Source organism: Ranitomeya variabilis, chromosome 4 (assembly GCF_051348905.1).
Source record: "Ranitomeya variabilis isolate aRanVar5 chromosome 4, aRanVar5.hap1, whole genome shotgun sequence".
NCBI lineage: Eukaryota > Metazoa > Chordata > Amphibia > Anura > Dendrobatidae > Ranitomeya > Ranitomeya variabilis.
In genome coordinates, this window is record NC_135235.1 from 687900031 (window position 1) to 688154085 (window position 254055).

At 45.3% G+C, this 254055-nt stretch overlaps 2 protein-coding genes across 3 annotated transcripts; one reads left to right on the plus strand and one right to left on the minus strand.

Moving 5' to 3' along the window:
• Positions 1 to 37894: 37894 nt before the first annotated feature.
• On the minus strand, positions 37895 to 195774 carry LOC143767632 (uncharacterized). Of its 2 annotated transcripts, XM_077256072.1 has the most exons (11): positions 195681 to 195774; positions 157034 to 157183; positions 156725 to 156904; positions 156519 to 156642; positions 156338 to 156435; positions 142305 to 142454; positions 141996 to 142175; positions 62369 to 62492; positions 62188 to 62285; positions 60730 to 60820; positions 37895 to 39813 (listed from the first exon to the last, which is right to left on the minus strand). In XM_077256072.1, the coding sequence occupies exons 1-11, from the start codon at positions 195705 to 195707 to the stop codon at positions 38036 to 38038; spliced, it is 3000 nt and encodes a 999-aa protein (XP_077112187.1). In that variant the 5' UTR covers positions 195708 to 195774; the 3' UTR covers positions 37895 to 38035. The 2 variants fall into 2 exon arrangements, with proteins under 2 accessions (XP_077112187.1, XP_077112188.1); XM_077256073.1 differs by lacking the exons at positions 141996 to 142175; positions 142305 to 142454; positions 156338 to 156435; ... (2 more) ...; positions 157034 to 157183; positions 195681 to 195774 and adding exons at positions 62575 to 62754; positions 62881 to 63082; positions 75948 to 75991 and having other exon boundaries at positions 37898 to 39813.
• Positions 195737 to 223098, plus strand: LOC143767693 (uncharacterized). The gene is made up of 7 exons (XM_077256181.1): positions 195737 to 195858; positions 212033 to 212182; positions 212312 to 212491; positions 212575 to 212698; positions 212785 to 212882; positions 213081 to 213171; positions 219992 to 223098. Exons 2-7 carry the CDS (start codon positions 212105 to 212107, stop codon positions 221011 to 221013), a joined length of 1593 nt encoding a protein of 530 aa, XP_077112296.1. The 5' UTR covers positions 195737 to 195858; positions 212033 to 212104; the 3' UTR covers positions 221014 to 223098.
• The last annotated feature ends 30957 nt before the right edge of the window (positions 223099 to 254055 follow it).

Genomic DNA, 254055 nt, shown 5'->3' on the forward strand with positions numbered 1-254055 from the left:
TAAGCTTTGTCAACACCACTAGTGAAGGAATAGCCATTCTTCCTCACAGCAGGTGGCTAGTCAAATGTACATACTAGATAGACTAAGCGGAGCCGACCAGTCTAGAATCTTCTGGTGGACCCAACCATTAAATAGAAGGTGTGACCCCTACCCCCTTCATGGGCGGATCCCAGGAGCTCAGACAATCCATTCTTATTTTTGAGATCAGATGTGAGTTGATCCTAAAATGAGAAGGAGTGGGGATTCTTAGCTGAGGCAAGACCCCACGTCCTTCTGTGACTGCGGAAGCGAACGGGGCGAGACTTGAGCTGAGGACATATCTCGTCGTTCGTGAGATTGTTTCGTTTATCGGGTGCGGGATTACTGGAAAGCACCTCCAGATCTGTTTCTTTACTTGGACTTATTGTGGACTTCTCGTGGACTTGAAGGACATTATGGATATTTGATGTTGTATGATCCCTGCTTTAATAAATCTCGTTGGATCGTCCCTCGGCCTGTTGTCCCTTCTTGCTCTGTCGTACACCCCATCACACACACAGCGACCCCTACAGGTAACACCAGTCACTGCCTCACATCGCATATCCTTTGACAATTCTTTTGCTTTACCCATGACTCACAATCCAGAAACGTCAGTGGTTGGATGAAAGATGCAAGAGTCTGTCTGGATCCCAGAAACTCGCTCAGCTTTTCTGCACACACACTGATTAAAAGCAAACAGGTCACATGTGAGGATGTTACCTTTAGTAGCCATTCACACCCATTTGCGTCAACTTCTGTGCATGTTATCAGGCCAAAATCACCAGGGTATGTGAACTTTTGATCAGGGTCATTTGGATGTTTTGGGTTGTCATAATGATTTAAAAAGAGAAAACACAGTAGTTTGACAATAAATGGCTTTACCCAACCACTAACCATGAGTGGAGAAAAAGCTTGCGTGTTATCATTAATATTTTCTGAAAACAAGGCCAAGAAAGCAAAAATTCTGCCAGGGTATGTAAGCCTTTGAGCACAACTGTACATCCAACGACCCCTGAGACTCTCTACTGGACAGTATGGCTCCATCACGAGGGACACAATTTGTCATTCCACAGGATGCTAGCTTAGGGGTCCATGGCCACAAATGTGGCTTACATATTATTCGTCAAACTTAACCTGACAGGTTCCACGCTCCTATCAAAGTGTCTGTGTTCTGTCCTCCCCCCTGAAAATACACTTCTACTCCCCTATCAGACCATCTGTTGTGCTGTTTCCTGTATTTTATGAGTTTGATATCTCGTATCTCTCTCTATATTTTATGAGCTTGATATCTCGCATCTTTCACTATATTTTATATGAGATTTATATCCCCATCAGATCATTTATTTGTCATTCTTATTTGATATTGTTTCTGATTGATTGGGCATATTATTTATATGGCCCATAAATTTATTATTCAGCTCTTCCAAATCACCTCCCCAAGTATAAAGTGTGTGTTTTGTACATTTGTAAAAAAGGAGAGACACAATATTGTAAAAAAAAGATTTTATGGTTCAGAAAATAATTACATCTCAGAATGATTCAGTCACAGATTTTATGTAGACACAAGACAATCCAATAATATAAAAAGCCTTACAAATGCAATTAATAATATACAGTACATCATTACAATTCTTACAGAATATTATGGAGTGTTACAATCCAGGTATATTATTTATCCTACACACCAGTTACTTTGTGAGCCACATGGATGGTAGGATCGGTAGAGACCTTTTTTTTAGGTAGCATAGTTCCTTGTGTGATACCTAATGATGGGGAGTGTAAAGACTGAATCGCACGGTGCGGTGTGGATAGTGTTTGGGGTGTAGATACAGCGATGGCTTCATTGATGGAGATTTTGAATCCATCTAAAAGTTGTTTATTAGCAGATTATCCACAACTGTAGATGGAATATTCAACCCGGCCATTGCCTGCATAGATGAATCCCAGCCCCGAAGTAGATTCCTGCTGGTCAGGGCTCTGTGTTGTACTACGTACCAAATCCAGCACGTTAGATCCTGGTATTACAAATCCTTGAAAAATAAATTCGCTTTTATCCTTCCATGCTGTTACACTTTTATTCTGCAGTAATCTGTAAAAATGCATCCTTCTTTTTATATCGCTGGTTTACATGGCTGACAATTCCAGTGACCTCTTGATTTTTATCAGGGTCTGAATTTGGCAGTTGTTGGTGATCACATTCAGGGCTGATGAGATGTAAAGTTGCTGGTTCCTTTGCATCGTGTTTAGCATGAACCAAGTATCTCTATAGTGTGGCATTATACGTTTTAATTTTCATGTCATCGGGGATGTCACGGCGTTGTAAAATCTCACTAATCTCTTCCCCAAAGCAACAAATAACACCCTGTCATATGTTATCTGTAGTAGGGGGTCTTAAGGCCCCGTCTCACTAAGCGATTTACCAACGATCACGACCAGCGATACGACCTGGCCGTGATCGTTGGTAAGTCGTTGTGTGGTCGCTGGGGAGCTGTCACACAGACGGCTCTCTCCAGCGACCAACGATCAGGGGAATGACTTCGGCATCGTTGAAACTGTCTTCAACGATGCCGAAGTCCCCCTGCAGCACCCGGGTAACCAGGGTAAACATCGGGTTACTAAGCGCAGGGCCGCGCTTTGTAACGCGATGTTTACCCTGGTTACCAAAAAAAACAAACAGTACATACTCGCCTTTCGGTGTCCAGGTCCCTTGCCGTCTGCTTCCTGCTCTGACTGAGATCCGGCCGTACAGTGAGAGCAGAGCGCAGCGGTGACGTCACTGCTGTGCTCTCACTTCTCACTGTACGGCCGGCAGTCAGTGAGAGCAGGAAGCAGACGGCAAGGGACCTGGACACCGAAAGGCGAGTATGTACTGGTTTTTTTTTTTTTACATTTACGCTGGTAACCAGGGTAAACATCGGGTTACTAAGCGCGGCCCTGCGCTTAGTAACCCGATGTTTACCCTGGTTACCAGTGAAGACATCGCTGGATCGGTGTCACACACACCGATTCAGCGATGTCAGCGGGGCCTCAACGACCGAAAAAAGGTCCAGGCCATTCCGACACGACCAGCGATCTCACAGCAGGGGCCTGATCGCTGGTACGTGTCACACATAGCGAGATCGCTATGGAGGTCGCTGTTGCGTCACAAAACTTGTGACTCAGCAGCGATCTCGCTAGCGATCTCGCTATGTGAGACGGGGCCTTTAGTATGATTAGATCCTGTTTGGGGACTAGATAAATTTTCTCTGTATGCTCCATTATTTGCCTCTGAGGAGACTTGTTATTGGTATTGCAAAGAAGCCCTATAAACCCGCCGGTCTGCTTTAGCAGACGCTTCTTTTTCCTTATGGGTTGTGATCTATCACTCAGGTTCTTATAGCTTTACACCATTTCTTTAGTATACTTTAAATCGCTCTTTCAGTGGAATTCGGCCTTTCAAGATGTTTAAAGCAATCTCCCCTATGGCTGTGATTAAATCGTTGATAGGTTTTCTGACATCTGGGATTGCCTTCACCAGCATTTTTAAGAACGCCCAGTGTGAAGAAACCAGATTGTATCTTAATTTCCCAGACAACCATGTTTTTGTAAACCAAAAAGAACTGATTTTTTATCTGTATATTGGCTTGTGAATTTAAGTGTTTATGTCTGGTGGGTCTAGAAGACAGACTTGCCAACTGATATACTATTTAACATACTGTGTAAGTCTGTAATAGTGACTGTACATAGGGTGTGCTAAGCTTTGTTTATTGATGTGTGCTGATATGCTAATAGTGCATTACATTCTGGAACCAGCTTGGTAACTTCGAAAGCAGAGAGGGAAATACTGTACAAATAGATTGAATGGATCTCATCACCATTGTTTACCTTATCTTGATGTTGGTCTGAAGAACCCTGGGTAATTCTAAAAATAGCTTACAGGCCTCGGGTATAAAAGAGAGTTCTTTCTGGTAGGAGACTCTTCAGGATCTTAGCCGAGGGTCTGTCGGACCCGGCTGAAGAACACAGGACCGCTCTTGGATATCTCCCTACGCTTGTCGTTACCTCCTATCTGCGTGCATTTCACAGATGGAGTAGCGACCCTGGGAGCTCTGACACAACATCTACCATTATCTCGGCAAGTCAGCGGAAGGGTGAGGCCCTGTAATGTGCACCATCTTGGGGTAATTGCTGGGATTGTTCTGTTTGCTATTGTGTGTTGTGGTTCAATAAAGTACTGCCACACTGTTTTACCTTAACCCTGTGTTGTCTGTGTAGTGTATTGCCCACCGGAAGATAGAATGGGCGTTCAGTGGTATGAACCCTGGTCCATGCAGTCTTGCTAAAGACAGCCGGGCCAGCGAACGAGAGCACTCACTGACCCCACAATTGGTGGCAGCAGTGGGACACTACTCAGCCCGGCGGAATCAGGGGAGCTGCAGGGGACTGGTGTTCGTAGACACCGTCCAGGGCTTCACAACCAGGGAGGCATACAAACAGACCCAGCAGACCATTGATGAGGCATACACAGTAGGTTTTGAACACCACCATGTCCAACCCCACCAACTCGGCCTTGGGAAGAGGACCAGAGTGGATTTATAGCCGTAACAAGAAACGACAACTACAGGAGCTGTGCCAGCTTCGACGGATTGAATACCGGACCACAGACACTTGGTCGGATTTAATCAAGGAATTAGTTTGTTGGGATTCCCAGAACGTTGTGGAGGATGACGAAGACTTTGGTGAGATGGACCCAGCGGAATTGCCAGAGCCAGGACCCTGTGCCAGTCTGAAATCTACTCAGTCACTTGCAGCCCGAATCCAGGAGTTGTTTGTTGTATTGGGACCTGGAGGCTCAAGTGGCGAAAGAACTTGTATTATGGAATCAGTTTTGGGAGTTCTAGTACCGCTACAGCCAGCATCGGACCCTAACCCCATGGTAATCCCCCAACAAGGAACACAGCTCCGCTACAGAGACGTGCCAGTGTTTAATGAGTCCAACACCGAAGTCGATGAACATCTGCAAGATTTTGAGACTTTAATGCTGATGCACCAAGTGCCCATAGTTGACTGGGCTAAATACCTGTGGACTAGTTTGACTGGTCGGGCACAGGATGATGCCCGTCACTTGGGCCTCAATACTTCCAGGATTATGAAACTGTTAAGGACACCCTGCTGGCACTTTTTACCATCAACCCCGAGAGATATCGCACCAAGTTCCGGACATTGTCTTGCCAGGGGGTCTCCTATGTAGAATTTGGCAGTCAACTCCGGAGACACTGCAACCGCTGGCTTGACAGTAGGGCTGCCCACTCTGTTGATGCCCTTCAGGACGTGATTGTGCTTGAACAACTTATGGAGAAGATGGCCCCAGAAATTCAAGAGTGGGTAGCCGACCGGAAGCCTGACACTCCAGAGCAAGCAGCCCGATTGGCTGATGAATTTACAGCCAACCGACCTCGCTGGGGACCTGATATGCCCACCAATCCAAGAAGACCCTTCAACCAAAGTTTTGACCGACAACCAGGACCAAGGGTTACCAACAGTACCTGTGAGTTGCCCAACCCACGGCGCTGCTATACATGTGGGTGCCTTGCACACATTGCCAAAGATTGTTCCCAGGGCCGGGGCCCAATGCCTGGAGCCCGATTGTCAGCTCATCTGGTCAAAATCTGCCAACACGAGCCAGCAGGTTTGGAGGGATGCTATTCCCAGGATACACAGCAACAGTGATATATCCTGTCCATACTACACAGGGGGTTGGCCAGCCTACACCAGCCAACCTCCTACGCCACATCCAGCCAGTCAAGGTCGGTGATATCCAGGCCCAGGGACTCCAGGACACTGGGTCCTCCATCACACTGGTTAGCCTAGATATAGTCCCACCTGAACACCATTTACTAGGTCACCAAGTGACCATCTAGCTGGAGGTCAGCACTCGGACATCCCTCTAGCCCGTGTGCAGCTGGACTGGGGTACTGACCAGGGAGAGGTTGAAGTGGGACTCATGGATGGCCTCCCATACCTGTTATTTTGGGGAATGACCTCAGACAAGGACTGTCCAGCCAATTTGTTACTGTCATCGCCCAAAGCCAAGCCAAGAAATTATGTGGATCCTTCTGCCATCCATCCAGAGGATACCCAACACTCCAAGCCCCCATCAACCCCCTCTGAGCCGACAGCGGTAAGTACACTTGACCAGACTGTTGTCAATGACTGGGGGGGAGACAGATCGCAAAGAGTTTAGGGAAGCCCAACTCACAGACCCCACCTTAGAATTTGCCCGCAGTACAGCTGCTCGACCTAGGGAAACAATTCAGGGAGAGATGTATAGATGGGAAAATGGACTGCTATATAGGGAAAAGCCCGCATCATGTCCAGAGAAACCCTGGACCTTTGTCCATCAGCTCTTAGTGCCTCAGCATTATCGGCCCCAACTCCTGCACTTGGCACATGACGTTCCTGCAGCTAGGTACATGGGGGTGAGAAAGACCCGGGCTCGACTACTGCGTAGTTTCATTTGGCCAAAGGTTGCTCAAGAGGTGAGGAAATACATAGCCTCTTGTCCAGTTTGTCAACGGATGAGGGGAGCACCCTATCGTGCCCCGCTCCAATCCATGCCCTTGATAGGTGAACTGTTCCAGAGGGTTGCCATCAATTTAGTGGGTCCTTTAGCTATCCCCAGCCGCAGCGGAAAGAGGATCATCCTCACCCAGTTGACTTTGCCACCCGCTATCCGGAGGCCATTGCCCTGTCATCCATAGATGCAGAGCACGTGGCTCAAGCTCTACTGGACATTTTTAGTCGAGTAGGGTTTCCACAGGAGGTATTGACCGACCAGGGGACCCAGTTCCAAAGTGAGCTGATTCAGACCCTCTGGGAGAAACATGGTGTCCGCCCCATGCATACCACCCCCTACCACCCTGAAATTAATGGGCTGTGTGAATGTTTCAATGGAACGCTCAAGCAGCTCATTAGTTGGTATGTGGAGTCCGAGGGAGGGGACTGGGAGAAAAACCTGCAGCAGCTCCTGTTCGCCTACCGGGAGGTGCCACAGGATTCTACCGGGTTCTCTCCTTTTGAATTGCTGTATGCCGAAAAGTACGAGAGCCGTTAGAGCTAGTAAGAGAGAGTTGGGAGGGCACTTTCCCCATTCTGGAGTATGTCCAAAAGTTTAGGGAGAAGATGAGGTACCTCATGGCCTTAGCCCATGGGAATTTAGAAATAGCTCAGGAAAGGCAACGACGGTATTACAACAGTACTGCCAGAGTGCGAGAATTTACCTGTCGACAGAAAGTTCTAGTACTAGTTCCAGTATGCAAAAACAAGCTGCAAGCCATGTGGGCAGGTCCATTCACCATCACACGGAAATGTGGGGATACTGACTACACTGTAGCTTTGGATCGAGCGGGTGTTCGTGAATGGACCTATCATGTTAACAGGCTAAAAGCTTATGAGGAAAGGGAAGTTACCAATCTAGTAGTTTGTTGTCCTCATTTAGATGACCCAGATCTGGACCAGATCCCGGACTTTTTGTTGGAATCCAAAAGAGGAATGGGGGTAGCGGATGTCTCGTTGGGGGAGTGGCTGGGTCCATCACAGAAGCAAGAAATAACAGAACTGCTTGGAACATATGGCTCCCTGTTCACGAGTCAGCCTGGTCGAACTCCCTTGGTCCAGCATTATGTTAACACTGGGGTAGCCACACCACTCAGACAACAGGCCTACCAGGTGACACCTCCAGTGTTGGCAATGATGAAGGCCGAAGTGGATGACATGTTGAATATGGGGGTCATAGTTCCTTCCCATAGCCCATGGGCAGCCATTGTAGTGTTGGTGTCCAAGAAAGACAAGAGTACTCGCTTCTGTGTGGACTATAGACGACTCAATGAGATCACCATTACTGATGCGTACCCCATGCCTCGGGTGGATGAATTACTAGACAGATTAGGCGGATCTCGGTTTATATCTACTATCGATTTGAGCAAGGGAAATTGGCAGATCCCACTCACAAAGGAGGCACAAGAGAAGTCAGCATTCCTCACCCCTTTTCGCCTCTATGAATTTACCAGCATGCCCTTTGGGATGAAGAATGCCCTGGCTACCTTCCAAAGGATGGTGGACCATTAACTAGAGGGATGTCAGGGGTATTCCCAAGCCTACCTGGATGACATCGCTATCTTCAGCGATACGTGGGAAGAGCATCTTCAACATGTGTCACAGGTGCTGCAGAGGGTAGCAAAAGCCCATCATACCATCCAACCTGACAAGTGCCAAATGGGGATGGCTGAGGTACTATACCTTGGACATCGGGTAGGAAGTGAGTGCATTCGTCCCGAACCTGCAAAAGTAGAAGCCATTACCCAGTGGCCTCGCCCAGCCAACCAAAAACAGGTACGCGCCTTTCTAGGGACCGCAAACTATTATCGAAAGTTTATCCCCAAAAAAAGTGCTTTAGTAAGTCAGTAAAAAGTAGCTGGAGTATTTAAAACAAGAAAATGATAAGGGTGCCCATACTTATGCACCTGTCAAATTTTGTTTGAATGCAGATTGCACATTTTCTGTTAGTACAATAAACATCATTTCAAGGCAGAAACATTACTGTGTCCAACAGTTATTAGATATATGAAACTGAAATAGCTGTTGCAAAAAAAAACTATTTTTATAAAACATTAAGCTTAAGATTAATAGGGGTGCCCAAACTTTTTCATATAACTGTATATGGGGGTTGTGAGGTGGACCGTCATACTATATAGTGGGCTATGAGGTGAAGTATCATATGATATCAGGGGCTGTAGTGGGTACCATCATACTATATAGGGTCTATAAAATATAAGAAGCTATATACAGCTATAATACATAAGGAGCTGTGGGGTGGACCATCATACTATATATTGGACTGTTAGGTGGACCATCATACTATATAGGTGGCTTTGGGGAGTTCAGTCATACAGTATTGGTTTTATGAGAATCTTCATGGGGTATGATATCTATCATACTGTGTGGGGTGGCTGTGGTGGGACCATCTTACTGCTTAGAGAGGTTGTGAACATCATATTGCATGAGATGGCTGGGGGGGACATTATATTGTGTGAAGGTCTATGGTGTTCATTATACTATGTTTGATGGACATTATACTGTGTGGAGGAGGTCTATGGTGTACATTATACTATGTTGGAGGCTGTGGTGACCATCATACTTTATGGGATGGTTATGAGGGACATTATACTGTATGACGGCTGTAGGGATCATCATACTGTATGGGAGGTTTCCGTGGACGTCACACTTTAGTAGTTTAGCTTACATATTACTTGTCAAATATATTCTGACAGGTGCCACACACCTATCAAAGTGTATGAAAAACTGTTCTGTCCCTCCCTTTCCAAACACACTCTCCTCCCTATCAGACCATCTGTTGTGCTTTTCCCTGTATTTTATAGGCGTTTGATATCCCCATTATTTATTTGTTCTTCTTTGCTAGCGTGTCATGAACAGGGGGTGTTTGGCGTGTCATGAACAGGGGGTGTTTACTAGCGTGTCATGAACAGGGGGTGATTATTTATATCCCACTTCCGGTTTGGAACTTGCAGCTCTCTGGTGCCCCTCTTACTCTCAGGTCAGTCAGGGAACTGCACCTAGGATAATTAGTTGCCAGAAAGGCTGCCTTGCTATGTCCTGGCTATTGGGCACACTGCAGTGAGGGCGATATAATTATTCCCGGTCTCAAAAGGGAAATCCAATTATCAAATGCCGTCCGTTGCTGCCAGTTTCCCCAAAAGCTCAGGACACTTCGCTGCCACCAGCTCTTATTACTATGATTAATATTGGGTCAGGATTCAACCCAATCAGTAGCGATGACTTAATTAGGAGGACTTTGGGCTACATTTTAGAGCAAGAAAAACGAAACTAGAAAATATTATAGCTTTTATTCCAAAAAAGATTAGTCAGTGTTTACAAAAGTATAAAAAAAGATACTACACAATGAGACAATTACAATATGTACACGATTACAAAATAAAATGGATTAAAGATGAAAACACTTAGTTATCTCATATCATGGTTGCCATGTGGTGTGGGGGAGGGGTTCCCAAGGACCAGGATTCAGTCCAAAGCAGGGATGGTATATGCTGTCCTCCTCCAAGCACTGAACCCCTGCAAAATGGCTGTTCCTGTTTTAAGGAACTCCCCCTGTGCTGACCTCACTGAGTAGCTGCCTACTCCCCCTTTTGAAAGTTATGAAAAATCTTCTACTGGCCTTAACTCTTAGGCCGCCGTCACACATGCGAGTTTTACAGACGTAAGAGCGCAGAAACTACGTGCGTAAAACTCGCATAACATACGGCACAATGCTTCTCAATGGGTCTCGTCCTATCAGCCGTATATTACGGATCCGTAATATACAGCGTTCTACGGCCGTACAAAATCGAGCATGCTGCATTTGTCAGCGTATTGCGCAAATAATACGCCAATGAAAGTCTATGGGGGCGAGAAAAATACGGATTCCACACGGACCAGCAGTGTGACTTGCGAGAAATATGCAGCGGTGTTAGTGAAAAGTCGGTAATTCAATTGCCGGCTTTTCATTTCTCCTGCCTAAACCCGACAGGATATGAGACATGGTTTACATACAGTAAACCATCTCATATCCCCTTTTTTTTTGCATATTCCACACTACTAATGTTAGTAGTGTGTGTATGCAAAATTTGGGCGCTGTAGCTGCTAAAATAAAGGGTTAAATGGCGGAAAAAATTGGCGTGGGCTCCCGCACAATTTTCTCCGCCAGAGTGGTAAAGCCAGTGATTGACGGCAGATATTAATAGCCAGGAGAGGGTCCATGGTTATTGGCCCCCACGTGGCTAAAAACATCTGCCCCCAGCCACCCCAGAAAAGGCACATCTGGAAGATGCACCTGTTCTGGCACTTGGCCACTCTCTTCCCATTCCCGTGTAGCGGTGGGATATGGGGTAATGAAGGGTTAATGCCACCTTGCTATTGTAAGGTGACATTAAGCCAGATTAATAATGGAGAGGCGTCAATTATGACACCTATCCATTATTAATCCAATTGTTTGAAAGGGTTAAAAAACACACACACACACACACACACACACACACACATGATTTAAAAGTATTTTAATGAAATAAACACAGCGGTTGTTTTAATATTTTATTGCTCTCTCAATCCATTTGCAGACCCTCGCTTGGCAAAACAATAAACGCACAAGATACATACCTTCTGCTGACCCGTCACGTCCCACGAGGTAATCCATCTGAAGGGGTTAAAATAATTTACAAGCAGGAGCCCTGCAAATGCAGCTGTGCTCGTGCTTGTAATTCCCCGGCGAATGAAGGAAATGTAGGTCATTGACCTACATTTCCTTCAGTCGCGGTGATGCGCCCCTGCTGGATGTTCTCATGAACTGCAGCCTGGGAACTTTTTCCCACGCTCCAGGTCATATGAGGACATCCACCAGGGGGTGCATCACCGCGACTGAAGGAAATGTAGGTCAATGACCTACATTTCCTTCATTCGCCGGGGAATTACAAGCACGAGCACAGCTGCATTTGCAGGGCTCCTGCTTGTAAATTATTTTAACCCCTTCAGATGGATTACCTCGTGGGACGTGACGGGTCAGCAGAAGGTATGTATCTTGTGCGTTTATTGTTTTGCCAAGCGAGGGTCTGCAAATGGATTGAGAGAGCAATAAAATATTAAAATAACCGCTGTTTATTTCATTAAAATACTTTTAAATCATGTGTGTGTGTTTTTAACCCTTTCAAACAATTGGATTAATAATTGATAGGTGTCATAATTGACGCCTCTCCATTATGAATCTGGCTTAATGTCACCTTACAATAGCAAGGTGGCATTAACCCTTCATTACCCCATATCCCACCGCTACACTGGAATGGGAAGAGAGTGGCCAAGTGCCAGAACAGGCGCATCTTCCAGATGTGCCTTTTCTGGGGTGGCTGGGGGCAGATGTTTTTAGCCACGGGGGGGCCAATAACCATGGACCCTCTCCTGGCTATTAATATCTGCCGTCAGTCACTGGCTTTACCACTCTGGCGGAGAAAATTGCGCGGGAGCCCACGCCAATTTTTTCCGCCATTTAACCCTTTATTTTAGCAGCTACAGCGCCCAAATTTTGCATACACACACTACTAACATTAGTAGTGTGGAATATGCAAAAAAAAATGGGGATATGAGATGGTTTACTGTATGTAAACCATGTCTCATATCCTGTCGGGTTTGGGAAGGAGAAATGAAAAGCCGGCAATTGAATTACCGGCTTTTCACAGATATCGCGCTGTAGTAAATATAAATACAGACTATATATATATATATATATATATATGTGTGTCTCAATGACATATATATATATATATATATATATATATATACTGTATGTTTTCCCGAACATTTGAGCACATAAATCCATTAGATGTCGGTTTTGCAAGCCTGCGAGAAAATATCGCAGTACGGATGCCATACGGATTACATACGGAGGATGCCATGCGCAAAATACGCTGACACACCCTGCCTATGGATCACTATTTTGGGAACATTTCTCCGTATTACGGCCGTAAAATACGGACCGTATTGTCTTACGCCGAGTGTGACGCCGGCCTTAGGGCGAAGCTCGTAGGGGAATGATGGAAGTATTACATGTCTCCTTACAACATTAGCTTCCTATGAAATTAAACTTGAAGTGGTTATTTGACTGGGTTCAGAAGAAATCAATTTCTCAGATTCTGCTGGTACAGGAACTTACAAAACGCACTGGTGTGTAGTTCTACCATTGCAAATTCCAAATATGTAACTTTCACACCTATATCACTACTTTTTAAGTTATTTCATCTTGAATAACTATCAGACAACAAAGGACGCACATGTTTCAAGAACTGCTTTCAGCCAGTTTCACAGCTGCCAGTAGGAAGGAAGTAAGAAAGCTATAGAGTTTCACATGAAGACTGAGGGGGCATACAGCTGTGAGCAGGGGAATGGAGGAGCTGGCAAAGTGAAAAGAAAAGCTACCTAAATAGGGAGAAGGAGGGGCCACGAGGGGGACCACAGAAGCAGCATGTGTGTGCTGAACTGGCATGCCATGGAATGTACTAGAAGGGTACTTTGAATGACATTCGTAATGTCATTACACCTCCCTTTTTTATTGTGCTACGGAGGCTGGACCTCTCAGTACTCCTCCATGCACACCTCGGCAGGTTCCCCCAGTGGGACAACCCATCTGCATTGCCATGCTCGCTGCCCTTTCTGTGTTTCATGGTAAAGTTGTACTACTGGACGGCAAGGCTCCAGCGTATCAACCTTCCGTTGGTACCAGACACAGTGTGCAGCCAACTCAGAGGGCTGTAGTTGGTCACTGCGGTAAAAGTGCATCCTTACGGGTAGGGCTGAAATTATTGCAGGGCCCAGACCATGGCCAGGCACTCATTCTCAATGGTGGAATATGCCACCTCAGCAGAAGCTTCCAGCTCAGGTACAAAACAGGGTGCACTTGGTTCCCCGAATCCACCTGGCTGAGCACAGCACCGAGGACAAACTCGCTGGCATCAGTCTGTAACAGGAACGGCCAACTGCTGTCTAAGGATTTTAACACTGGAGAACTGCTCAGGGCTGTTTTCAAAGCCCGGAAAGCCACCTCACAGCCATCTGTCCGGTCGACTGGGGCAGCTTCTTCCTGGAGAGGTCCGTCAAGGGTTTTGCCAGGCTACTATAGCTCTGTATAAAGCGTCTATAGTACCCTGCCATGCCCAGGAAAGACATCACCTGTTTCTTGGTCCTGGGGGTTGGCTAGGATGCGATTGCGTCCACTTTCTCAGGCTCTGGCCTCATAGCCCCTGCCTACCCGGTGCCCCAAGTAGTGGACCTCGCTCATGCCTATCTGGCACTTTCCTGCCTTGATGGTTACACCTGCTGGGTGGATGCGCCTGAGCACCTCCTGGAGACGCTAAAGGTGTTCATCCCAGGAGGAACTGAAGATGGCAATGTCATCCAGGTATGCCACTGAGTACCTCTCTAGTCCCTTCAGTCCAGGTGGTTGACCATCCGCTGGAAAATGGCAGGGGCATTCGTCATGCCGAAGGGCATGACCATGGACTCGTACAGCCCGAAAGGGGTGATAAAGGCAGACTCCTTTGTAATGGACAGAGAGCCAAAAAAAGGACAAAGCAGCGCAGATTGCTGATACCTATGAGGCCAACCGTAAACCGGAAGTGTGGAAGCCAGTCACCACCAGCTGGAAAGGGGGTAAGCCATCAACCAACTCAAGTGCCCCTGCCAGCCGACTCATCGGAGGCCTTGTCCCAATTGCCAGGCCAGACCTACCACGGACCCTCGCAAGTGTTTTTCCTGCAATAAGACTGGTCATATTAGCTATCTATTAAGTCTAAACATGAAGTGGTTATTTAACTGGGTTCAGGAGAAATCCATTCTGCTGGTACTGGAACTTAGAAAACGCACTGGTGAATAGTTCTACCATGGCACATTCCAAATATGTAACTTACACACCTATATCACTACTTGGGTGCAAGTTATTTCATCTTGAATAATTCTATCATACAACAAAGGAAGCACATGTTTCCAGAACTGCTTTCAGTTTCACAGCTGCCAGGAGGGAGGGGGAAAGAATGGTATAGAGTTTCACAGGCAGACTGAGGGGGCATTCAGCTGTGACAGGGGGAAAGGGAGGAGCTGGCAAAGTGAAAAGAAAAGCTACCTAGTATAGGGAGAAGGAGGGGCCGCGAGGGGGATCACAGCTGCAGCCTGTGTGTGCTGAGCTGGCATGTCATGGAAGGTACTAGAAGGGTACTTTGAATTACATATTCTTAATATTATTACATAGCGTGATTCTCATTGATTAGTCCTATTATTTATATGAGCCACAATTATTTATTCAGCCTTTTCAATTTCCCCTCCCAATTCCATGTATTTTATATGAGCAATGAGTCTACCTTCCCAGCAGATTTTATCTAGACATAAGACGTTTCATTAGAAAATACACAGCTGTTGAAAGCAATATCCAGTGCCTTCCGCAGGTTTGCCCTTGGTGTTACAGGGCTTTAGTAATGATTTACAAAGAAATGATAATATGGCATTTGAATTTGTAACCTTTATTTTACCTGGGCATTACACAGAAAATGCTTCTAAAAAGTTAGTTTTACACGGAATCAGACATTCTACGCTGTGTAATGTCTGACAGACTCTGTCATAACTGGGTTCTTTTAAAAACGCTGGTGAAGGGAACCCCCCCCCCCCCCGATATCTGAAAACATGTCAGATTTAATTACAGCCATAGGCGAGATTGCTTTAAACACCTTGAAAGGTTGAATTCTACTGAAAGAGCGACTATACTAAAGAAATGGCGTAAAGATGTTAGGACCTGAGTTGATAGAGCACAACCCATAAAGAAAAACAAGTGTCTGCTAAAGCAGACCGGAGGGTTTATAGGGCCTTTTAGGTTTTGCAATAATAAGTCTCCTCACAGGCAAATAATGGAGCATACAGAGAAAATGTATCTAGTCCCCAAACAGGATCTAACCAAACTAAGACCCCCCAATACATATAACATATGACAGTGTGTTATTCGTAGATGATAAGATTAGTGAGATTTTACAAAGCCTTTTTGACTTTTCTGGAGTGGTATCCTATTGATGTATTGATAGCACTCTCGTTGTGTTTGACACGCAGCAGCGATCTGGATCCCGCTGTGCCATCGCTGGTCGGAGCTAGAAGTCCAGAACTTTATTTCGTCGCCAGGTCGGCGTGTGTCGTCATGTTTGACATCAAAAGCAACAAAGCTAACAATGGATGTAATGGAGCTAACAACCAGTGAGAACGAGAAGTGAGTCACCGTTACGTCACTGGATCGCTCCTGCATCGTTCTGGAGTTGCTGTGTTTGACGTCTCTACAGCGACCTAAACAGCGATGCTCCAGCGATCTAGTTTAGGTCAGCTCGTTGTCTATATCGCCGCAGCGTCGCTGAGTGTGACTGTACCTTTAGGATATCCTGAAAATTTGACCTGTTGGTGGGTCTTGAGGACTGGAGTTGAGAAACACTGGTCTACAGTGAATATTATTTTATTAATAAAATCTCAATCTCATTTTTTGCATCATACAATTTGGCAGTGACAAATTATTTATGACTTTTCTGGAGTGGTATCCTATTGATGTACCTTTTACGGAGTGCTGCGCAGCCTTATTTTTAAATTTTTGCTCATTTAAATAATATACCCAATCAATGAGAATAACATTATCAAAGAAGAATAACAAATAAATGATCTGATGGGGATATCAAACTCATAAAATACTGCATCCATAGTGAATACAGATACAATCATTGATAAACACACTATCAAATAGAGATATGAGATATCAAGGACATATAAAATACAGGGAACAGCACAACAGATTGTCTGATAGGGGAGGGGAAGTGTATGGAGTGGAAGGAGGGACAGAACATACACTTTTTGATACACTTGGATAGGGGCATGGAACCTGTCAGATGACTAATAATATGTAAGCTACATATCTTGTTTTCTTTTCAACTGTGGCTATAGACCCCTAAACTGGCATCCTGCGAAGACAAATCTGTGTCCCTCAAGTTGGAGCCATGCTTTCTTGTAGAGTGTTACAGAACCCCCCAGCACCCAGAATATGTTATGCAGTTATATGTATGTATAATAGGTTCCATGTGAGTCCCTAATGCATCAGCCCACAGGCTGCGCCCCTGGGCAGAGGGGACAAGATATCCCCCTTCTGACCTCCCCCACCTTTGTAATTCCCACAGTAAATATCGGCAGGCTCCGGCCACCTGTGGCTATTGTAATGTATGTCTGGCCTGCCGCTTTTGAATTGGCCTGCCCTCTGTATCTGTTGTGAAATATATTCTGTGTCCTGTGAGTAAAGAATTGTCACACTGGAAATACGTGGAGAAGCAGTGATATTTTATATGCGCCCATTTGCCAGGCCAAATTACACCCCCTCCCCATTGTGGAGGAGCCATTTAGCCAAGTAGCGGTCGATCTGATAGGGCTGTTAGCCAAACCCAGTCCGTCAGGGAAAAGGTATATATTGACAGTGGTAGATTATGCCACACGGTATCCAGAGGTGGTTGCGTTACCTAACATATTGGCAGAGACAGTGGCGGCTGCCCTGCTCCAGGTTTTCTCACGGGTTGGATTTCCCCGGGAGATTATCTCGGACCAGGGTACCCAGGTTACAGCAGAAGTGACCAACCAACTGTGGAAGCTGTGCGGCGTAAAGTCCATTAGGAGCACCCCGTACCACCCGCAAACCAATGGGTTGTGTGAAGCTTTAACGGAACGTTGAAACAACTCATTGGGACTTTTACCAGGACCTATAGGGACTGGGAGAAATTCTTGCCACACCTCCTGTTTGCCTATCGGGAGGTACCCCAAGAATCCACGGGGTTCTCCCCGTTTGAACTGGTATACGGGAGGCGGGTAAGGGGACCCCTAGACTTAGTGCTAGAACACTGGGAAGGGGAGGGTACCATAGAAGGGGTACCTATTGTACCCTATGTGCTGGAATTCCGGGACCGCCTACAGGAGCTGACCCAGGCTGTACTTTGGAACCTGCAGGTGGCCCAATGGCACCAGCGCGTATGGTACAATCGGAGGGCCAGAGAACGCACCTTGGAAATAGCACAGAAGGTCCTGGTGTTAGAGCCCACTAGGCAGAACAAGTTCCAAGCTGCATGGCAGGGGCCCTACCAGGTAGTGGGGAAAATAGCCGACACCACCTACAATGTCGCCGATTGTGATGACCCCAGGGTTATCCGCATGTTCCACGTGAACATGCTGAAGCCCTACTGGGAGCGCCCTGAAGAGGTAGTGGCCATCTGTACACCTGAAGCAGAGGATGTAGCTGGGCTCCCCTTGCCCGATGTCAGGGGAGAGGACTCAGTCTAAAATATGGGACCAGGTACACTGGGGTGAAGACCTAGGTCCTGGGAGAGACAGCATGCAGAGGCGTTGTTGAGGCAGCGACAGAGGATGTTTTCAGGGAGACCAGGGTACACCCACCTGGCACAACACAAGGTTGAGACCCAGGATCAGACCCCCCTGCGACAACCCCCCTTCCGCGTCCCTGAGTCTGTACGCGAAGGGATGCGACAAGAGATACGAGAGATGTTGCGTTTAGGGGTCATTGAAGAATCAGATAGTCCCTGGGCATCCCCCGTAGTGTTAGTGCCCAAGAAGGATGGGACTACATGGTTTTGTGTAGACTATCGCAGGCTCAATGAGAAAACGGTGACGGATGCGTGGATGAGCTGTTAAACCGGCTGGCGGGGGAAAAGTATTTGACCACCATCGATCTATGCAAAGGCTACTGGCAGATTCCCCTTAGTCCTGACGCTATTCCCAAGTCTACATTTGTCACCCCGTTCAGCTTATTCCAGTTTTGAGTTATGCCATTCGGGATGAAGACTGCCCCGGCGACCTTCCAGATGCTGGCTGACCGGCTTCTGGATGGTCTCCAGGACTATGCGTGTGCCTACCTGGATGGCATCGCCATCTACAGCGCCACATGGGAAGAGCATCTAAATCACCTAGAGACAGTATTAGACAGGATCAACAAGGCCGGAATCACCCCGAACCCAAACAAGTGTCACGTGGGCAAAGCGGAGGTTCAGTATTTAGGACATTGGGTGGGAAGTGGGAAACAGCGACCAGAACCAGCCAAGATTGAGGTCATAGCCAAATGGCCTACCCCACGCACTAAAACCCAGGTCATGGCGTTTCTAGGGACAGCGGGGTATTAGTCTTCAGTGTGATTCCTATAAGTGTGTCCTAGAAGTGTGAAGAATAATTTTAGAATTAAAACCAGATAGATGTATACAGACTGTGCCCTGCTACCTGCCACCATCGCACTCTAACAAGCATCTCTATTCTTCCGACAGGTATGTTCATCCACCCAGCTCTCCTGATGTCTGTCTATGAAGTGCACGTAGTACATCACCCAGCTTTGCACACAGACTTTCCTCTGCTCCTAGCATTCTCATGGTATGTTCATCCACCCAGCTCTCCTGCTGTCTGTCTATGAAGTGCACATAGTAGATCACCCAGCTTTGCACACAGACTTTCCTCTGCTCCTAGCATTCTCATGGTATGCCTTTCAGCTAACCCCAGCCTACCCCAGTGTTATTTATGACCTTGTTTACTCAATGCTTGATTGTATGCATCTGGTCCACCCTTAATTCTCTGACCAAGATGAGCAGAGACCACTCCTCTCTGCTTCACACCTGAATGCACTTAGTTGTACATATATTGCATAGAACTAGTCTGCAATTACTTTAGTCTGCAGTGTGATTCTTATAAGTGTGTCGTAGAAGTGTGAAGATTAATTTTAGAATTAAAACCAGAATTGAACCAGAAGGGAACTGAAGGTAACTGGCCAGTCACAGTAAACAATGTTTCTGTTTGTTTTCACTTTCACCCCTATAATCCTTCACTTTCTGCTAACTCCCCTGATCCCTACTCCAAGTAATGAACAGTTCATCTCCTCTTTAATCCTCCCCATCCACCTCACCTCCTCCTCAAAACTGTTCCTTAACATACAATCCTCTGTCTCCAAGCACAGGCAGCTCCCTCATGCTGTCTCCTGCTCCCACCTGCTAACACTTTCTCTGCTCCTCACTGCTGGTGATATCTCTCCAAATCCTGGTCCTCCTCACCACATTCCCAGTCATTTCTACCTCCCATCCATGCTCTATCACAACCTTCCGTAACCTCTCTAACCTTATATCCATTCACCCAGCCCCAGCTTCCCCAGTCCCACTAACAGGAGCTCTGTGGAACTCTCGCTCTGTCTGCAACAAGCTTTCATGCATCCATGATCTTTTTATTACTACCAAACTTTCGTTCCTCACCATCACCGAAACCTGACTCACCCCTTCTGACACAGCCTCTCCTGCTGCACTTTCCTATGGTGGCTTCCACCTTTCTCACACCCCCCGCCCCAGCATCAAACACGGCGGAGGAGTTGGTTTTCTCCTGTCAGATACCTGCTCCTTCACCCCAATCACACTGCCACCCTCTGTTACCCTCCCTTCCTTTGAGGTGCACTCTGTGCGCATCTACTCCCCCTCCAAGTGGCTGTCATCTACCGCCCCCCAGGGCCAGCCACCACCTTCTTTGACCACTTCACCACCTGGCTACTTCATTTCCTTTCCGCGGACATCCCTACTATCATCATGGGAGACTTCAACATCCCCATTGACACTTGCCTCTCAGCGGCCACTAAACTATCTCTCACTTCCTCCTTCGGCCTCACTCAATGGTCTTCTGCAGCCACCCACAAAGATGGCAACACACTGGACCTCATCTTCACCTGCCTCTGCTCCCTATCTAACCTCTCTAACTCACCTCTTCCTCTCTCTGACCACAACCTTCACACATTCTCTTCCCTCTCCACTCCATGTCTACAATCCCCACCCCACAAACTTTCACTGAATCCCTCCTCCCTCTCACAGATATAAGTTCCTTACACAATGTGGATGACGCTGCCGCTCTATATAACACCACAATAGCTGTAGCTTTGGAATCTGCTGCCCCACTTACACATAACAAAGCTCACAAAATCAACAGACAGCCCTGGCACACCAGCCTCAACAAAGAACTGAGGCGAGCTTCCAGGGCTGCTGATGGAAAAGATCCCAATCCAACAAGCACTTCATCGCATTCAAACAGTCCCTCACTACTTTCAAGACCACACTCACCACAGCTAAACAAACCTACTTCTCATCTCTCGTATCCTCCCTGTCTCACAACCCTAAACAGTTATTCAACACCTTCAATTCTCTCCTCCGTCCCCCAGCACCTCGTCCCTCCCCACTCATCTCAGCTGAAGACTTTGCCTCATTTTTCAAGCAGAAGATTGATAACATCAGAGACAGTTTTGGTCAACAACCCCCAGAACCCTTCCTCCCGACTTCTCAGCTCTCCACCTCCAAAACCAACTTCTCCACCATTACAGAAGATCGACTCCACTCTACTCTTAAGATCACATCTCACCACCTTTGCGCTTGACCCGCTCCCATCCCACCTCATCCCAAACCTCACCACAGTCTTCATCCCAACCCTAACCCATCTCTTCAACCTATCAGTAACTGGTGTTTTCCCCTCAAGTTTAAACATGCCTCCATCACACCTATCCTCAAAAAGCTCTCTCTTGACCCATCCTCTGTATCTAGCTATCGCCATATATCACTTCTCCCTATGCCTCCAAGCTACTGTAACAACACGTCTACCTTGAACTGTCCTCCCATCTCTCTTCTTGCTCCCTCTTCGACCGCTTACAATCTGGCTTCCGGTGACACCACTCCACTGAAACTGCCCTAAGGTCACCAATGACCTCTTAACCGCCAAGAGCAAGCGACACTACTCTGCCCTCCTCCTCCTGGACCTGTCGGCTGCCTTTGACACAGTGGACCATTCCCTATGATTACAGACCCTCTCATCCCTTGGCATCACAGACTTGGCCCTATCCTGGATCTCATCATACCTAACAGACCGGACATTCAGCATCTCCCACTCACACACCAACTCCTCACCTCGCCCCCTATCTGTCAGAGTCCCACAAAGTTCAGTCCTAGGGCCCCTGCTCTTCTCCATTTACACCTTTGGCCTGGGACAGCTCATAGAATCTCATGGCTTTCAGTATCATCTCTATGCTGATGACACACAGATCTACATCTCTGGACCAGATATCACCTCTCTATTAACCAGAATCCCTCAATGTCTGTCCACTATTTCATCCTTCTTCTCCACTAGATTTCTGGAACTTAACATGGACAAAACAGAATTCATCATCTTTCCCCCATCTCACGTGACCCCCCCCCCCCATCGAATCTATCCATTACAGTAAATGGCTGCCCACTCTCCCCAATCCTACAAGCTCGCTGTCTCGGGGTAATCCTCGACACTGATCTCCTTCAAACCACATATCCAAGCCCTTTCCACTTCCTGCCGACTTCAACTCAAAAATATTTCACGAATCAGTACATTCCTCAACCAAGAATCTGCAAAAACCCTAGTCCATGCCCTCATCATCACTCGCCTTGACTACTGCAACCTCCTGCTCTGTGGCCTCCCCTCGAACACTCTCGCACCCCTCCAATCTATTCTAAACTCTGCAGCCCGACTAATCCACCTGTCCCCCCGCCATTCCCCAGCTTCTCCCCTCTGTCAATCCCTTCACTGGCTCCCCATTGCCCAGAGACTCCAGTACAAAACCCTAACCATGACGTACAAAGCCATCCACAACCTGTCTCCTCCATACATCTGTGACCTCGTCTCCCGGTACTTACCCACATGCAACCTCCGATCCTCACAAGATCTCCTTCTCTACTCCCCTCTTATCTCCTCTTCCCACAATCGCATACAAGATTTCTCTCGCGCATCACCCCTACTCTGGAACCCTCTACCACAACACATCAGACTCTCGCCTACCATCAAAACCTTCAAAAAGAGCCTGAAGATCCACCTCTTCCAACAAGCCCATAACCTGCAGTAACCACCGATCGACAAAACCGCTGCATGACCAGCTCTACCCTCGCCTACTGTATTCTCACCCATCCCTTGTAGATTGTGAGCCTTCGCGGGCAGGGTCCTCTCTCCTCCTGTACCAGTTATGACTTGTATTGTTTAAAATTATTGTACTTGTTTTTATTATGTATATGTCATGTCGGACACTGTTCAGACCAGGTCGTCTGACAGACAGCGGTAATTCCGCGTTTGACCACTGTTTGCTCATTGCTTATCCTTAGTTATCTCGGTCCGGAGTGGAGAGCTGGTTGTTGGAGAATCGTTGCTGGTGGTGTATTTTCCTGTCTTATTTACTCCTTCCTATATTTGTATTTATTTTGCCCTGCACATTTATAGGGTATTCCTGATTGACTGCGGCGTGGTGTATATTTTCCTTTATCCTTGTTTGTTATAACTGTGGGTATTGGTCTATTGCATTCACTGGGTGGTGGGCGGTGCTGATCAGTCTAGGGCTGAACCAGGAGTCAGGGTGAGGGTGGAGGCCTGAACATGCACACCTTCAGTGTAAACTTCAGGTAGAGGGTCAGACAGGGTTTCCCTAGTCTGAGGGAAATTGCAGGGGCCCGGGTTATTAGCTCTCGCCCTCCTTGTCACCCCGTGACAGTATACCTCTCCTTACATGTAAAGCGCCATGGAATAAATGGCGCTATAACAATAAATAATATTACAGGAAATTATTTCTCAATTACAGCAGCGTAGCCAAGCCCCTCACTGATCTGCCCCGTAAGAACCAACCCCATCAGGTAACCTGGACCCCAGAGTGTGAGGAAGCCCTCCGCCAGCTAAAGGACGCCCTCACCAATACCCCTGTATTGGCCGCACCCGATCCAACTAAACGTTTCCTTGTTCACACAGACGCTTCTATGTTTGGATTGGGGGCAGTACTGAGCCAAGTCGGGCCGGACAGCCAAGAACACCCGGTAGCTTACCTGAGTCAGAAACTTCTGCCCCGTGAAGTAAGCTATGCGGCCATCGAGAAGGAGTGCCTGGCAGTAGTATGGGCACTCAAAAAGTTACAACCATATTGTATGGACGACAGTTTTCCCTCCTAACAGACCATGATCCCCTAGTGTGGCTTAATCGGGTCTCCGGAGACAACGACAGATTACTGCGGTGGAGTTTAGCCCTACAACCTCTGGACTTCACCATCCACTACAGACCCAGCAAACAAAACGGTAACGCCGATGGACTAAGTCCACAAAAGGGACTTGTACCAACCCCATAAACTTCGGTCATCCCCAAACCGATCCATTAAGGATCAGACTGTGTATGCCGATCGCATCGCTGAAAAGGGGAGCCGTGTTACAGAACCCCCCCAGCACCCAGAATGTTATGCAGTTATATGTATGTATAATAGGTTCCATGTGAGTCCCTAATGCATTATCCCACACGCTGCGCCCCTGGGCAGAGGGGACAAGATATCCCCCTTCTGACCTCCCCCACCTTTGTAATTCCCACAGTAAATATCGGCAGGCTCCGGCCACCTGCGGCTATTGTAATGTATGTCTGGCCTGCCGCTTTTGAATTGGCCTGCCCTCTGTATCTGTTGTGAAATATATTCTGTGTCCTGTGAGTAAAGAATTGTCACACTGGAAATACGTGGAGCAGTGATATTTTATATGCGCCCATATGTTACAGAGCCACATATATCTTATTTTTATTGTTTACAACTGTCCTTCAAGCCAGCATCCAGAGGTAAAGGGGAAGAATGGCAATGAGATGAACTCGCATTATTAATTTAATCCATTTGCATAGCTTTTCCTCCTGTTTTGCAAGCCAAAAAGCTAGCTGGCCTGGACAATGTGTAAGCAACATATCAGCAAACATCATTATTCAATTATCCTGTGTATCTAGTTATCCAGGATAGCAGTGTGACGGGGCCAGGGCTGTAGTCATGGCTAACGGTGGCTGCTCTGGCACACCCTGGTTCCCGTCAACATAAACGCAATGTCCCATCTGCTGTGTGCAATGTAATTCACTCACTTGTAATTCCAGGTCCTCTCCAGACTGCCTGATCTCCATTTCTCCCAGCATCACGCAATGATAGTCAGAGTCCAGGTTCATTTTTAGGAAAACAACTTTACTCAGTTCATCCAGTTTCCAGGCCATAGGCATTGGACGTTAAGGGTTGTTCCTATGAGTTTAGCTGTTACCATTCTTGTGCTGTCCTCATACTCCTCCTCCACTGTGTGACTATCAGCCACCCGGCCCTGGACCACTGGGCTCTTTTGCTTTAACTTTCCCTGGACACGTCTGCATGGTCCTTGCTCCCAGCTCTCACTAACTCCAGGAAGTTTCTCAGCTAACCCGTTCCTGGCCCCTCCCAATTAGACGTATCTTATTAGTTCAACTAATCCCTATCCTAATCTACTGTGCCCCCTGCTGGTCTATACAGTCCCTATATCTGTACAACACATGGACATCAGTAAAATAGACAATATAACGATATCACAAGACGTGGGATGCCCCTGTTTCACCAGGAACATACACAAGGAGCATGTGGCATAAACTAGCCTCCGTGCACCTCTTACAACAGCACAATATGTTACATCAAATGTCAACTTACAAGTCAATATTACAGGTTTATATCAACAAAAATCTGTGTTTTCTTCCCAAACAGAAAAACACAAATTCAAAAGTCAACATATAAACAACAGTCAATGCCTCGTAGCTTACTGAAAATAGACATCTGGTTAAGATAAAATGCTGTGTCGTCACAACACCATTGTAGGCACCAAGTGGAGCACCTCATAAAAAAATTAATAAAGTGTAGGCTTTGTTCATTTTTGAGAGTGAGCCTGTCAGAATTCTCCGTTGACAAGCGAAAGCTCCTGGGGGGGGGGTTCCTTTTTTTTTTTTTCTTCTCTGTGTGTTGTCATGGATCCCATGACTTCCATAACCCGCCAGTTGGAGGCGCTGTCCCTACAGGTCACTGAGTTAAGGGGAGCAGTGCAGCAACAGGGACTAGCAGTATCTAATATACAAGCTGGAGCGACAGGAGGAGTTAATGAGCCCAAGTTTCCTTTGCCTGAAAAATTTGCTGGGGACGCAGTAAATTTGTTTCTTTTCGTGAAGCTTGCAAACTGTATTTCCGTATGCGCCCGATCTCCTCTGGTAATGAGGCTCAACGTGTGGGCCTGGTGTTGTCATTATTAAGCGGGGATCCCCAACCATGGGCATTTTCGTTGCCGTCTGATTCTGCTGCATTTAACTCAGTGGAGAGCCAGACAGAATGGCTCTAGCAGAATCTAAGTCACGCACTATTTGCCAGGGGGAGCGTGTTGCAGAGGATTACTGTTCTGAATTTCGCCGCTGGGCGGTTGACACTCAGTGGAATGAGCCAGCATTGCGGAGTCACTTTATTCATGGAGTTTCTAATAGGGATAAAAAAGCCCTCCTGATGTACGAGACTCCTGCTTCACTAGATTCCGCTATGAGTCTTGTTGTCCGCATTGATCGCCGTTTGCCTCAGGGGAATCATGAGACGCCAGTATAATCATAAAGGAAAAATACATATAAGGGAAATCAAAACGTGTAACATATAAATCCCCTTTAAAAATATAATTTTCATTAATTAAATAGTTAAAAATACCACTTCCCAGTGAGAACGGAAAAATTTATAATAATATAAAGGGATATATATAGGTGCACCTACCCTATTAGATATCCCTGCACTGGCCTGCTGCCCCTACCTATCAGTGGAGGTTGGCACCCTGATAGTGTATTTGGCGCCCCCACTCCGCGACGGCTACCCCTGCTGGCCCTAAAAATTACCTTGCCAACTACAGGGGAGAAAACAATAAGCAAATTAAAGAGATGAAGGAAGAGCAGGCAGGCGGAACTATGGTGCACACTATATAGATATAACCCAACTCCCTACTTATGGTCTCCTCAAGGACAAAGTGCTAGAGGCATATAGCAAAAATAGCTAGTCAATGTTGTGTACAATTGTCCTTGTATATACTAACAAAAAATACACTTCTATGTATCAATAATGAGACCTTTAGTAGGAAGGGGAACACAGATACAAATGACTTGGTTCAGTCCAGATGCAGGACTAAGCATAACTACACTGTCTGGTAAGGAAAGCATATGATTCCCAACATTGCAAATAGAGTACATATAGCCAGCCGGCAATATACAGGTAGTGTTTGTTAATAAACCATGTAGTAGCGCTGCATATAGAGTCACATACAGGTACCAATAACCAGTATACAGTGTTTATGTTTATGCAGTATGCTAGACCGAGAAAATATTCAAATACTAGCATAGACAGCCAGTGAAAGAGATATTCTCCCTTAAGGAGACACTTAGCTGTAGGTATAACGCCCCAACGCGTTTCCCCGTCATACGGTTCCTCAGGGGGCAGACACAGATAGAATAAACCGAAAGTCAGCGATGCAGGTGCCCTGATGTCGTATGACGGGGAAACGCGTTGGGGCGTTATACCTACAGCTAAGTGTCTCCTTAAGGGAGAATATCTCTTTCACTGGCTGTCTATGCTAGTATTTGAATATTTTCTCGGTCTAGCATACTGCATAAACATAAACACTGTATACTGGTTATTGGTACCTGTATGTGACTCTATATGCAGCGCTACTACATGGTTTATTAACAAACACTACCTGTATATTGCCGGCTGGCTATATGTACTCTATTTGCAATGTTGGGAATCATATGCTTTCCTTACCAGACAGTGTAGTTATGCTTAGTCCTGCATCTGGACTGAACCAAGTCATTTGTATCTGTGTTCCCCTTCCTACTAAAGGTCTCATTATTGATACATAGAAGTGTATTTTTTGTTAGTATATACAAGGACAATTGTACACAACATTGACTAGCTATTTTTGCTATATGCCTCTAGCACTTTGTCCTTGAGGAGACCATAAGTAGGGAGTTGGGTTATATCTATATAGTGTGCACCATAGTTCCGCCTGCCTGCTCTTCCTTCATCTCTTTAATTTGCTTATTGTTTTCTCCCCTGTAGTTGGCAAGGTAATTTTTAGGGCCAGCAGGGGTAGCCGTCGCGGAGTGGGGGCGCCAAATACACTATCAGGGTGCCAACCTCCACTGATAGGTAGGGGCAGCAGGCCAGTGCAGGGATATCTAATAGGGTAGGTGCACCTATATATATCCCTTTATATTATTATAAATTTTTCCGTTCTCACTGGGAAGTGGTATTTTTAACTATTTAATTAATGAAAATTATATTTTTAAAGGGGATTTATATGTTACACGAATCATGAGACGCCGCCTGCGGGTGAAGGTTTAGGTTCACGTGAGGTTGCTGCAGGTGAGCCCACGGAATCTATGCAAATCGTAGGGGTGTCACATGTTAAGAATCGTACCCCTGTACTCAGGAAGCAGGGAGCCTGTTTTTTCTGTGGTAAAACTGGTCATTTTATTAATATCTGTCCTCTGCTGTCAAAGAAAAATGCAACGGTGGAAAACTTCTGAGCTCAGATGGTGTGGAGGAGTCCAATCTGAGCTTATGTATATCCTCCATGATGATTTCTCAGTGCATGCTCCCTGCCAAAGTTGTTGTCACTGGCAGAGAGACACCAATCACTATTTTTGTGGATAGTGGTTCTACCACAAATCTCATTGATGAGGAGTTTGCGCGCACTGCGGGTTTTAAGATTGAAAAACTGCCTCATCCTATCCGTGTGGTCACCATCAATTCTGCTCCTCTTCCACAGGGGGAGATTACTGAGTTCGTGGCTGAGGTTAAACTCCACATTGGGGTTCTTTATTTCGAGCAGGTCACATGTAAGGTGCTCAAGAGTCTTCCGGCACAATTGGTTCTGGGTTTTCCATGGTTGTCTACACACAACCCGGTGATTGACTGGAAAACTCAGGACATAATCCAGTGGAGTGATTTCTGTCAGGAGAATTGCCTGGCCACATGTGTGTCCGCTGTGACTTCAAGCGTTTCTGAGTCACTTCAGGATTATGCGGATGTGTTCTCTGAGAAGGGTTGTTCAGAGTTGCTGCCACACCGCTCCTATGACTGTTCTATCAGGTTTAAACCAGGGGCCAAATTGCCTAAAGCAAGGATGTTCAACATCTCCGGTCCGGAGAGACAAGCGCTCAAGGATTACATTTCTGAAAGTTTGAGCAAAGGGCACATCAGGCCGTCATCCTCGCCGGTGGCAGCAGGGTTCTTCTTCGTGAAGAAAGATGGCGGATTACGCCCGTGTTTGGATTTCAGGGAGTTGAACCAGATTACGGTTCGGGATCCATACCCTATGCCACTGATACCTGACTTGTTCAACCAGGTGGCAGGTGCTAAGTGGTTTACCAAGCTTGACCTCAGGGGGCGTACAACCTCATAAGAGTCCGTCAAGGTGATGATTGGAAGACGGCTTTTAATACCCCTGAGGGTCATTTTGAAAATTTGGTGATGCCTTTTGGGTTAACTAACGCACCTGCAGTGTTCCAACATTTAATCAATGATGTGTTCTCGCATGTTTTGGGGAAATTTGTTATCGTGTACCTAGATGACATCCTCATATATTCTTGCGACCGTGATGCTCATTTAGATCATGTCAGGCAGGTGTTACAGCTTCTCAGGGAGAATAAGCTGTATGCTAAACTTGAGAAATGTGTATTTTTTGCTCAAGAGTTGCCGTTCTTGGGTTATATTGTGTCTGCTTCTGGTTTTAAAATGGACGCCGCTAAGGTGCAAGCGGTGCTGCATTGGGAACGTCCTGATAACCTGAAAGCACTTCAGCGGTTCCTTGGGTTTTCTAACTACTATAGGATATTTATCAAGGATTTTTCTATCATTGCTAAACCGCTAACTGACATGACTAAAAAGGGTACCTATTTCTCCGTTTGGCCTGAGGCTGCTGTTCGCGCATTTGAATTTCTCAACAGTTTTGTTTCAGCCCCCATTCTTGTGCAGCCAGATGTATCTAAACCCTTTGTCGTGGAAGTCGATGCGTCTGAGGTTGGTGTGGGGGCGGTACTATCTCAAGGCTCATCCTTGAGTGGTTTGCGTCCGTGCGCCTATTTCTCCAAAAAACTGTCGTCCATTGAACGTAACTACGATATCGGCAACAGGGAGTTGTTGGCTATTAAGTTGGCCTTTGAGGAGTGGTGACACTTCTTGGAGGGGTCGGTACATCAGGTCACTGTTATTACCGACCATAAGAATCTGCTGTATTTGGAGTCTGCCAAGCGTCTGTCTCCCAGGCAGGCTCGCTGGGCATTGTTTTTCACGCGGTTCAACTTTGTTGTCACTTACAGACCAGGGTCTAAAAACACTAAGGCGGATGCTCTGTCCAGGTGTTTTCCGGGGGGGGGAGAACCTCGGGAAGATCCGGTACCCATCCTGTTGTGAAATTGGATTCTGGGCTCCCCCGGTGGCCACTTGTGGAATTGAACTTGTGTGCATCATCCTCTCTGTTCACCTGCTCCTATCAGGATGTGGGAGTCGCTATATAACCTTGCTCCTCTGTCAGTTTCATGCCGGTCAACAATGTAATCAGAAGCCTTTCTGTGCATGTTCCTGCTACTAGACAACTCCCAGCTAAGTTGGACTTTTGTCCTTGTGTGTTTATGCATTTTGTTCCTGTTCACAGCTGCTGTTTCGTTACTGTGTCTGGAAAGCTCTTGTGAGCAGAAATTGCCACTCTGGTGTTATGAGTTAATGCTAGAGTCTTAAAGTAATTTCTGGATGGTGTTTTGATAGGGTTTTCTGCTGACCATGAAAGTGCCCTTTCTGTCTTCCTGCTATCTAGTAAGCGGACCTCGATTTTGCTAAACCTATTTTCATACTACGTTTGTCATTTCATCTAAAATCACCGCCAATATATGTGGGGGCCTCTGTCTGCCTTTTGGGAAAATTTCTCTAGAGGTGAGCCAGGACTGTCTTTTCCTCTGCTAGGATTAGGTAGTTCTCCGGCTGGCGCTGGGCATCTAGGGATAAAAAAACGTAGGCATGCTACCCGGCCACTTCTAGTTGTGCGGCAGGTTTAGTTCATGGTCAGTATAGTTTCCATCTTCCAAGAGCTAGTTCTCATATATGCTGGGCTATGTTCTCTCGCCATTGAGAATCATGACAGTTTGACCGGCCCAAAAAAGGGTTAAATTACTGGCTGAGAAAGGAGAGAAAAAAGAAGTCTGCTACAATTTTATTTTTTTTTTCCTCTAGTTCTGAGTGTGCTCTTAATTGAATCACTTGCTAGTCTGCCTATACTGCAACCTTCCTCTCTTTCTCTCCTTCTAATCCTTGAATGGCTCTGTGTTCACCTGTTTCAAATGGATCTTCAGAGTGTAGCTACAGGTTTGAATAATCTCGCCACAAAGGTACAAAATTTGCAAGATTTTGTTGTTCATGCACCTATGTCTGAGCCTAGAATTCCTTTGCCTGAATTCTTCTCGGGGAATAGATCTCAATTTCAAAATTTTAAAAATAATTGCAAATTGTTTTTGTCCCTGAAGTCTCGCTCTGCCGGAGACCCTGCACAGCAGGTCAGGATTGTAATTTCCTTGCTCCGGGGCGACCCTCAAGACTGGGCTTTTGCATTGGCACCAGGGGATCCTGCGTTGCTCAATGTGGATGCGTTTTTTCTGGCCTTGGGGTTGCTTTATGAGGAACCTCATTTAGAGCTTCAGGCGGAAAAGGCCTTGATGTCCTTGTCTCAGGGGCAAGATGAAGCTGAAATATACTGCCAAAAATTCCGCAAATGGTCTGTGCTTACTCAGTGGAATGAGTGCGCCCTGGCGGCGATTTTCAGAGAAGGTCTCTCTGATGCCATTAAGGATGTTATGGTGGGGTTCCCTGTGCCTGCGAGTCTGAATGAGTCTATGACGATGGCTATTCAGATCGATAGGCGTCTGCGGGAGCGCAAACCTGTGCACCATTTGGCGGTGTCTACTGAGAAAACGCCAGAAAATATGCAATGTGATAGAATTCTGTCCAGAAGCGAGCAGCAGAATTTTAGACGAAAAAATGGGTTGTGCTTCTATTGTGGTGATTCAACTCATGTTATATCAGCATGCTTTAAGCGTACTAAGAAGCCTGACAAGTCTGTTTCAATTAGCACTTTACAGTCTAAGTTTATTCTATCTGTGACCCTGATTTGTTCTTTGTCATCTATTACCGCGGACGCCTATGTCGACTCTGGCGCTGCTTTGAGTCTTATGGATTGGTCCTTTGCCAAACGCTGTGGGTATGATTTGGAGCCATTGGAGGCTCCGATACCTCTGAAAGGGATTGACTCCACCCCATTGGCTAGTAATAAACCACAATACTGGACACAAGTGACTATGCGTGTTAATCCGGATCACCAGGAGGTTATTCGCTTTCTGGTGCTGTATAATCTACATGATGTTTTGGTGCTGGGATTGCCATGGCTGCAATCTCATAACCCAGTCCTCGACTGGAGAGCTATGTCTGTGTTAAGCTGGGGATGTAAAGGAACTCATGGGGACGTACCTTTGGTTTCCATTTCATCATCTATTCCCTCTGAGATTCCTGAATTCTTGTCTGACTTTCGTGACGTTTTTGAAGAACCCAAGGTTGGTTCACTACCTCCGCACCGGGAGTGCGATTGTGCCATAGACTTGATCCCGGGTAGTAAATACCCTAAGGGTCGTTTATTTAATCTGTCTGTGCCTGAACACGCTGCTATGCGAGAATATATAAAGGAGTCCTTGGAAAAGGGACATATTCGTCCTTCGTCATCTCCCTTAGGAGCCGGTTTTTTCTTTGTGTCTAAGAAGGACGGCTCTTTGAGGCCGTGTATTGATTATCGACTTTTGAATAAAATCACGGTTAAATATCAATATCCGTTACCACTGCTTACTGATTTGTTTGCTCGTATAAAGGGGGCCAAGTGGTTCTCTAAGATTGATCTCCGTGGGGCGTATAATTTGGTGCGAATCAAGCAGGGGGATGAGTGGAAAACCGCATTTAATACGCCCGAGGGCCATTTTGAGTATTTGGTGATGCCTTTTGGTCTTTCAAATGCCCCTTCAGTCTTCCAGTCCTTTATGCATGACATTTTCCGCGATTATTTGGATAAATTTATGATTGTGTATCTGGATGATATTCTGATTTTTTCGGATGACTGGGACTCTCATGTCCAGCAGGTCAGGAGGGTTTTTCAGGTTTTGCGGTCTAATTCCTTGTGTGTGAAGGGTTCTAAGTGTGTTTTTGGGGTTCAAAAGATTTCCTTCTTGGGATACATTTTTTCCCCCTCTTCCATCGAGATGGATCCTGTCAAGGTTCAGGCTATTGGTGATTGGACGCAACCCTCTTCTCTTAAGAGTCTTCAGAAATTTTTGGGCTTTGCTAACTTTTATCGTCGATTTATTGCTGGTTTTTCTGATGTTGTAAAACCATTGACTGATTTGACTAAGAAGGGTGCTGATGTTGCTGATTGGTCCCCTGATGCTGTGGAGGCCTTTCGGGAGCTCAAGCGCCGCTTTTCTTCCGCCCCAGTGTTGCGTCAGCCTGATGTTGCTCTTCCTTTTCAGGTTGAGGTCGACGCTTCTGAAATCGGAGCTGGGGCGGTGTTGTCGCAGAGAAGTTCCGACTGCTCCGTGATGAGACCTTGTGCTTTTTTTTCCCGTAAATTTTCGCCCGCCGAGCGGAATTATGATATTGGGAATCGGGAGCTTTTGGCCATGAAGTGGGCTTTTGAGGAGTGGCGTCACTGGCTTGAGGGGGCCAGACATCAGGTGGTGGTATTGACTGACCACAAAAATTTAATTTACCTTGAGTCTGCCAGGCGCCTGAATCCTAGACAGGCGCGCTGGTCGTTGTTTTTCTCTCGGTTTAATTTTGTGGTGTCTTACCTACCGGGTTCTAAGAGTGTTAAGGCGGATGCCCTTTCTAGGAGTTTTGAGCCTGACTCCCCTGGTAATTCTGAGCCCACAGGTATCCTTAAAGATGGAGTGATATTGTCTGCCGTTTCTCCAGACCTGCGGCGGGCCTTGCAGGAGTTTCAGGCGGATAGACCTGATCGTTGCCCACCTGGTAGACTGTTTGTTCCTGATGATTGGACCAGTAGAGTCATCTCTGAGGTTCATTCTTCTGCGTTGGCAGGTCATCCTGGAATCTTTGGTACCAGGGATTTGGTGGCAAGGTCCTTCTGGTGGCCTTCCCTGTCACGAGATGTGCGAGGCTTTGTGCAGTCTTGTGACGTTTGTGCTCGGGCCAAGCCTTGTTGTTCTCGGGCTAGTGGATTGTTGTTACCCTTGCCTATCCCGAAGAGGCCTTGGACGCACATCTCGATGGATTTTATTTCGGATCTGCCTGTTTCTCAGAAGATGTCTGTCATCTGGGTGGTGTGTGACCGTTTCTCTAAGATGGTCCATCTGGTTCCCTTGCCTAAGTTGCCTTCTTCTTCCGAGTTGGTTCCTCTGTTTTTTCAAAATGTTGTTCGTTTGCATGGTATTCCGGAGAATATCGTTTCTGACAGAGGGACCCAATTCGTGTCTAGATTTTGGCGGGCATTCTGTGCTAGGATGGGCATAGATTTGTCTTTTTCGTCTGCTTTCCATCCTCAGACTAATGGCCAGACCGAGCGGACTAATCAGACCTTGGAGACATATTTGAGGTGTTTTGTGTCTGCGGATCAGGATGATTGGGTTGCTTTTTTGCCTTTGGCGGAGTTCGCCCTCAATAATCGGGCCAGCTCTGCCACCTTGGTGTCCCCGTTTTTCTGTAATTCGGGGGTTCATCCTCGATTTTCCTCCGGTCAAGTGGAATCTTCGGATTGTCCTGGAGTGGATGCTGTGGTGGAGAGGTTGCATCGGATTTGGGGGCAGGTGGTGGACAATTTGAAGTTGTCCCAGGAGAAGACTCAGCTTTTTGCCAACCGCCGTCGTCGTGTTGGTCCTCGGCTTTGTGTTGGGGACTTGGTGTGGTTGTCTTCTCGTTTTGTCCCTATGAGGGTTTCTTCTCCTAAGTTTAAGCCTCGGTTCATCGGCCCGTACAAGATATTGGAGATTCTTAACCCTGTGTCCTTCCGTTTGGACCTCCCTGCATCCTTTTCGATTCATAATGTTTTTCATCGGTCATTGTTGCGCAGGTATGAGGTACCGGCTGTGCCTTCTGTTGAGCCTCCTGCTCCGGTGTTGGTTGAGGGTGAGTTGGAGTACGTTGTGGAAAAGATCTTAGACTCTCGTGTTTCCAGACGGAAACTCCAGTATCTGGTCAAATGGAAGGGATACGGTCAGGAGGATAATTCTTGGGTCACTGCCTCTGATGTTCATGCCTCCGATCTTGTCCGTGCCTTTCATAGGGCTCATCCTGATCGCCCTGGTGGTTCTGGTGAGGGTTCGGTGCCCCCTCCTTGAGGGGGGGTACTGTTGTGAAATTGGATTCTGGGCTCCCCCGGTGGCCACTTGTGGAATTGAACTTGTGTGCATCATCCTCTCTGTTCACCTGCTCCTATCAGGATGTGGGAGTCGCTATATAACCTTGCTCCTCTGTCAGTTTCATGCCGGTCAACAATGTAATCAGAAGCCTTTCTGTGCATGTTCCTGCTACTAGACAACTCCCAGCTAAGTTGGACTTTTGTCCTTGTGTGTTTATGCATTTTGTTCCTGTTCACAGCTGCTGTTTCGTTACTGTGTCTGGAAAGCTCTTGTGAGCAGAAATTGCCACTCTGGTGTTATGAGTTAATGCTAGAGTCTTAAAGTAATTTCTGGATGGTGTTTTGATAGGGTTTTCTGCTGACCATGAAAGTGCCCTTTCTGTCTTCCTGCTATCTAGTAAGCGGACCTCGATTTTGCTAAACCTATTTTCATACTACGTTTGTCATTTCATCTAAAATCACCGCCAATATATGTGGGGGCCTCTGTCTGCCTTTTGGGAAAATTTCTCTAGAGGTGAGCCAGGACTGTCTTTTCCTCTGCTAGGATTAGGTAGTTCTCCGGCTGGCGCTGGGCATCTAGGGATAAAAAAACGTAGGCATGCTACCCGGCCACTTCTAGTTGTGCGGCAGGTTTAGTTCATGGTCAGTATAGTTTCCATCTTCCAAGAGCTAGTTCTCATATATGCTGGGCTATGTTCTCTCGCCATTGAGAATCATGACACCATCCTCCAAAAGGGTGTTGTGGTTTCAGCCCTCACTACTGAGGTTGAGGCTGAGATTGCCCAGGCTCAGGAGGAGGTACCATCTGAGCTTCCCATCAACAAGTCATTTGTACCGCTTCATCTCCGCCTAAAGGTGTTGGCGGAGCATCATGATACTGTCCTGGCTGGCCACCCAGGGGTTAGAGGTACTTTGGAGTTGGTGTCACGTCGGTTTTGGTGGCCCAAAATCCGACAGGACGTGGTCTCATATGTGTCAGCTTGCACCACGTGCGCTAGGGCGAAGACGCCCCGCTCCCGTCCTGTTGGCACACTACTTCCTCTGGAGGTACCTAGTAAGCCATGGACGGAAATCTCCATGGATTTCATCACTGATTTGCCTGCCTCAGCTGGGAACACGGTCACTTTGGTGATTGTGGATCGGTTTTCAAAAATGTCGCACTTTGTGTCTTTGCCTTCTTTACCTGCCAAGACTCTTGCTCAGGTGTTTGTGCAGGAGGTGGTCAGGCTTAATGGAGTTCCGCCTGACATCGTGTCAGATAGGGGTACTCAGTTTGTAGCAAAATTTTGGAAAGCATTTTGCTCACGGCTGGGGATCAAGTTGTCTCATTTGTCTGCGTTTCATCCCCAGTCAAATGGTCAGACCGAGCGTATGAACCAAAATTTGGAGCAGTACTTGCGCTCCTTTGTCTCTGATAACCAGGAGGAGTGGTCTACCTTTCTTCCTTTGGCTGAGTTTGCCATCAATAATCACCGCCAGGAGTCGTCTGGGGAGTCTCCGTTTTTTGTGTTTACGGGCTACATCCTCAGTTTTGCACGTTGAGTCAGAGAGGCTCTTCCGGCGTTCCGGACGAAGACCAGTTAGGAACACAATTGTCATCAGTCTGGAGGAGAGTGAAACAGCGCCTGTTGAGTGTGGGTGCTAGGTACAAACGTGTGGCTGACAGTAGGCGTGTGCCAGGTCCAGACCGGAGTGTGGATGACTGGGTGTGGTTATCCACAAAAAACATAAGACTCAAGATACCATCCCTTAAATTGGGTCCACGGTTTATTGGTCCATTTAGGGTCACCGCCGTCATTAACCCAGTAGCGTACCGACTGGAGCTCCCTACGGTGTATAAAATACACAACGTGTTCCACAGGTCTCTTCTTAAGAAGGTGGTGGGTTCTGTGGACGCGGCGCCTATGCCACCTCCAGTCTTGGTGGATGGTAACCTAGAATTTGAAGTCTCCAGGGTGGTTGACTCTCGTGTGGTGCGCCGCACTTTACAATATTTGGTACACTGGCGTGGTTATGGGCCTGAGGAGAGGTCCTGGGTACCAGCCTCGGACATTCATGCGGATCGGCTGGTCAGGGGTTTTCATCATCGCCATCCAGACAAGCCGGGTCCTATAAGCTGTGAGGGCCCTGGGGTCCCTCGTAGAAGGCGGGGTACTGTCATGTCGGACACTGTTCAGACCAGGTCGTCTGACAGACAGCGGTAATTCCGCGTTTGACCACTGTTTGCTCATTGGCGTCGGCTAGTTTTCGTCTGGCTGCTCCGGGGTTAATTTATCTTATCCTCGGATTGGAAGCTGGGCCATGCCCATTTCCTTTAAATGGTTCTCCTGATCTTTGGGCGTCGCCGATTATAGCTTCTGTCTTATCCTTAGTTATCTCGGTCCTGAGTGGAGAGCTGGTTGTGCACTGTGTTATGCATTATGCACAGTGCGGGGCTGGGATTCACAAGCTGGGTTGCCGCACAGGCGCAGTCTGGGAGACTGCATCTGAGGTCAGACGGACTGCGCCTGCCCCAGGCAGAGCAAAACAGCGCAGGCGCCGGATTTGATTTGAAAACAGCGCGGAGGGGGAGGCGCCCGGCGCCGCAGAAGCCTTGAGTGACGGCAGTGTGGCGTGCGCAGCAGGGGGGGTTAAGACCTGCCTCCAGGGCTAAAGACAGGTATTTTTGCGAAATTATAAAATGCTTTATTTCTGCTTTGACTGCACCAATAACTAAAAGAGCCACCTTGTCAGAATGCAGCATTACTGCTGCACAAGGTGGCTCTTTTAGTTTCTAACGGCTGGAGGGGGTGACAGAGTCCCTTTAAACTTGGTTCACTGTCTACACTTTTGCACATATCAAACAATAAGAGTAAGTCAGAGAGCAGTGGTGGCCCTAGCTTCCTGTTGATGCTCAATACAACTGAAGGCAGGAACAGTGAAGCCAGTGCTGATTTTGAAACCTCACATGAACCCCGGGAACGTGAGTGCCAAGAACACCGGAATGACAGTAGTACGGAGAGGGAGTATTAATATTTTTATTTGAAATAGACCAAACATGAGGAATGATAAGGGGTTGTCCTACTAATGGGCAACCCCCTTAAGAAATACATTTTTTTGTGAAAACATTTCCTACATTATGAACAAGAAAAAGTCTTCTCTCCTGTGTGAATTCTTTGGTGACTAAGAACATATGATTTCCTTACAAAACATTTCCCACATTCCGAACAGGAAAAAGGTTTCTCCCCTGTGTGAGTTCTTTGGTGTATAACAAAATTCCCTTTAAAGGTAAAACATTTCCCACATTCTGAACAGGAAAAAGGTTTTTCCCCTGTGTGAATTCTCTGGTGCTTAACCAAATCTGATTTCTGTATAAAACATTTCTCACATTCTTTACATGAAAAAGGCTTCTCCCCTGTGTGAGTTCTCTGGTGTATAACAAGATCTGATTTCTGATTAAAATATTTCCCACATTTTGGACAGGAAAAAAGTTTCTCCCCTGAGTGGGTTCTCTGGTGCCTATCCAAATCTGATTTCTGTTTAAAACATTTCATACATTCTGAACATGGAAAAGGTTTCTCCCCTGTGTGGGTTCTCAGGTGGCTATCAAGATTCCCTTTCCGGTTAAAACATTTCTCACATTCTGAACATGAAAACAGTTTTTCTGCTGTGTGAGTTTTCTGGTGCTTAACCAAATTTGATTTCTGTGTAAAACATTTCCCAGCTTCTGAAGATGAAAAAGCCTTCTCCCCTGTGTGGGTTCTTTGGTGAGTAATAAGATGTGATTTCTGGTTAAAACATTTCCTACATTCCAAACATGAAAAAGGCTTTTCCCCTGTGTGAGTTCTTTGGTGTATAACAAGATTCCCTTTAAAGTTAAAACATTTCCCACATTCTGAACAGGAAAAAGGTTTTTCCCCTGTGTGAGTTCTCTGGTGCTTAACAAAATATGATTTCCTGTTAAAACATTTCCCACATTCCGAACATGAAAAAGGCTTCTCTCCTGTGTGAGTTCTCTGGTGCTTAACCAAATCTGACTTCTGTATGAAACATTTCCCACATTCTGAACATGAAAAAGGCTTCTCTCCTGTGTGAGTTCTCTGGTGCTTAACCAAATCTGACTTCTGTATGAAACATTTCCCACATTCTGAACATGAAAATGGTTTCTCCCCTGTGTGGGTTCTTTGGTGTATAACAAGCTTGCATTTCTGTTTAAAACATTTCCCACATTCCGAACATGAGAAAGGCTTCTCTCCTGTGTGAGTTCTCTGGTGCTTAACCAAATCTGACTTCTGTATGAAACATTTCCCACATTCTGAACATGAAAAAGGCTTCTCTCCTGTGTGAGTTCTCTGGTGCTTAACCAAATCTGACTTCTGTATGAAACATTTCCCACATTCTGAACATGAAAATGGTTTCTCCCCTGTGTGAGCTCTTTGGTGTATAACAAGATTGCATTTCTGGTTAAAACATTTCCCACATTCTAAACAGGAAAAAGGCTTCTCCCTTGTGTGAGTTCTCTGGTGACTAACAAGATGTGATTTGTATTTAAAACATTTTCCACACTTGGAACAAGAAAATCCTTTCTCCACTGCTTGAATTTTTGGATGTTTAAGAAAAGACTTTTCGATGGGAAAACTGTTTCCATATTCTGAACATGAAAACGGCTTCTTTGATTTAGGAGTATTTCGGTCTTTAATGCTTATTTTGTGACTCTGATTTTCCTTAGTTGTCACTAATGAATCAGAAAACAGGACCTGTTTCAAAGGACTAGATGAGAGATCTTTGCTGTGAAGGGATGATGTTATATCTGGAGCAATGGCATTAACTTCCATTGTATCCAGTGGGATCTCAAAATCATCCAATTTAAAAATTGAAGATGTCAGCTGTTCCTCTGATCTCTTGCTACAGTCATCTGCCAAGATATAAACCAATTATTATTTTTGAATAAAATATCTTTGAATGTCATTTAACATTTCTACTTAAACTGTCTGTAAAAATGACAAGTTATGTAAAAATATTGAATTCTTCACTAAGACAATGACAGTTCATAGTCTAATAGAAACTCTCATAGGATGAACCAGTGGAGCGTGGTGTTCAACTGTTTGTTCATTCTGCCTCCTAAATATCGAATAAAAAGCCACAAAGAAACATTATGTTGACTAACATAATACCAATAAAAACTTCTATTCATCTAATAAAAAACAAGTCCCCAGTCAGGTCCATCATCTGTCAATGGAAAAACAGAGGTTTACACATTATTAGTGGATCAAAGGCTCTTGAAAAGTAATATGGTTTCCATTAACAGATCAGCAATAACCACTCTCCTAAAGTCAAATTTCCCCCTCGCTTCTGAGCCTTTCAGTGTGCCCAAACCAAATGTATTTGGTATTACTATAGTGAGAAGAACCCACTTAATTTACGGTGTGTGTATCTCCTGGAGCACAACCAAAGTAACAAAATTTAATTGGGAAAAAAAATGGCATATTTGCAATTTTTGTCTCCCACATAAACTGGGTGCTAATTTCCGAAATGTGCCTGTGGAATCAAAAATAGTCACTACTCCAATAGATTAGTTCTCTGAGGGTTATAATTTCCAAAATGGAGTCATGTTATTGGGATTTGTACAGCTCCGATTTTCTGAAATTTTGACATACTAGGGCTTGTGTAGTTGGTGTGTCACATCTCTTCTGGGATCAGCTCCTATGATTTTGCCAGGCGTTTCCTTATTCATATGGCAGGTGGGGCTGGTAATGGTGTAGGCATTGGAACCAGAAGCTCTGGACGACAGACTCGATTCCGCGATTCCGCCACTAAGATTAGGGTGCCTAGGACAAGTAGTACCATCCAGTCTGGCAGTATGGGTGTATGTGCTGTCCAGCTGAACTAATATGCTCCATGATTTAGCCAATTGGATAGCACCATATTCTACGAAAGCTCAAATCATATTGAAGAAAGCTTCCAGATACAGCCTTGTTCTCCTCTGGTTCAGTCCTCTATGCACAGTTCACGGCTTGTGTATTTCCTGCTGTGATCCCAGACTGTTTGCGGACTACTCTTACGTCTTCTGATTTAACATTTTCTCTGCCTTACTGGTTCTGATCCGGCAACCTATTGTTCTTCCCATTTCACAAGACAGCAAGACAATCCCTGGGATCAGGAAAATGGAGTAGATAGCGCCAAGCCTGTTTGTGGTGGCCATCTTTTGAGCTGCTCCCTGTGTATGCAAGCTGCTCCAGTAAGATCTGGATTCAAATATCTAAATGGCGCTCGTTCCCTTCTCAACCCTGAAATGTGCCCAGACAGTAATGTACAACCGTATATAGGGTATTGTCAGATACAAGAGAAGTTGTAAAATAATTTGTGAGGTCCATCTCTTTGCTATTATTCTTTGTGAAAGTGAAAAAAATGAAATGGGGCTTATATTTTGTGAAGAATTCTAAAATTATCACCAGGTAAAGTGACACACATCAGATTTGAAAAATGGGCACTGATTAGGAATACAAAACTGGCTGCACGATCTGGTTATCAGAGTATTTTGGGAACTAACTACTGTAGTTAAAAACTGTGACTATAGACAATAACACATCTACTGAAGTGAAACTCAACAATCTTCATCAGTAAAAATGAGTATCTAGTGGTGAAACCTCTCTGGAGTAGTGGGGCTTGTTGATTCTTGGTAATTTAAAGTATCTTAACGACCAATATTTTCTGTCAGATGAGTTTCAAGAAGAAATATTAGATAGTCAAAGATAAGAGTAGAGAAGGTATTAGTGCTCCCCATTTCAGGAGAGATTGTGCAATAATCTGAATTCCTTAGAATTGAAAACAGAATGTAATTTATGACGTGGAGTGAATTCATGAAACCAGGGCTTGAGCCATGCCAACATCTTCTGCAGGCATAAATAAATGTATATTACAGTCATCAGCCATGCACAGCTTAGAAATATATCATGAGACAAGTGTAATGTTTTTTATGTAGTTTATCACAATCCTCCTTGAAGTTAGTTTGTTTTTAAAGAAATTGAAAAGACAGGATAAAGGGAAACTCTGATATTATTGTACAGAAATTCAGACTTGGCCCTGACTACACATTTAACTCCATAATGATCGCCGATATGCCTTTTAATGGTGGCAGTTAAATACTCAAGCTACTTACTGGTAGCAGTGTTTTTCAGGAGCCCAAGACAGCACCAATGAGAGGGGATCCGCCCTTAGGGGACAGGAAACCTACAGACATAAAAGGGTGGTACCTCTCTCCCGCATCAGTTGGATTACAGAGCATGAGAGGACCTCCTTGGTCAGTAGCACATAAATAACTTTTATACTTCACCCATGTGAGTAACTTAAGGCTCCAAAGAAACAAAAAGGTGTTAGGCCATACAAGAAAGCAAGGGAGGGAATATAAAGGTGCTGTCATGGGCTCCTGAAAAACACCGCTACCGGTAAGTAGCTTGAGTATTTATTCAGTTGCCATTACAACACCAACGAGAGAATTACAGAGAAAAGAGTCTTAGGGAAAGACTACTGCCTCCAGCACCCTTCTTTCAAATGTGAGATCAGAGGAAGCACCTAGATCTAGTCTATAATGCTTAAAGAAAGTAGACGGAGATGACCATGTGGCCACCTTACAAATGTCCTCAATTGATACCTCCGAGTCTCCGCCCAGGATGTTGCCATGGCTCAAGTGGAGTGAGCTCTTATACCTTCCGGAAATTCCATGCCACCTGCAGAATAAGCTAAAGAAATCCCTTCTCTAATCCATCTGCCTAAGGTGTTTTTGGACACTCTAAGACCTTTCCTAACTCCCTGAAAGGATACAAATAAGGAATTATCTTTCTTGTACGAGTCTGTAACTGAAATATATCTGAGCAGGCATCTTTTTACATCTAACGAATGAAGCTTGATTTCCTTTTGATTAGAGGGATTAGGACAAAAAGAGGGGAGAACTATCTCCTGTAGTCTGTGGAACTTTGACGCTACCTTTGGAAGGTAAAGAGGATCTGTTTTTAACACCACTCTATCTTCTCTAAACTGAATGTATGGAGGCTGTCTAGAGAGGGCCTGCAGATCACTAACCCTCCTTGCCGATGCGAGGGCAACTAAAAGGGCTGTTTTAAAGGACAGGACTTTTATCGGAGCAGATTCACTAGGTTCAAAGGGGGCTTCAGTTAAAGCTGTAAGTACCAGGTTTAGATCCCACTGAGCTAGTATTTGTTTGACAATGGGTCTTGACCTAGCCGCTGCCTTGATGAATCTAGCAACTCAGTAATTGCTAGCTAAATTACAATTGTATAGTGCTCCTAGAGCAGACACTTGAACTCTAAGAGTGCTTGTAGCTAGTCCCATCTCTAAACCCCTTTGCAGGAATTCCAAAATCTTACTAACACAGGCTTTTTGACTAGCCCTCAATCCTGAGACTGTCAAAAATCTTTTCCAGAGTCTAACAAATATTTGTTGTAGAAGCCTTCCTGCTTTTTAGCAAGGTATTAACAAGTTCCTGAGAAAACCCCTCTCTATCAGTAACGTCCTTTCAAATTCCACGCCGCCAGATGTAAATTGGACACTCATGGATGGAGAATCGAACCTTGGGAAAGGAGGTCTGGAAGCTCCGGAAGAATCCAGGGTTGAGAAATGGACATCTTTCTCAGCCAGGGGAACCATGGTCTCTTGGGCCAAAATGGTGCTATTAAGATTATCCAAGCTTTGTCTTCCCGTATCTTCCTCAAAACTATCGGGATTAAGTTCAATGGGGGAAAGGCATAGCCTAGATTGAAATGCCATGGAATTATGAGGGTGTCCACTACATACGGGTTTTCTTTGGGATCTAAGGAGTAGAATCGATGTATCTTTCTGATTTCTTTGTTGGCGAAGAGGTCTTTGTCTGGGTACCCCCATAAAAGCCTGATCTGATTGAAGACAGCCTGATTCAGGACCCAATCTCCTTGTCTGAGTCTGTTGCGACTTAAGTAATCAGCCAACATGTTGTGTTTTCCTTTTATGTGAAGAGATGTGAATGACAATAGATGAACCACGGCTATCTGAAAGATACGATCCACCACTTCCATTAATGATCTGGACCGAGTTCCCCCTTGATGGTTAATGTAGGCTACAGTTACCTGGTTGTCTGAAAATAGCCTAAGGTATTGGCCCTGTAGGGACATAAGGAAATGACTAAGAGCTAGCTCTACCGCTAATAACTCTTTAAGTTTGGACGATAAGGTTTGTTCGGATTGTGTCCAAATCCCCTGGACCCACAAATCACCCATGTGCGCTCCCCAACCCCTAGGGCTAGCATTCGTAGTTATCACTCGGGATATATGGTTTATCCAGGGAACCCCTGTCCGCAGGTTTGGTATGTGCAACCACCAACGTAGGGATTGTATAGAAGAGGTGGACAAGGAAAATCTACTCACAAGGTGGCCCTCTAGACGACTAGCATTGCACTGTACATCCCACTGTATGGTTCTAGTGTGGTACTGGGCCCAAAGGACCGCCGGGATGCATGACGTGAGTGAGCCTAACAGTGACATTGCCCTCCTTAGTGTGACTGCCAGATTATTAATCAACCTGAGCATCTTCTGCCGAATATTGTCCACCTTTCTCCCTGGTAGGCGGCATTCCTGCAATCTGGAGTCTACGATGAGACACAAGAATTCCTTTACTCTTGTGGGTTGTAATCGTGACTTTTTAACCCCTTTCTGACATCGGACGTACTATCCCGTCGAGGTGGGGTGGGCCCGTATGACCACCGACGGGATAGTATGTCCAGCGCGATCAGCCGCACTCACAGGGGGAGCGCGGCCGGGTGTCAGCTGACTATCGCAGCTGACATCCGGCACTATGTGGCAGGAGCAGTCACGGACCGCCCCCGGCACATTAACCCCAGGCACAGGGAAGCATCGCGCAGGGAGGGGGCTCCCTGCGTGTTTCCCTGAGACCCCCGAAGCAATGCGATGTGATCGCATTGCTCCGAGGGTCTCCTAACTCCTCCTCCTCAGAGCAGGCGCCGGGAAGCCGCCAGGAGCTGTGCATGTCAGATCGCCGATCTGACACGGTGCACAGCAAAGTGTCCGATCGGCGATCTTACACTATAACATGATGCCCCCCCCCCCCCCCCCCCCCTGGGGCAATGTTATAGTGTAAAAAAAAATAATATTCACATGTGTAAAAAAAATAAAAAAAATTCCAAAAAGAAAAAAAAATATTGTTCCTATGAATACATTTCTTTATCTAAATAAAAAAAAACAATAAAAGTACACATATTTAGTATCGCCGCGTCCGTAACGAGCCGACCTATAAAACTGTCCCACTAGTTAACCCCTTCAGTGAACACCGCAAAAAAAAAAAAAAAAAACTAGGCAAAAACAACGATTCATTATCATACCGCCAAACAAAAAGTGGAATAACACGCGATCAAAAAGACGGATATAAATAACCATGGTACAGCTGAAAAAATCATCTTGTCCCGCAAAAAACGAGCTGCCATACAGCATCATCAAAGAAAAAATAAAAAAGTTACAGTCCTCAGAATAAAGCGATGCAAAAATAATTATTTTTTCTATAAAATAGTTTTTATCGTATAAAAGCGCCAAAACATAAAAAAAAGATATAAATGAGGTATCACTGTAATCGTACTGACCCGAAGAATAAAACTGCTTTATCCATTTTACCAAACGCGGAACGGAATAAACGCCTCCCCCAAAAGAAATTCATGAATAGCTGGTCATTCTGCCTCACAAAAATCAGAATAAAAAGCGATCAAAAAATGTCACGTGCCCGAAAATGTTACCAATAAAAACGTCAACTCGTCCCGCAAAAAACAAGACCTCACATGACTCTGTGGACCAAAATATGGAAAAATTATAGCTCTCAAAATGTGGTAACGCAAAAAATATTTTTTGCAATAAAAAGCGTCTTTTAGTGTGTGAGACAGCTGCCAATTATAAAAATTTCGCTAAAAAACCCGCTATAAAAGTAAATCAAACCCCCCTTCATCACCCCCTTAGTTAGCGAAAAATAAAAAAATTAAAAAAATGTATTTATTTCTATTTTCCCATTAGGGTTAGGGCTAGAGTTAGGGCTAGGGTTAGAGTTGGTGTTAGGGTTAAGGCTACAGTTAGGGTTGGGGCTAAAGTTAGGGTTTGGATTACATTTACGGTTGGGAATAGGGTTGGGATTAGATTATGGTTAGGGGTGTGTCAGGATTAGGGGTGTGGTTAGGGTTACCGTTGGGATTAGGGTTAGGGATGTGCTTGGATTAGGGTTTCAGTTATAATTGGGGGGTTTCCACTGTTTAGGCACATCAGGGGCTCTCCAAACGCGACATGGCATCCGATCTCAATTCCAGCCAATTCTGCGTTGAAAAAGTAAAACAGTGTTCCTTCCATTCCGAGCTCTCCCGTGCACCCAAACAGGGGTTTACCCCAACATATGGGGTATCAACGTACTCAGGACACATTGGACAACAACTTTTGGGGTCCAATTTCTTCTGTTACCCTTGGGAAAATACAAAACTGGGGGCTAAAAAATAATTTTTGTGGAAAAAAAAGGATTTTTTATTTTCACGGCTCTGCGTTATAAACTGTAGTGAAACACTTGGGGGTTCAAAGTTCTCACAACACATCTAGAAAAGTTCCTTGGGGGGTCTAGTTTCCAATATTGGGTCACTTGTGGGGGGTTTCTGTTATGGACCTGATGGTTAGGAGCACCCGGAATGACCTGATGGTTAAACTAGAAATCGGGACAAGCTCTGGGGAAGTGGGAACTCTGCTGACCGCAACCCCTAATCCTATCACACACACTAGAAATAGCCGTGGAGCGTACCTAACTCTCCCTAGACGCCTCTTCACAGCCTAAGAGCTAACTACCCTAAAGATAGGAAATAAAGCCTTACCTTGCCTCAGAGAAATTTCCCAAAGGAAAAGGCAGCCCCCCACAAATATTGACTGTGAGATAAGAGGAAAGTCACAAACACAGGAATGAAACAGGTTTTAGCAAAGGAGGCCAGTCTTCACTAAATAGTCAGAGGATAGAAAAGGGAACTATGCGGTCAGCACAAAAAACTACAAAAACCACGCAGAGTGTGCAAAAAGACCTCCACACCGACTCACGGTGTGGAGGTGCCACTCTGCACCCCCAGAGCTTCCAGCTAGCAAGGAAATATCATGATAGCAAGCTGGACTAGAACTTAGCAAGTACTAAGAAATATATTCAGAACGCAATGAACAACAAATGAACTAGCAGGGACTTAGCTTCTGCTGGAGTAGACAGGTCATCATAGAAATCCAAGAGAGATCTGAACCAGTACTGAGACATTGCCAGCTGGCATGAAGTAACGATCTGAGTGGAGTTAAATAGAGAAGCCAGCATAGCAATAAACGAGGGCAGCTGAGAAAGCCAACCTCAAGGACCAGCAGTTCCACTCAAAGCCACCAGAGGGAGTCCAAGGACAGAACTCACAGAAGTACCATTCATGACCACAGGAGGGAGTCCGAGAACGGAATTCACAACAGTACCCCCCCCTTGAGGAGGGGTCACCGAACCCTCACCAGAGCCCCCAGGCCGATCAGGACGAGCCAAATGAAAGGCACGAACTAAATCGGCAGCATGGACATCGGAGGCAACAACCCAGGAATTATCCTCCTGACCATAGCCCTTCCATTTAACCAGGTACTGAAGCTTCCGTCTCGAAATACGAGAATCCAAAATCTTCTCTACCACATACTCCAACTCCCCCTCGACCAACACCGGAGCAGGAGGATCAACGGAGGGAACCATAGGCGCCACATATCTCCGCAACAACGACCTATGGAACACATTATGGATGGCAAAAGAAGCTGGAAGGACCAAACGAAATGAGACAGGATTGAGAATTTCAGAAATCTTATAAGGACCAATGAAACGAGGCTTAAACTTAGGAGAAGAAACCTTCATAGGAACATAACGAGAAGACAACCAAACCAAATCCCCAACACGAAGTCGGGGACCAACACAGCGACGGCGGTTAGCGAAACGTTGAGCCTTCTCCCGGGACAACGTCAAATTGTCCACTACGTGAGTCCAAATTTGCTGCAACCTGTCCACCACAGAATCCACACCAGGACAGTCAGAAGGCTCAACCTGCCCTGAAGAAAAACGAGGATGAAAACCAGAATTACAAAAAAAAGCCGAAACCAAAGTAGCCGAACTAGCCCGATTATTAAGGGCGAACTCAGCCAATGGCAAAAAGGTCACCCAATCATCCTGATCAGCAGAAACAAAGCATCTCAGATAGGTTTCCAAAGTCTGATTGGATCGTTCGGTTTGTCCATTTGTCTGAGGATGGAAAGCCGAAGAAAAAGACAAATCAATGCCCATCTTAGCACAAAAGGACCACCGAAACCTAGAAACAAACTGAGAACCTCTGTCAGACACAATGTTCTCCGGAATGCCATGCAAACGAACCACATGCTGGAAAAATAATGGAACCAAATCAGAGGAGGAAGGTAATTTAGGCAAGGGTACCAAATGGACCATCTTAGAGAAGCGATCACAAACCACCCAGATGACAGACATCCTTTGAGAGACAGGAAGATCTGAAATAAAATCCATGGAAACATGCGTCCAAGGCCTTTTCGGGACCGGCAAGGGCAAAAGTAACCCACTGGCACGAGAACAGCAGGGCTTGGCCCGAGCACAAGTCCCACAGGACTGCACAAAAGAACGCACATCCCGTGACAAGGAAGGCCACCAAAAGGACCTAGCCACCAAATCTCTGGTACCAAAAATCCCAGGGTGACCAGCCAACACCGAACAATGAACCTCAGAGATAATTCTACTAGTCCATCTATCAGGGACAAACAGTTTCTCCGCTGGACAACGGTCAGGTCTATCAGCCTGAAACTCCTGCAGCACCCGCCGCAAATCAGGGGAGATGGCAGACAGAATTACCCCCTCTTTGAGAATACCAGCCGGCTCAGGGACTCCCGGAGAATCAGGCACAAAACTCCTTGAAAGGGCATCAGCCTTCACATTCTTAGAACCCGGAAGGTATGAAACCACAAAATCGAAACGGGAGAAAAACAGCGACCATCGAGCCTGTCTAGGATTCAACCGCTTGGCAGACTCGAGATAAGTCAGATTCTTGTGATCCGTCAAGACCACCACGCGATGCTTGGCTCCCTCAAGCCAATGTTGCCACTCCTCGAAAGCCCACTTCATAGCCAACAACTCCCGATTGCCAACATCATAATTACGCTCCGCAGGCGAAAACTTTCTAGAAAAGAAAGCACATGGCTTCATCACAGAGCCATCAGAACTTCTTTGAGACAAAACAGCCCCTGCTCCAATCTCAGAAGCATCAACCTCGACCTGAAAAGGGAGCGAAACATCTGGCTGACACAACACAGGGGCCGAAGAAAAACGACGTTTCAACTCCTGAAAAGTCTCAACGGCCGCAGAGGACCAATTCACCACATCAGCACCTTTCTTGGTCAAATCAGTCAATGGTTTAACCACACTAGAAAAATTAGCGATGAAGCGACGGTAAAAATTAGCAAAGCCCAGGAATTTCTGAAGACTCTTCACAGATGTAGGCTGAGTCCAATCATAAATGGCCTGAACTTTAACAGGATCCATCTCGATAGTAGAAGGGGAAAAAATGAAGCCCAAAAAGGAAACATTCTGAACTCCGAAGAGACATTTAGACCCCTTCACAAACAAGGAATTAGCACGAAGGAACTGGAATACCATTCTGACCTGCTTGACATGAGACTCCCAATCATCCGAAAAGACCAAAATATCATCCAAATATACAATCATGAATCTATCCAGATACTTTCGGAAGATGTCATGAATAAAGGACTGAAACACGGATGGAGCATTAGAAAGCCCGAATGGCATCACCAGGTACTCAAAATGGCCCTCGGGCGTATTAAATGCTGTTTTCCATTCATCGCTCTGTTTAATACGCACAAGATTATACGCCCCTCGAAGATCTATCTTGGTGAACCAACTAGCCCCCTTAATCCGAGCAAACAAATCAGACAGTAGAGGCAAAGGGTACTGAAATTTGACCGTGATTATATTGAGAAGGCGGTAATCTACACAGGATCTCAGAGAACCATCCTTCTTGGCCACAAAAAAGAGCCCTGCTCCCAACGGTGATGACGACGGGCGAATATGCCCTTTCTCCAAGGACTCCTTTATATAACTCCGCATAGCGGCGTGCTCTGGCACAGATAAATTGAAGAGTCGGCCCTTAGGAAACTTACTACCAGGAATCAAATTAATAGCACAATCACAATCCCTATGAGGAGGCAGGGCACTAGACTTGGGCTCATCAAACACATCCCGGTAATCCGACAAAAACTCAGGGACTTCAGAAGGAGTGGAAGAAGAAATTGACATCAACGGAACATCACCATGTACCCCTTGAAAACCCCAACTAGACACAGACATTGATTTCCAATCCAATACTGGATTATGAACCTGTAGCCATGGCAAACCCAACACGACCACATCATGCAAATTATGCAACACCAAAAAGCGAATATCTTCCTGATGTGCAGGAGCCATGCACATGGTCAACTGAGTCCAGTACTGAGGTTTATTCTTGGCCAAAGGCGTAGCATCAATTCCCCTTAATGGAATAGGATACTGCAAAGGCTCCAAGAAAAAACCACAGCGCCTGGCAAACTCCAAGTCCATCAAATTCAGGGCAGCGCCCGAATCCACAAATGCCATAACAGAGTAGGACGACAAAGAGCAAATCAGAGTAACGGACAAAAGAAATTTAGGCTGTACAGTACCAATGGTGACAGACCTAGCGAACCGCTTAGTGCGCTTAGGACAATCAGAGATAGCATGAGTGGAGTCACCACAGTAAAAACACAGCCCATTCTGACGTCTGTGTTCCTGCCATTCAGCTCTGGTCAAAGTCCTATCACATTGCATAGGCTCAGGCCTCTGCTCAGAGGACACCGCCAAATGGTGCACAACTTTGCGCTCGCGCAAACGCCGATCGATCTGAATGGCCAAGGACATTGATTCATTCAGACCAGCAGGCGTGGGGAACCCCACCATAACATCCTTAAGGGCTTCAGAAAGACCCTTTCTGAAAATTGCTGCCAGGGCACACTCATTCCATTGAGTAAGCACAGACCACTTTCTAAACTTCTGGCAATATACCTCCGCTTCATCTTGACCCTGACACAAAGCCAGCAAGATTTTCTCTGCCTGATCCACTGAATTAGGTTCGTCATAAAGCAATCCAAGCGCCAGAAAAAACGCATCTACATTAAGCAATGCAGGATCTCCTGGCGCAAGGGAGAATGCCCAGTCCTGAGGGTCGCCACGTAAAAACGAAATAATGATTTTTACTTGCTGAATGGGGTCACCAGAGGAGCGGGGTTTCAAAGCAAGAAACAGTCTACAATTATTTTTGAAATTCAGAAACTTAGATCTATCCCCAGAAAACAAATCAGGAATTCGAATTCTAGGCTCTAACATCGGATTCTGAACTACATAATCTTGAATGCTTTGTACCCTTGCAGTGAGCTGATCCACACAAGAGGACAGACCTTGAATATCCATATCTACACCTGAGTCCTGAACCACCCAGAGGTTAAGGGGAAAAGAAAGACAAAACACACTGCAAAGAAAAAAAAATGGGATCAGAACTTCTCTTATCCCTCTTTTGAGATGCATTAACACTTTGTGGGCCAGCTGTACTGTTATGGACCTGATGGTTAGGAGCACCCGGAATGACCTGATGGTTAAACTAGAATTCGGGACAAGCTCTGGGGAAGTGGGAACTCTGCTGACCGCAACCCCTAATCCTATCACACACACTAGAAATAGCCGTGGAGCGTACCTAACTCTCCCTAGACGCCTCTTCACAGCCTAAGAGCTAACTACCCCTAAAGATAGGAAATAAAGCCTTACCTTGCCTCAGAGAAATTCCCCAAAGGAAAAGGCAGCCCCCCACAAATATTGACTGTGAGATAAGAGGAAAGTCACAAACACAGGAATGAAACAGGTTTTAGCAAAGGAGGCCAGTCTTCACTAAATAGTCAGAGGATAGAAAAGGGAACTATGCGGTCAGCACAAAAAACTACAAAAACCACGCAGAGTGTGCAAAAAGACCTCCACACCGACTCACGGTGTGGAGGTGCCACTCTGCACCCCCAGAGCTTCCAGCTAGCAAGGAAATATCATGATAGCAAGCTGGACTAGAACTTAGCAAGTACTAAGAAATATATTCAGAACGCAATGAACAACAAATGAACTAGCAGGGACTTAGCTTCTGCTGGAGCAGACAGGTCATCATAGAAATCCAAGAGAGATCTGAACCAGTACTGAGACATTGCCAGCTGGCATGAAGTAACGATCTGAGTGGAGTTAAATAGAGAAGCCAGCATAGCAATAAACGAGGGCAGCTGAGAAAGCCAACCTCAAGGACCAGCAGTTCCACTCAAAGCCACCAGAGGGAGTCCAAGGACAGAACTCACAGAAGTACCATTCATGACCACAGGAAGGAGTCCGAGAACGGAATTCACAACAGGTTTCTACAGTTTAGGTACATTAGGGGCTCTGCAACCGCAATGTGACGCCTGCAGACCAATCCATCTAAGTCTGCATTCCAAATGACGCTCCTTCCCTTCCGAGCTCTGCCATGCGCTCAAACTGTGGTTCCCCCCCACATATGGGGTATCAGCGAACTCAGGACAAATTGGACAACAACTTTTGGGGTCCAATTTCTTCTGTTACCCTTGGGAAAATACAAAACTGGGGGCTAAATATAATTTTTGTGGAAAAAAAATGATTTTTTATTTTCACGGCTCTGCGTTATAAACTGTAGTGAAACGCTTGGGGGTTCAAAGCTCTCACAACACATCTAGATGAGTTCCTTAGGGGGTCTACTTTCCAAAATGGTGTCACTTGTGGGGGGTTTCAATGTTTAGGCACATCAGGGGCTCTCCAAACGCAACATGGCCTCCCATCTCAATTCCAGTCAATTTTGCATTGAAAAGTCAAATGGCGCTCCTTCGCTTCCGAGCTCTGCCATGCGCCCAAACAATGGTTTACCCCCACAAATGGGGTATCGGCGTACTCAGGACAAATTGTACAACAACTTTTGGGGTCCATTTTCTCCTGTTACCCTTGGTAAAATAAAACAAATTGGAGCTGAAGTAAATTTTTGTGAAAAAAAGTTAAATGTTCATTTTTATTTAAACATTCCAAAAATTCCTGTGAAACACCTGAAGGGTTAATAAACTTCTTGAATGTGGTTTTGAGAACCTTGAGGGGTGGTTTTTAGAATGGTGTCACACTTGGTTATTTTCTATCATATAGACCCCTCAAAATGACTTCAAATGAGATGTGGTCCTTAAAAAAAAATGGTGTTGTAAAAATGAGAAATTGTTGGTCAACTTTTAACCCTTATAACTCCCTAACAAAAAAAACATTTTGGTTCCAAAATTGTGCTGATGTAAAGTAGACATGTGGGAAATGTTACTTATTATGTATTTTGTGTGACATATCTCTGTGATTTAATTGCATAAAAATTAAAAGTTGGAAAATTGCGAAATTTTCTAAATTTTCGCCAAATTTCCGTTTTTTCACAAATAAACGCAGGTAATATCAAAGAAATTTTACCAGTATCATGAAGTACAATATGTCACGAGAAAACAGTGTCAGAATCATCAGGATCCGTTGAAGCGTTCCAGAGTTATAACCTCATAAAGGGACAGTGGTCAGAATTGTGAAAATTGGCCTGGTCATTAACGTGCAAACCACCCTTGGGGTTAAGGGATTAATGATCTTGTAGGGGGCATACAGAGTAGAATTTCAATATCTGAAGATGACACTAAACTCTGCAGGGTAATCAATACAGAGGAGGACAATTTTATATTACAGGAGGATTTATGTAAACTAGAAGCTTGGGCTGATAAATGGCAAATATGCTTTAATGGGGATAAATATAAGGTCATGCACTTGGGCAGAAGAAATAAGATGTACAGTACAGACCAAAAGTTTGGACACACCTTCTCATGTAAAGATTTTTCTGTATTTTCATGACTATGAAAATTGTACATTCATACTGAAGGCATCAAAACTATGAATTAACACATGTGGAATTATATACTTAACAAAAAAGTGTGAAACAACTAAAAATATGTCTTATATTCTAGGGCCTTCAAAGCAGCCACCTTTTGCTTTGATGACTGCTTTGCACACTCTTGGCATTCTCTTGATGAGCTTCAAGAGGTAGTCACCGGGAATGGTCTTCCAACAATCTTGAAGGAGTTCCCAAAGATGCTTAGCACTTGTTGGCCCTTTTGCCTTCACTCTGCGGTCCAGCTCACCCCAAACCATCTTGATTGGGTTCAGGTCTGGTGACTGTGGAGGCCGGGTCATCTGGCGTAGCACCTTATTATTATTATTATTATTATTATTATTATTATTAATTTATATAGCACCATTGATTCCATGGTGCTGTACATGAGAAGGGGTTACATACAAGTTACAGATATCACTTACAGTAAACAAACTAACAATGACAGACTGATACAGAGGGGTGAGGACCCTGTCCTTGGGGGCTTACATTCTACCCCATCACTCTCCTTCTTGGTCAAATAGCCCTTACACAGCCTGGAGGTGTGTTTGGAGTCATTGTCCTGTTGAAAAATAAATGATGGTCCAACTAAATGCAAACCGGATGGAATAGCATGCCGCTGCAAGATGCTGTGGTACCCATGCTGGTTCAGTATGTCTTCAATTTTGAATAAATCCCCAACAGCGTCACCAGAAAAGTACCCCCACACCATCACACCTCCTCCTCCATGCTTCATGGTGGGAACCAGGCATGCAGAGTCCATCCGTTCACCTTTTCTGCGTTGCACAAAGACACGGTGGTTGGAACCAAAGATCTCAAATTTGGACTCATCAGACCAAAGCACAGATTTCCACTGGTCTAATGTCCATTCCTTGTGTTCTTTAGCCCAAACAAGTCACTTCTGCTTGTTGCCTGTCCTTAGCAGTGGTTTCCTAGCAGCTATTTTACCATGAAGGCCTGCTGCACAAAGTCTCCTCTTAACAGTTGTTGTAGAGATGTGTCTGCTGCTAGAACTCTGTGTGGCATTGACCCGGTGTCTAATCTGAGCTGCTGTTAACCTGCGATTTCTGAGGCTGGTGACTCGGATAAACTTATCCTCAGAAGCAGAGGTGACTCTTGGTCTTCCTTTCCTGGGGAGGTCCTCATGTGAGCCAGTTTCTTTGTAGCGCTTGATGGTTTTTGCCACTGCAATTGTGGACACTTTCAAAGTTTTCCCAATTTTTCGGACTGACTGACCTTCATTTCTTAAAGTAATGATGGCCACTCGTTTTTCTTTACTTAGCTGCTTTTTTCTTGCCATAATACAAATTCTAACAGTCTATTCAGTAGGACTATCAGCTGTGTATCCACCAGACTTCTGCTCGACACAACTGATGGTCCCAACCACATTTATAAGGAAAGAAATCCCACTTATTAAACCTGACAGGGCACACCTGTGAAGTGAAAACAATTTCCGGTGACTACCTCTTGAAGCTCATCAAGAGAATGCGAAGATTGTGCAAAGCAGTCATCAAAGCAAAAGGTGGCTACTTTGAAGAACTTAGAATATCTACCATAAAATCCTTGGGGGTAAAGGGGTTAAAATAAATAATCCACCCCAATCTTTGTAAGGCTGATATTACTCTCCCTAATTGGGCCGAGCAGTGTGATTCTGAGTGTCCTACAATCAATAAGTCATCCAGGTATGGAACCACTAGAACATCTTGTTCATGTAGATGCGCCATGACCTCTACCATTATTTTAGTGAAAATGTGGGGAGCAACCGCAACTCCAAAGGGGAGTGCTCTGAACTGGAAGTGTTCTACAGTGCCGCTCAGTGAAACTGCTACTCTTAAAAACTATTGGTGATCTGTGTGTAAAGGGACATGATAATAGGCGTCTTTGAGATCTAAGACTACCATGAAACAATTGTTAAACAGTAGCTTTATTGCTGTTTTAACAGACTCCATCTTGAACGAGTGGACGAGTAAGAATTTATTTAGACCTTTCAGGTTAATAATATTACGAAAGGAACCATCTGGCTTTTTAATCAAGAAGAGGGGGAAGTAAAACCCTTTACCTCTTTGTGCTTCAGGAACTTTGATCAATACACCCTTTTGTTGAAGTTCTTGGACCTCAGATTCTAGCGACCGTTGTTCTGTAGGTGAAGAACGGATGGGCGTTAAAAGAAACTTAGTCTGAGGTATCCTATTAAAATCAAATTTTAGCCCTGTTTTAATAATGCTTAGGACCCATGGGCTATTAGAAATGTTTAACCATGCCGGGTAGAAGGCCAAGAGACTGCCTCCCACCTGGTCCGGCAGTCATTGTGGTTTTCTATTGTCCCGGTAGGAGTTGAACATAAAACCTCTACCTTTCCTCCTATTGGCATCATACCTGGTTCTTTCTCTAGTAGACCTTGTACGATCGAACCACCTTCTATTAGTATCCCGTCTGCATGGAGGTCTTCCTAAGGGAACCGTTTTTTACTATCACCCGCTTTTTCCAGTAGTTCATCCAGGACTGAGCCGAATAGATGTCCCCCCTTCACATGGAATGCTGCACAGCTTTGATCTGGCCTGCATATCCCCCGGCCAACATTTCAGCCATATGGCTCTACGGGCTGCATTGGAAAGTGCCACTGACCTGGCTGCTAGTTTTACGTAATCTGCCGAAGCATCAGAAAAGTAAGCCGCTGCTCCCTGGATTATGGGAAGGAAAAGAGGATAAGATTTCATCTCTAGGAATCTTGTCTTTAAGTTGGTCCTCAAAGCGGTCTAGCCATATCATTAGAGATCGTGCTGTACAAGTGGCTGCGATTGAAGGTCTGAGAGCTCCTGCTGTTTCCCAGGCTCCTTTAAGAAACACATCAGCCCTTCTATCTAGCGGGTCTTTTAAAGTCCCCAAATCTTCAAATTGTAGGTAGGCTTTTTTGGAAGCCTTAGCCACAGCCGCATAGAGTTTTGGGGCCTTATCCCATGCAGATGATGCCGCCTCCTCAAATGGATACTTTCCTTTAAAGGATGGCGGAAGAGAACCTCTCCTTTCAGGTTTCTTCCATTCCCGTGTAATAAGGGAGCTTATCTTGTCAACCACAGGAAAACACCTACGAGCTTTCCGGTCTAGTCCTTTAAACATTTTATCCTGTACCGATCTCTCTGATTGGGTTTCCTCAATCCCCATAGTATTATTTACTGCTTTAACCAAACGATCTATCCGGTCAAAAGAAAAACAAGAATGACCGGATTCGCCTTCTGAAGATGATGAGGATGAATGGAGAGAGTCTGATCTTAGCTCCTCTGAGTCACTCTCGTCAATTGAAATAGGGGACCTGGGCTCTCTTTCTTTAATGCCTCTATCCTGAGACAGGGATTTCACCGAACCCCTGACCTCCTGTCTGACCATTTGTCTTAGGCTGGTGGCAAAGTCTGGTGTCTCCTCCGCTATCAAACTCTGAATACATGGTCTGCATAGCTTGTTAGCGTGGCCGTCTGGAAGGGGAACCCCACATTCAGCACATTCCTTATGTTTAGCTTTAACGGACCGTTTTTTTCCCTGATAGATAAGGAGAGAGGGTACATAAGGGAAGGTAACATGTCACCAAGTGAGCTTTCTCGAAGATCACTTACCCATGGTATAGTAAAGAATGATACCGTAGTCTGTGGGGGATCCTTCTCAGCCGGTGATTCATCCCTACGGCTTGAGGACTTGTCAGGCTTCGACTTTTGACTGGTTCTATCTCCTCCAGGGCGACTACTGCCACTAGACCGCCACTAGATAACCGCTGCTTGGGGCTTCTCTTGACACTGCTGCTCTGGAGAGTGCTGCAGTGCTTCTTGCTCATGAGACTCCATATTACAAGATGGCCGAGAAGCACATGGCAGCCCAAACAGATTCCTTATGTAGCCGGCTTCCCCACAAGGTACCTCCCCTGGACGGGGTCAGCAGGGCCAATCCGGGTGATCTGCCCGATACATACTCCGCACGCCCCTGGGAGGCCCCTCCCCCATAGGCTCATACACACGGCGATGGATCACCTAAAGCAAGGGCTCCCCCTGAAGGCTGCTTTCTCCTGCTGCTGCTTCCCCCCAGTGCCTTCGGTGGTGTGGCACCTCGAACACCCCGGACAGACCGAGGAAGGGAACCTCTGCCTCCTGAACCGGCCTGCCGGGCATGGGTCAATCTTCAGTCTTCACCTTTCTTCATAAGGTATGTCTGAAGGGATCCCCTGTCAGGGACAGGAAACCAACTGATGCGGGAGAGAGGTACCGCCCTTTTATGTCTGTAGGTTTCCTGTCCCCAAAGGGCGGATCCCCTCTCATTGGTGCTGTCATGGCGACTGAATAAAAGGTACTTAAACCACAGCATCGCTTTTTAACGGCACTGAGGAATAAGGGTATAGCGCTCCCCAGAGTAGGAATTTCTCGGCTAGCTGAGACCCCAGAGAACATGATTTGGGTCGGTTTTTTACCAACCCCAGAATTGCAATCACCGTTATTAACGGTATAACGTTGACCGCAAAAAAAAAAGTCTGATTTTCCTTTTAATTTCTCTCTCCTCTGATGTGATCGCACATCAGAGGAGAGAGAAATAGGGTCCCCCGATACCCCCCTGGTACCTCCTTTGTCCCTGCATCCTACTGTGAAGTCCCCTGAGCCGCCGACATCTTCTTACGGGAGAAAATTGCAGGTGCGTGGGCAGTGCGTCCGCTGAGATCTGCCAGCCGGCACCCGGCAACAATAGGAAATTTTTCCTATTGGTTAATTTCGATCACTGTGATAGTCTATCACAGTGATCAAAATGAAAAAAAAAATGTAAATCAACCCCCCCTTTATCACCCCCTTAGTTAGGTTGAAAATAATAAAATAAAAAAATGTATTTATTTCCATTTTTCCATTAGAGTTAAGGCTAAAGTTAGGGTTAGGGTTGGGCTAGGGTAGTGGTTATGGTTGGGATTAGGGGTGTGTTGGGGCTAGGGTTGGAGATAGAATTGGGGGGTTTCCAGTTTAGGTACATCAGGGGGTCTCCAAACGCAACATGGCGCCACCATTGATACCAGCCAATTTTGCGTTCAAAAAGTCAAACGGTGCTCCCTCCCTTTTAAACTATGCCGTGCACCCAAACAATGGCTTTTTCCCACATATGGGGTATGTGGGAGAAATTGCACAACAAATTTTTGGCCAATTTCTCTTGATACCCTTGTGAAATTAAAAAAAATGGTTCCAAAGTAAATTTATTTTCTGTTATATTGACCCCCCAAACTCACTTCATATATGAGGTGGTCCCTAAAAACAAATGGTTTTGTAAATTTCTTTGGAAAAATAAGAAATCGCTGGTCAACATTTAACCCTTATAACAGGGGTCCCCAACCTGTAGCTCAGGAGCCACATGTGGCGTGCGGTCCCATGAATTGCGGCTCGCGGCTGTCTGCCAGCTTGGTGCATTATCTCCAGATCTAGCAAACAGGTATGAAGAGCACATCTGAAAATGGTGAATTTTGTGAGCAGCTCTGCACGGAAGAGCAGATCTGCATGCACATACACTGGTCTTAGGGGTATAGAGATAATTTAAGTATGGTTCGCTGGAGACCGGATGATAAACCTGTCAGAGGAGGTTTTTGAAGCTGAATGTGACAGTGTCTTGGGGGTGCTTTATAGGAGAATACTTAATGGGGGTATTGTGGGAACCCCTGCATCTTAATATACTTCTTTGGGGTGATTTTTGTGGAAAAGCTTTGGTTAACATTATGTTTGTAATGGGGGCTTTGGTTGCCACTATTGCGAGGGGGGTGGGAACTGAATGTGGCTTGTGACCCTCTCTCAAGGCTGGATGTGGCTCGCAACCCTCTCTCAGAGCTGAATGTGGCTCTCAAGGTCAGAAACGATGGGGACCTCTGCCTTATAACATCCTAACAAAAAAAATTATTTTCCAAAATTGTGCTGATGTAAAGTAGACATGTGGCAAAGGTTATTTGTTAACTATTTTGTGTGACACCACTCTGATTTAAGTGTACAAAAGTTTGAAAATTGCAAAATTTTCGACAAATTTCCATTTTTTTCTTAAACAAATGCAAGTTATATCGAAGAAATGTTACCACTAACATGAAGTACAATATGTCATGAAAAAACAGTCTCAGAGTCAGTGGGATACGTTGAAGTGTTCCAGAGCTATAACCTCATAAACTGACAGTGGTCAGAATTGTAAAAACTGGCTTGGTCATTCAGTACCAAATTGGCTCTGTCACTAAGGGGTTAATGTCGATCATAAAAGCGAAGTTTGGCCAGAAAGACTGGACCTGGTCTTGTAGGGACCATATGAGCACATTCAGCAGCACAGAAGGGGAGAAGGTAGACTCATCCAATAAGATATCAGGGTTCTAGGAAGCCAACAGCATCATTACCCTCTGCTTTCTCTTACAGGCCCATCATAATATTTTTCGTCAAGTGATTTTATAACTTGTCAGCACATTCTACGTCATTTGGCTTTCTAGCTAAAAGATCTCGGCAGCTAGTGGTCAGCGTCTCCTAATCCCAGGGGTAGGAGAATACTCCCGGTTGTAAGCTCTATAGAAAAGGATTTAACAATTTCACAAAGTAATTTCAACATTTCCAAATGGAGCAGAATGTTGTGGTCTAGAGGTAAAATGGTGATCACACGATTGTGATACGACCGGACTACACCATTGATAAAGCAGCCACAGCCGGTGACTGAGAAGAATCTGTGACTTCTCTACATTTAGTGGTTACCACTCACCTGGGTAGTCACATGTAGGAATCTCCTCTTTACGCCACTCATCACCCCTCACATATGTCTCTGTAGTATTAATATGGGTCAGATCTTCACCCTGAAACAAATATTGTAAAAGTCACAGACAGATGGAGAAGTCACATCTATGATCAGCTCTAATCCTGCATCTCCACCGTTCTCATTACACAAGTATAAAACACATAACGTATTTTTCGGACCATACTTTTCTTCCTTCAAATTTGAGAGGAAAGTGCAGGGTGCGTCTTATGGTCCGAATGTAAAATGTGGGGAGGGGGATTGCAGGAGGCAGGAAATTGTCGCCGCTGCAGGAATCCAGCACTGGGGAACCCACGTGGTCCCAAAGCTTAACGTGAAGGAATATTCATTAGCTGCTTCACCGCCCACCTGTCAGGGCGGGGAGCAGCAAATGAATATTCCTTCACTTAAACAGTGGACCCACATGGTTTCAACAGCGCCGGATTCCTGCAGCAGCTGGGGAGATCATGTTTCCAATGGAGAAACAGGAGCTGGGTGCCACAGGAGGGATTGCCGTAGTCGCAGACCTGACAACACAGCGCAGGCTGTGCTGATGCCAAGTGTTCCCGTCATTATACGAGTTGGGTTGAGGTAATGAAGAGGGCAGACTGGAGCATCGCATGATAGCACAGAGCCCTCCCTCTTCATTATGTCACCACAGATCCTTCAGACACCGCACTAGAAACAATTCAGCTTCCTCTTACAGGACTTGTGGTGCGGTAATAAGAGGAAGGGCTCTGTGCGATCATGTGATGCTCCAGCCCTTCATTACCTCAACACAGGTCCTGAAAGCTGTAGAGAGATAGATACTTTTGGTTTTCCAGCGTGGCTGGCTGGCTGCAGGACCTGCACTGATATGAGCACAGCCTGTACAAGTAAGAATTAATTAAAAGATTAGTAATTACAACACATAAAAAAGCACTCTGCCACTCCTGCGGTGAACTATAACTTCCAGCATACCACAGGATCTGCATGACACGCTGGGAGCTATAGTTCTCCCATGGGATCTTAAAGCAGCACTCCAGTGTCATTTTTCAGTACTGGATTGGTACTTTAAATATAAGCCCTGTGCCCCCATTCTTATACTCACCCTCCAGCGTCTTCATATAGTACTTTACAGACACCACACTGGTCCAGCAGCACCATCATCTACCCGTAGCTTCCAACATAATAACATACTATTATATATAATAACACAACATATAATAGTATGTTAATTACGTTAGTAAATACTTTACCGCATTTTTTTGCTTCAAATATTTTTTCCCTATTTTCCACCTCTAAAACCTGGGTGCATCTTATGGTCCGGTGCTTCATATACTCCAAAAAATATGGTAATTCTGGTGGAAAAAACAAGACTGAGCACAAGACCTTCACTTCGGTCTACACATCAAAGGGGAGATCTCATGACACCTTCTCTCCATCTACCTGATGATCCTGAGGAACATTGGGATCTTCCTGTTTACAGTCCTGTGGAAAAAGAGGACGGGGACATCTCTCTGGTGTTGTCTTCTTACTGGATAGATCTGGAGGAAACACATACAGGGACTGAATTCATTCTTTACATACAGATAATTATAGGCCGTGTGTATTTAGTCCTGTCTATTACCTGGTGATGTGAGGGGTTGAGGAGCCTCCATCATGACGTCCTTGTACAGATCTTTGTGTCCTTCTAAATACTCCCACTCCTCCATGGAGAAATAGACAGCGACATTCTGACACCTTATAGGAACCTGACACATACAATGATACAGTCATCCCCCAATCCCTTAATAGCGTTACTGTATAATGTCCCAGCATTCCCAGCAGTGTCACCTCTCCAGTCAGCAACTCAATCATCTTGTAGGTAAGTTCTAGGGTCTTCTGGTCATTGATGTCCTCGTGTATTAGGGGGTGAGGAGGAGGCCCCATGATTGGGCTCAGGAGTCTTTCCCATCCCTCAGACACAGGGTCCTGACAGCGCTCACTAGAGGTCTTCTTCACTACTGTGTAATCCTGGTTATGGAGAGACACATTAATAAATCTCACTACAGACATTTCCAGAGTCCTCACCTCTCCAGTTCTGTCAATTTGTTATTCCCATAGATAAGAATGTAAATTGACATCATCAGAATCTCTCACCTCTCCAGTAAGCCGGAAGAGGATCTCTAGGGTGAGGTGTAAGATCTTCTCCACCATCTTGTCTCTGTCCATATCCATCTTTGATGGTTAAATCAGGAAAATTCTCTTATATAGAAGATCTTCACTGAGAGGATCCGATATTGTAGAGAACTGAGTGAGAAGATGAGCTGATGTAGCATAAAAATCTTGTGCAATAATACAACTGTTGGAAATATTAAAGGAAGCATATTAGGAGATAGAAAGTGCACATGTTGTATTATCTAGTCTGTTATGGACTGGAACACGAGTTGAATTGCTGACTAGGACATCTCTCTCCTCCATGCTCCCAATCACTGGCTATGTTACTCACTGCTTTGGCAACTGATTGGCTGTAGGAATCACAAGTTCGTTGGGAATAACCAAGAAATACAGAGACTGGCGGGGGACCCAAGCAGCAATGATATTTTTATTATTTTACAACATACTGTGTTCTTCCCTGACATCTACTAATAAAACATATAGTTTAAGCCACAGACAAGAAGCAGGTTCCACCTCGGAGTCGGCAGCTGAATACATTTCTCATAGACTCATCTTCCATAACGCTAATTCTCGTCTCATTTATCAACACTGGAATCGGCATTAGCAATACTGCAGGAGATATTCATTACACGGTAATGGAAAAAAATTATTACATTTCAGCTTACCACTGTGTCCGCCATTTAAGACACTCTAGCACGGATGTAGTTCAGTCCAAACTAAGCACAGCTGTATCCAAACAAGAAGAGCTTTTCCAGCGAGAGATAGAGGAACAGTAGTAGACGTTTTTGCAAAAAACGCTTGATATTTGATGAATCAAATTAGGGATTAGGGATATGGTTGGGATTAGGGGTGTATTGGGATTAGGGTTAGGTTTGTGGTTAGGGTCGGGATTAGGGTTAGGGGTGTGTTGGGGTTAGGGTTGTGATTAGGGTTATGGTTGGGATTAGGGTTAGGAGTGTGTTGGAGTTAGAGTTGTAATTAGGGTTTTGGTTAGGGATTAGGGGTGTGTTGGGGTTAGGGTTGTGATTAGGGTTAGGGGTGTGTTGTGGTTAGGGTTGTGATTATGATTATGGTTAGGTTTGGGATTAGGGGTGTGTTGTGGTTAGGCTTGTGATTAGGATTATGGATAGGGTTGGGATTAGGGTTAGAGGTGTGTTGGGGTTAGGGTTGGAGTTAGAATTGGGGGGTTTCCACTGTTTAGGTACATCAGGGGGTCTCCAAACGCAACATGGCTCCACCATTGATTCCAGCCAATTTTGCGATCAAAAAGTCAAATGGTGCTCTCTCCCTTCTAGGCTCTGCCGTGCGCCCAAACAGTGGTTTACCCCCACATATGGGGCATCAGTGTACTCAGGACAAATTGGAAAACAACTTTTGGGGTCCAGTTTCTCCTGTTACCCTTGGGAAAATAAAAAAATTGGGGGCTAAAAAAACATTTTTGTGAAAAAAAAGATTTATTTTCACGGTTCTGCGACAAACTTCTGTGAAGCGTTTGGGCGTTTAAAGTGCTCACCACACATCTACATAAGCTCTTTGGGGGGTCTACTTTCCAAAATGGTGTCACTTGTGGGAGGTTTCCACTGTTTAGGCACATCAGGGGCTCTCCAAACGCGACATGGCGTTCGATCTCAATTCCAGAAAATTCTGCATTGAAAAAGTCAAACGGCGCTCCTTCTCTTCCAAGCTCTGCCGTGCGCCCAAACAGTGGTTTACCACCACTTATGGGGTATCGGCATATTCAGCAGAAATTGCACAACAAATATTGTGGTTCATTTTCTCTTTTTACGCTTGTGAAAATAAAAAAATTGGTTCTGAAGTAAAATGTTTGTAATAAAAAGTTAAATGGTAATTTTTTCCTTCCATTTTGCTTCAGTTCCTGTGAAGCACTAAAGGGTTAATAATCTTCTTGAATGTGGTTTTGAGCACCTTAAGGGGTGTAGTTTTTCAAAGAGTGTCACTGGCTATTTTCTGTCATGTACACCCCTCAAAGTGACTTTAAATGTGAGATGGTCCCTAAAAAAGTGGTTTTGCAAATTTTGTTGTTAAAATGAGAAATCGCTGGTCAACTTTTAATCCTTATAACTTCCTAACAACAACAAAAATTGGTTCCAAAATTGTGCTGATGTAAACTTGACATGTGAGAAATGTTATTTATTAACTATTTTGTATGACATATCTCTCTGATTTAAGGGAATGAATATTCAAAGTTTTAAAATTGTAAAATTTTAAAAATTTTCCCCATATTTCCATTTTTTTCATAAATAAACGCAACTAATATCGAAGAAATGTTACCACTAACATGAAGTACAATATGTCACGAAAAAACAATCTCAGAATCAGCGGGATCCGTAAAAGCGTTCCAGAGTTATAACCTCATAAAGTGACAGTGGTCTGAATTGTAAAAATTGGCCTGAACATTAAGCTGCACATTGGCTCCGTCAGCTTCTGTGTATTGTTCCTGATATTACAATTAACCCATTTATAGTCCCCTTTTTTAAAGGGTTTCGTATATACGAACATATACTTTTAAGAGACTTGCATTAATTTTTTTAGGTGTTTTTTCTAGTTGGGTCTAATTGCACCCAATATAAAACTTTTTTCCTGCATAGAGCAAGAAACTTTTTAAAGGGAACCTGTCACCCCCCAGGGCATTTTTAAGTAAAAGAGCCACCTTTGGCAGCACTAAGATGGATGGCTCAGAGGCAGCTAAAACGGGAAGACACCATGGATACCTCTGTGACTCAATACAGGTATGGGGTGCAATTTATAAAAGCCAATATTTCAGCGTTACTAGGGATCAGAAACATAAGAGCCACCTTCACAGAATGCAGCCTTAGTGCTGCTGAAGGTGGCACTTTTACTTAAAAACGCCCTGGGGGGTGACAGGTTCCCTTTAACCCCTTCATGACCCAGCCTATTTTGACCTTAATGACCTGGCGTTTTTTCCAATTCTGACCAGTGTCCCTTTATGAGGTAATAACTCAGGAACGCTTCAACGGATCCTAGCGGTTCTGAGATTGTTTTTTCGTGACATATTGGGCTTCATGTTAGTGGTAAATTTAGGTCGATAATTTCTGCGTTTATTTGTGAAAAAAACGGAAATTTGGCGAAAATTTTGAAAATTTAGCAATTTTCACATTTTGAATTTTTATTCTGTTAAACCAGAGAGTTATGTGACACAAAATAGTTAATAAATAACATTTCCCACATGTCTACTTTACATCAGCACAATTTTGGAAACACATTTTTTTTTTTGCTAGGAAGTTATAAGGGTTAAAATTTGACCAGTGATTTCTCATTTTTACAACAAAATTTACAAAACCATTTTTTTAGGGACCACCTCACATTTTAAGTCAGTTTGAATGGTCTATATGGCTGAAAATACCCAAAAGAGACACCATTCTAAAAACTGCACCCCTCAAGGTGCTCAAAACCACATTCAAGAAGTTTATTAACTTTTCAGGTGTTTCACAGCAGCAGAAGCAACATGGAAGGAAAAAATGAACATTTAACTTTTTAGTCACAAAAATGATCTTTTAGCAACAATTTTTTATTTTCCCAAGGGTAAAAGGAGAAACTGGACCATGAACGTTGTTGTCCAGTTTGTCCTGAGTACGCTGATACCTCATATGTGGGGGTAAACCACTGTTTGGGCGCACGGCAGGGCTTGGAAGGGAAGGATCGCCATTTGACTTTTTGAATGAAAAATTGGCTCAAATCTTTAGCGGACACCATGTCGCGTTTGGAGAGCCCCTGTGTGCCTAAACATTGGAGCTCCCCCACAAGTGACCCCATTTTGGAAACTAGACCCCCCAAGGAACTTATCTAGATGCATAGTGAGCACGTTAAACCATCAGGTGCTTCACAAATTGATCCGTAAAAATGAAAAAGTACTTTTTTTTCACAAAAAATTTTTTTTGCCTCAATTTTTTCATTTTCACATGGGCAACAGGATAAAATGGATCCTAAAATTTGTTGGGCAATTTCTCCTGAGTACACCGATACCTCACATGTGGGGGTAAACCACTGTTTGGGCACATGGTAAGGCTCGAAAGGGAAGGAGCACCATTTGACTTTTTGAATGAAAAATTATCTCCATCGTTAGCGGACACCATGTCGCGTTTTGAGAGCCCCTGTGTGCCTAAACATTGGAGCTCCCCCACAAGTGACCCCATTTTGGAAACTAGACCCCCCAAGGAACTTATCTAGATGCATAGTGAGCACTTTAAACCCTCAGGTGCTTCACAAATTGATCTGTTGTGAATTCTGCTTTTGGGCTCCCTCTGGTGGTTGTAGGTGGTAATGCAGTTGTCTCTGGGCTGCAGCCCTGGTCAGGTGTTTCTGCTGATTGCAGTTCTGACTGGGGTATTTCGGTTAGAAGGATGCATTAGTCCTTGCCAGTTGTCCATTGTTTTTGGAGGTTTTGTCCTTGCCTGGTTCCTCTGCCTTGCTGCCAAATCTGCAAAGATAAGTGTCTGGTTTTCTTGGCACACATGCCGTGTGCTTATGATTTAGTGCTATTCAGTGTTTTTTTTGTCCAGCTTAGATTGTATCAGTAATTTCTCAGTCTTGTTGGATTCTCAGGAGTTGCAGATATACATTCCATGTCTTTAGTTAGATTGTGGAACTTTTTGTATTTTCTGCTGTGGATATTTTTAGAGTTTTAATACTGACCGCTTAGTATTCTGTTCTATCTTTCCCTGTTTAGCTAGAGTGGCCTCTTTTGCAGGAATCTGTTTTCTGCCTGTGTGTGTCTTTCCTCTCCTATTCACAGTCAATATTTGTGGGGGGCTGCCTATCCTTTGGGGTTCTGCTCTGAGGCAAGTTAGTATTCCTATTTCTTTCTATAGGGGTATTTAGTCCTCCGGCTGTGTCAAGGTGTCTAGGGTTTTTAGGCACACCCCACGGCTACTTCTAGTTGCGGTGTTAAGTTGAGGGTTTGCGGTCAGTACAGATTCCACTTCTCCTGAGAAAGTCTCATGAGGCTCCAAAGTCACCGGATCATAACATTGAGCCGTAAAAATGAAAAAGTACTTTTTTTTTCACAAAAAAATTCTTTTAGCCTCAATTTTTTCATTTTCACATGGGCAACAGGATAAAATGGATCCTAAAATTTGTTGGGCAATTTTTCCTGAGTGCGCCGATACCTCACATGTGGGGGTAAACCACTGTTTGGGCGCACGGCAAGGCTCGGAAGGGAAGGCGCGCAATTTGACTTTTTGAATGGAAAATTAGCTCCAATAGTTAGCGGACACCATGTCGCGTTTGGAGAGCCCCTGTGTGCCTAAACACTGGAGCTCCCCCACAAGTGACCCCATTTTGGAAACTAGACCACCCAAGGAACTTATCTAGATGCATAGTGAGCACTTTAAACCCCCAGGTTCTTCACAGAAGTTTATAACGCAGAGCCATGAAAATAAAAAATAATTTTTATTTTCTCAAAAATGATTTTTTAGCCAACAATTTTTTATTTTCGCAAGGGTAACAGGAGAAATTTGAACCCAAAAGTTGTTGTTCAGTTTCTCCTGCGTACGCTGATACCCCATATATGGGGGTAAACCACTGTTTGGGCACACGTCGGGGTTCGGAAGGGAAGTAGTGACGTTTTGAAATGCAGACTTTGATGGAATGCTTTGCGGGTGTCACGTTGTGTTTGCAGAGCCCCTGATGTGCCTAAACAGTAGAAACCCCCCACAAGTGACCCCATTTTGGAAACTAGACCCCCAAAGGAACTTATCTAGATGTGTGGTGAGCACTTTGCACCCCCAAGTGCTTCACAGAAGTTTATAACGCAGAGCCATGAAAATAAAAAATCATTTTTCTTTCCTCAAAAATAATTTTTTAGCATGCAATTTTTTATTTTCCCAAGGGTCACAGGAGAAATTTGACCCCAAGAGTTGTTGTCCAGTTTCTCCTGAGTACGCAGATTCCCCATATGTGGGGGTAAACCACTGTTTGGGCACACATCGGGGTTCGGAAGGGAAGTAGTGACGTTTTGAAATGCAGACTTTGATGGAATGCTCTGCGGGCGTCACGTTGCGTTTGCTGAGCCCCTGATCTGCCTAAACAGTAGAAACCCCCCACAAGTGACCCCATTTTGGAAACTAGACCCCCAAAGGAACTTATCAAGATGTGTGGTGAGCAAGTGCTTCACAAAAGTTTATAACGCAGAGCTGTGAAAATAAAAAATAATTTTTCTTTCCTCAAAAATAATTTTTTAGCCCGCAATTTTTTATTTTCCCAAGGGTTACAGGAGAAATTGGACCCCAAAAGTTGTTGTCCAGTTTCTCCTGAGTACGCTGGTACCCCATATGTAGGGGTAAACCACTGTTTGGGCACACGTCGGGACTCGGAAGGGAGAGAGCACCATTTGACTTTTTCAACGCAAGATTGGCTGGAATTAATGGTGGCGCCATCAATTCTAACTCCAACACTAACCCCAACACACCCCTAACCCTAATCCCAACCCTAACCACAATCCTAACCCCAACACACCTCTAACCCTAGTCTTAACCCTAATTCCAACCCTAACTCTAATTTCAACCCTAACCCTAAGGCTATGTGAACACGTTGCGAATTTGTGTGCGGATTTTTCACACCGTTTTTGAAAAATCTGCAGGTAAAACGCACTGCGCTTTACCTGCGGCTTTACCGCGGATTTCCAGTGTTTTCTGTTTGGCTTTCACCTGCGGATTCCTATTATGGAGCAGGTGTAAAACGCTGCGGAATCCGCACAAAGAATTGACATGCTGCGGAAAATACAACCAAGCGTTTCCGCGCTGTATTTTCCGCACCATGGGCACAGCGGATTTGGTTTTCCATAGGTTTACGTGGTACTGTAAACGTGATGGAAAACTGCTACGAATCCGCAGCGACCAATCCGCTGCGGATCCGCAGCCAAATCCGCACCGTGTGCACATAGCCTAATTCTAACCCTAATTCCAACCCTAGCCCTAATTGTAACCCTAATTGCAACACTAACCCTAATTCTAACTCTAATTCTAACCCTAATTCTAACCCTAGCCCTAAGTGCAACCCTAAGTGCAACCCTATCCCTAAGTGCAACCCTATCCCTAAGTGCAACCCTAACCCTAAGTGCAACCCTAAGTGCAACCCTAGCCCTAAGTGCAACGCTAACCCTAAGTGCAACCCTAACCCTAAGTGCAACCCTAACTGCAACCCTAACCCTAAGTGGAACCCTATCCCTAAGTGCAACCCTAACCCTAAGTGCAACCCTAAGTGCAACCCTAGCCCTAAGTGCAACCCTAAGTGCAACCTTATCCCTAAGTGGAACCCTAACCCTATGTGCAACCCTAAGTGCAACCCTAGCCCTAAGTGCAACCCTAACCCTAAGTGCAACCCTAACCCTAAGTGCAACCCTAACCCTACCCGTACCCCTAACCCTACCCCTAATGGAAAAACAAAAATAAATATAATTTCTGTATTTTATTATTGTCCCTACCTATGGGGGTGATAAAGGGGGGGGGGGTTATTTACTATTTTTTTTATTTTGATCGCTGTGATAGAACCTACCACAGCGATCAAAATGTACCTGGAAAGAATCTGCCGGCCGGCAGATTCGGCGGGCGCACTACACATGCGCCCGCCATTTTGGAAGATGGCGGCGCCCATGGAGAAGACCGAGGACACCGTGAGGGACATTGGAGCTCGGTAAGTATAGGGGGGTGCGATCGGAGCACGGGGGGGTGCGATCAGAGCACGGGGGGAGCAGACAGGAGGACGGGGGAGCAGACAGGAGGATGGAGGGGAGCATGGGACATGACAGGACGGAGAGGAGGAGATCAGTGGCGTTGGGGGGGGGGCAGATCGGGGTCTCCAGCCATGGCAGATGCTATTGCAGCATCGGCCATGGCTGGATTGTAATATTTCACCAATTTTCATAGGTGAAATATTACAGATTGCTCTGATTGGCTGTTTCACTTTCAACAGCCAATCAGAGCGATCGTAGCCACGGGGGGGCGAAGCCACCCCCCCAGGCTAAAGTACCACTCCCCCTGTCCCTGTAGGTCGGGTGAAATTGGAGTTAACCCTTTCACCCGACCTGCAGGGACACAATCATTCTGTGACACAGCATATGCGTCACAGGTCGGATTGGCACCGACATTCATGACGCATACGCTGTGTCACAGGTCGGGAAGGGGTTAAAGCAGGGAGGACTTCACTACAATACAGTAATAGAGCCGTCAATCTATCTATATAATCGTCTAAGGGGTACTTCCGTCTGTCTGTCTGTAACGAAAATCCCGGGTCGCTGATTGGTCGCGGCCGGCAGCGACAGGCACAGTCCGGCCGCGAATTGCCCCCTCCCTACTCCCCTCCAGTCAGTACCCCCTGTGTGCGTCACTGCTGACACATGACCTGCACACAGTGCATGAGGTTATAATGGGGAGGAAGCAGCGAGCGCTCACAATGCGGGACACGGAAATACAACGGGGAGATCATAGCAGCCGCCATCATCTGACCTGTGCCCGGGGCTCCACACACTCCCAGGAGCAGCCACGATGTCCTCCCCCAGCAGCGGCCTCCGTGCCGGACTACAGGAAGGGCGTCTGCACGTGAACAGCTCTTCGGAGCCAGCCCATGTGCCGGCACTTTGAAGTCCTGCAGGGCGCCCCGTGTGAGCCACACTCCCGGCCGGGCCCTCGGCTTCTCTGTCATCTAAACACGTGTCCTGTTATTGTTATGCGCGGACCGTGGGCTGCTCCTGCACAGCCGGAGATGGCCCTCTCACCACCGCCCGTACATCTGCTCTTCTCATGGACGGACGGGCTGGTCTCCAGAAAGCTGCCGCCACCGCCCTCCTCCATACTCCCCTCCAGTGTTATATACGTCTCAGTGCTATATACTACGTGGCTGTGCTATATACTATGTGGCTGTTACATGCTACGTGGGCTGTGCTATATACTACGTGGGCTCTGCTATATACGTGTGCTGTGTTATATACTACGTGGGCTGTGTTATATACTACGTGGGCTGTGTTATATACTACGCGGGCTGTGTTATATACTGTGTGGACTGTGTTATATACTGCGTGGGCTGTTATATACTACGTGGCTGCGTTACATACTGCGTGGGCTGTGTTATATACTGCGTGGGCTGTTATATACTACGTGGGCTGTGTTATATACTACGTGGGCTGTTATATACTACGTGGGCTGTGTTATATACTACGTGGGCTGTTATATACTACGTGGGCTGTGTTATATACTACGTGGGCTGTGTTATATACTGCGTGGGCTGTGCTATATACTACGTGGCTGTGTTATATACTGTGTGGGCTGTTATATACTACGTGGGCTGTGTTATATACTATGTGGGCTGTTATATACTACGTGGGCTGTGTTATATACTGCGTGGGCTGTGCTATATACTACGTGGCTGTGTTATATACTGCGTGGGCTGTTATATACTACGTGGGCTGTGCTATATACTACGCGGGCTGTGTTATATACTACGTGGGCTGTGCTATATACTATGTGGGCTGTGCTATATACTATGTGGGATGTGCTATATACTACATGGGCTCTGCTATACACTAAGTGGGCTGTGTTATATACTAAGTGGGCTGTGTTATATACTGCATGGGCTGTGTTATATACTGTGTGGACTGTGTTATATATTACGTGGCTGCGTTACATACTGCGTGGGCTGTGTTATATACTACTTGGGCTGTGTTATATACTACGTGGGCTGTGTTATATACTGCGTGGGCTGTGTTATATACTGTGTGGGCTGTTATAGACTACGTGGGCTGTATTATATACTATGTGGGCTGTTATATACTACGTGGGCTGTGTTATATACTGCGTGGGCTGTGTTATATACTGCGTGGGCTGTTATAGACTACGTGGGCTGTGTTATATACTATGTGGGCTGTGTTATATACTATGTGGGCAGTGTTATATACTGTGTGGGCTGTTATATACTACACGGGCTGTGTTATATACTACACGGGCTGTGTAATATACTGTGTGGACTGTGTTATATACTGCGTGGGCTGTTATATACTACGTGGCTGCGTTACATACTGCGTGGGCTGTGTTATATACTGCGTGGGCTGTTATATACTACGTGGGCTGTGTTATATACTACGTGGGCTGTGTTATATACTACGTGGGCTGTGTTATATACTACGTGGGCTGTGTTATATACTGCGTGGCTGTGTTATATACTGCATGGGCTGTGCTATATACTACGCGGGCTATGTTATATACTACGTGGGCTGTGTTATATACTACGTGGGCTGTGCTATATACTATGTGGGATGTGCTATATACTACATGGGCTCTGCTATACACTAAGTGGGCTGTGTTATATACTAAGTGGGCTGTGTTATATACTGCATGGGCGGTGTTATATACTGTGTGGACTGTGTTATATATTACGTGGCTGCGTTACATACTGCGTGGGCTGTGTTATATACTACGTGGGCTGTGTTATGTACTATGTGGGCTGTGTTATATACTATGTGGGCTGTGTTATATACTGCGTGGGCTGTGCTATATACTAAGTGGCTGTGTTATATACTGCATGGGCTGTTATATACTACGTGGGCTGGGCTATATACTTCGCGGGCCATGTTATATACTACGTGGGCCGTGTTATATACTATGTGGGCTGTGCTATATACTACGTGGGCTCTGCTATACACTACGTGGGCTGTGTTATATACTACGTGGGCTGTTATATACTACGTGGGCTGTGTTATATACTGCGTGGGCTGTGTTATATACTGCGTGGGCTGTTATAGACTACGTGGGCTGTGTTATATACTATGTGGGCTGTGTTATATACTGCGTGGGCTGTGCTATATACTACGTGGCTGTTATATACTGCGTGGGCTGTGCTATATACTATGCGGGCTGTGTTATATACTACGCGGGCTGTGTTATATACTTCGTGGGCTGTGTTATATACTATGTGGACTGTGTTATATACTATGTGGACTGTGCTATATACTACTATACATATTCTAGAATACCCAATGCATTAAAATCAGGCCACCATCTAGTATATATATATTACACTTACTGACCCAGCCCCACATCATTTGCTGGCTTTAGTTTGTTGTCCTAGACTTGTAGCATTGGTCTATCTTTAGAATAAGTCATCAATGGCTGGACTGTGACACATGATCCCCCTACTGAACAGCTGTCCTGTGTCTGCCGCAGTCAGCACTGCTTGGTGATGGAGCTGCTCCCTCTCCTGGATGTGCAGTACGCGGCCGCTGTAGACTGAGCAGCTCAGTGACTGTAGATGGAAGTTCCGGCTGATCGGCGGCTGCCAGGCTTCACATCATCACAGAACAGACACTGACCCTAAGGCCACCAATTGTGAAGTCATGGACACCTCTGTAAACCTGCTCTACAGGCAATACTACCTCAATGATCATCACTATAACCTCATTGTAACTAGAGTCAGGATGTAACCAGTGCTGCAGCCATATGACTTGCTGGGAATTGTAGTGCTGAGTACAACCAGCAGGGAAAGTTGGTCAAATTTAGACATTTTTGTTTCAAGTTGAAATAAACTCATTTTCCTCTGTAATCTGCTTTGCCTCCATCCTGTAATCTGCATGTGTGCGGTGCAGAGATCAGAGTTATCTGTAAGGCTAAGTTCACACTTGCGTGTGGCTGGTCTCCAGATGGCTGCGTACTTCCTCCCTTAAGCTCCGCCTACTTCTGCATGTTTCCTGTGTACCTATCTTTAACATTGGGTAAGCAGGGACATGCGTTCCATGAGGGGGCGTCCGCATGTGGCGTTTTGATGTGCCCCCCGACCGCACGGGAAGGCAACTTTTTGAATTCCTGTGCGATCAGCGGGCACATAAAAACGCTGCATCCGCATACAACGCATGTCCCTGAGTACCCAATGTTAAAGATAGGTACGCAGGAAACATGCAGAAGTAGGCGGAGCTTAAGGAAGGAAATAGGCAGCCATCCAAAGACCAGCCACACGCAAGTGTGAACCCGGCCTAAGAACCTGGAACACATCTCCAAAGATTTACTGATAAGAATGTTCTCCAGATGTCACAGCACTGACTAATGGAGAAACCACAAATATCAGATATTAGAGAATAACACAAGTCACAATACAGACGAGGAGCGAGGGCCTGATCCCAGGAGCTACAGTCTGAGAAATGGCTGAAAAGCCTCCACTAGGCTCCTGTACAGCTGTATCATGAGGCCCAGGCTTTATAGTGAAGGGACTGGAGCGAGGGCCTTCTCCCAGGAGCTACAGTCTGAGAAATGGCTGAAAAGCCTCCACTAGGCTCCTGTACAGCTGTATCATGAGGCCCAGGCTTTATAGTGAAGGGACTGGAGCGAGGGCCTTCTCCCAGGAGCTACAGTCTGAGAAATGGCTAAAAAGCCTCCACTAGGTTCCTGTACAGCTGTATAATGAGGCCCAGGCTTTATAGTGAAGGGACTGGAGCGAGGGCCTGTTCCCAGGAGCCACAGTCTGAGAAATGGCTAAAAAGCCTCCACTAGGTGCCTGTACAGCTGTATAATGAGGCCCAGGCTTTATAGTGAAGGGACTGGAGCGAGGGCCTGTTCCCAGGAGCCACAGTCTGAGAAATGGCTAAAAAGCCTCCACTAGGTGCCTGTACAGCTGTATAATGAGGCCCAGGCTTTATAGTGAAGGGACTGGAGCGAGGGCCTGTTCCCAGGAGCTACAGTCTGAGAAATGGCTAAAAAGCCTCCACTAGGCCCCTGTACAGCTGTATAATGAGGCCCAGGCTTTATAGTGAAGGGACTGGAGCGAGGGCCTGTTCCCAGGAGCTACAGTCTGAGAAATGGCTAAAAAGCCTCCACTAGGCCCCTGTACAGCTGTATAATGAGACCCAGGCTTTATAGTGAAGGGACTGGAGCGAGGGCCTGTTCCCAGGAGCTACAGTCTGAGAAATGGCTAAAAAGCCTCCACTAGGCTCCTGTACAGCTGTATAATGAAGCCCAGGCTTTATAGTGAAGGGACTGGAGGGAGAAAAGTGGGGACAGTAGCGCTATGTGAGAGAACAGCTCATCACTGACCTGCAGAGCCGCACTCCACCACATATATGGCTGCTCTGTGCGCACAGGACCTGTGATGAGGTCACAGGAGGGGAGGAGTCAGGGGTCACATGATCAGGGGCCTCAGTGTATACAGGACTCTGCTGTGCTGGTTGTCATGGTGCTGGATGAGGGGAAGTTTATGTGTGGGGTCAGGAGGGGTTTACAGTGTGGATGTAGCAGAGCCGTGTGTGTACGAGGTGTACGGAGCGGAGCCGCGTGTGTACAATGTGTGCGGAGCCGTATGTGTGCGAGGTGTATGGAGCGGAGCCGTGTGTGTATGAGGTGTATGGAGCAGAGCCGTGTGTGTATGAGGTGTATGGAGCAGAGCCGTGTGTATGAGGTGTATGGAGCAGAGCCGTGTGTGTACGAGGTGTATGGAGCGGAGTCGTGTCGTGTGTGTATGAGGTGTATGGAGCGGAGCCGTGTGTGTATGAGGTGTATGGAGCAGAGCCGTGTGTGTATGAGGTGTACGGAGCGGAGCCGTGTGTGTATGAGGTGTATGGAGCGGAGTCGTGTGTGTACGAGGTGTGCGGAGCGGTATGTGTACGAGGTTTACGGAGCGGAGCGGTATGTGTACGAGGTGTACGGAGCGGAGCCGCATGTGTACGATGTGTGCGGAGCCGTATGTGTGCGAGGTGTATGGAGCGGAGCCGTGTGTGTATGAGGTGTATGGAGCAGAGCCGTGTGTGTATGAGGTGTATGGAGCAGAGCCGTGTGTGTATGAGGTGTATGGAGCGGAGCCGTGTGTGTATGAGGTGTATGGAGCGGAGCCGTGTGTGTATGAGGTGTATGGAGCGGAGTCGTGTCGTGTGTGTATGAGGTGTATGGAGCAGAGCCGTGTGTGTACAGAGCGGACCTCTCTGTATACACCCGTATACCCCCAGCTTCGGTCACAGACCCCTCTGTGTACATTGTATACACCCGTATACCCCCTTCAGTCACAGACCCCTCTGTGTACACTGTATACACCCGTATACCCCCAGCTTCGGTCACAGACCCCTCTGTGTACATTGTATACACCCGTATACCCCCTTCGGTCACAGACCCCTCTGTGTACACTGTATACACTCGTATACCCCCAGCTTCGGTCACAAACCCCTCTGTGTACTCTATACACCAGTATACCCCCAGCTTCGGTCACAGACCCCTCTGTGTACACTGTATACACTTGTATACCCCCAGCTTCGGTCACAGACCCCTCTGTGTACATTATATACACCCGTATACCCCCTTCGGTCACAGACCCCTCTGTGTACACTGTATACACCCGTATACCCCCTTCGGTCGTAGACCCCTCTGTGTACACTGTATACACCCGTATACCCCCAGCTTTGGTCACAAACCCCTCTGTGTACTCTATACACCAGTATACCCCCAGCTTCGGTCACAGACCCCTCTGTGTACATTATATACACCCGTATACCCCCTTCGGTCACAGACCCCTCTGTGTACACTGTATACACCCGTATACCCCCTTCGGTCGTAGACCCCTCTGTGTACGCTGTATACACCCGTATACCCCCAGCTTTGGTCACAAACCCCTCTGTGTACTCTATACACCAGTATACCCCCAGCTTCGGTCACAGACCCCTCTGTGTACACTGTATACACCCGTATACCCCCAGCTTTGGTCACAAACCCCTCTGTGTACTCTATACACCCGTATACCCCCAGCTTCGGTCACAGACCCCTCTGTGTACACTGTATACACTTGTATACCCCCAGCTTCGGTCACAGACCCCTCTGTGTACATTATATACACCCGTATAACCCCTTCGGTCACAGACCCCTCTGTGTACATTGTATACACCCGTATACCCCCTTCGGTCGTAGACCCCTCTGTGTACGCTGTATACACCCGTATACCCCCAGCTTTGGTCACAAACCCCTCTGTGTACTCTATACACCAGTATACCCCCAGCTTCGGTCATAGACCCCTCTGTGTACACTGTATACACCCGTATACCCCCAGCTTCGGTCACAGACCCCTCTGTGTACACTGTATACACCCGTATACCCCCTTCGGTCACAGACCCCTCTGTGTACACTGTATACACTCGTATACCCCCAGCTTCAGTCACAGACCCCTCTGTGTATGCTGTATATACCCGTATACCCACAGCTTCGGTCACAGACCCCTCTGTGTACTCTATACACCAGTATACCCCCAGCTTCGGTCACAGACCCCTCTGTGTACGCTGTATACACCCGTATACCCCCAGCTTCGGTCACAGACCCCTCTGTGTATGCTGTATATACCCGTATACCCCCAGCTTCGGTCACAGACCCCTCTGTGCATGCTGTATACACCTGTATACCCCCAGCTTCGGTCACAGACCCCTCTGTGTACGCTGTATACACCCGTATACCCCCAGCTTCAGTCACAGACCCTCGCCTCTCTGTCGTACTGTAGAACTGACACCGGACACACGCGGTAAAACTGCAGTTGGACGTTTCCTGCACAAAATATTGGTAAAATTAACCTCTTCACGAGCCATGACATATATACACGTCATTGGTCTTGTCCCTGCCTCCATGCGGCTCCGGCACTGATCAGCTGTTTTGTGCCTCCACTGGCCGCTGATGGAATCTCGATCCCCAACAGCTGTTAACATATTAAATGCTACTGTGAAACTCTGACAGCGACATTTAACATGGCCACTCTGGAAGTGCATCATTAGCTCTGCCCTTTGGCGCCTATGTCACATGATTACGGGGTGCCAATCGGTTGGTATGACAACCTGGGGTCTGCAGGGGACCCCTGTGGTTGTCATAGCCGATCTGCTATGAGCACCGGCCAGCGGTCAACTATCAAAGCATCGGATCTGTCCCAAAATTATATGAATAAAAAACGTCAGCTCAGCGCACAAAGAATAATCCCTCACTGAGCCCCAGATCCTGAAAACTGGAGACGCTACGGATCTCAGAAAATGGCGCCATTTTTTTACCACTTACATTAAAAGAAAACAAACATGTATTGGTATCTGGAGAATCAGAATCGCCATAATCGGTCAATTTTAGCATTTAGTGAACATGGTAAAAAAAAAAGTTTAAAAAAATTGTGAAACAGCACATTTTCGGAATCTTTTTCCCATTTTCCAGTATATTATATGGTAAAACAATGGTCTTTTTTAAAAGTACAACTCGTCTTGCAAAAAAAGTGCTAAGCATCTCTGGGAACTCCTTCAAGATTGTTGGAAGACCATTTCCGGTGACTACCTCTTGAAGCTCATCAAGAGAATGCCAAGAGCGTGCAAAGCAGTCATCAAAGCAAAAGGTGGCTCATTTGAAGAACCTAGAATATAAGACATATTTTCAGTTGTTTCACACTTTTTTGTTAAGTATATCATTCCACATGTGTTAATTCATAGTTTTGATGCCTTCAGTGTGAATGTACAATTTTCATAGTCGTGAAAATACAGAAAAATCTTTAAATGAGAAGGTGTGTCCAAACTTTTGGTCTGTACTGTATCTGAGAAGGGGCAATTGTGTGGTCTGAGACCATTATTATCTGTGGACACCTTGGGTATAATGATATAAATTCCTGGGTTACTGTAAGGAAATGGAGAAACGGTCCAGTATAGGATTTCTGAGGTTTCCTGGAGCAATACCTGGGGTAATTAACCATAGCTCCCATATGTGGATGGATTTCTTGAGAATGTTCCTTTAATATTAGCTTCCCCTTTCCAAGCATTGGATGATATTTATCCTGGATTTTAGTTCGGATATCGTTGGGGGAGAATTGTCTATCCAATGTAGAGCCAACAGCTTTCTGGCTAGAATAATATTCCTGAGCTATTGCCATATAGGAGTCTGGGTCTACGTCCTCTCCCAAGAGTCCTAGGAGACAGATTTTAGGTTCCAAATGAAGTTTTATCCCAAATACTGATAGTATAAGAGCGATGCCCCCTTCCAGTAGTCGCCAATATTCCCACATCTCCACATCATATGCATCAGGTGGGCGTCATTGTGACCACAGCTAGGGCATGTACCATCCATTCATAATCCAGTTTTAAATAAAATACTTGGGGATCTATATTCCTTATGGGTGAGAAGAATGTGGGATAATCTTTGTGACTCAGACAAGGAAAGTTTAGGTGACAAATCCAGTATTTCCCTCATTGTCCCTCAGATAAGGGACCCACATCCTCCTCCCATTTTGTCTTAACTATCAAATGTAGGGACAGTAACTGCCTATAAATAAGGGATATTAGACCTTTTGTATCCACCGCTGTAGCAATGGTATCTATTGGGGGATGTCTATGAATCAGTGTGGCTTTTTTTCTTAGTTATGTACTATATACATGATATATCTGCAGACATTGATAAAAGACCCTATGCGGAAGGTTAAAATCTGCCTTTATTTGCTTAAAGCTCTTGAATAATCCATCCCTCAAGAGCTGTGATACCAAACATATACCCCTCTCCTCCTATTAGTTCTGTAGCTCTGGTAAGTTATAGTTGTGCCATAAAGGAGTATAGTTTGTGTACTTTCCAATCCCAGAATATTTTCCCCCTTATATATTAACTTTAGTGTAGGGCATTTTAACTCATTTTCTCAAGGAGGCCCCGTTGTGATGCTGTACAAGGAAAATAACGTGGAGTGGACCCTCTGGACCGCGACGACGAACCCCTCACGGACGAGCTGACCTGGTGGACCGCCCCCTATACAGGGAGAGTTAGGGGCAGGCCCGCGAGGGACTATCGCCACGGAAGCTGGAAGGCTACACAAAAAGAAGGAGTAGGGCAAAAGGAAAACCAGGAGGGAACCGAAGGTAGTAGGTAGAGACCAGGGAGAGAGAGAGAGGGCAGGAATACGGAGAGGCTGTACTGTAAGGTAAGAGACTGAAGGTACGGGGAACAATACAGAAGCCTGGATTACAAGGATAAAGGACAAAACGGGAAGGTAAGGCAGAGAAGTAGATATGCCACCGAGGCAGAGGCACAAGATCAGGGAGAGCGAGGGACCAGGAGCACATGTGAAAACACAAATGATCTACTGGCACAGAGGAAAGGGAGAGAGCAGCTTACATACCGGCGTGAGGAGGAGCTTCCGGGTGACGATCCTCCAGGAGCATAGAGGGGAGAGGAAGGAGCGCCGGCAGAGAAGATCAATGGTGCGCACGCGCAGAGAAGAAACGAGTGTGCGCGCGCGACCGACGGGCAGGAACGGCTGGGAGCGAGCGCAGGAAAGAGGACATCGCAGGAGAGGAGGCGTGCCGGGACGCCGAAGGCAGGTGAGTATGGAGAGACGGCAATAGCGGGGTAACTGGCGGTGACACCGGCATGACAGTACCCCCATCCTTACGTCCTCCTCCCTTCTTGAGGCTGGAAAGAAACCTGGCTAAAATGCGAGGAGCCTGAATGTTCTCCTGAGGCTCCCAGGACCTCTCCTCAGGACCGAAACCCTTCCAGTCCACTAGAAACAAAGTTTTACCCCTACGTCTCTTCATAGCCAAAATATCTTTTACCTCGAAGACGTTATCCGTAGATACAGGGGTAGGAGAAGACAAGGTCGAGGCATGAAATTGATTAAAAACTACAGGTTTGAGGAGGGAGATATGAAAGGAATTGGGAATACGAAGAGAGGGAGGCAACTTTAGTTTGTAAGAGACATCATTAATACGAGCCAGAACCTCAAAGGGATCAATGTAGCGAGGACCCAATTTGTACGAAGGGATTTTAAGGCGGATAAATTTTGACGAGAGCCAGACCTTATCCCCAGGAAGAAATCTAGGAGAATCAAGGCGTCGTTTATCTGCATGTCTCTTCATCCTAAGCTGAGCTGATTCGAGAGCGGACTTGGTCTCCTGCCAGATCCTGGAGAATTCCCTAGACAGAAGATCTGCCGCAGGCACAGAAGAGACAGGAGGAACCGGTAGAGGAAGACCAGGATGTTGTCCGTACACAATGAAAAAAGGAGTCTTGGTAGAAGCCTCGCTGGTGTGATTATTATAGGAAAATTCGGCCCAAGGTAATAAGTCAGTCCAGTCATTTTGATGGGCGTTAGTGAAGTGCCGAAGATAAGTCACTAGAATTTGGTTAGTACGTTCTACTTGACCGTTGGACTGAGGATGATAGGCCGAAGAAAAGTCTAGCGAGATATTCATGGACTTGCAGAGAGACCTCCAGAACCGGGCGGTGAACTGAACTCCACGATCAGAGACGATATGCTGAGGCAGACCATGAATGCGGAAGATATGCTGAACAAAAATCTTCGCCAACACCGGAGCCGAAGGTAGACCAGTGAGGGGGATGAAATGAGCCATCTTGGAAAAGCGATCCACGACCACGAGGATGACGGAGCAACCGGAAGAACTGGGAAGATCAGTGATAAAATCTACTGCAATATGTTGCCACGGAGAAGAAGGCACAGGAAGAGGATGCAGAAGACCAGAAGGCAGGTGTCTTGGTACCTTGTTCTTAGCACATGTAGGACAAGATTCAACAAATCCTTGGACATCCTTAGAGAGGGTTGGCCACCAGTAATAGCGGGATAAGAGATTGAAGGTCTTCTTGACACCGACGTGGCCCGCAAGTTTAGAGGCATGACCCCAAGATAGAACATGTCTTCTGTTCCTGTCCGAGACAAAGGTCTTACCCGGCGGTAATGAGGACAAAGCGACCGGAGCAACCGTGATGATACTGGTCGGCTCAATGACGTGCGTGGTCTCCTCCATAGTATCCACCGGCGAGAAAGATCTGGATAGAGCGTCGGCCTTGACATTTCTCTCTCCTGGCAGAAAGCGAAGTTCGAAATCGAACCGAGCGAAGAACAATGCCCACCTGGCCTGTCGAGGGTTTAACCGGTGTGCCGAACGGATGTAGGCCAAATTCTTGTGGTCCGTATAAATTACAAAGGAATGTAGAGCTCCCTCCAGCAGATACCTCCATTCCTCCAATGCCAGCTTGATGGCCAGAAGTTCTCTGTCGCCTACGGAATAATTCCTTTCAGAAGACGAGAAGATTTTCGAGAAGAAACCGCAAGGCACAAGATGACCAGAAGAGGACTTCTGAGAGAGCACAGCTCCCGCTCCGATAGCAGAGGCGTCGACCTCAAGGAAGAAGGGTTTGCTAGCTTCCGGGCGATGAAGTACAGGAGCCGAAGCGAAAGCTTCTTTGAGCGAGAGGAAAGCCTGTTCAGCCTCAGTTGGCCAATGATGAGGATCAGCACCCTTCTTAGTCAGAGAGGAGATAGGAGCAGTCAGGGAGGAGAAGTGAGGAATGAACTGCCGATGGTAGTTCGCGAATCCAAGAAAACGCTGGATTGCTTTCACTCCGAGTGGACGAGGCCAATTGAGCACGGCAGAGAGTTTATCAGGATCCATACGCAGCCCGGAGTCAGAGATGATGAAACCCAAGAACGGCAGAGAGGATTGTTCGAAGGCACATTTTTCAAGCTTAGCGTACAGACGATTCTCTCTAAGACATAGAAGAACTTGCTTGACATCCCTACGATGAGAAAGTAAATCCGGAGAAAACACTAGAATGTCGTCCAAATATACCACCACGCAGGTGTAAAGGAGATCCCGAAAAACATCGTTCACCAACTCTTGAAAGACTGCAGGAGCATTACATAGGCCAAAAGGCATTACCAAATACTCATAATGGCCATCACGAGTGTTAAAAGCCGTCTTCCATTCATCTCCCGCGCGGATTCGGACCAAATTATAAGCGCCTCTGAGATCCAGTTTAGTGAAGACGCGAGCTCCCCGAAGGCGGTCGAAGAGTTCCGGGATAAGAGGAAGAGGATACTTATTTTTAATTGTGATGTTATTGAGGCCACGATAATCAATACAGGGTCGAAGGGAACCATCCTTTTTCTTAACAAAAAAGAAGCCCGCCCCCGCAGGTGAGGAAGACTTTCGAATGAAGCCTCTGGCCAGATTTTCCTGGACATACTCGGACATAGCTAAAGTCTCGGAGGGCGACAGAGGATAAATACGACCTCTGGGAGGAGTGGAACCAGGGACCAGGTCAATCGGGCAGTCATAGGGACGATGCGGTGGTAACACCTCAGCCTCTTTCTTGTCGAAGACGTCCGAAAATGAAGAATAGGCCGAGGGCAGGTTCACCAGTCCTGGAGCAGAAGGAGAAGTACAAGTAGGCTTGACGGGAAGAAGACATCTGTTCAGGCAAGACAATCCCCAGGAAAGAACGTCTCCAGACCGCCAATTGAGAGTTGGTTCATGATTCCTTAGCCAAGGAAGTCCTAAAAGAAACGGATGGGGCAAAGAGGGTAGAACATAAAACGCCAGCTTCTCATGATGAAGAGCTCCAATTTGAATTTCAAGTTCCTCGGTGACTAAAGTAATAGACTCCCGCAAAGGCTGAGCATCGACAGAAGCTATTTGTCTAGGGATCTCCAAGGACCTGACAGGTATTCCAAGTCTCCTAACCGTGTCAAGTTGAACAAAATTCTCAGCCGCTCCAGAATCTATGTAAGCCTCCAGAGAGAAGCGACTAGAGCCTAAATGCAAAATAACAGACAAAACTAAAGGGGGAGAGGAATCAGAACTACCTAGGAAGACCTCCCTTACCTGTCCTAGGCGGAGGCGTTTCCCGGCTTCAGAGGGCAGGAACGCAGCAGATGGGAGGCACTGCCGCAATAGAAGCATAAACCCTGTGCGAGTCTCTCCTTGCGACGAAGTTCAGCGGACTTAAGACGATCCACCTGCATGGGCTCGGGAGATGAAGAGGAGATTGTAGTGGTTAGAGGAAAAGGCGTACCCCGGGTAGCAGAGACCGGACGAGGAGACCTTCTCTCTCTGACAGTCTCCCGAGAGCGCTCTTGGAACCGCAAATCAATGCGAGTGGCCAAAAAAATAAGATCATCCAAAGTAGTAGGGGTATCACGCCCCGCCAGTTCATCTTTAATTCGAGAAGCTAGACCTCGCCAAAAGGCCCCTACCAAAGCTTCATTGTTCCACCCTAAATCAGAGGATAGCGTCCGGAAGCGGATGGCGTACTGAGCCACAGTAAGGGTACCCTGGTGAAGGTTGAACAGAGACTCTGTGGTAGAAACCAAACGACCGGGTTCATCAAATACCTTGCGAAAGGTATCTAAAAAAAGACTGAGTTGGGAAACCACCGGGTCATCCCTCTCCCAGAGGGGTTTACCCAAGCCAAAGCCTCGCCCTCAAGATGAGAAACGACAAATGCCACCTTTGCTCGATCTGTCGGGTAAAGCAGCGGAGACAACTCAAAATGTAATTGACATTGATTAAGGAACCCACGACAAAATTTAGGGTCACCGCTATAGCGGGGGGGTCTGGCCAGACGAGGCGAAGGCTGTGGAGCGGAGACCTGGGTCGGAGCCGAAGCGGCACCCTGAAGGGAGAGAAGTCGATTATCGACTGAGGCCATGAAATTTAGAATATGAGCCTGAGTGTCCCGTTGTTGGCTAAGCTCCTGCTGCAGGGAAGTGAGCTGAGCGGAGATAGAAGGATCAGAGGACTGTAAGGCCGCGACACGAGACTCCATATTTTTTAAAAAGGACATGATCCTAGTCTGGTTCTCCCGTAAAAAAAGTAGCTCCTTTTGGGTAGCGGAGACACCAGCGGGGTCCATGGCCAGTAGATACTGTGATGCTGTACAAGGAAAATAACGTGGAGTGGACCCTCTGGACCGCGACGACGAACCCCTCACGGACGAGCTGACCTGGTGGACCGCCCCCTATACAGGGAGAGTTAGGGGCAGGCCCGCGAGGGACTATCGCCACGGAAGCTGGAAGGCTACACAAAAAGAAGGAGTAGGGCAAAAGGAAAACCAGGAGGGAACCGAAGGTAGTAGGTAGAGACCAGGGAGAGAGAGAGAGGGCAGGAATACGGAGAGGCTGTACTGTAAGGTAAGAAAGAGACTGAAGGTACGGGGAACAATACAGAAGCCTGGATTACAAGGATAAAGGACAAAACGGGAAGGTAAGGCAGAGAAGTAGATATGCCACCGAGGCAGAGGCACAAGATCAGGGAGAGCGAGGGACCAGGAGCACATGTGAAAACACAAATGATCTACTGGCACAGAGGAAAGGGAGAGAGCAGCTTACATACCGGCGTGAGGAGGAGCTTCCGGGTGACGATCCTCCAGGAGCATAGAGGGGAGAGGAAGGAGCGCCGGCAGAGAAGATCAATGGTGCGCACGCGCAGAGAAGAAACGAGTGTGCGCGCGCGACCGACGGGCAGGAACGGCTGGGAGCGAGCGCAGGAAAGAGGACATCGCAGGAGAGGAGGCGTGCCGAGACGCCGAAGGCAGGTGAGTATGGAGAGACGGCAATAGCGGGGTAACTGGCGGTGACACCGGCATGACACCCGTATCTAGTACCGAGAAGCTTCCACTTGGTTCCTTCCATAAGTAGGTGCCCTGAAATTCCACAATATTTGCATGTACTTCATCCATAAAACGACCATAGCTCCTTTCTAGCATTAAGCAGGTCTGCGTACACCTGGAGGGAAGCAGATCGTTTATGCTGTTTGTCAACAAGATCAATCCGCTCAAGCAAATGGGAGACTTTAGCTGTTCTCTCTTTTTTTAGCCTGGATCCATGTTTTTTTACTATCCCTCTGAGGACACATTTGAGTGCTTCCCATTGAAATTGTAAGGCAGTTTCATCATGCGCATACAGTGGGGGAAATAAGTATTCGATCCCTTGCTAATTTTGTAAATTTGCCCACTGACAAAGACATGAACAGTCTATAATTTTAAGGGTAGGTTAATTTTAACATTGAGAGATAGAATATAAAAAATTAAATCGAGAAAACCACATTGTATACATTAGATAAATTTATTTGCATTTTGCAGTGACAAAGTATTTGATCCCCTACCAACCATTAAGAGTTCTGGCTCCTACAGACCAGTTAGATGTTCCTAATCAACTCGTTACCTGCAATAAAGTCAGCTGTCTTACATAGTCACCTTTATAAAAGAGTCCTGTCCATATACTTAATTAATCAGTGAGACTTTAACCTCTACAACATGGGTAAGACTAAAGAGCTTTCTAAGGACGTCAGGGACAAGATCGTAGACCTGCACAAAGCTGGAAGGGGCTACAAAACCATAAGTAAGACGCTGGATGAGAAGGAGACAACTGTTGGCGCAATAGTAAGAAAATGGAAGAAATACAAAATGTCTGTCAATGGACATCGATCTGGGGCACCATGCAAAATCTTACCTAGTGGGGTATCCTTGATCATGTGGATGAGATCAGCCTAAAAATACATGGGGGAACTTGTTAATGATCTCAAGGCAGCTGGGACCACAGTCACCAAGAAAACCATTGGTAACACATTACGCCGTAAAGGTTTAAAATCCTGCAGTGCCCTCAAGGTCCCCCTGCTCAAGAAGGCACATGTGCAGGCCGGTCTGAAGTTTGCCAGTGAACACCTGGATGATTCTGTGAGTGATTGGGAGAAGGTGCTGTGGTCAGATGAGACAAAAATTAAGCTCTTTGGCATTATCGCACCTCGCCGTGTTTGGAGGAAGAGAAATGCTGCCTTTGACCCAAAGAACACCGTGCCCATTGTCTAGCATGGAAGTGGAGACATTATGTTTTGTGGGTATTTCTCTGCTTAGGGCACAGGACTACTTCACCGCATCAATAGGAGAATAGATGGAGCCATGTACTGTAAAGTCCTGAGTGACAATTTCCTTCCCTCCACCAGGACATTAAAAATGGGTCATGGCTGTGTCTTCCAGCAAGACAATGACCCAAAACATACAGCCAAGGCAATAACGGAGTGGCTCAAAAAGAAGGATATTAAGGTCCATGGAGTGGCCTAGTCAGTCTCCAGACCTTAATTCCATAGAAAACTTATGGAGGGAGTTGAAGCTCTGAGTTGCCAAGTGACAGCCTCAAAATCTTAGTGATTTAGAGATGATCTGCAAAGGGGAGTGAACCAAAATTCCTCCTGAAATGTGCGCAAACCTCATCATCATCTATAAAAAAATCTGACTGCTGTGCTTGCCAACAAGGGTTTTGCCACAAAGTATTAAGTCTTGTTTGCCAGAGGGATCAAATACTTGCAAAATGCAAATACATTTATATAATTTATACAATGTGATTTTCTGGATTTTATTTTTGATATTCTATCTCTCAGTGTTTTAATTAACCTACCCTTAAAATCATAGACTCCTCATGTCCCTATCAGTGGGCAAACTTACAAAATCAGCAAGGGATCAAATATTTATTTCCCCACTGTATATCTGAAGGAATCTATAGTCTCATGAAGGTCTGAAACACAGATTGAGTCTTTCAGCAGAACATCATTTACAATCCAACAACTGAAGCTTTGGTGGAGTCTGGTATAGTCAGATTACAATATACAGGAGCATGATCTGACATAGTAACATAGTAATGAAGGTTGAAGGTAGACTTTTAAGTCCATCTAGTTCAACCCATAGCCTAACCTCACATGTCCTAACATGTTGATCCAGAGGAAGGCAAAAAAAACCCATGTGGCAAAGAGTAAGCTCCACACTGGGGAAAAAAATTCCTTCCCGACTCCACATACGGCAATCAGACTAGTTCCCTGGATCAATGCCCTATCAAGGAATCTAGTATATATACCCTGTAACATTATACTTTTCCAGAAAGGCATCCAGTCCCCTCTTAAATTTTAGCAGTGAATCACTCATTACGACATCATACGGCAGAGAGTTCCATAGTCTCACTGCTCTTACAGTAAAGAATCCGCGTCTGTTATTATGCTTAAACCTTCTTCCCTCCAGACGTAGAGGATGCCCCCTTGTCCCTGTCACCGGTCTATGATTAAAAAGATCATCCGAAAGGTCTTTGTACTGTCCCCTCATATATTTATACATTGTAATAAGATCACCCCTTAGCCTTCATTTTTCCAAACTAAATAGCCCCAAGTGTAATAACCTATCTTGGTATTGCAGACCCCCCAGTCCTCTAATAACCTTGGTCGCTTTTCTCTGCACCATCTCCAGTTCAGCTATGTCTTTCTTATACACCGGAGACCAGAACTGTGCACAGTATTCTAAGTGTGGTCAAACTATTGACTTGTATAGAGGTAAAATTATGTTCTCCTCATGAGCATCTATGACTCTTTTAATGCATCCCATTATTTTATTTGCCTTTGCAGCAGCTGCCTGACACTGGCCACTAAATGTGAGTTTGTCATCCACCCATACACCCAGGTCTTTTTCATTGACAGTTTTGCTCAGAGTTTTAGAATTAAGCACATAGTTATACATCTTACTACTACTACCCAAGTGCATGACCTTACATTTATCCCCATTAAAGCTCATTTGCCATTTATCAGCCCAAGCTTCTAGTTTACATAAATCATCCTGTAATATAAAATTGTCCTCCTCTGTATTGATTACCCTGCAGAGTTTAGTGTCATCTGCAAATATTGAAATTCTACTCTGTATGCCCCCTACAAGGTCCTTAACCCCTTAACCCCCAAGGGTAGTTTGCACGTTAATGACCGGGACAGTATTTACAATTCTGACCACTGTCCCTTTAGGAGGTTATAACTCTGGAACGCTTCAAAGGATCCTAATAATTCTGACATGGTTTTCTCAAGACATATTGTATTTAATGTTAGTGGTAAAAATTTCTTTGATATTACCTGCATTTATTTGTGAAAAAAAAACGGAAAATTGGCTAAGATTTAGAAAATTTCGCAATTTTCCAACTTTTAATTTTTATGCCCTTAAATCACAGAGATATGACAAAATACACACAAAATACTTAATAAGTAACATTTCCCACATGTCTACTTTACATCAGCACAATTTTGGAACAACATTTTTTTTCTCCTAGGGAGTTATAAGGGTTAAAAGTTGACCAGCAATTTCTCATTTTTACAACACCATTTTTTTAGGGACCACATCACATTTGAAGTCATTTTGAGGGGTCTATATGATAGAAAATACCCAAGTGTGACACCATTCTAAAAACTGCACCCCTCATGGTGCTCAAAACCACATTCAAGAAGTTTATTAACCCTTCAGGTGTTTCACAGGAATTTTTGGAATGTTTAACAAAAAAATGAACATTTAATTTTTTTTCACAAAAAATTTACTTCGGCTCCAATTTGTTTTATTTTACCAAGAGTAACAGGAGAAATTGGACCTCAAAAGTTGTTGTACAATTTGTTCTGAGTAAGCTAATACCCCATATGTGGGGGTAAACCACTGTTTGGGCGCATGGCAGAGCTCGGAAAAGAAGGAGCGCCATTTGACTTTTCAATGCAAAATTGACTGGAATTGAGATGGGACGCCATGTCGGGTTTGGAGAGCCCCTGAAGTGCCTAAACATTGAAACCCCCCACACGTGACACCATTTTGGAAAGTAGGCCCCCTAAGGAACTTATCTAGATGTGTGGTGAGCACTTTGACCCATCAAGTGCTTCACAGAAGTTTATAATGTAGAGCCGTAAAAAAACAAATCATATTTTTTCACAAAAATGATATTTTCTCCCACAATTTTTTTTCCCCAAGGGTAACAGAAGAATTTGGACCCCAAAAGTTGTTGTGCATTTTGTCCTGAGTATGCTGATACCCCATATGTGGGGGTAAACCACTGTTTGGGCGCATGGCAGAGCTCAGAAGGGAAGGAGCGCTGTCTGACTTTTCAGTGCAAAATTGACTGAAATTGAGATAGGACACCATGTCGCGTTTGGAGAGCCCCTGATGTGCCTAAACATTGAAACCCCCCACAAGTGACACCATTTTGGAAAGTAGACCCCCCACGGAACTTATCTAGATGTGTTGTGAGAACTTTGAACCTCCAAATTGGACCCCAAAATTTGTTGTCCAATTTGTCCTGAGTACGCTGATACCCCATATGTGAGGGGAACCACCGTTTGGGCGCATGGCAGAGCTCAGATGGGAAGGAGCGCCGTTTGGAATGCAGACTTAGATGGAATGGTCTGCAGGCGTCACATTGCATTTGCAGAGCCTCTGAGGTACCTAAACAGTAGAAACCGCCCACAAGTGACTCCATATTGGAAACTAGACCGCCCATGGAACTTATCTGGATGTGTTGTGAGAACGTTGAACCCCCAAGGGTTTCACTACAGTTTATAACACAGAGCCGTGAAAATAAAAAATCTTTTTTTTTTCCACAAAAATTATTTTTTAGCCCCCGGTTTTGTATTTTCCCAAGGGTAACAGGAGAAATTGAACCCCAAAAGTTGCTGTCCAATTTGTCCTGAGTACGCTGATGCCTCATATGTTATGGTAAACCCCTGTTTGGGCGCACGGGAGAGCTCGGAAGGGAAGGAGCTCTGTTTTACTTTTTCAACGCAGAATTGGCTGGAATTGAGATCGGATGCCATGTTGTGTTTGGAGAGACCCTGATATGCCTAAACAGTGGAAACCCCCCAATTCTAACTGAAACCCAACCCAAACACACCCCTAACCCTAATCCCAACCCTAACCCTAACCACACCCCTAACCCAAACATGCCCCTAATCCCAACCACACCCCTAACCCCAACACACCCTTAACCCCAACACACCCCTAACCCTAGTCCCAACCCTAACCACACCCCTAACTCCAACACACCCCTAATCGCAACCATAACCGTAACCACACTCCAAACCCTAATCCCAACCCTAATCCAACTGTAAATGTAATCCAAACCCTAACTGTAGCCCTAACCCTAACTTTAGCCCCAACCCTAACCTTAGCCCCAACCCTAACTGTAGCCTTATCCCTAACTTTAGCCCCAACCCTAACTGTAGCCCCAACCCTAACTTTAGCCCCAGCCCTAACCCTATCGGGAAAATGGAAATAAATAATTTTTTTTAATTTTATTATTTTTCCCTAACTAAGGGGGTGATGAAGGGGGATTTGATTAATTTTTATAGTCGTTTTTTAGCTAATTTTTATGATTGGCAACTATCACACATTAAAAGATGCTTTTTATTGCAAAAAAATAGTTTTTGCATCTCCACATTTTGAGATCTACAATTTTTCCATATTTTGGTCCACAGAGTCATGTGAGGTCTTGTTTTTTGCGAAACTAGTTGAGGTTTTTATTGGTACCATTTTTGGGCATGTGACATTTTTTGATTGCTTTTTATTCCAATTTTTGTGAGGCAGAATGACCAAACCCAGCTATTTATGAATTTCTTTTGGGGGGGCTGTTGTGAATTCCGTTCTTGGGCTCCATCCTGTGGTCATGAATGGTATTTTTGGGAGTTCTGCTCTTGGGCTCCCTCTGGTGGTTTCCAGTGGAACTTAGCAGCTGCTTTCACTAATCGGTGCCCTGGCCTTGTTATTTAACTGGGCTTTAGTCTGTAGTTGATGCCAGCTGTCAATGTTTCTTCCTGTGGATTCAGTCCTTTCCTGGAAGTTCTCTGTTGGCCAGTCCATTTCAGCTTAAGATAAGTTCTGCTAGTTTTTGGGTGTTTTCCTGCTTATGACCTTCTGTTCAGTTTAAGTTATGTCTCTTTTGTCCAGCTTGTCATCATGAAATATTCCGGCTAGTTGGAAGCTCTGGGGTCGCAGATTTGCTCCTCCACACCGTGAGTCGGTGTGGAGGTTATTTTTTGTAAACTCTGCGTGTACTTTAGTTTTTAATACTGTCCGCACAGTAGCCTTTTCTATCTCTGTCTATTTAGATAATATTGGCCTCCTTTGCTAAATCTAGTTTTATTTCTGAGTTTGTAATTTCCCTCTCCACTCACCGTCAATATTTGTGGAGGGCTATCTTTCCTTTGGGGGTTTCTCTGAGGCGAGATAGTTTTCCGTTTCCATCTTCAGGGGTAGCTAGTTCTTAGGCTGTGAAGAGGCGTCTAGGCAGAGATAGGCACGCTCCACGGCTATTTCTAGTGTTGGTGTTAGGAGTAGGGATTGCGGTCAGTAAAGCTACCACCTCCCCAGAGCTAGTACTTTATTTGTTTTACCCACCAGGTCATTTCAGTTCTGCTCCGTAATCACCAGGTCATAACAGTGATTACTGTCGGTGGAGCTGCCACCTCCGCTGAGCTTGTCTATGATTGGTTTTACCCATCAGGTCATCTCAGTACTGCTCCGTAACCACCAGGCCATAACAGGGGGCGTTTATATCGTTCCATGTTTGGTGAAATTTATAAAGCAGTTTTATTCTCCGGGTTCGTACGATTACAGCGATACCTCATTTATATTTTTTTTATGCTTTGGCGCTTTTATATGATAAAAACTTTTATATAAAAAAATAAATATTTTTGCATCGCTTTATTCTGAGGACTATAATTTTTTTATTTTTTTGCTGATGATGCTGTATGGCAGCTCGTTTTTTGCGGGACAAGATTACTTTTTTCAGCGGTACCATGGCTATTTATATCCGCCTTTTTGATCGCTTGTTATTCCACTTTTTGTTTGGCGGTATGATAATAAAGCGTTGCTTTTTGCCTCTTTTTTTTTTGCCTCTTTTTTTTTTTTTTTTTTTTTTTAGGTGTTCACTGAAGGGGTTTCCTAGTGGGACAGTTTTATAGGACGGGTCGTTACGGATGTGGTGATACTAAATATGTGTACTTTTATTGTTTTTTTTTTAAATTTAGATAAAGAAATGTATTTATTGGAACATAGGGCCGGATGTCAGCTGTAATATTCAGCTGACATCCGGCGGCGATCGGTTGTGCTCCTCCCGTGAGCGCAGCCGATCGCCTATGACTGTTGAGGGAGGATCTAAAGTGATCCTTCATGGTTAACTCAGTGATTTCCAAATTAATCTACAAGGCGTTGCCGGCAACTGAAAATGACCAGACGGAGAAGTGTGTCTCTGTTTGGATCAAGCAGATCTCTGGGCCCCCGTTTATTGTGTATGACTTTTCATAGTCATAGAAATTATACTTCAACCAATCAGCATAAGAACACGCTCACAGTTCTTAACCTATAAGAATGCAGGAACAGTCTGTGCGTCAAAGTTTCGTAGAACAATACACCCTCAGTCTCATGTTCTGTTTAGATTGCAACAATCAAGGTCTCATAACAGCTGTAAACTTTAGCCTACTAACAAAATTTATCTTAGAACAGCTAAATGGAGTCGAAAAGCACAAAATGGAGAATCTTTCTTAATTTGTCCCTTCACATGACGTACTATCCCATCCCTGGGAATTAAGTCCCAAGTCACCTTGATGGGACGAGTACGTCATATGGAATTAAGGGGTTAATAAATATGTTAAAAGAAGAGGGCCAAATACTGACCCCTGTGGTACGCCACTGCTAACCGCGACCCAGTCCGAGTGTACTCCATTAATAACCACCCTTTGTTTCCTATCCCTGAACCAGCTCTTAACCCACTTACACATATTTTCCCCTATCCCCATTGTTCTCATTTTATACATCAACCTTTTGTGTGGCACAGTATCAAAAGCTTTTGAAAAGTCCATATACACTACGTCCACTGCGTTCCCTTGGTCCAGTCCGGAACTTACCTATTCAAAGAATCTTATCAGATTTGTCTGACATGAACGGTCCCTAGTAAAGTAAACCCATGCTGATATTGGGTCATGATGTTATTCAGAATATTTTAAAAAATCACCTACCCAGTGTAACCAACAGGTTAAATACCATAAATAAATGACCAAAATTTGCCTACAAATTCCCTGCAATAGGCCTGACTGATTACCTACCTGGCTGTGGAGGCTGGCACCCTAAAGAGCGATCTGGCGCCCCCACTCACCGTAGTCTATCCCTATCTTCCCTATCACAACCCTTGCCACAAGGTTGGAAAACAATATGTAAACAGAATAGGGATGAAGAGAGTCTTTTAGATATGTACACTTAATAGACTTAATTCAGCAGAAATATTGGATGACAAAATTAAAGATACAACAACAAAAACATCCGTAATCAGCCATTAATACTGCTCCCACCAAAAACACTTTCCACAGTAATACATATCATGTATATGCCCTTCTAGGCCTTGGTACCATTACACCTGAGCGCATCCCAGAACAATTCACTGAGACAATGTCATAATGACCAATACCATAGTGGAAAGAGATAAATACCAAAATTATACTGGGAATCAAACTTTTCTGATCCGAATATACCCCATTTTTTCGCTTCTTATTATGTATGTAAACAAAGTCTTGGGATTATTTTTACTCTCTCTGGCAATGAGTCTCTCTGTCTGAATTTTTGTAATGCTACTTGATCTCATCACCATTGTTTCCCTTATTTATTTTTTTTTGTAATTCTTTATTTAAGGAAATTGTAATAATCATACAATACAAGAACTTTATGGCTCAGCCAATTAACAATCAACATAAGCTCCATAAAGCAGAAAATATTTGCTCAAACAGTAACCAAAGCAATATATTAATTCTAGATAGAGTATCGGTTACATCTCTATGAAGCCGTACTGGCAGAGACCATTGAACAAGGGAAATAATAAAAAGAACGAATATCAGGTATTAGCAACTTAGTAGGTATAATAACGATTCCCAAAAGAACAAAGTCGTATCCCTTGGAAACTTGCAAAGATGAGGCACTAGGAGAAAAGAATGCAGAAAACAAGATACTTAACCCCTTTCTGCCATTGGACGTACTATTCCGTCCATGTGGGGTGGGCCCTAATTCCCAAGGACCGAATAGTACGTCCAGCACGATCGGCCGCGCGGGAGCAGCTGACATCCGGCACTATGTGCCAGGAGCGGTCACGGACTGCCCTCGGCACATTAACCCCCGGCACACCGTGATCAAACATGATTGCGGTGTGCCGGCGGTACAGGGAAGCATCGCCCAGGAAGGGGGCTCCCTGCGGGCTTCCCTGAGATCCCCGGAGCAATGCGATGTGATCGCGTTGCTCCGAGGGTCTCCTACCTCCTATCCCTGCAGGCCCCGGATCCAAAATGGCCGCGGGGCTGCATCCGGGTCCTGCAGGGATTGCTTTCGGGTGCCATGCAGGTGCTTGTAAGCCTGCATGGCTGTAAGTGAGATGGGTGATCTGACAGAGTGCTGTGCACACTGTCAGATCACCGATCTGTAATGTCCCCCCCTGGGACAAAGTAAAAAAGTTAAAAAAAAAATTCCCACATGTGTAAAAAAAAAAAAGAAAAAAAAAATTCCTAAATAAAGAAAAAAATATATATATTATTCCCATAAATACATTCCTTTATCTAAATAAAAAAAATCAAACAATAAAAGTACACATATTTAGTATCGCCGCGTCCGTAACGACCCCACCTATAAAACTATATCACTAGTTAACCCCTTCAGTGAACACCGTAAAAAAAAAAAAACGAGGCAAAAAACAACGCTTTATTCTCATACCGCCAAACAAAAAGTAGAATAACACGCGATCAAAAAGACGGATATAAATAACCATGGTACCGCTGCAAACGTCATCTTGTCCCGCAAAAAACGAGCCACAATATAGCATCATCAGCAAAAAAATAAAAGTTATAGTCCTCAGAATAAAGCGATGCCAAAATAATAATTTTTTCTATAAAATAGTTTTTATCGTATAAAAGCGCCAAAACATAAAAAAATGATAGAAATGAGGTATCGCTGTAATCGTACTGACCCGAAGAATAAAACTGCTTCATCAATTTTACCAAACGCGGAACGGTGTAAACGCCTCCCCCAAAAGAAATTCATGAATAGCTGGTTTTTGGTCATTCTGCCTCACAAAAATCGGAATAAAAAGAGATCAAAAAATCTCCCATGCCCGAGCATGTTACCAATAAAAACGTCAAATAGTTCTGCAAAAAACAAGACCTCAAATGACTCTGTGGACTCAAATATGGAAAAAATATAGGTCTCAAAATGTGGTAACGCAAAAAATATTTTTTGCAATAAAAAGCTTCTTTCAGTGTGTGACGGCTGCCAATCATAAAAATCCGCTAAAAAACCCGCTATAAAAGTAAATCAAACCCCTCTTCATCACCCCCTTAATTAGGGAAAAATAAAAAAAATTTAAAAATGTATTTATTTCCATTTTACCATTAGGGTTAGGGCTAGGGTTAGGGCTAGGGCTAGGGTTAGGGCTAGGGTTAAGGCTAGGGTTAGGGCTAGGGTTAGGGTTGGGGCTAGGGTTAGGGCTAGGGTTAGGGCTAGGGTTGGGGCTAGGGTTAGGGTTGGGGCTAGAGTTGGGGCTAGGGTTAGGGTTAAGGCTACAGTTAGGGTTGGGGCTAAAGTTAGGGTTGGGGCTAAAGTTAGGGTTAGGGATTGGATTACATCTACGGTTGGGAATAGGGTTGGGATTAGGGTTAGGGGTGTGTTTGTGCAGCGCCCCAGAGTCCTGGTCGTTGCAGTACTGTGGCTCCGCCACTATGGGGAGCTACGGTGCGTCCGATGGCACTGAAGGAGTTCATCTGATCAGGTATCACAGACACCAATACATTTCACAGCTGGGCCTCCGGGGGGAGCTAAGGGTGCTATTCATTAGGCCACTCCCCACCATAGTGGGTAAACTGGGGGTCAGGCAGGAAGTTAGTTCAGAAAGCTGACTGGATTGGACGAAGCAACACCTGGTGGCAGAGGGTGTTGTGGAGGAAGAGACAGTAGGGTCTCTGTCAGGGGTGGGATCCTGACAGAGGCTTGGCATTGAAAAGAACGTAACGGGTCCGCGCCAGCTCCGGGTAGCGGCGGGACCCAAGAAAGGGATTAGAAGCGAGATAGATTGTGCTGAGTGAGAAACGGGATCACGCAAAGGAGAAATACCAGTAGGAGTCGTGCTGTAAGACCGAAGCAACATCCTACTGAGGCGCACTACCGGTGGCCGGAACGCCGAGGGAGTAGAATAACATTCAGCTTCAAGCAATACTCCAAACAGCGGCAGGGCAGTCAGTCTCAGGCGGGCTGTCTAACTCAAATCACCTATGAAGTCTTGGGAGGCAATTGTGGGAGAGGGGCGTCTCTAGGGTCCCGGAAGAACTCCAGGCCTACCCGTCAAACGGGTGCCGTTCCTACCCGAACCTCAGGGAGGGACGGAGGATTAGCAGAACATCATCTAGTCGAGTTGTGAGGGAACATCAGAAACAGACACAACAGTTGTGGGGTACTTTCCGTAAGCACAGCAGGGAAGGACTACAACACATAGCGCTAGGGGGAAGGCACAGATTTCCTCCTGTGAAGAGAACTCTGGAAGTGTCATTGGACCGGCCGGACTTGCGCAGCCTGGTGAGCCGTATTCTGGATTGAGGACCCAGAGATCTTCAGTAAAGAGGTAAAGAGACTGCAACCTGGTGTCCTCATTATTTACTGCACCGCACCACCACCACTATCCACACCGATCATTCACTGTGCGCCCCACGGCAGGGTCACGGACCGGGGCCTAGCCACCGTGACAACCCCAGAGCAGAGACTTAGAGGCCCGGTACCGGGTACCCCTCGGCCCTGCGGCAGTGGGGGCGCTACAACTTGGCGTCACGAACAGGATCTACTTAAGCCTGAAGAATCAGGTCATGTGTGCCTTGGAACTGTAATTTGTTGTGCTTGGACTGTGCTTTATTGCAAAGACTGTGCTGCGCCATTTACCGCCAAAAGTTTCCGCCAAAAACCGCCGCCATTGCTACGCCAGAGAAGCAGGAGGGCGTGCCATGGGAGGAGACTACCAAAGTGGCGCCAGAAACGTTGATCGCCCCCTGCGCCTCTTGTTGCAAAGCGATGACCTGCCTCAAAGCAGAGAACCGCCCCCTGACTTGCGATGGCGGGAACGAGGTGAAGGAGGACCTCGACCTTGGAGAAATGGCAGAGTCAGATGCATGCATTGCCGCCGAATGCCGGACAGCGACGATGAACAGCAGGTGCCCGAACAACGGTGAGGTGATCCCGGTTTGTCCTCACCCATCAGAAGAGGACTCGCGTCCACCGCCGGTGAGGGACCTGGACTCCTTGGAGAAACCAGTGGAGGAGCCGAGCCTGCCTATCCTAGTCACGGAATCATGGAGGGCGGAGTTACGTCAAGAGATGACTCCGGAGGAGCCGCGGTCCGGGCTGCAGCCGATTCCAGTGTCCTTGTCAACGGACCTGAGCGACATCGGTGGAATCACATCAGGCGCAGGTATGGACGACATCCCTACTCCCCTGGCCGATTCTGCTCTCCCGACCGATCCGGCTCCCCTGATCGATCCCACTCCCGTGACCGCTCCCCACCCCGGCAATGATCGTTCCTTCTTGGTGGAGCGGGTTATCCTCACCTCCAACGCGATGGGGAAGCTAGTGCCGCCGCTACCAACCAAGGTGGGAGAACCCATAGGTGTGGGCCCAGACAGGGTGATCCTTCGGTGGGACACCCCCTGGACAGGGCCGGATGGGACCCGGGAGGATGGCCTCACCCTTGCGGTACTTACCTGGGAGCAGTATAAGCAATGTCTGATCCAACACTGGAAAGATCGGGACGAGACCGAACCACCTGACACGAAACGTAAGAAGTCTGCTCCCGGCAGGAAAGACGTGGTAAAGCGGGGAACTGTACTGGCCTACCACCCGAAGAGGGGATGGGGCTCCATACAGGAACCGGGGCTACCAACTGATGTCTTTGTCACTAGCTATAATGTGAAGACCCCCTGCTGCAGTCGAAATGGTGATCCGTTACAAAGAGGGGATCAGGTGACTTACACCCGCCATCGGAGTGCACAAGGATGGTGTGCCCGGAACGTTCGACGGTGTGAGCCTGAGAGAGCGCCCCCTGTTGTCCCGATCATGACTGATCCCGATTTGCCGGACCTCGTCCCCATCACCACGGTACGTCTTGTAGCGGCTACCGAACTCGCAAGCAGGATTAGCCTTCAAATCCAGGCACCGGCTGATCTGATGGCATCTGAGAGACCAACTACCAGTACGGGTGCCATGTTGGCTGGGGGACAAAGACCGCCCCCAGACTTAAAAGAATAAACCTCGATACCCTGAATCTGTAAATAGTTGCTGTTCCACTACTTTGTTGCTATACCCGTAAAGGGTTAACTCTTAAAGGGATCCCTTTGTTTACCTGGGGTCCCTATTGTTTTTGGTTATTTTTCTATTTTTCTATGTTATTCAAAAACTGCTGAAATCATGAACAGTGCATGATCCGAACTTCTTGTAAATAGTTGCACCTTATTAAAGGCGCTCCCTACTGGTTTTACTTAAAGACTCTTTGCAAAGATACCGCACTGGAACCTTTGCTGAGTATGGACTGGTAGCTTTGGAAGACACGCTACCTCACAGAGACTTGGTCCCCTCTTAAAGGGGATGTTCATTTATCGCATTTCAATAGTAAAATTGCTTAAGATAAATAGCAATAATGTCAATGAGAGAAGAGTGATGATAATGTTTGTACAAGAGAGTTATATGTGTTTAATTAGTTAAATGTGAAGGAATACTGATGATGTGCTCTGAGAAGTAAAAGGTGAAAGATAGAAGAAGGATGCAGTGGGCCCGTAGAAATAGATGTGGTGTCCAGCATGCAAGAAAGGAAGAAAGATAATGAGAAGGCTTAATGTTCGATAGACAATGTTTAGATAATGCTGATAGAAAGTTAGGATAGAAGGTAAACCCTGAGTCCTGATAGGAGTCATGTAGAGATGACTCAGTGCTCTTAAACTGAAAGAAATGTTATGTTCTATACTGTGTATAGTAGTTGAAAAGGCAGTAGGCCCTGGCTGAACGGGGCGGTCCTGTAAAAGAAAGGAGAGGCAGTAGGTCTGGTGCCGATAGGACCGGCGGTCCTGCAGAATCAAAGAAGGAGAATGAAAAAGTTAACTTACCTTATAATGTGATTATAGGAAGGTCTTTGGTGGATACAGAGTGTATGTCCTTAAAGGCAATGTTAAGGTATTGTTCAGCAATTTTTGCACTTAGTAGAATACCCGGTTGGGTAACAGGAGTTATTTATAGCCTGTAATTTATAATGTTAACCATGTTTGTAACGTTCAAGTGTCCTCACCTCCCATAAAGGGAAGCTCTGTTCAAATATGCTTATTGTTATTGCACTCAACAAAATTGTATGTCTTTTTGCTAACTTGTATTGTTGTTTTCTTCCCAGTCCCGGAGTACTGTGTTTAACCAGGGGGGAGTGCAGCGCCCCAGAGTCCTGGTCGTTGCAGTACTGTGGCTCCGCCACTATGGGGAGCTACGGTGCGTCCGATGGCACTGAAGGAGTTCATCTGATCAGGTATCACAGACACCAATACATTTCACAGCTGGGCCTCCGGGGGGAGCTAAGGGTGCTATTCATTAGGCCACTCCCCACCATAGTGGGTAAACTGGGGGTCAGGCAGGAAGTTAGTTCAGAAAGCTGACTGGATTGGACGAAGCAACACCTGGTGGCAGAGGGTGTTGTGGAGGAAGAGACAGTAGGGTCTCTGTCAGGGGTGGGATCCTGACAGAGGCTTGGCATTGAAAAGAACGTAACGGGTCCGCGCCAGCTCCGGGAAGCGGCGGGACCCAAGAAAGGGATTAGAAGCGAGATAGATTGTGCTGAGTGAGAAACGGGATCACGCAAAGGAGAAATACCAGTAGGAGTCGTGCTGTAAGACCGAAGCAACATCCTACTGAGGCGCACTACCGATGGCCGGAACGCCGAGGGAGTAGAATAACATTCAGCTTCAAGCAATACTCCAAACAGCGGCAGGGCAGTCAGTCTCAGGCGGGCTGTCTAACTCAAATCACCTATGAAGTCTTGGGAGGCAATTGTGGGAGAGGGGCGTCTCTAGGGTCCCGGAAGAACTCCAGGCCTACCCGTCAAACGGGTGCCGTTCCTACCCGAACCTCAGGGAGGGACGGAGGATTAGCAGAACATCATCTAGTCGAGTTGTGAGGGAACATCAGAAACAGACACAACAGTTGTGGGGTACTTTCTGTAAGCACAGCAGGGAAGGACTACAACACATAGCGCTAGGGGGAAGGCACAGATTTCCTCCTGTGAAGAGAACTCTGGAAGTGTCATTGGACCGGCCGGACTTGCGCAGCCTGGTGAGCCGTATTCTGGATTGAGGACCCAGAGATCTTCAGTAAAGAGGTAAAGAGACTGCAACCTGGTGTCCTCATTATTTACTGCACCGCACCACCACCACTATCCACACCGATCATTCACTGTGCGCCCCACGGCAGGGTCACGGACCGGGGCCTAGCCGCCGTGACAACCCCAGAGCAGAGACTTAGAGGCCCGGTACCGGGTACCCCTCGGCCCTGCGGCAGTGGGGGCGCTACATTTGGATTAGGGTTTCAGTTATAATTGGGGGGTTTCCACTGTTTAGGCACATCAGGGGCTCTCCAAATGCGACATGGCGTCCGATCTCAATTTCAGCCAATTCTGCGTTGAAAAAGTAAAACAGTGCTCCTTCCCTTCCAAGCTCTCCCGTGCACCCAATCAGGGGTTTACCCCAACATATGGGGTATCAGCGTACTCTGAACACATTGGAGAACAACTTTTGGGGTCCAATTTCTCCTGTTACCCTTGGGAAAATACAAAACTGGGGGCTAAAAAATAATTTTGGGGGGGAATTTTTTATTTTTTTTATTTTCACAGCTATGCGTTATAAACTGTAGTGAAACACTTGAGGGTTCAAAACTCTCACAACACATCTAGATGAGTTGCTTAGGGGGTCTTCTTTCCAAAATGGTGTCACTTGTGTTTTTTTTTTTACTGTTTAGGTACATTAGGGCTCTGCAAACGCAATGTGACGCCTGTAGACCACTCCATCTAAGTCTGCATTCAAAATGGCACTCCATCCCTTCCGAGCCCTCCCATGCGCCCAAACAGTGGTTCCCCCCCACATATGGGGTATCAGCGTACTCAGGACAAATTGTACAACAACTTTTGGGGTCCAATTTCTTCTCTTACCCTTGGGAAAATAAAAAATTGGGGGCGAAAAGATCATTTTTGTGAAAAAATATGATTTTTTATTTTTACGGTTCTGCATTATAAACTTCTGTGAAGCACTTGGTGAGTCAAAGTGCTCACCACACCTCTAGATAAGCTCCTTAGGGGGTCTACTTTCCAAAATGGTGTCACTTGTGGGGGGTTTCAATGTTTAGGCATATCAAGGGCTCTCCAAACGCAACATGGCGTCCCATCTCAATTCCAGTCAATTTTGCATTGAAAAGTCAAATGGCGCTCCTTTGCTTCCGAGCTCTGTCATGCGCCCAAACAGTGGTTTACCCCCACATATGGGGTATCAGCGTACTCAGTACAAATTGTCCAACATCTTTTGGGGTCCATTTTCTCCTGTTACCCTTGGTAAAATAAAACAAATTGGAGCTGAAGTAAATTTTGTGTGAAAAAAAAGTTAAATGCTCATTTTTATTTAAACATTCCAAAAATTCCTGTGAAACACCTGAAGGGTTAATAAACTTCTTGAATGTGGTTTTGAGCACCTTGAGGGGTTCAGTTTTTAGAATGGTGTCACACTTGGGTATTTTCTATCATATAGACCCCTCAAAATGACTTCAAATGAGATGTGGTCCCTAAAAAAAAATGGTGTTGTGAAAATGAGAAATTGCTGGTCAAATTTTAACCCTTATAACTCCCTAACGAAAAAAAATGTTGGTTCCAGAATTGTGCTGATGTAAAGTAGACATGTGGGAAATGTTACTTATTAAGTATTTTGTGTGACATATCACTGTGATTTAATTGCATAAAAATTCAAAGTTGGAAAATTGCAAAATTTTCAAAATTTTCGCCAAATTTCCCTTTTTTTTTACAAATAAACGCAGGTAATATCAAATAAATTTTACCAATATCATGAAGTACAATATGTCACGAGAAAACAGTGTCAGAATCACCGGGATCCGTTGAAGCGTTCCAGAGTTGTAAGCTCATAAATGGACAGTGGTCAGAATTGTAAAAATTGGCCCGGTCCATAACGTGCAAACCACCCTTGGGGGTGAAGGGGTTAAGGTAAGTAAAAAAATGAGTAATGAGATCTATCTGAGTTAGAAATATTTTATACAAATTAATGAGATTTGAGGTCGGGCTCTGTCACGTCGGCAATGGAAGAGCACAGAATCTCGGCAGCAGAAAGCAGGAAAAGGAGAGGGGAGTGTGTAGCCAAGACAAAAGTCGAAAGTTGATAGCTGTCAAGAAGAGGGAATGGGTTTATTTATCCACGGAAGCCAAATTTACCATGAGTGCGCGAATCCCAACTTGACAGCTCCTCCATTCTGTAAATATCCTGAACCTTAGCTATCCACTCAGCAATTGTAGGGGGGGAGGGTTGTCTCCAATGTATGGATATTAGGTGCTTTGCTGCCGCTAGCAAAAGAGGGAGTAGATCATGTTTCTTGGGCCTAAACTCGTTGGTAGGTAGCGATAATAGAACTTCTTGAGGAGTTAGGTTCAGCTTAGTTAAGCCTAATTGGCAAAGATATCTATTAATTTCTGACCAATATTTGGAGATGACAGGGCACGACCAAAAAATATGAGCCAGGTTTCCAACCGAACCAGAACACCTCCAGCAAAGGGGAGAGGAGGTTAAACCCATGTGGAACAGTCTATCCGGAGTTTTATACCAACGTGAGAGGATTTTAAAAGCATTTTCCTGTAATAGAATATACCTTGAGAAGCCATGGGAGTTATTTAAGATTTGACTACACTCCTTGGGAGATAGGGACAGATTTAAGGCCCCGTCTCACATAGCGAGATCGCTAGCGAGATCGCTGCTGAGTCACAAGTTTTGTGACGCAACAGCGACCTCAGTAGCGATCTCGCTATGTGTGACACGTAACAGTGATCAGGCCCCTGCTGTGAGATCGCTGGTCGTGTCGGAATGGCCTGGACCTTTTTTTGGTCGTTGAGGTCCCGCTGACATCGCTGAATCGGTGTGTGTGACACCGATCCAGCGATGTCTTCACTGGTAACCAGGGTAAACATCGGGTTACTAAGCGCAGGGCCGCGCTTAGTAACCCGATGTTTACCCTGGTTACCAGCGTAAATGTAAAAAAAACCAAACAGTACATACTCACCATCTGATGTCCGTCAGGTCCCTTGCCGTCTGCTTCCTGCTCTGACTGAGATCCGGCCGTACAGTGAGAGCAGAGCACAGCAGTGACGTCACTGCTGTGCTCTCACTGTACGGCGGCACTGTCAGAGCAGGAAGCAGACGGCAAGGGACCTGACGGACATCAGAAGGCGAGTATGTACTGTTTGTTTTTTTTGGTAACCAGGGTAAACATCGGGTTACTAAGCGCGGCCCTGCGCTTAGTAACCCGATGTTTACCCTGGTTACCCGGGTGCTGCAGGGGGACTTCGGCATCGTTGAAGACAGTTTCAACGATGCCGAAGTCGTTCCCCTGATCGTTGGTCGCTGGAGAGAGCTGTCTGTGTGACAGCTCCCCAGCGACCACACAACGACTTACCAACGATCACGGCCAGGTCGTATCGCTGGTCGTGATCGTTGGTAAATCGCTATGTGAGACGGGGCCTTTAGTTCCGATTCCCACGAGGATAAATAGAGTGGCTTGAATTGAGAGGGCGGATTGACAAGATTAGCATACAATTTAGAGATGAGTTTAGGGGGAATAGACCAAAGACCGAAGACCTACCAAAAATTCCAGCCATAGCCAATCAGAATTATGCTTATGTCCCAACCTGAGTTTTGAAATAATAAAGTTTACATGGAGTTTTTGTAAGAGATCCCGAGGTTGTTTCCTGGCTTCCTTTGGCCAGTCTTCTATGCAGGGGACCTGGTTTGAAAGAAGGTGTGAGATTGGTAGGTTCGGTAAAAAATCCCAAAGTCCATAAACATCAACATAATTCGGATCAGTAAGCCAAGGGATGACTCTTAATGGGATATTGTCTAAAAAATAACAATGAGGTAATATATTAGGAACTAAAGAGCATCTAATAGTTAACGTGTTATAAGTTATTGCATCAATCGAGTGAGTAGTCAGGGTACAGGAAGACCACAGAAAAATCTCCGCCATATTACCCATCAGACTAACTTCAAGATTTTAATCCCTCTGATCAGGGTTGGTCTTGACCATACGTAGCCAACGAGCAAGGTGAATGGCATGATAGTATTTTTTGAAGTCGGGAAGGCCAAGACCCCCTTTATGTTTTGGTAGAAAAAGAATTTTAGGAGGTAGTCTGGCTCTTTTGTTTTTCCATATGAATTTTGCAACTAATTTATTCACAATGATAAAAAAAAGAGTTGGTAAGGGGGATAGGGACCATATTCATTACATAAAAAATTTTCGGAAAGATATAGGATTTGACAACGTTGATCTTTCCTATCCAAGAATGGTAGGGTAGATCGTATGAAATGAGTAAAGTTTGTAAGTTGGACAAGAGAGGGAAAAAATTAAATTTATATAGTGAAGAGGGGTCTGTGGCTAAATAAATCCCCAGGAATTTTAATTTCTCGGGGGGCCAATTAAAAGGGGTCGTTTGTTTTAGAATCGAAATCTCCTTTTCTGATAACCCCAATCGCAGACTGTACAGACTAGGTTATATTGCATTTTTTAGTGTGATGTATTAATGTCACGTAACAGCACTCTGTGATATCTTTAGTTTGGCTGCTGTGCCTGCTGTGCAGGGCCGCCATCAGGGCATTACAGCCGTGACTGGCATATGGGGCCCGGTGGGCAGAGGGGGCCCGCATCGGGCCCCGTCTCATCTGCCCACCGGGCCCCTACCGGCAGCCGCAGGCTGAACCGGGCCCTTAGCTGCGGCCGGCGCTGCAGCGCTATTGACGTGCGGGCCCGCACGTCAATAGTTAACAGCCGCCAGCCAATCTGAGGCTGGCAGCTGATGTCAGCCGCAGCGTGCATGTCGCCGGCGTCTGACGACATTGTCAGTCGCCGGCGAGTGCACGCTGCAGCTGCTTGGAGAAAGCAGGAGCGCGGGAGGTAAGTAGAGCTTGTTTGTTTTTTTTTTTAATTGAGAGCGGCGATCTGGGGGGGGGGCCCAGGGCAGAGCGTTGAACAACGGGGGGGCAGAGCGCTGGACACAGGGGGGCAGAGCGCTGGACACAGGGGGGCAGAGCGCTGGACACAGGGGGGCAGAGCGCTGGACACAGGGGGGCAGAGCGCTGGACACAGGGGGGCAGAGCGCTGGACACAGGGGGGCAGAGCGCTGGACACAGGGGGGGGGGCAGAGCGCTGGACACAGGGGGGGGGCAGAGCGCTGGACACAGGGGGGGCAGAGCGCTGGACACAGGGGGGGCAGAGCGCTGGACACAGGGGGGCAGAGAGCTGGACACAGGGGCAGAACGCTGGACACTGGGGCAGAACGCTGGACACTGGGGCAGAACGCTGGACACTGGGGCAGAACGCTGGACACTGGGGCAGAACGCTGGACACTGGGGCAGAACGCTGGACACTAAGGCAGAACGCTGGACACTAAGGCAGAACGCTGGACACTGGGGCAGAACGCTGGACACTGGGGCAGAACGCTGGACACTGGGGCAGAACACTGGACACTGGGGCAGAACGCTGGACACTGGGGCAGAACGCTGGACACTGGGGCAGAAAGCTGGGCACAGGGGCAGGAAGCTGGACACGGGCAGAAAGCTGGACACGGGCAGAAAGCTGGACACGGGCAGAACGCTGGGCAGAAAGCTGGACACAGGGGCAGAAAGCTGGACACAGGGGCTGAAAGCTGGACACAGGGGCAGAAAGCTGGACACAGGGGCAGAGCGCTGGACACAGGGGGCAGAGCCCTGGACACAGGGGGGCAGAGCGCTGGACACAGGGGGGCAGAGCGCTGGACACAGGGGGGCAGAGCGCTGGACACGGGGGCAGAGCGCTGGACACAGGGGGGCAGAGCGCTGGACACGGGGGGCAGAGCGCTGGACACAGGGGGGGGCAGAGCGCTGGACACAGGGGGCAGAGCGCTGGACACAGGGGGGCAGAGCGCTGGACACAGGGGGGGCAGAGCGCTGGACACAGGGGGGGGCAGAGCGCTGGACACAGGGGGGGGCAGAGCGCTGGACACGGGGGCAGAGCGCTGGACACAGGGGGCAGAGCGCTGGACACAGGGGGCAGAGCGCTGGACACAGGGGGGGCAGAGCGCTGGACACAGGGGGGGCAGAGCGCTGGACACAGGGGGGGCAGAGCGCTGGACACAGGGGGGGGCAGAGCGCTGGACACAGGGGGGCAGAGAGCTGGACACAGGGGGGCAGAGAGCTGGACACAGGGGGGCAGAAAGCTGGACACAGGGGCAGAAAGCTGGACACGGGCAGAAAGCTGGACACAGGGAGGCAGAAAGCTGGGCACGGGGGCAGAAAGCAGGACACGGGGGCAGAGCGCTGGACACAGGGGGGCAGAAAGCTGGACACGGGGCAGAGCGCTGGACACAGGGGGACAGAGAGCTGGACACAGGGGCAGAACGCTGGACACTGGGGCAGAACGCTGGACAGGGGGGCAGAGCGCTGGACACAGGGGGGCAGAGCGCTGGACACAGGGCGGCAGAGCGCTGGACACAGGGGGGCAGAGCGCTGGACACAGGGGGGCAGAGCGCTGGACACAGGGGGGCAGAGCGCTGGACACAGGGGGGCAGAGTGCTGGACACAGGGGGGCAGAGCGCTGGACACAGGGGGGGCAGAGCGCTGGACACAGGGGGGGCAGAGCGCTGGACACAGGGGCAGAAAGCTGGACACAGGGGCAGAAAGCTGGACACAGGGAGGCAGAAAGCTGGGCACGGGGGCAGAAAGCAGGACACGGGGGCAGAGCGCTGGACACAGGGGGGCAGAAAGCTGGACACGGGGCAGAGCGCTGGACACAGGGGGACAGAGAGCTGGACACAGGGGCAGAACGCTGGACACTGGGGCAGAACGCTGGACAGGGGGGCAGAGCGCTGGACACAGGGGGGCAGAGCGCTGGACACAGGGCGGCAGAGCGCTGGACACAGGGGGGCAGAGCGCTGGACACAGGGGGGCAGAGCGCTGGACACAGGGGGGCAGAGTGCTGGACACAGGGGGGCAGAGCGCTGGACACAGGGGGGGCAGAGCGCTAGACACAGGGGGGGCAGAGCGCTGGACACAGGGGGGGCAGAGCGCTGGACACAGGGGGGCAGAAAGCTGGACACAGGGGCAGAAAGCTGGACACAGGGGGGCAGAGCGCTGGACACAGTGGGGCAGAGCGCTGGACACAGGGGGGGCAGAGCGCTGGACACAGGGGGGCAGAGAGCTGGACACAGGGGGGCAGAGAGCTGGACACAGGGGCAGAAAGCTGGACACAGGGGGGCAGAAAGCTGGACACGGGGGCAGAGCGCTGGACACAGAGGGGCAGAGCGCTGGACACAGTGGGGCAGAGCGCTGGACACAGGGGGGCAGAGCGCTGGACACGGGGGGGCAGAGTGCTGGACACGGGGGGGCAGAGAGCTGGACACAGGGGCAGAAAGCTGGACACAGGGGCAGAAAGCTGGACACAGGGGGGCAGAAAGCTGGACACAGGGGCAGAAAGCTGGACACAGGGGCAGAAAGCTGGACACAGGGGGGCAGAGCGCTGGACACTGGGGCAGAACGCTGGACACTGGGGCAGAACGCTGGACACTGGGGCAGAACGCTGGACACTGGGGCAGAACGCTGGGCACAGGGGCAGAACGCTGGGCACAGGGGCAGAAAGCTGGACACGGGCAGAAAGCTGGACACGGGCAGAAAGCTGGGCACAGGGGCAGGAAGCTGGGCACAGGGGCAGGAAGCTGGGCACAGGGGCAGAAAGGAGAAATGGGGCATGATTGGAGACACAGGGGGCAGGATGACAGACATGGCGGCATGACTGGAGACACTGGGGCAGGAATGGAAACAGATGGGGCAGAATTGAGACACAGGGGGCATGATTGCAGAAATGGGGGCATGATTGGAGACGGGGCAGAATGGTGATACGGGCATGATTGGAGACACTGGAGGCAGGATTGGAGACAGATGGGGCAGGATCATGGGGCAGGATGGATACGATGGAGACAGATGGGGCAGGATGGGGAGATCATATGGGGCAGGATGGATACTCATGAGGGCAGGATGGGAGAACATATGGCCTACGCCAGGAATGAGACACACGGGGCCAGGATGGCGAACATTATTACCATAGGGGCTAATTAAGGGATATTATTACTGCAGTGATGTATTTATTTTATTTTTTGAGTACACCGTTTTAAATGGAGGGGCGGTCCTATTACTGTGTAGAGTGACACTATGTCGCCTTCTTCATGTGGTGTAATGTATAAGTTGGGAAAATTAAGTAATGTGTTCTGCAAGTGGAACTCGAGATAACGGTGTTATTTCCTGCAGAAACGAGTCCTGGCTGCATGAAGTGATGGCGGTCTGTGCGGGATGAAAGATGAAGGACTTCACCTAGAGACGTCACTGGTGAGTCAGTGTGTTACCTATACACTGACACTATACACTGTATACTATATACAGAGCTCCTGTGTATAATATCACCAGTGATCACTGGATTACCTATAGACTATATACAGAGCTCCTGTGTATAATGTCACTGGTGATCACTGTATTACCTGTACACAGACACTGCATACTAAGTACAGATCTCCTGTGTATAATGGCACTTATGGTGATAGTATTGTGTTTTTTTTAATTATTGATCAGTATTGTAGTATTCAGTCACTATGTGGTGGTAATATGTGGTCTGGTCATGATGTTGTGGTATTTGTTCCTTGTATTTGATATTATTCGATCACTGTGGTGGTAATATGTCATCTGGTCATGGTGTGGCGGTATTTGTGCCTTGTAGATAGTATTATAGGTCACTGTGGTGATATGGTGTCTGGTCATGGTGCTGTGGTATTTGTTCCTTGTATGTGGTATTATAGGTCATTTTAAAAATTGAAAAATAAAAATATACCTAAATTGTATTGCATATTTTAACAAATATTTAATAGGTTACAGTAGAGTAGGGCCTGGCCAAAAGTGTCTACCTTGTCATTTTGGTGGCTTAAAAAATCTTTTGGCCAAAACAAAAGCTGCCGGCTATTTATGTGTGATCTGGTGATGGGAACTGTCAATGTGTGATGGGTGAGAAGTGGAGTTTTTCCAAGAAAGAGCGGTGGGACTGTGGACAGTTTGAGGGGTGGAGCATGGAGGCGGGGCTGGGGTGGAGCCTGGGCGGAGTCTCAAGGGGGCCCCGGAAATTTTGCCAGTATGGGGCCCCAAAATTTCTAGTGGCAGCCCTGCTGCTGTGGCTGCTGCTAACACAAATTTGTGGAATTGTGAACAGTTACGGTTGGTCTAAATCTACTAGGTTAGCTGTAGTGGAAGACGTCCCGGTCCCAATTATACTGTTTCTATTGTCATGACAGGTATTCCACTTCGGTAGTGTCAGGCTCTCATTTTGTAAAATGTGATCACTTCTGGTGGGGTGTCCATCTGCTGCATTGTGTGTAGTGGAAGAACTGTTGGTCCCTATTATACTATTTCTACTGTGGTGAAATTGTTGCCACTTTGGTGGTGTCTTCCAGTAATTTTTGGAAATGTGAACACTCCTGGTTGGGTGTCCATCTCCTGGATTGGGTATAGTGAAAGACCTGTCGGTCCCTATTATACTATTTCTACTGTGGTGAAATTGATGCCACTTCTGTGGTGTAAGGCCCTTATTTCTTTAAATGTGAACACTCCTGGTTGGTCTGGGTGTATTGGATGAACTTTCAGTCCCTATTATACTATTCTACTGTGGTGAAATTTATGCCACTTTGGTGTCTGTCAATAATTTTTGGAAATGTGAAAACTCATGGTTGGGTCTTCTTTATGCGTGTTGCCTGTAGCAGTAGGTCTCCGACACCATCAGGCCTCCACTTCCTTGGACTCAACTACCTGTGTTACTATCCTTAAATTTTTCTGACAATGGTAGTCTACAAAACTGATATTTGTGCCAGTTGAGTGTGACTCAGCATGAAAGCAGGTAGAGGTGTTGCATGTGGTATCAGGGCCCCCAGCAAAGGGGCCCTACACCGATCCTTCACCCACCTCATCTGTAACATTCAATTGAAAGCTGTAAATGCTGTCCCAGACCCAGATACCTCATGCCTGGCTGATTGCTGCAGTTCCATGCTGCAATTTGTACTGAATTGAGGCCACTTTTCTGGTGTCTGTCCCTCATTTGTCTGATGAAGGGACCTGAGTAGTCTCGAAAGCTTGCAATTTGTTGCCATCTTTACAGTTAGCCATTAAAAGGTATCAACTGTAATAGTATGCAGGTACTGAATATGTCACCACGGAACAGACAGACCAAAAGTTGAGGGGTTTAATAACAGGAAAGAGGTTCTCCTCGCAGGGAGGAAGCAATGGAATATACAGTAACTAGCAATAAAACAGTGCAAAAATATGGGAGTCAAACAGTGTAACAGAAGTAAGCAGGATTTCTTGAGAAAAGAACACTTATCAGTCTGATGAGGACTTGCTTGAAGGGTCGTCTTCTCCAACGTAGGCGCCGAGAAACAGCGGCACTTGTCGTCCCTCTGTTGTCCGTGGGCTGAGTAGTCTCTAGGAGCCCGCTGCCTGGGGTTTCAGGAGTTAATGTGATATGCACAGGCTCTGAGTCTTTAGCTTTTACAGCTCAGCCTATCCCGGGAAAACGATGGTCAGTCTATTATTAAGTCTCTCACCAGGAATCAGGGGCTCTGCACTGTTAAGTCTCTCACCAGGAATCAGGGGTTACAGTCTCTGTACTGATACCGCGGGTACCAGGGAGTCGCAGTCTCTGCACGGGCCAATGTCTCTACTCGGGTCTCAAAGCGCCCCTCTCCAGTCGCCGCAGAGTCCGTTTTCATGTACTCACAAGATGCAGTCTTTCTGGGCAATCTCCCTGTATTTGTCCTCTGACCAGGAGCTCTCTCTCCCGGAGTGCAGCTGCACCCTGCTCTGACCGCTGCTCTGATCCTTGCGCGCGTGCCTTTCCCGCTCTCTGCCCAGCTTCCTTCCTGTCCCAGTCTCTAAGTCTGCCCCCTGGGGAACCTGTAGCACAGCTCAATGGTTCCAGGCACAGAGCCGAGAAGGTAACCGCCCCCGGACTCTTCTTGTGCTTCACCTCCTTACACAACCACTGAGGACTCTCAATTCTAAATATTTGTCCCTCATTTGATGTGTTTTGGCAGCATTTGGGGCTGTTATGGGGTGTTGTGCATGCATTTGTTTTTGCCTCACATTGACGTGAATGGTGTTCGGTAATGTTCAGTGAATATTCAACTAATAAATCGGAGAATATTGCAAATTTGGCGATCGTAATCTGAACCAAATATTGAGATATTCACTCATCTCTAATTATGAGAATGACAACACAACTAACTTCTTTGGCATGAAGGGCCCTAAATGTGAATTTTTTCCTTGTCATAAATGTATAGCTTGCCCAAATATGGAGAGGAGATTGACATTTAGCTCCAGTGATGGAAGTTTCAATTACGATATTATCCATCACATAACATGTGAGACAGAGTTTGTCATCTACTTTGCTACTTGTTCTTGCAAGCTAATATATATAGGACTCAAGTCAAGGAAACTTAAGAGTCAGAGTAATTCAATTCTAAAAAGATTGAAGACCTGACTCAATTAAACCCATTGCCGAGACATTTCAAGCCAAAATGTAACTGTGATTCCAGCTTACTCCGTGTCTTTGGCATCGATAGGGTCCTGGCTACCAATAGGGGTGGCGATTAGAAAAAGATCTTCTCACAATCTGAAACTAAATGGATCTGGCAACTAAATACCTTACGTCCAAATGGTCTAAATTAAGTTCTCAGTTTCTCTCCTTTCCTATAACGTGTTTAGTAGACCTCATTCTCTACACTCTTTTTTAAAAAACAGTTTTATCTGATTTTAAGGTGTCTTGTTTTTTTTATTTCCCTTTTTTTAAAAAAAAGAGTTTCCTCATAATACAATGGTCAAAAACTAGCCTATCTGCACTTTAACACTTTCGTGCCCGGGCCTGTTTTTGCCTTCGTGACTGGGCCAATTTTTACAATTCTGACCAGTGTCACTTTATAAGATAATAACTCTGGAACGCTTCAACGGATCCCTGTGATTCTGAGACTGCTTTCTTGTGACATATTGTACTTCATGATAGAGCTAAAATTTCTTCGATATGACTTGTGTTTATTTGTGAAATAAACACAGACATTTGGTGAAAATCTTGAAAATTTTGCAATTTTCAAACTTTTAGTTTCCATGCCCTTAAATCAGAGTTATATAACTCAAAATAGTTAATAAATTACATTTCCCACATGTCTATTTTACATCAGCACAATTTTGGAACCAACATTTTTTTTGTTAGGACATTGTAATGGTTAAAATTTGACAAGCTATTTTTCATTTTTTTAACAAATTTTGCAAAACCATTTTTTTAGCGACCTCCTCACATTTTAAGTCACTTTGAGGGGTCTATAGGAAAGGAAATACCCCAAAATGACACCACTGTAAAAACTGCACCCCTCAAGGTGCACAAAACAATTTACTTGCCTTTCACAAAAATGTTCCTTTAGACCTATTTTTTTTTAACTTTTGCAAGGGTAACATGAGAAAATGGACCATACAGTTTGTTTTGCAATTACTCCTGAGCATGCCGATACCCCATATGTGAGGGAAATCTACTGTTTGGGCGCACGGCAGGGCTCAGAAGAGAAGGAGCACCATTTGACTTTTTGAATGTAAAATATGCTGGAATAATTAGCGGTTGCCATGTCGCATTTGGAGAGCCCCTGATGTGCCTAAACAGCGGAAACCCTTAACAACTGACATCATTTTAGAAACTAGACCCCTTAGGGAACTTATCTAGTGGTGTATTGAGCACCTTGAACCCACAGGTGCTTCACAGAAGTTTATAACGTAGAGCCTTGGAAATAAATAAAAAGTAAAATTTTTCCCAAATAAATCCTTTAGCTCCATATTTTGCATTTTCATAAAGGTAACAGAAGAAATTGCACCATACAGTTTGTTGTGCAATTTCTCCTGATACCTCCTATGTGGGGGAATACTACTGTTTGGGCGCACGGCAGGGCTCAGAAGGGAAGGAGCGCCATTTGACTTTTGGAATGCAAAATTGGCAGGAATTGATAGTGGACGCCATGTTGCATTTGGAAAGCCCCTGACGTGCCTAAACAGTGGAAACCCCCAACAAGTGACCCAATTTTGGAAACTAGACCCCTCAAGGAATTTCTTTAGATGTCTGGTGAGCACCTTGAACCTCCAGGGGCTTCACAGAATTTTATAATATTGAGCGGTCAAAATAAGAAAAACATTTTTACCACAAAAATGCTATTTTAGCCCCCACTTTTTATTTTCACAGGGGTAGCAAGAACAAATGGACGGAAAAGTTTGTTGTGCAATTTCTCCTGAGTATACCAATACCCAGTCTGTGGTGGAAAACTACTGTCTGGGAGCACGGCAGGGCATGAAAGGGAAGGAGCGCCATATTACAGTACAGGTTTTACGTCATTGGTTTGAGGGGGCCATGTCAAATTGGCAGACCTCCTGAGGTGCCAGTGTCAAGGTGAAAATATATATCTTTACACTCTTTTTGTACTGCTATACTTTTATACTGTGAAACAATAAGTTTTTCCTATCTGCTAGCTAATGCAAATGTAATTGTATCTAAAGATGGCTGCCAGTGTTCACTTTCACTTTAGTTCAGTGTCTAAAGAGTTAAGAATTATTTAAAAGATAACTCTGGAATGTGAAGAAAGAAGTAACCAACGGGAGACGTTCTGACGAATGAGAGACTGAGCACTAGATGTATGCTGCTTAAACTCCGCCTATTGCATTCCTATTCCTAGAACAATATAGTGCTGTGTATTTGGAAATAAACGCAGTTGGTATGACTGTGGCTGACACATGGTCACATGAGCATGCACTGAGATTGAACCAGCTACCTGTCTGACTCATTCTTACCCGGTACCACATGCTTATAGTTTAATTTGGAATGACTGGTGAATGAGGGTATATTGTCGTTTACGACCCCGACAATTTGGCAGCCCAACGGGGGGCGTGGCCAGCGATCCGAGACCCCCTGGACCCATGCCTGGATGTCTGTGGATGATACCCGTAGTGGCTGACCTCGAGGACTGATCACCCTCCGAACACGGTAAGTGGCGATCATATACATTGTATGTGTCACACTTGCTAGTGTCTCAGCCGTTATTGGTTTGTCTGTGGTCTCCTTGGGTCTGGGGAGTGACCGGTCGAGTGGTGAGATCGAATGCGATCCTGTGCCACGCTCTGAACCAGCAACTGAGAGACGTCGCATCCTGTGCGTCCTCTGTACACCACACCTCCTCCACCGGTCATTGTACTCCGTTCAACCACCCTACCCATGACTATTGTCTAGTAGTGAAGTGGAGTGAAAGATTGAGCGAGTTGTAGATTGTGGGGCAGCTTAGAGAAAGGGATAGGAGACGCAGCCTCTGTGATATTGTACCAACTAGGTAATTTAAGACGTCCCGGAGGGGGACCACCTGTATTTCTGTGGAGGGCTCTCACTAGGAGACCGCCTCCCAACGGTTTGGAATATCGTGGCAGGATAGCCTGTTAATCACTGTTGTTCTAGTTTAGGGACAGGAAATATTGAGCGCGAGGCTCTTTTCCTAGTACGTTGAACGCGAAGTTCCGTGGTATAGAACACAGTGTTGGTATTGCTGCCAGTGGCCTACTGCAGGAGGACACAGTATTCTGTGAGTCAAGTTGCGTATCTTAAAGCAGAAGAAGTCCGTGCCCCACAAGTTAGATGAGGATGCCGTGGAAGTCAGGGCAATAGTTGAGTCACGGGAGGGCAAGAAGGCAGTCAAGAATGTTGAGAGATTGTATAAGCATGTAGGATTGCCCTAGTCAGGGAGATTGTAGCCGGCTATGTGGCCCAATTTCATAGAAAATAAAAGGGGCATGTTGAAAGATAAAGGATTGTTAGAACAAGCGCAAGCTCATCTGCGAGTTGCGCGAAGCTTAAAGAACAAAGGATGAAAATAGGTTGATGGAGAGGAAGGATCAGACAATGTAGAACCCGTGTTTGGTTATAAAATGCCTTTGAACTTTGATTTTACAGATTGTAAAATGGCCGCCGTGCCACTGATGATGAAAATGCAGTCTCAGCCAGCGCCCTGTAATGGCGGCTGGATGAGCTTTCCAGAAGCGTAGGTGTGTCCTGTTTGTGTTGTGCAGAATCCAACCTGGGTGGAGACCTGCCGCGTGTGTGTGTGTGTACGGGCCGTCCTTGGGGCTCCGCCCAGACCACGGAGGATCATAGGAAAGTTTTGTAGAAATTAAGTCTGAAAACTGCTGCAATTTGTGACTTTGTAGAAGATACGGAGCTTTGTATCAGTGCTGTGTAGTAGATGGGAGGGGCGGAGCGGACCGCTGCGAGATTTCTTTGTCGGTTTTCTTCTTTCCTCCTTATCTATGCTACAAGCCGGAGAAAGGGGGGCAGGGAGCTGGGCTTCACTTCTCCCTCTTGCGCTGAGGAATGCAGTGTTTTTTCTTATCTCCGTGTTACTAGATGGGAGGGGGCGTGTGAGCCCCTGCGCGACCTGCTTGAAATGTTTCCCCTCGGTGCTGCGGGCTAGAGGGACGGGGAACCATGTATTGCATTCCAAAGTTTTCTCTGTCCTTGGTTTAGTACACGCTGAGAGATTTGTGTTTAAAGCAATAAGTACTGTATGGAATTGAAAGTGAAATAGACCTGTGCCTGGTCTTGGAGGAAAACTTGTAAGTAATTGAAAGATTGGTAAAAGGCACCAATATATCCTGGACTGCCGAGAAGTTCTATGGGCGTCTTATGGTAGTATTTAAAGATCTGGGATTCCCATTGTAATAAAAAGCCCATTCATACCTTTTTGTAGTAGACCCGATATTGAGATTTCCACTCCGGATGATGTATTGAAAATAGTAAAGAGTTTTCAAAAGAATTTAGCCCAGCAGGAAAGACAAGGGTTAAATCACTAGCTGTAGTAATTCTTGCTCGCTCGCTGGCCCCCATCGCTGCAGCTGCGAGATCAGTGTTTCTTATCTCCATGTAACAGACTCCAGTTTCTGCCCCCTCCTATCGTACATGCAAGTCCAGCTTCACACTCCAATACGCCTTTAACCCTGTATAGGAATTTAACTCCCTCCCAGTTTCGTTATGTTAATTTTCAGACCAAGAGCTTGTTTTAATCGATGTAGATGACAGACCCCCCCCCCAGCCCGGAAAGGCCCCTACATCTCCTCTTCCCGTGAAACCTACACACCTACAAGGCCAGACTTTCCAGGAATCTGAAGTTTGGTTCCCTGTCATTCACGCTACTACATCACACCTCAGGAATCCCAGGTTCTTTTCTCAGTGGGGTATGGGGACATACTTACCCACCAGGTGGGAGCCATAGTGAACCCAGCTAATTCTACCCTGTCACATAGAGGTTGTTTGGCCCAACAGATAGCTAGAAAAGGGAAGCCCAGCCATAGCCCAAGAGTGTCAGGCCTACCATGCCACTTATGGCCCCTTGCATCCAGGAGACGCTATGTCCACCCAAAGAGGGAATTTGCCATGTGATATAGTGTTACACACTGCAGGCCCCGTATATGATTCCAAGACACCCGAGCACTGCCGTACAGTATTGCAGACTGCCTTGCAGACAGAGCTCACATGCAGGACATGCTACAGGTGTGCTGACTCAGCTTCATGGAAACAAACAGAGACCTGTTGCTTATTACAGTGGCCGCCTGGATACGGTGGCAAGAGTAAGTCCTTCCTGTGTTCGGGCCGTGTTGTCTGTCCAGCTGTTGCTACACAAATCTTCAGAGATTGTTTTGGATTACCCACTGATGGTCCATACCCCACACGATGTACATAGTATCCTTAATCAAGTACAACCTAGCCACATGTCCATGGCTGGACAGCTGCGTTTTTGGTGTGCTATTCTCATGCCTACTAATGTGACTTTGAAAAGGTGCACTGTCCTAAACCCCGCTACTTTTCTCCTAGTTCCCCTGGATCCAAAGGGGGGAGGAGTAGGTGACATGAGGAGTAGGTGACATGAAAAAGGACACTTTTTCTTTCTAGAATGGATCCAGAGGAACAAGATTAGGTTTCCAAACCACATGATTGTCTAGAATTGATGTCTCAGGAAACGGCTGGTCTCTAGTGTGCCTATTCTAATGCTGATTTTGAGCTTTTTGTAGATGGATCCCGTCACCAAGATGACCAAGGACGCTACTGTACCAGATATGCTGTGGTCTCAGAACATGAGGTAATCAAGGCAGAGTCAATGCCAGCTCATATGTCTGCACAAGAAGCAGAGCTCATAGAAACGTGCAAACTAGCAGAAGGTAAGACTGTAAATATCTACACTGATTCTAGGTATGCTTTTGGCATTGCACACGGTTATGGGCCTATCTGGAGAGCCAGGGCTTTCCTGACAGCAAATGGCCACCCCATTAAACATGCTGAGGCAGTCCAGCAACTTATGAATGCACTACAGTTCCCTACCCAAGCAGGCATTATAAAGGTAAAGGCACATACCAAAGGCACTGATGGACGGACAAAGGGTAACGCACTGGCAGACCAGGCTGCCAAGAAAGCAGCAAGCACTCCTGTGGCCTCTAGAGTACATCACCTAGACACCCCACCATCTCCACTTGTGTTGAAAGACATCTTAGCCCGGTTACAAGAACAGGCAAGTAAGGAGGAGAAAAATAGGTGGCAAAAGATAGGGGCTTGCTCTGATACCGTCACTGGGCTATGGGGGAGGGGTGAAAAGGTCTGCCTACCACAGGTACTGTACCCAATGATGGCACAGGTTCTGCACGGGAATGTGCACCACTTGAAGACGGCCATGTGTGACACCCTACAGAAACAATGGATTGCCCCTGGGGTTTTCAACCTGCGCAGAAAGGCAGGTACAGAGCTGCATGATATGTGCCACACAATCAGAGTAGGACAGTGAAAACCCCATCCAAGCACACTCCCCGGCCCCTTTACCCATTCCAGAGACTGCAGATTGATTATATTCAGTTACCCAGGGTAGGGACGTATGAGTATATGTTGGTCTGCATTGATTTATTTTCAGGTTGGCCAGAAGCCTACCCAGTTGCCAAAGCTACGGCTAAGACGACGGCGAAGAAACTGATGGCTGAGATCATATGCAGGTATGGAGTTCCTGAAGTCATTGAAAGCGATCGGAGTTCCCATTTTACTGGAGAGATCATGTCAGAGGTAATGGCAGCACTGGGGGTAAGTCAAGCATTGCATACTTCATCCACAGAGCGCTGGAAAAGTGGAGAGACTAAATGGAACTCTTAAGCTTAAAATCCAGAAGGCAATGACAGAGACTGGTAAACCATGGACAGAATGCCTTCCTCTATCTTTGTTTTCAGTAAGATATACCCCAAACAGGAAGACAGGACTGTCACTGTATGAGATTCTGTTTGGCAGGGGTCCCAATCTTGAATGTTTCTTTCCACAACAGTTGCAACTCAAGTACCAGGACTTGACTAGCTATGTGTAGGCCTTACATGGACACTTTGCCAAAGTGCATTTAACTGTCTTCAGTTCTCTTCCAGACCCAGACAAGGTTCCTGGACACCATCCCTTTGTGCCAGGAGACCTGGTGTATGTGAAAAAGTTTGTGCGCAGAGATTGTCTCCAGCCGAGATTTGAAGGACCCCACACGGTGATTCTAGTCACCCCCACTGCAGTAAAACTTGAAGGAAAGAGCACCTGGATCCACGCCTCATATTGTAAAAGAGACCGAACCAGTGTTTAGTCACAGTAGTGACTGAAGGGAAATGTTGCTGTTGTTTTTGATCCTGGAAATGGGGGCCATCCTCGCCCCTACCTTTTCGGCCCCTAATGTAAATGAAAATATTAAGGTCCCACTATTCTCTGGGTAAACCTGACAGCCCCGGTGAATATCTGGCGATTTGATTTCTGTGATGTAGTCAAGTGCCTTGAGACTGGACGGGTGGTAAAGGGAATCATCCAGTTTTATACGGGAGATGATTGGGGATATAAACCTAGTGAAGCCATGTTCCCTAAGGATGGGACAGGTAGGAGTCTTCGTGAAAGAATGCATCTAACAGCCCTTCTGCAACCACTTAGAGGCTGTAAATGGGGTAGAAGCTGTCACCCCCTCCTCCTGAGTCTTGAAAGCCCCCAATCTGCTGACCTGCAGACATTTTTACTGGGAAGGCATTATAATTATGTATTTAGTAGTGGATACCATGGGAATTTAGGCCATATACAGCTCCAGGATATTAGTTTCAGACCAACCAAGGCCCCTGTTACCAGTACAGCTAAGACAGGCCCAGGTGAGCGTTTGCGAAATGTAGTTAATGAAGTGATCCCCATTCCAGGTCACAGTTGGCAAGAGGTTTTCTCCATAGAAACACAAACAGCCCCAAGGAAAAACCTATGGTTAGAATGGGTGAGATACAATGTAAGAGTCCAGAATATCTCTGTAGGATGTATTGCTTGTGCTGCTGCGAATACACACCTATACACACATGCATTGCTTTTTCCTGATGACAACATCACTGCCTGTGTCATGAATCTGTTGAAAGGTTTGAAGCCCACTGATTGCCCAGACTATGTCCCACTAATTCATGAGAGACCCAAACTAAAGGTCCCAGGAGAAGTAATCGTATTAGCTGACAATTATACCTGCTATAATTCCCATAACACCACAGGTACACCAGTAGGGATCTTCGAGACAGGTTTCTGCGAGGAGAACAGCACTCTAGATACTGACTTGCTAATCAAACATACACATTATATGTACGACATTTATTGGTTATGTGGAGATGGTAAGCTCCGTCCTAGGTTGCCTAATGCCTGGATAGGCCAATGCACCCCTGTTAAACTAGCTATGCAGTTCAAGATTTTATTTTTGGGATCCAAAGATACCTGATGAACCTACCAGAAAGAGGAGAAGTCTTGATCAGCTCCACATGAGTTATGAAGAAGATCCACTAGTATATATTGATGCTATTGGGGTGCCAAGGGGGGTGCCTGACCAGTTTAAAGCCCAGAACCAGACCTATGTTGGCTTTGCTTCTATAGTCCCACAGGTGCAGATTAATAAAAATGTTGAATGGATCAATTACATATATTACAGAGAACAAAGATTTGTTAATTATAGCTGTGATGCCTTTCAGGATATAGTTGAGGGTTTGAGCCCTAACACTTGTATGACCCGTGCTGCAACCCGACCTAAGAGAATTACACTGAATCCTGTCCAGACAAGATCACATGTAGTGATATAAGAAGCTGACACAGGATTGTGGTTGGCGGATAGTGGGGACATTAACTTTTGGGAGTAGGCTGACAGTAATCCTTTTGGGAAGGAGCTGTAGACCAGCATGTCATGTCACTCCCCACCACCAGAGAACCAACCACATCAGGTAGGGTAAGACAGATACAGGAGTATTATCCCTGGAGGCCCTCTGACTAGCTAGCTACGCAAAAACATTTGGCTGACCCTGGGAACCAACCTTTCTCATTTTACAGACGAATAATGACAATATGATGGATGTATAAGTGCACCTAGGCAGGCCTAGGTAGTTAGTGAGCACAAAAGCGGGTGACGTGCTAGGACGCAAATTAAGATTTTCTACAAATGTGACAAAAGGAAAGTGTAGAGCTATTCTTTGGACAGTTACAGTTGAAATGGGAAGACATGGGGTACAGTCCCATAGACCCACTTGATGTTAAAGTATTGGTAAATACATTCATTGACGGTATGACCAAAGACTTACGAGATGAAATATAGACAGCCAGACCTGAATGGAAAAATGTAGATCCAAAAGACCTGAAGGTTTCTAAAGAAGTTGAACAAATTAGGACAATAAGACGACGTGTCATGTATGCTGGAGTAGACACATCTTTTTTCTCCAGTTGGTTAGGTGGGATCAAGGGATTCCTTCAATAAGTTTGTTTGGTACTAATTGCCCTCCTTATAATTGAATCGATAATCCTCTGTTGTGTTATTCCCTTGAATAAAAAGGTTATTGCCAAAGCAACTCCGACTGACACCTTCCTCAATCAAGAAGTAGACCCACCAGAGTACGATGGTACTGATCCAGGGGAGATCCCGAAGTATATTCCTCTCAAGAGAGTAGACAAAATCCCCCATTCTCAGATGATGCTAAGAGATTTAGTTTAGGGACAGTGGGAGAACTCCATCCATGTGAGGTTAGTGAAGGGTTCAGCTGCCTGGAGGCCTCTCGCTAGGGGAGAGTTTCTGAGGTGTCTGGATGAAGAAATCCACCTCCCCTTTTCCCATCACATGGACAGTCTCGAAGGATCCTTCTTTAAGGGAAAAACTTAGTGTTTAGGGGGGATTGTCAAGGTGAAAAAATATATCTTTACACTCTTTTTGTACTGCTATACTTTTATACTGTGAAACAATAAGTTTTTCCTATCTGCTAGCTAATGCAAATGTAATTGTATCTAAAGATGGCTGCCAGTGTTCACTTTCACTTTAGTTCAGTGTCTAAAGAGTTAAGAATTATTTAAAAGATAACTCTGGAATGTGAAGAAAGAAGTAACCAACGGGAGACGTTCTGACGAATCAGAGAGAGAGACTGAGCACTAGATGTATGCTGCTTAAACTCCGCCTATTGCATTCCTTTTCCTAGAACAATATAGTGCTGTGTATTTGGAAATAAACGCAGTTGGTATGACTGTGGCTGACACATGGTCACATGAGCATGCACTGAGATTGAACCAGCTACCTGTCTGACTCATTCTTACCCGGTACCACATGCTTATAGTTTAATTTGGAATGACTGGTGAATGAGGGTATATTGTCGTTTACGACCCCGACACCAGAACAGCATAAACCCCCATAAGTGACCCCATTTTACAAACCACCTCTGAATGAGTTCATCTAGGGGTGCAGTGATCATATTAACACAAGTGTGTCACAGAATTTGATACCATTGGGCAGTGAAGAAAAAATAATTATATTTTTACTGCAAAAAAATAGTTTTAGCCCTACATTTTAACACTGGTAAATGGGTAAAAATGGTGCCAAAATGCGTTACACAATTTCTTCTGAACTTGGCAATACCCCATACATGGCTGTACAGTACTGCTTAGCCACACAGCAAGATTCTGGAGGGACGGAGAGCTATTTGGCTCTTGGAGAACAAATTATTATAGAATAGTTTCCAGACTCTATATAAAGAGCCCCTAAATGCCATAAAAGCAGAATCCCCCCTCAAGTGACCCCAGTTTGGAAATTTTACCCCTTTAGGAATTTATCTACAAGTGTAGTGATGATTTTGACTCCATGGGTGTTTTCCAGAAACAGACAGCAGTGGATGTTGCTGAGTGAAAAATGCAAACTGCCCCTGTAGTGACAAGTACGCTGTAGTGACCAGTACGTTATGCCCAGCCCATGCTTCTGGATACATGCACCCATAAGTTAGGTGGGCTCTCATCACTACAGAAATGCCAAACATGTGGATGATATGTGGTTTAGGTACACTGTGGGGCTCAGAAGGGAGGGGGCATTTGAATTTGGGAGCGCAGAATTTCTTTTAGGGGGGTGATTAGCCATAACACTTTTCCAGAGCCTTTGTACTAGCAGTAATATGGAAGCCCCCTATATTCTGTTAACAGATGAGGGACAAGAGAGAGGACTTGCTTTTTTGTGGATTGAGTGGAAGCTTTTATTGGGAACATTTTACATAACGTTTGGGATCACATTCATCTGATTTTTTTATATTTCTATATTTTAAAGAAAACATTTTTGTTAAGTGTATACACTGCATAAACACTTTTCCTTATATTTTATTATATATTTTTTCTCAAATTATCCATCACTGTTTTTTTAAGTTGCTTTTCTCTTTTTAACTTAAACATATCCCTTTTTATTATGCTTTTCGCATCCTTTGTACGTTTGCACTTTCACTGGTCACTTGTTGGTATCACATTTGGCACTTTTCACATGCATTGTTTTGTTTCCTGACACCCCTCACTATCACTTTACCTGATTGATCGCTACCAGATAGCTCTATGCAGCATTATTCTTCTTGGTCTTACCAACAGGTTTTCATCCTGAACCTTCTGCTTCACTGGAGATGCTAGATGCTCGCGTGGTGTGGGCCCATCCGGTCTCTATAGCGACGCGTCCATCCACCATCATCCCGGTCACGCCCCCTCGCCGTCCAATCGGAGGTTCCCGGAGGCGGAGTTATCCGGTATGGCAGGTGATGCTGCTTCCTGGATCCCGCACATGACACCACCCGGAGCAGAGAAACATGACCAAAGGTATCACTGAGGCTACGTTCACATTTGCGTTGTTGGGCGCAGCGTCGGCGACGCAACGCAAAACGCATGCACAACGCAGTGTTTTGTGACGCATGCGTCCAACGTTACATGAAATTGACACTTCACTTTTTTTATCAAAAGACGCATGCGTCGAACAACGCAGGACGACGCCGGCACTTGTGCCCTATGCATTTTCCATAGACCCTAATGGTTTTTTTTGGCGCATTTACGACGCAAGTGCGACGCATGCGTTTTGTTTTTAAATTAGGACGCAGGAAAACTGCAACATGTAGCGTACCCTGCGCCCTGTCTTGTGCGTCTATATGACGCATGACGCATGCGCCCCCCATGTTAAAGATAGGGGCGCATGACGCATGCGTCGGTATGCGTCGACGACGCTGCGCCCAAAGGCGCAAATGTGAACGTAGCCTTATGCGCTGCTGACATGGAATATCCTTAGGATAAAAACATTTATTGGAACAGGTTGAAAGTCTACGCGTTTCGAGGTCACGCAGGACCTCTTCATCAGGTTTGTCCTAGATACACTCCCACTTTGTCCCAGAGTTACTCTCCTTGCCTTGATTAGTGCAGGACCTTGGTTTGTTGGAAACCAATATAAATACACCTTTGGAAACACTTATCCATACCCTCTCTGAGAAAGCCGACATGGCAAAAGGCGCGTAAGAGGGAATAATGGTAAATATTTCATCTTTATCTGTATACTACTGGCATGTCCTCTATAGGATTTGTAATCTCCATCTCGTGTTAGGATGTTTACACCTTAACACCCTGCCCATCTGTGACCCCGTCACGTGATCGCGGGTCACCGATTGGTTGGCATTACAACCAGAAATCTCCAGTAGACCTCTATGGTTGTCACTGCCAGTTGCTGTGAGGGCCGCCCGCTAGCCAAAACCGCGTGGACCAGGGATCGTGCCGTCGAACTCCTGTTCTTCTTTTAACATGGGCAAAACGCTACTCAGACAACATAGGGCGAGGGCAAAACCGTGTAGCAATGCTTTATTTAACCACAAAAAACTCATAACACATAGAACAGTCGCAGCATAATACCCAAGATGGGGCCCATTACAGAGACTCACTGTAATGCTGCTGCAGCGCAGTATGCACAACCTTCACCAGGGGGAGCTGGTGAAGGAAGAGAGGTTGTGCGCTCAGTGTAGGATCAGAGTGTGGCAGCGCAGACATTACTAGGTGGCGAGAGAGTGGTCAGATGAGCCAACAAACCTCGGTCTGGTTCATGACACTCACCCTTCCACTAACTCGCTGGGAAAATAGCTGCTGTCACTTCCAGGGTCGCTACCCCACCTGTTGACCACACACACAGAAGAGGTAATGACAAGCATAGGAAGATGACAGTCCATACAAGGCCAGTTAATCCGAGGATCACAACCTGGCTTCATCTTCCATGGTCGACAACTCCACCTGTGGCATGCACACAGAGACGAGGTAACAACATGTGTAGGAAGTTGACAGTCCATACAAGGTACAAGGCTAGTTGATCCAAGGATCACAACCTGGCTTCATCTTCCAGGGTCTCTACCCCACCTGTGGCATGCGCACAGCGAGGAGGTAACAACAAGTGTAGAAAGAGGACAGTCCATTGAGTCCATACAAGGTAGAAGGCCAGTTGATCTGAGGATCACAACCTGGCTCCTCCAAATGTATTCACAGTTCAGTGATGGTCAATGGAGCAGATTTGTATTCTTCCAACCGAGGCTGAAAACCCCTAGGTTGTTTTCTATACATTGATAGATCCATGTCCCTTGTGATGATGTGGCTGTTCTGTCTCTTGTCCTTTGGATGTATAGATGTCTTGGCAGAATCTTTCTGGCTGTTTCTCTTAGGCTCTTTATACAGAGGCATGTAACCTATTTTTAGACTTTAACAAGTGTCCCTCATTCAGTATTTACATAAAGGGTAATAATGGAGATGAGATCAAGTAGGATCACTTGATTATTTAAACTATTTGCATACTTTTTCCCTCTCTACTTTAGAAGTCAACAAACTGGCTCCATAACACAATGCATAATTAGCATATCAGCAAATATCAGTAGTGATTTAAGGATAAGCACACAATAAAAGTCAATATTCCAGGCTTACACAAACAAAAGTCTGTTTTGTTGACCAACCAGAAATCAACACTTAAATTTAAATCCAATATACAGATAACATTCTATTATTCTTTGTTTGCTAAAAAATAGTCGTGTGGTTAATTACGATACAATGCTGTATGTCTTCACAATGCGAAAAGTAAAAAAAATATTTTTAAAAATATAAACAAAATATATAAAAGTTCAAATCACCCCCCTTTTGCCCCATTCAAAATAAAACAATAAAAAAATCAAACATACACTTATTTGGTATAGCCGCATTCAGAATCGCCCGATCTATCAATATAAAAAAAACAATTAACCCGATCGCTAAATGGCGTAATGATAAAAAATTCATTTTCTTTGGTCGCCGCAAGGTTGCAATAAAATGCAATAAAGAGTGACTAAAAGATTGCATCTGCACCAAAATGGTATCCATTAAAAACATCAGCTCGGCACAAAAAAAATAAGCCCTCACCCAACCCAAATTAAGAAAAATGGAGACACGACGGGTATCGGAAAAATGGTGCAATTCTTTTATACTTTATCTAATAAAGATGAGTTATTTTTACTGATACAGTGGGTATGGAAAGTAATCAGACCCCTTTACATTTTTCACTCTGTTTCATTGCAGGCATTTGGTAAATTCAAAAAAGTTCATTTTTTTCTCATTAATGTGCACTCAACACACTATCTTGACTGAAAAAACAGAAATGTAGAAATTTTTGCAAATTTATTAAAAAAGAAAAACTGAAATATCACATGGTCAGAAGTATTCAGACCCTTTGCTCAGTATTGAGTAGAAGCACCCTAGTGCAGCCATGACTCTTCTTTTGAATGATGCAACAAGTTTTACACCCTGGATTTGGGTATCCTCACGATTCTTCCTTGCAGATCCTCTCCAGTTACATCAGGTTGGATGATGAACGTTAGTAGACAGTCATTTTCAGGTTTCTCAAGAGATGCTCAATTGGATTTAGGTCAGGGCTCTGGCTGGGCCAGTCAAGAATTGTCACAGAATTGTTCTGAAGCCACTCCTTTGTTTTTTTTAAGCTGTGTGCTTAGGGTCATTGTCTTGTTGGAAGGTGAATCTTTGGCCAAGTCTGAGATCCAGAGCACTCTGGAAGAGGTTTTCATCCAGAATATCTCTGTACTTGGCCGCATTCATGTTTCCTTTAATTGCAACCAGTCGTCTTAACCCTGCAGCAGAAGAACACCACCATAGCATGATGCTGCCACCACCATATTTCACTATTGGGATTGTATAGTGCAGGTGATGAGCAGTGCCTGGTTTTCTCCACACATACGGCTTAGAATTATCACCAGAAAGTTATATCTTCATCTCATCAGACCAGAGAATCTTATTTCTCATAGTCTGGGAGTCCTTCATATGTTTTTTAGCAAACTCTATGTGGGCTTTCATATGTCTTGCACTGAGGAGAGGCTTCTGTCATAAAGACCCCACTGGTGGAGGGCTGCAGTGATAATTGACTTTGTGGAACTTTCACCCATCTCCCTACTGCATCTCTGTAGCTCAGCCACAGTGATCTTGGGGTTCTTCTTTATCTCTCTCACCAAGGTTCTTCTCCCACGATTGCTCAGTTTGGCTGGACGGCCAGGACTAGGAAGACTTCTGGTGGTCTCAAACTTCTTCCATTTAAGGATTATTGAGGCCACTGTACTCTTACAAACCTTGAGTACTGCAGAAAATCTTTTGTAACCTTGGCCAGATCTGTGCCTTGCTACAATTCTGTCTCTGAGCTCCTTGGCCAGTTCCTTTGACCTTTTGATTCTCATTGGGTCCTATATGTACTGTAATCTGTGAGGTCTTATATAGACAGGTATGTGCCTTTCCAAATCAAGTCCTATCAATTTAATTAAACACAGCTCAAAGGAAGGAGTAGAATCATCTCAAGGAGGATCACAAGGAAATGAACAGCATGTGACTTAAATATGAGTGCCTGAGCAAAGTGTCTGAATATAGGAATTTTTCTGATTAAAAGACACACTTTTTTCCCCCAAATTTGGGGAGAAAATGGGAGTGCTTCTTATAATGCGTATGTACCTTACCGGTACCGTTGCTGCAGGCCTCAGGCTGAGATGAAGTGTGTCCGGTGGTGCTGTGGGTGTCCGCCGCTGCTGCCCAGTGCTCTGAGGGTGTCTCCAGTGCCTTGCGGTGCTGCAGGGGTGTCCGGCGCGGCTGCCTGGTGCTCTGCTGGTGTCTCCGGGTGCGCGGCTGGTGCTGCCTGATGCTGTTGTGGCGGTCTCACCCCGGTAGACCCCATGGACTGCCGGCGTGCGCTGAAATCTCATCTCCTGAGATTTCGGTGCCGAGATCTCCATCTGCGCATGTGCCTCCCCCAGGGCTGCCATTTTTCCAGAGTCCACCGAAGAGGAAACCATGGGACTGCCGGGCTCCAGCCTTTCACAAAATGTCGGCAGAGCTCCGGCAGCACCGGAGACCACCACAGTAGCATCGGGCAGCACCGGTCGGGCACCCGCAGCACTGGAGACACTAGCAGAGCACTGGGCAGCCGCGCTGGACACTAACGCAGCACCACTGGGCACCGGAGACACCCACAGACCACCGGGCAGCGGCGCCGGGCATCTGCAGCATTGCCGGACACCCGCAGCGCCGCCGGGCACCGGAGACACCCACAGAGCACCAGGCAGCAGCATCGGTCACCCGCAGCACCACCGAACACCCCTTCATCCCAGCCTGCGGCCTGCAGCATCACTCCTGCCTCCTCCAGCAGCGACCCTGGGTCCCCATTTCACCATAGCCACCACCCCCTGTAAGCAATAAGATGCATGGATTATAAGAAGCACCATAATTTTATAAAAAAAAATGTTTTCCTATTTTTCTCCTGAAAATTTGTAGTGCGTTTTATAATCCGGAGCATCTTATAAAGCGAAAAGTACGGTACTTATGACCATGTGATAATTCAGTTTTTCTTTTTTAATTAATTAGCAAAAATGTCTACATTTCTTTTTTTTTTAGTGAAGATGGGGTGCAGAGTGTACATTGATGAGAAAAAAAATGAACTTTCTTGAATTTACCAAATGTCAGCCACCAATTGTGCAAGTTCTCCCACTTAAAAAGATCAGAGAGGTCTGTAATTGACATCATAGGTAGACCACAACTACGAAAGAAAAAATGAGAAAACAAATCAGAAAATCACCTTGTCTGATTTGACAAGATTTTCTTTTTGCAAATTATGGTGGAAAATAAGTATTTGGTCACCTAAAAACATGCAAGATCTCTAGCTCTCACAGACCTGTAGCTTCTTCTTTAAGAGGCTCCTCTGTCCTCCACTCATTACCTGTAGTAAGGGCACCTGTTTGAACTTGAAAAGAATCGAAACCGTGCTTAAGGGGGTAATAAATCTAAGGCAAATATATGTAGCCTACATAAACAAATGCTAGAAATACCTCTGTGAGGAAAAAAGAGGATATATATATATATATATATAAATATATATATATATATATATATATATATATACGTTTCAAAAAAAGAGGCAGCACTGCACCCGATGATAAGTATTTCTGTGGTGTTCCTTTTTCTTTTCTTCTATATATATATATATATATATATATATATATATATACCTGGAGGAAGAGGGGAGGAGGGAACAGATGGTGCACCGGTTATTGATCAAAAGTTGGGTTGCCTCATTGCAGGACAGTTCCTTCAAACCTTAGGGGTTTATCCGGACACCCAGGTTTTGTTCATTAAGGAATGCATCGATTTTATTTTACAACATAACTATTTTTTGTATGATGGGGAATTTTTTCTACAGATTTGCGGCACCGCTATGGGCACACGTTTTGCCCCTAGCTACGCAAATCTATTCGTAGCCAAATGGGAGGAGTCACATGTCCACATTTCTGGTAACCTACGCGCAGGGCTGGTTCTTTGGCATCGGTATATCGACGATATACTGTTCATCTGGGATGGTCCCATGAGTGACCTGGATTTATTAATTTCCAGTCTTAATGACAACAGTTTTGGAATAGAGTTCATACCAACAACCAGCTCGACTAGCATTAACTTTCTGGACCTCAACTTATACATAGATAACTGCCAATTATTCACCAAATGTTACAGCTTCATTAATATCACCAGCTGCCACCTACCCGTGTGGCTCACCAATGTTCCCAAAAGCCAGTATACTAGACTCAGACACAACTGTACTACCCTAGAGGATTACAATAGGGACTCTGAGGTTGTGACTCAGCAATTTCTGGACAAACGCTATTCTATCTCCTTATTGGAACAAGACAAACAAGCAGTAAAGGGTACTACAAGAAACTACCTGCTATATAGAGAGAAATCTATCACCCCTATCTCTATGAGCATGTGACCAAATTCAGAAGTTGCCATTTATCACACAATACCACGCGGGGCATAATAGTTTCAGATCTATTATTCGTGAATATTGGCCCATTCTACAAGGGGATAAAATCATAGGTGAACTTTTACCCCCCTGTTCCCAGATTTGTGTTTAGCAAAGCCCGCTCCTTGGGTAGTATGATAGCTCCTACTATAAAATCGGTGAGGGGGCAGCAACACCCTACAAGTTCTTTTAGGGATGTTAGGCCAGGTTTTACCCCGTGTGGTAGCTGTTACTGTTGCAGAAGCACTTCTTTTACAAAAACTTGCCAACTCACATTTACGGATTTTGATTCTGTGACCACCTTCAGCATTAAGGATAAAATTACATGTTTCACCACCAAGGTTATATATCTTTTTGAGTATCCGTGCAAGAAACTTTATGTAGGTCGCACTAAGAGGCCCCTTATGGTGCGGATTAAGGAACATCTGACTAATATTCAGAAAGGCTTTGCAGGCCATCCTCTTTCACGGCACTTTAGCGAGAAACATAACAAATCTATAAAGAGGTTTGCTTTTGTGGGATTCAAAGAATCCATCAGAATATAAGAGGTGGCAATCTAATACAGGTTATGTCTAGGACAGAGTCCAATTGGATTTTTTCATTAGATTGCCTTGCACCAAAGGGACTAAATCATGGGCTAGAATTATACGCCTTTTAAAAGTATGGTATATAGGTCCATTACTTTCCTTCCTTCTTTGTCTTCCTCTCTTTATTCCATATTCTCCCCCCGTTCGGGGTAATTATGGATCATGGGAATTATATCAATGTGTCTTTGTATAATATTTTTTAATTTTTAGTGATTGTTTACTTTTTTACCTGTGGTTCTGTGTACATGTCTTATAGCAACACAGCCTTTAGCAGTTTATTACCCATGTGGGCGTGGACCTTAAAATTTATTTACGATTATCCCTCCCACACGCTTTTATCCAAATCTGTCAATTACTATTTTGTGTTTTTATTGCATGTTTGGCAAATTGGTTTTAATATATCCTATTTTTTAATGCATGATTTATTAAAGATTGTTTTTATCAGTTTATACACTGATTTAGGCATTTCACACCTTCCCCATCAGTTGCAGGTATTAACGTTTATAAATGGCGGTGTGGTCATGAGTTCACACCATTTCTCTTTACTTTTTGTACTCTCATTCACCCTTTGGGGGTTTATACATTCACTTGCTTTGACCAGTGTCATATCTATTTGCATGACCATACCTCCTTCTGGGTTCATAATTAGCATGCATTAGTTTTCTATACACTGAGGCATATGGGCGGGCTATTCTGACGGTGATTGACAGGGCACTGGTGTAAATAGCTGGGAGCAACAGGGGACTGGTAACCCTGACGGAGAAGGACACCGTTCCTTTGGTAGCTTTTTGGCCCCAGTACTGCTCCGTAGCCTTTTGTGACGTCACACGCCAGGTACCTTCGTCGGCCATTTTTTTCTTTTTGCGCGCAGCCAGAGATGCCACTGGCCTGGGCTTTCTCTGCCTCTGCGCTGTGCACCTGCACCCCACCTCGCCTCTGCTGCAGCAGACTCGTCATCTCTCCACTGTCAGCGCTCCGCCTGCCTTTTGGTGAGTTTCGCGCCTATGCATCAGCTACCCTGATGCATAGTGCTACACTACTTTCATGTGGGTTCTATATTGATGCTGCATCAGCTACATTTTTGTAGCCTACAGGTGTTCAGATACAATTTTGGATCAGTTCACATTATCACTTTACTGACGCTGTTTCATAGCTATATATATGTGCAGCCTGCAGGAGTCCAGATATTAGTGTGCATTATACATTGGATCCACCAGAGGCATACCACCTATTTCACAGTTACGTGTGTTTTACTTGCTGGAATCAACACAATAGGTCAGCATTTATCCTATGCGTATGCAGCGCCCCAGAGTCCTGGTCGTTGCAGTAATATTGTTCTTCCACCAGGGGGAGTGATATTACATCTGATGGCAATAAAGGAGATCTTCCTACCAGGTATCACAAACCATACACCACACTTCACACTCCAGACCACCAGGGGGAGCCTTGCTCCTATCTATTAGGACACTCCTCACAGTTGGGTAAAACTGGTGGGCTGGATAGAAAGTGAGAGAGAAGCTTGCTGGGCTTTGTCCAGGCAACACCTGTCAGGCAGACAGGGGAAGGAGGAACATTGGAACTGCAGACAGAGGGTCCCTGACAGGGGTGGGATCCTGTCAGAGGCCTAGCTAGACAGAAAGACACGGAGCTGCGCCTGCCCCACGTGCGGCAGCATCCTAAGAAAGGACACGAAGAGAATTGTGTTGTAGAGGGTGAGAAACGAAGTCATAGCACAAGGAGAAAACATCAGAGGGAGTTCTGCCCTGTAAAGGCTGCCTCCTTCTGAGGCGCGAAGCTGGTGGCCGGAACACCGCTGGAGCAACTGTCTCTAAGCCTTGCTCCAGAGACCGTCAGGACAGTCAATTCCAAGTTGGCTGCCCGACCTTAATACCTAGGAGACACGGTGGCAACTTGTGGGGGTCGGGGCATCTCTAGGGTCCCTATAAACAAGCCTCAGGCCATCAGTCATATGGGTTTGTCCTGTCCACACCATCTGGGGGACAGAGAGGAAGAAATAACATCTAGAACATCTACAACAGTTGTGAGGACCTTACCGAGAAGCTCAGCAGGGAGGTACTACAACACACAGGTGCTAGAGGAAGGCTACTGATTTCCACCTGGATAAGGGGACTCTGGATTTGCCTTCAGACCGGCTGGACTCTGCCTACCCTGTGGTCTTTACCCTGGACTGTGGATGCTGAAGTCTTCAGTAAAGGTAAAGAAACTGCAACCTTGTGTCCTCGTTATTCACTGCGCCTTACATCATCCACCATCACCATCTACACTTCTGGGAAGCCCTGGGGATACACTTCACCTGTGGGAAGGTATACCATCTAGCTGCCATCACATCACCCCAGTGGACCCCTAAGCAGCGTCGGTCACCCTGACCGAATACCACAGGTGGCGTCACAAACATTTCCCCTTTAAAGACCTTTCTCAACTCCATAAAAACTCATCCCTTTTATTGGACGCCCCTCGAAGGGCCACGGACTGGGTCGGGCCACCGTGACATCCCCCTAACCGAAGGACTCGGTGCCGAGTACCCCATTGCCCTTAACGTGGGGGGCGCTCCACGTACCTCACATTTTACCAACTCAGTATTGATTACATTTCGTTATAGACACGTACCATCTATTCTACGTGGGCCCTCTGGTGCACCATCTGTTCCCTCCTCCCCTCTTCCTCCAGGTATATATATCTCCTCTTTTTCCTCACAGAGGTATTTCTAGCATTTGTTTATGTAGGCTACGTATATTTGCCTTAGATTTATTACCCCCTTAAGCGCGGTTTCGATTCTTTTCAGTTGCAATTGGTTTATCCGCGACAGCTTTTTAGCACCTCCCTGTCCCGATTCCAGCTGCTGAGGGTACCCCTTTCAGTGTAGCACTGGTGTGTTTCTTTACATATTTTACCTGTTTGAACTTGTTGTCAGTATAAAAGACACCTGTCCACAACCTCAAACAGTCACATTCCAAACTCCACTATGGTGAAGAGCTGTCGAAGGACACCAGAAACAAAATAGTAGCCCTGCACTAGGCTGGGAAGACTGAATCTGCAATAGGCAAACAGCTTGGTGTGATTAAATCAACTGTGGGAGCAATAGAAAGAAAATGGAAGATATAAAGACCACTGATAATCTTCCTTGATCGGGGGCTCGACGCAAGATCTCACCCTGTGGGGTCAAAATAATCACAAGAACAGTGAGCAAAAATCCCAGAACCACACAGGGATGACCTAGTGAATGACCTGTATAGAGCTGGGACCACCGTAACAAAGGCTACCATCAGTAACACACTACGCCGCCAGGGACTCAGATCCTGCAATGCCAGACGTGTCCCCCTGCTTTAGCCATTACATGTCTGGGTCCATCTGAAGTTTGCTAAAGAGCATTTGGATTATCCAGAAGAATATTGGGAGAATATCATACGGTCTGATGAAACCAAAGTAGAACTGTTTGGTAGAAACACAACTCGTCGTGTTTGGAAAAGACAGAATGCTGAGTTGCATCCAAAGAACACCATACCTACTTTTAAGCATGGGGGTGGCAACATCATGCTTTGGAGCGGTTTCTCTGCAAAGGGACCAGGATGACTGATCCGTGAACATGAAAGAATGAATGGGGACATACTGTATACCGTGAGATTTTGAGTGCAAACCTCCTTCCATCACAAGGGCATTGAAGATGAAACATGGCTGGGTCTTTCAGCTTGCTAATGATTCCAATCACACCACCGCGGCAAGGAAGGAGTGGCTTCGTAAGAAGCATTTGAGGTCCTGGAGTGGCCTAGCCAATCTCCAGATCTCAAACCCACAGAAAACCTTTGGAGGGAGTTGAAAGTCAGTGTTGCACAGCAACAGGCCCAAAGCATCACTGCTCTAGAGATCTGCATGGAGGAATGGTCCAACATACCACCAACAGTGTGTACCAACCTTGTGAAGACTTACAGATAATGTTTGACCTCTGTCACTGCCAAGAAACGATATATAACAAAATATTGAGATGAACTTTTGTTAATGACCAAATACTTATTTTCTACCATAATTTGCAAACAAATCTTGCCAAATCAGACACAGTGATTTTCTGGATATGTTTTCTCATTTTGTCTCTCATAGTTGTGGTCTACCTATGAAGTCAATTAATGGCCACTCTCATCTTTTTAAGTGGGAGAACCTGCACAATTGGTGGCTGACTAAATACTTTTTTCCCCACTGCATATACATAATTATCCCTTGATTAGAAGATGCACTGAGAAAAGGAAAAAAAATAAACTTTATTAATTCCAAATGTAAAACTATACCCATAATTCACCCCCTGAAGGTTAATCAGAAAGTGACTAATAGAAAAAACATATACCCCACGTCTCAGTTTAAAGGGTGAGGTGATATATACACACTCGCTCTCCAAGCCTCTCATTTCTACTGGTTTCTTCTGCCTCACCAAAGACGACTCATCAAGAAACTATTTGATATTGACCTATATTCAAGTAAGAATAAACGAAAAAAAAAAAACTAAAACCATTTATCATGTTATCCAAAACAGTCAGAAAACTAGCCATATATTGGAAGATCGCAGACATCAAACTATATGCTTCGGAAGTTTATAAGCCACTCCAGTGTCAGGAATAGACAGTATGTGAAAATACAGTATATACCGCTCAGGGTACACTTAACTTCCAGAGATAATTTCCATATTCATACTAAATAATTCCACAGATCTCCATTATGGTTGAACATATCCCTTGTCTTTATAAAGATATTGCACTCATTCCCTGACAAACCGCAGTATGGCCATTAGTTAGAAGCTGCAAATGATCTTTGGAGCAAGTAAGTTTCTGACACTGGAGTGGCTTATAAACGTACGAAGCATATAGTTTGACGTCTGGGATCTGCCTATATATGGCTAGTTTTCTGACGGTTTCGGATAACATGATAGATGATTTTATTTTAGTTTTTTTTGTCTAGTCTCACTTGAATATAGGTCAATATTACATAAACTCTCCTGATAAGTCGTCTTTGGTGAGGTCGATGAAACCCGTAGAAATGAGAGGCTTGGAGAGTGGGTGTATAAACGTCATCACACCCTATATAACGAGATGTTGAGTATATGTTTTTCTATTAGTCACTTTCTGACTAACCTTCAGGGGGTGAATTATGGGTATAGTTTTACATTTGGAATTAATAACGTTTAGTTTTATCCCTTTGTCAGCAAACATGAGGAATGACAAGAGACAACCTATTTAAGGAGATCCAATTTTGGTTAAAACGATTCCAACATTATGAACATAAAAAAGGATTCTCCCCTATGTGACATCTCTGATGTTTATTAACAGTTGATTTCCAAATAAAATATTTTCCACATTAAGAAAATGAAATAGGCTTCTCCTCTGTGTGACTGCTCTGATGTCTAACAAGAAGCGCTTTCCATTTAAAACATTTCCCACATTCTGAACAGGAAAAAGGCTTCTCTCCTGTGTGAATTCTCTGGTGCTTAACACAATCTGATTTACTGTTAAAACATTTCCCACATTCTGAACAGGAAAAAGGCTTCTCCCCTGTGTGAGTTCTCTGATGGGAAACAAAATGTGATTTCTGTGAAAAATATTTTCCACATTCTGAACAGGAAAAAGGCTTCTCCCCTGTGTGAATTCTTTGGTGAGTAACAAAATGTGATTTATGTGCAAAACATTTACCACATTCTGAACATGAAAAAGGCTTCTCTCCTGTGTGGGTTCTCAGGTGCATAACAACATCTGATTTATGTGCAAAACATTTCCCACATTCTGAACAGGAAAAAGGCTTCTCCCCTGTGTGAGTTCTCTGGTGGGCATTAAAATGTGATTTATGTGCAAAACATTTCCCACATTCTGAACAGGAAAAAGGCTTTTCTCCTGTGTGGATTCTCTGGTGCTTAACACAATCTGATTTAGTGTTAAAACATTTCCCACATTCTGAACAGGAAAAAGGTTTCTCCCCTGTGTGGATTCTCTGGTGATTAACACAATCTGATTTATTGTTAAAACATTTCCCACATTCTGAACAGGAAAAAGGCTTCTCCCCTGTGTGAGTTCTCTGGTGTCTATTAAGAAACGATTTGTGAATAAAACATTTCCCACATTCTGAACAGGAAAAAGATTTCTCCCCTGTGTGAGCTCTCCGGTGGTTATCAAGAACCGATTTCTGATTAAAATACTTCCCACATTCTGAACAGGAAAAAGGTTTCTCCCCGGAGTGAGCTCTCTGGTGGCTATCAAGAGCCGATTTCTGATTAAAACATTTCCCACATTCTGAACAGGAAAAAGGCTTCTCCCCTGTGTGAGTTCTCTGGTGGATATCGAGGGCCGATTTCTGATTAAAACATTTCCCACATTCTGAACAGGAAAAAGGCTTTTCCCCTGTGTGAGCTCTCTGGTGGCTATCGAGAGCCGATTTCTGACTAAAACATTTCCCACATTCTGAACAGGAAAAAGGCTTCTCCCCTGTGTGTGTTCTCTGGTGGATAACAAAATTTGATTTCTGTGAAAAATATTTCCCACATTCTGAACAGGAAAAAGGCTTCTCCCCTGTGTGAGTTCTCTGGTGGATAACAAAATTTGATTTCTGGGCAAAATTTTTCCCACATTCTGAACATGAAAAAGGTTTCGCTCCTGTGTGAATTCTCTGGTGAGTAACAAAATGTGATTTCCATGTAAAATATTTACCACATTCTGAACATGAAAATGTCTTCTTTGCTTTAGGAGCAGTTTGTTGTTTATTGCCTCTTTTTAGACTTTGATTTTCCTTAGTAGTCGGTAATAAATCAGAAGATGGGACCTGTTTCATAGGATCAGATGACAGATCTTTGCTGTGAATGGATAATGGTATATCTGGAGTAATAGCGATCACTTCAGTTGCATCTTGTAGGATCTCAAGATTATCAGATTTAAAAATTGAAGTTGTCAGCTGTCCCTCTAATCTCCTGGTACAGTCATCTGCTAAGATAAAAAACTATTTTTTTAATAAAATATCATTACGTTTTATATTTTTGAACATTTCTACTTAAACTGTCCATAAAAATGGCAAGCTATGTAAAAAACTTTAATTATTTACCAAGACAATGACAGTCTTGCAGTGTGCTCAAAAAATATTTAGGATCCCTGTATTCAGCAATATTATAGTAGAAGAACCCACTTAATTTATGGTGTGTGTCTCCTGAAGCACAATTTGGGCACTATATGTTGGGTAATAAAATGGCAAATGTGTAATTTTTCTTTCTCCAACATCACTACCAAGACAATGACAGTCCACAGTCTAATAGAAAACCTTGTTGGATGAACTAGTAGTCCATGGTGTTCAACTGTTCTTTCTGCCTCCCAAATATCGAATAAAAAGAAACCAATGTTATGTAGGTAAAAAAATACCAATTCTCCTTTCACAAGAAAACAAGTCCTCACTCAGGTCCATTATCTGTCAATTGAAAAACAGGAGGTTCCCACACTATTAGTGGCTCAAAGACTATTGAAAAGCAACAAGGTTTCCATAAACCAATTCAGCAAAATCCGCTCTCACTTCTGAGTCTTGCATTGTGCTCAAACAACATTTAGGATCCCTGTATTTAGCAATACTATAGTGAGAAGAACCCACTTAATTTATGGTGTGTGTATCCTGAAGCATGATTTGGGCACTATATGCTGGGTAATAAAATGGCAAGTGTGTAATTTTTCACTCTCCAACATCCACTGCGTGTTAATTTACAGAAAGTGGCTGTGGAGTCAAAATATTCACTCCTCCTAAGGATTATAACCCTCAGTGAATTAATTTATAAAATGGAATCACTTTGTGGGGATTTCGACGGTTCTGGTTTTCTGTCATTTAATTATATTAGGGCTTCTGCATTTGATGTGTCCAATCTAATATAGGATCTGTTCCTGCTGTCCAGCTGGAGAAATCTGCTCCCTACTTCAGACAATTGGAAATTACCACACCCTACTAAAGCTCAAAGCATATTTCCGGAACCTGCCTGATACAGCATTGTTCTACTCTGGTTCAGTCCTCTGTGCTCAGCTTGCGGCTTGTGTATTTGTTTCATGTTGTGATCATGTTCCTTTTACTGACTACTCTTGTATCTTCTGATTCTGTATTCTGTCCCTCTGGTTCCGATCCAGCTACCTATTCTTCTCACCATCTAACGCCACAGAATAGCAGATAACACCATGGTCCAAGCCTAGGGGTCCCTTTTTTAAGTCCAGATTCCATGTAAGGGTGCTTGTAGTGAAATATGTATACAATAAATGTGTGCAGTGAAATATGTATAGGTTTATTGTGTGACTAGTAATAATTGAACATCTGTTCTGAAGGCTGCAAGTCTCACCCAGGTGTTAATATGTATTTTCCTCAGACAGCAGACTTCTGTCTCCAATCTCACCAGGGGTCGTGCTGGGAACCAAGAAGAAAGGGAACATTTGACACCTCCTAGCTCTTTGAAGAGAGATGTCAATTACAGCCTGACGCTATCTACCTGTGGGAAGCTTTACACAAAGAATCTCAGAGAAAATAATATATTCATTGGGGGCGCGGCCGTGGTCCAATCAAAAACAAGCAATTAGAATATCAACTTGAGGGGCTGGTCTAGAAATCTGACCTCCGGGGTGACTCTATAAATTTGGCTTGTATACATTCAAAATTGTTCACTTGTGAGGGCAGCCTGGGAAGCTGATGTGATCCAGTCTATATTCATCCTACCCTCAGGGAGCAGAAGCAGACTACAAGTTAGCTATTTCTGATTTTTTTTTCCTGTTTATTTTATACTGTTTTGCATAGTTGTATGTCTTTTTATTACCATATTTTTATATTCTTTTTTACTGTAAGCACTGAACCTTTTTGTATTAAAGCATAAAATTTAACAGTTGAACCTTGTATGTTCTAAAGAATCCATAGCCTAAGGTGTGTGAGCCTTATGAGTGGTAGACAGTATTAGTAATATTTCCGGGACTCATCGCCGCTGTGTTTCGGTGAGTGGTGGCAGCGTGTGTGAGCGGGTGTGTGGCCTGTGTCGGTGTTTGATTTATGCTCCCATTACAGCATAGGACAGAGGTTGAATGCTGGACTGAGAGAGGGGAGATACTACACCACCAATAAAGCAGCCACAGCCGGTGACTGAGAAGAATCAGTGACTTCTCTGCATTTAGTGGTTACTACTCACCTGGATAGCCAGATGTAGGAATCTCCTCTTTACACCACTCATCACCCCTTACATAGGTCTCTGTAGTAATAATATGGGTCAGATCTTCACCCTGAAACAAATATTGTAAAAGTCACAGACAGAGGGAGAAGTCACATCTATGATCAGCTCTAATCCTGCCATCTCCACCGTTCTCATTACACAAGTATAAAATATATAATACTGGAGGATGAAACAAGGCTGAGCACAAGACCTTCACAGCCGTCTACACATCATAGAAGAGATCTCATGACACCGTCTCTCCATCTACCTGATGATCCTGAGGAACATTGGGATCTTCCTGTTTACACTCCTGTGGAAGAAGAGGACGGGGACATCTCTCTGGTGTTGTCCTCTTACTGGATAGAGCTGGCAGAAACACATACAGGGACTGAATTCATTCTTTACATACAGATAATTATAGGCCGTGTGTATTTACTCCGGTCTATTACCTGGTGATGTGAGGGGCTGGGGAACCTCCATCATGACATCATTGTGCAAATCATTGTGTCCTTCTAAATACTCCCACTCCTCCATGGAGAAATAGACAGCGACATCCTGACACCTTACAGGAGCCTGACACATACAATAATACCGTCATCCCCCCGATCCCTTCATAGCGTTGCTGTATAATGTCCCAACATTCCCAGCAGTGTCACCTCTCCAGTCAGCAGCTCAATCATCTTGTAGGTGAGTTCTAGGATCTTCTGGTCATTGATGTCCTCATGTATCAGAGGGTGAGGTGGAGGCCCCATGATTGGGCTCAGGGGTCTTCCCCATCCCTCAGACACAGGGTCCTGACAGCGGTCACTAGACGTCTTCTTCACTACTGTGTAATCCTGGTTATGGAGAGACACATTAATAAATCTCACTACAGACATTTCCAGAGTCCTCACCTCTCCAGTTCTGTCCATCTGTTGTTCCCATAGATAAGAATGATGTAATGTGACGTCATCAGAATCTCTCACCTCTCCAGTAAGCCGGAAGAGGATCTCTAGGGTGAGGTGTAATATCCTCTCCGCCATCTTTTCTCTGTCCATATCCATCCTTGAGGGGTAATTGAGAAAAATTCTCTTATAGAGAAGATCTTCACTGAGAGGATCCGATATTGTAGAGACCTGAATGAGAAGATGAGCCGATGTAACATCATAAAAATCCTGTGTAATAATACAATTACTGGAGATAAGGGAAACATAAGAGGAGATTTATTATTTTAAGATTAAGAAAAGAATGGAGGGCACCATCACGAAATATCTAATGTATAAATGGGATCGTACTGAAGCATGTAGGAAAACTGACACACGTGGACAAAAAAGGACATGCTAAATCGGAGATCACCGAAGAAGACATATAGTTCAATACTTTGAGTATACCAAAAGACCAAATTTAAAAACATTTAAAACCAATGATGCCCATCCAAGATGGGTTCTGCCCAATGGACCTAAAGGCAAAATGAGACAGATATATATATAAATCAAATGAAGAGTAAATGTCACTTAATGCACCCTGGTCAGAAAAAATGCTCAATTAATTTGGCACCTGATAGGGGGCATCTAAAAAAGAAAGTGCCGCCCTTTAAAAGTGAATGTTGTTCACAGAAAGAATCTGCTTGCTTATTTTTTCAAAAAGTGCTGCATACAAATAAATATGATACAATAGTAAAAACTGCACTGTAAACTGAACAACAAATAAATAGAATAAGTAACCAAGGTTAGAACAGTTTGTGGCCACTATAGAAGCCGGCTCTATTCTATGGACTTGCTCTCTAATAAGGGTTAATAACTCCATTCCCTTAGCTTAACCCTTGATTAGGGTTGAAGGAGGGGAAGTGTACACCCTCTTGTTAGTAATGGTTCTGGCCAAAAAGCACAACTAATGAGAAATCCCACAAACTGTGCCGCATACAAATTCAATAGAATGAATATGACATCAATATTGTGACATACTCACAGTGAGGAGGCAGCAACAAGTGCACAAAAGGAGGAACCATATGAGTGAAAAGATATAAGAGTAGATGCTGGTGAATATGGATGTCTCAATAGTTTGCTAATAAAGCCATAGCCATCGTTGCTGGACCTGCTATCACAGAGGGGGGCAAGTCAAGGTGATACCTATTGAACACGACCAGTGAAGGTGTAAGTCAAGATGGGTCCGAAGGGCATGAGAGCCCAACGCATGTCTCCACACATGGTGACTTCATCAGGGGCAGGTGTAGCACCTCAAGTATACTCGTATGTCTAAATAGACATACCGAAACTGAAAGATCGTTGTCAGCTGTGGGAGACCCCGGCCAAAAGGTGCCAGAAGTGATGTCATCGGTGACGTTGCGGCATTCGAGAGTGTAGGTACGCAGGCGTATGGATACATTGAGATGAACTTGCGCATGCGCAAAAAAAAGCAAGGTGAAGGTCTTGCTGTGGTAATAGCTTCTATGGATGAAGCAGAGTGGTGGCGCATGCGTAGAGGTACTTATATAGGCTCTTACAAAAAAGGAATCTAGAGCAGCTGATATTTTGCGCTATACAGCCGGTAATTGTATGGGGCTGGAGCACTAAGCCGCGGCATGGAGTATTTATCAAAGAACCTCTCAAAAGGCCCCATATAAATAAATATGCAGCATAAATGCCAGGATATAGATTAAAGAAACAGAGACCCCACTATTGCTATCAGATCTCTAAGAGTTTGTAAAGAGGTCTGTAATGCTGCTGCAGTGCAGTGTAGCGTAACCTTTACCAGGGTATGCTGGTGAGGGAAGAAAGGTTGCACACACAGCGTAACACCACTGAGCAGCAGCACCAGTGCCACCTGGTGGCGAAAGAGTGGTCAGACGGGCTGAGTCAGAAACATTCATGACAAGAAGTACCAGAGGTCACAGCAATACACGTGGTCAAATAAAAGCCAGAAGTCAGAGCCAGATGGGAGCAGAGATAACAGAGATGGGAGACAGTCAAACAGGTCAGAAGACAAGCCGGGTCACATAGCAAAAGGTCCAAGAACAGGGAGCAAATATTAAGACAAGCGAGGTGGCAGGAAAGGGAAGTCACAGGAACAGAGTAAACGGGAAGAGGACAAAAACATGATATCAAGGGGTCAGCTGCTCTAGCCTGGGAGCATGAACTATCACGGTCATTGGTCTGCAGGCACAGCAGACTGAAATAGCCACACCGAACCCAAAACGAGGCAGAGGTTAACCCAGCATGACCAGACTGGGGAGAGAATAACATGAAACAAACCCCGGCCTGGATCATAGCAAGGTCCTCCTGTATTTTTTCTTGCAAGGAACCAAATGTGTCAGAGTTAGACACAAAACCATAACTGGTCCTGATGAGACATTGCACACATATTCCAAAAGAGCGAAAAGAAACCAAGTTACAGAACAGCCCATGTTTGCGCTACACAGCCAGTGATGTGTATGAGGCTGGAGCGCTGAATAGTGGCAGAAAATGCTTGTAAAGATTCTTACATATGGAAATGCCGCGCTCATACCAAGATGTAAACTGAAGAAAGAGGACCACACAATTACTATCAAATCATTAGGAGTATATATGACAATCTTCCTATATATTACTTTCAGAAGGATTAGTTGTGTCAATATTAGACACAGAGCAAGGGCTAATCCTAATAAGATAAGGTGTTACTACAGGTCACACACCCCTTAGAGAGCGGTCTTGTCTCAACAGGGCAGGACAAAGTACGCCTGCACCGGAGCCGCGGTGAGACGCTCATCGGAGCGGGACCGCCCCTGGGTGAGTATAATCTAACATCTTTTTCTCCTCTTTCAGGTAACATCTACGGCTTATATACAGCATTACAGAATGCTGTAAATAAGCCCCTGATGACGGTGAGCTTACCTCACCATCGATTTTGGGGGTGACAGGTTCCCTTTAAAGAGAAATAATATATAGAATGAATTACAATCAACAAAATATCCCATGGATTCATGGAAGAGGATAGCTACAAAAGAACCATGATGGTCCTGGCATAGAAGGCCGACTTATTTGATAGTTAATGCCTAATCAAGTGTCAAACGACAATACAGTCCTATAACGATCAGATATTCGATGGCAATGTATAATAAAGATCAATTAGATAAATAGACAGAAGCCATAAGATGTATTGGCATCACTAGAATGAGGAGTCAGATGTCCTCAGGGTGCAGCAGAGTGAAGCATTGACCATATATTTACTGCCATGGGTGCTGTGAATGTGTTAGAAGAAACATCCATTCATCCATTTTATACAATCCCGGATCAGGTGTAAAAAAATACCAAGAAATGTCAGTACGGGAGTGAATGGCACATCAATTCCCGGGTCTGTCTTTGCAAATAGCAGAGGGACAAATCACCCCTATAGTAAGATGCAAGTAAGCCAAACAGAGCAAAGATGTCCATAATGGAAAAGTCCTAGTTGTTTGCAGAAACCTGTGTGGAACAAGTCTTCATTTAGACCCTTGGGGAGCGACTCTGAAGATCATAGATCCATTTAGATTCACAGCGAAGGACGAGGTTTGTGATGTTACAGTGCAACTAACTATTCACTATTGATGTCATATTCATTCTAGTGAATTTGTATGCGGCACAGTTTCTGGGATTTCTCATTAGTTCTGCTTTTTGGCCGGCACCATTGCTACACTACTACACTTCCCCTCCATCAACCCTAATCAAGGGTTAAGCTGAGGGAATAAAGTTATTAACCCTTATTAGGGACCAAGTCCATAGAATAGAGCCGTCTTCTATAGTCGCCACAAACTGTTTCTTCACATCTATTATACAGGAATGAATTTGTTCTTCAGTTTACAGTGCAGCTTTCCTCGTACTATTGTATCATATATACTGTATATATATTTTGTATGCAGCACTTTTAGAAAGAATAAGCAAGCGGATTCTTTCTGTGAACAACATTCACTTTTAAAGAGGCAGCACTTTCTTTTTTAGATGCCCCCTATCAGGTGCCAAATTAATGGAGCATTTTTTCTGACCAGGGTGCATTAAGTGACATTTAGGGCTCATGCCCACTTGTGATGAAATCGGACGAATTCAATCCGATAAAAAAACACTGAAGCTGTTCTCGCAGTCGGCATAGGAGATCGAGGGCTTTGGGGAATTAGCGGATGTTGTAAGTATGGTTTAATTAAGAACAGTAAAGGAGTCTGTGTGTTTATTTCAAATAAAGGATTTTTTGATGGGTGTCTGTGTTTTATTAACCCCTTCATGACCCAGCCTATTTTGACCTTAATGACCTGGCCGTTTTTTGCAATTCTGAAAAGTGTCCCTTTATGAGGTAATAACTCAGGAACGCTTCAACGGATCCTAGCGGTTCTGAGACTGTTTTTTCGTGACATATTGGGCTTCATGTTAGTGGTAAATTTAGGTCGATAATTTCTGCGTTTATTTGTGAAAAAAATGGAAATTTGGCGAAAATTTGGAAAATTTCGCAATTTTCAAATTTTGAATTTTTATTCTGTTAAACAAGAGAGATATGTGACAAAAAATAGTTAATAAATAACATTACCCACATGTCTACTTTACATCAGCACAATTTTGGAAACAACATTTTTTTTTGCTAGGAAGTTATAAGGGTTAAAATTTGACCAGCGATTTCTCATTTTTACAAAACCATTTTTTTTAGGGACCACCTCACATTTGAAGTCAGTTTGAGGGGTCTATATGGCTGAAAATACCCAAAAGTGACACAATTCTAAAAACTGCACCCCTCAAGGTGCTCAAAACCACATTCAAAAAGTTTATTAACCCTTCAGGTGCTTCACAGCAGCAGAAGCAACATGGAAGGAAATAATGAACATTTAACTTTTTAGTCACAAAAATTACCTTTTAGCAACAATTTTTTTATTTTCCCAAGGGTAAAAAGAGAAACTGGACCCCAAAAGTTATTGTACAATTTGTCCTGAGTCCGCCGATACCCCATATGGGGGGGAAACGCTGTTTGGGCGCACGACAGGGCTCGGAAGGGAAGGAGTGCCATTTGACTTTTTCAATGAAAAATTGGCTCCAGTCTTTAGCGGACACCATGTCGCGTTTGGAGAGCCCCTGTGTGCCTAAACATTGAAGCTCCCCCACAAGTGACCCCATTTTGGAAACTAGATCCCCCAAGGAGTTTTTCTAGATGCATAGTGAGCACTTTGAACCCCCAGGTGCTTCACAAATTGATCCGTAAAAATGAAAAAGTACTTTTTTTCACAAACAAAAATTTTTAGCCTCAATTTTTTCATTTTGACATGAGCAACAGGATAAAATGGATCCTAAAATGTGTTGGGCAATTTCTCCTGAGTACACTGATACCTCATATGTGGTCACAAACCACTGTTTGTGCACACGGAAAGGCTCGGAAGGGAAGGAGCGCCATTTGACTTTTGAAAGAAAAATTAGCTCCAATTGTTAGCGGACACCATGTCACGTTTGGAGAGCCCCTGTGTGCCTAAATACAATCCTAACCCCGACACACCCCTAACCCTAATCCCAACCCTAATCCTAATCCCAACCCTAACCCTAATCCCAACCCTAACCACAACCCTAACCCCAACACACCCCTAACCATAACCCTAACCACAAGCCTAATCTTAACCCTTTTTCCAACCCTAGCCCTAATTCCAACCCTAACTCTAATTCCAACCCTACCCCTAAGGCTATGTGCCCACGTTGCGGATTCATGTGAGATTTTTCCGCACCATTTCTGAAAAATCCGCAGGTAAAATGCATTGCATTTTACCTGGAGATCTACCACGGATTTCCAGTTTTTTTTTGTGCGGATTTCACCTGCGGATTCCTATTGAGGAACAGGTGTAAAACGCTGCGGAATCCGCACAAAGAATTGACATGCTGCGGAAAATACAATGCAGCGTTTCCGCGAGGTATTTTCCGCACCATGGGCATAGCGGATTTTGTTTTCCATAGGTTTACATGGTACTGTAAACCTGATGGAAAACTGCTACGAATCCGCAGCGGCCAATCCGCCGCGGATCCGCAGCCAAATCCGCACCGTGTGCACATAGCCTAATTGTAACCCTAACCCTAATTCTAACCCTAACCCTAGCCCTAATTCTAGCCCTAACCCTAGTTCTAACCCTAACCCTAGTGGAAAAATAAAAGTAAATATATTTTCTTTATTTTTATTATTGTCCCTACCTATATAAAGGGGGGGTTCATTGTACCTGGAACGAATCTGCAGGCCGGCAGATTCGTCGGGCGCACTACGCATGCGCCTGGCATTTTGGAAGATGGCGGCGCCCATGGAGCAGACGGACGGACACAGGGAGGCTCGGTAAGTATGAGGGGGGATCGGAGCATGGGGGGAGCAGACAGGAGGACGGGGGAGTGGACAGGCTGACGGAGGGGAGCAGAGCACAGGACGGAGGACTGGGGAGGCGATCGGTGGTGGTGGTGGGAGGGTAGATCAGGTTTTCCAGCCATGGCCGATGATATTGCAGCATCGGCCATGGCTGGATTGTAATATTTCACCAGTTTTCATAGGTGAAATATTACAAATCGCTCTGATTGGCTGTTTCACTTTCAACAGTCAATAAGAGCGATCGTAGACATGGGGGGTGAAGCACCACTCCCCCCCTGCAGATCAGGTGAAAATTCACCCGATCTGCAGGGACGCGATCACTCCATGACGCCACATAGGCGTCACAGGTCGGATTGGCATCGACTTTCATGATGCCTACGTGGCATCACAGGTCGGGAAAGGGTTAACTATTTCACTATATGAGGTTAGCAATGGGAGCGTCTAATTGACACGTCTTCATTACTAACCTTGGGGCTTGATGTCACAAAGGTGACATCAGCACCCCAATTTTTACCCCATATGCCACCACTACAGGGCAGTGGGAAGAGCAAGGCTATGTGCCAGAATTGGCACATCTTATAGATGCGCCTTTTCTGGGGCGGCTGAGAGCTGGTGTTTGTAGCCAGGGGTGGGGCCACTATCCATGGCCCCTTCCTAGGCTACAAATATCAGCTCTCAGCTGTCTGGCTATAAATTATAGAGGGACCCCACACCATTTTTTCCCCATAAAATATATTATATAAATTACATACATGTCCTCTAATTTGCACATACACTGTACTAATTATATTTGTCACTGATATATATATAGCTCCCTATTATGCATCTATTTACTGTATGTAAACCATCTCTTCTATCCTGCAGTAATTTTTCAGAAGCCGACAATTGAATTACCAGCTAATCTTCTATGTAGCACTCTCTGTGCTATATATATATATATATATATATATATATATATATATATATATATATATATATATATATATATATATTTTGTCACTGACATATATATATATATATATATATGTATGTATATATATATATATGTATATATATATATTGTAGGGATTTCACTCACTCAGGTGCGATGGCTGACACTCAGGAGGCACGTTTCTTTAAAAGTTCTCAGGGTTTATTACCTCATAAACCACATGGAAAGATAACAGCAAATAAATAGCCTTTAGTTCAGGAAAAGAAAAACAAAGTGTCCAGTCCTTCAGGCTCCCTCAGCCTCTGTGCTGCTCCGCACAGAGAGCTCTGCAGACAACTGCCCTGTCTGCTTCCAAGAACATCCACTGGAGGCTAGCAGCTCCACACATATATATATCCTGTGTTAAGCATTAGCCTGTCTTATATAAAGCTAACCACACCCAGTAACCCATCACATGATTAGCCATGTGGTCTGACATCACCACAGGTCCTGTAAGACATATATACATGTTTATATACAACAAAGAAATACTCCGAGCTACATTACAGCAACAAGGCACTTATGTGGCACATACCTCCCGTCGATTATACACCCTTTAGCCATGCTACATACCTCCCCCCTCTGCCTAAAGCCGTGGGGCTTGGCACTTTCCCCCACTAAACAAGGGATTCTTGATAGGGCATCTGCATTACCGTGCAGCTTTCCGGCCCTATGTTCCACATGGAAACTGAAGTCCTGCAGGGCTAAGAACCAACGGGTGACCCTAGCATTTCTACCCTTTGTTTCCCTCATCCATCTAAGTGGGGCATGGTCAGATATTAGTCTGAATTTACGACCCAGCAGATCGTACCGTAACGTGTCCACCGCCCACTTTATGGCCAAACACTCTTTTTCCAAGACTGAGTAGTTCTTCTCAGATGAGGACAGCTTTCTACTCAGATAGAGAACAGGATGCTCCTCCCCATGTAGCTCTTGGGAAAGGACTGCTCCTACCCCAACATCTGAGGCATCTGTCTGAAGAATAAATTCTTTATTGAATTATGGGGCCCTCAGAACGGGCTGCTTACATAGAGCCCCTTTCAACTCTTGAAAGGCTGGCTCTGTCTCTTCGGACCATTTAACCATCACCGATTTTGTCCCCTTTAGCAGATCAGTCAGAGGCGCAGCCACTGTGGCGAAGTTCGGGATGAACCTCCTGTAATATCCCACGATTCCCAGAAAGGCTTTAACTTGCTTTTTGGAGAGTGGTTTCGGCCATGTTTGGATTGCCTCCACTTTCCTGATTTGGGGCTTTATTTCTCCATGACCCACTATATAGCCTAGGTATTTAGCTTCTTCCTTACCCAAGGCACACTTCTTCGGGTTTATTGTAAACCCCGCCTCTCTTAGAGCATCAAACACCGCTTGGACTTTCTCCAGATGACTCTCCCAGTCCGGGCTAAAGATGACGATATCATCTAGGTATGCAGCAGCGTAGGCCTTATGGGGGGCAAGGACTCTATCCATAGCCCTCTGGAAGGTCGCCGGAGCTCCCTGTAGGCCAAACGGCATCCGGACATACTGGAAGCATCCATCAGGTGTCGAAAAGGATGTCTTCTCCTTGGCTTCCTGTGCCATGGGGATCTGCCAATACCCCTTTGTCAAATCCAAGGTGGATATATATCTGGCGTGCCCAAGCCTTTCGATGAGCTCATCAACGCGGGGCATGGGATAAGCGTCAAACTTGGAGACCTCATTCAACTTCCGATAGTCATTGCAAAACCTCCACTCTTCATCAGGCTTTGGGACCAGGACAATTGGGCTCGACCAACCGCTCTTGGATTCCTCAATAACTCCAAGCTTCAACATACGCTCCACTTCCTTGGAGATAACTTCTCGACGAGCCTCAGGAATACGATAGGGCTTCACGTTCACCCGCACATGTGGCTCTGTTAGGACCTCGTGCTCTATGACCTTCATGTGTCCTGGCAACTCTGAAAACAGGTCCCTGTTTTCCTGGAGTAACTCCCGGCACTGCTGTTTCTGGGTCTTTGATAGCGTCTCCGCTATAGTAACCGCTCCAACCTCACCTTCTGGGTTGCTTAACAACGATGGAGTTACTGTCGGCACTCTATCTTGCCACGGCTTGATGAGGTTGACATGGCATACTTGGAATGGTTTCCTTCTTCCTGGTTGGTGAATTTTATAATTTACTTCCCCAAGCTTCTCGACAACCTCATATGGCCCTTGCCATTTGGCCAAGAACTTGCTCTCCACCGTCGGAACTAACACAAGAACTCGGTCTCCCGGATTGAACTGCCTCACTCTTGCAGACCGGTTGTAGACTCTGGCCAGAGCTTCTTGTGCCTGGAGGAGGTGTTCTTTCACAATAGGCATCACCTTTGCAATCCTCTGCTGCATCTGGGCCACATGCTCAATGACGCTTCTGTGGGGCGTGACTTCGGCTTCCCAGGTTTCCTTGGCTATATCCAGGAGTCCTCGCGGATGTCGGCCATATAGAAGCTCAAACGGTGAGAACCCTGTGGAGGCCTGTGGAACTTCACGAATGGAAAACATCAGATAGGGTAAGAGACAATCCCAGTCTCTTCCATCTTTGCCAATAGCTTTTCTCAGCATGCTCTTCAGTGTCTTGTTAAATCTCTCAACAAGGCCATCTGACTGGGGATGGTACACCGAGGTCCTCAACTGGGAGATTTTCAGGGCTTTGCATAACACCCTCATCACCTTGCTCATGAAAGGTGTCCCCTGGTCAGTCAGGATCTCTTTTGGCAGACCTGTCCGGGAAAAGACATGGACCAACTCGCGGGCTATATTCTTCGAGGAAGAATTTCTCAGAGGAATTGCCTCAGGATAGCGTGAGGCATAGTCCAGGATGACTAATATATACTGATGGCCCCGGGCTGATTTAACTAAGGGACCGACCAAGTCCATGGCAATTCTCTCGAACGGCACCTCAATAATGGGCAGTGGCACAAGGGGGTTCCGGAAATGAGGAGTGGGAGCAGTTAGCTGACATGTAGGGCAGGACCTGCAATAGTTCACTATTTCCCGGTGACACCCAGGCCAATAGAACCTCTGCACAACCCGTTCCTGCGTTTTTTCCACCCCTAGGTGTCCACCCAAGATGTGTGAATGGGCCATGTCCAACACCTTCCGTCTATATGGACCCGGCACTACCAACTGCTCTACCAACTCCTCCCTTACTTTCGTGACCCGGTACAACAACTCCCCACTCATCAGAAAATGGGGAAATCTTGTGTCTGCACCCGGCTCCTGTACCACCCCGTCAATAACTGTGACATTATTAAAGGCTTCCCTCAGAGTAGGGTCCCTATGTTGGGCAGTCCCAAAATTTTCACCGGTTACCTCTAACTCCAGAATGTCAGATGCAGGGGACACTTCCTCCTCATCCCCAACCAGAACACAAAAAGGAAACCTGTCTGACTCCGGGTGTGGCGACACCCTTCCAGGGTTCATTGGTTCCCTACTCCTGCTAGGGAGCTCAGAACCTTTTCCCCACAAATCCCAAAACAAACAGAAATCCCGGCCAATAATTATAGGGTGCAACAAGTCCTGCACGACGCCGACTATGTGGGACTCAGTGCCACATGCCGTTTCAATGTCCACCCTGGCCAAAGGGTAGTCCTTTGCATCACCAAGTATGCACCGCACTCCAACCTTCTTTCCCGGGAGCAGGTGGAGAGGAAAAATGGCCCTCACCAGGGTCACTAGGCTCCCCGAGTCTAACAGTGCCGTTACTGCTCGACCATTCACCTTTACGGGACACGCTTGAGGTCCCTCGTTGGGCGGAGAGTTCACACTGCAGGCTGGATACGCATAGTATGAACAACGGCGTCCCATGCTGCAGTCCATCTGCTCAGTGGTCTGGGAACAACGGGCAGCTATATGTCCTGGCCGGTGGCACCTCCAACAAATAATATCACCCGTAGGGACCTTGGGCACCACCTCCCCCGCCCCTTGTGACCTTGGACGCGCCACCCCTTTTTGGGACTCAGCTCCCTTCTGGGACCCCCAGTACGGCATGGGTTGCCTCCCGGAGGAGCCTTCCAACCCTTGGTATCTCTCAACTAGTCCGATCAGCTCGTCGGCATTCTGGGGATCACCCTGGGCAACCCAAGTCTGTATGGACCTCGGGAGGGAATGCACAAACCGATCCATCATCACCCGCTCCACCATCTGTGCAGGTGTACACGACTCTGGCTGCAGCCATTTCTGGACCAGGTGCAACAGATCAAACATTTGAGAGCGAGGCGGTTTGTCCCGGTGATAGGCCCAGCTGTGAACTCGCTGTGCCCTGACAGTCAGTGTCACCCCCAAACGTGCGAGAATCTCGACTTTCAATTTGTGATACTCTTTGGCATCCTGCAAGGTTAAATCATAATACGCCTTCTGGGGTTCTCCCGTCAGGTATGGCGCCAGTACCTCTGCCCACTGCTCTGGCGGAAGTTTTTCCCTCTCAGCGACCCTCTCAAACACTGTCAGGAAGGCCTCAACATCATCCCCGGGAGTCATGTTCTGCAATGCGCGTCTTACTGTCTTCCGGACGTGGGTGTCATCAGCCAGACCTGGGGTTGGGGCACTCATCTTGCCCTGGATGGCGGTTGCCAGAAGCTGCATGTGCTGCCATTGCTCCTGCTGGTTCTGTTGAATCTGCTGCCGTTGCTCCTGCAGGCTCTGCCGTTGCTCCTGCTGGCTCTGTTGTATCTGCTGCATCAACAGCCTGTTGGTCTCTTGCTGCGACTGGAGCACGTGTTTCAGCAGATCCTCCATTTTCCCCGGCAATGCTTGCTGGTTTACAACAGACTTGACCCAGGACATCCAATAACAGACTCTTCGTCTCCACTGGGAACGCTGCCCGCACGTCTACCACCAATTGTAGGGATTTCACTCACTCAGGTGCGATGGCTGACACTCAGGAGGCACGTTTCTTTAAAAGTTCTCAGGGTTTATTACCTCATAAACCACATGGAAAGATAACAGCAAATAAATAGCCTTTAGTTCAGGAAAAGAAAAACAAAGTGTCCAGTCCTTCAGGCTCCCTCAGCCTCTGTGCTGCTCCGCACAGAGAGCTCTGCAGACAACTGCCCTGTCTGCTTCCAAGAACATCCACTGGAGGCTAGCAGCTCCACACATATATATATCCTGTGTTAAGCATTAGCCTGTCTTATATAAAGCTAACCACACCCAGTAACCCATCACATGATTAGCCATGTGGTCTGACATCACCACAGGTCCTGTAAGACATATATACATGTTTATATACAACAAAGAAATACTCCGAGCTACATTACAGCAACAAGGCACTTATGTGGCACATACCTCCCGTCGATTATACACCCTTTAGCCATGCTACAATATATATATATATATATATATATATATATATATATATATATATATATATATATACATATATGTCAGTGACACAAATATATATATACACTCACCGGCCACTTTATTAGGTACACCTGTCCAACTTCTTGTTAACACTTAATTTCTAATCAGCCAATCACATGGCGGCAACTCAGTGCATTTAGGCATGTAGACATGGTCAAGACAATCTCCTGCAGTTCAAACCGAGCATCAGTATGGGGAAGAAAGGTGATTTGAGTGCCTTTGAACGTGGCATGGTTGTTGATGCCAGAAGGGCTGGTCTGAGTATTTCAGAAACTGCTGATCTACTGGGATTTTCACGCACAACCATCTCTAGGGTTTACAGAGAATGGTCCGAAAAAGAAAAAAAATCCAGTGAGTGGCAGTTCTGTGGGCGGAAATGCCTTGTTGATGCCAGAGGTCAGAGGAGAATGGGCAGACTGGTTCGAGCTGATAGAAAGGCAACAGTGACTCAAATCGCCACCCGTTACAACCAAGGTAGGCCTAAGAGCATCTCTGAACGCACAGTGCGTCGAACTTTGAGGCAGATGGGCTACAGCAGCAGAAGACTACACCGGGTACCACTCCTTTCAGCTAAGAACAGGAAACTGAGGCTACAATTTGTACAAGCTCATCGAAATTGGACAGTAGAAGATTGGAAAAACCTTGCTTGGTCTGATGAGTCTCGATTTCTGCTGCGACATTCAGATGGTAGGGTCAGAATTTGGCGTAAACAACATGAAAGCATGGATCCATCCTGCCTTGTATGGAGCATCTTTGGGATGTGCAGCCGACAAATCTGCGGCAACTGTGTGATACCATCATGTCAATATGGACCAAAATCTCTGAGGAATGCTTCCAGCACCTTGTTGAATCTATGCCACGAAGAATTGAGGCAGTTCTGAAGGCAAAAGGGGGTCCAACCCGTTACTAGCATGGTGTACCTAATAAAGTGGCCGGTGAGTGTATATGTATGTATTCTATCAGTATACAGTATATGCTTTCTATCTTTTCTATTCTAAGCTGTCAGTGTAATTTTACTGCATGCGCACACAAATTACTGTCTTTTTTATTTCTAGCTATTTAAATCGGATGCCAGGTGTGAAAAATCGGATTATACTTGCATAAAAAACGCATGACACTTGTATGACACTTGTATGACAATTGCATTGCACTCATCCGACTCTCCTGCATCAAAACCGATTTTTAAATCACTACTGTGTCTCCAGCCTTAATCCTGCCATCTCCGCCGTCCTCATTACACAAGTATAAAACATATAATAATGGGGGAAAGACCAAGACTGAGTACAAGACCTTCACAGCCATCTACGCATCATAGGTGGGATCTCATGACACCGTCTCTCCATCTACCTCATGATCCTGAGGAACATTGGGATCTTCTTGTTTACAGTCCTGTGGAAGAAGAGGACGGGGACATCTCTCTGGTGTTGTCCTCTTACTGGACAGATCTGGAGGTAACACATACAGGGACTGAATTCATTCTTTACATACAGATAATTATAGGCCGTGTCTATTTAGTCCTGTCTATTACCTGGTGATGTGAGGGGCTGGGGAACCTCCATTATGACGTTCTTGTACTGATCTTTGTGTCCTTCTAAATACTCCCACTCCTCCATGGAGAAATAGACGGCGACATCCTGACACCTTATAGGAACCTGACACATACAATGATTCCGTCATCCCCCGATCCCTTCATAGTGTTACTATATAATGTCCCAGCATTCCCAGCAGTGTCACCTCGCCAGTCAGCAGCTCAATCATCTTGTATGTGAGTTCTAGGATCTTCTGATCATTGATGTCCTCATGTATCAGGGGATGAGGTGGAGGCCCCATGACTGTGCTCAAAGGTCTTCCCCATCCCTCAGACACAGGGTCCTGACAGCGCTCACTAGAGGTCTTCTTCACTACTGTATAATCCTGGTTATGGAGAGACACATTAATAAACCTCACTACAGACATTTCCAGAGTCCTCACCTCCCCAGTTCTGTCCATCTGTTATTCCAATAGATAAGAATGATGTAATGTGACGTCATCAGAATCTCTCACCTTTCCAGTAAGCCGGAAGAGGATCTCTAGGGTGAGGTGTAATATCCTCTCAGCCATCTTGTCTCTGCCCATATCCATCCTTGATGGGTAAGTCAGGAAAATTCTCTTAAATAGAAGATCTTCACTGAGAGGATCCGATATTGTTGAGACCTGAATGAGAAGATGAGCCGATGTAACATCATAAAATCCTGTGTAATAATACAATTACTGGAGATAATAAGGGAAACATATGAGGAGATTTATCATTTTAAGATTAAGAAAAGAATGGAGGGCACCATCACAAAATATCTAATGTATAAATGGGATCGTCCTGAAGCATGTAGGAAAACTGTCACACATGGACAAAAAAGGACATGCTAAATCGGAGATCACCAAAGAAGACATATAATTCAATACTATGAGTATACCAAAAGACCAAATTTAAAAACATTTAAAACCAATGATGCCCATCGAAGATGGGTTCTGCCCAACGGACCTAAACGCAAAATGAGACAGATATATATAAATCAAATGAAGAGTAAATGTCACTTAATGCACCCTGGTCAGAAAAAATGCTCAATTAATTTGGCACCTGATAGGTGGCATCTAAAAAAGAAAGTGCCGCCCCTTTAAAAGTGAATGGTGTTCACAGAAAGAATATGCTTGCTTTTTTTTCCAAAAAGTGCTGAATACAAAATAATCTACTATATAATTGTCTAAGGGTCACTTCCGTCTGTCCTTCTGTCTGTCACGGATATTCATTGGTCGCGGCCTCTGTTATGACCTGGTGGTTACGGAGCGGTACTGAGATGACCTGGTGGGTAAAACCAATCATGGACAAGCTCAGAGGAGGTAGCAGCTCCACAGACAGTAATCACTGAAATGACCTAGTGAATACGGAGCAGCACTGAAATGACCTGGTGGGTAAAACAAATAATGTACTAGCTCTGAGGAGGTGGTAGCTTTACTGACCGCAATCCCTACTCCTAACACCAACACTAGAAATAGCCGTGGAGCGTACCTAACTCTGCCTAGACGCCTCTTCACAGCCTAAGAACTAGCTACCCCTGAAGATGGAAACGGAAAACTATCTCGCCTCAGAGAAACCCCCAAAGGAAGATAGCCCCCCACAAATATTGACGGTGAGTGGAGAGGGAAATGACAAACTCAGAAATGAAACTAGATTTTAGCAAAGGAGGCCAATACTATCTAAATAGACAGAGATAGAAAAGGCTACTGTGCGGTCAGTATAAAAACTAGATGTCCACGCAGAGTTTACAAAAATAACCTCCACACCGACTCACGGTGTGGAGGGGCAAATCTGCGACCCCAGAGCTTCCAACTAGCCGGAATATTTCATAATGACAAGCTGGACAAAAGAGACATAACTTTAAACTGAACAGAAGGTCATAAGCAGGGAAACACCCAAAAACTAGCAGAACTTATCTTAAGCTGAAAATGGACTGGCCAACAGAGAACTTCCAGGAAAGGACTGAATCCACAGGAGAAACAGCTGGCATCCACTACAGCCAAAAGCCCAGTTAAATAACAAGGCCAGAGAACCGATTAGTGAAAGCAGCTGCTAAGTTCCACTTGAAACCACCAGAGGGAGCCCAAGAGCAGAACTCCCAAAAATACCATTCGCAACCACAGGATGGAGCCCAAGAACGGAATTCACAACAGGCCTCTGTCTGTCATGGAAATCCAAGTTGCTGTTTGGTCGCGGCAAAACAGCCACGACCAATCAGCGACGGGCACAGTCCGGCGGCAAAATGGCCGCTCCTTCCTCCCCACAGTGAGTGCCCACTCCATAATCCCCTCCAGTCAGCCCTCACACAGGGTTAATGGCAGCGTTAACGGACTGCGTTATGTCGTTGTGTAACGCACTCCGTTAACGCAGCTATTAACCCTGTGTGACCAACTTTTTACTATTGATGCTGCGTATGCAGCATCAATAGTAAAAAGATGTAATGTTACAAATAATAATAAGAAAAACAAAAGGTTATTCTCACCTTCTGACGTCGCGTGCTGTCCTCGGCAGTGCAAGCGGCAGGTTCCGGTGCCAAGGATGCAATGCGAGAAGGACCTGCCATGATGTCACGGTCATGTGACCACGATGTCATCACAGGTCCTGCGCTAATACCAACCCTGGGACCGGAAGCTGCCGCGTGCACCGTACACAGGCGCCAGGACTTCAAGGGGCCTTCGGAAGGTGAGTATATGTTTATTTTTTATTTTAAGTCTTTTTTAACCACGCATATAGTGGCCACATTGCTATATACTACGTGGGCTGTGTTACATACTGCGTGGGCTCTGTTATATGGTCCTGATGAGACATTGCACACATATTCCAAAACAGCCAAAAGAAACCAAGTTACAGAACAGCCCATGTTTGCACTACACAGCCAGTGATGTGTATGAGGCTGGAGCGCTGAATAGCAGCAGAAAATGCTTGTAAAGATTCTTACATATGGAAATGCCGCGCTCATACCAAGATGTAAACTGAAGAAAGAGGACCACACAATTACTATCAAATCATTAGGCGTATATATGACAATCTTCCTATATATTACTTTCAGAAGGACTAGTTGTGTCAATATCAGACACAGAGCAAGGGCTGATCCTAATAAGGCGAGATAAGGTGTTACTACAGGTCACACACCTAGTAGAGCGGTCTTAGTTAAAGAGAAATAATATATAGAATGAATTACAATCAAGGAAATATCCCATGGATTCATGGAAGAGGATAGCTACAAAAGAACCATAATGGTCCTGGCATAGAAGGCCGACTTATTTGATAGTTGATGCCTAATCAAGTGTCAAACGACAATACAGTCCTATAACGATCAGATATTCGATGGCAATGTATAATAAAGATCAATTAGATAAATAGACAGAAGCCATAAGATGTATTGGCATCACTAGAATGAGGAGTCAGATGTCCTCAGGGTGCAGCAGAGTGAAGCATTGACCATATATTTACTGCAATGAGTGCTGTGAATGTGTTAGAAGAAACAGCCATTCATCCATTTTATACAATCCCGGATCAGGTGTAAAAAAATACCAAGAAATGTCAGTACGGGAGTGAATGGCACATCATTGCCGGGTCTGTCTTTGCAAATAGCAGAGGGACAAATCACCCCTATAGTAAGATGCAAGTAAGCCAAACAGAGCAAAGATGTCCATAATGGAAAAGTCATAGTTGTTTGCAGAAGCCTGTGAGGAACAAGTCTTCATTTAGACCCCTGGGGAGCGACTCTGAAGATCATAGATCCATTTAGATTCACAGCGAAGGACGAGGTTTGTGATGTTACAGTACAACTAACTGTTCAATATTGATGCCAGTACCAGTCTGTCACTGAAAATTTGTTTACTGTTAACGATATCTATAACCCTGTATGTAACCCCTTTTCACATGTACAGCACCATGGAATTAATGGTGCTATATAAATAAATAATAATCATATCAATTCTATTGAATTTGTTTGCGGCACAGTTTGTGGGATTTCTCATTAGCTGTGCTTTTTGGCCGGCACCATTACTAACGAGAGGGTGTACTGTTCCCAGCTTTCCTCGTACTACTGTATCATTTTTTTGTATGCAGCACTTTTTGAAAGAATAAGCACACAGATTCTTTCTCTGAACAACATTCACTTTTAAAGAGGCAGCACTTTCTTTTTTAGATGCCCCCTATCAGGTACCAAATTAATTGAGCAATTTTTCTGACCAGGGTGCATTAAGTCACATTTAGGGCTCATGCCCACTTGTGATGAAATGGGCCAAATTCAATCCGATAAAAAAACACTGAAGCTGTTCTTGCAGCCGGCATAGGAGATCGAGGGCTTTGGGGAATTAGCGGATGTTGTTAGTATGGTTTAGTTAAGAACAATAAAGGAGTTTGTGTGTTTATTTCAAATAAATAATAATAACGGATTTTTTAATGGGTGTCTGTGTTTTATTAACTATTTCACTATATGAGGTTAGTAATGGGGGCGTCTAATTGACGCATCTTCATTACTAACCTCAAGGCTTGATGTCACAAAGGTGACATCAACACCCATTTATTACTCCATATGCCACCGCTACAGGGCAGTGGGACGAGCAAGGCTATGTGCCAGAATTGGCACATCTTATAGATGCGCCTTTTCTGGGATGGCTGAGAGCTGATGTTTGTAGCCAAGGGAGGGGCCACTATGCATGGCCCCTTCCTAGGCTAGAAATATCAGCTCTCAGCTGTCTGCACAGCTATTGCTAGCTTTAAATTATAGGGGGACCCCACACCATTTTTTCCCCCATAAAATATCTTTTATTAATTACATACAGTACATGTCCTCTAATTTGCACACACACTGTACTAATTGTATTTGTCACTGGCATATATATATAGCTCCCTATTATGCATCTATTTACTGTATGTAAACCATCTCTTCTATCCTGTCAGCTCCTGCAGTAATTTTTCATAAGCCGACAAATGAATTACGGGCTAATCTTCTATCTATCTCTCTCTATAATATAAATACATACATATATATATATATATATATATATATATATATATATATATATACACACACTAGATGGTGGCCCGATTCTAATGCATCGGGTATTCTAGAATATGTATGTAGTTTATTTATGAAGATTTCAAAATAATGCAATGAATACACAGGATTCGGCTGGCCGGGCGCGACCAATTAGCGAAGCGTGGTTCAAATCCCATGTCAATTCGCGGCCGGACTGCGTCTGTCGCTGACTATTCGCAGCCGGCCAGGCAAGACCAATCAGTGAAGCTAGGGCAAGCTCCAAGTTTTTTAGGGCGTCTAAAGAGTCTCACAGTCCACATAGCATATAACACAGCCCAAGTAGTATAGAGCACAGCCACGTAGTATATAACACAGCCACGTAGTATATAGCACAGCCACGTAGTATATAGCACAGCCACGTAGTATATTGCACAGCTATGCAGTATATAGCACAGCCACGTAGTATATAGCACAGCCCACGTAGTATATTGCACAGCCACGTAGTATATTGCACAGCCAACTAGTATATTGCACATCAATGTAGTATATAGCACAGCCCATGCAGTATATAACACAGCCCATGTAGTATATAGCACAGCCTATGTAGTATATAACACAGCCCATGCAGTATATAACACAGCCCACGTAGTTTATAGCACAGCCCACATAGTATATAGCACAGCCCATGCAGTATATAACACAGCCCACATAGTACATAACACAGCCACGTAGTATATAGCACAGCCACATAGTATATAGCACAGCCACGTAGTATATTGCACAGCCACGTAGTATATTGCACAGCCACGTAGTATATTGCACAGCCACGTAGTATATAGCACAGCCCACATAGTATATAGCACAGTGACATAGTATATAACACAGCCCACACAGTATATAATACAGCCAACGTAGTATATAACACAGCCCACGTAGTATATAGCAATGTGGGCACCATATCCCTGTTAAAAAAAAGAATTAAAATAAAAAATAGTTATATACTCACCTTCCGGTTTCCCCCGGATCCAGCCCAGGCCTTTAGCGATGCTCCTCGCGCCTCTCCGTTACCAGTAATGCCTTGCGGCAATAACCCGTGATGATGCAGCGGTCTCGCGAGACCGTTACGTCATCTGGGGTCATTACCGCAATGCATTCTTGGGACTGGAGCGTCGCGAGGAGCGGGAAAGGCTGCCGCGGACGCCGGAAGGTGAGAATATAATGATTTTTTTTATTATTATTATTTTTAACATTATATGTTTTTACTATTGATGCTGCATAGGCAGCATCAATAGTAAAAAGTTGGTCACACTTACAGGGTTAATGGCAGCGGTAACTGACTGCGTTACAAGACGTTATGCCGCGGTGTAACGCAGTCCGTTTAACGGACTGCTAAAACGCTCTGTGGGCACTGACTGGAGGGGAGTATGGAGGGGGCACTGACTGGAGGGGATTAAGGAGGGGCCAGCCGGTGCCCAGCCGGCCGCAACCAATCAGTGACACGAGATTTCCGTTACAGACAGACAAACAGAAGGAAATGGACCTTAGACAATTATATATATATAGATATATATATTTGTCAATGACATATATATATGTCAGTGACACAAATATGTATATATGTATTCTATGAGTATACACCATGTTCCAAATTATTATGCAAATTGGATTTAAGTGTCAAAGATTTAATTGTTTTGTTTTTCAAATAAACTCATGGATGGTATTGTGTCTCAATGGATCACTGAAATCAATCTTAAACACATGTGATAATTAGTTTTCCAGGTGATTCTAATTAAAGGAAAACTACATAAAAATGATGTTCCACATTATTAAGCAGCCCATAGGTTCAAAGCAATATGGGAAATAAAATGGATCTCTCTGCTGCTGAAAAGCATTAAATAGTGCAATGCCTTGGACAAGGTATGAAAACATTAGATATTTCACAAAAACTTAAGAGTGATCATCATACTGTGAAGAGATTTTTGACTGAAACAGAGCACAGACAGAGTTCATGCAGATAAAGGCATAATGAGGAATGTTTCTGCCAGACAAATTCATTGGATTAAGAGAGCAGCTGCAAAAATATCACTCCAAAGCAGCAAACAGTTATTTGAAGCTGCTGGTGCCTCTGGAGTCCATCGAACCTCAAGGTGTAGGATCCTTCAAAGGCTTGCTGTGGTGCATAAAACTACTATTCGGCCACCCCTAAACAGTATTCACAAGCAGAAACAGTTGCAGTGGGCCCAGACATACATAAAGACTAATTTTCAAACAGTCTTGTTTACTGATGAGTGTCGAGCAACCCTGGATGGTCTAGATGGATGGTGTAGTGGATGGTTGGTGGATGGCCACCATGTCCCAACAAGGCTGCTACGTCAGCAAGGTGGTAGAGGAGTCATGTTTTTGGCCAGAATCATGGGGAAACAGCTGGTTGGGCCCTTTAAGGTTCCTGAAGGTGTGAAAATGATCTCTGCAAAGTATATAGAGTTTCTGACTGACAACTTTCTTCCATGGTCTAAAAAGGAGAAACGTGCCTTCAGGAACAAAATCATCTTCATGCATGACAATGCACCATCTCATGCTGCAAAGAATACCTCTGAGTCATTGGCTGCTATGGGCATAAAAGGAGACAAACTCATGGTGTGGCCACCATCTTCCCCTGACCTCAACCCTATAGAGAACCTGCGGAGTATCATCAAGAAAAAGATCTATGAGGGTGGGAGGCAGTTCACATCAAAACAGCAGCTCTGGGAGGCAATTCTGACTTCATGCAAAGAAATACAAGCAGAAACTCTCCATAAACTCACATGTTCAATGGATGCAAGAACTGTGAAGGTGATATCAAACAAGGGTTCCCATGTTAACATGTAATTTGGCCTGTTAGGATGTTTTGGAGTTAAATAGCTTTTTTGTTCAGTGAATGTGACCTCCTGATGCTGCAAATTCCACAAATGAGCATTTTCAGTTCTTTAAAACATATCAAATGTTTAGAAATTCTACTGTGCCAAATAATTTGGAACAGTGCATTTTGAGTTTTTTTTGGAGATTATACTGTTATCCAGGGCCGGACTGGGACTAAAATTCAGCCCTGGCATTTGAAGTTACACAGGCCCACTTGTCACATAGTGACTGTGTAATATCTTTGTACACTTGTAGGTTACAAGAAGTGAGGGGAGTGTAACATGACTATATAACATATAATCAGAGCTCAGCCCCATTTATTGCTTTTAGTTGCAGTACCAAGAAAAGCCGCTACTTTACCTACATAACTGGATCTCATAGATAATGAAGGGATTGAGATGACCAAAGGCTATGGAACCTCATTCTGATGCTCCATAAACTTTTGGCTCCGCTGAACAGTACGAGACCCGGTGACTCTGATGAGCGGTGACATCAGTAACGTCACAGCTCTCCAGATATTCCGGGTCTTACGCTGAGCTCGGCGACTGTGAAGAGCGGTATTGTTACTACCGTCACCGCTCTTCAGAGTCGCCGAGTCTCGCCAGGTCTGGGCTAGTAGTGGGGTGTCTGATAGACACCTCTCCATTACTTACACCAGGGATTGATAGCAGCTGACATTACGCCACTGACATCAACCCTAAAAATCATTACACATACCAGAATTAAATGCTCTGGACGGGTGGGAAAAGCAGTGGCGTTTGCGCTATTCCCAGGTGCAGGGTGCTAACTACAACTGTCATCATCCTTGCCTGGTCTCCCTGCGAAGCATTTCTGCAGTATTTACATGCGCTGATCTCAGGCCGCTAAACGAGTGTGATCGACAATACTGAAGTCGTTCACTTGTTTCCCGGCCTCTTTACACCAACTGAGAAAGAATGAAGGGAACAGAACAATCACAATTAGATCAATCTGTCCCCATACAGTATCATGTTATCAGCAGCACATCTACAGTTTACACCGGCGATGTGCTGCTGAGAACAAGGATTTCTGTTCCCACATAAACCATCCAATCACTCGATGAATAGGCAGCATTTTGCTTATTTAGTATAATACACCGCATAGTCCTCCATATATTATAATGTGCACCTCAGTCCTCCATATAGAATAATACACTCCTCAGGCCACCATATAGTATAATACACTCCTCAGTCCTCCGTATAGTATAATACACTCCTCAGTTCTCCATATAGTATAATACACTCCTCAGTCCTCCATATAGTATAATACACTCCTCAGTCCTCCATATAGTATAATACACTCCTCAGTCCTCCATACAATATAATACACTCCTCATAGTCCTCCACATATTAAAATACACTCCTCAGTCCTCCATACAATATAATACACTCCTCATAGTCCTCCACATATTAAAATACACTGCTCAGTCCTCCATATAGTATAATACACTCTTCAGTCCTCCATATAGTATAATACACTCCTCAGTCCTCCATATAGTATAATACACTCCTCAGTCCTCCATATAGTATAATACACTCCTCAGTCCTCCATATAGTATAATACACTCCTCAGTCCTCCATATAGTATAATACGCTCCTCATAGACCTCCACATATTAAAATACACTGCTCTGTCCTCCATATAGTATAATACACTCCTCAGTCCTCCATATAGTATAATGTACTGCCACAGTCCTCCAAATAGTATAATACACTCCTCATAGTACTCCATATAGTATAATGCACCACGATTGTCATCCATGTAGTACAATTCACTTCCCATAGTATAATGCAGCCCATAGTTCTTCATATAGTATAATGTATTCCCATAGTCCTCGATACAGTATAATGCAGCCCTCATATAGTATAATGATGCCACTCCAGAGTATAATGCAGCCACCCCAAAGAATATATTGTAGCCTCCTGAGTATTATGTAACCCCCCAAAGAATATAATGCAGCCCCCTCATATAGTATAATGCAGCCCCTGCATATACAGTATATGGTAGCCCCCTCATAGAGCATAATGCAGCCCCCCATAGAATAGAATATAATGTAGCCCCTCCATAGAATACAATGCAGCCCTCATCATATAGTATAATGCAGCTCCCCATAGAATACAATGTAGCCCCTTCATAGAGTATGATGCAGTCACCCCTCATAGAATATAATACAGCCCCATAGAATATAATGTAGCCCCCAGAGAATGTAATACAGCCCCACATAGAATGTAATACAGCCCACCTCCCCACAGAATATAATACAATCCCCCATGGAATATAATGTAGCCGCCATAGAATGTAATACAGCCCCCCATAGAATGTAATACAGCACAGCCCCAATAGAATGTAATACAGCACAGCCCCCAAAGAATGTAATGCTGCCAACCCCCTATAGAATGTAATGCAGCCCCCCCAATAGAATGTAATGCAGCCCCAATAGAATGTAATACAGCACAGCCCCCATAGAATGTAATGCAGCCAGCCCCCATAGAATGCAATACAGCACTGCCCCATAGAATGTAATACAGCACAGCCTCCATAGAATGTAATGCAGCCAGCCCCCATAGAATGTAATACAGTCAGCCCCCATAGAATGTAATGCAACCAGCCCCATAGAATGTAATGCAGCCAGCCCCCATATAATGTAATGCAGCCCCCAATAGAATGTAATGCAGCCCCCCAATAGAATGTAATACAGCACAACCCCATAGAATGTAATGCAGCCAGCCTCCATAGAATGTAATACAGCACAGACCCCATAGAATGTAATACAGCACAGCACCCATAGAATGTAATGCAGCCAGCCCCCATAGAATGTAATGCAGCACAGCCCCCATAGAAAGTAATGCAGCACAGCCCCATAGAAAGTAATGCAGCACAGCCCCCATAGAATGTAATACAGCACAGCCCCCATAGAATGCAATACAGCACAGCCCCCATAGAATGTAATAAATCCCCCCATAGAATGTAATACAGCCCCCCCAATTGCCCCACAATCCAGTTATCACTCATTGATATATTTAAAAAGAAAATTAACTCTACTCGTGCCCCGCGCTGCTCCTGGCTCCGGTCTCAGCAGCTGCAGTCTGCCCAGCCACACCACAGGTGCGTGATGATATGACGTCATCGCGCACCCGCAGTGTCACTCAGAGCGAGGTAGAGCTGGGAATGATGGGAGAGGGAGCAACAGCGGATGCTCTCTCCTCCATCATTGCATTCAACTGTACCGGCGTCTTAGACGCTTAGAAGTGCCCGATGGCCAGTCCGGCCCTGCTGTTATCATTGGGAGGTTTCTTCAACAAAATTCGATGTATAATCTAACGGGTGATGACTTATTAGACTGACTGTCATTTGCACAGACCACTTAGGAAAATCCGAGAAAAATATCATTTGCATAATAATTTGGAACACGGTGTATATGTTTTCTATCTTTTCTATTCCAAGCTGTCAGTGTGATTTTACTGCATGCGCACACGAATTACCATCTTTTTTATTTCTATCTATCTAAATCGGATGCTAGGTGTGAGAAATCGGGTTATACTCGCATAAAAAACGCATGACACTTGCATGACAATTGCATTGCACTTGTCCGACTCTCCTGCATCAAAATCGGAACGATTTTTAAATCACTAGTGTGTCTCCAGCCTTAATCCTGCCATCTCCACCCTTCTCATTACACAAGTATGAAACATATAATAATGGGGGAAAGACCAAGACTGAGCACAAGACCTTCACAGCCGTCTACACATCATAGGGGAGATCTCATGACATGTTACAACCTCCACCAGGGCCATATTTGCCACTAGGCACTTGAGGGCACGTGCCTAGGGCGTCAGGATGCGGGGGGCGGCACCTGAGCAAGTTGTTGTGTGTTTTTTTTTTATTCAAGTCCGGGGGCATGTATGAAGAAGCAATATGGGACAATGAGGGCATGTATGAGGAAACAGTACAGGGGAATGGGGGGCATATCTGAGGAAACAGTATGGGGGAATGGGGGCATATATGAGGAAACAGTATGGGGGAATGGGGGCATATATGAGGAAACAGAATGGGGGATGGGTGCAGACACTGAGGAGCGAATGTATGTGGACACAGTATGAGTAACGATGTGAAAAATGTATGTGGACAGAGTTCGGGGAGTGAGGGAGATGGGGTGTGTGCAGACACAGTATATGGAGTCAGGGGGTATGTGTGAGCAGGAAGTATAGAAAGTGAGGGGGTAAATATATGAGGAGACAGTATGGTGAGAAAGGGGATGTGAGAGGCGACAGTATGAGGAGGGAGGGGAATTGTGTGAGAAGACAATATGGGGGTTGGAAAGTGAGTGGACACAGAATAGAAACTGAATAGTGGGGGCGTAGCATGGAGGGACAGTGTAAGGGCACAGCCAGGAGGGGACAGTATACCTAGGAGGGGGAGTGTGATAACAGAGTACAGCATAAATACTGGGCCCCATAGGGAGAGGACAGTGTGAAGAGGGGGCCAGTATGGAAAGGAGAGGTCAGTGTGAAAAGCATGTACCATAAGAGGGACAGTGTGGGGTCATACTTTGTGCAGACAATATAGTGAGGGGCAATTTTTTATTCAGGAGCATTTTAATGACACTTGTATCTTTAAGGGCATCATGTGGAGATTTTCTGGAAAAGAGCGGAGAAGATGGAAGTCTGCAGAGATGGCTGTGGATGAGAAAACTCACCATGGGGTCTGGACAAGATGAAGAAAAGAAGAACGGCTCCAGAGACGACGTCATCTATAAGGTACCTGGATGTAAATGTTATTTGTGATACTGACTATCATGTTTTTATTTACTACGTTAGGAGCATTAAAGGGAATGTCCAGGTTTGTGATGAGTCTGCAGTCATTCTTTGTGACTGCAGACTTCTGAGTTCTCACAGTGTGCATTGCACGCTGTCAGGATTCTCTCATGATGGCGATTTACATTCATGCGGTCATGTGCTGACTAGACATGTGTGGCCTCACTCAATGAGAATGAACTGAGCGAGGCCGGGCACGTCTAGTCGGAATGTGGTCAGAAATATACAAATCACATGCCTGTGCAGACATGACTGTCCACCGGCAAGGGAGAATTCTAAAAGTGTGCAGTGCATTAGTTGTGAGAATTCAGAAGCTGCGATGTCAGGATTCAGCTCTGCAGGTTCCAGTAGTCGACACATGGACACTTCACTCATATGCGATTTTCATACTTATGGTCCTGTGACATCGAGCTTCTCTTCCTGCTTCTCTCAGTTTTTCACTGAACATTGAGAGCATTAGGGAGAGGAGCTCGTGGGTACATAATAATAATAATAATAATAATAATCTTTATTTTTATATAGCGCTAACATATTCCGCAGCGCTTTACAGTTTGGCTACTTGCGGACATGTGCGGGACTTGCGGTTTTGCACTTGCGCTGAGACTAAAAAACACTGCTAGCAGCATTATTTTTCCATTGCTGCAAATACCGCATTTGCCGGATTGCGGCAAAACCACAAGTGCCGCACATGTCCGCAAGTTCCATAGGGAATGAATGAGGCCGATCGCACTGTTGCCGTAAGTGATCCGTTACGCAGCAGATGCGGAAAAACTGCTGGATCTGCTGCAAAAGGCGACTTTCACATCAGCGATTTATGGCAAAGTCACTGCTGATAGTCTCATTCTCACGAATGGGGGAGGCAGCACTAAAAGTGCCTAGGGCAGCAGAAACTCGAAATATAGCCCTGACCTCCACTATAATAAATATTCAGGGTGGTGCATAGATGTGAGACTATTTATAAGGCCGGGGTCACACTAGCATATGGCATCCGACGCAAGAGCATCGAATGTAATATGCCAATGACTCTCGGCTCCTGCTCTGCTGCGAGCGGGAGCTGAGTGTCATGCTACTGTGCTCCGAGCCTCTCGTACAGAGAGGTTCAGAGCACAGCTGTGGAGGAGGTGAAGAAACTAATTTTTCCATCTCCTCCATTGCCAGGGTTGGTGTATATCGCACAGCACTCAGATGATATCTGAGCGCTGTGCGCTGTGTCACTCTCAGATAGACTTATATGGGTGCGAGTGAGCCAAGACTCGACTGAGTGTGGGTGCCAATTTCAGCATGCTGCGATTGCTCTTGCATGCCGATTGGGCATGAGAAAATAATTGCAGATGTGTGTTGGCCCATAGAGTAATTTTCATATGATTCAGGACAATGACAAAAAGTACAACAGTGCTAGCAGTGTGACGGCAGGTGCAGTGATTTTTTTGATATCATCTTTTGGACTTACTCAGTGGCCCTCCGCAGCCACCCACACAGACAGGCATACACTAGACCTGGTCTTCACCCGTCTCTGCTCTCTATCGAACTTCACCACCTCCCCTCTCCCTCTATCCGACCACCATCTGCTCACTATCTCATCCCTGTCCTCCTCACCGGTCACCCATGTCCAGCAACATGCGCAGCCCCGCAGAAACCTTGCACACCTAGACACCTACACGCTCTCTGACTCTATCCTACCACTGACATCTATATCCTCAATCTACGACACAGACACTGCCACTGCTTTCTACAATGCCACTCTCACATCAGCTATTGACACGGTTGCCCCTCTCGTTCATGGCAGAGTGCAACGTATCAATAGACAACCCTGGCACAGTAACACTACTAAAAAGCTCCAGCAAGTGTCTAGGGTTGCAGAGCAGCATTGGAAGAAAACACATTCGCAAGACGACTTCACTCCATTCAAACAGGCAACGCTCGCTTTTAAATCTGCTCTCACCTCTGCTAAACACGCCTACTTCACAACCCTCGTATCTTCCCTATCCTACAACCCCAAACAGTTATTCAAAACCTTTAACTCCCTTCTCTGCCCCCCACTGCCCCCTCCAACCTCCCTCATCTCTGCTGAGGACTTTGCCACACGCTTTAAAAATAAGATCGACCAAACAAGGCAAGTCTTTATTGTTCAACCACCACAACCCCTTTCTATACCAGACCTATGCCCAAACCCCATAACCTCCCTAACCAAAAATCACTGAAGGGGGGCTTAACTGTCTCCTCTCCAAATCGCACCTCACCACTTGTGCGCTCGACCCCATCCCATCCCACCTCCTCCCCAACCTCACCACCACTCTTATCCCATCCCTAACCCACCTCTTCAAACTATTACTAACTTCTGGCACCTTCCCCTATGCTTTCAAACATGCCACAATCACGCCTATCCTTAAAAAGCCAACCCTTGATTCAACTGCTGTGTCCAGCTATCACCCAATATCACTGCTCCCATTCGCTTCCAAACTCCTGGAGCAGCACGTCCACTTAAACTTTTCTCCCACCTCTCATCTAAAGGTACCGTCACACTAGGCGATATCGCCAGCAATCCGTGACGTTGCAGCGACCTGGATGGCGATATCGCTGTATTTGACACGCAGCAGCGATCTGGATCCCGCTGTGAAATTGCTGGTCGCTGCTAGAAGGTCTGCACATTATTTGGTCGCTAGGTCGCCGTGTATCGCCGTGTTTGACAGCAAAAGCGACGATACCAGCGATATTTTACACTGGTAACCAGGGTAAACATCGGGTTACTAAGCGCAGGGCCGCGCTTAGTAACCCGATGTTTACCCTGGTTACCAGCGTAAAAGTTAAAAAAACAAACAGTACATACTCACCTGCGCGTCCCCCAGCCTCTGCTTCCTGACACTAAAGCGCCGGCCCTAAACTGAAAGTGAAAGCAACAGCGGTGACGTCACCGCTGTGCTGTTAGGGCCGGAGCTCAGTCAGCGTCAGGATGCAGAGGCTGGGGGACGCGCAGGTGAGCATGTACTGTTTGTTTTTTTAACTTTTACGCTGGTAACCAGGGTAAACATCGGGTTACTAAGCGCGGCCCTGCGCTTAGCAACCCGATGTTTACCCTGGTTACCCGGGGACCTCGGCATCGCTGGTCGCTGGAGAGCGGTCTGTGTGACAGCTCTCCAGCGACCACACAGCGACGCTGCAGCGATCGGCATTGCTGTCGCTATCGCTGCAGCGTCGCTTAATGTGACGGTACCCTAACTTGTTCTTTGACAATCTACAATCTGGTTTCCGCCCTCATCACTCAACTGAGACAGCCCTGACCAAAATTACTAACGGACAGTACTCTGTACTCCTCCTTCTAGACCTGTCCTCTGCTTTTGACACAGTTGACCACTGCCTCCTACTACAGATCCTCTCCTCCTGTGGCATCAAAGACCTCACCCTATCCTGGATCTCCTCATACCTTTCCAACTGCACATTCAGCGTCTCCCACTCCAACACTACCTCCTCATCCCACCCTCTCTCTGTTGGAGTCCCCCAAGGCTCTGTTCTTTTTAATCTATACACTTGGCCTGGGACAACTCAAAGTCCCATGGATTCCAGTACCACCTTTATGCCGATGACACTCAGATCTACCTTTCTGGCCCAGACGTCACCTCTCTGCTGTCCAGAACCCCAGAGTCTATCAGCCATATCCTCCTTTTCCTCTCGCTTCCTCAAACTCAATGTGGACAAATCTGAACTCATCATCTTTTTTCCATCTCATAGATCTTCCTTACCTAACCTATCTATCACAATTAATGGGGGTGTGGCGATGTAGTGGAGCTGTGAGGACGCGTCTGTCTGGAGCTCCCATAATCCTGATCCAAATCCTGCTTTAAACTCACCCTGAGAGCTGTTCCTTGGACACTGCTGTGCTCCCCTGGACGCCTGGAGGCACCTGGCTTCTGAGGAGGTGCAGAGTGCGACTCCGGTCGGATGAGCTCCGGGGAAAACCCAGACAGAGGACGGAGTCTGCAGGAGATGGCAGCCATTTACCTTGCCACGTGTGTCGGCAGTGGAGGAAGCAGAGCGTGAAACTTGGCTGCGGAGGAGCTGGCTAGGCATCAGAGAACCGTCTAGAGGTATGAGAGGGGGATTGCGCGGTGTGACGGGCCCCGTGCACCCCCCTCCTTAACATCATATAAACGTTGGCTGTCCCCGACGTCCGCACTGGAACTGGTGCTTCTCCCTTGGCTCCTGCCACTTAGGCCTCTTTCACATTTCCGTTTTTTGCCATCCATCGCAATCCGTCGTTTTGGTAAAAAAACGGATCCTGCAAATGTGCCCTCAGGATCCGTTTTTTGCCATACACTTTTATTGACGACGGAGTGCGATGAATGCAACGGATGCATCGTGATTTTGCGGCCCGTCGTGACGAGAAAACGTTCTATGGAACGTTTTTTTGTCTGTCGAATCCGCCATTTCCGATCGCGCATGCGCGGCTGGAACTCCACCCCCTCTTCCCAGGAATTCATAATGGGCAGCGGATGCGTCTGAAAACTGCATCCGCTGCCCATGTTGTGCACAATTTGCACAACGTCCGTCGGTACGTCGGGTCGACGGTTTGCGACGGCCACGTACCAACGGAAATGTGAAAGAGGCCTTAGACTGCAGCTGCAGAATCTGTTATCACTGGCTGATGGACAGGTCTAATAACTGTTTCGCTGGAGACTTTAAACAAATCCTTTATTATACCCTTTCATTATTTGGAGGAGACCCATCTTCACCATAGATACTGAGCTCTTACTGCTGTTGGATTTGCTCCCCTGTTTCTCCCTCTCCTCTGTGACTATAGGTGCAAAGGCTGCATTAAATCACTGACACTGCAAAACATTATTTTGTATGCAGGAACTGTGCAAGTTGTGCAGTTAAAGGGCACCTGTCACCCCGTTTTTTCCGTATGAGATAAAAATACTGTTAAATAGGGCCTGAGCTGTGCATTACAATAGTGTATTTTGTGGACCCCGATTCCCCACCTATGCTGCCAAAATACGTTACCAAAGTAGCCGTTTTCGCCTGTCAATCAGGCTGGTCTGGTCAGATGGGCGTGGTGTCTTCCCCCAGATCTTGCTTAGTTTTCCGTTGGTGGCGTAGTGGTTTGCGCATGCCCAAGGTCCTGAATCCACTGCACAGGGGAGTGAAAAGAGCGCGATGTGCGTTATTTCCCTGTTGATCGGTGGGGGCGGCCATCTTCCTTTGGCCGCGCGTGCGCAGATGGAGCGCTCTGCTGCCCGCGGCTTCAGGAAAATGGCCGCGGGATGCCGCGCGTGCGCAGATGGAGATCGCGGCGGCCATTTTCCTGAAGCAGAATTCGCATCTCGGCTTCAGGAAAATGGCCGCCGCGATCTCCATCTGCGCACGCGCGGCATCCTGCAGCCATTTTCCTGAAGCCGCGGGCAGCAGAGCGCTCCATCTGCGCACGCGCGGCCAAAGGAAGATGGCCGCCCCCACCGATCAACAGGGAAATAACGCACATCGCGCTCTTTTCACTCCCCTGTGCAGTGGATTCGGGACCTTGGGCATGCGCAAACCACTACGCCACCAACGGAAAACTAAGCAAGATCTGGGGGAAGACACCACGCCCTTTTGACCAGACCAGCCTGATTGACAGGCGAAAACGGCTACTTTGGTAACGTATTTTGGCAGCATAGGTGGGGAATCGGGGTCCACAAAATACACTATTGTAATGCACAGCTCAGGCCCTATTTAACAGTATTTTTATCTCATACGGAAAAAACGGGGTGACAGGTTCCCTTTAATTACCAAGGAGCTAATCGACACTGCAACACACCGGCACATTAACCACATGGTGACTGCGTCCTATTAATGCTAAGATAGCAACTATGCATCGCTCTAAAACCTCAAGTGCAACTGAGAAGCTTAGAAAATATGTGCGTTCTGACCCTCCTGATAATTTGCAGTCAAATAAAAATAACTCGCCTGAAGTCAAGGCAGTTAGTCAGTCAAAACATCGTACTTCGGATAGTGAGGAGGAGGGAGATCAGGAAGAGTTAACTTTGAAGCAGGCATCTGAACAACTGATGCAAGCTACAGTATATCTTTAACCAGGACATCCCTGACTGGGAAAATAGAGGAGGTGCACTCTGAGGTGGGGCGCCTTCGGCAAGATATGCAATCCATGAGGAGTCGTATCACAGAGGTTGAATCACAGGTATCTTGCCTGGAAGATAAATCTGTACCCATGGAGACTAAATTGACAAAAGTAGTTGGCTCTATAAATGCTTGGAAACAGAAAGCAGACGATCTTGAGAACAGATTACGTCGGAATAATATCCATATTATTGGCCTGCCAGAGCGCTCAGAAGGTTCAACATCCAAAAAAATTCTTGGAGAGCTGGCTGAAAGACACTTTGGGGGATGAATTCTCCCCCACATTCTCTGTGGAAAGGGCCCATAGAGTTCCAACAAAGCCTCTGCCTCCGGGCGCCCCACCAGGGCCTTTTTTGGCGCGCCTCTTAAATTGCAGAGACAGATATGTCACCCTTCGCATGGCAAGGCAGAAAAGCCCTATTAAATATAATGATGCTACTGTCTCAATATTTTCAGATTTTTCAATGGAACTGCAAAAACAACGGGCTCAGTTCATGGAGACTAAGAAGCAACTCAGGGAAAAAAAAATCTATCACAATTAACTACATCACACTTTCCCCCGTACCGGAAGTCCGTTGCCTCAGAGTAACCCTTGACTCTGTCCTGTCCTTCAAACCACACATCCAAGCTCTCTCCACCTCCTCTCGCCTCCAGCTCAAAAATATCTCCAGAATCCATCCTATCCTCAACTGTCAATCTACTAAAATGCTTGTGCATGCCCTCATCATCTCCCGCCTTGACTACTGCAACATCCTTTTCTGTGGCCTCCCCGCTAACACTCTTGCACCTCTACAGTCCATCCGTAACTCTGCTGCCCGACTAATTCATCTCTCTTCTCGCTACCCTCCGCTTCCCCCTCTGCAAATCTCTTCACTGGCTCCCATTTCCTCAGTGTATCCAGTTCCAATTACTAATACTAACCTACAAAGCCATCCATAACCTGTCTCCTCCATATATCTCTGAACAAATCTCCCGTTATCTTCCCTCATGTGATCTCCAGTCCTCCCAAGACCTCCTTCTCTCCTCCACACTTATTCGCTCCTCACCCAACCGCCTCCAAGACTTCTCCCGAATATCCTACATCCTCTGGAATTCTTTGCACCAACACGTCCGACTATCAACCACATTCGGATCCTTCAGACGGAACCTGAAAACCCACCTCTCCAGGAAAGCCTACAGCCTGCACTGACCCGAAGGACTGAAGTATCTTCTAAAAGGGGCAAGTGCTGACTTTCTCCATTCCGTTATCTGGATTACAAAAATAATATTGAGGATGGCGGTATTGTGAGAACATTATACTGTGTGGGGGTCAAAAAAAGGACCTTGTACTATGGGAGTAAGGCTGGAGTCACACACAACGTATAAAAAAATGATCTCTTTTACACCGATGAGAATCGCAGAAACGTTCCCAGAACAGTGATCCGTTTGTCATCTGTGCGATGATGCGATTTTCTCACATGTAAGCATCCATGTGACATCAGTATGACATCTGCATGGTGAGGTTTTCTCGCCGGCTTGCGAAATGGACATATAATGGATCCATGGGCATGAAAACATATACAGTATATATATATATATATATATATATATATATATATATATATATATATATATTGCTCAAAAATAAAGGGAACACTTAAACAACAGAATATAACTTCAAACTTCAGTGAAATCAAACTGTCCACTTAGGCAGCAACACTGTTTGAAAATCAATTTCACATATTGTTGTGCAAATGGAATAGACATCAGATGGAAGTTACTGACAATTATCAAGACACACTCAATAAAGGAGTGGTTTTGCAGGTGGGGACCACAGACCACATCTCAGTACCAATGGTTTTTGGCTGATGTTTCGGTCACTTTTGAATGTTCGTTGTGCTTTCACAGTCGTGGTAGCATGAGACTGATGCTACAACCCACACAAGTGGCTCAGGTAGTGCAGCTCATCCAGGATGGCACATCAATGCGAGCTGTAGCAAGAAGGTTTGCTGTGTCTTTCAGCGTAGTGTCCAGAGGATGGAGGCGCTACCAGGAGACAGGCCAGTACACCAGGAGACATGGAGGGGGCCGTAGGAGGGCAACAACCCAGCAGCAAGACCGCTACCTTAGCCTTTGTGCAAGGAGGAACAGGAGAAGAACTGCCAGAGCCTTGCAAAATGACCTCCAGCAGGCCACAAATGTGCATGTGTCTGCACAAACGGTTAGAAACCGACTCTATGAGGATGGTCTGAGTGCCCGACGTCCACAGATGGGGGTTGTGCTCACACCTTAACACTGTGCAGGATTGGCATTTGCCACAGAACACCAGGATTGGCAAATTCACCACTGGCGCCCTGTGCTTTTCACAGATGAAAGCAGGTTCAGACTGAGCACATGTGACAGACGTGACAGAGTCTGAAGACACCGTGAAGAGCGATCTGCTGCCAACAACATATTTCAGCATGACCGGTTTGGCAGTGGGTCAGTAATGGTGTGGGGTGGCATTTCTTTGGAGGGCCGCAAAGCCCTCCAAGTGGTCGCCAGAGGTAGCTTGACTGCCATTAGGTACGGTGATGAGATCCTCAGACCCCTTATGAGACCATATGCTGGTGCGGTTGGCCCTGGGTTCCTCCTAATGCAGGACAATGCCAGACCTCATGTGGCTGGAATGTGTCAGCAGTTCCTGCAAGATGAAGACAATGAAGCTATTGACTGGCCCGCCCGTTCCCCAGACCTGAATCCGATTGAACACATCTGGGACATCATGTCTTGCACCATCCACCAACGTCACGTTGCACCACAGACTGTTCAGGAGTTGGCAGATGCTTTAGTCCAGGTCTGGGAGGAGATCCCTCAGGAGACCATCCACCGCCTCATCAGGAGCATTTCAAGGCATTTTAGGGAGATCATACAGGCACGTGGATGCCACACACACTACTGAGCATCATTTCCTTGTCTTGAGGCATTTCCACTGAAGTTGGATCAGCCTGTAACTTCATTTTCCACTTTGATTTTGAGCATCATTCCAACTCCCGAACTCCGTGGGATGTTAGTTGTGATTTATGTTGATCATTTTTAGGCTTTATTGTTCTCAATACATTCCACTATGTAATTAATAAAGATTTACAACTGGAATATTTCATTCAGTGATATCTAGGATGTGGGATGTTATCGTTCCCTTTATTTTTTTGAGCATTGTATATCCCAATACTATGTGTAGATGTTTATATTATCTATTCTATTCTAACCTGTCAGTGTGATTCTACATTACACCGCACTGAATTGCCGGCTTTTCTATAGGACACCGGTGCTTATTTCTCACAAGTCACATTGATGGTCCGTGTGGTGTGAGTTTTTCTCGCACCCATAGACTTTCATTGCCGAGTCTCGGCCGATATACGATGCAAATCGCAGCATGCTGTGATTTCTCTCGCACGTATAATATGGCCGAGGAAACAATGGATGATGAGAGATGCCCCATAGATTAACATTGGTCCGAGTGCTATGCGATTTTCTCCTCTCTAGTGTGACTCCGGCCTAATACAGGTTTCCTTGATTCCCGTCTTTCATATTTGGGTCGTTTGTATCTATCAGCGGAAAAGTAACAAAACCATTGTGATTCTTATAAGGAGGCAACAAAACCCCCCTAAATATAACATTCTATAACAGCCCCACAATCTGTGACTCCTCAGGGTAAATCGCTATCTCACCATTGGATTAGAGCTGATACTATGAAGCTAAAGTGACTAAACAGACTTTCTGTCACCTCCATAAAGGGGCACTTTTCCGTGTTTGTCAGAACTGTCCGAGGATTATTAGAGGTGATGGTTTCCTCCCCAATTAGAAGGGACACCTGTGGATATTGGGGTCTTTACCTGCTACAGTTCTGATTTACTAGGTAAAGTGCTGGAATCACTTTCTCCCAAAGGGTTAAATGTCATCTGTAACTTCAATGTCTCTCTATGAAGCTTCTTCTCTGAACTTTCTTCCTGTTTTCTGCCGTATTTCTATTACTCTCCGGAATCAGGAATGTATTAAGTCCTATAGAAACTGCGGAGAAAGAATCATTTCTAATTCTGTGTTTCCAGGATTCTTCTTGTGGGAATTGGCTGCGATATCCCCTGTGCAATATATTTCTAGTATTAAAGGGAACCTGTCACCAGATTTGGCCGATACGAGTTACGGCCACCGTTTTTCAAGGCTTAGCTTCGGCATTCTATAATGCTGTAGATAAGCCTCCGATCCGACCTGCAAGAGAAGAAAAATAACTTTTATTATAGTCACCTGCGGGGAGGTCTGGTCTGAGGAATGTCGCAGGTCTTGGTCCGACACCTCCCATCTTCTTGCGATGCCGCCCTCCTGCTTGCTTCATGGATCCAGGGCATCACGCTCCTGCACAGGCGCCAGGAAAAGTTAGAGAGGCCCAGCACCTGCGCACAGCAGTTCTTTGCTCTGCCCTCATCAGGGCAGATAAGTATGTCTGCACAGGAGCGTGATGCTGGGGAGCCAAGAAGCAAGCAGGAGAGTGTCAGCGCAAGAAGATGGGAGGTGCTGTACCAAGACCTGCGACATCCCCCAGACTGGACCGTCCCGCTGGTGACTATAATAAAAGTTAGTTTTCTTCTCTTGCAGGTCAGATCGAGGGCTTATCTACAGCATTATAGAATGCTGTAGATAAGCCCTGAAAGGTGGTGGCAATAACTCGTATCGGCCAAATCCGGTGACAGGTTTGCTGTAATAAGTAATAATCCTGTCACTGTATGGACGTGTGGTGGTTGTTTGTTTCTTTCCTTAATTTCTTGTTTTATTTTTCTTTATGTCACGTACAGTGGGTACAGAAGGTATTCAGATCCCTTGAAATTTTTCACTCTATTTCATTGCAGCCATTTGGTAAATTCAAAAAAGTTTCTTTTTTTTTCTCATTAATGTACACTCTGCACCCCTTCTTGACTGAAAAAAACCATGACCATGTGATATTTCAGTTTCTCTTTTTTAATACATTTGCAAAAATTCCTACATTTCTGTTTGTTTTCAGTCAAGATGGGGTGCAGAATGTACATTAATGAGAAAAATAGAAACTTTTTTTAATTCACCAAATGGTTGCAATGAAACAAAGAGTGAAAAATGTAAAGGCATCTGAATACTTGAGGTGGCACCATAATAACATCCCGGCAGCAGGCGCACTGTCTGGGTGTTACGTTTGACAACAATCTCTCCTTCACCTCCCATATACAATCTCTGGCCCGCTTGTGCCGCTTACACCTAAAGAACATCTCTAGAATCCGCCCTTTTCTCACCATGGAGACAACAAAAACTCTCACCTTTGCCCTGATCCACTCCCGCCTGGACTACTGTAACGCTCTATTAATTGGCCTCCCCCTCACTCGACTTTCCCCTCTCCAGTCCATCCTTAATGCAGCAGCCAGGGTCACCTACAGAGCTAAGCAGTATTCATATGCAGCCACTCTTCGCCAGTCGTTACACTGGCTGCCCATTCATTATAGGATCCAATTCAAAGTACTTGTTCTCACCCACAACGCTCTCCACAGTGCGGCACCCCCTTACATCTCCTCCCTTATTTCTGTCTATCAGCCTAATCGGCCGCTGCGCTCTGCACATGACTTTCGACTAACCTCTGCACTAATCCTCCCACTCCCAACTTCAAGACTTCCCCCACGCTGTGCCAATCCTCTGGAATGCTCTACCCAAAGAAATTAGGACCATCTACAATTTGCATAGTTTTAGGCGCTCGCTCAAAACACATTTGTTCAGAGCGGCCAATCATTCCCTAATCAAAGTCAAGTCATTTTATGTGTAAGTGTGCGTATGTAGCCCATTCACTATCTCCAGCTATCCCCCACTTCCTCAAGATGGCTGGGCCATCATTGCAAATACATCATTGTAAATAAGTTCCTGTTCTTTGTATCTGCCCCTACCTCCTTGTAGATTGCAAGCTCTCACAAGGCTTTAATTATTGTATTGTTAACATTGTTTCTTATGACTTGCGTTTGAAACTGTTAAACTGTAAAGTGCTGCGGAATATGCTGGCGCTACATAAAGATTATTATTATTACTTTCCGTACCCACTGTTTGTGTACTGGTTCTGACATTTGGTATCTTCTTGTCACTTGACAATCACTATATAAGGGCCACCCAAGGAATATGATGCATGCTTAAAAAAGGCGTCCGACCCGGAAAAATCACAAAAGGTGAGCTTTCACACTTTAACTCCCTTTCCATGATGTCTCCATGAAACGCTGCTTGTGCCGACAGCAGATGGATCTCATATCGCAGTTCTGACAAGATCTTTTCCTGGATTGTTTAATAGGACTTACAGGAGGAACCAGTCCAGAAAGCAGAAGATCCAGCGAGTATTCGCCACATATTCCTGCAAATTCCCTGAAGTGTTATCAACTGTATCCACTAGTGATGAGTGAGGACTAAAATGCTTGAGTGCTCGTTATTCAAATCAAGCAGGCCGGATACTCAGACTCAAGTACCGACTATAATGGAAGTCAATGAAAAAGCATTTTACCAGAAGACCCTAACTGGAGGGTGCATGGGGGCAGGAAAATCTCTGAAATGGATGGAATCAGCGCTCAAATGGAATGGGAACAGCATGGTGAAGATGTCTGGACACATATCAGACTCCAAGGTCACTCCTGGGTACTAAATAAATAAATAATAAAAAAAAATGACGCGGGTCCCTTTCCATTTTTGATAACTACACTACACAGCTGACATCAATCCTCAAAAATATTACCTTGATTGCCCATGCACCCGGAAAGACCAAGGCAAAATGCCAGAATTGGTGCATCTAATGTGATGCGCCAATTTTGGGGCTGCTAGTTTTAGGGTGGAAGGGAACAATATCCATAGACCTTAATATCAGCCCCAGATGTCTGCTTTACCTTGGCTGGTTATCAAAAATTGCAGGGACCCCACGTCAGTTTTTTTTAATTAGTTACTTAATAGGTTTAAAAAGTTAACCCCTTCCCGACATGTGCTGTATATATACTGCTGCGCTACCGCAAAGCAAAGTATATATTCGGGGCTGCGATTTACTGTTACCGCGCTGCATCGTGCAGTGACTGGGTTAAGATGGAATAGCAGACCATCCCTGCATGTTCATCTGGGAGTCTGTAACCCCCCCGCAACGGCAATGTGTCAATAAAGGGATTTTAATAAAATTAGTTTTTACCCTGTTGACACAACACACTTTTATAATCTCCACACATCTTACACATGACACCACATTATAAATTCACACACTAGTAAAACCAAAAGAATTATAATCATTACTAGAAAACTATGCCTCTAGATAAAAAATTCCTTGAGGGGTGTAGTTTACATAATGGGGTCACTTATGTGCTGATGTAAAGTAGACATGTGGGAAATGTTATTTATTAACTATTTTGTGTGATATATCTCTCTTATTTAAGGGCACAAGAATTCAAAGTACGAAAATTGCAAAGTTTTCAAACTTTTTGATACATTTCCAATTTTTTTCACAAATAAACATCATATTGAAGAAATTTTAGGACTATCATGAAGTACAATATGACATGAAGAAAACAATGTCATAATCACCAGGATCCATTTAAGCATCCAGAGTTATCACCTCACAAAGTGACAGTGGTCAGAAATGAAAAAATTGAAGTGGTCAGGAAAGTGAAAACAGGTTTCGGGGTGAAGGGGTTAAATACACCCTATAGCACCACATGAAAGACACTAAAGGATACAACTTTATAATCCTTAGGGGGCTGACAATAATCTAAGCGCTCCCTCCTATAACAACTCTCCCTGAGCGGCTTCCTGAGGACGGTGTGCCAAGCATCGCGTCACTGGGTCTTCTATAAACCCGATAACGTGATGCGGCCGGACAGTCACAGTAATACCAGTAGCCAACATGGCTGCAGCATCACCGTGTATGGCGGGCAATCCCCGCATGTTTATTGTCTGGGAACTCGAGCACGGCGCTCCATCACCTGCGATACCCCAGTAACAAGCTTGTCCGAGCCCCCGATGCCGGATCGAGTAGTGGAGAGCGGCTCCCTCATCACTAGTATCTACATTATTGTGCTGGAGCCAGGAGAGGAATCATCGCATTGTGGGAGAACTTCTCTGGGCTTCTGTCCTCTCATCCTGCAGTTTTCTGAATGGATCTAATGTGGCTGCATTCTGTCCACAGCTGTTATACAGTAGCGTAGCTACTGGGGGGGAGAGGGGGTGGTCGCCCCGGGTCCCGTGCTCTGAGGGGGCCCACCAAGAGCTATGCTACTGTAACTGTATTTGCATGCACAGTGCGCCCGTACAGTTAAATTCTGTGGCAGTGCAGGAAGAATCGATCTCCCAGCTCTGCCGCCCGGCCGCTATGAGGCCAATGAGCAAGCAGGGGGACCCTGTGCCAGCAGTGGGCCCCCCATCATCACAAGTTCAGCTGTATCGGCTAGATTCCAATACAGCTGACAACACTGATGAGAGAAGGAGCTTTATGCTCCCTCTCCCATCATCCCCCTCTCAGCATCTGACATCACCGACGCTGACACCGACGGGGTCGCAATTACGTCATTACCGACAGAACAGTGGAGGAACCAGGGAGAAAGGTGAGTATTGGATTTATTTTTTAACCCCTTCATGACCCAGCCTATTTTGACCTTAATGACCTTGCCGTTTTTTGCAATTCTGACCAGTGTCCCTTTATGAGGTAATAACTCAGGAACGCTTCAACGGATCCTAGCGATTCTGAGATTGTTTTTTCGTGACATATTGAGCTTCATGTTAGTGGTAAATTTAGGTCGATAATTTCTGAGTTTATTTGTGAAAAAAACGGATATTTGGCGAAAATTTTGAAAATTTTGCAATTTTCACATTTTGAATTTTTATTCTGTTAAACCAGAGAGTTATGTGACACAAAATAGTTAATAAATAACGTTTCCCACATGTCTACTTTACATCAGCACAATTTTGGAAACAAATTTTTTTTTTGCTAGGAAGTTATAAGGGTTAAAATTTGACCAGTGATTTCCCATTTTTACAACAAAATTTACAAAACCATTTTTTTTAGGGACCACCTCACATTTGAAGTCAGTTTGAGGGTTCTATATGGCTGAAAATACCCAAAACTGACACCATTCTAAAAACTGCACCCCTCAAGGTGCTCAAAACCACATTCAAGAAGTTTATTAACCCTTCAGGTGTTTCACAGCAGCAGAAGCAACATGGAAGGAAAAAATGAACATTTAACTTTTGTCACAAAAATGATCTTTTAGCAACAATTTTTTTATTTTCCCAAGGGTAAAAGGAGAAACTGGACCACGAACGATGTTGTCCAATTTGTCCTGAGTACGCTGATACCTCATATGTGGGGGTAAACCACTGTTTGGGCATACGGCAGGGCTTGGAAGGAAAGGAGCGCCATTTGACTTTTTGAATGAAAAATTGGCTCCAATCTTTAGCGGACACCATGTCGCGTTTGGAGAGCCCCCGTGTGCCTAAACATTGGAGCTCCCCCACAAGTGACCCCATTTTGGAAACTAGACCCCCCAAGGAACTTATCTAGAAGCATAGTGAGCACTTTAAACCCCCAGGTGCTTCACAAATTGATCCGTAAAAATGAAACAGTACTTTTTTTTCACAAAAAAATTATTTTAGCCTCAATTTTTTCATTTTCACATGGGCAACAGGATAAAATGGATCATAAAATTTGTTGGACAATTTCTCCTGAGTACACTGATACCTCACATGTGGGGGTAAACCACTGTTTGGGCACATGGTAAGGCTCGGAAGGGAAGGAGCGCCATTTGACTTTTTGAATGAAAAATTATCTCCATCGCTAGCAGAGACCATGTCACGTTTGGAGAGCCCCTGTGTGCCTAAACATTGGAGCGCTCCCACAAGTGACCCCATTTTGGAAACTAGACCCCCCAAGGAACTTATCTAGAAGCATAGTGAGCACTTTAAACTCTCAGGTGCTTCACAAATTGATCCGTAAAAATGAAAAAGTACTTTTTTTTCACACAAAATTTCTTTTAGCCTCAATTTTTTCATTTTCACATGGGCAACAGGATAAAATGGATCCTAAAATTTGTTGGGCAATTTCTGCTGAGTACGTTGATACCTCATATGTGGGGGTAAACCACTGTTTGGGTGCACGACAAGGCTCGGAAGGGGAGGCGTGCCATTTGACTTTTTGAATGGAAAATTAGCTTCAATCGTTAGCGGACACCATGTCGCGTTTGGAGAGCCCCTGTGTGCCTAAACATTGGAGCTCCCCTACAAGTGACCCCATTTTGGAAACTAGACCCCCCAAGGAACTTATCTAGATGCATAGTGAGCACTTATAACCCCCAGGTGCTTCACAGAAGTTTATAACGCAGAGCCGTGAAAATAAAAAATAATTTTTCTTTCCTCAAAAATGATTTTTAGCCCAGGATTTTTTAATTTTCCAAGGGTAATAGGAGAAATTGGACCCCAAATGTTGTTGTCCAGTTTGTCCTGAGTACGATGATACCCCATATGTGGGAGTAAACCACTGTTTGGGCACACGGCAGGGCTCGGAAGGGAAGGCACGCCATTTGGCTTTTTGAATGGAAAATTAGCTCCAATCATTAGCGGACACCATGTCACGTTTGGAGAGCCCCTGTGTGCCTAAACATTGGAGCTCCCGCACAAGTGACCCCATTTTGGAAACAAGACCTCCCAAGGAACTAATCTAGATGTGTGGTGAGCACTTTGAACCCCCAAGTGCTTCGCAGAAGTTTATAACGCAGAGCCGTGAAAATAATAAATGTGTTTCCTTTCCTCAAAAATATTTTTTTAGCCCAGAATTTTTTATTTTTGCAAGGGTAATAGGAGAAATTGGACCCCAAAAGTTGTTGTCCAGTTTCTCCTGAGTACGCTGATACCCCATATGTGGGGGTAAACCACTGTTTGGGCACATGCCGGGGCTCGGAAGGGAAGTAGTGACGTTTTGGAATGCAGACTTTGATGGAATGGTCTGCGGGCGTCACGTTGCATTTGCAGAGCCCCTGATGTGCCTAAACAGTAGAAACACCCCACAAGTGACCCCATTTTGGAAACTAGGCCCCCCAAGGAACTTATCTAGATGTGTGATGAGCACGTTGGACCCCCAAGTGCTTCACAGAAGTTTACAACGCAGAGCCGTGAAAATAAAAAATCATTTTTCTTTCCTCAAAAAAGATGTTTTAGCAAGCAATTTTTTATTTTCACAAGGGTAACAGGAGAAATTGGGCCCCAATGTTTGTTGCCCAGTTTGTTGTGAGTACAGTGATACCCCATATGTGGGGGTAAACCACTGTTTGGGTGCACATCAGGGCTCGGAAGGGAAGTAGTGACATTTGAAATGCAGACTTTGATGGAATGGTCTGCGGGCGTCACGTTGCATTTGCAGAGCCCCTGATGTGCCTAAACAGTAGAAACACCCCACAAGTGACCCCATTTTGGAAACTAGACCCCCCAAGGAACTTATCTAGATGTGTGATGAGCACGTTCAACCCCCAAGTGCTTCACAGAAGTTTACAACGCAGAGCCGTGAAAATAAAAAATCATTTTTCTTTCCTCAAAAAAGATGTTTTAGCAAGCAATTTTTTATTTTCACAAGGGTAACAGGAGAAATTGGGCCCCAATGTTTGTTGCCCAGTTTGTTGTGAGTACAGTGATACCCCATATGTGGGGGTAAACCACTGTTTGGGTGCACGTCAGGGCTCGGAAGGGAAGTAGTGACATTTGAAATGCAGACTTTGATGGAATGGTCTGCGGGCGTCACGTTGCATTTGCAGAGCCCCTGATGTGCCTAAACAGTAGAAACACCCCACAAGTGACCCCATTTTGGAAACTAGACCCCCCAAGGAACTTATCTAGATGTGTGATGAGCACGTTCAACCCCCAAGTGCTTCACAGAAGTTTACAACGCAGAGCCGTGAAAATAAAAAATCATTCTTCTTTCCTCAAAAATTATGTATTAGCAAGTAATTTTTTATTTTTGCAAGGGTAACAGGAGAAATTGGACCCTAACAGTTGTTGCCCAGTTTGTCCTGAGTACGCTGGTACCCCAAATGTGGGGGTAAACCACTGTTTGGGCACACGTCGGGACTTGGAAGGGAGGGAGCACCATTTGACTTTTTGAATGCAAGATTGGCTGGAATCAATGGTGGCGCCATGTTGCGTTTGGAGACCCCTGATGTGCCTAAACAGTGGAAACCCCTCATTTCTAACTTCAACACTAACCCCAACACACCCCTAATCCTAATCCCAACTGTAGCCATAACCCTAATCCCAACCCTAACCCCAACACACCCCTAACCACAACCCTAACCCCAACACACCCGTAACCCTAATTCCAACCCTAATCCTAACCCTAATCCCAACCCTAACCCTAATCCCAACCCTAACCACAACTGTAACCCCAACACACCCCTAACCCTATCCGTAACCCTAACCACAAGCCTAATCTTAACCCTATTTCCAACCCTAGCCCTAATTCCAACCCTAACCCTAAGGGTATGTGCCCACGTAGCGGATTCGTGTGAGATTTTTCCGCACGACTTTTGAAAAATCTGCAAGTAAAAGGCACTGCGTTTTACCTGCGGATTTACAGCAGATTTCCAGTGTTTTTTTGTGCGGATTTCACCTGCGGATTCCTATTGAGGAACAGGTGTAAAACGCTGCGGAATCCGCACAAAGAATTGACATGCTGTGGAAAATACAACGCAGCGTTTCTGCACGGAATTTTCCGCACCATGGGCACAGCGGATTTGGTTTTCCAAAGGTGTACACGGTACTGTAAACCTGATGGAAAACTGCTACGAATTTGCAGCGGCCAATCCGCTGCGGATCCGCATCCAATCCGCTGCGGATCCGCGGCCAATCCGTTGCGGATCCGCGGCCAATCCGCTGCGGATCCGCATCCAATCCGCTGCGGATCCGCGGCCAATCCGCTGCGGATCCGCGGCCAATCCGCTGCGGATCCGCGGCCAATCCGCTGCGGATCCGCATCCAATCCGCTGCGGATCCGCATCCAATCCGCTGCGGATCCGCGGCCAATCCGCTGCGGATCCGCGGCCAATCCGCTGCGGATCCGCAGCCAAATCCGCACATGCCATAACCCTACCCCTAACCCTAACCCTACCCCTAACCCTACCCGTAACCCTAACCCTAGTTCTAACCCTAACCCTAGTTCTAACCCTAACCCTAGTGGAAAAAAAATATATATATATTTTCTTTATTTTATTATTATCCCTATCTATGGGGGTGATAAAGGGGGGGGGTTTATTTATTATTTTTTTTATTTTGATCGCTGTGGTAGAACCTACCACAGCGATCAAAATGTACTTGAATGGAATCTGCCGGCGGGCGTACTGAGCATGCGCCCGCCATTTTGGAAGATGGCGGCGCCCAGCGAGGAGACGGCCGGACACCGGGAGGATCGGTAAGTATGAAGGGGTGGTGGGGGGGTGGATTGGAGCACAGGAGGGGTGATCGGACCACAGGGGGGAGCGGACAGCAGGACGGGGGAGCGGGCAGGAGCACGGGGCAGCGCAGCACAGGACGGAGGGGACCGGACCCCATAACGGAGGACTGGGGGGGCGATCGGTGGGGTGGGGGGGGCTCACATCAGTATTTCCAGCCATGGCCGATGATATTGCAGCATCGGCCATGGCTGGATTGTAATATTTCACCTGTTTTTTAGGTGAAATATTACAAATCGCTCTGATTGGCTGTTGAAAGTGAAACTGCCAATCAGAGCGATCGTAGCCACGGGGGGGTGTAGCCACCCCCCCTGGGCTGAAGCACCACTCCCCCTGTCTCTGCAGATCGGGTGAGATTGGAGTTAACCCTTTCACCCGATCTGCAGGAGCGCGATCATTCCATGACGCATACGCTGCGTCATAGGTCGCATTGGCACCGACTTTCATGACGCAGCGTATGCGTCAAAGGTCGTGAAGGGGTTAAGGGGCTGAATTATGCTATAGAGGCTGCCTATGGGGTGCATTATATGAAGGACTGCATTATGCTATAGTGTCTGCCTATGGGGGTGCATTATATTAAGAGCTGCATTATACTATAGAGCAGGGGTGGGCAATTAATTTTGCCAAGGGGCCGCATGGGAAATTGGGATGGTTTTAGAGGGCCAGACAAGTATAATTACCGTATTTTTCGGACTATAAGACGCACCGGACCATAAGGCGCACCCCAAATTTGGGGTGAAAATTGCAGAAAAAAAGATTTTTTGTAAGGTGGGGGTCCGTCTTATTGTACGAATTTACAGTATCTTACCTGAGGGCTGGCGGTGGTAGAGCAGGGTCACAGGAGGCATGGTGTCGGCAGAGGTGGGGTGATGCGGTGTGGCGTGCACCTGAGCAGGGTCCCTTCCTGCTTAGGTGGGCAACGCCACGGCCTGGTGTCCATGGGGGGGTTGCAGCAGTGGTGTGGCGACGGCAGAGGTGCGGTATGGCGTGCGCAGGGTCCCTTCCACCGGTGAGGTGACGCAGTGGCCCGGAATGCAATGTGAGCAGCAGAGCCGGGTTGAATATGGGTGGCGGCGGCCATCTTCCTGAGGCCGTGCGTGCGCAGATGGAGTGCTCTGCTTCACGGGGCTTCAGGAAAATGGCCGCGGGAGGCCGCAGGTGCGCAGATGGAGATCGCGGCAGCCATTTTCCTGAAGCCAAGATCTAAATCTGCAAACTCGGCCTCGGGAAGATGGCCGCCGCCATCGGTAAACCGGTGATCAACCCGGCTCTGCTGCTTACATTGCACGTGACGTACAGGGCCGATGCGTATGAGCTCGGGGCCTTCACTCCAGCCACCAGCGGTCCTCCTCAGAAGCGTCTGGCGGCTGGCCGAGCGGTGCCGGGGGCGGCTGAAGTGACAGCTAGCTGGCGGGCCATTTAAAATCATCAGGCGGGCCGGATGCGGCCCGCGGGCCGCATCTTGCCCAGGTCTGCTATAGAGTCTGCCTATAGGGGTGCATTATATTAAAGGGAACTTGTGACCAGGTTTGGCCGATAAGAGATAAGGCCATCACCTTTCAGGGCTGATATACAGCATTCTACAATGCTGAATCTGCCCCCAACCCGACCTGTAAGAGAAGAAAAACTTTTATTATACACACCTGTGGGGCGGTCTGGTCAGTGGGGCCTTGCTCTTCTTGGTCCAGCTCCTCCCATCTTATGATCGCTGTCTTCCTGCTTGCTTCGTGTGAATGATGCGTCACTGCGTCGTCCACACAGTCTCCTCAGCATCGCGCTCCTGCGCAGGCGTACTTCTCTGCCCTGTGGAGGGCAGAGAAAAGTACTGCAGTGTGCAGGTGCCAAGGCTCTTTGACCTTTCACGACACCTGTTCGCGGTGCCAAAGAGTCTGGGCGGATGACGCAGAGACGCATCAGCCACATGAAGCAAGCAGGAGGGCGACATCGCAAGAAGATGGGAGGTGCTGGACCAAAGCCTGCGACACTCCTTGGACCGGACTGCCCCAATGGTGAGTACAATAATAGATCTTTTTCTTATCTTACAGGTCGGGTTGGGGGCAGATATACAGCATTATAGAGTCTCAATACCAATCAGGCAAACAATACACAGGGTTAATAGTTCCCAACCCCTGTGCCCATCCGGAAATAAATATAATTCGTCCCATGCAAAGAGTATATAAACCTATAAATAAATTTTGCATAACAATAAACAATATTACCAATGGTGAACTCTACCAAATGAAACAAGACACCACAGACCAGAGGATAATTATATCCAAAAATTGTAGGCTCATACCGCCAGTGGCTAATTAGTGCCTAATGCCATAAACAGACATAATAACCTTAACACGGCCCCTACATGAGTTTCGGCTGCGTGTGCCTTCTTCCGGGGGAGTCTGCGTGTGCCTTCCGGAAGAAGGCACATGCAGCTGAAACGCGCGTACGGGCCGTGGCACCATCGGACCAGAGGTAACCATTATTAGATTATATGTATTAATACTATGCCATCTTTTTAATAACCCATGTGTGGCATCCTTAAGGTTATTATGTCTGTTTATGGCATTTGGCACTAATTAGCCACTGGGTGTATCTGTATTATGGCGGTATGAGTTGAATTTTTGCATATAATTATCCTCAAGTCTGTGGTGTCTTGTTTCATTTCGTACCGTTCACCATTATAATATTAATATTGTTTATGATTTTAAGTGTTATTATTAATAAAGTTTATTCTTTTTTACTATCCTAGTTCTGTTGTGCAAAATTTATTTATAGATTTATATACTCTTTGCATGAGACAAATGATATTTATTTCCGGATGGGCACAGGGGTTGGGAACTATTTACCCTGTGTATTGTTTGTCTGATTGGTATTCAGTATTCTGTGCAAAATTTATTTATAGCATTATAGAGTCTGCCTATGGGGGGTGCATTATAGAATGCTGTATATCAGCCATGAAAAATGATGTCCGTAACTTATATAGGCCAAAACTGGTGACAGGTTCCCTTTAAGGGCTGCATTATACTATAGAGGCTGTTTATTGGGTGTTAATTATATTAGGGGCTGCATTATGCTATAGAGTCTGCCTAGGGAAGTGCATTTTATTAAGGGCTGCGGTATACTATAGAGGCTGCCTATGGGGGAATGCATTATACAATATAGAGGCTGCCTATGGGGAGTGCATTATACTACATGGAGGCCTATGGAGAGTGCATTATACTATATAGTCTGCCTATGGGGAGTGCATTATACTATATTGAGGACTATATTGAGGATTGTCTGGTGCATTATTCTTTGTGGAGGCTATCTAGGGGCCACCATACAGTGCGGAGATTACAGTGTTGGAGCTATCAGTTTGGGGGATACTAAGGGGTCAGTATATATACAGTGAGGGGCATTATACTGTGTATAAGAACATCATACTGTGTATAGGGGAGCTGTACAGGGGTAGACTCGGGACATTATAAAATATAAAGTGGGCACTTATTGTTATAGGGGAACTCAGGTTAGTGACTGTCAAAGGGGCAAACGGCAATATTACTTTCTAGGGGGCACAATGTGGGCACTGATTTCTACGGCACTTGCACCTGGCATTGCTGTATTCTAGAGGGGTGCTTTAGAATTCAGAGGTCACAGAGAACCATACTGCAGGTGCAGCAATAGGGACATACGGCAGCAGAGGCTCAGTATTGGGGTATCAGGTGGAGTAATAGGGACACATACGGCAGCAGTGGCTCAGTATTGGGGTATCAGGGGCAGTAATAGGGACACATACGGCAGCAGCGGCTCAGTATTGGGATATCAGGTGCAGTAATAGGGACACATACGGCAGCAGCGGCTCAGTATTGGGGTATCAGGTGCAGAAATAGGGACACATACGGCAGCAGCGGCTCAGTATTGGGGTATCAGGGGCAGTATTAGGGACACATACGACAGCAGCGGCTCAGTATTGGGGTATCAGGGGCAGTAATAGGGACACATACGGCAGCAGAGGCTCAGTATTGGGGTATCAGGTGGAGTAATAGGGACACATACGGCAGCAGCGGCTCAGTATTGGGGTATCAGGTGCAGTAATACGGTCACATACGGCAGCAGAGGCTCAGTATTGGGGTATCAGGTGCAGTAATAGGGACACATACGGCAGCAGCGGCTCAGTATTGGGGTATCAGGTGCAGTAATAGGGACACATACGGCAGCAGTGGCTCAGTATTGGGGTATCAGGGGCAGTAATAGGGACACATACGGCAGCAGCAGCTCAGTATTGGGGTATCAGGGGCAGTAATAGGGACACATACGGCAGCAGCGGCTCAGTATTAGGATATCAGATGAAGTAATAGGGACACATACGGCAGCAGCGGCTCAGTATTGGGGTATCAGGTGCAGTAATAGGGTCACATACGGCAGCAGCGGCTCAGTATTGGGGTATCAAGTGCAGTAATAGGGTCACATACGGCAGCAGCGGCTCGGTATTGGGGTATCAGGAGCAGTAATAGGAACACATACGGCAGCAGCGGCTCAGTATTGGGGTATCAGGTGCAGTAATAGGGTCACATATGGCAGCAGCGGCTCAGTATTGGGGTATCAGGTACTGTAATAGGGACACATACGGCAGCAGCGGCTCAGTATTGGGGTATCAGGTGCAGTAATAGGGACACATACGGCAGCAGCGGCTCAGTATTGGGGTATCAGGGGCAGTAATAGGGACACATACGGCAGCAGCGGCTCAGTATTGGGGTATCAGGTGCAGTAATAGGGTGACATACGGGAGAAGCGGCTCAGTATTGGGGTATCAGGGGCAGTAATAGGGACACATACGGGAGAAGCGGCTCAGTATTGGGGTATCAGGGGCAGTAATAGGGACACACATGGCAGCAGCGGCTCAGTATTGGGGTATCAGGTGCAGTAATAGGGACACATACGGCAGCAGCGGCTCAGTATTGGGGTATCAGGGGCAGTAATAGGGTCACATATGGCAGCTGCGGCTCAGTATTGGGGTATCAGGTGCAGTAATATGGACACATGGCAGCAGCGGCTCAGTATTGGGGTATCAGGTGCAGTAATAGGGACAGATACGGCAGCAGCGGCTCAGTATTGGGGTATCAGGTGCAGTAATAGGGACAGATACGGCAGCAGCGGCTCAGTATTGGGGTATCAGGGGCAGTAATAGGGTCACATACGGCAGCAGCGGCTCAGTATTGGGGTATCAGGTGCAGTAATAGGGACACATACGGCAGCAGCGGCTCAGTATTGGGGTATCAGGGGCAGTAATAGGGTCACATACGGCAGCAGCGGCTCAGTATTGGGGTATCAGGTGCAGTAATAGGGACACATACGGCAGCAGCGGCTCAGTATTGGGGTATCAGGGGCAGTAATAGGGTCACATACAGCAGCAGCGGCTCAGTATTGGGGTATCAGGGGCAGTAATAGGGTCACATACGGCAGCAGCGGCTCAGTATTGGGGTATCAGGTGCAGTAATAGGGACACATACGGCAGCAGCGGCTCAGTATTGGGGTATCAGGTGCAGTAATAGGGTTACATACGGCAGCAGCGGCTCAGTATTGGGGTATCAGGGGCAGTAATAGGGTCACATATGGCAGCTGCGGCTCAGTATTGGGGTATCAGGTGCAGTAATATGGACACATGGCAGCAGCGGCTCAGTATTGGGGTATCAGGTGCAGTAATAGGGACAGATACGGCAGCAGCGGCTCAGTATTGGGGTATCAGGTGCAGTAATAGGGACAGATACGGCAGCAGCGGCTCAGTATTGGGGTATCAGGGGCAGTAATAGGGTCACATACGGCAGCAGCGGCTCAGTATTGGGGTATCAGGTGCAGTAATAGGGACACATACGGCAGCAGCGGCTCAGTATTGGGGTATCAGGGGCAGTAATAGGGTCACATACGGCAGCAGCGGCTCAGTATTGGGGTATCAGGTGCAGTAATAGGGACACATACGGCAGCAGCGGCTCAGTATTGGGGTATCAGGGGCAGTAATAGGGTCACATACAGCAGCAGCGGCTCAGTATTGGGGTATCAGGGGCAGTAATAGGGTCACATACGGCAGCAGCGGCTCAGTATTGGGGTATCAGGTGCAGTAATAGGGACACATACGGCAGCAGCGGCTCAGTATTGGGGTATCAGGTGCAGTAATAGGGACACATACGGCAGCAGCGGCTCAGTATTGGGGTATCAGGTGCAGTAATAGGGTCACATACGGCAGCAGCGGCTCAGTATTGGGTTATCAGGTGCAGTAATAGGGACACATACGGCAGCAGCGGCTCAGTATTGGGGTATCAGCAGGATGAGGAGGTTGTGCAGGTTGGGAATAGATGGTGATGGGGCTGGAATATGAGAAGTGAAATGTGTCTTTGTTGTAATCTCTGCACCCAAGTCTGGGCTGGAAGAAGTTGTCATGTCGGTCTGGGCCAGATGGAAAAGACGGGAAAAGTGAACGATTCCATCAGAAAGAACATCAGCGGTAAGACATTATCCATAACTGTGCTGTGATCTGTTATATGTTCTGTAGGGCTGGTATCTACCACTGACCATATGGCGGTAATATCCATATTGGTCTTTATATAGAGATTATCTTCAGTAGCAGCGCGGTCATCTGCTGAGGTTCTCCTCCACTATTAGGGGACGTCACCCAGCTGTAGTCACGGTTACCTGGTTAGGGCCCACTCAGAAGCTTCACCCCCGCCCCCCCCCGAACCAAAACCCTAGCTACGCCTCTGTGTTACATCACTGTTCACACCACACAGAGACCCAAAAAAAGCCTCAGTGCTGAAGGGGTTAATGTCCCTCCTCCCCGCGCCCAGTAATGGAGAATCCCCAGCACCTACCTCCACCCTCAGAGCTGCACTCCACATATATGGCTTTTCTGTGCACACAAGGACCTGTGATGAGGTCACAGGAGGGGAGGAGTCAGGGATCACATGATCAGGGGCCTCAGTGTATGCCGGACTCTGCTGGGCTGACAAGTATTCAGCTCCTCTGCTGCTGCTGCTCCTTTAAGAACAGGTAACGTTGCTAAACGTAGAACAATTCCCCCCATTAAGTGATTGGATCCCCCCAGACCTTAGTGATATTACAGACGGGAGATTCCAAGAGCGCTATATTCAGGGGTAATCCTAGCGCTGACTGAGCCGTGCGCCTCCATCTAAGAGAGCGGCCACAACCCCAGACGATGCAGCGGCCGGAGCAATGTTATTGATGGAGGGAATTTCTGAGAGCAGCAAATTAATAAGAATGTTTTACCGGAACCTCCTGGGGCATCAAGGAGAACCGTCTCCCATTTCCACCGGGAATCTGAGCCATAATTGCCAAATCCCCCGATCTGTGGTCATCAACCAGAAGAGGCTTATTTACTGGGACAAATCCCCTCATCTTCCCCAAATCCTGGCTTTTCTCTCCCAGAATATCTCTCCCATAACACACAGGCTGGTGGAGCTGGTGCCGGTGACCTGATGCTATTAGAGGGTCACTACTGACACATTGGCTCCTTTCTTCTAGAGTCAGGAGGACTGTGGTGGATCTGTCGGCAGTGACATTTATGGCTAAGTCCGGATGACCTCTCCTGTGCTCTCTATGGATATCTTCTCTAGGATATTCTGTGTATTTGTCCCACAGAGCCCGGGGATTGGAAGGTGCACAGGTTGTAGGTATTATAGGGAGCAGGTTAGAAGATGAGGAGGAAAGCGAGTGAGGGACGCCTCCTGCAATGTCAGGTCCCAGTGTGGACCATCCTCCATCAGACCACGCTTTTGGCATGGCCTCCCTGTAAGTGTTTGTTGGCTCAGTTGTATGTGCAGAAGACGCTCGCTCTCCACCTTGGCATACAGATCTACTATACACTGATGAGAAAGTTGCCTCCATTGTTGTCTGGTCATTATTTGGTAGGTGTAGAAGTCCATAGCTGATATTTTATTGGTTGGTTTATTGGTCGGCCTCGCAGTGCTGGGATCAGTCTGTTAGATTATAGTGATCGCCATCTTGGCCATTCCACAATATTATAGGATATTGCAGAGCATCATATGATCTGTGTGTTTCTGTAATACGCTGAACATGTTCTCTCCGTCACTGAATAATTATATCTCGGCTTAGAAAGTCCCGTCCAACCATTATAATAGCTACTTCACTAACACTGGGGAAGTAAATCTCCTTTTGTGCCACCAACCGGTGTCTTGTCTGCTCTTATTACACCCTGATATTCCGCACTTGGCATTCTTTATAAGGCTGTATTATAAAGGTTTACTAACTGGTTGTGTTGATGGAAAAATCTTTGCAAATTCAAAACAATGTCTTTGTGTCTCTGGTATAACTTCACAACGTCGCTCAGCTTGTATCTGTTCATCTCCCAAACAGTAAATTTGTAAAAATGTTCTTGATTTGCTACAGGAAACATCAAACCTATTTTGTGATATATTTGTCCCTTGACTTTAAGAGTTGGCATAAATCTTTTTCCTTGAGTCCAGCTGTCGTACCAAAGGATGTCATCTGGAAAGATGAATTGTGTCTCCTAATAATTTGCAGTTACTGCTTAGACTCATGAGTTGTTCCTGACATGTATGAAAACAGTGGTTCGGGAGGTAGAGGTGGCAAGCTGACATTACCATTGACCACCACACACAGGAGATTTATAATTAAACTTTTTTGCTTGACAATGTTCTCATATTACATCCATTTTGCTTATTATGACTTTCAGATGTGACCTATAGTCCTGAATTGGGTCATAGGGACACGCTTCCAAACTCAGGTCAGCCTGCCTACATCGTTTTGACAACTTTCATCCTTTTGTTCAGATGTTTCAGCATCCCTTGATTCAGCCTGTCTCATCAGTTTCCTTTCAAGCTGGTATGCGCATTGTTTACTTGTCTCACCTGTTTGAGACAGTTTTGCTTTCTTAGCTTTTGGATTAACTTGCCCAATAGTCGTTTTTGGGTGGCATTTTAAAAAACAGCTCTTAGGGTACCGTCACACAGTACCATTTACATCGCTACGACGGCACGATTCGTGACGTCGTAGCATCGTATGATTATCGCTCCAGCGTCGTAGACTGCGGTCACACGTTGCAATCACGGCGCTGGAGCGATGCCGAAGTCCCCGGGTAACCAGGGTAAACATCGGGTTACTAAGCGCAGGGCCGCGCTTAGTAACCCGATGTTTACCCTGGTTACCAGCGTAAACGTAAAAAAAAAAAAACAGTACATACTTACATTCCGGTGTCTGTCCCCCGGCGTTCTGCTTCTATCCACTGTGTAAGCGCCATAGCCGGAAAGCACAGCGGTGACGTCACCGCGTCACCGCTGTGCTCGCTTTCCGGCTTGCCGGCGCTCACAGTGCAGAGAAGCTGAGACGCCGGAGGACAGACACCGGAATGTAAGTATGTACTGTTTGGTTTTTTTACGTTTACGCTGGTAACCACGGTAAACATCGGGTTACTAAGCGCGGCCCTGCGCTTAGTTACCCGATGTTTACCCTGGTTACAAGCGAACACATCGCTGGATCGCTGTCACACACAACGATCCAGCGATGTCAGCGGGTGATCAAGCGACGAAAGAAAGTTCCATACTATCTGCTACGACGTACGATTCTCAGCAGGGTCCCTGATCGCTGCTGCGTGTCAGACACTGCGATATCGTATGGATATCGCTAGAACGTCACGAATCGTACCGTCGTAGCGATCAAAATGGCACTGTGTGACGGTACCCTTAGTATTATGACCTTAGTAATCACCTCACACTGATCAAAGATGTAATAGGTGAATATATATATATATATATATATATATATATATATATATATATATATATATATATATAAAGCAAGAAATGTGTGACCGCCTCACAATCAGACTGTTCTAGTTGTCCACAGCAACCAATTACAGCTCAGCTTTCACTTTACCTCAGCAATTTCAATGCTGAAAGCTGCACTCTTGTTGCTATAGGTATCTATAACGATCTTACTATGTGTCAATTCTCATAAATGAGGCCCCAGTTGCTTCCACCGTAGCGACTATATGGTTGCTGTCCCTTTTAAGTGTAACTCTTTGGATGCTGTCCCTCTAAATTCTTAGGACCTTTTGGGCAACAACTATCGCTTTGCATTCAACACACAAACATTTGCTCCTTTATTTCTATAGAGCCTAAATTCTTGGTTCCAAATCTTGTGAAGGGTGAAATTTTCGCAGTATTTTTGGTCTGATGATTAAGACGGGCAGTGCAAAATGTGACTCAAACCGGGTGAAAAATGTGGTTTTGTATTCCACGGGCTACCACACACACATTATCTGCTTTATATAGAGTGGGGAAAATAATAAATGTACTAAATTTCTTTCCCTTTCCACCAAACCTACTCTCATCATGCTGACATACGCTCTAACAGTTTTGGCTCCATTACTCCTCACTCTCCTTCGCTATCCCCAAACCCCAGCACCCTCTAACCAAGTAATAATCTCTCCTTCCCTCTTGCCCCCCACCTGACCTCCTCTGCTGACCTGCTCCTCAACCTCAGATCTCTCCTAATAACACACAAAACAAGCCGCCCACTCTCCTTTTCCCACCTGCTCTGTCTCTCTCTGCATCTCCTCACTGCTGGCGACATATCTCCCAATCCTGGACCCCCGCAGCTCATATCTCCCATTACTACCCTCTCCTATCGCTCCCAACCCAATATAAACACCCAAAATCTTGCCCACCTCAAATCCGTGCCCCTGCACCCTCTCTCTGGATCACTATGGAATGCCCGCTCCATCTGCAATAAACTCCATGTGATTCACAAGCCTTTACCTCTCATAATCTTTTCTTTATGGGCATCACTGAAACATGGCTGACATCCTCTGACACAGCCTCCCCTGCTGCACTATGTTACGGTGGCCTCCACTTCACCCACACTCCTTGCCCTGGAAACAAACATGGTAGAGGAGTGGGCCTTCTCCTTTCTTCCTTTCTTTAACCCAATCCCACCTCTACCCTCCCTTATCCTCCCTTCTTTTGAAGTCCACTCTGTCTGCATCTACTCCCCCTACAACCTCCAAATGGCCGTCATATACCGACCTCCAGGCCCGACCACTGCCTTTATTGACCAATTCTCCACCTGGCTCCTTCACTTTCTCTCTACTGACATTCCCACCATCATCATGGGTGACTTCAACATCCCCATTGACACCCACTAGTCAGCAGATTTCAAAATCCTGTCCCTTACCTCATCCTTTGGACTTACTCAGTGGTCCTCCTCAGCCAGCCACCCACACAGACAGACACACATTAGACCAGGTCTTCACCCGTTTCTGCTCCCTGTATAACTTCACAGCCTCCCCTCTCCCTCTATCTGACCACCATCTACTTACTTTCTCAACCCTGTCCTTCTCACCTGTCACCTATGTCCAGCAACATGTGCAGCCACACAGGAACCTCGCACACCTAGACACCACACACTCTCTGACTCTATCCTACCACTAGCATCCATATCCTCACTCCACAACACAGACACTGCCACTGCTTTCTACAATGCCACTCTTGCATAAGCTATTGACACGGTCGCCCCTGTCATGCATTGCAGAGTGCGACGAACCAATAGACAACCCTGGCACAATAACATCACTAAAAAGCTTTGGCAAGTATCCAGAATTGCAGAACAGCGCTGGAAGAAAACGCTTTCGCAAGATGATTTCACTGCACTCAAACAAGCAACACTCGCATTCAAATCAGCTCTTAGCTCTGCTAAACAGGCCTACTTCACAAACCTCGTATCTTCCTTATCCCACAACCCCAAAGAGTTGTTCAACACTTTTAACTCCCTCCTCCGCCCACCACTGCCCCCTCCAAGTTCCCTAATTGTTGCCGAGGACTTTTCCACGCACTTCAAAAATAAGATAGACCAAACAAGTCAAGTCTTTGTTGTCAAACCACCACAACCCCTTTGTATACCAGACCAATGCCCAAACCCCATAACTTCCCTCTCCAAAATCACTGAAGGGGAGCTTGCTCATCTTCTCTCCAAATCACACCTCACCACTTGTGCACTTGACCCCATCCCACCTCCTCCCCAACCTCACCACCACATTAATCCCATCCTTAACCCATCTCTTCAACCTATCACTAACTTTTAGTACCTTACCCTCTGCTTTCAAACATGCCACAATCACACCTATCCTCAAAAAGCCATCCCTTGACCCAAGCACTATGTCCAGCTATCGCCCTATATCTTTGCTCCCATTTGCTTCCAAACTCCTGGAGCAGCACTTCCATTCTGAACTTTCCTCTCACTTTGCATCTAACTCTCTCTTTGACAACCTACAATCTGGCTTTCGTTCCCACCATTCCACTGAGATTGCCCTGACCAAAATTACTAACGACTTACAGCCAAAGCTAACAGACAATTCTCTATACTTCTCCTTCTAGATCTGTCCTCTGCCTTCCACACAGTTGACCACTGCCTCCTACTACAGATCCTCTCTTCCTTTGGTGTCAAAGACCTTGCTCTATCTTGGATCTCCTCATACCTTATCAACTGCACTTTTAGCGTTTCCTACTCCCATACTAAATCTTCATCTCGCCCCCTTTCTGTTGGTGTCCCTCAAAACTCTGTCCTTGGGCCCTTATTTTTCTCAATCTAGACACACGGCCTGGGACGACTCATAAGGTCCTATGGCTTCCAGTACCATCTATATGCTGATGACACTCAGATCTACCTCTCTGGCCCAGATGTCACCTCTCTGCTCTCCAGAATCCCAGAGTGTCTATCAGCCATATCCTCCTTCTTCTCCTCTCGCTTCTTCAAGCTCAATGTGGACAAATCTGAACTAATTATCTTTCCTCCATCTTGCATATCTTCCCTACCTGATCTATCTATCAAAATAAATGAAATCACACTTTCCCTGTCCCCAATATCCACTACCTTGGAGTAACCCTTGACTTTGCCCTGTCCTTCAAACCGCACATCCAAGCTCTCGCCACCTCCTGTCGCCTCCAGCTCAAAAATATTTCCAGAATCCGTCCTTTCCTCAACCCTCACTCTACCAAAATGCTCGTGCATGCCCTAATCATCTCCGCCTCGACTACTGCAACATCCTCCTCTGTGGCCTACCTTCTAACACTCACACACCCCTCCAGTCCGTCCTTAACTCTGCTGCCCGACTAATTAATCTCTCTCCTTGCTACACTCCTGCTTCCCCACTTTGCAAATCCCTTCACTGGCTCCCAATTTCCCAGCGTATCCAGTTTAAACTACTAGCACTGACCTACAAAGCCATCCATAACCTTTCTCCTCCGTATATTTCCGAACTAATCTCTCAATATCTTCCCTCATGTAATCTCCGGTCCTCCGCTTCCCCCTTCTGCAAATCTCTTCACTGGCTCCCATTCCCTCAGCGTATCCAGTTCAAATTACTAATACCAACCTGTTGTGAATTCTGTTCTTGAGCTCCCTCCTGTGGTTATGAATGGTACTTCGGCGAGTTCTGTTCATGAACTCCCTCTGGTGGCTGTGAGTGGAGCTGCTGGTTCTGAGATTCCTTCTCCAGCTGATCTCGTTCAGGCCTTGGCTGGCTGCTCTATTTAACTCCACTCAGATCGTTACTTGATGCCAGCTGTCAATGTCCTAGTACTGGTTCAGTTCTCTTGGATCTTTCAGATGACCTGTCTACTTCAGCAAAAGCTAAGTCCCTGCTAGCTTATTTGTTACCACTGTGTTTTTGTCCAGCTTGCTATTATGATTTAATCTTGTTAGCTGGAAGCTCTGGGATGCAGAGTGGCACCACCGCGCCGTGAGTCGGTGCGGTGGTTTCTTTTGCACACTCTGCGTGGTTTTTTGTTAGTTTTTTATGCTGAACGCAAAGATACCTTTTCTATCTTCAGTCTGTTTAGTTAAGTCTGGCCTCCTATGCTGAAACCTATTTCATTCCTGTGTTTGTGACTTCCATCTTAACTCACAGTCAATATATGTGGGGGCTGCCTATTTCTTTGGGGAATTTCTCTGAGGCAAGGTAGGCTGTATTTTCTATCTTTAGGGGTAGTTAGCTCTTAGGCTGTGAAGAGGCGTCTAGGCAGAGTCAGGAATGCTCCACGGCTATTTCTAGTTGTTGTGATAGGATTAGGGGTTGCGGTCAGCAGAGCTCCCACTTCCCAGAGCTCATCCTGTATTGCTAGTTTACTCATCTGGTCATTTCTAGTGCTCCTAACCACCAGCCCAACATAACACCAACCTACAAAGCCATCCATAACCTGTTTCCTCCATATATCTCTGAACTAATCTCCCGTTATCTTCCCTCATGTAATCTCCAGTCCTCCCAAGACCTCCTTCTCTCCCCCACGCTTATTTGCTCCTCACACTACCGCCTCCAAGATTTCTCCCGAATATCCCCATCCTCTGGAATTCCATGCCTCAACACGTCCGATTATCCACCGCATTTGGATCCTTCAGACGGAACCTGAAAACCCACCTCTTCAGGAAAGCCTTGCAGCGCCCCAGAGTCCTGGTCGTTGCAGTACTGTCGCTCCGCCACTAAGGGGAGTGATGGTACATCTGATGGCACTAAAGGAGTTCACCTGACGAGGTATCACAGTCACACATTACACTTCACACTCTGGCCACCAGGGGGAGCAAAGGGTTCTATGTATTAGGCCACTCCTCACACTCTGGTAAAACTGGGGGTTGGATAGGAAGTTAGGGAGAAGCTGACTGGGTTTCGCCCCGGTAACATCTAGTGAGAGAAGAGCGTTGCTTGGGAAGATCCAGGGGGGTCCCTGTCAGGGGTGGGATCCTGACAGAGGCCTAGCGAAAGGACAGATTGTTACGGAGCCGCGCCTGCACTTCATTGCGGCGCCATCTTAAGAAAGGACACGAAGCGAAGTATATTGTGGAGAAGTGAGAAACGAGATCATAGCACAAAGGCGATAGAACCAGTAGGAGTCGTGCCCCGAGATCGGCAACATTCTACTGAGGCGCGTAGCCGGTGGCCGGAACGCCGAGTGTTGTGTAATTGGATTTTGGGCTCCCCCGGTGGCCACTGGTGGAATTGAACTGGTGTGCATCATCCCCTCTGTTCACCTGTTTCCATCAGGATGTGGTAGTCGCTATTTAACCTTGCTCCTCTGTCACTTCCATGCCGGTCAACATTGTAATCAGAAGCCTTTCTGTGCATGTTCCTGCTGCTAGACAACTCCCAGCTAAGTTGGACTTTAGTCCTCGTTTGTTTTTGCATTTTGTTCCAGTTCACTGCTGTAGTTTCGTTTCTGTGTCTGGAAAGCTCTTGTGATCTGAAATTGCCACTCTGATGTTATGACTTAATACTAGAGTCTTAAAGTAATTTCAGGATGGTATTTTGATAGGGTTTTCAGCTGACCATGAAAGTGCCCTTTCTGTCTTCCTGCTATCTAGTAAGCGGACCTCAATTTTGCTAAACCTATTTTCATACTACGTTTGTCATTTCATCTAAAATCACCGCCAATATATGTGGGGGCCTCTGTCTGCCTATCGGGGAAACTTCTCTAGAGGTGAGCCAGGACTATATTTTCCTCTGCCAGGATTAGTTAGTCCTCCGGCCGCCGCTGGGCGTCTAGGGATAAAAAACGTAGGCAACGCTACCCGGCTACTGTTAGTTGTGCGGCAGGTTTAGTTCATGGTCAGTTTAGTTTCCATCCTTCCAAGAGCTAGTACTTATGTTTGCTGGGCTATGTTCTCTTGCCATTGAGAACCATAACAGTTTGACCGGCCAAAAAAGGGTTAAATTAATTGACAGAGAAAGGAGAGAAAAGAGAAGTCTGCTGAAGATTTTTTTTTTTTTTTTTCCCCTTCCCTTCAGTTCTGAGTGTGCTTGTAATTGAATCTCTTGCAAGTCTGCCTATATTGCAGCCTTTCTCTCTCTCTCTCTCCTTCTAATCCTGGAATGGCTCTGTGTTCACCTGTTTAAAATGGATATTCAGAGTTTAGCTGCAGGTTTGAATAATCTCACCACGAAAGTTCAAAATTTACAAGATTTTGTTGTTCATGTTCCTATATCTGAACCTAGAATTCCTTTGCCTGAATTTTTCTCGGGGAATAGATCTTGCTTTCAAAATTTCAAAAATAATTGCAAGTTGTTTTTGTCCCTGAAATCTCGCTCTGCTGGAGATCCTGCTCAGCAGGTCAGGATTGTGATTTCCTTGCTCCGGGGCGACCCTCAGGATTGGGCTTTTGCATTGGCTCCAGGGGATCCTGCGTTGCTCAATGTGGATGCGTTTTTTCTGGCCTTGGGGTTGCTTTATGAGGAACCTCAGTTAGAGCTTCTGGCGGAAAAGGCCTTGATGTCCCTATCTCAGGGGCAAGACGAAGCTGAAATATACTGCCAGAAATTCCGTAAATGGGCTGTGCTTACTCAGTGGAATGAGTGCGCCCTGGCGGCGAATTTCAGAGAGGGTCTCTCTGATGCCATTAAGGATGTTATGGTGGGGTTCCCTGTGCCTGCGGGTCTGAATGAGTCCATGACAATGGCTATCCAGATCGTTAGGCGTCTGCGGGAGCGCAAACCTGTGCACCATTTGGCGGTGTCTACTGAGAAGACGCCAGAGAATATGCAATGTGATAGAATTCTGTCCAGAAGGGAACGGCAGAATTTAAGACGAAAAAATGGGTTGTGCTTCTATTGCGGTGATTCAACTCATGTTATATCAGCATGCTCTAAGCGTACTAAGAAGCTTGATAAGTCTGTTTCAATTGGCACTTTACAGTCTAAGTTTATTCTATCTGTGACCCTGATTTGTTCTTTATCATCTATTACCGCGGATGCCTATGTCGACTCTGGCGCCGCTTTGAGTCTTATGGATTGGTCCTTTGCCAAACGCTGTGGGTATGATTTGGAGCCTCTTGAAACTCCTATACCCCTGAAGGGGATTGACTCCACCCCATTGGCTAGTAATAAACCACAATACTGGACACAAGTAACTATGCGGATTAATCCGGATCATCAGGAGATTATTCGCTTTCTTGTGCTGTATAACCTACATGATGTGTTGGTGCTTGGATTGCCATGGCTGCAATCTCATAACCCAGTCCTTGACTGGAAAGCTATGTCTGTGTTAAGCTGGGGATGTAAGGGGAAGCATGGGGACGTACCTGTGGTTTCCATTTCATCATCTATTCCCTCTGAGATTCCTGAATTCTTGACTGAATATCGTGACGTTTTTGAAGAACCTAAGCTTGGTTCATTACCTCCGCACCGGGAGTGCGATTGTGCCATAGATTTGATTCCGGGTAGTAAATACCCTAAGGGTCGTTTATTTAATCTGTCTGTGCCTGAACATGCTGCTGTGGAGGCCTTTCGGGAGCTTAAGCGCCGCTTTTCTTCCGCCCCTGTGTTGCGTCAGCCTGATGTTGCTCTTCCTTTTCCGGTTGAGGTCGACGCTTCTGAAATCGGAGCTGGGGCAGTTTTGTCGCAGAGAAGTTCCGATTGTTCCGTGATGAGACCTTGTGCCTTTTTCTCGCGTAAATTTTCGCCCGCCGAGCGGAATTATGATGTTGGGAATCGGGAGCTTTTGGCCATGAAGTGGGCTTTTGAGGAGTGGCGTCATTGGCTTGAGGGGGCTAGACATCAGGTGGTGGTATTGACTGACCACAAAAATCTAATTTATCTTGAGTCCGCCAGACGCCTGAATCCTAGACAGGCGCGCTGGTCGTTGTTTTTCTCTCGGTTTAATTTTGTGGTGTCCTACCTGCCGGGTTCTAAGAATGTTAAGGCGGATGCCCTTTCTAGGAGTTTTGAGCCTGACTCCCCTGGTAACTCTGAACCTACAGGTATCCTTAAGGATGGAGTGATATTGTCTTCCGTTTCTCCAGACCTGCGGCGGGCCTTGCAGGAGTTTCAGGCGGATAGACCTGATCGTTGCCCACCTGGTAGACTGTTTGTTCCTGATGATTGGACCAGTAAAGTCATTTCTGAGGTTCATTCTTCTGCGTTGACAGGTCATCCTGGAATCTTTGGTACCAGGGATTTGGTGGCAAGGTCCTTCTGGTGGCCTTCCCTGTCTCGAGATGTGCGAGGCTTTGTGCAGTCTTGTGACGTTTGTGCTCGGGCCAAGCCTTGTTGTTCTCGGGCTAGTGGATTGTTGTTGCCCTTGCCTATCCCGAAGAGGCCCTGGACGCACATCTCGATGGATTTTATTTCGGATCTTCCAGTTTCTCAGAAGATGTCTGTCATCTGGGTGGTGTGTGACCGTTTCTCTAAGATGGTCCATTTGGTTCCCCTGCCTAAGTTGCCTTCTTCTTCCGAGTTGGTTCCTCTGTTTTTTCAAAATGTGGTCCGTTTGCATGGTATTCCGGAGAATATCGTTTCTGACAGAGGAACCCAATTCGTGTCTAGATTTTGGCGAGCATTCTGTGCTAGGATGGGCATAGATTTGTCTTTCTCGTCTGCTTTCCATCCTCAGACTAATGGCCAGACCGAGCGGACGAATCAGACCTTGGAGACATATTTGAGGTGTTTTGTGTCTGCAGATCAGGATGATTGGGTTGCTTTTTTGCCTTTAGCGGAGTTTGCCCTCAATAATCGGGCCAGCTCTGCCACCTTGGTGTCTCCTTTTTTCTGTAATTCGGGGTTTCATCCTCGATTTTCTTCTGGTCAGGTGGAATCTTCGGATTGTCCTGGAGTGGATGCTGTGGTGGAGAGGTTGCATCAGATTTGGGGGCAGGTAGTGGACAATTTGAAGTTGTCCCAGGAGAAGACTCAGCTTTTTGCCAACCGCCGGCGTCGGGTTGGTCCTCGGCTTTGTGTTGGGGACTTGGTGTGGTTGTCTTCTCGTTTTGTCCCTATGAGGGTTTCTTCTCCCAAGTTTAAGCCTCGGTTCATCGGCCCGTACAAGATATTGGAGATTCTTAACCCTGTGTCCTTCCGTTTGGACCTCCCTGCATCTTTTTCTATTCATAATGTTTTTCATCGGTCATTGTTGCGCAGGTATGAGGTGCCGGTTGTGCCTTCCGTTGAGCCTCCTGCTCCGGTGTTGGTTGAGGGCGAGTTGGAGTACGTTGTGGAAAAAATCTTGGACTCCCGTGTTTCCAGACGGAAACTCCAGTATCTGGTCAAATGGAAGGGATACGGTCAGGAGGATAATTCTTGGGTGACTGCCTCTGATGTTCATGCCTCCGATCTGGTCCGTGCCTTTCATAGGGCTCATCCTGATCGCCCTGGTGGTTCTGGTGAGGGTTCGGTGCCCCCTCCTTGAGGGGGGGGTACTGTTGTGTAATTGGATTTTGGGCTCCCCCGGTGGCCACTGGTGGAATTGAACTGGTGTGCATCATCCCCTCTGTTCACCTGTTTCCATCAGGATGTGGGAGTCGCTATTTAACCTTGCTCCTCTGTCACTTCCATGCCGGTCAACATTGTAATCAGAAGCCTTTCTGTGCATGTTCCTGCTGCTAGACAACTCCCAGCTAAGTTGGACTTTAGTCCTCGTTTGTTTTTGCATTTTGTTCCAGTTCACTGCTGTAGTTTCGTTTCTGTGTCTGGAAAGCTCTTGTGATCTGAAGTTGCCACTCTGATGTTATGAGTTAATACTAGAGTCTTAAAGTAATTTCAGGATGGTATTTTGATAGGGTTTTCAGCTGACCATGAAAGTGCCCTTTCTGTCTTCCTGCTATCTAGTAAGCGGACCTCAATTTTGCTAAACCTATTTTCATACTACGTTTGTCATTTCATCTAAAATCACCGCCAATATATGTGGGGGCCTCTGTCTGCCTATCGGGGAAACTTCTCTAGAGGTGAGCCAGGACTATATTTTCCTCTGCCAGGATTAGTTAGTCCTCCGGCCGGCGCTGGGCGTCTAGGGATAAAAAACGTAGGCAACGCTACCCGGCTACTGTTAGTTGTGCGGCAGGTTTAGTTCATGGTCAGTTTAGTTTCCATCCTTCCAAGAGCTAGTACTTATGTTTGCTGGGCTATGTTCTCTTGCCATTGAGAACCATAACAGCCGAGGAAGTATTGGGCTCTACGCATTACTTCAAACCAACGGCAGGGCAGTTAATTTTAGGTTGGCTGCCTCACCTTAATCACCTAATGAAGACAACGGAGGCAATTGTGGGAGAGGGGCGTCTCTAGGGTCCCTATAAAATAACTCCAGGCCTACCCCGTCATACGGGTGCGTCCTATCCATATCATCTGGGGGACGGAGAGAAAGAACAGAAACATACACGACAGTTGTGAGGACTATCCCGTGGTGCTCAGCAGGGAAGTACTACAACACCCAGGCGCTAGTAGGTAGGCACTGATTTCCACCTGCAAAGGGAACTCTGGATGTGCCTTCGGACCGGCCGGTCTCAGCCAGCCTTGTTAGCAGTGCTCTGGATTGCGAATGCTGAAGCCTTCAGTAAAGAGGTAAAGAGACTGCAACCCTGTGTCCTCGTTATTTGCTGCGACCTACACCACCACCTACACATTTTATTGGGCGCCCCTTAGCAGGACCACGGACCAAGTCGGGCCACTGTGACATCCTCAGAACCGAGAGACCCGGTACCGAGTATCCCGTCCTGCGTCTGGGGGCCGCTCCACTTACAGCCTGTAATGGCCACAAGGCCACCTCAACACCATCAGAGCTACTGCAACCCTTGACCTACTGTCTCCTTCCCCATAATCCTGTACAATGTAAGCCAGCAAGGACAGGGTCTTCTTCCCTCTGTACCAGTCTGTCATTGTTAGTTTTGTTTACTGTAAGTGATATTTGTATTTTGATGTAACCCCTTCTCATGTACAGCACCATGGAATTAATGGTGCTATATAAATAAATAATAATAATAATTTGATCCCTTGCTGTTTTTGTAAGTTTGCCCACTGACAAAGACATGAACAGTCTATAATTTTAAGGGTATGTTAATTTTAACATTGATAGATAGAATATCAAAAATAAAATCCAGAAAATTACATTGTATAAATTATTTAAATTTATTTGCATTCTGTCGGAATGGGCTACAAAACCATAAGTAAGACGCTGGGTGAGAAGGAGACAACTGTTGGTGCAATAGTAAGAAAATGGAAGAAATACAAAATGACTGTCAATCAACATCGATCTGGGGCACCATGCAAAATCTCACCTGGTGCGGTATCCTTGATCATGAGGAAGGTGAGAGATCAGCCTAAAACTACACCGAGGGAACTTGTTTATGATGTCAAGGCAGCTGGGACCACCAAGAAAACCATTGCTAATACATTATGTTGTAAAGGTTTAAAATCCTGCAGTGCCTGCAAGGTCCCTCTGCTCAAGAAGGCACATGTGCAGGCTCATCTGAAGTTTGCCAATGAACACCTGGATGATTCTGTGAGTGATTGGGAGAAGGTGCTGTGGTCAGATGAGACAAAAATTGAGCTCTTTAGCGTTAACAGGTGAAGCCACACGTGAAGCTGGGTCCCCAGGGCTCCCGGTGTATAGACAGAGATGGTGAATGATGTAGGAAGAAATGGAGGACACAGGTTTGCCGTCTCTTTACCTGGTTTACTGATAAATTCAGGCAGCCACAGTCCAGGGTACCAGATCACAGATGCAGATGTGGTCCGGCCGGCTTGGAAGTGAGTAGGGAGTTTCCTTTACCAGGTGGAGTTGGAAGCCTTCCCTCTAGCGCTGTGGTGTAGTCCATTGCTGCCTTAGACCCCTCACAATGTTCTCACATGTTCTCTCTGTCCTCCTTGCCGGTAGGTCACTAACCCGTATGACAGGTGGCTCGAGCCTTTTTACAGGATCTCTATCACGACCCAGGCCCTCTGTGCCACTGCGTCTTCAGGTGTAAGGGCGGACAGGTGATTTGTAATCCAGCTGTCCTGCCGGTTTCTGCTGTGAGACATGGAGTCCTTCACAACTCCGGTCTTCCGGCTACCGCTGTCTGCGCTCAGTGGGGAGGTAGCTCAGTTGCAGCTATCCCCTCCAGTTCTTCACTCTCCAGCGCTTTTCTTCCTCTACACGCTCTCTACCGTTTGTTCTGCTTTCTTTTCTGTCTCTTTCCAGGAGCTGCAGCACCCTTGTGGCTGCACAGCCCCTCTTGTCCCTTCCCCTCTGTCTCTCTGACAGACTGACTGACCTCCCTTTTCCTAGAAACCAGAATATATAGAGGAACCACCCACAAGCTGGATCAGAGCTCCCCCTTCTGGCCTGGAGTATGAACATGTTGCATGCTAGTGATTACCTGATGAAAGAGATCCTTTCTCACTTCCAAGCGTGACATCACTCTCTCCGTGAGGAAAGCAATGCCACTGTAACAACCAGGAACCTGGGATGTTATATTAGAGCTTCCCCTTCTGGTTTGGAATAGGAAAGGTGTTGCATGCTGAGGTACCTGGAAAGGGGATCCCTCCTTGCTTTCAGGCATGACATCACCCCCTGTGAGGGAGGCAATGCCACTGTGGCAACTGGACTCCTGGGGTGCCACAGAAACATTATGTTTTGGTGGTGTTTCTCTGCTAAGGGCACAGGACTACTTCACTGCATCAATGGGAGAAAGGATGGAGCCATGTACCTTAAAATTCTGAGTGATAACCTCCTTCCCTCAACATGAACTTTAAAAATGAGTTGTGCCTGGGTATTCCAGCAAGACAACAACCCAAAACATACTGCCAAGGCCAAGGCAACAAAGGAGTGGCTTAAAAAGAAGCACATTAAGGCCATGGAGTGGCCTAGCCAGTGTCCAGATTTTAATCCCATAGAAAACTTATGGTGGGAGTTGAAGCTCCGAGTTGCCAAGCTACAGCCTCAAAATCTTAATGATTTAGAGATGATCTGCAAACAGCAGTGGATGAAAATTCCTCCTGACATGTGCACAAACCTCATCATCAACTACAAAAAATGTCTGACTGCTGTGCTTGCCAACAAGGGTTTTGCCATCAAGTATTAAGTCTTGCTTTCCAGAGGGGATCAAATACTTATTTCTCACAGCAAAATGCAAATACATTTTTGGAATTTATACAATGTGATTTTCTAGATTTTATCTCTCAATGTTAAAATTAACCTACCCTTAAAATTATAGACTGTTCATGTCTTTGTCAGTGGGCAAACAAAATCAGCAAGGGATCTATACTTATTTCCCCCACTATAGATTGATAGATAAATAGATAGATAGATGTAAAAAAGAAATCTAAATAGTGTAAAATAATAAATCTCCTGATATGTTTCCTCTTATTATCTCCAGTAATTGTATTATTACACAGGATTTTTATGATGTTACATTGGCTCATCTTCTCATTCAGGTCTCTACAATATCGGATCCTCTCAGTGAAGATCTTCTACATAAGATAATTTTCCTGATTTACCCATCAAGGATGGATATGGACAGAGACAAGATGGCGGAGAGGATATTACACCTCACCCTAGAGATCCTCTTCCGGCTTACTGGAGAGGTGAGAGATTCTGATGACGTCACATTACATCATTCTTATCTATGGGAATAACAAATGGACAGAACTGCAGAGGTGAGGACTCTGGAAAAGTCTGTAGTGAGATCTATTAATGTGTCTCTCCATAACCAGGATTACATAGTAGTGAAGAAGACCTCTAGTGAGCGCTGTCACGACTCTGTGTCTGTGGGATGGGGAAGACCTCTGAGCCCAATCACGGGGCCTCCACCTCACCCCCTAATCCATGAGGACATCAATGACCAGAAGATCCTAGAACTCACTTACAAGATGATTGAGCTGCTGACTGGAGAGGTGACACTGCTGGGAATGCTGGGACATTATACAGTAATGATATGTAGAGATCAAGGGAATGATGGTATCATTGTATGTGTCAGGTTTCTATAAGGTCTCAGGATGTCGTCGTCTATTTTTCCATGGAGGAGTGGGAGTATTTAGAAGGACACAAAGATTTGTACAAGGATTTCATGATGGAGGTTTCCCAGCCCCTCACATCACCAGGTAATAGACAGGACTAAATACACACGGCCTATAATTATTATCTGTATGTAAAGAATGAATTCAGTCCCTGTATATGTTTCCTCCAGATCTATCCAGTAAGAAGCCAACACCAGAGAGATGTCCCCGTCCTCTTCTTCCACAGGACTGTAAACAAGAAGATCCCAATGTTCCTCAGGATCATCAGGTAGATGGAGAGAAGGTGTCGGGAGATCTCTCCTATGATGTGTAGACGGCTGTGAAGGTCTTGTGCTCAGTCTTGTTTTATCCACCAGTATTATGTGTTTTATACTTGTGTAATGAGAACAGTGGAGATGGCAGGATTAGAGCTGATCATAGATGTGACTTCTCCATCTGTCTGTGACTTTTACAAAATTTGTTTCAGGGTGAAGATCTGACCCATATTAATACTACAGAGACATATGTGAGGGGTGATGAGTGGTGTAAAGAGGAGATTCCTACATATGACTACCCAGGTGAGTAGTAACCACTAAATGCAGAGAAGTCACAGATTCTTCTCAGTCACCGGCTGTGGCTGCTTTATGGGTCCTGTAGTCCGATGGTATTACAATCGTGTGATTATCATTTTGTTTCTCAACAACAACATATTCAACCAACTAAAAGTGTTCAAATGACTTTAGGCATTGAAAGACCTTTTCTATAGAACTTACAACCTGGTAGATCCAACTACCAACTAAAATAAAAAGATGCTGACACTTACCTGCCCAGATTTGTAAACTACAAAGCCAAATGACAGCGTACGTAGATGGCCTCTAAGAGAAAGCAAAGGGTAAAGAATCTGTTGACTTCCTACATCCCTGATATCTTGTCAGATTAATGTACCTTCTCCCCTTTCTGTGCTGCTGAATGTGCTCATATGGTCCCTACAAGACCAGGTCCAGTCTTTCTGGCCAAACTTTACTTTTATGATCGACAACATTAAATGTGCAGTGAGGGGAAAGTGTGAATTTCTGTACAATAACAACAAAGTTTCTCTTTATCCTGACTTTTCTATTTGTTATTAAACCGTCTAACTTTAAGGAGGATTGTGATAAACTACACATAAAACATTACTCCTGTGCCATGATATATCTCTAAGCCGTGTGCGGCTGATGGCTGTAGTATACAGTTATTCACACCTGCAAGAGATGTGTTGGCTCGAGCCCAGGTTTCATGGATTCCCTCCACATCATAAATTACATTATTTTCTATCATAAGGAATTCAGATTACTGCACAATCTCCCCTGAAATGAGGGGCACTAATACTTTCTCTACTCTTCTGCTCAGGACTCATAGTGGCTCCAATGGTCCACCATAAATAAGTGCAATTCAGATTTAGTGTTGAGTAGTGATGAGTGAATATACTCGTTGCTCAGGTTTTCCCAAGCACTCTCGGGTGATCTCCAAGTATTTGTTAGTGCTCTGAGATTTCGTTTTCTTTGCTGCAGCTGCATGATTTGCAGCTATTAGACAGCTTGATTACATGTGGGGGTTCCCTAGCATCCAGGCAACCCCCACATTACTCAGGTTGGCTAGCAGCTGTAAATCATGCAGCTGAGTCAAGGAAAACTAAATATCCGAGCAGTCACAAATACTCGGAGACCACCCGAGCGTGCTTGGAAAACCTGAGCATTAAGTATATTCGCTCATCACTAGTGTTGAGTTCTCCCCTCAGATATATGTTGTGAAACATGCAACATAGAATAAAAAATGTATTTTTTTACAGGTTCATTCTCTATAACAGTTTGATTATGGTGGCATCGGCCTGCCTCATTTATGTGAGTCTACAACTCCATGATATCATTAAAAAAGGTCTCCATTTCCTCTGCAAAATGCCAGAGATTTAAATTTAAGACATCTCAGCTCTGTACTATAATAAAAAGTTCTCTTTGAATGTCTAACGTTTTTTCAAGAAACTCATCTGACAGAAAATATTGGCCTTTACAATAGTTTAGATTGCCAAAAGCCACCGAGCCCCATACTCTAATTACCCCTGAGAGGTTTCACCACTAGTTACTCATTTTTTCCTGGTGAAGACTGTTAAGTTTGATTGTTTCAGTAGATGTGTTGTTGTCTACAGTCAGTTTCTGACTATAGTCGTTAGTGCTCAAAATACTCTGATGTAACAACGTCTGCAGACGGTTTTGTTTTCCTAATCAGGCCCCATTTTTCAAATTTAGACATGTGTCATTTTATGTGGTGATAACTTTGTAATTCTTCACAAAGGATAATAGGAATCAAGTGGACCTTACAAATTATTTTCAAAATTCTATTGAATCCCACTATACCCTATATACCAATCTACAGTTTATTTTATTATTTAATCATATGAACATATATTTAAACATCATATAAGAATAAATAAATGACAAACAGTGATTGAAAAGAACAAAAGAACAGAAATCAGAGTCGGATATCGAGATTTTCTATGTATGCAATAACATTGTCATTTCCAGTATAAAAATCATTCGTGTTACCAGTATAAGATTTGAGGGGACATTTCTTGAAAATGTGCTGAATTGTTTGACGGTCAGCTCCACACTCAAAGGCAGGAGAGTCAGATTTTCCCCACTTATACATAAGATCTGCACAGACACCAAAGTTTGTTCTGATATGATTCAAAGTGACCCAGGTTTTCCTTGGCAGATTGAAGCCTGGTGGTGAATTTTGAAAGTAAGGAAACGTTTGAGGCTCACCGTCTACTGCACTGACCCAAAGTTCACGTCATTTCTCTTCTAAATTGAAATCATGTTCATACAGGGTAATTGCGTTTCGGATGGGTGGATGTCTTGATTTCAGTCGCTGTATTTGAACATCTTGGATATTTTGATGTATTGGGAGATTTTCATTATTCACTACTTTGGTGTATTCTTTAAGTAGGAGCTTTTGTCTTCTCAGATTTGTAGGTGCGATATGGGTCAAGACAGGTAACCAGTGGACGGGCATAGGTCTGATAGCACCAGAAATTATGTGCATAGAGTTGTTCAACTGATTATCGATTGCATTCACATGACATCTATTCAGCCATACTGGAGCACAATATTCTGCGGCAGAGTACACCAAGGCAAGGGTAGACATTCGCAAGACAGGTGTGGAGGGACCAAAGGAGGATCCGCAGAGTTTCTGAATAATATTATTGCTTGCTTTCAGTTTCTGTGCTGTCTTTTCCAAGTGAGATTTGATGGTTAGGCTTCTATCAAGAATTATGCCTAAATACTTAGGATTGAAGTTGTGTTTGACAAGTTGACCTTCAAAACGTACTTTGAGCTCAGTCTTAGCACTTGTGTTGTGTAAATCAAAGTAACATACTTCCGTTTTTGATGGATTGGGCTTTAGCCTCCATTGTCGAAAATACTTTCCCATTACACTAAGGTCTTCTGTTAGAGCCTCCTCTGCTTCCTCCATTGTTTTGCTCACTGTAGCAATTGCCTAGTCATCGGCGTATCCAAATTTCCGTGATATTGTGTCGGGAATGTCAGCTAGGTACAAAGCAAAACAGGAGAGGTGCCAGCAATGATCCCTGGGCCAAACCATTTTTTAAGGTTATATTACAATTGGTTGAATCACCCATGATAAGTTGAAAGGTTCGATTTGCAATCATATTATTCAAGAGGTACATAATTTTCTTACATGGAATCACCTTCAGAAACTTATATAGAAGTCCTTCCCTCCACACAGTGTCATATGCAGCAGAAAGATCAATGAACGCCACTGAAACCTTATTGTTCTTTTGAAATTCAGCTTCAATTAAAGTTGTCAAGGATAAAACTTGGTCACTGCAGTTTCGAGCAGGTCTAAAGCCGGCTTGCTCTATAGGTAATGGGTAAAAAAATCTTTAAATTAATCTTGTTATAGATTAAGCGTTCTAACAACTTGTAAAGGCAGCTCAATAAAGCAATGGGTCTATAGCTTGATGGATTATCTTCAGGCTTCCCAGGTTTTAACAAAATGCAATGATCTTGGCGTGTTTCAATTTACTGGGGACTTGGGCATTTTCCATGATATCTGAGAAGAACTTTGCCAGTCATTTTTTCGCAAAAGGTCCACAATTTTTGAGAAATTCAGGAGCTTCGTTACTTTTAGTATCAACAAGAGCAATTTCAATGTCACAAGTTGCAAAAGGACGGGAATATTCTTCAGTTGATGCCACAGATGATTTTAGTAGCTTAAACTTATTTTTAACTTCTATGGTATGAGCTCGGTCTTTAGGGGTTCTTGAGGTGTTCACAATGTGTGCTGCAATTTGATTTGGAGTTACAGCATTCGTTTTCTGTTTTGCTTTACGGTTTCCTTCTAGTTTTCTTAAAAGAGACCATGCTTTTCTAATGGACCTTTTAAAGTCCAAGTTCTCAACTGTTTCCATCCATTTGACACAACGTGCTGCATTCAGTTTGTTTAGCAACTCATCACCGATTTCACCATCTTCACTTTCAAGAAATTGTCTGTATAGTTGTTCACATTCATCAGTCCAGCCTGGAATGTATTCTTTGTGGAAGCCACGTGGTATTGATTTCTTTGCAGCTTTAATAACAGCTTTACAGAACCGCTCATAGTTTATACTGATTGGAGGTATCCAACCAATACACTTGTCAAGATAATCTGCAAACTTTTTCCAGTTGGCTTTAACAAAATTCCATCGAGGACATGGGTACGAAGTTACAAGAGGAATGGATACTCCAACAATGATGATGACAGGGCGATGCTGACTATGAGGGAAATGTTTGACAACACTTCGAGATGTAGATAAAGGTTGATTGTTTCTATTGCGTAATACGAAACATAAATCAGGGTTGTATCCTCTCTGCCAGGCTGCTGATTGGAAGGTTGGAAAATCCTTTGCATCAAAAACCAAGAATGTGTTGTGCACATCAGACCACTTTACCTGGTGCTCACCATTGTCGTCATTACTAGCATATTGCCAGAGCTCATGGTGACTGTTGAAATCTCCTATGTACATGGTAGGATGTGGATGGACATGGATAACTTCAGTAGGCCATTGTACTGCAGGAGGCTTGTAAATATTAACAATTGTGATATCACCAACTTTAATCACAGCTTCATGGATGTAATTTTCAAGAGATGTAGATACAAGCTTTGAATTTTCAATGTTACCTTTCACATAGGTAGCTACACCGTAGTGTTGGTCATATGTAGCACCAATTAAATCAAAATCAGCAATGGAGCCACGAGCTAGAAGTTGGTCTTCTTTTTCAACATGAGTTTCCTGAAGAACAAGAATGTCTGTTTTGTTAGCAGTGAGAAACTTGTGAAGGAAATCACATTTTGAGCGGCTGATACCTTCAATGTTAATTTTGCAGATTTTCACAGTGGGTCGAAGGTCTTCCATTTGAGGAGTGTCATTTGTGACAGTACCATTATTTGTAGACATTATCAAATTTGATCCTTTGTTGTCCTTTATTGATTATCAAATATGATGTACAATATATTGACCAGGAGATCTAGATGTAGTTTGATTGTTTGGTCGTCAAGATTGTTAGTCCTGTAGCGTTACCCAGGGTGCACCACGTGGAGGCGGCCTAACGTTACCCCCAATCTACAGTACTGTCTGGGTACATGGCAGGCTAAGAAGAGGAAGAGTGCTATTTAGCTATTTGAATGCAGATATTGTTGGAATAGTTAGCAGACAAAATGTAATAGGGGCACTGTTCATGGTCACCTAGCAGCTCAATAGATAGCACCATGAACAGGCTTTGCGCTGTCTACTCCTTTTTCCAAATCCCACGGGTTGCTTGGCTCATGACTATTTAACCCCTCTACAAAAATATGGACTTATACAGAAACACCTATGCTTGGGCCACAGTGTTACCTGCTGTTCAGTGGTGCAAGATGACAAGAAGAAAAGTCAGATAGTCAGGTCAGACCAAGAAAGCAGAGAAAATACAAAATCAGAAGATGCAAGAGAAGACAGTAAACAGGCCAGTGTCACAACAGCAAACAAATATACAAGCCGGGAGCTGATCACAGAGGACTGAACCAGTGGAGAAGAAGGCTGTATCTAGCAGCTTTCGGCAATCTACTTCAACCATGTGGTGCTTTCCAGTTGGCCGAAGCAGGAAGCAGATTATTACAGCTGGACAGCACACACACCCATACTGCCAGACTGGATGGCACTACTGGTCCCAGGCACAGTAATCTTATTGGCTGGACAAAACCTATGCTGCCCAGAACTACTTCTGGTTCAAAGGCCTCCTTATTATTACCCCACATATAGTGGCCAGATTGTGCCCCGGGAGACACAAACACTGTGAAATTAAGTGGGTTTTTCTCACTATAGTAATGCCAAACACATGGATGCTAAATATGGTTTAGGCACACTGCAAGGCACAGAAGCTAGGGAGAGATTTTTGTTTTTATAGAGCGGATATTAGTGGATTGTTTAAAGGAAGCCATGATGCTTTTGAAGAGCCTTTAGGCAACTAACAATGTAGAAACCTCTGTTTTTCCACTGACAGATGTTGAACCTGAGTGGGTGACTTTTTTTTGTGAGATGAGTAGAAGTTTTTATTGGTATTATTTTCGCCTACATAACATTGGTGGCTTTTTATTCCATATTTTGGAGGCAGAATGAACAAACAGTTGAACACTATGCACTATTGGTTCATCCTATGCGGTTTTCTATTATTATTATTATACATTTTTATAGCGCCATTTATTCCATGGAGCTTTACATGTAAAAAGGGGACAAATATAGACAAATATATTAAACATGAGCAAAAAACAAGGCACACAGGTACATAAGAAGGGAGGACCCTGCCCGAGAGGGCTCACAGTCTGCAGGGGATGGGTGAGTATTCACTAGGAGAGGGTAGAGCTGGTTGTGCGGCAGTTCAGTAGGTTCAGGATCACTGCAGGCTGTAGGCTTTTCGGAAGAGGTGAATCTTTAGGTTCTTTTTGAAGGTTTCTATAGTAGGCAAGAGTCTGATGTGTTGGGGTAGAGAGTTCCAGAGTATGGGGGAAGCACGGGAGAAGTCTTCGATGCGGTTATAAGAAGAGATGAGAGGGGAGTAGAGAAGGAGATCTTGAGAGGATCGGAGGTTGCATGTAGGTAAGTACCGGGAGACCATGTCACAGATGAATTTAGGAGAAAGGTTGTTAATGGCTTTGTATGTCATTGTAAGGGATTTGAATTATTAGACTGTGTCATTGTCCTGTTGACTAATTCAGTATTTTTGCATAACTTGCCATTTTTTCTGACGGTATAAGTAGAAATGTTCAAAAATATAAACTTCAAGAATATTTTATTAAAAAATAATAATTGCTTTTTTTTCATGGCAGATAACGGCACCAGGAGATCAGAGGGACAGCTGACATCTTCAATTTTTAAATCTGATGATCTTGAGATCCCACAGGATACAATTGAAGTGAATGCCATTTCTCCAGATATACCATCATCCCTTCACAGCAAAGAGCTGTCATCTGATCTTTTGAAACAGGTCCTGTCTTCTGATTCATTACCAACTACTAGGGAAAATCAAAGTCACAAAATAAGCATTCAAATACGAGCTGCCCCTAAAGCAAAGAAGATATTTTCATGTTCAGAATGTGAAAATACTTTTCCCCTCAAAAAGTCTTTTCTTAACTTTCAAAAAATTCACACAACAGAGAATAGATTTTCTTATTTCGAGTGTGGGAAATGTTTTAACCAAAAATCAGATCATGTTAGTCACCAGAGAATTCACACAGGGGAGAAGCCTTTTTCCTGTTCAGAATGTGGGAAATGTTTTAACCAGAAATCAAATTTTGTTAAGCACCAAAGAACACATACAGGGGAGAAGCCTTTTTCATGTTCAGAATGTGGGAAATGTTTTAACCAGAAATCAAATTTTGTTAGTCACCAAAGAACCCACACAGGGGAGAAGCCCTTTTGCTGTTCAGAATGTGGGAAATGTTTTAACCGGAAATGGGGTCTTGTTTTACACCAAAGAACTCACACAGGGGAGAAGCCTTTTTGCTGTTCAGAATGTGGGAAATGTTTTAACCAGAAATCAGATTTTGATAAGCACCAGAGAACACACACAGGGGAGAAACCTTTTTCATGTTCAGAATGTGGGAAATGTTTTAACCAGAAATGGAATCTTGTTATACACCAGAGAAGTCACACAGGGGAGAAGCCTTTTTCATGTTCAGAATGTGGGAAATGTTTTAACCGCAAATCAGATTTTGATAAGCACCAAAGAACTCACACAGGGGAGAAGCCTTATTCATGTTCAGAATGTGTGAAATGTTTTACAAAGAAATCAAATTTTGTTAAGCACCAAAGAACTCACATAGGGGAGAAGCCTTTTTCATGTTTTTAATGTGGGATATATTTTACACAGAAATAAACACAATAATTATGAGAGAATTCACACAGGGGAGAAGCCTTTTTCATGTTCAGAATGTGGGAAATATTTTAACTGGAAATCGATCTGATTTAGTTGTTATTGTTAGTCAGCAGAAAACCCACACAGGGAAGATGTCTTTGTCATGATCAGAATGTGGAAAATGTTTTACACAGAAATCACATTTTTTTTAAGTACCAAAGAACTCATATAGGGAAGAATTATTTTTCATGTTTTTAATGTGGGAAATGTTGTATACCGAAATTAACTCCTATTAAACATCCGAGAGGTCACACAGGGGAGAAGCCTTTTTCATGTCAAAAATGTTAGAAATCTTTTAACAAAAACTTCTTAAGGATGATGTCCACTGCTAGGACAACTCCTAGCAGTTTAGCTTCCTTAAAGTAAAAACACTTATACTCACCTTCTGTGCCAACACTATTCCAGCGGTGGAGACATAGGGCTCAGTGGGTGCTCTCATCCGTAGGCCTGGCTGTTTTTATAAAGATGTCTCATCCCAATATGCCAATAGTCCTCAGTTGCCAGAACACTACTCAGACAACACAAGGTGAGGCACTACATATAGTAACAGCATATATTACTTTCCCAGCAAGGACACAAGATAGTGCAAGAGTCTCATACTTTCACTGGCTCGCCGGAGATTAGACCCTCTGCGACTTCAGAGCATCCAGGGCCACCCAAAAAGCAACAGACTGCTTTTGCCAAGCACCAACAGACAGGAGGCTAGCTTAGGAAGCTGACTGAGAACAGCGAGGTACGTAACCAGGTGACTGAATTGTGCCAACCTGGGTTATCAAAATACGTTAGTGGCCTCAATGTTGGGCAATGGATCAGTTCTGTAATCCACCAGCTGGAACCATGGTCTCTATGCTGAAGTGCTGTGGAATCACCCCAGTGAAAGGAGAAGGCCTATCCGTCAGCTTCCATTTCAAGGCATTGTCCCACAGGATTGAGAGGAGATAGTCATGGCTGTTTACCCATTGTTTGATTGCTCAGTTTCACTGCCTAATTATCCTCAAAATTATGCAGACTATCACACCCCAAGAGATTAATGCAGTCCATGATGAGCAGACATTCCAGAAATTAGCATAAAAATAGGGGGATCGGACAGTCTCACTTGAAACAATCGCTCATATTCCTTGACTTCCTGAGCAAAGAAATAGTACCTCTGGCATAATTGCCATATTACAGCACTATTTTCCTCCAAATATGTGGAGTAAAATGGGAGGTGCGTCTCATAGTCTGGATGTACTAGCTCTGGCTGTGGTGGGTAGATGGAGAAGCAGCATCGGCAGAGCAGAGGGTCACAGGAGGCTGGAGCCGACAGCTGTGGCTAACTCCTGTGCCCGCTGCTAAAGAGAAATGAATATTCACTGCATTCTATGACCATGGGCGTACTCCTGTGCCGCTACTTAAGAGAAATGAATATTCACCTCTCTCTACGCTCAGACAGGTAAATATCCATTTCACTTAAGTAGCGGCACATGTGACCGCCCGGCAGCAGCAGGATGCCGGCAGCTGACGCTGTGCGCGCTACTGAAGAGCAATGAATACTCACTGCTCTCTGGGTGCACAGTCCCGGCACACAGAGCAGTGAATATTCCGGCAGCTGTGCTCTGCTTGTGAGCAGCGCATAACGAACCTGCTATGCGCTGCTTCCAAGCATAAAGCAGCTGCTGGCATGGGAACAAGATGCTGCAAAGGAGCACCAGGAAGGTAAGTGTAATGTTTTTTTTTTAATCGTCTTTATTGAACAGTAAACGTAAAATACAAACATTATACAAAAGCATCAGAAAAAGATCTGATAAGCAAGATTTTACAGTACTTTGACTATTAGACAGTATTTTATAACTGTAACCAAATTCCCCTCCCGCTTCCCAGGGCACACACCCGCATTTTCAGAAAATAAATTTAATCCAACTTAACCGGATTTCTGCCATCCATCTGCTCTCTCATGTACCAATTTGTAAATTTGAAGCAGTGATGAATCGCATGGGGTATAGATTGTGTCTGAGTATTAATAAAAGAAGACAATGTAAGAAAAAGCCGTTTAGTGTGTTTTTCTTTATTCAATATGGACTATATCCAGTCCATCCAAAAGAAAAGAAAGGCCACCTTTGAACAAATATACCGTATTTTTCGGACTATAAGACGCCCTTTTTTTCCTCCAAATTTGGGAGGAAAGTGTGGGTGCGTCTTATAGTACGGATATAGCATGTGGGGAGGGGGGCAGCAGCGAGTGGGATCGCACTGTTATCCCACTTCAGGATGTCCCCGCTGCCGGAATCAGCTGCTGGGGAAAGCACATGGCCCCGCTGATTAAGTGCAGTGAATATTTATTAGCGGCTCCCGCCCACCGATCAGCTGAGCGGTGAGCCGGGAGCAGCAAATGAATGCTGCACTTAAGCAGGGACACACAGTTTCCCCAGCACTGATTCCAGGGAGAATCTGTGTGTCCGGGAGAGGAGGAGGCAGCAGCAGCAGGGGCCAGGAGATCGCTGCATACCTGCCTGTGCTGGACGCTGAGCTGTCTGGTGCACAGGGAGGACCTGTGTGATGTCAGAAGTGGGCGGGCTGGAGCATCACATGGCAGCTCAGAGCCCTCCCTCTTCTGACATCATCACAGGTCCTTCAGACTCCCTCCTAGAATCTGCAGCTTCCTCTTATGTCCTGCGCTGTGGAAAGGCAACAACAACAGGGAGGGCTCTGTGTGTGTGCAGCCATGGGATGCTCCAGCTTTTACCTCACCACAGTGTGGCTGGCTGCCACAATTAAGAGGTTAGTCTTTACAAAACACAATAAAGCACTCTGCCACTCCTTTGGTGAACTATAACTCCCAGCATGTCATAGGATCTGCAGGACATGCTGGGAGTTATAGTTCTCCCATGGGATTTTAAAGCAGCACTCCAGTGTTATTTTGCAGTGCTGGAGTGGTGCTTTCACTATAAGCCCTGTGCACCCATTCTTAGGGCTCATTTCCACATGCGAGGCACACGTCCGTATCTCGCATGTGGAAACCAAGCTGTGGAGCCGGCACTCCAGAGCGGAGCGTGCGGCCACATAGGAACACATGGAGCTGCACAGCTCCGCTCCAAAGTGCCGGCGCCAGAGCTTGGTTTCCACATGCGAGATACGGACATGTGCCTCGCATGTGGAAATGAGCCCTTATACTCACCCTCCAGCGTCTTCATATCGTACTTCACAGACACCACACTGGTCCCGCAGCTTCCAACATAATAACGTACTATTATATATAATAACACCACATATAATAGTATGTTATTAAATATTTTACCACTTTTTTTTTTTTTTTTTGCTTCAAATATTTTTTTCCCTATTTTCCACCTCTAAAACCTGGGTGCGCCTTATAGTCCGTTGCGTCTTATAGTCCGAAAAATACGGTAGTTCAAAGAGGGGGTACTATCCTACTATCCTGTGCCCATAGATGTATTATTCATTTGCGAGTAGCTGTCGCCCACACGAATAGAATACGACATTGCTGAACAGAAAGCCTCACCAATAGATCTTGTAGGAGAATGTTGAATATGGCCCACTCCGGAGGAAGATAAATATTTATACCGAAAGTATTACTGAGATATTGCAAAAGTGTATCCCAAACCTCCCTTATTTTTGACAATCCCAGAGACACTGAAGAATATCAGCTGGGGAATGTAAGCATTTAGGGCAAGGAAAATCACCTTAGGGGGCATTTTAGATTTAATCTTTGGGGGAGATATATCCTCTGAAATATCATGAGAGTCATGGTTATGTAACTGTCATACAGTAACATAGAGTTAATACGTAATGTTGCTTTCTAAAGGTCTTTTACCTGACAGTCTGTTAGTTGAGATAGACTCTGACCTCTGTATGGAAGGTTTTATTGATTTATAAATAAGAGTTAAAGAATAATTCCTGGTGTAAGCTTTAATATTATTATTTATTTATTCTTTGGGATAATGGGGAAGAGACAGGAGGTCGGGGTGCTGCAGCACTGGTGGTGGTGAGGTGGCATATCGGGTGGTTGGTGAAGCGGTAGCTCAGGTGGCTGGTGAGGTGGCAGCTCTGGTGGTGGCAACGCGGCAGCTCGGGTGGTTGGTGACATGGCAACAGCTTGGGTGGTTGGTGAGGCGGCAGCTCGGGTAGTTGGTGAGGCGGCAGCTCGGGTGGTTGGTGAGGTGGCAGAATGATTATTGCAAGCTGTAGTTGGAGCGCCCCCAGACGCAGGGCCACGGGGTACTCGGTACCGGGCCTCTCTCTGTCTCGGTCCTGGGGTTGTCACGGTGGCTAGACCCGGTCCGTGACCCTGCTAAGGGGCGTCCAGTGAAAGATGAGATGATGGTGCGTGGTGCAAGGCGCGATGAATAACGAGGACACAGGGTTGCAGTCTCTTTACTGAAGGCTTCAGGATCCGCAATCCAGAGCACTGCTAACAGGGCTGGCTGAGACTGGCCGGTCCGAAGGCACATCCAGAGTTTCCTTTGCAGGTGGAAATCAGTGCCTACCTTCTAGCGCCTGTGTGTTGCAGTACCTCCCTGCTGAGCACCACGGGATAGTCCTCACAACTGTTGTGTCTGGTTCTGATGTTCTTTCTCACAACTCTCGTATCTGTTCTGATGTCTTCTCCGTCCCCCAGATGATATGGCTAGGACGCACCCGTATGACGGGTAGGTCTGGAGTTATTCTGGGACCCTAGAGACGCCCCTCTCCCACAATTGCCTCCTATGTCTGCTTAGGTGATTTAGGTGAGACAGCCAACCTATAATTAACTGTCCTGCTGCTGTTTGAAGTAATGCTTGGAGCCCAATACTTCCTCGGCGTTCCGGCTACGCGCCTCAGTAGGATGTTGCCACGATCTTAAGGCACAACTCCAACTGGTTCTATTCTCCTTTGTGCTGTGATCTCGTTTCTCACTTCTCCACAATAAACCTCGCTTTGTGTCCTCTCTTAGGATGCCACCGCAACGGGTGCAGGCGTGGGTCCGTAACGTTCTGTCCTTTTCGCTAGGCCGCTGTCAGGATGCCACCCCTGACAGAGACCCCCCTGAATCTTCCCCGCAACACCCTCTGCCACAGGATGTTGCCTGAGCAAAACCCAGTCAGCTTCTCTCTAACTTCCTATCCAGCCCCCAGTTTTCCCAGATTGTGAGGAGTGGCCTAATACATAGAACCCTTTGCTCCCCCTGGTGGCCAGAGTGTGAAGTGTAATGTGTGACTGTGATACCTGGTCAGGTGAACTCCTTAAGTGCCATCAGACGTACCATCACTCCCCTTAGTGGCGGAGCAACAGTACTGCAACGACCAGGACTCTGGGGCGCTGCACAGGCTTTCCTGAAGAGATGGGTTTTCAGGTTCCGTCTGAAGGATCCGAGGGTGGTGGATAATCGGACGTGTTGAGGCATGGAATTCCAGAGGATGGGGATATTCGGGAGAAATCTTGGAGGCGGTAGTGTGAGGAACGAATAAGTATGGAGGAGAGTAGGAGGTCTTGGGAGGATTGAAGATTACATGAGGGAAGATAGTGGGAGATTAATTCAGAGATATAGGGAGGGGACAGGTCGTGGATGGCTTTGAAGATCAGTGTTAGTAGTTTGAACTGGATTCATTGGGGAATTGGGAGCCAGTGAAGGGATTTGCAGAGGGGAGAAGCAGGGGAGTAGAGAGGAGAGAGGTGGATTAGCCAAGCAGCACAGTTGAGGACAGACTGGATTGGTGCAAGGGAGTTAGCAGGGAGGCCACAGAGGAGGGTGTTGCAGTAATCGAGGCGGGAGATGATGAGGGCATGCTCAAAAGTTTTAGTAGATTGTGGGCTGAGGAAAGGACGGATTCTGGCAATATTTTTGAGATGGAGGTGACAGGAAGTGGCAAGAGTTTGGACGTGTGGTTTGAAGGACAGGGCAGAGTCGAGAGTTACCCCGAGGCAGTGGATTTCAGGTGTGGGAGAGAGCGTGATGCCATTTACCATAATATATAGATAAGGTAGGGGGGATACATGAGATGGGGGAAAGATGATGAGCTCGGTTTTGTCTACATTGAGTTCTAGGAAGTGAGAGTTGAAGAAGGAGGATATGGCTGACAGACACTCTGGGATTCTGGACAGCAGAGAGTTGGCATCTGTGCCAGAGAGGTAGATATGAGTGTCGTTCGCATATAGGTAGTACTGGAAGCCATGGGACTTTATGAGTTGTCCTAGGCCAAGGATATAGATGGAAAAAAGTAAGGGCCCTAGGACAAAGTCTTGAGGGACTCCAGCAGAGAGAGGATGGGGAGAGAAGGTAGCATGGGAGTGGGAAACGCTAAATGTGTGGTCGGAAAGGTATGAGGCAATCCAGGACAGGGCAAGGCCTTTGATGCTGAGGGAAGAAAGAATCTGTAGCAGTAGGCAGTGGTCGACTGGGTCGAAAGCAGAGGACAGGTCGAGAAGGAGGAGGATGGAGAACTGTCTGCTAGCTTTGGCTGTGAGTAAGTCGTTAGTAATTTTGGTCAGAGCAGTTTCAGTGGAGTGGTGGGGGCAGAAGCCAGATTGGAGGTTGTCAAGGAGAGAGTTAGATGAGAGGTGGGAGGAAAGTTGAGGTTAAGTTTAAAGGGTGTGTTCTAATGTCGTCTGGTATATCCTGCAAAATGTCTGGAGACTTCATACACTTCAAATTTATGTTAAGGACCTATAACTCTGCCCTTCACCTTGCCAAACAGTCCTACTACACCACCCTGATCTCCTCACTATCCAACAACCCCAATAAACTTTTTAACACCTTTCACTCCCTCCTCAGGCCAAAAGCACAAGCCCCTATCACAGACATTTGTGCTGATGACCTGGCCTCCCACTTCATAGAGAAAATAGACAATATCCGTCAGGAAATCCGCTCCCAGACACCAAGTGCAATGACTCCCATCCCTCCCTGCATCTCCCCTGGCTCACTCTCCACATTCGATGCCATCACAGAAGAAGAAGTCTCCAAGCTCCTCTCCTCTTCTCGTCCGACTACATGCACCACCGACCCCATTCCCTCACACCTCCTCCAGTCTCTCTCTCCAGTCGTCACAACTCACCTAACTACAATTTTTAATGTCTCCCTTACCTCTGGCATTTTTCCCTCCTTCAAATACTCTATCATTACTCCATTACTAAAAAAACCCACCCTTGACCCATCATGCACAAATAACTACAGACCAGTCTCCAATCTCCCCTTCATCTCAAAACTCCTGGAGCACCTAGTCTACTCCCGCCTTACCCGTTACCTCTCCACCCATTCCCTTCTAGACCCTTCACAGTCTGGTTTCCGTGCCCTACATTCGACAGAAACTGCACTCATCAAGGTGACCAATGACCTTCTGACAGCAAAATGTAACGGTGACCACTCTCTGCTCATTCTCCTCGATCTTTCTGCAGCTTTCGGCGTTGTTGACCACCCTCTCCTACTCTCTAGGCTCCAGTCACTAGGCATTAAGGACACTGCTCTCTCCTGGTTCTCCTCCTATCTTTCTGAACGCTCCTTCAGTGTTCTGTTCTCTGGCTCCACTTCATCTCCTCTTCCTCTCACTGTCGGGGTACCCCAGGGCTCAGTCCTTGGCCCCCTTCTCTTCTCCCTCTACACGTCCCCAATTGGACAGACCATCAGCAGATTTGGTTTTCAGTACCATCTTTATGCTGATGACACACAACTATACACGTCATCCCCTGACCTTACCCCCGCTGTACTACAGAACGCCACTGACTGTCTGTCTGCAGTCTCCAACATCATGTCCGCTCTCTATCTGAAACTCAACCTCTCCAAAACTGAACTTCTTCTGCTCCCGCACACACACCGATGACGATTAGCAAAACGTTGCGCCTCCTCCTGAGACAACACCAAATTGTCCACCACATGAGCCAAAATTTGCTGCAACCTGATTAAGGGCAAACTCGGCCAATGGCAAGAAAGCCACCCAATCATCCTGATCAGCAGACACGAAGCATCTCAAATAAGTTTCCAAAGTCTGGTTGGTTCGCTCGGTTTGGCCATTTGTCTGAGGATGAAATGCGGAAGAAAAAGACAAATCAATGCCCAGCCTAGCACAAAAGGCTCGCCAAAACCTAGAAACAAACTGGGAACCTCTGTCGGACACAATATTCTCCGGAATACCATGCAAACGAACCACATGCTGAAAAAACAATGGAACCAAATCAAAAGAGGAAGGCAACTTAGGCAAAGGCACCAAATGAACCATCTCAGAAAACCGGTCACAAACCACCCAGATAACTGACATCCTCTGGGAAACCAGAAGGTCTGAAATAAAATCCATAGAAATATGCGTCCAAGGCCTCTCAGGGACCGGCAAAGGCAAAAGCAACCCACTAGCGCGGGAACAACAAGGCTTAGCCCGCGCACAAGTCCCACAGGACTGCACAAAAGAACGCACATCCCGCGACAAAGAAGGCCACCAAAAAGACCTACCAACCAAATCTCTGGTACCAAAAATACCAGGATGATCAGCCAACACGGAACAATGAACCTCCGAAATCACCCTACTAGTCCATTTATCAGGAACGAACAGTTTCCCCACTGGACAGCGGTCAGGTTTGTCAGCCTGAAATTCCTGAAGGACCCGTCGTAGATCAGGGGAGATGGCAGAAAGAACCACCCCTTCCTTTAGAATGCCGACCGGTTCAAGGACCTCCGGAGAATCAGGCAAAAAGCTCCTAGAGAGGGCATCAGCTTTAATATTCTTAGAAGATACGAGACCACGAAATCAAAACGGGAGAAAAACAAAGACCATCGAGCCTGTCTAGGATTCAGCCGCTTGGCAGACTCGAGGTAAATCAGATTTTTATGATCGGTCAAAACCACAATGCGATGCTTGGCTCCCTCAAGCCAATGTCGCCATTCCTCGAACGCCCACTTCATAGCCAACAATTCCCGATTGCTGACATCATAATTACGTTCAGCAGGCGAAAACTTTCGGGAAAAGAAGGCACATGGTTTCATCAAGGAACCATCAGAATTCCTCTGAGACAAAACGGCCCCTGCCCCAATCTCAGAAGCGTCAACCTCAACCTGAAATGGAAGAGAAACATCTGGCTGACGCAACACCGGAGCAGAAGTAAATCGGCGTTTAAGCTCCTGAAAGGCAGAGACAGCCGCAGAGGACCAATTCGTCACATCAGCGCCCTTTTTCGTCAAATCGGTCAGGGGTTTAACCACACTGGAGAAGTTAGCAATGAAACGGCGATAAAAATTAGCAAAGCCCAAAAATTTCTGAAGACTCTTCACGGACGTGGGCTGAATCCAATCATGAATGACCTGAACCTTAACCGGATCCATCTCTATAGATGAGGGAGAAAAAATAAAGCCCAAAAAAGAAACCTTCTGCACTCCAAAGAGACACTTAGACCCCTTCACAAATAAAGCATTATCAAGAAGGATCTGAAAAACCATCCTGACCTGTTTCACATGAGACTCCCAATCATCGGAAAAAATCAAAATGTCATCCAAATATACAATCATGAATTTATCAAGATGATTCCGGAAGATATCATGCATGAAGGACTGAAAAACAGATGGAGCATTAGAGAGCCCGAAGGGCATCACAAGGTATTCAAAATGGCCCTCGGGCGTATTAAACGCAGTTTTCCATTCGTCACCCTGCTTAATACGAATAAGATTATATGCCCCTCGAAGGTCAATCTTAGTAAACCAACTAGCCCCCTTAATCCTAGCAAACAAATCAGAAAGCAAAGGCAAATCCTAGCAAACAAATCAGAAAGCACAGTCCCTATGCGGTGGAAGGGAACTGGACTTGGGCTCATTGAACCCATCCTGAAAATCAGACAAGAACTCTGGAACTTCAGAAGTGGGGGAAGAGGAGATTGACATCAAAGGAACGTCACCATGAACTCCCTGACAACCCCAACTAGTCACAGACATAGATTTCCAATCCAACACTGGATTATGTACCTGCAACCATGGAAAACCCAGCACAATAGCATCATGCAAATTATGCAACACCAAAAAGCGACAATCCTCCCGATGGGCTGGCGCCATGCACATGGTCACCTGTGTCCAAAACTGGGGTTTATTTTTAGCCAAAGGTGTAGCATCAATGCCCCTTAAAGGAATAGGGTTCTCCAAAGACTGCAAGGGGAAACCACAACGTCTAGCGAATTCAAAGTCCATTAAATTCAAAGCGGCGCCAGAATCTACAAACGCCATGACAGAAAATGACGACAATGAGCAGATCAATGTCACAGATAACAGAAATTTAGGTTGTACGGTACCAATGGTAACTGAACTAGCGATTCTCTTAATACGCTTAGGGCAGACCGAAATGACATGAGAAGCATCGCCACAGTAAAAACACAACCCATTCTGACGTCTGAATCCCCGTCATTCAGCTCCAGACAGAATCCTATCGCACTGCATAGGCTCAGGTATCTGCTCTGAGGACAACGTCACAGCGCGCACAACTCTGCGCTCACGCAGGCGCCGATCAATCTGAATGGCCAGAGACATAGAATCGCTCAGACCAATAGGCGTGGGAAACCCCACCATAACATCTTTAACAGATTCAGAAAGACCCTTTCTGAAAATTGCCGCCCAAGCATCCTCATTCCATTTAGTCAGCATAGACCATTTTCTAAATTTCTGACAATACAATTCTGCCGCTTCTTGACCCTGAAACAGGGTGAACAAGGTCTTCTCAGCATGATCCACAGAATTTGGTTCATCATATAATAACCCTAGAGCCTGAAAAAAGGCGTCTACATTAAGCAAGGCCGGATTCCCAGATTCCAGGGAAAATGCCCAATCCTGAGGATCGCCACGCAGCAGGGAGATGACTATTTTAACCTGCTGAATGGGATCACCAGAAGAACGAGGTTTCAGAGCAAAAAACAGTTTACAGTTATTTTTAAAACTCAAAAATTTAGACATGTCCCCAAAAAATAACTCAGGAGTAGGAATCTTAGGCTCTAAAACCGGAGTCTGAACAATATAATCGGAAATACCCTGTACCCTAGCATTTAGTTGGTCTACACGAGAAGCTAATCCCTGAACATCCATGCTAGCACACAGCTCCTCAGTCACCCAGAGGAAAAGAGGGAAGGAAAGACAAAACAGACTGCAGAAAAAAAAATGGCTCAGGACTTTTCTTCCCTTCTTCTGAGATGCATTTAACTCATTGTTGGCCAGTTGTACTGTTATGATACGGTGACCCTGGAGCCGCATGAGACTATCTCTGGAGTAGGTGGTACCTGTACTGACCGCAATCCTAATACTGACACCGCAACTAGAAGTAGCCGTGGGATGTACCTAACCAGGCCTAGACACCTCGACACAGCGCGAGGACTAAATACCCCTAAAGATGGAAATGGGAAATCCTATCTTGCCTCAGAGCAGAGCCCCAAAGGGTAGGCAGCCCCCCACAAATATTGACTGTGAGTTTAAGAGGAAATACGTACACAGGCAGAAAAAACAGAGTTTAGCAAAAGAGGCCCTTCTAGCTAGATAGAAAGGATAGGACAGAGTTCTAAGCGGTCAGTATTAAAACACTAGAAAATTCCACAGCAGAAATTACTATAGACTGCATCTAACTAAAGACATAGGATGTATATCTGCATCTCCAGAGAAACCAGCATGACAGAAAAATCCAAACAAGTCAAGCTGGACAAAAACACAATAGATTGCACTGCACATAAAAGCACACTGCATGCGTGCTACAGAGAACCAAAACAAGGCACTTATCTTAGCTGAAATGAAAGCAGGGCAGTGGAGCCAGACAGAGATGCAATCCCTCCAAGATACAATGGACAACTGGCAGGGATTGATGGATCCTACACACCTAAATACCTAATAGAGCTGCAATAAGCAGAAACACCTGCCCTGGCCTATAATCCAGAGACCACTGCACTACCACTAACAACCACCGGAGGGAGCCCAAGAGCAGAATTCACAACAGCTTGGCATTTGCCACAGAACACCAGGATTGGCAAATTCGCCACTGGCGCCCTGTGCTCTTCACAGATGAAAGCAGGTTCATTCTGAGCACATGTGACAGAGTCTGGAGACGCCATGGTGAGCGATCTGCTGTCTACAACATCTTTCAGCATGACCGCTTTGGCAGTGGGTCAGTAATGGTGTGGGGTGGCATTTCTTTGGAGGGCTGCACAGCCCTCCATGTGGTCACCAGAGGTAGCCTGACTGCCATTTGTTACCGAGATGAGATCCTCAGACCCCTTGAGAGACCATATGCTGGTGCGGTTACATAGTTACATAGTTATTAAAGTTGAAGGAAGACTTTAAGTCCATCTAGTTCAACCCATAGCCTAACCTAACATGCCCTAACATGTTGATCCAGAGGAAGGCAAAAAAAAACATGTGGCAAAGAGTAAGCTCCACCTTGGGGAAAAAAATTCCTTCCCGACTCCACATACGGCAATCAGACTAGTTCCCTGGATCAACGCCCTATCAAGGAATCTAGCATATATACCCTGTAACATTACACTTTTCAAGAAAGGCATCCAGTCCCCTCTTAAATTTAAGTAATGAATCACTCATTACAACATCATACGGCAGAGAGTTCCATAGTCTCACTGCTCATACAGTAAAGAATCCGCGTCTGTTATTATGCTTAAACCTTTTTTCCTCCAGACGTAGAGGATGCCCCCTTGTCCCTGTCTCAGGTCTACGATTAAAAAGATCATCAGAAAGGTCTTTGTACTGTCCCCTCATATATTTATACATTAAAATGAGATCACCCCTTAGTCTTCGTTTTTCCAAAATAAATAGCCCCAAGTGTAATAACCTGTCTTGGTATTGCAGACCCCCCAGTCCTCTAATAACCTTGGTTGCTCTTCTCTGCACCCGCTCTAGTTCAGCTATGTCTTTCTTATACACCGGAGACCAGAACTGTGCACAGTATTCTAAGTGTGGTCGAACTAGTGACTTGTATAGAGGTAAAATTATGTTCTCCTCATGAGCATCTATGCCTCTTTTAATGCATCCCATTATTTTATTTGCCTTTGTTGCAGCTGCCTGACACTGGCCACTGAATATGAGTTTGTCATCCACCCATACACCCAGGTCTTTTTCATTGACGGTTTTACCCAGAGTTTTAGAATTAAGCACATAGTTATACATCTTATTACTTCTACCCAAGTGCATGACCTTACATTTATCCCCATTAAAGCTCATTTGCCATTTATCAGCCCAACCTTCTAGTTTACATAAATCATCCTGTAATATAAAATTGTCCTCCCCTGTATTGATTACCCTGCAGAGTTTAGTGTCATCTGCAAATATTGAAATTCCACTCTGAATGCCCCCTACAAGGTCATTAATAAATATTTTAAAAAGAAGAGGGCCCAATACTGACCCCTGTGGTACCCCACTGCTAACCGCGACCCAGTCCGAGTGTGCTCCATTAATAACCACCCTTTGTTTCCTATCCCTGAGCCAGCTCTCAATCCACTTACACATATTTTCCCCTATCCCCATTATTCTCATTTTATGTAACAACCAGGGCCGTATTTGCCACTAGGCACTCGAGGGCACGTGCCTAGGGCGGCGACATTGCGGGGGCGGCACCTAAGCAAGGATTTTTTTTTTTTAGTCCCGGGTCACAAACGTGACCGACCGCCCCGCCCCCGCCCGCGCCCCCACGTCCCACCCACCCTCCTTGAAGACGATACTCACCCTGCTCCAGCGATGCCTGGTCTCAGCATCTGTAGCGCGTCCTGAGTGAGCGTTCACGTGGTACCGCTCATTAAAGGTCATGAATATGCGCATATTCATGACCTTTAATTAGCGGTACCACGTGACCGCTCATTCAGGAAGAAGGCGCTGCGGTGGGACAGCCAGAGGGAGGATGTCGGCGCAGCCGCGCGGTGTGTGGGACAGCTGACAGGTGAGTATGAGGGACGGGGGTCGGAAGGTAAGCCGCCCGAGCCATGCAAGATGGGAGAAGGAGCGGGGGAGGGGATGGAGTGATGAGCCATGCATACCGGGGAGTATGAGCCATCAGCCATGCATATGGGGGGGGAATTATGAGCCATCAGCCATGCATACAGGGGGGGAATTATGAGCCATCAGCCATGCATACAGGGGGGGGGAATTATGAGCCATGCATACAGGGGAATATGAGCCATCAGCCATGCATACAAGTGGGGGGAATTATGAGCCATCAGCCATGCATACAGGGGGGGGGGAATTATGAGCCATGCATACAGGGGAATATGAGCCTTCAGCCATGCATATGGGGGGGGGGGAATTATGAGCCATGCATACAGGGGAATATGAGCCATCAGCCATGCATATGGGGGGGGGGAATTATGAGCCATCAGCCATGCATATGGGGGGGGGGGAATTATGAGCCATGCATACAGGGGAATATGAGCCATCAGCCATGCATACAGGGGGGGGGAATTGTGAGCCATGCATACAGGGGAATATGAGCCACCAGCCATGCATACGGGGGGGGGGGGGAATTGTGAGCCATGCATACAGGGGAATATGAGCCATCAGCCATGCATACGGGGGGGGGGGGAGGAATTATGAGCCATCAGCCATGCATACAGGGGGGGGGGAATTATGAGCCATGCATACAGGGGAATATGAGCCATCAGCCATGCATATGGGGGGGGAATATGAGCCATGCATACAGGGGAATATGAGCCATCAGCCATGCATACAGGGGGGGGAATTATGAGCCATCAGCCATGCATACGGGGGGGGGGAATTATGAGCCATGCATACAGGGGAATATGAGCCATCAGCCATACATACAGGGGGGGAATTATGAGACATGCATACGGGGGAATATGAGCCATCAGCCATACATACAGGGGGGGGGAATTGTGAGCCATGCATATGGGGGAATATGAGCCATCAGCCATACATACAGGGGGGGGGGGGGGGGAATTATGAGCCATGCATACAGGGGGGAGGTGGAATATGAGCCGTGCATACAGGGGGGGTGGATATGAGCCATGCATACAGGGGGGGGGGGGAGTATGAGCCATGCATACGGGGGGGGGGGGGGGGAGTATGAGCCATGCATACAGGGGGGGGAATATGAGCCATGCATACGGGGGGGAATATGAGCCATGCATACAGGGGGAATATGAGCCATGCATACGGGGGGGAATATGAGCCATGCATACAGGGGGAATATGAGCCATGCATACAGGAGGGGGGGTCATTATACAGTATGGAGAACTGTGTGTGGCCATTATACAGTATGGAGCATCATGTGTGGCCGTTATACAGTATTGAGCATCATGTGTGGCCATTATACAGTATTGAGCATCATGTGTGGCCTTTATACAGTCTGGAGCATCATGTGTGGTCATTATACAGTATGGAGCATCATGTGTGGCCGTTATACAGTATGGAGCATCATGTGTGGCCAATGGCCATTATACAGTATGGAGCATCACGTGTGGCCATTATACAGTATTGAGCATCATTTGTGGCCATTATACAGTATGGAGCACTGTGGCCATATTGTTTCGTTTATAATTATTATATATAAAACAGTGTGATCAGCAGTGCTAAATGGCTGTGGTTGGGACGTGGATATGGGTGTGACTAGTTGTGAAATGGGTGTGGTCAGAGGTGTGGCCTAAAATTTGCCGCGGCGCGCTACCCACGCCGCACACTTTATACCTCCTTCCCTTCTTCAAAAGTTGGGAGGTATGGTACCACATTTGCCAGATCATGGCAAGTGCCGCAAATCCCATAGGGAATGAATGAGGCCGAACGCAGTGTTGCTGTAAGTGATCCGTTATGCGGCACATGCAGAAAAACTGATGGATCTGCTGGAAAAGGCGACTTTCACATCAGCGATTCTTGCTAAAGTCACTGCCGATAGTGTCATGCTCACCAAAGGGGGAGGCAGCACTAAAAGTGCCTAGGGCAGCAGAAACTCTAAATACGGGCCTGGTAACAACCTTTTGTGTGGCACTGTATCAAAAGCTTTTGAAAAGTCCATATACACTACATCCACTGGGTTCCCTTGGTCCAGTCCGGAACTTACCTCTTCATAGAAGCTGATCAAATTAGTCTGACATGAACGGTCCCTAGTAAACCCGTGCTGATACTGGGTCATGAGGTTATTCCTCTTCAGATACTCCAGTATAGTATCCCTTAGAATGCCCTCCAGGATTTTACCCACAGTAGAGGTTAAGCTTACTGGCCTATAATTACCGAGTTCAGTTTTTGTCCCCTTTTTGAATATGGGCACCACATTTGCTATACGCCAGTCCTGTGGTACAGACCCTGTTATTATGGAGTCTTTAAAGATTAAAAATAATGGTCTATCAATGTACTTAATTCCTGCAGTACTCGGGGGTGTATCGCATCCGGGTCCGGAGATTTGTCTATTTTAGTGATTTTTAGACGCCGCCGTACTTCCTGCTGGGTTAAGCAGGTGACATTTAATTGGGAATTTTTATCACTAGTCATTTTGTCTGCCATGGGATTTTCTTTTGTAAATACTGATGAAAAAAGTCATTTAGCAGATTGGCCTTTTCCTCATCCTCATCCACCATTTCCCCCAGACTATTTTTAAGGGGGCCAACACTATCATTTTTTAGTTTCTTACTATTTATGTAGTTTTGTTTTTAATATTTTGGGATTATTTTTACTCTCTCTGGCAATGAGTCTCCCTGTCTCAATCTTTGCTGCCTTGATTTGGCCCTGGGTTCCTCCTAATGCAGGACAATGCCAGGACAATGCCAGACCTCATGTGGCTGGAGTGTGTCAGCAGTTCCTGCAAGATGAAGGCATTGAAGCTATGGCCTGGCCCGCCCGTTCCCCAGACCTGAATCCGATTGAACACATCTGGGACATCATGTCTCGCTCCATCCACTAACACCACACAGCTGTACAGGAGTTGGCGGATGCTTTAGTCCAGGTCTGGGAGGAGATCCCTCAGGAGACCATCTGCCGCCTCATCAGGAGCATGTCCAGGCATTGTAGGGAGGTCATACAGGCACGTGGAGACCACACACACTACTGAGCATCACTTCCTTCTCTTGAGACATTTCCACTGGAGTTAGATAAGCCTGTAACTTCGTTTTCCACTTTGATTTTGAGCATCTTTCAAACTCCAGACCTCTGTGGGATATTAGTGATTTACATAGATAGTTTTTAGGTTTTATTGTTCTCAACACATTCCACTATGTAATGAATAAATATTTACAACTGGAATATTTCATTCAGTGATATCTAGGATGTGGGATTTTAGTGTTCCCTTTATTTTTTTTGAGCAGTGTATATCTGATACATTTATTGCACAGGGTATTTCAGCAAGGTTTTTTTGCGGCTAGTGCATTAAAAGTTCCTTGATCATGTTGCCTTTTAAGAATGTTTTCCATTTTATGGGAGGCATTTACATTCATTTTTAAATGCTTGTTATGTTTTCATCTTTTTATAATTTTTCTTTATAATGTTGAAATTAGAATAATGTTGGAATTAGAAAAATTGCAATAATGATTGAAACACAATAATTGCACATTTTTTACACATACAATAAAAAAGTGTTCTTAATATAAATCTTATAATATTTTATTTGGAAGAATTCACATTCAATTTCATAACATTGTATTTTTATATCATGTCATTAATAAATACACTTTGGGGTTTTTATTCTGGTGTATGATTTAATTTTCCTTATTTCAACATCACACTATTGCATGTGTTTTTTATAATTTTGGTGTGTGACTTTATTTATATATAATTTTTTCACTTGCATTGTGAATAATTTCATGGATACTAATAATTTGCAGTTTTGTAATGTCATTCCAGTATTTTCTACATTGCTTGCCATACATAATACCTTGTTAAGTGAATTTAGAACATCTGTGTTATACCTTGTAAAAAAATATATAAATGACTGCATGTTATTGGACCATTAGTCATAAGACTGCTTAGTGCAGTCGAAACGCGTCGACCATGTAAATTTTTCTTTTATATGCACCATATTTTCTTTTGAAAAGTAAAAAAAAAGGAAAATCCAGTCCTGTTGAGCTGGACTCCAATTTTTTCTATTATCATTGTTGAACATACTTTTTGTTTAGTAATTGTGTCTTGCAAGGTAAGCGTTCATACAGGCCATGCAGGTTGTATGCATTACTTAGCTTTCTGTGAAACAATTGCCCCTGCTGATTCCAGGTCTTGCTGTAGCTCTTCTCGGGTAGTCTTTGGCTCTTGGACACTTTTTTGGATAATTATTTTCATTCCTCTTTCTAAAATTGCCTGAAACCTGGTCATGGCTTGTTTATGGTGAAATAATGTTCTTTCAACTACCGCATTATTGCTGAAACAATACTCACTGAAACCTTCAGTTGTTTAGAAGTTCTTCTGTACCCAAAGCCATCAGTATGTTTTACTACAATAAGGTTGCAAAGGTGTTGAGATGGTTCTGGCATTCTGGTGGAGTTTTCATGTCAACAGAACCTTTAGAAATATATTAACTTAGAAAATTGTTGACGTATGTGTGAATAAACATATCATTGCAAGAGAAATGTAGAACAGCAGTAAAATAAGTAGTTAAGTCTGCATTCACATGACTGTCTCCATAAAAAGTACATAATGCCATTCTACTCTTATTGCAGGCACTCAGAACCATAGTGGGATCTCCTGGAAGAATACTGAGAGGTACCAATCGTGACACCTCGATCTAGTGAGCCAAGCTTCAAAGTGTTGACAGATGGTGATTGTAGCCTGGCTGGATAGTCCTTTAGTTACTATGTTGAGGGGGGCAGTCGGCGGCACAAACTATTTTAAATGCAAGATGCTTACCCCTAAATCAGCCCAGGATCCAGTGATAGACCAGCAATTGAAATATTATAATCCAGGCCATCCTGGAAACATGAGCCCAGGACCAGGCATATAAAAGATGGGTGCTCAAAAGAAAGTTGTTCACATGTGAGGGCCTACATATGCCAACGTGAAAAATAATTAATTCTCCTTCCCTCAAAGACACAGAACATAACTGTAAATGGAAACATTAAGGTATTTGTTATTTCTCCTTTTTCTAACCATTTTGCATATTTGTATGTCATTTTATTTTTACCTTTTTATACCTTTATTTGTAGGCACTGTCTATTTTTATATTAAAGCTTGAGATCTAAGGGGTAAGATTTCTCGAAGTGCAGCATGACGTGCCAGGTCTGGCATGCCAGTATAAATGGACTTAAAGGGAACCTGTCACCCCCAGGGCCTATTAAGGTAAAAGAGCCACGTTCAGCAGCGCTAAGGCTGCATTCTGTGAAGGTGGCTCTTATGTTTAGTATCCATAGGAATGCTAAAATAATCACAGTTATAAATTTCGCGCCATACCTGTATTGCATCAGGGGAGGTATGATTTCTCCCTGACTCAAGCGCGTCGCAGCCGTCCATCATCCCACCTCCTCTCTGTGCTGTGCTGTCACTGACGCCTGCGCTCTAAAATTGTTTCTCGGGCATGTGCTGCCCTGGAACTTCCATCAAGTGATGTAAGTAGATTGCGCCTGTACACAGCGGATGCACTAGATCCCGCCCCGCAGTGTGTTATGATGTACTCACACTGCGGGGCTGGGAATCTGGCACTGTGCGCAGGTGCGATCTACTTACATCAAACTTTTGGTCTGTACTGTATTATATATATATATATATATATATATATATATATATATATATATATATATATATATATATATATATATATATATATATATATATATATATATATATATATATACAGTTAGGTCCATATATATTTGGACAGAGACAACATTTTTCTCATTTTGGTTATAGACATTACCACAATGAATTTTAAACAAAACAATTCAGATGCAGTTGAAGTTCAGACTTTCAGCTTTCATTTGAGGGTATCCACATTAAAATTGGATGAAGGGTTTAGGAGTTTCAGCTCCTTAACATGTGCCACCCTGTTTTTAAAGGGACCAAAAGTAATTGGACAGATTCAATAATTTTAAATAAAATGTTCATTTCTAGTACTTGGTTGAAAACCCTTTGTTGGCAATGACTGCCTGAAGTCTTGAACTCATGGACATCACCAGACGCTGTGTTTCCTTCTTTTTGATGCTCTGCCAGGCCTTCACTGCGGTGGTTTTCAGTTGCTGTTTGTTTGTGGGCCTTTCTGTCTGAAGTTTAGTCTTTAACAAGTGAAATGCATGCTCAATTGGGTTGAGATCAGGTGACTATAATATATAAGAAAAAAACTCCGGCACACTACAATTGAAAATTTTCAAAGATTTATTTTTGACATGGTCAAGCCAGGTAATAGGGTTTTCCCATTTATTCAGATTGTAAGGTTTCCAAAAAATAAATGCAAATGCTTCTTCAATACATCTTGTTTAGGACATATACAATTTCATTCTCAACGTTTCGGCTGAAAAGCCTTTTTCAAGAGATTAAATGTCCCTCTGAAATACACATAACGATAATTAAACATCATATATGACAATATACAGTACAAAAAATGAAAAATTCGGGTAACCCCTGTAAATATATATACCCTTTTAATAATAAAAGGAAAAGAAACCCCATGTCAAAATTTATGTCAAAATCATAGAGTCTAGCAATATACATGTAAAATAATTATGCATAGAGGAAGGACAGTCTCAAAAACTTCATATGGAAAACAAAATAGCCCTTAGGGCAAATGTTAGCAAGATGCTGTCAATCCCAACATATCAGAGAACATAAAGTGACTAAATAAGTGTTACTTTATATAGTGTACTAGAGACCACTCACTGCCATATAGAGCAAATCATGAAAAAGAGTTTATAAAAAGTAAGAACCATACTTGCTGATATATGAAGCCGGGCATGAAAACCACTGTGAAGGTAAATATATAAAGATACAATCTGTGTTAGCGGCTATATCTTGATAGTATACATGTGCTCCAAACAGTGCGTGCAAAGGAATAAATACCTGAATTCAGAAATACCACATGAGAACGGTGTCCGAACGGAGGACCGGGGAACTGTGTCCAGGTGAAAGGCACGTGTGCAAGCTACATGTGAGCGGCTATTTACCTGGTGAGCAGTTAGTGGTTCCGGGTGAAAGTTCAAAATGCGGCGCTTAAACCGGAAATGCAGGGAAAGCCGACAAGAACGGAAAAAGCCGGAAAAAGCCGAAACAGTGCGCATGCGCAGTGGAATCCAAGACCGAGCACTAAGTACCGCTGGTATACTGTAAAACAAGAGAAGAGAGACATTATAAGAACGTTGTACAAAAAAGGTGGTCATTCCAATATCTAATCAATAATTCCAATATATTATAATAGTATGTCACAACTTTGTGGAGACTTCAATAACATTATACAAAGAAATATACGGGTATAATGCATAGAGAGGGGGATGAAAACCCCATCACAGGAATAATTAAGACCTGTATACAAACAAATACGTTCTGATAAATACCATGTTGAACATTTTTCATGGAATATACTGTAATAATACAACAGGTAAAAATAAAAATAAAATTAAAAAAATATTAATAAGAGACCTCATATTCTCTGTTTAAACCAAATGGGGACAGAGTTTGTAATGTGTGAATCCAAAAGGATTCACGTTCCTTTAATTTTTTAATCCTGTCACCTCCCCGTCTGGACAATGGGACATGGTCAATGATTTGGTATTTTAGCTGAGCTATAGTATGGTTATTTTGTATGAAATGGCCTGGAATTGGCAAGAGAGTCCTCCCGCATCGTATAGTAGACTTATGTTTAGAGATGCGGTCTCGGATATGTTGGGTAGTTTCCCCAACATATCCGAGACCGCAAGGGCATTTTATTAGATACACCACAAATGAAGAATTGCAAGTGAAGTGTCCTTTAATAGGGAAACGTTTCCCAGATCGTGGATGGGTGAACGAGTCACCTTTTGATATGTTAGAGCATTGATGACAACTAAGGCATGGGAACGTGCCATTCCGTGGAGCAGATAAAACTCTCTGTATTGATCCCCGATTACTGGGGCCCACATCTGCCCTGACCAAATGATCCTTAATATTAGAGCAGCGTTTGCTGCAAATAATAGGGTTCACTTTGAACTCCTGTACTGTTGGATACGCATTTTTGAGAATATCCCAATGTTGAAGAATACATTTGTTAATAAGATGATTAAGAGGATGAAACGTACTAACAAAGGCTAATCTGGGTATTTTCGGATGTGGCTCAACCCTACTGCTATCTCCTCTGGGTGACAAGACATGATCCGGATAGCCCCTATTCTTAAACTTAACATACATTTCCTGGTGCCGGATGCTACTAGTTGCTGAGTTAGATACAATCCTATTTATCCTATCGTGCTGGGATTTAGGGAGGGCTCTCTTGACATGAAGGGGGTGGCAGCTTTCGTACTTTAAGAGACTATTCCTATCAGTGGGTTTAACAAATAGATCCGTCTCAATGGTTCTGTTTTCCGTAATGATGACTTTAGTGTCTAAAAAATTCATGGAATTGGAATCGTGAGATAAAGAAAAGGTTAAACCTGGTAAACAGGAATTGAGGTCATGGTGAAACTCTATAAGAGTCTCAACGTCACCGGTCCAAATGAGAAAAACGTCGTCAATATAACGACGCCAAAAAATGGCGTAAGAAATAAAACTAGGATGGGTGTAGACGTATGATAGCTCAAAATGATCCATGAAAATGTTAGCGTAGGGGGGTGCCATGTTGCTACCCATGGCAGTCCCCCTCTTTTGAATGAAGAATTGGTCTTCAAACATAAAGAAGTTGCGAGTCAATACCATGGTAAGAAGATCTCTACAGAATTTTTGTTGTAAATTGGAAAAATTTGTATGTCGGGTCAAAAAGGACATGACTGACTCAATGCCATCTGTATGTCGGATGCTGGTATACAGACTATTAACGTCCATAGTTACTAATAGACTGTTATTAGGTAGCACCCCTATATCCCTTAAAGCAGATAGAAAGTCTGATGTATCCTTAAGATAGGATTTAATATTAGGGACAAGGGGGGACAAGATTTTATCAAGCGTGATAGCTAAAGGGGATAAGAGTGATTCCGTAGAAGCGACAATGGGCCGTCCTGGGGGTTTCAAAGGATGTTTATGGATCTTGGGGAGAGTATAAAAAACCGGTGTTACCGGATGTTGTTTAATAAGAAATTCTCCCAACTTTTTGTCTATCGTCCCCATAGTGGCGTGATAGGTCACTAATTCTTTAATTTCTCTACTTATTTCAAAAGTCGGATTGTGACTAATAGGTAAATATGTGTCTGAGTCACCCAATTGTGTCCTAATCTCATTCATATAGTAGTCACGATCCAACACTACTATTGAGCCCCCCTTGTCAGCAGATTTTATTATAATCTGTTTGTTCTCTTTAAGAGATGTCAAAGCTTTCTTCTCCTCTATAGTAAGGTTATGTTTGATTTGATGGTCACCCCTTTCTATTGCTGTCAATACCCTCTTGACATCATTTTTGACAAATTCTATATACGTTTCCACTGGGTGATAAAGATGTGGGGGTTGAAAGGAACTACGTAACCGCAAATCTAAGGCTTTTAAAGTGAATTCAGAATCAATGTGATCAAGTACAGTAGAGGAAGTAACTGACTCTTTAGAAAAATGAGCCTTAAGTCGTACATTTCTAAAAAAACGGTGCAATTCTTGATCTAATTGAAATGAATTGAACCGGGGGACCGGACAGAAACTGAGTCCCTTCTGCAGTACAGTCATTTCAGAGGGGGATAAGTTTGTGGAGGAAATATTGTAGACAATGTTATTGGTAATCTTGTTACCTGTGATCTCGTTGCCATTCTGCGTTGTTCTTGTGCGTGTCCGATGCCCCCTCCTCGTTTTCCTCTGTATGTACGTCCTGGGCGTTGTTCTAAAAAAGTCGAGCGTGAAGTGCCGAAATCGCTCTCTGAACTTGTGGAATAAGGGCTGTAATCCCTTCTTGCTGGTCTCCGATATCTGGAAGAATTGGAAAACTGCCATTTGTAGACTTGGTTACTCCGGTAGTCCTCGGTATCCCGTAGAAACTTGTTACGTTTCCTGATTTGTAGATTTTCACGTAGGTCAGATATAGATTTGTCAACTTTGTCTTTTAAGACCTTGAAGTCCTCCGGTGAAGATGTACTCCTGAGTTGTTGCTCCGTCGCTGATATCCTGGAATTTAAATCTATAATTTCTTTCTGTAAGAAGTCAATAGTAAGTATAATTAAGTCCATATTGTGGTAAATTTGAAGCAATTTTGAACAAATGTTCCATGGACTTAATTATACTTACTATTGACTTCTTACAGAAAGAAATTATAGATTTAAATTCCAGGATATCAGCGACGGAGCAACAACTCAGGAGTACATCTTCACCGGAGGACTTCAAGGTCTTAAAAGACAAAGTTGACAAATCTATATCTGACCTACGTGAAAATCTACAAATCAGGAAACGTAACAAGTTTCTACGGGATACCGAGGACTACCGGAGTAACCAAGTCTACAAATGGCAGTTTTCCAATTCTTCCAGATATCGGAGACCAGCAAGAAGGGATTACAGCCCTTATTCCACAAGTTCAGAGAGCGATTTCGGCACTTCACGCTCGACTTTTTTAGAACAACGCCCAGGACGTACATACAGAGGAAAACGAGGAGGGGGCATCGGACACGCACAAGAACAACGCAGAATGGCAACGAGATCACAGGTAACAAGATTACCAATAACATTGTCTACAATATTTCCTCCACAAACTTATCCCCCTCTGAAATGACTGTACTGCAGAAGGGACTCAGTTTCTGTCCGGTCCCCCGGTTCAATTCATTTCAATTAGATCAAGAATTGCACCGTTTTTTTAGAAATGTACGACTTAAGGCTCATTTTTCTAAAGAGTCAGTTACTTCCTCTACTGTACTTGATCACATTGATTCTGAATTCACTTTAAAAGCCTTAGATTTGCGGTTACGTAGTTCCTTTCAACCCCCACATCTTTATCACCCAGTGGAAACGTATATAGAATTTGTCAAAAATGATGTCAAGAGGGTATTGACAGCAATAGAAAGGGGTGACCATCAAATCAAACATAACCTTACTATAGAGGAGAAGAAAGCTTTGACATCTCTTAAAGAGAACAAACAGATTATAATAAAATCTGCTGACAAGGGGGGCTCAATAGTAGTGTTGGATCGTGACTACTATATGAATGAGATTAGGACACAATTGGGTGACTCAGACACATATTTACCTATTAGTCACAATCCGACTTTTGAAATAAGTAGAGATATTAAAGAATTAGTGACTTATCACGCCACTATGGGGACGATAGACAAAAAGTTGGGAGAATTTCTTATTAAACAACATCCGGTAACACCGGTTTTTTATACTCTCCCCAAGATCCATAAACATCCTTTGAAACCCCCAGGACGGCCCATTGTCGCTTCTACGGAATCACTCTTATCCCCTTTAGCTATCACACTTGATAAAATCTTGTCCCCCCTTGTCCCTAATATTAAATCCTATCTTAAGGATACATCAGACTTTCTATCTGCTTTAAGGGATATAGGGGTGCTACCTAATAACAGTCTATTAGTAACTATGGACGTTAATAGTCTGTATACCAGCATCCGACATACAGATGGCATTGAGTCAGTTATGTCCTTTTTGACCCGACATACAAATTTTTCCAATTTACAACAAAAATTCTGTAGAGATCTTCTTACCATGGTATTGACTCGCAACTTCTTTATGTTTGAAGACCAATTCTTCATTCAAAAGAGGGGGACTGCCATGGGTAGCAACATGGCACCCCCCTACGCTAACATTTTCATGGATCATTTTGAGCTATCATACGTCTACACCCATCCTAGTTTTATTTCTTACGCCATTTTTTGGCGTCGTTATATTGACGACGTTTTTCTCATTTGGACCGGTGACGTTGAGACTCTTATAGAGTTTCACCATGACCTCAATTCCTGTTTACCAGGTTTAACCTTTTCTTTATCTCACGATTCCAATTCCATGAATTTTTTAGACACTAAAGTCATCATTACGGAAAACAGAACCATTGAGACGGATCTATTTGTTAAACCCACTGATAGGAATAGTCTCTTAAAGTACGAAAGCTGCCACCCCCTTCATGTCAAGAGAGCCCTCCCTAAATCCCAGCACGATAGGATAAATAGGATTGTATCTAACTCAGCAACTAGTAGCATCCGGCACCAGGAAATGTATGTTAAGTTTAAGAATAGGGGCTATCCGGATCATGTCTTGTCACCCAGAGGAGATAGCAGTAGGGTTGAGCCACATCCGAAAATACCCAGATTAGCCTTTGTTAGTACGTTTCATCCTCTTAATCATCTTATTAACAAATGTATTCTTCAACATTGGGATATTCTCAAAAATGCGTATCCAACAGTACAGGAGTTCAAAGTGAACCCTATTATTTGCAGCAAACGCTGCTCTAATATTAAGGATCATTTGGTCAGGGCAGATGTGGGCCCCAGTAATCGGGGATCAATACAGAGAGTTTTATCTGCTCCACGGAATGGCACGTTCCCATGCCTTAGTTGTCATCAATGCTCTAACATATCAAAAGGTGACTCGTTCACCCATCCACGATCTGGGAAACGTTTCCCTATTAAAGGACACTTCACTTGCAATTCTTCATTTGTGGTGTATCTAATAAAATGCCCTTGCGGTCTCGGATATGTTGGGGAAACTACCCAACATATCCGAGACCGCATCTCTAAACATAAGTCTACTATACGATGCGGGAGGACTCTCTTGCCAATTCCAGGCCATTTCATACAAAATAACCATACTATAGCTCAGCTAAAATACCAAATCATTGACCATGTCCCATTGTCCAGACGGGGAGGTGACAGGATTAAAAAATTAAAGGAACGTGAATCCTTTTGGATTCACACATTACAAACTCTGTCCCCATTTGGTTTAAACAGAGAATATGAGGTCTCTTATTAATATTTTTTTAATTTTATTTTTATTTTTACCTGTTGTATTATTACAGTATATTCCATGAAAAATGTTCAACATGGTATTTATCAGAACGTATTTGTTTGTATACAGGTCTTAATTATTCCTGTGATGGGGTTTTCATCCCCCTCTCTATGCATTATACCCGTATATTTCTTTGTATAATGTTATTGAAGTCTCCACAAAGTTGTGACATACTATTATAATATATTGGAATTATTGATTAGATATTGGAATGACCACCTTTTTTGTACAACGTTCTTATAATGTCTCTCTTCTCTTGTTTTACAGTATACCAGCGGTACTTAGTGCTCGGTCTTGGATTCCACTGCGCATGCGCACTGTTTCGGCTTTTTCCGGCTTTTTCCGTTCTTGTCGGCTTTCCCTGCATTTCCGGTTTAAGCGCCGCATTTTGAACTTTCACCCGGAACCACTAACTGCTCACCAGGTAAATAGCCGCTCACATGTAGCTTGCACACGTGCCTTTCACCTGGACACAGTTCCCCGGTCCTCCGTTCGGACACCGTTCTCATGTGGTATTTCTGAATTCAGGTATTTATTCCTTTGCACGCACTGTTTGGAGCACATGTATACTATCAAGATATAGCCGCTAACACAGATTGTATCTTTATATATTTACCTTCACAGTGGTTTTCATGCCCGGCTTCATATATCAGCAAGTATGGTTCTTACTTTTTATAAACTCTTTTTCATGATTTGCTCTATATGGCAGTGAGTGGTCTCTAGTACACTATATAAAGTAACACTTATTTAGTCACTTTATGTTCTCTGATATGTTGGGATTGACAGCATCTTGCTAACATTTGCCCTAAGGGCTATTTTGTTTTCCATATGAAGTTTTTGAGACTGTCCTTCCTCTATGCATAATTATTTTACATGTATATTGCTAGACTCTATGATTTTGACATAAATTTTGACATGGGGTTTCTTTTCCTTTTATTATTAAAAGGGTATATATATTTACAGGGGTTACCCGAATTTTTCATTTTTTGTACTGTATATTGTCATATATGATGTTTAATTATCGTTATGTGTATTTCAGAGGGACATTTAATCTCTTGAAAAAGGCTTTTCAGCCGAAACGTTGAGAATGAAATTGTATATGTCCTAAACAAGATGTATTGAAGAAGCATTTGCATTTATTTTTTGGAAACCTTACAATCTGAATAAATGGGAAAACCCTATTACCTGGCTTGACCATGTCAAAAATAAATCTTTGAAAATTTTCAATTGTAGTGTGCCGGAGTTTTTTTCTTATATATTATAGACTGTTTACTCCTGAGCACCTCAGATCCCAAGAGTGAGCACCTTCTTCATCGCGAGATCAGGTGACTGACTTGGCCATTCAAGAATATTCCACTTCTTTGCTTTAATAGACTCCTGGGTTGCTTTGGCTTCATGTTTTGGGTCATTGTCCATCTGTAGTATGAAACGACGACCAATCAGTTTTGCTGCATTTGGCTGGATCTGAGCACACAGTATGTCTCTGAATACCTCAGAATTCATTCGGCTGCTTCTGTCCTGTGTCACATCATCAATAAACACTAGTGACCCAGTGCCACTGGCAGCCATGCATGCCCAAGCCATCACACTGCCTCCGCCGTGTTTTACAGATGATGTGGTATGCTTTGGATCATGAGCTGTACCAAGCCTTCGCCATACTTTTCTCTTTCCATCATTCTGGTAGAGGTTGATCTTGGTTTCATCTGTCCAAAGAATGTTCTTCCTGAACTGTGCTGGCTTTTTTAGATGTTTTTTAGCAAAGTCCAGTCTAGCCTTTTTCTTCTTGATGCTTATGAGTGGCTTGCACCGTGCAGTGAACCCTCTGTATTTACTTTCATGCAGTCTTCTCTTTATGATAGATTTGGATATTGATACGCCGACCTCCGGGAGAGTGTTGGTCACTTGGTTGGCTGTTGTGAAGGGGTTTCTCTTCACCATGGAGATTATTCTGCGATCATCCACCACTGTTGTCTTCCGTGGACTCCCAGGTCTTTTTGCATTGATGAGTTCACCAGTGCTTTCTTTCCTTCTCAGGATGTACCAAACTGTACATTTTGCTACTCCTAATATTGTAGCAATTTCTCGGATGGGTTTTTTCTCTGTTTTCACAGCTTAAGAATGGCTTGTTTCACCTTCATGGAGAGCACTTTTGACCGCATGTTTACTTCATAGGAAAACCTTCCAAATGCAAGCACCACACCTCAAATCAACTCCAGGCCTTTTATCTGCTTAGTTGAGAATGACATAATGAAGGGATTGCCCACACCTGTCCATGAAATAGCCTTGGAGTCAATTGTCCAATTACTTTTGGTCCCTTTAAAAAACAGGGTGGCACAGGTTAAGGAGCTGAAACTCCTAAACTCTTCATCCAATTTTAATATGGATACCCTCAAATGAAAGCTAAAAGTCTGAACTTCAACTGCATCTGAATTGTTTTGTTTAAAATTAAATTGTGGTAATGTCTATAACCAAAATGAGAAAAATGTTGTCTCTGTCCAAATATATATGGACCTAACTGTATATATATATATATATATATATATATATATATATATATATATATATATATATATATATATATACACATACACACACATACACATGCACATACACACACATACACAGGGCCGCCATCAGGGCACTACTGCCCCGACCGGTGTATGGGGCCCGGTGGGCAGAGGGGGCCCGCATCGGGCCCCGTCTCATCTGCTCACTGTGCCCCCCCTACAGGCGCTGCAGCACGCTATTGACGTGCGGGCCCGCGCCCACACAATAGTTAACAGCCGCCAGCCAATCGGAGGCTGGCTGCTGACTTGAGCCGCAGCGCACACTTCGCCGGTGTTGGACGTCATTGTCAGCCGCCGGCGAGTGCGCGCTTCACCTACGTGGAGGGAGTGAGCAGGAGTGCGGCCAGGTAAGAAGTCGTGGTTTTTTTTTTTTTTTTTTGAGAGCGGCGATCCAGTGGGCCCCAGGGTAGAATGCTGGACACGCTGGGCAGAGATGCTGGACACACTGGGGCAGAAATGCTGGACATTGGGGGCAGAGATGCTGGACACACTGGGGCAGAGATGCTGGACATTGGGGACAGAGATGCTGGACATTGGGGACAGAGATGCTAGAGACACTGTGGGCAGAAATGCTGGAGACACTGGGGGCAGAAATGCTGGAGACACTGGGGGCAGAATGGAGATACGGGCATGATTGGAGACACTGGAGGTAGGATTGGAGACAGATTATGCAGGATCATGGGGCAGGATAGATACGATGGAGACAGATGGGGCAGGATGGGGAGATCATATGGGGCGATCATATGGGGCAGGATGGGGAGTATTATCCCATAGGGGCTAATTTAGGAATATTATTACTGCAGTGATGTATTTATTTTATTTTTTGAGTATACTGCTTTAAATGGGGGGGCGGTCCTGTTATTGTGTAGAGTGATACTATGTAGCCTCTTTTTCTTCATGTGGTGTAATGTAGAAGTTGGGAAAAATTAAGTATTGTGTTCTGCAAGCGGAGCTCGAGATAACTGTGTTATTTCCTGCAGAAACAAGTCCTGGCTGGAAGAAGTGAAGGCGGTCTGTACTGGATGAAAAATGAAGGACTTCACCTAGAGACGTCACTGGTGAGTCAGTGTATTACCTATACACTTATAAATAAACACCGTGTGCACTGCTATGTCTTGGTGCAGAGACTAGGTTCCCAAGCCGTATAGTAAATTGTAAAAAAGTCTCGCACTCAACTTAAATCTGATAGATTTATTGGTACTAAAGTAGCACTGGAAACGTTTCAGCTCTTATCGAGCTTTCATCAGTCACGTGCTGTGCCTTATAGTGTGTCAGACGTGTCCTTATTTAGAATGCAGATCATGCATGATGCAGTCAATGACTGCTACTAACGATTGTAGAGGTGATTCAATATATGAGGCAAGATGCTTCAGAGCTTATATGCGTCATAGGTATAGTAGACCCAGTGTTAGACAGTTTCTTACATAGGCACTGGGGAAGGGAAGCCGCCTGGATATATATATATTTATAGGGGCTGATAAAGGAGCCGCCAGGGTGCGTGTATCCACCTCTTGGACGCGGTATCCACTGCTTGTCAGACAAGCGGTGGATACCGCGTCCGAGAGGTGGATACACGCACCCTTGCGGCTCCTTTATCAGCCCCTATAAATATATATATATCCAGGCGGCTTCCCTTCCCCAGTGCCTATGTAAGAAACTGTCTAACACTGGGTCTACTATACATCTATACTATGACGCATATAAGCTCTGAAGCATCTTGCCTCATATATTGAATCACCTCTACAATCGTTAGTAGCAGTCATTGACTGCATCATGCATGATCTGCATTCTAAATAAGGACACGTCTGACACACTATAAGGCACAGCACGTGACTGATGAAAGCTCGATAAGAGCTGAAACGTTTCCAGTGCTACCTTAGTACCAATAAATCTATCAGATTTAAGTTGAGTGCGAGACTTATATTACCTATACACTGACACTATACACTGTATACTATATACAGAGGTCCTCTGTATAATGTCACCAGTGATCACTGTATTACCTATACATTATATACAGAGCTCCTGTGTATAATATCACCAGTGATCACTGTATTACCTGTACACAGACACTGCATACTATGTACAGATCTCCTGTGTATAATGGCACTTATCGTGATGGTATTGTGTTTTTTTATTATTACTGATCATTATTGTAGTATTCGGTCACTTTGTGGTGGTAATATGTGGTCTGGTCATGGTGCGGTGGTATTTGTCCCTTGTATGTGCTATCTGGTCACTATGTGGTAATATGGTGTCTGGTCATGGTGTTGTGGTATTTGTTCCTTGTATGTGATGTTATTCGATCACTGTGGCGGTAATATGTGGACTTGACATGGTGTAGCGGTATTTGTTCCTTGTATGTGATATTATTGGTCATTTTAAAAATTGAAAAATAAATAAAAATATACCTAAATTGTATTGCATATTTTAACAAATATTTAATAGGTTACAGCAGAGTAGGGCCCGACCAAAAGTGTCTACTGTGTTATGGTGGCGGCTTAAAAAATCTTTTGGCCAAAACAAAAGCTGCCGGCTATATGTGTGATCTGGTGATGGGAACTGTTAATGTGTGATAGGTGAGAAGTGGAGTTTTTCCAAGAGAGAGAGGAGGAACTGTGGACAGTTCGAGTGGTGGAGCGTGGAGGTGGGGCTGGGGTGTAGCCATGGCGGAGTTTCAAGGGGGCCCCTAAAAATTTGCCAGTATGGGGCCCTGAAATTTCTAGTGGCAGCCCTGGTTACTGTGGGTCTAGGTTTCAGCTGACTGCCTTCTTTTTCATGAACTACAGCTATTTTAGCCTTGACCTGATTTTGTTTCATGGATCTCCTTACTCTGTCGATAAAAACTGTTGCTTCTTGCAATGATGGCTGAGCACTAGCCAGTTGCTCTGAGGCAGGATCTAAATATTTGAACTTTCTTACAAAAAATCTGATCATGGATGTTGGCTCTTGATGAGGCCTAAGATCCATCACCATCCTATAGGCCTGTTCAAATTTTACCAAAAATGCAAATGGGTGATCATTAATATTAGTTCGTACATTTTCCAGAATATCAATTGTAGGTGTGGCTTCGCCTGTAAAAAACAGTATTAGTTGTCTAAGTCTGTCTTCTTTTGTACTATGTATAAATTCATGATCCTCATTTAATCTGGGTGTGGTCTGTAACCTTTTTCCCCATATGTGAGGGTAACCATAGTTTGAATATCTTGTTTTTTTGTTCATCATTAAGATTGAATTTATCTGTGTTTGATTAAAAAATGTCCGCATTATAAAAGGCATCCATCTTGCCATTGAAATTTAGAATGTCTTTTACAATTTTTATTAACTGACCGTGTATTTTCAGATTAATGCGTGTCGCTCTGTCATGGAATTTTTTCCGTTGTAGTTCATCTGCCTGTAAATCTTCTACTGAAACATCTGGATTTTGTGTGTCTGGTACAAATGATGTGGCGGCATTGTCTTCGTGTT

What these genes read in the sequence shown, in the direction of transcription:
- LOC143767632 (XM_077256072.1), bottom strand. Translation starts at nt 195,707, where the DNA reads ATGTGGAGTGCAGCTCTGAGGGTGGAG. An exon ending in CCAGCCCCTCACATCACCAG is followed by an intron (nt 156,436 to 156,518) that starts GTAATAGACAGG and finishes TGTTACCTCCAG; the next exon opens with ATCTGTCCAGTAAGAGGACA. An exon ending in TTGAGCTGCTGACTGGAGAG is followed by an intron (nt 62,493 to 141,995) that starts GTGACACTGCTG and finishes TGTATGTGTCAG; the next exon opens with GTTCCTATAAGGTGTCAGAA.
- LOC143767693 (XM_077256181.1), top strand. Translation starts at nt 212,105, where the DNA reads ATGGATATGGACAGAGACAAGATGGCGGAGAGGATATTACACCTCACC. An exon ending in TTGAGCTGCTGACTGGAGAG is followed by an intron (nt 212,492 to 212,574) that starts GTGACACTGCTG and finishes TGTATGTGTCAG; the next exon opens with GTTTCTATAAGGTCTCAGGA. An exon ending in CCAGCCCCTCACATCACCAG is followed by an intron (nt 212,699 to 212,784) that starts GTAATAGACAGG and finishes TGTTTCCTCCAG; the next exon opens with ATCTATCCAGTAAGAAGCCA.